The sequence below is a fragment of the Psittacula echo genome (genome assembly GCF_963264785.1).
Source record: "Psittacula echo genome assembly, chromosome: 4".
NCBI lineage: Eukaryota > Metazoa > Chordata > Aves > Psittaciformes > Psittacidae > Psittacula > Psittacula echo.
Genome location: NC_137738.1, coordinates 28,212,667 through 28,501,024, shown reverse-complemented (window position 1 = coordinate 28,501,024; position 288,358 = coordinate 28,212,667). Strand labels below are relative to the sequence as shown.

The window sequence follows — 288,358 nt, the reverse complement described above, 5'->3', positions numbered from 1 at the left end:
TATAAAATATGCTTATATTTTTTGTATAATTTCTGGTGGTGGTTAAACACCTGTGACTGATATTACCTAGCTGTATTGCAGAAAACATCCAGGTTTTGTCTTTTCTCTTACAGCAAGGTAATTACTGAGCCTGAGCTCTCTCTCTGTAAAAATACATATTGTTCAGTGAAAAGACAGAAAGCAGAAACCAGATAATAACTCAGACTAAAATAATGGGTTTGGTTCTTTATGGCATCTTTTTTGGCTATGTAACATGGGTGCAAACATACATAGAATCATAGAACAGTTGGGGTTGGAAAGGACCTTAATATCATCAAGTTCCAACCCCCCTTGCCATGGGAAGGGACACCTCACACTAAACCATGCCACCCAAGGCTCTGTCCAGCGCAGCCTTGAACACGGCCAAGGACGGAGCATTCTCAACTTCCTTGGGCAACCCATTCCAGTGCCTCACCATCCTCACAGTAAAGAACTTCCTCCTTATATCCAATCTAAACTTCCCCTGTTTAAGTTTTAACCCATTACCCCTTGTCCTATCACTACAGTCCCTAGTGAAGAGTCCCTCCTGAGCATCCTTATAGCCCCCCTTCAGATACTGGAAGGCTGCTATGAGGTCTCCACGCAGCCTTCTCTTCTTCAGGCTGAACAGCCCCAACTTTCTCAGCCTATCTTCATATGGGAGGTGCTCCAGTTCCCTGATCATCCTCGTGGCCCTCCTCTGGACTTGTTCCAACAGTTCCATGTCCTTTTTATGTTGAGGACACCAGAACTGCACACAATACTCCAAGTGAGGTCTCACGAGAGCAGAGTAGAGGGGCAGGATCACCTCCTTCGACCTGCTGGTCACGCTCCTTTTGATGCAGCCCAGGATACGGTTGGCTTTCTGGGCTGCGAGCGCACACTGAAGCCGGCTCATGTTCATTTTCTCATCGACCAACACCCCCAAGTCCTTCTCTGCAGGGCTGCTCTGAATCTCTTCTCTGCCCAACCTGTAGCTGTGCCTGGGATTGCTCCGACCCAGGTGTAGGACCTTGCACTTGGCATGGTTAAACTTCATAAGGCTGGCATCAGCCCATCTCACAAGTGTGTCAAGGTCCCTCTGGATGGCATCCCTTCCCTCCGGCGTATCAACCGAACCACACAGCTTGGTGTCATCGGCAAACTTGCTGAGGGCGCACTCAATCCCACTGTCCATGTCACTGACAAAGATGTTGAACAAGACCAGTCTCAACACCGATCCCTGAGGGACACCACTTGTTACTGGTCTCCAGCTGGACATCGAGCCATTGACCGCAACTCTTTGTGTGCAGCCATCCAGCCAGTTCTTTATCCACCCAGTGGTCCATCTATCAAATTGATGTCTCTCCAATTTAGAGACAAGGATGTCTTGTGGGACAGTGTTGAACACTTATATATCCAACTGCATGTCAGGATACTGTGATGGGCTCTTCATGGGAACGGGGCATCTGACGCAATATGCTGGTGTAAGCTCATCTACATGAGACACATATACTGTTAGGTCATATAAGAGCTTAATAATTACTTGCCTCTATGATTATACTGGCATTGGTTGTCTAATGAACCCTGGTATCTAGGATCTTAGTCCCAAGTCAGAGTAAGTAAAAATAATGGAGTAGACAATTTGTGTACAAGCACATCATGATCGCCTGCTGAGTGATTTTAATACTTTGCTTAGAGCTTGCCTGCCATGGATAAGCAATAAATGCAAATCTCATGTAATGAAACCTATCATTGCCTTTCTTGTGACCTGTGAGACAGGATTCCTGCAGATCACAGCGTCTTTCCTTACTTATATATATCCTGTGTTTGATGCAATATTTTTCTGGTTTGCAGGTGATTTTCAAAGCTAAGTCAAAATATTCCCCAGAGCTACTGAAATACAGGTAAGAACCATGCAAACATTTAATGTGCTAGAGAAGAGTAGGCATGCTTTTTGAGAAACACTATCTTTTATAATTTGTGGCACTCATATCTCAGCTATTCATATTTATGTACCAGTGTTTTATGATGATGGTTCTGAGGCCAGCTTCTTCCTATGGCATTTAGAAGTTTGTGTCATTTCTCAACACAAGCACAATTTTTAGATATTCACTTATTTCAAAGGTAAATGTTTCAAATGCAAGCAGAAGACACAGACCCTGGTGATTAGTTTACAGGTTCTTAACATAAGTATTGCTAGGTGAATTCTGATCCAGTGCTTTGGTAAAGGTAGCAGAGTGATGTATTTATTTTGATAAGAATGAGTGGGACTGGGTATGTGTTAATCTGTGAGGTCAGTGGTAATAAAAGACTCAAAAGCTTTGAGAAATTGTCAGGAACTACTTGACAGATCCCCATAGGGCAGTAATGTCCAGAAAGCTCAGGAGGAGCTCAGTGCATTGATGTTTATTGTGGCAATGCCTAAAAGCCTCAGTTGGGCAATGTTGTTTAGATGGGGGGAAGAGAGAGAGGTTGTCTCCATTCTAAAGAGAGAATTTACAATCTGAATTCAGGATAGGAAAACAGAGTAATTTGAAACTGAAATCTGACTTGTTACTTGCTTACTGTTAGGAGAACATAGTACTATATCAACGAGTCAAATATTAACATTGTCCTTGCCCTGGAAAGTTTGTTATCCAGGTGGGTTTTGATACAGCTGGAGAGGTGATCCTCTGGAGCAGATGCTTCAGAAACCATGTTCAGTAGAAAAGCAGAACGGTGAGAGTAGGCTTGGGGTGGGCTGTGCTTGGTGAGAGTGTGGGACACACAGGGGGTGATGGCTGACTGAAGGATGTGGGTTCCATGCTGAACCGCAGCTGACGCAGAAATTATCAGGATGGGAACAGAGAGGCTGCATCTATTTTGGTGGCCTCAGGAATGCTTTCAAGTTAGTGGGTCTATGTGTGTACCTTGGCCACATCCCAAACCACAAGGGGCAAGAGATGGATGCTCTCTGGTAAACACCATGGTGTACGAATACATTCACCCCACTCTTTGCACTCTGCTTTCTGTGGGAAGGAAATCCATGAGTATGGCTGCCAGACAAACACAGCATATACCAGCCAGGTCCCCAGCCAGCCCCCAGTGCAAGAGTGCCTGCCCCTGGTGGTACACATAGGCAACAGGAACAAAGAGGATGGCTTTGCACAAGGCCTGGACTGCAGGTCAGGGTGGTATAGGGCAGGTCTGTGAACATGTTCCTGGCTGGCTTTAGAGATGAGAAATAGAAGCTTCAAATCCCATCTGTTACTGATGTTTGTGGCAAGGCTTTATTCCTGAAAAATGCTTGAAAATGTCTTCATTCCAGCAAAGGGAGTTGTGATATTTAGTCAATGCCTATAAAGTGACTACATTAGCACCCTGCATGAAGTTCTTGGAGCATTTCCGTTCCCAGATACTTAAGTACTGTGACTGGAATTACTCATGCATAGATTACTCTCCCCACAACACCTCCATGTCCACCCTTACTCTTGCCTACTGCATTTCTAGCACAGATCACTCTTGTATCTGGTCTAGCCTTTTCTTTCTTAGTCTGGTGGTAAAGGACTTCAGTAATAGTTTGTTTTAATGTCTAGATCTCTTAGCATGAAGGAGTTTAGCCTGTGTGAAAGAGCCATATAAATAAAGCTGACCTCGTTTCCTATCTTACACAGGGCCAGTGAAGTGGTGTAATACATGCACATCCACAGCTGAGGTCCTGAATCTTAATTATAACAGGCTAGTGAATGATCACAGGCTCACAGAGTTGTTTGGGTTGGAAAGGACCTTTAGAGATCACCCAGACCAACCCCCCATCCCAGGGGCAGGGACATCTTTCATGTTGCTCAAATCCTGATGGAGAATAGAAAGATGGACGGCATACAGACAGGGGCTGGAGTCTGCAGTTACTGAATCTGATCTTTCTTCATAGCTGAATATTCACTTTTGGGTTTTTTCCCCATTTCGTTTAAAAAGTGTCAGACCTTATTGCCTGGTATTGGCATTTCTGCAATAGATAATGGCAACATAACAGGGCAACAGAGGGGTAGGACTGCTGTATGTATTGGCAGAAATCAGAGTAATTTCAGATAGAGCAAAACCGGATAAAATCCTATCCAGAATGTTATCTGATCCAGAATGTTAAGTAAACTCTGCTCAGCACAGCCTCCATGATGCTAGTCACTGTGGCAAAAGACCTCAAGGTGAAGCCTGTGCCAGTCCAACTTTATGTTTAAACAGCCCTTCTGCACATTTCCCTGAGCTTGGGGACTTCTCACAGTCGCTGGGTCTGGATGAGGTTTGCTGTTCTGTGTGTGTGTGCCTCATTACACACAAGTCTCAGACCCTGTATGGGTTTGAGGAAACCACATATAAAAGGCAGTAGCTTCGAACAGATTTTCCTCTTAAACAAGGCAATGCTCACTGCATTGATCTGAAGTTTGATTCTGAGCTCAAGTTAAAATGTAAGGGTGCATCCAGCCCAACACAGAAAGAATAAAACACCCTGGCATGTGCCTTCCCTGGCCAAACTGGATTACACACAGCTCCTTTTAAGAGACTAGCCCTGAAGTGGGGTTTAGGCACAATGACCTTTTGAACAGTCACTGGTGCAATCTGAAAGCAGCTTTCCTGCCCTGCTTTTCTATTTTCTAAAAAAATCCCATATGCTTATTCATGCCTTGTAGGTGCTCTTGTAGCTGAGATTCTGCTTTTAAGTTAGGAATACTTTCTGCAGCTGCAGAGACGCTAAAACTGCCCTGAGACACAGCCTGCATCTCTATCAGTGCTTATTCAGAAGTTCAGCAACAACACTCCTATTGTCAAAACAGGCAGCCATTTCCCCAGCCACATCATGTTAATAATGCGGATGGAAGATCATTATGTGAAGAGCTGCACCACTGACTGGCCATGACAGCTCACTCTGGCACGTACAGAGTGTGTGAGCATGAAAGCGTGACAATGCTTTTTTTTTCTGCTAAACTCCATGAGGGAGCCTGGCCTGCTGGTTAGGGAAGCCTCTAAGCCTTGCTGGTGGCAAGCCAGCATCAAGGACAGGCAGGCTGCACTGATGCAGAAGGTTCTTCTGACTAAGATGAGCAAAAAAAGAGCATGTACTTCTTGTCCAGCGAGTAGGCACAGTGTGTGAGAGCATACGTTTCCTTGTAAGCCTGAACACCACAAGAATGTTTTACCTGCAGTATAATAGTGGAGCAGAGATGACACTATAAACAGACTTTGGGAGGGGAAGAAATGGAAGACACATGACCACCACTTTTGGGATATTAATAAAAGCTGTAAAGGTACAACCACTGCAACTGGGAGCTGCATTCTCCAGAGGAAGCTGTGTGAGAGGAGCTTCAGGACTGCAGTGCTTCCAGCATTACACTGTGAGGTTTAAAGGAACTATCTGTAGCTGCTAATCCTAAAAACAGAGCCCTGCACTGGAAGGTTGAAAGTGAGCACAATTGTCTGCCTGAGAGGGAATTTGCATGACTCTCAAGGAAAAGACAGCATCCTCATTCACTGCCAGATATAGCTGGAAAGGGCACTGATTCACAAGCAGGGACTTTTGGGCTTACAGTTCTCCCTGTTCGTTACATATTTAAAAGGTCTCAAAGATACACCACTTCCTTTTTTGCTCTCTGGAAAGAAACCAGCTGTGCTTCAGCTTTATGGCTTCGTTGATGCTATCCCAAAAGGATACGAATGTGTGAAAGAAAAAAGCCACAATTAGGTAAAGTATTCTTACACAATCAGAACTGGATTTCTCAGAGACAGTCTGGGTGTTTGTTGTCAGCCAAATTCAAAGTTTCCAGCAGGCACAAAAGCTGTGACCAAAACCTCTTGTTCAGTGTCTGCAAATTATGACTCTTATTAGTAATTGCGATGACAATGAAGTAAGCAAACACCTGAACTGGAGACATGCCCCTTTTTTTTAGTGGAAAGCTTCACAGCTGTGTGTAGGAGTAGAGAGGAATTAGAAGCAGCTTTCCTTGAGTATGTGGTATGCTTATATTGCAGGTATCAGGGCTGAGTAGGTGAGAAAAAACAGATGGAGAAAACCAGTCCAGCTCCTGGGTGTCTGTCGCATTTCTGTTCCAGCTCTGCTCCTGTGGTTGTGCAAATACACCTTCTGCCTGGCATAGATGACAACATGCCAGCCCAGAATCAATATGCATGTTTAACTTTCTTGATGTTTCTGTCAAAAAGTTGCCTATCACCAGGTTATTTAGGAAAAGGAATGAAGATGCTGGGGAACCATTAACTCAGACATTTTCCCTACTGCTAGACACTTCCTTAATTTAATATGAAATCTCATGGCAAACATCAGCAGTCAGTGATGATTCTCACAGCAGTGTTGGTGTAGCAAACCCAGGGTCAAGCCCAGACCATTCCAGGCAACTAACCTTTTGCAAGGTTTCTCCTGCCAGTGAGCAGTAGTTAGAGAGTCTTTGCTCTAAGAAAGTACATGTGTATTTTAAGTAGTTTTTAAGAATGGTGCTGTTGTATTTCTGCTGTAAACAGTCTTAGATGTTTTGCTGCTTGATACTAGTTTTTTTACTTAATGCTTGTTGTGTAACTGTAAAAACAGGTTTGACATGAGCTAAGTTAACCTCTGCAGCAGTTCGGAGCACTCTGATTTGGATATATGCTGATGGTCACTCTGCCAGCTGTGGCAGCCCAACAGGCGCAACTTCTATCTCATTACATACACTTGCTGAACAATGTTGCTAAAACTGTTTTCTCCTCGCTCTCCCAGGTTGCCCCTCTACCTGGCTTCTCTTTTCATAAGTCTCCTCTTCCTCTTGGTGAATTTAACATGTGCAGTATTGGTGAGGACACAGAATTCAGAGAGAAAAATCATTGTCTCTGTCCGGGTGGCAATTAATGACACGTTGTTTGTGCTGTGTGCTGTTTCACTCTCCATCTGCCTGTATAAGATTTCCAAGATGTCTTTAGCCAACATTTACTTGGAGTCCAAGGTAAGGTACATTTTCAGTTCTTTTCAAGTACCTTCTCAGAGACAAGGGCAGTGCAATACAAAGCCATGCAGTTCTTTAGATACCCTGAGAGCTGGAGGCCTTAAACTTCACAGCTTGCACTTGGCTCACAATGTAGGTCAATATATGAATTAAATACTAAGTGGCAGTAAGGGTGCTTTTGGCCAACACCAGTGGCCCCCAGATACGTATTTTTTAGGCAGCCTTTACAGATCTTACTGGCTGGAGTTTTTCACAACTGCTTTCAAGTGGATACTGCTTTCTTCAGGTCCCTATCTGAAGACCACTCCATTTCAGTACTGCCACATAGAAATGGTCTATACTTTGGGATCCTTCAGCTTGTCAAATTATTGACTGATTAAGTTAATTGTTTAAGGTAACAGCATGCTGAAGATAAACCAGACAGAAGAATCTCCCTGTATACATTTGCATAATGTCCTATAGATAAGGAGAATGTGTTTTAAAAGACTGAATATAGTATAATTTAGTGAAGTGGGGAGAAGGGGAAAAAAAAAAATCTCCTATTACGCTACAAAATGTTCTTTAAAGAAATATTGTTAGGTTTACAGCTTTGCACACATTCAGTGGTCAAGGTGCTGGGTGGCATCACATAAGCATGCAGTGTTTATTATGAAATCAGTGAAGATGGTTTATGTTTATAAATAATGAAACAGGGTTTTCAAAGAGCCTTGCATTTGCAGTAGATATTTGAATCTTACATTATTAGTTTAATCAATAGCACATTACTATTACCACAACAAACCCTTAAAAAACCTAAGTTTCAGCTGCTATTTAGAAAATCATATAATAACATTCCTCTCTCCATTTATTTAATCAGATGAACAGAGTACTTTTCCTGTTTAATAAATCTGGCCATACTGCACAACAACTGAAAGTTCAGGGCTGAATAGAAGATTTAAAAACAGCTTAGTTTGTTGATTTTTTTTCTTTCAAGCCTCTCATTTGCTGACCAAAGGGCATGCATGGGCAATGGATTATTTTTACTAGTAAGAAAAGTTTTTCTGCTTCTGCAAATCACAGAAGTGTAAATCTCTGTAAGAAAGCAGTGTTAACCTGAGGGAGGCTTTGGGAGATTGCTTTGCTCAGCTTCCTCCTCCTGCAGGAAACCTGATCTTCTTTACTTCAAGTTATTTCACAAAACCCAAACAAAGTCTGACATTGTTGCAGACAGAAACGGTCAGAATGCTCAGCTGATGAAAGTTTGAATGTGGAAATGAGAATTAAAGAGTGCTTTGCTCCTTCCTGCTGACCTGAAATGGTCATTCTAAAACATCCCCTACTGGGGATTTCCAGTAGGATTTGACTGCTCATACCTTAGCGACACAGATGGCTGGAGCTGGCAGTGAAAAAAACACATCCTGGTTTACTCTGCTGCTGTTGGCGCTAAAAAAACTAGCTAAAGAAGAAGAATCCATCCTCTGCAGTGATATAATAGAAGCAGCATTGGAGATAATGTGTGCTCTGCAGTATATATAGATAGGCATTGATACTGGCAGCCTTTTATTTGCGTCTCCAATCTGCTGGCACGTATCTTCTGACCACATGTGGAAACCTCCATGTGGTCACCTCCATGACCTGGCATGGAGATCTGGCCTGGATCTCTGCACCACAGCTACGACAGCACCAAGGGGGTGCCCTTTGGTCCCCACTTGGGCCAGTTCTGGGCTGGCTGGAAGCATCATGCAGTGGGACATGCTACCAGCTTGGGGTGACTCCTCTTTTCTGTAGGGGCTTGTGAATGACAAAGGATTCCTCTGGCTTTATTTTTACTGCTGCACTCTCCGTTCTCCAAGCCGCTAAGTTGATTTGACTGGCAGCAAAACCAGGACGCTTCTGCCCCTGTTTTTGTATTTGTTGGGGTTGAAGTTTTTTAAATCTCTATCATATTTAACTATTAACTATTAAAGAATGACAGCTATGTTGGGAAACTTCAATAGGGAAATACCAATCCCATTCTGCTCTTCACTTCTGTGATCACCAGTCTGTGAATGCCACTGAGCTGTGATATGGTATGTGCCAGTCAGCACCTTCTCTCTGCTCCCTCACCTCCAGTTTCCATGACAGCGTCACTGGCTTGCTAATACCAAAGGAGAACAGAGAAGTGCCTAGCAAACATTTCCTCTCTGTGGCACTTCCTACTTGCTGGTCTTGCCACAGCTTTCTCCACTGCTTACTATGGATCTGGCTCCAATCCCTGTATAGCAGCAGGCTCTTGGCTCACTCTCGACATGGCTGCAGGATATAGTCTGGTGAAGAGTGGTAGTTCCAGTGGGTTGTAAGCAGGAATTCAGTCAAGGAAGTTGACTGTACTGGGCATTTTGTGATGCTCCTAAGCCTGGCTGTTCCCTGAACCGATATTATTTTGCTGGGAAAACAGACAAGCTGGTTTTCTGCAGGCTTTTCTAACTACTGAGCTCCTTCTTACTGACACCAGGAAATGCAGGCTGAGGAACTGGGCTGGCAGAGCTGCAGGGTCCTCTGTCCACTTTCTCTCAGGGATTAGGAACTGTTGTGGTTTCACACTTTGTAGCCTCATTCTTCTACTTGTGTGCAAGCTCCCACTCACAGGCTGCCCTGCCATGGTCACTCTACACATAAGCCGTGCTTCCACTTTGTCTCCTCTGTGTTGACATTAGGCAAGGCAGGACGTTCTGTTCCTCCCTGTGTTGTGTTTAACTGCTGACTTTTGCCATCTGCTTGATACTTAGGAAGTAGGTGCATAGCAAGCACTTGTAAGAAGATGCAAGGTTGCATCATGCTAACAAGCCAACATGTGATACAGGATGCTGTATAGCTAATGGAGAGCTGAGGGCTGAATTCTCTTGCTCCATCTGATACCAAGTGTATTTCTTATGTGTTTTCATTGCTGTGAAAACAGCATGTGGACAGAAAGTTGTAGGAATTAATCACACCCCATCTTGGTAAGGGCTGGAACTGCTGCCGTTGCCTGGAAACTACTGTACTGATAAAATATGGGAAAACACGTAGTGTAGGATGTGCTGATCAAAGAAGGAAAAGCCAGTTGAATTAGACAGACAGTTGCCTGACAACCCCTGAAGTCCATGCAAAGCAATGTTCTTCTCAACTTACGAAGAATAACCTGTGCTTAAATCTCTTCCAGGGCTCATCTGTCTGTCAGGTGACAAGTATAGGAGTGACTGTTATACTACTTTATACCTCACGAGCCTGTTACAACTTGTTCATCTTATCGTTCTCTCAAACCAAGAAAGTCAATTCTTTTGATTATGATTGGTACAACGTGTCAGATCAGGCAAGTATGAAAATATTTGATACTGAAAAAACTCATTCTGTAAGTGATGAATTTCCTAAATGCTATCAAAAGAGGAATTAATATATTAAACCCTTTTTTTTTCTTTTATTCAATGCACTAAGATTGTTTTGCTCCAGAAATACAAATTTCAGGTAATTTCAGCTTAAGGAGGGAAAAAATCCCCACCTTCAGTGCTAAAAGAAATAGGTACCCATTAGACAAATAATAAAAACTGAAAAAAACCCCAATCTTTTATCTAGCTTGACTTTATGGTTAAAAAATGGTGCCTTTCATTAAACCAGACAGTTATTTTGTCCATTAGAAAGACTGTTCTGTACTTGGAGAAGCAGAAAACCAGCAGCTGATTCCTCTGAAATGCTCAGTTCTGAAGTCAGCATCAAATCTCCCATTGGCATCCAGGGCTGTGGAGTTACTTTAATTCTGTCATTAGTGTGACAACTTCTGTAGTCTGAGGATAAGACTCAGATTCTTCCCAACCTTTAGTTGCAAATGGCAATTCAGCTTGCAAGCTAACAGTGATAAAAGCACCGAAGGATATAGCAGGGGATTCTTCATTGAATTTTATGAAACTTGAGCATCCAGCTCTGCTCTCTGCTTGGAAGCACGTGGTTAGATCCCAGTAGTTTTCCAGCTCTGTCAAAGCTAGGCAGAATGGCAGGCCTGGATCTGGACCATGAGTATATTTTTTTTGGCCTCAATTTCTGAGGCACTTGATGTCTCCCCACCCTCTCAGCAAGCCCCTGCATTCCAAAAGCAGTGTTCCCAGCCTCACAGGGGCATTGTGTTACCAGGATGGCCAAGCAAACCTGGAGCCATTAACAGTTCTCTGTTGAGCAGTAGATAAAACTGTAGATGAGAAGCAATGTAAGTGGTAGGGTAGGATTGCTCAGAGGACTTTCATTATGAGTTAGTTGAGGAGGGGGGCCAGGAATCAATCCTGCTGTGGTGCAGAGAAGGGGAGTGCAGCAAGGTGTTCTCAGGCCATGTCACTAGAACGCACAGGTTTAGGCAGAAGGGCACTAGATTGGGAATTATCTCTTTAATCGAACATTTGCCTTCTTGTTGCTGGGGCTTGGAGTGTTGCTGCTGCTCCTACTGAGCCCCTGCAGGAGCCACTTCTTGTGCTGACTCCTATAGTTTGGAATAACAGCGGCTGGAACTTTATGGTCAGAATATTTGGTCACATTTCCCCATGGAAGCAGAGGTTGTTCGTAGGGAGCTCACTGGAATGCTTTAGGCCTTAGGTCACTGCTACTGATTTTTGAACATCTGGTCTGACTTGTTGCCTGGATTTTGGGGTAAATTATTTGAGCCATATGTAAAGGGCCTGAAACTAAGGAGCAGGTATTCAATCTGGTACCAATCAATCAAAAGTCACTTTTAAAAGTATAGCCTAATGTTTGTACTGTGGTACTGCCTCAGGTCATTGTCAGAAACATTACCCTTTTCCCTTCTGTACACAACACAGGAAAGGACAGGATTTTCCCTCTGCAACTATGGTGAATGATGGAGGGGAAACCTAGAGAGAAGTTCAAAGCTAATGCCAGAGTAACAACGTGGTTATTCAAGCTAACAGTGTGCACCAATTTGAAGGGATACAAACCTTCATTTTTAAAAGCAAGATTGCCAGCAACGCCCTTGAAGACCTGGGCATGGATTATTTCTTTTTGTATTATTCCCAGCTGGAAAAGCCTGGAAAACTAAGTTCTCATTACCTGGATTTGATAGCTTGATCAAATGGTTGCTTGCTAGGCTCTTAGACTGGTAAGACCCTTGCAGTAAACTTTGAATTTCTTCAAGCAAAGATAGCAGGAGGAGGAGGAGGGACGAGGGAAGGTAGAAGGAAAGGGATGTACCCAATGAGACAGTGTATTGATTTTTTTAGTATGCCTTTAATCATTAGCCAGGTTAATCTGGCTTTACTGAATGGTATTTCTGGCCATGTTGTCCAGCAGTTCAGCCACTTAAATACAAATCTTTATAAGAAGACATGTTGCTCCTGCACCTTTAAATAAGCTGCCGTCTTTGTTTTTTTAAACACTTTTCTCTCCGACTTTTCAACAGGCAGATCTGAAATGTCAGTTGGGAGATGCAGGTTACATAGTGTTCGGAGTGATCCTTTTCATCTGGGAGCTCTTGCCTACTTCCTTGGTTGTGTATTTCTTCCGTGTCCGAAACCCTACAAAAGATCTGGTAAGTGGAATTTGTTAGTGTATTTGTTAGTATGGTGTCCAGGCAGGTCTGGAGGCTCAGCTGCTGAAGGAGCTTCTGCTTCTGTACATTTTTGACTTCTCTTTTTCAATGCGTCCTTGGCAGAATAAAAGCAACTCAAATGTCCCGCTTCCTTATACTAACTCCCCGTGAAAGAAACTCATTGTATCTACCCAGAAGGAAGACAAGGTGGTTGGTTCTCAGGCAGTTTACCTTAAAAATCAGAAGCCGTCTTAAACGTAGGGACATCTTCCCCTTGAGTTAATACAGTACTTTACTGGAGTCAGTAGAAAAGGAGTTTGTTACCCAAACTTGGGATCTTTCACCACATAGCAGTGAAAATGGATGTGTGCTGACTGCTCAAAAGCATGTATGAAATAAAAGATTGAATTCTTTCAGCCCTGCATCTGTTTCCATGTTAAAGACCAATGCAGTAATAAACGCTTGCTGACATATTTGTCTGCTATTTCAGCTGAGCAGAGATTAAGGTGTGAGTTGGAAGGATAATTCCCTGTAAGTATCCTTAATATTTAGGTAGTTAATAGATGGACAAGCATGTTTTTATAGCTGTAGGCAATGTCTCCAGGTTAGCATAGGATATGTTGGTTGAGAGACATATGGGGAATATCAGCCCTGCACCAGGATTACCAAGGTAGTATCTCTGTTTCCGTAGGCCAAACCAAAGATAGTATTCCCCAAGAAGTATGTGAATGGTAAATTCACAAGTAAGAGAAGCAATTAAGACAATAACCTTTTAGAGAAGGTGATGTTTTTATTTTCACATGCAGATTTCAGAGACAGTAATAAAGTCAGGCTGATGTAATACCTGACAGCACAGTTAAAGGAACCCCATGGGCCCCAGTGTCCATCACAGAAAAACATCTCAGCCCCACTCCTGCTGAGGAGTTAGCCAGGACAACTGCAAAAGAAGAAATGTTTTGAAGGACAGTCCAGTGTTGCTGCTCTTCTAAAAAGCGACCCCAGAGAGATGTCATTTTATTTAACGTCAGTTTAGTAAGGCTGGATCTGGTGGCCAAGTTTGAATAGTGTGGGAGAGATTCCCAAGAGGACGAAAATAAGGGATGTGGCCTAATCTCTCCTTTCCAAAAGCTGCTCACATAAAGACTTGGAATCTTCTCAGATGAGAGCTGACAGAGTCAAACAGGCCATATTCTCTCACAAATCAGAGAGCACTGCAGTAACAGCTGTAACATTATATGTTTGCATTGTGATTTGCAGAAAGCCTTAAATCTCCAACTTCATAATGGTACAGTTCAGAAGAGCCAATCAGTGATATCACTTCTTTTATGGGTACCTTTTTTAGGGTATGATGTTATCTGTCATAGTGGGTAGGTCAGAGATGGAGTTTTTTCTACACAGTAAAAATATCTATGTTAAACAGCAGCATGGTAAGAGGAACAACAACTGGGAACAACAGTGTTAGAAAGAAGCAAAAAATGGACTCCAGGAAGGCAAAAGTGAACTTCAGTGCAAGTGTGCCACAAGAGGAAGCCAAGGCTCACAGGACCCTTGGTTCAGTAGGCTGCTCCAGCAGGCTGTTACTGCAGTTAAATATCAGATTGGCCCAGTGGCTGAAAACACTTGACCAGAAAACATGGGGTTAGAATTTAAACAAACTTTTTTTAGTTAAAAATCCTAACAGCTCCCATTTAATGAAAACCTAAATGTTCTTTAGTAAGGAACAATCCCAAGAAATAGTTGTTCTTTGGTGCTAAGTTTCCCTCTTCAGAAACAGAAAGTTTGCATAGAGGCATCCTGTGTTCAGCCTGGAAGGAGCTCTCTGCCTGCTCTGGTGCTGACACAGGGTCACTGCAGCGTGCAGTCCTTTGCCTTGCCACACTTTCAGCCAGCCAAAGTTTGGAGTTGGGGAGACAGCAGAGGTGCACCTATTTTTATTTCATCTTTGTCAGTTCTTTAACATCAGTAACATAGGGGGAGATTAAACTGCTCTCCTGCTTAAGGCCAAGGAGAAGATGTTGTCCTGGCTTATCCGCAGGTGCTGGGAACCCTGTTCCCTGGGGGTGGAAGCAGTGGATCAGTGGAAGAGGCTCAGCGGGGTCCTGTGTGTCCCTGTGCACAGTTTCCAGAATCAGACTGACCTTTTGAATCTTTTTTTTTTTTGTTTGTTTGTTTGTTTGTTTGTTTTCGGTTTTGATTCACAGGGAAATAAAAGCAAAATGCTTTGTAAATGAAGGAGTTAAATGTATATCCCATTCCCTGTTTTATCAAAGGGCTTTTCCTTGGGATTTGACTCTCACAGCACCGTAGGGTAGATACTGAAATTGCTCAGAGAGGTCCTAAGGGACTTTCCATCTGTGGCTTCATGAGGCAGGTGCCAAGGTTCAGCATGAGCAGTTCCTGAGGCAAGGGAGGTAATGCACCAGGAAGGAGGGTTACAAATGTGGGGGGTAAACCCCAGTCTCTTTAGGCATTTCATATCCCACAGCTCCTCAGCTGCTTCCCTACTGCTCACTCCAGACTTAAAGTGCAAAGTGTCCAGGATGGATAGGAATTCAGCAGCCAAGTGAAATGGAGAGTAGAGGGTGGTTTCAGGAATAGGTTGTATCTGTTGGCCAGAAGGAGAAGGAAAAGCCATTAGTATCTGTAGACTATGACTGTGCTGGTAGAGAAAAACAGAGAATGCAACAAGCCTACAGGAAATATGAACCTGCCAGTTTTACTTTGGAATCCAGGAGGTAAGTCTGCAGTGACATCATTTAGAAGTCAGGCCCCAAGCAGTTGATCTATCTGTTGCAAATACTGACTGAGGTTTCCCTTCCCCAGGCCAACGCGGGAATTGTCCCAAGCCATGGCTTCAGTCCCAGATCTTACTTCTTTGACAACCCCCGCAGATACGACAGTGATGACGACCTAGCATGGAATATTGCACCACAGGGGGCACAGGGCAGGTGAGGTACATGAGGGAACTGCTTGCTTCCCATAACAGAAACTGGAGGAGGAAGAATGCTTACACAATGCAGAAGACTAATGTAAACAGTATAGTTCCAATTGTGGCATAAATTCCAGGGGGTGAGGGGAAGCAAAGGGAGAAGCTGAAGCGGAAAGCACTGAGTGACTGCAGGGAGCCAAGGGCTCCACAAAGAATGCAAGGAACAAGAATGAAAACATACTTTAAGAACTGTAACGGTATTGCTACCTTTTGAAAAACTCAGGTCAGACCTTTGGGCCGCAGGCTTCACCCTCTATTTCTTCCAAAAGTGGCCTAAGAAGTGCCATTCACCATTTTAAGTGTGTGAGCAAGGCAACCTAGAAAAAATGCTGTTTCCTTGCTCAGGGTGAGAGTGGGCAAAAGCTTGACAGCACAGGCAGCAGCTTGTGACGGTGGTGAGAAGCCTCTCAACTTCGGTTGCCCTGTAACATGGCTAAATGTCTTGGGGTTCATCTGAAATGAAGGGGGCATTTGCTTTCCAGCTTGCTGAAAGCTTATTTGAAGCCACCTAACTGCCAAAATCCCACACAACCCAGAACTGGGGTAAAAAGTCAATTTTCTCTGTGTAGCTATGAGCTTTAGGTAAGGATTCCCTTCCAGGAAGGAGCAGTTCCCAGCAAGCATGGTAGCACCCAGTTCGGAGAAGGAAATCACTGCCAGGACACTCTCCTGCCCAAAATGGAGATTCAGTCACATTACTCATTCACTGTTCCTGTATCTACACTATGGTAGTAGTAGATTAATCTGTCATCTTAAAATGAAAGCTAACCATAGCTAAGATAGCCGGATGTAGTTCTTGTCACTCATTTAGCTAAGATTGTGTAGTCACTGCCTCTGAGCCTAAACTATGGTTCAGTACAGTTGGATATTCACTATTTGCAGTTACTGATCATCCTACCCCCTATTTCTGCACTTCAGTGTGAGAACTACCTCCACGTGGTTGCATGTTCCCCACATTGCCTAACAGGGTATCTACAGAACCAACCTACCAGTCACTAACTCTCCTGTTTCCTTTTTCAGTTTCTCTCCAGACTACTATGACTGGGGCCATCAGAACAACAGCTTCATGGCTTACATCGGATCCCTCCAACACGATCCAGCCCTGGACACAGACCGGCCAAGCCCTATATAACTTCAACCAACTACAGCGTCCCAGGACATTCCAATATTAAAACAAGTGTTCTGCAAAACAAAGCTTAGCAATTTTTCTTCACCTTTTGTTTTTTAGAAGTGTTCCTAAGCACAGATAAATGAAGAACTTGTCTTTGCCACAAGCTTTCCATAGCTAAAGGAAAAGTATAAGCTAATGATTTAAACTTTGAAGACTGTTCTAATTAATACCTTGTTCTAAGCCACGGTATTTTTGGCTGTGAATAGAGTTGTTAGAGCACATAATTTAATCATTTTATGCTCATTTTAAAAGAGCAGATTTCATGAAGTGAAATGGCATAATTATTTTCTAAGTATTTTTATTTTTACACTGTATATTAGGTTAGAAATATATGATTATGGTAAATATAATGTAAGCAGCTGAATTGGTTGTTCATGACAACATGTTCATGTTGTCGCATGACAGCAGCAATTCTTACATACACATGAAAGCCTGTACAGGAAAAGTATCAACCTGATTAAAGACTGTCTTTTCAACTTATTGCTACATTCTCAGAGCACAATTTACTCTTTGGATCATCGCTGCTTACTCCATGTGGCCAGCTGGTTGGAGGCTAAAGGTTATCTACACTCTAGCTACCATCCCAAAACACACGACATTTGTTTAAGACAATTGTTATCTTCTCAGCAGCTGTAGGGCCAGTCTCAGAGCAGAGGGATGGGCATCTGCTCTGCTGGGACATTGCGAACAGCAAAGCAGGCTGAAAATTCGTATGTTTGAAAAGTTAGTTATGTGATCATCTCCGTCAATCAGCTCTGGGGATATTATGTTGAAGAGTAAGCCAAATACCTAGTCAGAATACATGTAACAGTACTTAGTTATGTATTAAAGACCTAGGAAGCACAGTCTGGGAATAGGGCAAGTGCCAGGAATACATAAAGCAGAAAAACCTCAGGTGGACCTAGAGGATAAATTCTGCATAACTAGCAAAAGGTCAGCCAAGCCCTGCTTCAGCCTTGTATGTTCAGGGATAAGTGTGGTGGTTTGAGGTGAAAATGGTAGATAAATATCATGCTAGTGTGTGACATTTGCACACAGATTTAGTGCATAACATTATTTTTAGGCTTGCTAAGGTGAGTAGGAACCCCTACTCCAGGTCTTTTTACTGTGCCCAGTGCTGACCGGTACCCTCTACTGTGAAGTACTCCACACCAGCAGCATCAACTCCTCCTTTCCCATGTGAAACAAAGGAGAAAATCTAATTTCCCTAGGAGAAAATCTAATTTCTTTTAGTAATCTTTACTTCTATAAACATGTAGTTAATTTTGAGGTGAACTACAGCATCCCCAAATGGTGGAACAGGCTTGATGTTTTCCTTATATTCAACTTCAGAAAGTTAGTAGAAGTAGAGAATTCTGGTACACATTTCACAGAGGATACAGAGGAAAAAAAAAGAGATGGGGACTACATCTGATCAGATCTGTTTGGAAGCTGAAAGCACAGTAGGGTCATGTTAACATGACAAGTCTTCCATAGAGTCTTTAATTTGTGTGGTAAAACCAAAGTACAAGCCTCTGGCAGAAACAGAGCACATCCTGCAAGCCCTCCAAAGCTCCAGTTAGTTTCTTCACTTCCTACCAAATGTTCACTAAAGGAAACAAGCCAATTAAACTATCAGCCAGAGACTGAAAATGGTGCCACAGCACTGGGAGAAGAACAATGATTTTATTAAAGGCTTTGGAGTTCTACCATCATGTTCGTACAAAACTGCCTGACAACTTCTTGCAAGAAACGTCCGCAGGAATCGCATTTCCTCCATGGCAGACAGAGCTGCACAGCTAAAAAACCCATCTGTGCTTAAAACAAGCCTGATCTCTGTGTCCCAGTACGAAAAAATGTGGAATGGCAAGAGACCATAACCAAGCACATCAATGAATTAAATACTCTCAACCACAGGAGATTTAAACAATGGGAAAGGTAGGATCTTATATTAAATCACTATAATTATCACCACCTGTGTACTTACCCACCTAAACTGGGGATGAACTGTGTCTATCACATTTATTAGGGAGATAATTTGTTACCAATGCATATGTGGAATGAAACAGAGCATTGCAGAAACCTGGTAAGGGAAATAATTTCACATGAAGAGTCCCACTGGGTGAACCAACCAGAACAAATATTAACAAAATTGATGTTATAAGCTATGCTGAGAAAAGGACAGAACAGACCCAGCTTCATTTCAACATAAGCCCTTCTGCCTCTTAGAACAACTGAACTTAAATAGAGCTGAACTGGGTCACGTTCATGCAGAAACATACTTCTGGGACATGAATTTCTGATGTGCTGACACACAATGCACTGTAAACAGCAACAGACACACAGGTTACATTCACTTTCTGAACGGCATTAAAGTGAGACCAAAGCCTGCTCATCATCTTAAGTTTAAATGGCTGACATGTAAATGATTTCTACCACATGTAGTTGAAAGGTAAATGAAAACGTAAAAAATAAAACCCATTTCAAATGAAAATCCAAAAATTACATTCACAAAAAGAGGTTGTAGCAGAAAATACTTTAATTTGCATTTGATCGATTCAAACATAGCAAAGATTGGGAAGTGTTTAGATCTCAGTAAGCAGTTCCAACATTGATTCTGGTTTTAATAAATATTACATTTTCCTAGGCTAGCCATATGGAGGAATTATCAGGTGATGAATTGCCAATTGCTACTTTGTAAATGTAAGCATCTAGGTTATTCACAACATATTACAGGTCATTTCCCAGAAAAGCACAAAGCAAGGTCACATAAAGGCAACCCAACCATCCAAACGCAACTCCAGAAAGTGTGGCACAGTGTATTTCATATATATACAATGACATGCAGCACAAGTCTCCAGCTGAAGCAGGGAATCACTTCTAGCCCAGCTTACACAAGTCTATTTCACTGGTTTGCATCTATACTCTCACCTTCCTCCTCTGGCACTGAAGAGGAAGTTGCTCGGCAACAGTGCCCTACATCCTACCTATGCGGTTTCCACCAAGTCTTTTTTACCATTTCACATAAGCCTTCATGACTTGGGAAGAAGGAAATGTGCTGTGTCTCTGTCTTCTCGCTACCTCTGGGATTACAATCATTGGGTCATTTGTTCAAGGAAATGTACTTTAAAATGAACAACACATGATGTTGACAAGCTGATCTCCAATAGGGAGCTGGAATCTGAAGTAGTTTACAAGTGATGGGCAGTGTAACTAACCTTGTTCCTTAGTATAAAAACAGATCTGTAAGTTTCTAAAATTTAACATATAAAGAACTAAGCCATCCAACTCACATGGCAAAACTTCATAGGCAGCAAAGTCACAGAATGTACATCAAATACAGTAAAAAAGATGGTGACAGGAAAATTGTTTCAACTAGATTTGTAACAGGAAAAATCTTATGTCCTATTCCTACAATGACAGTGAAATGAAACGCCTTCCTTATTTGACCACCAAGCCAGATGTACCTTCAAATGCAACGGAACTTAACACACACACACGGAGAATTTGCTGGTCAGTTGCACCCTGTGTTCTCATGAGACAAAGGAAAAGAAGAAAAGCTTCCCATCTCTATGTCCTTACCCAACAGCATTAACTGTTAAGATTAGCTGCCTGCAGTGTGCCAATGAGGGCTGCAAGGAGCAGGTGTCCAGGACCATTCCCATCCCATAAGCAAGTGCATGATGGCAGTACATGGTGCTGCTTCAGTGCCTAGATTTTAGCCAGGCACAGGTGGAAAAAAAAGTAGCAAGTTGCGTCCCCAGAATAAGGTTGGAAGCAATCCACTTTCCCCACAAAGCAAGGGGGAAAAGCAAAGAAACAATTCTGAAACTCAGGTCCTTCCTGGGGCAACACAGACAACACTTGCTTTTCAACTAGAAAATCCTGCCTCAAGCTTTAGGCACTATAATACATAACAATACAGATAAATCCCAACTATACAGCATTCTTCTCACAAGTGAGCCTACAGGTTCTAGCCTTTGCAGGTCAATCCAAAAGGCAAAGAATTAATGGCCATCTGAAAACTACGCTATGTCAGTATATACAATTACTCAGAAGAGTTAGATACTGGGGGTGTAACTCCTTTACCAAACACAGCTATTCACATCTGAGCTAGCTACCTAGATTCCTACTTCAATTTAACGGTGAAAAATGAACTCCAGGGTGCAGATGCAGAGTTCAGAATAAGCCAGATGAAACCACCTAGAAATCACCTGCTCTTCTCCACTAACTAGAAAGAGGAAGCCTGCAGTGATGTGCTCAGACACAGATGGGTGCCCACAGGTAAGAGAAGCTGCTAGGTATGAGTGGCATCAGCTCTCTCTAACACCATGTTAACTACTGGCTTAAACAGAAACTTCCCACTGGTTCATTGCCAAATTGTGAAACTATCACCAAAACGTGGGGGGTATCTGGTGGTTTGTTTTGGGTTTATTTTTTCCTTTATTTTTTTTTCTTATCCCAGTTTGACTCAGGAGGGTTGACTTCCTTGAAAAACAATATTCTTTCTAATAGCAAGTGCCAGCAGGATAATCTGTCTTGTTTCCAGTCACATAGAAATTTGAGGCTAATCTGGAAACAAAGGACATAGAGCGTATTCGAGCTTTCAGACAATCTCAGCTGTAAAAGACTACATTATTGAAGCCAACACAGTTACAATCAATTATATAAACAGGGCACTAAGTATCTGGTGGGGTGAAAAATGTTTAAGAGCACTTTATTTTGTGAAGACTGGTTTTAAAAACAAGAAATGTATCTACGCTGTACCAGCACCTCCCACATTCATAACTTCGAAACATGCTGGTTTAAAACAATTTATTACTTCATTTCAAATTAAACCAACATTTGGTTGCTACTAATCAGTTTCTGGATTCTGCTTGGACAATGGTAAGTTACCATTGACATCTGCGGACAATGATACATGAGTAATTTCTTACTTTATGAATGCTATGTTATTAACATACCCGTTTTTTTTACACTGAATATCCTTTTAAAGAAGACAGTTAGGGATTGCATAGATAGAGTATGCAGTGGTTAAGTGTCAGTGTGACTGAATTTTAAAAAGGATCTTTTTTTAAAAGCGACTACAAAAACACACGTTGTTACTTTTTGCACTGACCTTATAAGCACAGCACTAAAACATAACCCATAAAGAGCAAATTTATTTCCACAGCTCGAAGATTGAAATGTGCTATTTTAACATTTCAGACATCAAAAAGACCATTTCTGGAAACTGAACCTGTGATTACAAACTAGAAAATAAAATGTGGTGGATGTGAATTTGATTGACTGAGGCTTTCCAGCCAGCAGTGCTCCACTAGCCACCTCCCCCTCCTGACCACCGTGCCCCAAGCAAATGCAGGTAGCCAGGGGGCTGCAGAAAAGTCACTTTGAGCTGTGCTGAACCAGAGACAACACAGGTGTTTTAAAGGAAAAAGGAAACTGTGAAAAGCAGCATGAAAGGAAAAAAAAACACTGCTCTCACCACAATGCAATAGAGCTTGGTATGAAATGCAATCTCTGCTCAGTCAATTTCCATTAAATAAGTTTCCTATTACAGTGGGAAAGCAGAACTCAACAGAAGCCCCACTTCCTTTTTTACTTTTTTCTCCCCTCCTTTCTTCTTTCAGCCAGCCAGAATCAGCATAACCCCATCCTCAGAATATACTGAAGCTCAGTACTGGGAAGAGGCGAACACCCTCTCTCAGAATGGGCCAAGTCACGGGGGAGGTACATATGTTTTTATATAAAACAACTGTTTCAGAAAGGCAAGGAAATAAGAACATTTATGAAGTTTCAGTATAACAGACTGTGAGCAGAGAACTTAAAAATAAACAGATCAGCATAATTTACACATTTAAAAACTATAATATTTCATTCATAAATATCTTCTCTAATTAATAACCATTCGTAGCTTAAACATAAATATTCAAGTTGGTATTCGATTTTACTTTTTTCAGTTCATGTGAGTCCTGTAAGGATCAGTTCCTTCTGCTCAATGCAGTCATGTAAATGGTCTTCACTAATGAGTTGTGCAAAGGCCTTCATTACCTCGTTTGTTGTAATAAAACTTTAAAATTCTGCAGCTCTTTTATACTTGTGGAAAGCCTGTAAAACAAAAACCCTTCAGTGTTAGCAAGTCAAATGTGACAAAGAAGTGCAAATGATCACCTTCCATCCTTCCATGGGGGCTTTTTGTTTGGTTTTTAACAAACAGTTTTGTTCCAAAAGATGAACACGCTTAAGGTACTACTTTCCCTTGAAAGATCTGACTCACCATTATATTTATGTAATATATTATAGGGATTAAACTATATATATACACACACACACTTAATGGTCTTGACTTCACTAAACATCTAAAAAGCTCTAAGCAGAGGTAATAATGTTTATTACATTCCTTTAAACAGGAACTGATTGTTAAATTCAAGATGTGAGGAACTAGCATGATGAACAAAGCAAGTTCTAGACATCTTTTAAAGCTGTTAATTTATTTCATCACTTGAATAGGATAAAGTTTTAACAATAATTACATCATACACAAATATCCAAAAGGCTAAGGGCTAAAATGACAGTGTTAAAAAAAGTTCCCCAAGTACTTTTCTTCCTTTTCACTACATTTTACATACACACATTTAAAACAAATACAAAATGTAGAATAGCTGTAGTCCATGGTCAAAAAGGAGAACATATACTCGAAGTCTAATGCTTACGGATGTTTACGAGACTTAAATCCAGCTCTCACAAGATGGACTTTATGAGATTAGAGATAGAAAGATAAATTAGATCCAAACACAGAACGATGACCATATACCAACACTCCACATACTCAGTTTGATGGCATTAAGTTTATCAGTATCACTAATTCAGCCTTTAAAAAGCTACAGCTACCTGTACAGTGCCATCTTTCCATAGACAACGAGTGCTGACACTGAAGTTGTATGGTTTTTCTACAATATACATGGTAAGAGCTTACCTTCCAAAGGCATTTACAAGAGCAACTATTTCTTGACGTGTGAGCTGAAAACCTTTTGACGGGCTATTCTCAGGAAGGCTCTGTATTTCCTTCTCAGAAAACAAGATTTTCAGAGCAGTTCCTAAGCCTTGAGTCTATAAAGAAAAAGGTGCGGTGTTTTCTGGGTTTTTTCCAAACACTCAGGAAACCATAATAAAGGTAAAAAATTACTAATCCAGGCAATTCTTCTATACTGACACTCCCTTTACCCAAAGAACTATGCGCCAACAAGGACACCAATGCAAATGCTTGCCATTGACTGTGTACCAGGTTCAGTCACTTATCTAAGACCATTTGTTTCCTCAGGTATACTTGCTCTTCATCCTCATGTATTTGATCTCTTCTTTTCCCACCTCTTTTATTTTCAGGCACAGCAGATGCATATGAAACATGCCTGTTACATGACTTCCAGTCCCTCCTGCCCTTTGCTTTACAAATGCTCTGCTGCGGCAGGAGCTATTGGATCAGATCACCCCTTATCCTCTTCCCTCCCCCTTCAAAGTCAAACTAGATTTTATACGAGGTATCACAACACTTCTGCTTTTTCCACCTCCAGTTCTAGGGGCAGACACTGCAGTTTCAGTTTCAATTCCTATGTTCTATACAGAAATAGAACAGCAGAAGCTATTCTTACTTTCTCTTTTAATTGGGCAACAGAAAAAAACACTGGGTTTTGACAAAAAGTGGTTAAGGCTGGCTGCAAGAGAATTTTATAGGTCAGGGAACCTGGTCTTATTCCATTTTGTGTGAGAAGGGAAAAACAACAGATCAGAAGTGTTCACTAGGACCGAGTAGGCAAAACTCCAGAAATTCAGCTGAGACCACCAAATTTTTGATGTTACAAATTTCTTTGAAAACTGAACTCTGATAAGCTTAATGCTACAGAGGAATACATAGTACAGTAGAAACCCCACAGGAACAACTATTCTCCATGTGGACTTAACATTATTCTTGAGGTTTAGAATCATTATTAATAAAATGAAAACAGTAAGTGTCCAGAAACTGATACTGGTTTGCAACTTCCAGCTTTACTATGCACCTCTGCATTCATTTGCTGCCTTCTGCATAAATTGTGAACATCTGAATTGCTTCTTTTTCTTATGCCTCAATTTGTAGAGTTAAGTCCCACACTGGATTTTCTAACAAGCAAGCAAGTGCTGTATTTCCAGGAAGGCTTCCCACAGGTGATTCTACAGGCTCACCTGATCACACAATATAGATACGATACTGACTGCCAGTAAGACTTTGCCATGAAGCATCTGCTTTAAACACATTTTGGAGGTTTTTTGAGAACACAAACTATAGCTTTTAGTAAACTGAACAGCTGTTGGCTAAACATAATGACCCTTTTTTGAACTCTTTTTTTAACAGTGAACTAAAGATAAGTCCTTTTTTAATACATAGGTAAGGATATCAAACATCAACCATGTACAGAAAGTCTGAATCCTAAGGTAATGGGTATCTTGGCAGACTGAAACAAATGCTTACCTTTTAACCTCCCCCTCCACACAATAAACTGTACCTGTAGTTTGCCCCACAGCCTGCATTTGTCACATCCAACACAATCCATTATGCGGGATATGTTCTTGAAATGCAATCTGAATTCTTCCTATCAGTTAAAAAACAAAACAAATAAAAAGGTTAACTAAAAGTATCTCTTAGCTTCACAAAAACACAAGGCTAACTAATCTAGTACCACTAGAGTATCAGTTCTAAAGTACTAACACTGAAAAAACCCTCTACTTTGTGGTCAGGCCATAACCAAGGCCCACATAAACCCAGAACCTTGTTTACAAGACACTGCTAATGGTTAATTCCATAAAAAACAAACAAACCAACCCAAAAAACCCTACAAACAAACCCTAAAATACAGAACATTCAGGGTAATACACTAAGTTTCTATCAAATATCTGAAAATGTTCTGAGCTGTAAGCGCTGTATCTGTGTCCCTACCCAATTTTTCTTCTATTACTCAAATCCCTTTTGAATCAACTCACCTTTCTGACAACCAGGAAAACAAGTTACAATTCACAAAAGACATTTCCTGTCCAAAGCTATGGCTAGCTTGCTGCTTTGCAGCTTCAGTCGGAGCAAAAGCAAGCACAGAACAGAACTAATTAAGATAATTTCAATTAAATATTTAAGGTCAGAAAAAACACTAGCTGAGCTGATGATGGCACCCTTCTAATAGCATTCTCTGTAATGCTGATGAAATTCCATACTACTACTGAGATAGGTATTAAAAGTGTTAACAAGTATTAAACCAGACTTTTTTTACTGAGCCACACTCCAGCTGTGGAATTGTACCGCATACCAATCTGAACTCCTGCATGGTAACACTGGAAGTTGCTGGTAGTAACAGCATTCACATTAGGTACCCATGTCTGGGAACTATGCTTTTCTGATATGAAGTGTAATATTATGTTGCATTATATTATACTATATAGGGCATCTGTTTTTTAAACAGACATCACTGTGGCTGTGTGGAGACCTCATAACAGCCTTCCAATATTGGAAAGGGACCTACAGGAATGCTGAAGAGGGACTCTTCATCAGAGACTGCAGCAATAGGACAAGGGGCAATGGGTTTAAACAGGGGAAGCTCAGGCTGGGTGTAAGGAAGAAGTTCTTTACTGTGAGGGTGGTGAGGCACCGGAATGCGTTGCCCAAGGAAGTTGTGAATGCTCCATCCCTAGCAGTGTTCAAGGCCAGGCTGGACATGGTTTAGTGTGTGGTGTCCCTGCCCATGGCAGGCGGTTAGAACTTGATGATCTTAAGGTCCCTTCCAACCCTAACTGTTCTATGATTCAATATTGATGTGAAACAGATAATATTTTAAAAACACCATTGCGTCTACTGGTAATCCAGTTCAACTCATTTGCCTCACCACAGTCTTAATGGCAGACCCAAGGCACTAAACCAGAGATTTCAGTCTGCTTGGCTCAGGACAACACTTCATGTTCATTTATTATAATGTAAATTAATTAAGAGGCCTCAGATATGATTCTAAGTTTTTACCCCAGCCTTTTCCCCTCTCAGCAGTACATTTCTGGTTGGTAGAGAGATTTTCTAAAACAACACAACTTAATTCCAAAATGGGTATTTTGGATGTGATTCAGAAAACAAGCTTTACCTTTAGTGACTTGGCTCCTTTTTTATCTCCAGCAAACATGGACTTTTCATCAAAGTGCATATGGAAGGACCTAATAAAAGACAAAATGCAAAAAAAAAAACCAAACCCAATGCTGACATACTGTGTTCCATCAAGCTTGGTGAGCAGCTGATGCCATCAGTGTGCAATACTTTTCAGAGTTCCTAGTTTTTACAAAGTAGCTCTTAAGAATTTGCTGAATGGTATCAGTTCTACTGCTCAATCACTGTAACTTGAAATATGTTATTTACAGTTTTGTTGAGAATTTTCTTCATTCCATTTCCACTGATCAAGATTTCTTTCTAATATACACTGCAACTATCTTAAATGTTCATCTTTCAGTCGACTGTTGTCTGACCACACCTCAAACACCTACCAAGATTGTTAGCAGGGACAGCAACAAAACCACACAGAATGTTACAAATCACAAAAATTAGCAAGAAGGAGCCGGACTAAAAAACTTCACAGACTAAACAGAAGAAAGAAGGGATGGCTAAACCCCCAGAAGTTAAGTCTGTGATAAAAGCTGGATTACTTACTGCATTCTTCTTATACTGAAGAATCAGAGAAAGCAACAAATAGAGTAGTAGGGTGTTGTGTGGGGTTTGGGGGAGGAGGAGAATTTTTGTTTATTTTTTTGTTTTTTAAAGACTGGTATATTCAAACTGAAAAATATCTCTTCCTGTCAAATGTACAAATTCCTCTTGTTCTTCCATTACTTAATGTAATTTCTTCATTCCACTCTCCTCCTTGTTCTATCCTGTCAAGGACTCATCTGTTCTCACTTAAATGAGAATTTCAAACAATTAATAAAAAAAAAAAATCCTATGCCTTACTTGGTGTCCCTGAAGATATCCAATAAGAGAGCTTTAGATTCAGCATCCTCATGGCCATTTCCAGTGTATAGGTCAACAACTGAACGCTCAAAGTATGGTGCAACCTTTGACAAAGCACGCAGCTCTATCAAATACAGGAAATACAAATTTTTGAGCCTCCTTGGTCCTTCTCCTTTTGTTTCAACAGGGTCAAAGCGGCGAGTAAACTCCTTCACATTCGGTCCCCAGCAAGGCTTCCCCCACATTTCTATACACAGGGGGGGAAAAAAAAAACCAACAGGGGAGGGGAAGTAAAAGATACATACTTAGAATGAAAAAAACAATTAACTACACATAAAAAAAAATAAATCAGAAAACAACAAATACATATTACAGATATTGTAGAATTCCATCCAGCAATTTTAAATAGACTTAAATTACCTTCAAGAAGATAATTTGCACACAGATGCAAGTTAATGCTAGCATGAAGTCCAGAAATGAGCTTGTAAAACACTCTTTTCTCAAGGCAAAGACCTATCCAGGAAAAAAGGCAAACAGATCCTAAATTAAATACTGGAAATAATGTATTAAAATGAATATACCTTGATATTTCAGTAATGCAAGTCCACATTGTTTAAATTTCAAGAGTTACAAATACAGCACTTAAGCATTGTTAATAATTCCTTATATCCACCATGGGAAAACTTTGCCTCTTATTTTTTTATACAAAGCAGTACTAAGAATTAAGTTTGACATTTCTTACTTGGTATTTTGGTGTTCTAATAAATACAGTCAAATAAGCATGTGGTCAACTAGTACAGATAAACTGCCACACAAAAATATGATGCTTACAAGGTCTGAGCAATAAATTTCAAATAGCCTTGAATTTTAACATTCTGGAGGCCAGAACTATACAGTGGCATATCCCAATTAGAATTAAGCCTACTACTGAATTAGCAACCTTACAGAAAAACATCAAACGTCCCAGGAAACCTTCTGGCATTGGAAAACAGTAAAACTATTTCTTCCCAGCTCTACTGTAAATTCACTGAAAATTTAAATACACAGAGCAAAATCTTGCAAAATATGACTTTGATAGGTACTGACTTCTGCAGTGGAAACAGAAATGCAATGGCATTGGGTGACCAAAATAGAATTTAAATGCAGAAATTACAATACCACTTAGAACCAGGGACAGAGATTACACTTGGAATTAAGGAGTTTGTTCCTTTCTCAAAGGTATGTTTGGGTGATTTCCCTGCCACTCCAATCTCCACAAACAGAAGGAGGAACAGGTGATGGTGAAGCCTATCTGTGAGGCTCAGATATGACCTCATTTACAAACACTACTTATTAAATAGCAAATAAATTTGTATGCCTTCCTACAACAGCACCAGTCAGAGATTTCCAACTAGACAAGTAAAAGGCTTATGAGAGGCAGAATGAAGTTTAAAATTAAATACATTTAATTCATTTACTTTTCCACACACCTCCAAAATGTGATTTTGACTGCTACCACTGTAACAATGTTTTCCATTTAAATATGAATAAAAAGCAAATTTCCTTGCCTTCTGAACACACATCATACTCATGTTAGTTTATATACTGGGAACAGAACCATCAAAAACTTTGCTTTTTTTTTTTTTTAAATTGTTTTTAAATAAAAGGTCTTAGCAATGTTATTAATAATAATGTCCCCATTTAAATGCCTAAAACGAGCAGAAAATTTGAAGTAGCTGGTATTGGAGTGACCTCCCTCTTTATAAAAGGTGAAACACTGAAGGGTTTAAAGGAGCAGACAATCTGAATGACTGAGATTTCTAAAGATGATCAAGAAAAAAAAGTATTCTTTGAACAGCACTCAGAAGTTCTGCACAATTTATTAAGGATCCCACACTATAGAAAATATCTGGGGAGATAAAAAACCCTACTACAATGGTTCTTCTAGTGAATTTAACATTATATTAACCCATCCAAGAGCTTTTACCTTCTAGCCATGTGTAGAAAGATTCTCCTGCAAATACAAGGTATATGGTTAAATGAAGAGTATTCATTTTCAACATCACAGTAGCTTTGAATTACTACACATACTAACATTAGCTGCCATCTGGACATAAAGCTAAATAACTCAGCTATTAAAGTGAGAAGAGGCACTGAAGTGGCTTAACATTGAGGTTACTTTAAATCTGTGGGGGTCAGAATAGGAGAAATACAAGAATGGGCACAACTAAGCTGCTGGTCAGGCATTCAGAAGGGTATAGAAGCACAAGCCTGATTAGATGTGCTAGTGGTGAAAGACATGACAGAAAAGTGTAACTATATCTGATAGCTTTTATTTTGATTGCTTTCTGAAGATTTCATGTAGGCTTAGGTCTTTTGTCTGAGAGCTTCCAGCTGACTGAAAAATCTTAGTCTGTCTCACTGTAGACAGACCAAATTTTCTCCCCACTCTCTCTCCACCTTCCCAAAATCAAGGACATTCATGAAAGTACACAAAAAACTGTCCCTCTTCTTTTAAGTAATCTGACATCAGTATCAACCAGGCTCAGCAGGAGACCCAAGAATCCTTTAATCTATGCATCTCCAGTTACCTTGCTAGTAACACTATCACAACACATATTCTGTTACAAGGATAAGAACCAACAACAGAACTGTATTCTGCTCTTCTCCACTTGTTCCCCCACTCCAAATGAAAGAATTATCTAAATAAAAACATTTTCTGATCAATCATCTGCCTAAAATCATAGTTTTCTTGCCCCCTAATGCAACAGCAATAAAGCGAATAAATCAGATATCCAAAACTCTTTCATGTTTACTTCATTTCTGCAAGTCAAGCAAAACAAGGTGACTTACCATCATCTCCTCCTTAGGGGAAAAAAAGAGACAAAACAAAACAAAGTTTAAAAATACATAAGCATTAAAAAGATCATTTCCACAGCAAAGCAGTAATGAAACACAGGCTTTACTACAAACACTGAGAAAACAATAAATGCAAGAAACCTCATTTAATCTATAAAAAGTAGGCTACTTTCCATCCTCCTCCTCCTCAACATAACCTAAGATTAAACAAATAATAGTAATGAAAGTCACTAAGAATTTGAAATCTTAGTAGCGGCTTATTTGCACATTCTTGAAAGCTATGTTTTAGCTTCAGAAAGATGATTAGGAGTCATCTTCTTTGTATTATTCAACAATATTACCAATGTTCCTTTCTGAAATTCTGACTCCTGAGTTAAACTGCTCTTGAACTTCTTTTTATTTGTGTACACCAGCGATATATTATATTAATAGTTATCATTACTAAAAGCTATCTTGATATTCTAATGTGTGGTGATGTTTTCTAACTCAATCTATTGGCTAATAGTTAAGTTTTAAGGGAAATGAGACACACTGATGGAAAAGTGGCTTCATTTGCAACACCAGGTTATAGTTTTTCATTTAAATTTAAACACTTAAACCCCTGGTCACTGTCACACTTTACCCATTCTTCCAGATAACTGAGACTTCCTAAGTATCCACTCTTTCTTCAAATAATGTAATTATTTATACATTTGTAACACACTAAACTGTAAAGGTACGTTATATCACAATGACTATGAGCTAAAGTGATAATGCTCTAGAAAAAAACCCCAACCAAGCAACAACCCCCAGCCAACCAAGGGAAGAATACAGAGTGCTGATTTTTTTATTGAACTTTAACTCCTTCCCACCCACATTGGAAAATTACTGTGACACTTACTAAACAGTTTGAGATGTATTTTAGTTTTCCCATTAGCTCCCGTGACATTAATAAGCCTATTCCTATGCAGTAATATTAAGCATGTATCACAGTATCACAGTATGTCATGAAGTCTCACAAATCTTTGTCTAAGTATTTGAAAATGAACAGCCACTGCTACAAAGGAAAAAAAAAAAAAGCAGAAAGCACATCTCCAGACTGAAGATCACTATTTGTATCACTTTTATTGTGAAAGTCACTATACTAAAAGAAATGCATTAGAAAATAAAATGGGCAAGACCTACCCCTACTAGGCGCCAGTGGATTTAAAGGACGGTAAACAGATCGAGGCCTAAAAAATAAGATAGAAAACATAAAAATCAGTTTTAAGCTATACTGAAGTGCAAATATAAAAGATAGGCTTCCCCTTCCTCCCAATTACTTGAAGCAGTTTTCTTCATAGATGCTGTTCCACACTCTCCAAGCAGAGGGCCCCTTGTATCCAGTGTAACGTTCTGGATTCAGAAGCAAATCTACATACTGCGCATCTGGAGATCTCTCATCTAAAAAGGAAACCTTTTGTTACATATTCTAACTCATCAGTTAAAAAAAAACTTTATCTTAAAAAACAGTCACGGATTTTAATATAAGTAAGAGGTCTTATATAATACTATTCTATCTTCTGGCTGGATTACAGATGCATTGTACATAAAAATACAGCAATATCCACAACAAACAGAAAGCTCAAAAGTATAGGATTTATTCCAAAGTCTCCTATGTGGCCATAATTTCTACAATTTCTGAACACCCACATGGTTTCTTCAACTCCACCATACACACTTGTCATGCAATATGTTCTCTCACCCTATGCTGATATAAACAGCGTTTTGTTTTAAATGGGCTTCAAATTCAGAGTTTATTTGCCTGGCAGTATTGCATTGGAAGGGTTGCTTTCTTGAAGTGGGTATACTGCTAAAAGGGCTTCTTAATAAAGACAAGGGTGAAGAAGTGCATCTTGTAGTTGGTATGTATTGTATATTTATTAGCTAAATCCCTTTCCCCCCCCACGAGCCCTTGTATACTGGCAGAGAATCTGGATCACATTGCTTAAATGAAGAAACTTTCAGCATATTGCAGAATGCTCTATTGGTTATGGCAAGAAACATGTTATTTCAGTGCATTTCATCTCTGAAGTTCTGTACAAATTCAAGCAAGATATCCAAAGAAAATTGTGAAATAGTACTCTCTCTGCTTAAAACCTCTATATGCATAGAAACTTAAGTTTTGAGCTACACCTAGTAAAAAGCAGGGAGAATTCCCTCCTCTTTGAAATTCTAGGTCAAGAGCAACTCATGCTTAAAAAAACCTCACATACAATACAAGCCAGTAGTCCAGAGACTTATTCATAGGAATAGGCCAAGCACTGCCACTGAATATTTCTTCAGATGTCAAAAAACACCAGAGTGGAAACTGCTCTAAAAAGAAGAGATGATTCTGCATGAGCAGTTAAGCCTTGCTTCAGCAATAACAGCAAGAACAAAGAAAAGAGACAGACACAAGAGATACACAGGACAGTGAGTGCCAGATGAGACAATGTCAAATTACAGCTTTATTTATTTCTCTGACAGCATGCCTGACCTAAGTAGTTCCTACACTTCCTGGGCACCTCAGGTCTCCACTTTTTCTTCTCATTACCCATATAAAAGAGAGTATGTGGGGCAGTGCAAGAGAAAGATGGAAAGCTGACCTGAGCTATGAAGTTTTTTCAGCTAGATCAATTCCCTTATCTAATTTATCATTAAGCCCAACAAAAAGCTTAAAGTAAAAAGTAAAACTGATTCTACGGTCTTGTGCTACAGTTGAGTGAATTAAGAGCTCTCTCACCATCAGAAAGAGACAGAGGAAAAGAAAAGGGTTTCTACCTCCTCCTGTCACTCCCAGTAGTTATCCTCCCTCATGTCTCCCTGCTTCAGTTCACAAACTGACCTGATAAGCCAATTCATCACAACAATTCAGGAGATGCAAAGGAGAGGGCAACTTACTTTCCTGTTATTCAAATAAGCTGAATCAGCTTAACATGCGAAAAAACGCACTGGAAAAACACAGCTGAGGGCAGTACATCCCCCTTCAGCAGGGCACGATGTAAGGAGAGATGGAGTTACAATCAGGAACCACTTAAGTTAGTATTACTTCTAAAAGAAATGCTCCTAAACTATACCTTTCTCAACTGAGTTCTCTTGAAAATGTAAGCAGGCAGCTTGAAGACAGTGGAGAGAACTGCAGCTTATTGCACATAATATAGTTCAGATCCACAGTAACACTCACCGACTGTTTATTACAGACACAGCTTATACAGAAAACTTTCACAGATCAGACACAGAAGTGCTAAAAGAGAACTGCAGTTGGAAAGTCCACCACAGCTATTACTTTCTCAGGTGACTTCAAACATTAGCCTAAAGGTAGATTAAAACACTTTCTATTATGCTCTAAGTCTTCCTAGCATAGTAAGCTTTTTAAGGTATTTATTAGAAAGGCCTTCAGCAGTCATTCCTGAACCTGGCAATTCTCATGTTTTTCTGAAAAACATTCCTTTGAGCTTCAACCATTACAAGCAAATAAAAAGATTTACGTATGCGGAGCAGAGGGAAGACACAATCTAGTATCCTAATGTTTTAACAATAAGGAAGTCCTTTTAGATAACAGGTGAATTTAGTGCAGAGATCATTTGGAAACACAGCAAGGCTGGAGGAGGAACGAACTCAGTCTAAGCATAGACAGAAGAGCAACAAAAATAATACAGTAGCAAGAAACAACCAGCTGCAAGTAATTTGTGTTGTATTTGTGCCAGATGCAACCTCTTTTGTGAGATTTTTAAAAATTAGATGCTAACCCCTCCCATTTATCTTCTTTTTTATTTCCATCAGTCTCCTGTTCACTATACCAAGAGGAGGTAACAGTGAATGTGGACTGTGTAGACTACCAAACGCTCCTTATAAAAAATTGCATATTTTGCATGTAAGATGATATGAACTGCCACATCTCCATTTAGCACAAAATTAAAACTTTTTTAAAACAGTTATTTGCAGAGAAACTGTGATGTTTTGTGTTTTTTTAAGAGACAGCAAATAAAACAAGCACTGTGAGAAAGCTTAAACATTTTTACCATCAAGTTCACAAAAATGATCCTGTGAATCATCGTATCTTGCCCAGTCAATGAAAGCCTCCTTACTTTGGTTACTGAGGGGGAAAAAATATATTTGATTTTAAACTTTTAAATAAACAACATCAATAAGAGCTAGTGAAAGAAACAATCCACATACAGCAGTTAACTTGAAATTGCCTTCTGTATTACTGTATCTGAGACTCAAGAATACATGGAGTTACTGCTTGTCAGCTGCAGAGAGATTCAAGCAGGCATCAACCGCAATACTTTAAAAAGTCATCTTCATGTTAATACAGCAAGAAAGATTTTACCATCGTTATCTGAACAAACTGTGCTGCAGCGCTGACTTCCTTCAGTAGGAGCTTGGTAAAATGCTTTCGTAGCATACATTTTTAACAATTCAAAATACTCCTTTAGCAGCTGTCACTTAGGGCAGGGGAGAGAGGAGGAATAATCATATTTTCATAACCTGTACTTTCAATGAGATCTACAATAGTTAGCCTTGCTTTTTAGTGGGAGACTGGATGTCTAAAAAACCCTTCTAAGCTAAATTATGCTATGAATATGATTTATCTTTAGCCTTTTAAATAATAATGGTATTCCATTTTCGAAGGTGTACTGTACCAGAGACAAGTACTTTGAAGTTCCCATGTTATGAAATACAAACAGTGCAAAACCTGAATACTTTCTTCTATGTGGTGCAGAACTACTGATGCCACACTACTGACAGCAAAATGTGAGTGAAGTTAAGACTGGGAATTTCACACAGTGAAGCACTTTGAAATAATGAAAACAACCTATTCTGTTTGATCAAATTAGCACTAGCTCAATTCTATAAACAGAGGCAATTCTGTAACACAATACATTTCCAACCTTCTGCCAAATCACAACAGGACACCCATACTTGGCATTAAGTGAGGAACTTCTCCAGTCATTACTAGCAGGCAAGATTTGATAATCACAGGTAATACAGCTGATAAAAGAAAATAATCCAAACCCATGAGGATGATGCACTGCTAGGCAGAGAACATGGAGGTTTGCCTAGAAAGCACGAATCCTTCCTGCACTTGCAGGATCCTCTCCCAACTTTAGTTGTCTTACTCTCGCAAAAGACATTCTCTTTATTTCTTCATACGTATACTCAATCTCATATTCTTTTGCCCTACAGGAGTGGAGGAAATTTAATAGCTTCTTACTTCTCCTAAAAAAACCTTGGGTAACGGCTCTGCCCAGTTTGGTTTATAACACTGCAAACCAGGCAGAAGCAGTCACTCTTTCATACCAGTCCCATTTTGTCAGATAACAGAGGAAAGAGTGTCAACATTTCTATCAGGTGGAACTGCTGAAATCTGTGGCCAAAGGCACTACGCCTCTTCATCAATAGTGAAGAACTGATTTTTCTATTTCTGCTTTTGAAAGATGGGGAATTTAGTAGAATGCAAGTTTTCCGAAGTGCTGTTCCACACACTTTCCTACTCAGGGGCAACACCATCCTGCAGAATTCCTGCCACCCAACCTTGACAGTGCCATGCAACAAGTAAGATCAGGGAATTGATCCAAGCTAAAAATAACTTTGCCAACAACAGAAGTAACTCAACAAGCTCCCTGATCTGGTTCACTGAATGATCACAAACAGGCACACCAGTGTAACAGAGGGATAGAGCAGGACAGAATCTCTTAATCCAGCACAGTCATCAAGACTGAAGACTGATACTGGTAAAAAGTAGAAAAAAAGGTAGGGTTATTTGCAAGTTTCCTCTGAGTCTTGATGCTGTTTAAGATACCTTTTCCACCTTTTGCAAATAGCATCAAAGTGTACTTAAAAGAAGTCTACTTATCACATACCACCTTCAGATGTTCTTGCATCGTTTCACATTTACTTTCTAATGAGTTATGGAAAGAATGAAGAACAAAAACTAGCACATTGCAAAAACAAGACAGACAAAATTAAATGCTCCTTTGTTACAATTTTTGTACTGTTGTTGTTAATCACAGCATACCTTAAGGTACTGTTAACTGCTCCCAGTTTGTTAGCTTGCTCACAGTCTTCCAATTCTTTGGAATTATTTGCTGCTTTTGAATACTGGAAGAAAGTTCATATTTAATATGTAAATGAATTACATACAATTCTCTGAGAACAGGTGACGTGAAAGGTATTTCTAGGTTTAGCAGTGAACTGGCAAATATTAGGGAAGATTCTAAGATTCTTGATGTAGCAAATAATTCTGTAACATTTCTTATATCTTTTTCTTCACTTAATTTTATCAAGCCCATTGCACTTTGTGGGTTTAACTACCACAGAAAATTCAGCTAAACATGTAACAATTTTGTTTCTTTTGCCTTTTCTTTCTGTTTGTTTAAAATAAATGGAGTTCTGAAGTGTTTCAGATACTTATTTACAGTTTTATAAAAGACCTTGAAGACAAGCAGTGTCATACCTATAAACATACCTTGTAAGCTGCAAGCGTAATCATACCCCAAGTTGCATTGGTCATTTCAGTATGTTTGGCCATTTTCCCCTCATGTTTCACTTAATCCTATTCATTGGCATGCTTTAGACGTGCACAGGTCTGAAGACAGACTTTTCAAGCTGAACTCAAATTTTGGTTATTTGAAAGCCAAAACTGAAGTATTTAACCTGAACCCTGATTCTACAGTATTTTCTAAAAAGTAATCCACTAAAATAGAGTTACTACTAGAATAACTCTAAGGAAAGCATTTGAATAATTAAAGATTCGATTCCACTATTCTACAATAGCACAGTTATGTTAGCGGGGGATTTGTCCAGCATGTCAGCTTAAAACTCAAAAAAACCCTTTTAACAGTTTTGGAACATAACAGGTAGCACCAGTGCTCTCTGAAAAGATAAACCAAACTTCCTCTTTTGGGGGGATTTTGGAGTTGGGCTTTTTCAGGGTTGGTTGGCTGGTTGTGGGGTTTTTGTATGCGTGTTTTCTTTTTCAGACTGATCCTTTGGTTTACACAGATTTCTACGCTATTGCAGTCTTTAAGAAATAAAGAAAATTATTTAATGTTAAGTAACTGATAGCTTCCATAAAGCTAAATTGCTAGCTTCCCTTCACTTCAGGGCACATACATGCTGACATGAAGGATTATTATCCAAAACTAGCTGAAAATAAAAACAGAACCTAAAGGCCTTGGTCAACCCTTTGGAAAACAACAATAATAATTTGATAAATTTAGAAGGAAAAGGAACAGTTCATATCTGAAGACAGACTTGTGGTCAAGATGCCAGAGGCAAAGCACCAGTACAATATGTATCACAATACTTGTCAATAAAAATAAAGGATTTAATTAAAGCCATTTAGATGAGTAGGCAAGACGACTTCCTTTAAAAACGCATTTGCCAGAACTGGTACAAGCAAAAACAGCAGAACCGACTGAAGACCAAGAAATGAAGGTGATTAAAACCCTCAAGTATTTTAAAGCTAAAAAACCCAAATAATTTAAATCTTATTAGTGGCCTTGCCCATAAGAAATATTTACTCTAGAAGGAACTTCTCAATTTTCTTGGATTTGCCAGGTGTGAGGGCTCATTCTTTAGCATCATATGGATGTCAAATGGAAAAATATGAACAAAGAACAGATCTGACCTAGAATGAAACAGATATTGCTGATGAAATAACATACTGAGATCCTGAAGTAAACATTCTGCATGTCTAGAGTTGCAAACCAAACCCTACCCTGAAGTGAAAAAAATTGCTGCCAAGAATATAATCCTAAATTGAAGGTTTCAAGCAGAATGAACATTCAAGTCTCAAAACATGCATCCAGTCCTCACTGTTCTCCAGTGTTCAACAGCAATAGCTATCAGATCAGTGCTCTCTCACCACTGACTAGACCTAGACAAATTATCTGCTCCTGCCAAGGCAGGATCTTGTAAGAGCAGTATCTGGAAGAAAATAGAAAAGACGTGGGCAGGAAGTAAAGTATTAAGTTAAATATTGTAACTTGAGTTACTGCATCCCAATCCCTGCTTCCAAGATTAATATAGCAGCTGTCATGACAGCTACTGTAATGTCTATTCTCCCAAAACATGTTCACCAGTCAAACGGAACAGGACTACTGAAAGGGAAACTACTTTGTGCCTCTCCAGCACCATTTCAAAAAGCTTATATTGGTTACAAGAATTAAATATATCCTGTATCGCTAGCTGCACTTTTACAGAGAAGCTCTGCAAGTGTAACCCTGGTCCTTATGGCTTGATGAGCTTTCAAAAGAACTATTCTCTCCATTGTTCAGCAAAAAAATAAAAATACCTCTCAATAGCCTAAATAAAGCTAGAAGTTTACAAACTCATCAAGGCAACTGGAAACTGAACAGAAGGCAAGCACTTAAGACCACAGACAACTTCTCCACAGGATTCTACCCTGAGTATATCTACTCAAGAGATTGTATCTCTCATTATTAAAAGATGCTTTTGACGTTTTCACCTTTCCAAGGCAGACACTGTTAGGACCAAAGAGACCAACTGGACATGTATGTACCCAGGAGAAAACATACCTTTTATTTCTTTTTTTTTTTTTCCCCTCCTAAACTAATACTTAAAGGATAATCCACAAGATGCAGGACACTCCCAAATGGACCAAGCACAGGCTAATAGCACAGTACTTGCATAGTCATTGAAACAAAAAATTCATACTAAGATGAGTTTGATGTTTCCTTAAAAGGGATACTAAATGTCTCCAAGAAAGACCTTGAACTGATTCATAAGAAGTAAGAAAATGGTGCAGCTAAGATTTAAATCAGCCCTGATGACAACTTTCCTGCAGAAATATTTAATTTTCTTACAGAGAAGCAACAGATATTAGTGTCTTTGTTCTGCCACAGATTAAAGGTTTGGAATTGCCAAATTTTCAGTACTGTAGCTGGTTGCAACACCTAGAAGGCAATTCAAAAGAAACGACTGTAGCAAATATACCAGCAAATGATAGATTCCCAAATAAGCTATCCCAGTTCCTTTACTACCGTGAAAGCAAATGGTGGCTGACTTTTAACTTCCAAAGTTGAATTCAATATGCCCATGTGAAGTATCTGAAGAACAGCATACCCTACAGCTATTAATTAACATCTTCGTTATGGCTCTCAAGATTATCAATGAGGAAGTTCAAACGCCTGTGAAAAGAATCCTTTCTAAAACAGTCTTTAAAGTCTTGAAATGCCTCTTTAGGGATCCAGGAGTCAGTTTCTTTACAATTAAGCTTGAAAGAGAATGTCTCAATATAAAAAAAAAAAAAAAAAAAAAAAAAAAAAAAAAAAAAAAGAACTGGCAACAGATTATTCAGCTAAAACTCAAAATCTTCTGCCCAGAGATAGTGCCAAAGATGTTCCAGAACAAGTACTGCTACTTGTGCTGAAACAATGAATGACTGACATTTAAACCATGTCAATAAGAAAGATGTTTCTTCTCCAATCAGCATAAACCTTTAAAGAAAGAGGCACACTTTACTTCTGAGTGAGCTTAACAATGTATATATAAATAGCAGATGAGACTTCCTTTTGAGCTAAAGCTTGGCCAGACTTGCCTGCATTCTTCATGACAGCAGAACACAGAAATCATAAAATCACAATAAAGTATTCCTCTCATCTATCTCTGGTAATCTTTCTTGGCATAAAGTCTAAACCTAATGCTAATGGTCATTTATCATACAGTGAACCACACTCAGGTAAGCAAGCGCCAACTATGCCTGTCCAGGAGAAAGTACTGGGCAGGATGGAGATATGATAGTTAAGCAAGAGTAAGTATGAATCTGCAACACAGCCAAGGCACTCAATAGGAAGATCTCTCATATGGGCACTATTATCCCATTAACTGCTAAAATCCTTACTCTTGGGCACTGTGTATAGGATTTGAGGGTGGAGAAGTGTTGTTGGTCTTTCTGCTCTGACCTCTTTTCTAGACGTATATAGATATCCTCTTTACTTCCTTGGGTTTGCTAATAGCCCTTGGTGATCTAGGAAGGATCACTTGGAGAGAAGCAATGCCAGCAGCACAAACTGACTACTTAAGCTTGCACTGATCACTTGAACATATATTGTCTTTAGACTAATTAGACTAATGACCTGCTCAAGATTAAATATGGCAAAACTAGATGTAATCCTTCAGGTTCTTTCAATATTAGAGGTTGTGGTTGTACATGATGCCTACAAAAGACTGCACTGCTATTCCCTCTGTGCATCTTAACTTGTGACTTTATAGAAGGTGGCTTGTACTGAAAATGAAAAAAGAATTTTGTATCAGGCATTCTGTGGCCATGTACTGATGTCCCTGGTCATTCATTCATTGACTGAGAGCCTGTCATAGCTCGATTCAGAATGATATGACAGTACCAGCTATGTCAGAAACACTATTATACATAAAAGTAAAACCGTAAAGCCACATACAGGAACTGATAAGTTATGTTAACATTTTCATCATTATGCCAAGACTGAAGGTTTGTAATAAAAAGTTACACAGCTACTGTAATGTTACATTTAAAAAAAAAAAAAAAAATCAGTAAGAACTTAGCAAACAAATGATTACTTACCTTATTAGAGCTCCCAGCCTTAATTCCAACTGGTATTTTGCTCTGAAAACAAACAACAAAAAAAAAATCAGTTTTTAGACTGTTCATAGAAATCATCATGCCTGATTAAAATCCACAAATTAAATATCATTCCTACAGAGATCTAAGTAAACTTGTTTTTAAATAATTAACTTGCTCCTTTACGTTTTCAACTTGTTATACCCAAAACAGTGCTAGAGCTTAGAATAGACTTATTCTTCAAGTTATTTGTTTTATTGGTAAAATGACTAAGATTTTAAAACACTTTGGTTGTATTTCTGCTTTGAAATGGAAAACCATTTTATTGTCACTTATTTAAATTTAATTTCTCATTAGTAAATATAGTTAGAATAGACACTGAAAATTTGCAGAATTTTTAAACAAATAACCTTTTTCTATTTTATATTATTTGATCCATACCTCAGGACAAGGCTCTACATGACAATCTTTGATAGAACAATGGCCATCATCAGCCCAAAATGGGCATGGTCTCTTCAGGTTGACCTAAACGTACAAAAGCAAAAGTTTAAAATCAACACTTACATAAGACAACTGGGGTGGGGTGGGGGAAGGAGCTCTCAGTATCAAGAAATTCTTTAAAATTAAAGGAGAGGATACAATGAAAAAGCGCTAAATTCAAGTTTGAGGGTTTTGTGGGAGCCTGGTCGGTTGGTTGAACTACTCTCCCTCTGAATATATAAGATGAAGCTTGCTGCAGTAGAATGGTTAGTGATAATGGCCTCCAATGGAGACAAATACATAGTATATTAAAGCACAAATTAAATCTCTTACCACTAACTTCAAAGCAGTAAATAAACCACTAAAAAGAAGGCAAATCAGTCATATGTTGTTCTAAAATGGTTACAGTTACCATCAGTTGTACTCATACTATACAGATCAAGAAAATACATTTGATGTAGGACAGACTAGTGCACAAGTTTCCTAATTCAAGTAAGTGCTTGGGTGATTTCAGATTTCAAGAAATAAAAACAGGCAATCATTACTATACATCATAGCTAGTCAAGGAAGAATGAGTATCATCATGTCCTCAAATTAGGGATCTGATATAGTACAAATACAAATAATGAAGAGAAACCACTTCAGAAACATTACCAGCAAACCCTGTGAGGATTAGTGCTCCTATTTTTCGTGACATGGCACAATCAAGGCAGGAAGTACCACATATATTAGCACATACTATACTGCAAGAGATTAAAACACTTTACTACATTTGGACTGTCAATGTGAAAATCAGTGAAAGAAAAAAAAAAAATCCCACCTTTCCTTTACATTAGCCTTACACAAAGAAACATCAGTGATAAAACCCACTCTAAGTGGCCTGGTTTTGGGAGGAATATAGTAATAGAAGCCCAATGGCTCCAGTCACTGAATCGTCAAACCTGAGACCCAGCAATAAAAAGGCCTGAATTGAATGAATTTTTTTTTATTATTTTTTTCTGCCCTGCATTATACATCGTATACTAAACATAAGGGAAACTAGATCAATATGCCTCTGATACAGAACCGGCACAGTATGAAGAATCTGAGATGAATTATAGCCAGATTTTACTCTCCCTAGTCTATTCTATTTATTATTTTATTAATAAATAAAAATAATATAAATATAAATAAAAAGCAAAACTATGGACCTGAAATAAAGACACAACTTCTGCTCCTTGAAGGGTGAATTGTTCTGGGATACTACGTACCCAAATTAAGGTAAAACAAAAAGAATTCCCTCTTCAAGTGTTCTGTCAATATCACAAGAGATCCCCCAAAGACTAAAACATAATGCTTGACTTGCTCATCTGTCCTTCATTATACTAAATTCCTCTACCAAACTTTTCGGCAAGTAAGTTCTCTCTGTATTTTCAACACACGCAAAGTTAATTGCTATAGAACATGTGAAGAAAAGATTGTTTTCCAGGTTTCCATTTTGATGTACTTATTCAGCACGACTGGGATTTGTAAATTCAGCTTTAAAATGTTAAAGAGATTCCTCAGTCAAAAAAACTCTAACAAGACATTCAACAGATGGTATGATTTCTTAGAAGTGGTGACAACTATCTGCTAGTTACAGTTCAAGCCATGCTAGCACAGATACATTAAAAGCAGAGAGTTTAGGCTGCTTCACCCCCCTTTCCTCTTGTCACTCTACAAACACCATCCCAAGAAAAAAAAAGTGTAAGATTTTAGAACTTTTCGTACCTGTTCACTCATCATCTTTTTTAAATACAGCACAAAGTGTTACATTTTACATCACTTTCACAATAGGACCTAATACATAAAACATGCCCCTCCCACCAAATTCTGACAGAAAAAGACCAGCTGACATAGTTAGACTACAACCTCGTCCAAAGTAAACTCTAACAATAAAAAAATGCTAACAACTTTGGAAGATACAAGCAACTCATGCAGTAACTTCTTACACAGAGAAAACTGTAAATAAAAGAATACTGCTGTCTAAAGCGCAGGTTAATTCAGAAAGAACACCTGCAAATATACTAGTCCTAGATCTGAGACAAACTGAAGTTGTACAGCGCTTGTACTTTAATCAATACCTATCATTCGCTGACTATATCAAACTTCTGCTTTTTTCAGGGTGGGAAGTATTCATTTCATTATTATCATTTAGAGTATTATTCAATACTTGTCACAGATTAAAAGGTAGACTTGTTAGCATGAGGCTTCCATAGTCTGCATGCTTTGATGTATAAAACTATACAGAGACAAAATGTTTTATTCCCTTCTTTCATTGAGAAGTCTTCCACTATCTAGAAACCACTCAGCACAATTTCAGCAAGAGCTTAAAAAAAAGTTTTCTTCATCCTTTAAATAAAAATTAGCTAGTCCATTCGGTATTATATATTATATGACTGTTGAACTATAACACAGTGGAAACACTTTTGCTGATAATTAGAAATGTTCATGATCCAAATTCTGTTACAAACTAAATTACTTCAGAGTAGGAGTGTTTTCACACCCAGAATAAGTATACTTCCCCTATGCTTACTCAGTATTTACTTACACTGTAGTTGACCTAGATGATCATTGCCTACCCTCACAATTTCCACATGCATCTATGTGCTTAACGGCAATTTCATGATTCTTTGCAGGGACATAAAAAAAACCCTCTGTTGCTTATTCAGAAGGGAAAGGGTGAAAAAAGATGACTTACTCAGTTCGCTTGTTCAACACAAATTCTTCCCTGTCACATCTGGAAGTACTAAGTAATGTATGGTGATGGGTGGACTGCACACTGGCCCTTGTAATTGCCCATTCATTAGGAAGATGGGGTAGGACTGTAACAAGCCATTAAAGTATGTTCTGTAGAACCGCTGCTGAAATTAAGATTAGCTCTAAATTTATAGGATGAAGTTACTGTTGTATGAAACCCATATACCTGTTGCTCATCTTCAAATACTTTGTTTTGTATCTTTCTGGTGCTTCTGGAGAATTTAATTACCACTACTATGTGATGTATTATCACTGAAGTTGCACATATGTTGTTTTCCTGAAAAGTGAAGTTAGAACTGTACCATGGAGCAGGAGTTGATTCAGGGTGAAGTTACACATTACTGCTTGTTCAGACTAGAAAAGGAAGATTTTAGCAGTTTTTTCTCCTTCCTCACATTCATAACCCTATCTCGCATGAGTTTAATGCTTGCCTGATACTAGATCAGCTTGATAGCTTGCTATGTCCTGAGAGGGAAGAAGAAAAAATAAAACCCAGCAACTTTCAAGCTAACTGAAAAGAGAAGTATGAGGCTTCAAAGTCTTATTTTTCTCCTTAGTCTAATACAGAGACAAACAGTATTTAAAGTCATTACAAAGTGTTATTACATACTACTTGAAAATTGAGTACTTTTACCAGTTTATCAAAGGAATAACAGTTCTCTAGATAGCAAATACTAAAATTAGAACTAAGACAGCAACTTATAAAAAAAGTAAATCACTGCAATATTTCAGCTCCAAATTACCCAGATTTCTTAGAAAACAAGTACTGCATGCTGTCAGAAAGTTGCTAATATACAATCTTTTCTAAATGCAGCAGTACAAAGATACTGCCTTTAGTAGTAGTCATGATTTACTGTCACTGACTCCAGGATTAACGCAGCAAACACAACTTACTACCAACATAACTGTCAGGGACTGAAAACTTGCTACAATCAAATTAAAGAGCTGTTGGCTTCTGAAAGACAACTTAATACAGACAAGCTGATTTAATGTGTAATCCTCCCTACATTTTATGGATTTTATTAAATTATTCAGGAAAATGCCATTCTAATTGTACCTTGTAATATCTGAAGTAATCACGTTCTTGCAGTTTCTGTATTTTGGGGAAGATCTTGAAAGTGTTGAAGTCATCGATGCTTTCTATGTCACACAAACAATCATCTAGGACCCCTGTGAGCTATTAAAAAAATACATAAAAAATTATTTTAAATCAAGAAATGCAGTATTAACTACAGAAAAATCAAGGCCCCTAAAGAGAAATGGATGGCAATCAGAAGAAATACTAGTGAAATGCAAATACTTTATTTCTCAGCATTAAAATACAACATATCTTACACACTCAGACATAGAAAATAACAGACCTTAGCACTTTATTTGAGCTTAACTCCACCTCTACATACAATGTTAGCCAGACTAGCACTCTTTATTTCCTGACAGATTCAGCATATAGAACTTTCTGCAGAATGAGCAGCAAGATTTTCCAAACTACAAACACAAGGTATATTAGCCCATCGGAGTTCCATACCAAGTATTCTTCCTAGCAAATGCTCATTAACTGAGTTGCCTAAAAAAACCCACAATCACACACTGTCATCTTATTTTTATAATTCTTGTCAGAGCATAAGAACGCTTCGGAAAGTTTCTTTAGAGACACTGGATAAAGGGGAATAGGTACTTATCTGCCCAAAAAGTTAGTAGCTGCACAGTTAAATTCTGCAAATAAATACTAGGAAAACCAGGTGCAGGCACCTGTACTGTAAGGCTGTAAATCTATTGTGAAATTAAGTCTGAACTTTGCAGGTCCCATCCCACTTCTTCTGCCAGGACAACAAACTGGTTCAAGGTACTGTGCTAGCTTAACACTATGAAGAGGAGTGTACACAAGCACAGAAGCGCTACTGCCAGCACAGCAGAGGAAGGCAGGACTGTGGCAAGCAGCAGAGGCGAAAGGGCGAACTAACTCTGTAGACTGAGCTATAGCAACACTTTCGCCAAGATTGTGACAGTGTCTTAGCAAAAGGTGGAAACAGTGAAAGTGGTTTTCTATGAACATTTGTAGGATAAATTTAATTAAATCCAAACTAACTACTCCTAATCATAGCATCTTAAAAAAACTACAAACATGTTTGAAAGGTCTAAGATCATGTGTTAGGGAATGGAACCAAATACTCCTGTTAACTACTACTGTTCTTCAGCCAGACAACAAATTAGTTGACATACATGATGGCCTAGAAAGCATATAAAATAGGAAAGCCTGTGTTGCATGGCCTTGGAAGAGCTTGTAACTATTCAAAGGTTATGTGCAAAAGGAGACGAAGAATATTTTGTGGCACTTTTTTTCTCCACAAATTTCACACAGATGAGATTATGAAATCATCTAATCTGTTTTATGCATGATAGACTACTACAGAAGAGATAACCTTATATAACCTAGCTTGATGCAAAAAAGTCACTAGAAACCAAATTGTAGGCTTCTGTTCTTTTATGAAGCATAAAAGAGGCCTGGAAAATTAATTTCCCCCAGCCCTCTGTGAGAATAAAGGGGTGAAGGTTTGGCAATAAAGCATTTAAGTAAAAAATTCAACTTATGTAGATCTTACATTTCCAGAAGCACTAAATAGGGTGTCACAATTCTGCAGAGTAGATATGAACGGCAATGAAGTAAAACTCATTTAAGGGAAGTTACTTTACCCAAAGTCTTCTATGCTGTTATGCTCTCTTTGTTAATGCTATCTAGCATCAAACCTGAGCAAACAGCAATTACAGGCTTTTCACAAAGCCAAGTAAGCTCTCAGCCCACATGACTGCCAACTTCAAAGTCAGAAGACAAAACATGATGTTGTTAGTGCTTACAGAAATACTCCCCCCCCCCCATGCATTTTAATCTATAATGATTTCATTCAAATTTTAGAATTTTCTTATCGGTCACATATAGGCAGAAATGAATTTCGCAGTCCTTACAGGTAACACCATACCACAAAACAAACAACAGTACATTTCACTCGAATATAAAAAGGCAAAATGATAACTTCCAATATTTTGCTCAAACATTTAACTGTATAAACAGTGAAGCACAATTATTAAGCTGAAAGCAGTACAAAAGATCCAAGATATTTTCTTTGGACTCAGGAGATAAAGAGTAGGAAACTATTTTGATGACCACCTCATGGAGCTATCCACTGCTTACAAAAATATTTTTGCCATCTATGCAAAACCAAAGATGCTTTTCCAGGGAATAAATGTTTCAAATAAATATGCAGTAATTACACTCAGCATCAAATCCCCATGGAAAAATAAAAAGCTGCAGTTGTCTTATTCAACTAAGATGGCAAACTACTAGAGGTCACCTCTTTGCCAGCTGTCTCCGATAAAAATCTCAATTCTAAGAACAGCTTTCAAAATGCAGTACAGTTTACTTAGAACACTATGAGGTTTCGGAAATAAACCCTCCTCAAAAACTAGAATTTCCTAATAAATTATCAAGAGAAAAAATAATTTGAATAACAAGAGCAAGGAAACAAAACTCTCCATTTCTTTCTCACAACTTTTTCAACATTGGAACAGTTAGCTCTCTGCAGACACAGAACAGCAAAATCAACGCTTCCTTGGAAGGCATGCTCTAAAATTAAACTATGCTATAGCTGCACCAAACCACAATTTATAAAATGTTTTGACAGCACACATGAAACGCCAATACTGCACATCAGTGGAGTCAGTTAACAGCACTAATAAAACTGCAACACTGGCTTCTAGTATTCCAGCTGAAGTTCTTTTATTAGTCCCGGTGTAGTCTTCAGTTCTCTCACTTACATAACGATGTAACACTCTATGAACATGCATAAAATTGTTCCATTTCTGTCAACATCTGGATCTTCCAGTGAATTCTTTTTTAAACTGGAGACACAAACCTAAGAACAGTGTATTATACAGGTAAAATGACATATCGTAAGACTTTGCTATTCATACCATTGTTTTTTGCCTTTTTTGTAACTGAGCTATACTAGTGAACTTAGTCCACATATATAGCCAACTGTAGTGTAAGTTATCACAAATTTTATTACAGTGGCCAAATATCATGCTTTCTTTTCATCTGATAATTATTTCCAGCTGTATGAGAAACTCTAAAAGCATGAGCCTAATACATAAGCTGTGTTCAAAAACTTGTCTGACAATTGAATAGCTGCTAATTCTTTCCTATTTCCAGTATGCTTATCAAAGGATTTCCAGGTATTGTCCAACCTAGCTTAGTTCTTGTACAGGTATGAGAGCTGTACTGGAGATGCTGAACTTCTAACTTATATTCTCCAAGACAAATCAAACTTTCAGATTAAAAGGTCAATGTCCAACCTGCATCGACTTCTCCTTATGAAATCTGTAAAGAGAAATGTACTCAGTACTTTAACACTAAGAAAAACTGAATAAATGCACGCACTAATGATCAGTTTATTCATACAAACAACCTTATTAGCGTTATCAGGTTGTTGTACTTAAATTGCTTTAACAATTAGAAGACCACGGGGACACCTTGTTTTGTTCCTTAATGTTTTACTTTGCCATAGTTGCAGAAGAAGAGAAAAGCTACAGGTAACATGACTCCAAGAACTACTAGCTAGCTTATCTTTTCCCTGTATAAATCAAATTCAAAGTATTTAAAATATAAATGCAATATGCTAACAATTTGCTGGAATAGCAATAACCAATCTCTCTGCCAAGTGTCATAATAAAACCATTCCAGTTAATGGCTTCCTTGAGAATTCAAATTCAATTAGCATTTAGATACACTAAAACAGCTTCTAAAATAATGGATTTTTAAACCTGGTAAAACCTTGACTTACAACAAAAAAAAAAAAAAAATCCTGCAATTAAAGCTATATATGCTAGACTAGTCATTGCTTTGCATGGTCACTTACAATATAGCATGTTATACAAAGCAGAAATTTTAAAAATATACGAAAAATGTTATGATACAGAAGCCAAATTTTGATCCACATGGATATTGTGAGTTTCCATATAAACTCACTCTAGTGTCTTTGACCCAGCTGAAACCCTTCCCTACTTGACATGAACTATTATTTCAGGAACGGTCACACTGCTGATAAATAGTAAACTCTCAATTTGAGACACCTGCCCTTCTGAAACTGTAAAGGCAATTTACAGAAAGCAGCATTTTTATGCTTCTCTGCAATGTGGAAAATAAACACACACCTAAATACAAGCCAAGCCAGGCCACTGCTATTTCCATTCGACCATATGGCTTCTCACCAACTTCAAGAGTACACCAAAGTTTCTGCCTATAGTCAAGGGTATGATCCAATCCAGAACTCTTCAACACAACACCCCACAGACAAGAAGCAGACTTACCTGCGTGAAACAACTCCTCTCTATGTCTGGACCGTTATATACGTGTACTAATAGTGCTTCCCAGATCGACCAACTTCTCCCCTGACCGCAGCAGCGGGGCCCCACAGACCGGAGGCACCGAACAGATGGGTTCCGCGCTGGACCCCAGCAAAGAGGAACCGCAGGGTATAGAATAGGAAGGACGTGGGCAGCATACTTCAGCGGGAGATCCCCCGACTTCTCCGCAGGGGAGGCTGCACAAGACATGGCCTCGAAGCTGCCCTCTTCCCCACGACCCTCCGAAGCGCCCTCACCACCTCCTCCAGCCGGCGACAAGGAGGACCTCCTCTCTCCCTTCCCTCAGGCACAGGTCCCCAGCCCTGCCCAGGGCCGCTGGGGCATCCCTGTTCGGCCACGCTTCTCTTCCCCCTTTCCTCGCCAGCCATGAGAGGGCTCCGCCGCATCGCTCCACTGCTGGTTCCTACCTGGGCCTTAGCTGTCACGACGCAGCCGAACACCGCCAGCAGCCGCGCTGCCACGCGTGCCCTCACCGCTGTGATCCGGCCAGCACCGCTGCCGTTCATGCTGCCGCTCATGCTGCCGCCGCTCCGCCCGCCGCAGCTGACGGGGGAGGGCGGCCCTCGCCCAGCCGCGAAGCAGCTGCTGCCGCCACAGGAAACAGACGGACGAGCCGAGAGGCAGCGGCGGTGGCAGCGTCTCCTCCCGGCGCGGCCGTTCCTGTTTGCGGCGGGACTCGTCGGGCGGGGGCGCCGCGCTCACCTCAACCTGCCCGCGCGCTACCGCTGCCGCTGCCACTACCACTACCGCCGCCGCCGCCGCCACAGCACCGACGCGCGCGCGCACACACACACGCTCCTCGCGCGCAGCCGCCGCCCGCACGAGCCACCGCTCCCCCTGCTCCGCGCGGCACCCCGGGAGCCGTAGTCCGCGCGCGCAGCCCCTGGCGGCGGCAGGGCCGGGGCGGGGCCCGACGCGGCGCCCAATCGGGGAGGACCACGCGCACCTCCAAAACAAGCGGCGAGGGGAGGGGCCGCTGGGCGAGTGCGCGTGCTGCAGGAAGGCCCGAACTTTGTGCGGCGTGAGTGTGAGGGGAGGCACGGACCGTCCCGTGTTCAGAGGCGCCCGCGTCCTGCCTCAGCCGGGTGTCTGACCGAGACGAAAGTACTGCGAGAGACTGCACGTCAGTTCGCACCTGCGGCGTGCGGGGAGGAGCCCTAGAGCTAAATTGTGTTTAGTGTTCAGAAGGGGCTTTTTTTTTCTTTCAGGTCATACTGCTTTTTCTCTTGGCACGGCTTCTGAGAAGCTATATATGCGAAGATGGGTGCACCTCATTATTTTTGCCTTGTTTGATTCTTGTTCCCTTTGAGAGCAAGGCTGAAAGTTAATGGAAAAACTATAGGCTCTCCATTCGTTGGCTATTTTTTTTTTTTTTTTTTAGTTGCACCACCCATCTCCTCCCCCCAGGTTTGGTTTTTTTTTCAGGGGAGGCACAGGCTACTGTGAAGGGTACAAGACGCTAAGAAGATGCTTTCAGATGTGGTTTTACATTACAGCTAAGATAATGAAATACTGAGTTGTGTGGAAAGAGGCAGAACTGTTTTTCCATTCTTCCCCTCCTCCTCCCAGTTCCTTATCCCCTGTATCTGAGCTAGCACTCTTGAAGCTGCATGTTAACTCAGCTGCTTGAGTGATTTGTATGTTCTTTATCCTAGGGATAATTTTCTGCTGGAGCAGCCAGCTGACCTGACTCACTCTATGTCTGCTTCATCACTCTATCTGATCCAGGGAAGAGGCAAGGGTGCATGTGTATCCCGGTAGGAAGAAGAGAGGGCCCCTTGAGGTGGCTGCTTGTTGTTAGATAAGTTTAGCTACACCTAATTTTTTTTTCTATGACCCCTTAGGGAGACTATTTGGCACAGTTGGTTACAGGATGACATCAGTTGAATTTGTGTAGCTGTGCTTTGCCAGTAGCTATTGGAACTGATCTAAGGCTTTTACTGCTGCTGCTTTTCAAAAATTAAGAAAACCCAAAAAACAAATGCAAACACCCCAAAATCTCCCACAACCAACCACCACCAACCCTAAGCAGCTCAGACACAATCTTTTGCTTCCAACAGTTAAATGAGTATCTCTAATTCACTTCCAGATTTGCAAAGTGAATTTCCTTCAAGAAGATGAGTGTTGCGCTAATTTCATGTGCAGGGTTGCTAGAATTAGGATTTTATTTTCAGTCCATCTGCTACCCTTGTTCAGTTAGAGGGGAATGTGCCTTTACCAGAGTATGGAAGGAAACTTTAAAGTTGGGGTAACTCTCAGCTTAAAAGTTTCAGATTTGCCATTATGATTTACTTACACATTAATTCAAATTAGTTTCCCATTATATTTTTCCTTCAGTGTCAGTATGTCACAGATTTTGCACTGCTGAAAATGTCTTGAAAAGCTGAAGGATAGCTATACAGAGAGCATGAAATGGAGTAGGCAGTAGTTTTACAGTTTGGTCTGAGAGAGATGATGTAATGGCTCCTTCCTTTCCTCTCTGAAGTACAGACAGTACACCTATCATTTGGGAACGATTAAATGAGAATTTATTCCTACTTTCAGCTGAATCAGTGCTTTTTAGTCAGCTCTTACTTGCCAGAATTGAGCTTATACACTCTGGGTGTACACAGAAATAATGATCTGTGTTCATCACCAGTGTAAAAATGTGTCTCAGAAATTATTGCAGACTAATTCGAGTGAACTATCAGGCAAACAGGCTGGCTTCACATTTCATATTAGGAGAAGTTTGGTAAATCCCAGCAACTTTTCCAAGTTCATGAACTAGATTTCAGTAATGTGACGTGGATTTTGGAAACTTTTTGCCCTTGAAGCTTTTGCCTTTATTTATTTTTCCAAAGTAACATTTGAGTGAGACCTTTCTAAACTTAGGGGAGTAAACCAGAGGGATCAATATATCACAAACTTCTGATTAAGTCTGGCAAACAGCAGCAGTGGGAGCTTGGTGCCTGTTGAGCAATGGAACATCTTGTGGTAGTCTACTTAAGAAGATTTGATGGCAAGGCAAAGCTGTGTGTGAGAACTGCTAGTAAACCACCTGATGTGAGTACAGACAAATAAAAAGCAGACAAGTAGTGGGGCATGTGAGTGCTGTGGTCTGTCAGGCCTGCTACAACTGAAAAACTCGTACACCCAAACCCCTGTTTTATCCAGCTGTAGTTAGGCCCAATATAATGTTTCTGTCAAATGTCAAAATTGTGACATCCCTGTACAGCTGTAAAACAACAGACCAATATCATTATTGGGAAAGAAAGTAGGTTTAACTTTTTAGGTCCTGGTTAATTATTCCTACTCCAAAACAAGTCTCAGAATTTTAAAGAACCGGCCTAGTAACACACTGAAGCTACTGACAATTGAAAGCTAGCTATAGGATATCCAGGAAAGAAAATGCAGGGAGGTATTTCCTAACTGTACTGCAATACATTAGAGGTGAAGAGCTTATGTTGAAACAGAAGTATTTTACTCAATACAAATGCCCTTAGATAAAGATGTTTGAAATGTATAAAGCAAAGAAATGAGGAATTAAAACCAAGATTGCCACAGGCGCACAGTTACTATCCCTAGTAACAACCTTTTTCGGGGGGAAGGCTATACTGTTGCTCTGTGTTAGTGGTATTGTAATCAGGAACAGAAATTCTTTATTTCCATGGGGAAAAACCATAGATGATGAGTTAGAAAAAAAAGTGGTTTATCTTTTTTTTTTCTTTTTTTAGGTGTAGGGAGAGCGGTGTGTTGGGGAAATAGCAATCATATTCTGCTGGAGAGGAATATATTGTCCATGGGATGAAAAAGGCTTCATCTGCAGCCTTGTACTCAGAAGGCAGGAAACCCCTTGAGACTGTGGTTAATTGCTATTTCGAGCAATAAATTAACTGGCTATGTATTACTGAATAGTTTGCAGATTTTAGGGAGAAGTCTCTGTGCTCATCAAATATAGCAGCTTTTTGATGGGACCAGGAAAGGGGTGAGAAGAGGCATCTGTAGACTTGATCTGTAAAAACTGTTTGAAAATATTAATTCTGTATTTAAGTGGAGATTTACAAAATGCTGAACTCTTCACATCATTAGATACACTGAATTTAGCACTTTGCAGGGTTAGAGCAAGACAACCTCTAGATTTTACTTAAGTATAGAAATTTGATGAGAAAGATAATCTGTTTTAGAGAATGCTGTTACTTAAAGTTATCTTTTTCTGGATTTAGTTTTTATGATACAGTTATATTTAGTTTTGCTAAAATAATTGCTGACTTTCTGGTCAGTTAAGTAACAAACAAAGATTTCTATATCATTCATTAAAGAATGATACAAGAACAGGCATGCAACAGCCAAATTAAGCTGTACTGTTGACAGTGCTCTAGAGATATTTCTGTGTAATTGCAGACTCTTCCTTCAGTACTAGGAAAAAAATTGCTAAATTATGATGACTAACCTAAGTTTTGAGGCAGTAATGTTATCTAGACTATTCACTTCTATTATTATATTTCATTATTTCAAAGAATTCTTAATGAATAATTTGTTTAAAAAAATCTGTTTCAAATTGAAAAGCTGGTGTGACTTACAGACACACTTTTTAAAATACACAATTTTTAACAACATTAACCAGTTTTGATTGCTGACATGTATTGTTCAGCTAAACTTATTTTGTGATTGTTTACTGAAGTAATTTTTAAATTCTGATGTAGGAAGATTTAATGTTGTAAGTTATCAGAAGAGTAAATGCCATGTTGATGGTAAAACCTGGTGCAGCCCACAATACCAATGCTGTGTATGTTTCTGTAGTTTACAGCCACCTGTGTAACAATAGTATATTAGGGATATTCTGAATGACATTAATGGATACATTTTTATATAGATTATACATATATTTCTCCAAAGCTTTTTTAGTCATTGACTATATCTAGTTCTGGGGTTAAAGCCAGTAGCCTTCAAACAGCACACAGAGGCAATACATATATGCAAGTCTTGAGGGCAGATACAGCATTCATTTTACTGAGGTAAAATTTGGCAGGTTTAAAATCCAGAAAATTCTTAGCTCTACTGTGGCTTTGTCATTCATTACAGTTATAGGAGAGGCTCCAGTTACTTACTCTGGCATTTATTCAGACCTGTGTTGGTAAGAATACACTTTGTTGGTCCTCTTAATTCTCAGGCTGATTATCCATCACTAAAACCATTGTGCCTCTGAGGAAATCTAAGCAAGCATACAGAATCAGCAATTTTATTTCTAATTAGACTTGAATGTTACCCTTTGAAACTAAGAAATGCCTCTGCTCTTTCAGAATGATTTTCAGTATTAATGTGGAAACTATCAGAGTCAGCCCGTATCTTGGACAGCCAGACTCCAGTAATATGCCTAAAAAAGAATACTTCTTCGGTTTTTATACATCATAAATTACAGAAATGTCGGTGATCTGTTAGCTCTACCTTGGAGATTAAGATACATAGAGGTATACATATGTGTGCGTGTATAACCCAATGGCAAAACTTCCATTTGTCTCGGGCAAAATAAGGGTGATGCTCTGAATCTTCCAAATAACCATGTCAGTGTTCCCACTGACTTGCTCTTCTACAAGAATTCACAAATTCAGTACCAGAATCATTGAAGAACCTTAATATTATTGATGCTGATGAAAAGCCAAATAGCAGGATAAGCCACTGTAGTCAATCTAAATTCTGAAATTAATTTAATCTTTGTAAGTTTGGTTTTTGGGTTTTGGTGGAGTTTTTGAGTATTTGGGGGGGTTTTTTTGTTTGTTTCTTTGATTTTTTTTTGGGGGGTGGGGTTTTTTGTTTGTTTTTTTGAGGGTTTTTTGGTTGGTGGGGTTTTTGGTTTTTTTGTTTTGGTTATTAGATTTGTAACATGCATGAGAAATTAAAATAATCTGTGGGAAAGCACTCAGTTTTTAATGATTTATATGGACGAAAGGCTACTTTTAATATTCCAGTGCAAGCCAGTTAACTAATTGGAGCTCTCCCAGTGTTAACAGAGTAGAATGTGACCATAAAGTTATCTTGTTAATAGATGAGGAAGGTGGCTAACACACAAATGTGGCTGGTTTCTTCTGTTTGTATTGTACAATGAATAGCAATACATGATATTTCTTATTTAGAAACTGGTTTCATGCATAGACCGCATTTAAGAAATCTGTGTTACTTTAAGTATATTAAGTAAGAGAATTTGCCAGAGATGACAATGGGGACCCAAAGGAATTATATACAAAGATTTGACATCATCATAGTATTTGGAGTGCCTGTAGCATAAAAAGATGGGGTGTTTTTTTTGATATTTCTGAAAAAACAGTGCAGTTTGATTGTTGCTCTGTGAAACTTGAGTTAACTGTGCCCATGCGCTGCAAGCGATCTGCAGGTCAAGACCACCTTATTATGTCTGCAGGTGGTTATTGAAGCGTGTAAATATCTGTAAGAGCAGGACAGTGAGCACTTGATTTTATATTGTTGAAATAAATTCCCTTAGGTTCAAACTAGTATTACCCGACAAGCCACAGTACGCACCCCTTGTCTGTGGCTGTAACTGAACAGAGTTTTCACACTGTCGAGCACCTTGCGCTCGAAGGAGTTTGATCATAGAACCATAGAATGGTTTGGGTTAGAAGGGACCTTAAAGATAATCTAGTTCCAACCCCCTGCCATGGATAGGGATACCCTCTACTACACCAAGTTGCTCAAAGCCTCATGCAGAATTAACCCGACGTCCCCGTGGGAGAGTGGTGTTTCCTTTTGCGAAGTGCGGGCCCCCGGGCGGCCGCCACACTCAGCCCCAGTGGGAGTAGCGCTCGGGCTGGGACCTCCCTCCCGCGGCGGGCCCTACCTGCAGCGGGGCGGCGGCAGGAAGGGGGCGGTGCAGTGGGTCGGCGGTTCCGGGCACGTCGGCGACCGCCGCTCGTTCCTCGCACTGGGACCCGCCGTCCCTGCCCGCCTCATGGCCGCTCCGCAGGACCCACTGCCCCCAGGTGAGGAGGACGCCACCGGCAGCAGGGGGAGACGGGCAGGCAGGCCGCTCCCAGGGGCGGTGGGAGTGGTGGCGGCTGCGTCTGATGCGAGCGCCCTCCCCCATCGCCCCCGGGAGTCCGGGCCTGCGCGGTGCGGCTCACTACGCCCCGCTTCCGTCCCAGTCGGGGGTAACCTGCAGCCGTGGCTCATGGGAGCCGGGTCAGGAGCCTGGCCCCGCGGGAGGTTAAAAGGGTTTGTTAGTTGCGCCCTTCCCCCTCCGCGCGCGCTAATTAGGCATGGTAATAATTTATCATGTGCTCTGCTGGTGTGATTTAGTGCAACTTGTCTTGTCAAGCCTGTGCCGATGTTTAGTGTGTAGGTTAGCTTGTGCTTGCTAACAGCACATTGAAAAGGCATTTTCGTGAAATCCTACACTCCGGGTGGTTGAAAGTCCGAACTCTTTAACGTATGTGGCTAATGGTGTAAATGGATTGAGTACCTCATCTTAGATGTGCCAGCATCGCAGCTTCTCCCTATGGATCTGCTCAGTCGGTGACTAGGTTTTGAGTAGTTAACAGGAAACAAAAATGCTCAAGTGCTGATGGACTTGGATTTTTCAGGTAACTGGATATTGTAATATAATTTGCTGTATTTCCTTCTTCAAATCTGAAATTCATGTGCCTCTGGTCAAAGCACCAGTTGATTTGGGTTTAATCAAAGGGTTCATTTCTGTGAACGATATTAGTACTATGGTGATCACTTTGTTTGAGTTGTAGTGAGTTGTACTTTAATGTATATGGCCAGCCTTGGTATGAAAGAGGTCTTACTATGTGTATGTTTGAATACATAACTGCAGTAGACCTTATGTGCTTCACTTGCTACTGGTGGTGTCAATGCTATGTTGCAAGAAAAGACCTGTAATGGGGGGAATACCATCTCTGCTACATGTTGGTTTATGAACCCTCTCCTGCTTAATGGTCAAAATGCTGTGATCTCCAAAACTGACCTTAAGACTTCTTTCCAATAAAAGGAGCAAGAGCAGATGTAGGATTAGAAGTTTGAATGTGTATATGCATAGGCATATATATACATCTGTGTATATACAAAATTGACAGATTGTTCACACTGTAAGTGCATAGCATTGCACCCCTGTTAAAGAGTGTCAGTATTGAACAAAAAGAAACAGTAGTGATGAGTACAAGTCCGCTGTTCTGTTGCAGACTGGTTATGCTGGATGGTCGCAGGGAGAAGAGCTGTGGCAGCCACTGACAGCATGCAGGTGCTATGCAGCAGAAAGGAACCTTGGCAGCAGCCATTGGACCTGACTTACGTTTGTCTGAGTGAATTTGCATGTGCTGATTTATGTCCATCTGAGTCAACTCACATGTGGTTCCTGGCAGAAGTGTGGGGAAGTAAATACAGACCTGCAGGAAATGTGGCTGCATGCTGTCAGTGGGCAGTACAGTGATAGTGACTTTTATAAGGGATCCTAGATAATGTTGTTATGAGGCTGCCAAAGTGACTTTGAAATCAGACAGTCTGCACTGAATAGTCAGTCAAATGATACCTGGATTTCCTGTTGGCCTTTCAACACGCAAAACTGTGGATGTTTTACATTTGAGATAAACAGTGAACTTTCCACCCTGCTGTTTTGTGCACCTGCATCCAGCTGTATGACATGAGCTGCAGAATGCTGTAGAAAAGAGAAAGGGGACATGGCATTTTAATTGCTTTTTTCAGAACTAAATATTAAGTCTGTGGTTTTCAAATTACCTGCCTATCATCAGTGTTCAACAAGACCATGGTGAATCACCTGCAGCCCAGTATGTGGAGCCTTTATTCTTAGGTACAAATATTCATAGACATACGTGCCACTTACAGAGAATGTTGGGACTTGGTAGTACTCTACAGCCTAAAAATCATGGAAATTACTGCTCTTCATAGAGAACTAGAAAAACAAAAGGGAACAAATTGAGGTACAGGAAAAGAAATCTGTTTTAAAATATTTTTCAGGATGCATGCTCAGTAAGAAAGATACAAAGTGTCACAAAGATACAGATTCACAGTGACTGTTTCTGTGCAAGACGCAGAAAGCAGGAGGCAATTAAAGGTGCCACCCTGCAGGGTGGTACACCCCAGCACCTCTTCTAGAGTCACCCTGGGGTCTGTCAAGTCCTTATTTCAAATTCCTGTATTCTTGGAGCTTCTCGCATTTTTCCAGTGCTTCCCTCTGGATTGTGAAAAGTAAATTACCAGTGTTGTAATGTATGTTGGCCGTATCTTGGAGATACAACAGAAGACAAGGGATAAAGTGCTTACCGTAGCTGCAATAGCTACCAGGGTTCACCAGGCATGGACCTTTTGTGGTCTCTGCTTTCAGCTACCTCAAGACTCCTTTTATATTACAAGAATGAAGGAAGGTTTTTAATTTTTTGTAATACATCTAAGAATCCATAAGGAGGAGCTGCGAAGCCTTCAGGATACATTGATGATAAGCTGCATGCTTTGACATTGGGTTTGTTGGGTCTTAGCTGACAGCGAAGGAACAGTGAGACTAGGGATGCCTGGGCTGGTGGTCTTCCACCCTGAAGCCTTTCATTGGCTTTTTCAGTTTTCCTTCACAGGGTGGGCTTCTGTCTTTGCCCCAGCTCCCTTTCCAGATCCTTTGCAGCTCTCCACTACAGTTCCCAGTTGCATCCTCCATTTTTGACCCTACTGGTCATGCAGGGTCTTACAACAGTTTGTTGTATTTTCTCATATCCCAATCTGACTCTCAGTCTCTCTGCATTTAAGTTGGTAAGCTTATGGCAGCTGGTGCTGCCCCTTGCTATCAGGGCAGGCTTTATCCAGAACATTCAGTTAATACAATGTTTCTAGAGCAAGGTTATCATATTTAATGAAAAGGGTATGTATGACAGGAATATGGGGGTTTGGTTTGGGATTTTTACCTGTTCTACATATGTCTTCCTAAACTTTGTACCGTAGTGTGAACATTCTCATCTGAAATTTCATAGACCTCTGAATTTTTAAAACATTCCGTGTGTCTATGTGCAAAGGATATGCTCAAGCCTCGTAGATGTGCCCCCTCTGATGGTGCGCCTCCTGCCTCGACAGTGTGGGTGTATTTTCTGTGGGCACAAGCACTGAGAAACACTCTTCCTGGTATTGCAGATAGGGGCTGGGCACAGCACCGGACACCCAGGAACTGCTGCAGCTGTGTCACAGAAGCAGGAGGGAGAATGGCGCTGTCCAAGAGCCCTGGGGCTGCTTCTATCTCACTGCTGGCACCTTTTTTAATTTTCAGGCCTGTTTATTGTACTATCTTGTCAAATGCTTTAGCTTGTTGTTCTGTTGTATTGAGCATATTTTTAGGATGTTGTCCCAAAATAAACAGTTCTGTGCTATGTTGGGACACAGTGTTTATAAATTTATTTCTGTAATTGATTTCTGGGCATGTGTTCTAAATGCACTCCTTTTTTATAATTGGGAGAAGGTAATCGCCAAATACTGATTCAAATCACCTCTTTCTTGAGGAAATGGCAGGATGTTGTTGAAATACAAGAGTGGTTTGTGAATCCTGACTTCTGTATAAGATTTGTTTTGAATTCTTTGTGCTCTTTTGGTCACTACACCACTAGTACTTGTCAATTTAGCCACTGATGTAAAGGGGCTGATGTTTCAACCTTGAATCATCTGTAAGTACTATGAAGATTTATTTGTGTATTCTTTTGATGTTAATATAATTAAAGTTTAGGATTCTATTGTATACAAATAATGTTTACCTCAAATATGTTTTTCACTAGGTTTTGTACTACAATCTTCTGTTTATTATAGTATTAATTTTTGTTGTAGTGGGTATGTTCACTACTTGAATTACTGCTCTGAGGAAAAGGCGGAGTGCTGTCATTAGGAGAACAAAACTTAGCTTTTAGCTGTTTTACTGGATTTTATTCTTTATTGCTGAATTATTTTGTGATTTTAAATTTGTTTCTTTTACTAAAAAGAATTTAGAATTTTCATTTAACTCTGTTTTTCATTAGCTTAGAGTTGAGTTTCCTTGTTGCATGTAGTTTCTCATCTATGAGCTAGTAGCTCTGTCATTTTCCAGTTTGTCACATTTTCTTGTGGAAATGTAATTTGACATAATGCTTGCAATGGCTGCATTGTTGTGCTTATCTTGGTTAAACAAAAAAGCAAAATATGAATTCCCAGATAGAAATATTTTGAGGATTATGAAGTGATAAAGCTTTCTTATTTCCAGCAGATCATGCAGCAAAAGAGCCTGTGGAGGATACAGATCCAAGCACTCTTTCGTTAACAATGGTACGTGTTTGAAGTCTAATAGAGTTCAAATCATTATAGCTCTCTATAGTTAGCTATGTAATGCAGAACTGAGGTAAAACATTCAAGAATGTTAAACTGTGGGTATATATGCAGTTTTGCTTATCTGTATGATTGCATTAAATGAATTTTAATTTACTAACCTTGTTCAATTAAAGTGTAAGTAAAAATACCAATAGGTACATAAGTTGAATTGGATGATACCAGCTGAGCAGGCTTTCACAGTACCGTTTTTTCTTTTTACTTGAATATTGGTGACTGACATTCTTCTGTAGTATATGGGTTGGAGGGATAAGAAAACCCACTTAGGGCTTAAAATTTCACTTGTATTAAGGCGTTACTCCTTCCTGTATCTATTTTATCTGATGAGTTGAAGTCATGGAAACAGCGTAAGACAGCAGGCATGAGTGAACCTAGGGAGGGACCAAACTGCGCTCTCTAGTGCATGCTGGCAGAGCAGCACTGTTTATGACATGGTTTTTTGTCTTAGGATATTAAGTGTGCCAGTCTTATGCTGATACAGGAGTATATCAGATAACAGTAATACGAGTGTTACTATATGTGATTGTAGACAGATCAACAAGTAGCAATTTAAGGGATGTAACTATAATGATGCATTGTCACATACTCTTTCTCCAGCACAATTATACTCAAAAGTAACAAAGACCTGTCTCTTGCCTTTTTATAATAGACTGAAAAATATCCTGTCCAAGATACAGGAGTTCCGAAAGGTAAGTATTGTGAGTTCTGTCTGTTCAGGTGTCATAGTCTGTGTTGTTATGTGCAATAAAACAGTTGGTGTTACCCAATACATTGAAATATCTTACTTTTTTTCTTCGATTCGTATGTTTTAAATGCAGTGTCATCTTCTGTATTTTTGATTCAGTTATGTATAACTTTCGAAATTTCCTTCCAAAGCTTAATTTTGATGAAAAAGTCAGTTTAAAACTATCCTCAGAAGGTCTTGATTCTCAATCTCGAAGGAAAATACAGTGGTGCCATTGAAAAACAGTGTTCAGAGGACAGATGGCAGAAACACAATAGTGTTAGAAGGTGGATTTGAGGAAATTACCAGTGCCTTCAGATTATCAGAAAGACAATCGAGAAATACCTTCCAGCTCTCTTGCTTCTAATTGCATTCTCAGCCCCATAACAAATCAACTCTTCATGCCGTCTTTTACCTTTAACAGGTATTAATACCATCTGAATTAATTTTCACTGAAAATGAGGTGCAGGAGTGCAGGTTCTATATTGCACCAAAGTCAAATACTTGGGTTACACGGTGTGAATATCCCCTTTATGGTTTCCTTGACAGGTGGGGTGGGGTTTTTTTGTCATCCTAGGCTTCACCATTGGCTTTTGCCCATGGAATACACTGCAGAGGCTCAGTTGAGGAGCACTCTGCAGGTGGTATGTTCTCCATCCTGTGTTGCACAGCAGGACTGCAGTAGGGACAGACACAGGAAACCATGCAGAAGCTAGTCACAATGGAAGCTTTTGCTGCGTAAGCAATGTACCACTGGCGTTAAAGGAAGGTTAGAGACTATTCTGGGGGCTTGATGGAGCCAGCCATAGGAAACAAGCATCTTCTCAGAATTGCTGCTCAGTAGGAAAGGAGAATGTGGGATGAAAACTATTTGAAATCCTAAATTACTTTATTTGCAGGCAGGTGGTTTGTTCCTTCAAAATTGTTTATTAATGCTAAATCAATTTCTCTGTAATATTCTTTGTCATGTCCCTTTTTTAATTTCACCTGTGACATTAGGTCCTCCTCAAAATAAATTAGATAAATTACTAGATTTTGAATATGCAAAAATTGCTTGAAATCAGAGATTGCATGTTTAAATGCATTTAATATAAAAAAGATTGCTGAGGGAGGTAGAAATTTCAGCACTTTCTGTAGAAAGGAAGTGAACTCAGTTTCATTTTCATGTGAATACTAATGTCGTTGACATTTTACCTCTTAATATCCTGTTCATTTCTGTGGTTTAAATTTTTTTATGAGAATGATTTTTCAAAATGATTTCCATAAAAATGCAGACTTAGAAATACGAATTTGTGAGCTAAAAAGTGTTATCATTGTGCATGTGTGTTTCTCTGTAACACAAAGTTATGTTTGCTTCTGATTTAATGTTTGAGTAGAGTAGGCTTAATGTTTACATCATGGTTTGATTATAATTCTACCTCCACTCAAATATGAAACGAATTGACACAACATTTTTCCACGCAAAGGAAGTGGAATGTTGGTGCCCATGCTCTGCATTTTCAGACAGACCTTTTTGGTTTTTATTATTATTTTTGTTGTTGTCCCTGGATCTACAGTCGTAAAGAATAAAGATGATCCTCATTAAACATTTCTCCTGCTGGGGGTGGAATACAATTTGGCTTTAAGTTTCAACAGTGTTACAAGACCAGAAAAAGAGGAAAATTATTTTTTGTTTGTTTGTTTTTCTTGCAAGTGTAAGGATAAATTCTTTGATTCAGCTCAGTTTCTTGAGTGAGATAAGGAACCATGCCATGTTTCTGTTATCTGATAATTCATAAAGATAATAGCTGTTCTTCAATGAGATCTTACCATTAAACAAACAGCAAATGGAAATGTACGAGCACTACAAACATAGCCATCACTATGGCGAGTACTTGTTTGTAAAAATGTGTAGAATATAATCTCTTCTAATATTGTGTTAATGGTTGGTCAGCACCTGACACAGAATTATGCAAATGGTTTGGTATTAATCACACAGTGAAATTTGTCTGTTTGCACAAGGTTCACAAAGGGCGTATATATCCCTTGTACCTTATTTTGAGGGCTGAAGTAAGGCTTGAAAGGTAAATAAAGTTTGTGCTGTTCTGGGGAATATTGTGCTTTTCAGTGGGCTTCCAGGTCAGTCGATAAACACACTGAAATGGATTACTTCAGCACTTCAGAAAACTCTGTGTAGTAGCGATAAGTAGTATGAGCTTAATTCAGAAAGGGGTAGAATAAAAGGTAAATATTTGTGTAGTCCATATTTCAACAATTGTTATTGTAAGTGTGACAAGAAAAGCAAAGCAAAAATTACAGTGACTTGGAACAGTCACCTTCAGCCTACTTTCATGTATTGGTTCAGTTTGGCTTTTTGAAAGAAGAGCATGACTCTTGTTTCAAAAATAGTGTGGTGTTTGTTTAAAAAACAACTGCCACGCTAATACCTAGTCTCTGCAAGGTTTATTTTAATTCACACGTTGTGCTCTGCATGATTATTGCAGTCTCTGCCAAGTTAATATTAGGGCTTTTAAACTAACATTTCTTAGTGACTATGATATGCAGCTAAAGGTTGTATGTTAGATACCTATAATTTACATTTGATAGTCTTAATATTTAAATTTGTATTTGGGTGGAAGACCAGTGTTTCACTATCTTTGTCTTAGATGAGGGATACCTAACAGATCAAGTTACACTGGAAATTGCATCTGTGAACATCAAGACCCTTACGTCAGATTCTGGCCTAATCCAGCAGGTAAGAAAAATGATGCCTGAATGTAAGCTAAGTTATTGATGTTTTTTAAATAAGTATGTTAACAAATATATCTGTCTTCAATCTATATCAGGAAAGCATGGAATTACTCAGTAAAACAGAACAGAAATATGCTCTCTTTTTTGAGTTCAATGAAGTGAGCTTTTGTGGAGAACAGCAAAAGAAAGTTTATATAATTATGTGTACTTCATAGTTTAAACAGGTTTTGATTAGTGTGTAGATGCTCCAAAGAAGAGCTAACAAAGAATTAAGGCTTTGTCATGCATGCGTTTCCTCTTTCCTGCTGAGAATAGAGCCAGAGCAAAGAATAAGTGAAGAAGTAAGGAATCCTAGGTTTTGGAGTTTTGCCCCTCCGGAGGCATTTTGCTCTTCTACTTTGAATACGGGACACTGCTCCTGGTATAGTGGAAACACTCTCCAGTGTTTGTGAAATCTTATGCTGTGGTAGGGTGGGCAATGCTGAGTGACCTCCATGCTCCATGGTTACCATCTTTCAACTGAATGTTTTTTGCTGAATTTTAAATAGATTCTCTTTGGGTTGAGCAGAAAACTTGGAGAAGAGAAATGAATGAGCATTTTCCAGCAAGACAATTAAAAGGAGTTCCTTATGCCAGAATCCCAGCTGAATTTCATCAGAAAAAAACATGGGTTTGATATGCATTTCACAGGTGGTGGAGCTAACAGTCTTATTCCCATCATCAAGAAGAGATCATGTAGGGTTTTGATTAGACCTGTAGAGGTCACAACTAAAGTGGGCAGAAAATATTCTTGCTTAATGACTTCATTTCGTGGGCACAAACACTACATTGTCCTATTGCAATTACATTACAAGAAAGTTATCTTGAATAAATCTGAGTGCATCTGACTTGATAAAAGTGGATTATAACTGATCAGTAAAAATAGGAATTTTGAAAACAGATGTGTGGCACAGGTAAGTATCTCTGGTTTTCTTTGTACTTTTTGCAGTGCTAGCCATTCTTGTTATTTTTTACCACAAGACGTGAGTATAATGACATCTCTTAAAGGCATTTAGATACTAACTTTCACAGTGTGGTTTGAACTTTCGTGAATTCATAAAGTCTGGGAAATGTTACTGGAGCTCTGGAGCTCAGGACAGCAACTTAGCTATTGCAGACTAAGTGAACAGTAGCCACTTTTCGCCCCCCCCCCCCTTTTTTTTTTCTTCCTTTAGTTGTTATTTGCTTGTTTATTACTTTTCAAACAGATCTCTGGGGAGGCTGGATTCGTGATGGGCAGCTCCTCTTTCTCCCAGTGATTTATCCTTCTGGGGATTAGTTCCTCAGGGCTCAGTAATAATGTTCTACTTTTCTAAGGGATGTGTGGGAGACAATTACTATAATCAGGATCTCCAGACTTAATTTTTCTTAAACTTTTGGTGCTCATGTGGTGCCATGAAGGTCAAGGTCATGTTTAAAAAGCTGTCCAGAGAAAGCTTAAATGGTGCCTGTGGAAAAGTAAACTACTAGAAGATAATAGCAAGGATTATTCTGTTGGAAGTGGCATGTGTAGTGTTAGATCTGTCAAGCAGAGAGCAGATATTTTGTGGAGTGAATTGATGTTGCATGTGTGTTCTTGCAGTTTTCAGGGAATAAAGAAATGCTGAAAACAGCATGCAAATTTTTCCTTTCCTAGCAAAGTCTTTTAATATTTTTCAAGATAGTTTACCTTCTTTATAATTGGACTGTGAATGGCATATTCACCACATCAACTGAAACTGCCTATATTCTATTTTTAGTGGATTTCTTAGTAAACAAGGTGTAGCAGGTAGGAATAGAGTATCTTATTACACTATGTTGTTACCCAGTTGACTTGTGTTTGCATGCCCTGCCTGCAAAATGTAAAGGAGCCCGCTGTGATAGTTTTGGAAGAGTGAAGTGATAGAGAAAATCAACAACGTTTGATTGCAGCTATCAAAGGGGAAAATCCCCATCTGCTTTCATCTTGAAATCATCAGCAGAAGAAAGCTATTTCACCTGGCTCCACACCACAAAGTTAAAGTAAGGGCAGCTGCAGTTTCCTGCAGTCCTAGGAGCAAGGTACTGCCTTTCTAGGTTTTAAATGTTACTCTCTAAATAGCAGAACTGAAATGTTACAATGTGTGTTGCAGACTTAAGCTGCTAAGTAATTTCATGATATTTAATTAGCAGGCAAAAAACCACAGGCAGAATGTTTACTTTGAACAGGAGGAGGGTTAGACATGAGTCAGCAATGTTCAAGTCCACCTGTTGCCTAGAAAAGCTTCCTATGTATGTAAAGAAGTTTGTGAAAAAGCTCCTCCACTTTTCCTAAATAAATGAAACAGTCCCGTACTGCTGCATGTTACAGGCAAATTCTTGATTTTTTTCATTACAAAGCATTTAAAAATGTTTTTAATAAAACCATATGAATTGTTGAACAGCTGTTGAGGGTTTTATACCATATATTCAAAAGATGTAACCCTATAGCATCTCATTAATAACAATGACACTGTTGAGTGGATATAACCAACAGGGCAGTTCTGGGAGCCAAAGCATGAGAATGCTGCCTGAAAAGACTGCAGGCTGTCAGTAATTCCCTGAAATCGGATATATTCTATGTCTGACTTTACAGATAGCTTGGGATTCTTCTGAGTAATCTCCTGCCACGTGTAAATTAGCCAAATAGTTATTCTGGTGTTCAAATACATTGTTTTGCTTTGATTTGTATTTGTTTTCTGCTTTGTAGCCAGAAGACAAAGACATGCAAAGCCATACTGACGACTCACTGGCAGGTAATATGTCAGCTTTACTGTTCTATATATTTTATTCCTAGGTTATCTTTGAAAGTACTTTATTAAAAATTGCTATTTGTCATAACCAAGAACTGCCTGGGTAACTAAGGCATTACCAGAGTCATTTACAGCTCCCTCTTTGTTCTAAGGGGGTGGTGATCAATAATACAGACCATACAAAATGTGTGAGTTGGGCTTTCCAAATAAATCTAGTATATCCACCTTTGTAAGAAATCTGTAAACAGCTAATGAATAAGCAGAAGCTGGCAGAAAGCTGTGGGGCCTTATCCCATAATTGTATGAGCTGTGCTGGGGATGGAGTGTGTGTGGATGATTCACAGCCCTGTTAATCTAGGAGTGAACAACTGAGGATTTCCTCTTAGTAAAGAAGCTTGTGCTATTATGTAGCATTAGGATCATGCAATTAGGTGAGTAGGTCATCATTTGCTTATTGGTATCTAACACCAGGGCATCTTAGAAAAAGCAGGATTCTTTATAATGCTTTTGGTAGTCTGTACACATTGTAGCACAAGAAGCAGGTTGGTTTAGTTTTGTTTACCTATAACTGTGCCCTGTGTTTTCCTTACACCTTCTTCCCTGCTGCTATTGGAGGATAAAACTTACTTTGGCATCCTTGCAAAGCAAAGTAAGATGAAATTGAGATAGGTTGCTCTCAGCAAGGGCTTTGATTGGATTATATTCATTTTGCCTGGTTTGTGTAACTAGATATTGGTACAAGCAAAGCAAGCAAGTTTTGTCTCACTTCAACAAGAGCTTATGGTGCACAAGAAGAACAGAGTACTTAATATAGATATTTTTATGCAGAACAGCTGCAAGACCTTTCTATACAGAACAGCTGCAAGGCCTGTGGAATACCTGTGAGCGAAGTTGTCACTAGAACATGTTTCCCCTTAGTAGGGAATCTGAGCATTTGTATGAAGTCATGTATCTGCAGCAGTGTTGTTGCTGCATGTCCTAACTTGTTGAAAACTTCAGAAATTGTCTCTGGCCTGCTAAAAAAGCAAGCTGATGAGCAGTGTTACAAAAATAACAATAGCCTGTGCTTCCTTTAAAAGCAAACCCTAAAGCCTATGCAGAAGCTACATTCTGCTCACAACTTGATGGTCTTTCTGGATTTTTCACACAATCTGACAATAATTACTGCAAATAAAAAAAAAACCCAAAGAAAACGAAACAAGAAAACCCACCACCAAAATAGGACACCTTCCCCCCAAAAGAAAACAAAAAGTCACAACCTTAACAGATGCTATTGTCTGTATGAATAGGTGGCATTAAGTACGAGATCTGCCCTTTGCCAGAGAATACAGTTCAGGTCTCTTAGACTGGCACTGATCCAGCACTTGTACATTGTGTGTCACAGTTTTATATTGGTTTTAATCAATTTTTTGATTAATATAGGTTTTCTTATTGTAGTGTCCCTTTTTCAAAGAGTTTCATCCCAAGTAGGACCAGTTATTTCCCTAGTTCAAGCTATACAATAAGGCTGAAGGGAAGAAGCTTTAGAAAGTGCTTGTAGGCTGCATTCATTATCTACCACTCTTTGGAGATACCAAGTTCTCCTTGCTTTCAAAAAGGAGCCAGGAGGGTTAAGGTCATATTTGCAGCTAAAATGCTCACACAGTGACCTACACCACTGCGATGTTAAAGGTTTTGGTATTAGTTTTTAATTAGCAGTATGACTAGAACTGGTTTCTACAAACTTTTACAGGTTATTAATATGTAATATTGCCTGACAGCACCACATTGTTCACACTGCTGGGGAAATACTGACTGGTATGTGTGTAAGACCTTGAAATGGCAATTTTTGGTATTTGATGCACATTTTGGAACATACCACCACCTACATCCAGCAGCTTGGTATTTTGGAGGAGTATGCACTTTCTTCCTTTCCGTAATGTACATTTAAAACAGGCTTGCTTGGTAGAACAGGGCATCTATTATTGTAAAAGCCCTACAAGCAAAGGAACATTTCCACTTACTCATTGTGTTAAAGAACTAAATCTTGTGTTTGCAGCTGTCAGCAGAGATTCTCCTGGTGAAAATGTCTCATGTAGTTATGAAGGCAGCAGCTCAGAAGTGCAAAACCTTTTCCTTCTTCCTCCATCACATGTATATGAGATGCGTATCATGTGCACATAATCCTGTTGGTGATGTAAGCAGGGGTTATGGCAGATTTGAGGAAGTCACATAGTCCAACAGCAAAAAAGGGAATCAGCTGGATTCAATTGCATGTCTTTTCTATAAAGTATAAATATACTTCCAAAATTACTGCCTTTTGATTATAGCCACTGAGTGTAGTGGCTATTTCATGAGTACTTCATAAGGAAAGGCATTATATCAGTCACTGTTGTGACTTTTTCCGAAATTATTCACAGGAACATAATACTTTACAGCCTTTTGTGTTTTTAACGTTGTGTTCCTGGTGAAACCACAGCAATAGATCCTAACTTCTTCCCATGTAATGGTTTTCACTGCAGATCTCAAGAAAACCTGCAAAGAAAATGGCACCTGCTCCTTGTGCTTATTCCGTGCACCGACCATCAGTGACATGCTCAATGATGAGGACTTGTTGTACACAGTGAGGATAAAGCTGGATCCCTGCCACCCAACAGTGAAAAACTGGAGGAATTTAGCAAGCAAGTGGGGGATGACTTATGATGAATTGTGTTTCCTTGAACAGAAGCCCCAAAGTCCCACCTTGGAGTTCTTGCTACGGAATAGTGACCGGACTGTGGAGCAGCTGATTGATCTCTGTAAATTTTATAAGAGAATTGATGTTGTGAAAGTGCTCCTGAAATGGGTGGAGGAGGAATGGCCCAAAAGAGGGAACAGAACTTACCAGAATGACTTCTAGGTCAAAGAAAGTTGTTAGTCCATGCGTGTTAAATGCTGGGACTAGCTGCTACTAGTACATGGGAAGTTTCCCTTGCAAGAGAGAGAGAAAGCCTGTACTGACGGTTTGTATACTGTGTAAGCTGTATGTACTGTATACACATATATATGTTCTGTGCCCTCAGGGTTGCAAAGATAACCTTGCAAAAGTGGATGGAATAATGCAGGTTGGTTCTTGAGTCTACAGATGCCTTCAGTTCCTGTGCTGCTGTTTGTAGACTTCCTAAGCAGAGGAGGTATGAAAAAGCCAGACCCTGGTTTCACAGCAGCAGTTGTGAACCATGTCAGTTGTGTGTTGTTGCTACTGGGAAAGGCACCACTAGAAGGCAAGTCTTTTGGCCTTTCTGGCAGCCCTTCCACAATTTTGCATGTTCTACCTGGTAGAAGATGAGGGGTTATTTTTTTTTCTTTTTTTTAATTTTCTTTTTAAGCTTTATGATACTGTTTTTGCCACAGGAACACCTCAGTGTTCCAAGCAACAGTTTGGATTTGCATACTACAATTAATCCAGTGTTCCAACATCACATTCAGGCAAGTTAAGCTTTACATTTTTTTTAGTTGAGAATAGGTGTTAAAATAATTATTTGCGTCATAGGACACATATTTGCGATAGAAGAAATAATGCAATTCAGAGAGACTTTCCAGCTCATAACCAATAGGGACCAAAAAAGTACTTTCCAAAGTTTTGAAGACAATATACACTCTGAGTGCACTTATTTATCTCAAATGCCTCTTGCTTTGCAGTGTGGGGTGACAGCTAATGCCTCACTCACAGTATATCCTTAGTATTGAGTATAACTTCCCCTTTCACAGGCTGTGGCTTGACCTACTTTCTGTCTCATGCTGAAGTAGTTGCACACTTGGCATGAAACTAGCAGAAGTTTATATATTGATGAAAGCCACTTTAATGGGAAATTAATAGGTAGATTCATCTACAGTCCAGGTGGATGGTTATTAAAGCACTTACAATGGTTTGGACTGCTGTTTCTCAAAGAATTTTGATACTCTGAATTACAATTTACACTTCAAATATTTTAGAAATTGGTATTTTTTCCTACCATTATTCTGTATTCTGATGTTTAACTCCTGAAAAATGAGTTACACAATACAATGTGTAAAGTACTTAAGCTATAATGCCACACAAAAATGTTGTAACTTTAAAATACTTCTAGTTGTTACCCATACCAAAAGCATCTCAGACAATACTAATATGTACATAGGTGTATATACCAAAGCACTGGTGAACAGTATGTCAAGATGTGGGACAAAACTAGAATGGGGTACAGGTTGATGCACTGTTTACTTTTCTCTAGTAGAAATTACTAAGAGTTAGTAGCAAAGCTGAGGGAAGTCTAATGCTGTATACTGAGTTTCTTAAGAGAATGAAAAGGGATCTCTACTAATACTATACTATAGATGCTGAGTGATACAGTTACAGAGCAGGTACAAGTGAAGACTAACATTTTCAACGTCAGGCACTAGTTCTGAGTGACTAATTTTATTTCAGTGACTTCAGGAAGCTGAAGGTACAGTTTCAAGGGGAAAAGACTGACCTAAATTTGAGGTTTGATTTTTTTTTTTTGGTCTTAAAACTTGTGGAAGACTGGAATTTTTAATACCTTTTTTTGTAAAACCATTCCTCAAAAAAGCTGCTGCTCTTTAGAACAGTAAGCCTTCTAGCTATATGTTAAAGAGGAAATTGTACTGCTGTATCTTGGGGCTACAGTTCAAATGTTTTATGTTCCTCTTCTAGAAACAGGGGTTTTGTGTTTCTCTTCTAGAAACAGGGGTTTCCTGATAGATGTCTGTCAATCTAATTTTTTTAAATAATCTTCTGTCTTTAGGTAGGAGCTCTAGAATCATCTTTGAGGACTACTGCTGTGGCTGGGCTTCCTGCTATGTTCAATACCTACAGAGGCAGCCACTGCATACATGCAAATAGCTCATAATGCAGCTTGTCCAGCGTAATTCCTGTACCTTGGGCCTACTATATCCATGATTTAGGATCATGTGTCAGTGTGTAAGTCGTTCTTCTGAGTGATGAGTGCTGGCATATATGCCAACAACTTTTCTCTCCCATAGCATACCACAGCTATATGTGTGTGGTATTATAGTATGCTCTGCTTTGGTAGATGGAGTCCAAGAAGGAGCTGGAGCCCTCACCTAAGAATCATGATGGGAATATGAGATGATGCAGCAGCATTCCTGAATCAGGATGTTCAACTGGAATCTACCGCTTTTCCTGTTCTATAGCTAAAACTTGTAAAATTTTGGAAGAAACACTGTTGTCTTGTGGAAGTGAGTTCTGATCCCTTGAAGATCTTGAAAAGTCAATGTCAGCTGCTAGGATTTATGTCTGATGGAAATAAAGCTGCTTTTGAGAGTTCATAGGTGGATTCTGCATAAATCCAGCACTGAAGGTTGAAAATGTTAGCCTTATACTTCATCACACACTGGATTACTAGTTAGTATACTTGAAATATTTTTTTCCTCTTTGTATGGATTGAGATGTACACACTTTAGTTTTATATCTGTTTACAAGACATGGGGTCTGAGTGTTCAGTTTATACTTGTATCTTCTGTTATAATGTATACTATTTTTAGAAGAAATATAGATTGTCAATGGTTGACTTTATTGTATTTGGTTTTATTACAGCTAGGAAAACAGCTGTTTTTCTCTCACTAGTCACCTTGGAACCACTGAACTATCAACTAGGTGTGCTCTGTAAAAATGCATTTTATCTACAAGACTTATGGCATCTTAGAGCACCTATCTTTTCAACAGATACAGCTGTTCAAGAAAGGAGGAACACTTTTTAATCTTTACAATATGAAAAAGGAGTTAATTTTGATAAGATGATGAACAAAGATGTTTATCTAAAAACTTGCAGTGGAGTTACTAAATATAGAGAGGTATGAAACCTACACTGGTTGAACTGTTCCTGAATTAATAACCTATCTGATAATGAAGGTTAGAGAATCACATAGACACTGAAATGGCTATCAGTTTTGTTCCATTACAGCTTTTATTCTTGTACGAGACCCTCTCTCCCTTAAGGGATTTCTGGTTTTTTTTGGCTGCAATCTCTGTGCCTGCAGAATAATCAGTGGCGCTTCCCATCCACTTTAGCTTCTATGAAGATATCCAAACCACTATATTCTTTCATTCCTACAGCTTTATCTAACACATGGTGAGTCTAATAACTTCTTCAACAGCAAAGTTGTGAGCTCCAGGAGCCCCTAGTTTTGCTGTGAGGTCAAGTATGGGGCATCCCCAGCAAAATGGAGATTCTTGTCTTCATGCCTTTCTTGCTGCCTGCACTTTGATCTGTGGAGAGGAAGGCAAGATGAGTCTGGGGCTGTCCTGTGGAAGCTCACCGTAAAGGGTAGGGTAGTCAGTATAGCCCCAGGTCCTTGCTTGGAAGTAAGTTGTACAGAAACTGTAAACCATGCTTCTTGATTCACTACTGAATAATGGAGGGCTTGCACCACTTTGTGCAAGAGACTGCGTATTTTCCACTATCTCAAGCTGCCTCACTCCCACAGTTCCAAGTCAAGCTGTTAGCAAGTGGGAAAAAATGTGAATTCTGCCTTATGGTGTTTTAACTTAGGGTCACACTGTTGACTTGTGGCCAGATATATTTGGAAGTTTCTTGTCAGCAGGATCGCTTAAATAATATTGAAGAAAGTACATGGCATTTATAATGTAAAGAGCAGCCTACTTCCGTAACTTTTACAGCATATCGTGTTGTTCTGTCTATGAAGGAAATGCAATTAGTGATTCTCAACTAATTTCAATATATCCTGTAAGTCTTAAGTTTTGGGTCAGTTTTGGACAGTAGGGCAGAGTGCTGCTAAATGAGGACTTGGGCTTGTTGCCTGTTTTGACTGAGAAGTGCTTTTCCTAGTCCCTGAGCTCAGGTAGTCCTGATTGCATTACTATGGTCAGTTGTTGGCCTTAGGTGAGTACAGAAGGTATAGAACTACTGGTCATACAGGCTGAATATAGCAGCCCTAAGAAGAATTTATTTGGAAAGGTGGAATCTGTAATGTTTGCCTGTACTTTGGCCAAGGACTGGGACTGACTCCATCTTACAAGAAACTGATGGCAAAGCAGAGTTTACAGGCTTGGGGCTTACCTGTATCCTCTCTTGGGGGAAGAGAGAGAGCAGTTAAACAGCTAGATAGACTTACTAGTTGGTTTGGTCTGTGTATTTTACCTTTCCAAAATGGTGATTCTTGATTTCAAAGGCAGGTTGTTGGGGAAAATGTGAGGAAAATAGAGCAGTGCGAGTCCTGTTAGGATGGCATCAGCAAGGTTGCTGTCGCCTTTTTAAATTCCAGCATGAAAGAGTATTGGTGTGTTTGGTTTATTCAGGCTTTGTTTACTGGCCTTCACAGTACTATGAAGATGAGAATTGAAATTTGAGAAGAGATGACAAAGAAGTAGCTTCTGTCAGAAATAACTGGTGAGAAGTAATGTGTGTCTATGGTGTTAATGTTCTCTTTCCTCTGATGTATGTACAGAAATAGTTTCCTTGACTAAAAGTTTTAGTTATTTACGACTGCAGTATTTATTATTTTTTCTTTTTAGAAAATTCCAGAAACGATGCTAAATGTGTTAGCATACTTGGATAATAAATGTTCTGTGTACATCATGAGATAGATATGCAACTTTATGTATCCACATGAAGGTCCTTTTTTTTTTTTTTTTTTTTTTATTTTATTACGAGTCTGCTTCAAAATTACCCCCTATTCAGAATCGTAGAATCCAAGAGTGGTTTGGGTTTGAAGGGACCTTAAAAATCATTTAGTTCCACTGCTTTTTGTCTCCGAAAATAACCAAAGTTTCTTGTTGATGACATAAAACACATTCACACAACTAAAAAGTTTCTTAACAGGAACAGCCAAGATAAGAATCAGACAGGCACCCAAATCCTTACACTAGCAAGAATACCTTCAGTCTAAATTGAGGATATTTTTTTATGTTTGTCCCCAAGATATGTGAGCTTCCCCTGCCATTCTCAGGCTTCAGTTCATTCACAATCCCATAAATAGTTTACTAGGGTTTTGTCTTGTCCTAATTTACTCGTGTCTACTTTCTCTGAAGCTGCAGAGTGTACCAGCTCAAAGGGCTATTAAAAGACTTTCACTCTAACCATCAGGAAACACCTACCATCTCGTGGTAAGAGGTGATATTGCAGCCCTCTCATATCCCTCGAAAATGCAGGAAAGGCTGAGGCCAAGTGAGCAGATGGCTAAGTGCAAAGACCCACCAAGGAAATCCAAAGACAAGTGCAAAGACCCACCAAGGAAATCCAAAGACAACTGCAAAGAGGATGATGGCGTAGCTAAGGTGTGAAGGTGTAGTCCTAGGGATCGTGAGTTTGGCCACCATCTCTAGTTTGGAGAACATAACAAGGTTTTGCATTTTGCACAGATGTGTGATGTTTCTTATCTCCCTAGATAGATAGGGACTGAGGCACTATGTGTAGACTTTGGCACAAGCATCTTTTCTGGGGCAGGCAGGGCAGGCATAGGCACAAGTCTGCACTAGTATCTAGTGGTGCATTGCCATATAAGTATGTACAGTGGGAAGAAGCTTCTAGTTCTGATTATGATTTTCCTTGTGGGTTAATCAGACAGTGATTCATTAAAATATACTACATGCTGCCGTGGAGCATGTTGTTGAGGCCTGAAAGTGGTGTCATTGACCTAAAAATTAATTGAGAAATTCATGGTCTGTTTATTCTGTAAGATGGTGTAATTGTAGCACCTGGCTCCGAAAGTCCTACACAGCTAATGGTCAGAAGCTGAGGGTGTTGTACTGTGTGCTTGTCTTGGTTCTCCCTCTGCTCTTCCAGGCAGCTTGTTACAGCCACTATCTGTAATGGCTGTATGAGACTCATCGACTTGATGTGGTACAACCAGTTTTGACTTTACGAGACCATAGATGTTTTGTACCAACCTTGAAAGAACAGCAGTACTTAAGAAGCTGTTATGGTACTGTATGAATCAGAAAAAGGACAAATGTAGCCAGTGGGGCAGCCAACCCTACCCCCAGACTAAAGTCAGCATAATTGGGGGCTTTGGTACGTAAGCTAGGAGAAAAAGCAAATAAACATATCTGAACATGGGGAAATCACAAGTAACCTATTACAGAAAGTGCTGGATAGGCCTAAAAAGGAAAAGCAGCCTCTTACATAAAGGGAATAATGGTGTTTTGAATTGTAGAGAGAAGTGTTGAACCAAAAGGGGCCTGTGAAAGGTTTTGCAACGTGTTTGTGTCAAGTCTAAGGACTTTTCTTTAAGTAGCTCACCGTTACTTGGTAGAAATTTTATAATTGGAACTGTATATAAAATATTGGGCCAAGTAAGTGTGACTGTGTATGTTGTTCTCCTGATTTTGGGTAATAACTTGCTGCCCTGAGAGGTACAGGTATCGAGGCTGGGAAGCAAGGATGGGAGTCTGCTTAAGAAGTCTCCTTTGAGAAAGCAGGATAGCATGTAATCATGTACTTTGTAGTGCTGCTGAAAATTGTGAGGACTTGGAGGGCAGAAGCAGATAGCTAAATGGCAGCAGATTGCTAACGCAGCTGGCAGAGCCAAATCACTGCTGGAGTGACTCCCCAGAAGGACAGAGCAGCTTGTAATGCTTCTGGGTCTGGTGCAGTTTGGATGCAGCCCTGCTGCTCAGCAGAGAAGGCACCAGTCTCTGCTTTGGAGAAGTGCAGATGTAAGATGAGGTGTTTACTGCAGGATGAAAGAAGCAAACGTAGCAGCTCCTTTACCAAGAAATTACAAGAGGGCTCAAAGTCATCTATGGTTGTACTCTTTCTATCCAGTGAAGTGGTGTTTGTTAAGCTACTTGTGTGAATATGTGAGAAGAGGTTAAAAATAGTGCCTGCTCATCAGTTCAGTTCAATTTTGTCAGATCTCTGAGTGAGCTTTAACTGTTACTAGCATGGCCTGTGTTGCTGTCAGAAGCTTACAGTGAAGCATGCTGCAATTATACAGGTGATTGTAACACACTGTATCAAATCCATTTTTGCTGACAACAGACTCAGCAAGCACAATCTTTATCTAAACTAAAAATTCATTGTCACTATTAGACTCTGTAATCTAATAATAGAGCTGCTTATGTCTTGGGATTATATTCCTCTCCCAGTTCTTGTAGTTGGGGCAGGAAATGCAGGTACATTTTTTTGCTCTAAAAGCAAAAGCTTGAATTAGGATTTGGACTGTGGAAATAAGGGAAGACTTTCTTATTTGCTGTCATGACTGCCATTAGTAAATGGTGCTAAAAATAGCAATCATAAGAAATCAGCTGGGAAATGACAGTCTGAACAAACCAACTGCAGTGTAGCGCAAGGCTGCTCAAGCAGTAACCCGACTGACTCATTGTCATGGGTTCAATAGGGCTGGGGGCCAAAATAGGGGTTTTCCTACAAATTTCATAAACTGCCTTCAAAGAGGTGATCAGCATGTTAATCAAACAGCTGTTCTGCTTCAGTAGAGAACTGGCGCATACTTTAAATCACCATATTTCTTTGGATCATTTCTTCCCAAAACTAGAGGAATTCTGAGCCAGAAGTAGTAAGTAGTAAAGTAGCAAAACTTTATTCTCTGTGGTTCTTCGGGAAACACTTCCACTTAGTGCTTCTCTTTTCAGTATCACTACTTCTTTATTCTAGCTTATCAGCATCTTTTCTGTCCTTGTTGTTTGACCTGCACTTTCAAACCTTCTTTAAGGTTGCTTTCTGAGAAGTGAAGGCATTTCATATCCTTCTGTCAGTTTAGTTTTATCAAAACTTTTTACTCTTTAAACTAGAATGCCTGGAACAATGCTTCAAAGGAAAATGTAAGTGGTAGTTCAAGCTCTAGAACCTTTTCTTTATTCTGTTTTAGAAGAGTGCTGTGGAGTTTTGTAGAACAATTGAAAAGCATGCTTTTTCGCTACCACCTGACTACAGACAATAGTTCTCGGTTCTCTCTCAAAACCATGCATGACTCTAAGGTATCTTTCCCCAAGCAATCTGCTTTGCTGCTCTTTAATCCAAATAGCTGCAGTTCCTAAATGTTACCATGCCTTTCTGTGAAGGAATCTTTCAGGTCTCATAGAGCTAAGCTACTGCATCCCTTAAAGCAGAACTCGTACAGTTAGTAGCAGTACTCTAGCAAGTAGATATGATTTGGTATGTTGTTGCATTTTTTTTTGTGCTGGTTAATTGTAGAATAGAAGATATTATCTAGCTAAGCTATTGAAATGGTCTTTGTGACAAAAGTGGCTGAATACCATTCTAACTTTGCTGTAGCCATGAGCTCTGCTTCCTGCAAGGCAAAGAAATACTGAACCCCTGTAATTGAATAGGGTATGGTGATTTAATTTTGTGGGCATTTTCTGTTGCAACCTTTATTTTTGTACTCATTTTTCCTCCATCCAGCTTATAAACAGGGGGAGCTTTAAGTAATGCTTCTTTGAGCAGCTCATTGCTACACATCATGAGCTGCAAAACTGCTAGGGACTTCATCGCCTTATGTGCTTACTAGACAGAAAAAGCCAGAAGCACGCTTTGTGAGGCCCGTGAGGGAACAGGAAGATGAAAGCACAGCTTTGGTGCAAGGGGTGTAAGATTTCAAGGTTTCAGAAACTTCACTATACTGGAGAAACAAAAGGCGGCTTTGAAAATCGCATTTGGATCTGGTCACAGGCGATGGGGTCTTCCTGGGTGATCTATCTAGGAAGAGATGGGTTATGCTGTTAACAAGGGACCTACAAAAGACACGCGAAGCAGACAGGAAGTGAAAGGTTCGCAAGGGAAGCTTGTGGAAGCGTTAAGGATTTGAATTAACTTTGTGACCAAGCTGTTACTTTAGCGCTTGTAAACCCGAGCCCACGGGCCAGGGCCCTGTGGCACTGCGCGGCCTGGGCCCAACCGCCCTACACGGGCAGGGCCTGAGCCGCCCCCAGCAGCGGGTCGGTGCAGTCCCTGTGGCACGTGAAACTCACTTGGGTACTGGGCACTTCCCCGCTACCCCGGCCCTGCGCCGGGGCCAGCCGCAGCAGCGGCAGGCGAGGAGCCGCTGCACTGCAGCCGCCACCGCCATGTTAGCGTCAGGACAAACACATAACCATCGGAATGGTTATATGAGGTGCTTTATTAAGGCGCCGAGAACCAGGGGTACACACCCAAATCTGGTTCTAACCTCGTCACATCGCGTTCGCAATTTATATGCTAAGAGTTTCGCAATATGCATCAGGGATTGGTTTATCAGTCCATTACATCAGCCTCTTCTGCGATTGCGCAGCCCCCTCTGGTGGTCGTCCTGATGAAGTAAGGTGACTCCTTTCTGTTCTTTGGACAAATCCCAACCATTATGTGGACACAGCATTCTCTTGTCTTCACTTAGTTGTCCTTGGTATGTGGTTCTGGCTTACTTAATCTTTGGTTCTGCTAAGTTGGAGTTTCTCAGTACATTCTTTTCTACACTCCCTTTACTATGCAAGGTTATATTTGTTTCTATTCCTGAAGTTACCATTGTAGCGTTTAGTTATAAAGTAGCTAAGATACAAACCAACACAATTGCAGCATTCAATGTGTGAAACTTTTCTATTGATTTATGATTTCTAAACACAATCACCTACTGGAACAGTAACTAAAATACAGAACAGCAAAGTTACAAAATTTTAACATATGTATAAAGGCTTTCTATTGATTTACAAACTTTTCAAATATAATCACTGCTAGAATGGTTACAGAACATGTCACCCTCCTCTAACAGCCACGGTCAGTCCCGCGGAGAAACACTGTCCGCTGCTGAGTCCAGAGTGGCGCCAGGAGCACGCCATGCCTTGCGCGGTGACGTCGGAGGCGGCCGGAAGCGTTTGGGAGGGGCCAGTACGGGCACGGAGCCGGTGCGTGAGTGCAATGGTGCGGGCGGGCAGCTTCAGCTTGCGGGTCTGCAGGCGCTGCTAGGCACGGAGGTACGTTGTAAGCGTAGAGAGGGAGCGTCCCGTTAGGGGAAACCGGAGAGTAAAAGTAGTAACAACATCTCCCACCCTGCTGCCCTCCCCCGGGAGCGCCTGCCCGGCGGGGAGAGCGGCTGCTCCCCGGTGGGGCTGAGGCGGGCCCGGCTGAAGGGGGAGGATCTGTGCGGCCGGAGCTCTCGGGGCGCGGTAAGGCAGGGTCCGAGGTGTCCCAGTGGAATTAGCCCTGTGTCCTTACAGCGTGTTGGCGGATCGGGTTTATAGCTGGGAGGGGGGAGGGCACGGGACTGGACTTCAGTCGCTTGCAGATACCCAGAAAGTGTCTCTCTTATTCTCTCTGCAGAAGTCTTGCGTGCCTTGGTGTAAAACCTTGGTTTGATTATACAGCCTAATTTGTGTTACCCTCATAAAAGACATTTTCTGCATGTCACACTGGGACAGTGTAATACCTGGTTTTTGGTCTTTCTGTTTTCCTTTTTTTTTATTGAAGAGGTTTTCAGCTGCTTTGCAATGTGTGAAATAATAGGAAATCATATATGTCTTTTTCAGTTCCAAAAGTAGAGTCAGGAAACCTTAACTTAGAGTGTTGCATACTTAAGATTTGGTGTGCCATGTTAGGGAACCTCAACCTATTGCTTTGCCATAATGCCACCTGGTCTGCCAAGACCAACAGTCCAGGATCCTCCTTCAGCAGGATCCAGATTTCTGTTGCACACCCAGGGGAGTTCAGTGAGCAGGCTGTTAGATGTGGGGTTGTAGGTTTCGGTTTCATTTTCTTGGGATCTGCTATTGGACTTTCTGATGCTAAAGGCAGAATTATAGTTTGCTTTGGTCTTGATTTCTTCCTTTTCAAAATTAAAACAATTAAATTTGTCTGTCTTTGCATATTCCTGTTGTGAATTGATGGTGTTATCTCATGAGAAGACCAAAGGTGCAGAACAGGGTACCTTATATTCTCTGAATTGTATTCTAGACATTGGTTTTAAGTGTGAGAAATAATACCCTTCTGACCCAAATCTCCTGCAAGATAAGCTAAATGTTGCAATGGGCCACTCCATTGTTGAATCATTGAGGAAGATTGACCCTGGGGCCCTGTGGAACAGGTCACAGACCTGTGGAGGTTTGATTTAGTGGTGGGGTTTTTTTCATTCCTCTTCTTTTTTTTTTTTAACTCTGATGTTGCTAACAGTTGTCACCCAGTCATGATGCGAGAACTCTCACCTTTGACTTCTCTCCTGTCTGCCTGTCACCACCACACAGTTTGCATGCTGCCTTAAGTTGGTGGCGTTTTCCATAATGTGCAAGAAATAATTACTGAGTAGTTTCAACTGGGCCCGGACTTTTGGTCACCTCATTAAAAGATTTGCTAAAGAAATTGCAGTGTAGCTGGATACACTCACAGACCGTTGTTTCATTTCTTATTAATGCTGTGCATTTAATGAAAGTAGTTATTTGTGGAGTTCAGGGATTGTGTGTGTTGGAGGAAGGAACATAAAGCACCCTTTGCTTCCCTCGTATGTCTTTGCCTAGGATCTCTTAACTTTATGTAAGATAAAACTGGGAAAATCAAGTTCAGCCCCTAGGGCTTGTCTGCCTTGGGAAATTTGGGAATAGCACAGAAAGTGTTAAAGGAAGCAAAAGTGGTTGGTTTTTTGTCGTGAGAAAACTGCTTTTGTACTGCTTCTTTTCCCTGTCTGCAGGTAGGAGTCAGCTGCAAATGGAGAGCTGAGGGGCACTGAGGTATCAGTGTTCCCCTGTACAATGATGGTCTTTATATGGGATTCTGTCTCAGTAGACATAATCTCTGTAAGATGCTGATGACATTGTGTACCTGTGTGCACTGTCCCTTGTTCAAGTGGTGCCTTATTTCTTTAAGCAAGCCTTTAATTTTTGTTTTTCGAAACTCCAGCAAACTTACTGGAAAGATGTTTGCATAATTTTTTGTGCTGTTTAAAGTTATACCTTGGAGGGTTTTACTCCATTTAGTGTCACTTTGTTTCTTTCTAATAAAAAGGTTTGTTTTCTCAAAGGGATCCGTCCTTTGGTGCTGTCCAGCCAGTCAGTCCTTTAAACACACTCCAGCAGTGATCACATAGAACTTAAACTGGAGGAGGGAAGATGATGGCCTTGAATGGACAGAAGACAATCAGTAACCCGGTAACTCCCCTGGCATGTCAACAGCTTTTCCCTTGGGAAATGGGACTTTGCTGTTTTATGTCAATAGTTATTACTTGTACTGTTTTGAACAGTGAGGGGTGTTACTGAGAACTACTTGCATCTCTTGCTATTTGAGGGAGAATGTCACAGGTGATACTAGGAGCTGAGGTTTAGAAGTTGTGCTGTAAGTAAATGGACACTTAATGCACAGGACTTTTAAAACAGCAAGGAAGTTCTGTCTGCCTTGGAGGGTAATCCTTTTTGATACACAGCTTATGTGGATGTCTGGCACGTTTGCAGGACATGCTGTGTCGAAAGTGAAAGTATGCTAAGCAATGTTTTCAGTCCTGATACTCTGTAAGCATGGATATTTCCTGGCAGCCCTTGGAAATGTTTGGGTTTGTTGTGCTTGTAACTTGAGTCTGAACAATTAAACTTGGAACCTTTCTCACTAGTTGATACCTTACCTTAGAATAACTCCTGGTTTTTTAGGGAAGACTTGAGCTAACACAGTTCAACAATTGCAGAGAGCAGATTGGACAGAATGTTGTTTGCCTAGCTTAGAGAGTCTGGAGACTTTCTCTGAAAAGCTCTAGTATTCTTATGATCTCTAACAGTGGTCTGACACTGGCATATGGCTAAAAGGGTGGGCCAGAGCTGTGTTTTTTGTTATATCTTTAAAAAGGTAGTTCCTTTGAGCCTGCAGGAAGTAGTCTTTTTAACATTCCGTGCTAGAACTCTTGTAAAGTCTGTAGGGTATCTATGTGGAGTATAGAGTAGTGCAGATCAGCACAGTACTTTCTTACCTATTACGGCTTTGCACTGACACACACCTGTGCCCTCAGTGAATCCGACTGTTCAGTCCCACTATATATTCACTGCTTGCAAAGTGTATAGAGCTAGGGATGATGAGGGAATAGCTTCAGCCTTCTTCATAAGAACCCAGCTGGGAGAGGAATGAAAGCTCTGTGGAGATTAGGCAGGAGGAGTGAATTGCAAAAGGAAAGTTGGTAGATGGAGATTTTGGTGGGAGAGGAGGTGTGAAGAGGAGGATCTGTGTAAAGGAGAGAGTAAGAGTTCAGCAAAATTGGGTGGCTGGAAGGGGACTGATGAGTATGATAGGTAACAAGACCAGGCTGGAGCATAAAAAGGGATAAATCTGAGCTTAGGGATTAAGAGCCTAAAGCATCAATAAATGAGTATTTGGGATTGGAATGTGGAGACAGAGTTGGGAAAGAGTGTGCTGATGACCTCAGGACAGCCTCCAGGCAAGGCCAGGAGCAACCTGCTCTGTCTGACCTTGCTTTGATCAAGGCGTTGGGCTAGAGACATCAGAGGTGTCTTCCAACCTCAGCCCTTCTGTGACTGTGTCCCGTGTGATACCACAAGATGAACTTAACAGAGATGGAGGAGGGCAGGCTATGAAGATTTCACTGTTCCAGTGATTATTCCATGAAAAGCAAAAGTTACGAGCTTTATTGTAGGTTTGAGTCTGAAACGTATTTCTTCATTACTGTATTGTTCTGAATCATTCAGAAAATCCTGCTTTCCTCTTCATGCCCTTTACTCCACCCATCTGGCAAGAAATGTTGTCATGTTCCATCTGATGAGGCAGCTGTATGCTACCCAGCAAGCTGGATGGAAGTTGTGTTATCACAGTTCTTTTCTCTGTAAGACCATAATCTGTCCTTGCTTTATGAGAACTGGCAGATATTAGGTAGAACTTGATCTTTGAGACCTCTCAAACTCAGCTGATGTTGATCAGTTGGCTTCAGAGGCAATTTTTGGAAGTCTGGAAGAGACCTGGGATGCTGGTGGATCATGTGATGTCACAAACATTAATCTTAATAAATAAGGAAAAATTAGTAGAGGAATGTCTTGAGATATGAGGAAATTGCGGGCACATTCTGTCATGACCTCATTAAGGCCGTAGTACGACACCCAGGAAATGCTCTATTATGCCTTGCAGATTCCATAACTTAGCTTCTGAAGCGTTGGTGCGCCTGTTTAAGCCAGTAAAATACATGAGACTTAAAACAACTTGACCATCTCTGAATTCATGCTTGAGGAGCAACTTCTTTAAGTCCATTTTGCCTGATACAGGAGACGACTGCAAACTAAGTTTTGTGCAAAGCATGGGTAGCTGAGAAGGGAAGTGGAGAGGGGGCAGAAAAGGGTATGTATGTACTGGCAGAAGTAATCAACATTCTGGATTTAGACAGTTTTTGCTGTCATTCCCCCTCCCCTCCTCAGCAATTCACAAGAATAGGTGTCAGCAAACCCATCCCCTTTTCATACCTTCCTCTTTCCCATGAATGTACATATATTTAAAAAATAAAAATCTCACCTTGTCCTTTTATAGTTCAATATTCCATTAAACAGTCATATTTCCAGTCTGTTCATTTTTTGTTGTTAAATTACTGGAACACTTCTTGATGATGCTTCATTTCAAAGATGTCCTAAAATCTTACACACTGTTCCATAGATAAGAGATTTTTTCTGGGGAGAAAAACAAACCAAAACCCCCAAAACCTAACCCAGCCTTGGCTGTTAAGCAAAGCTAAGGCAGCATTTGCTACCATTTGCTTCCTCCCTCAACCTGAAGCACAAGCGGTGACATGCATACTTACAGCTTTACTTTCAGATCAGTCACTTGTGAACTTCCTCAGTTTTCTGTTAAATTGCTCCCCTTCTCTTCCTGAAATGCTAGATGCACCAGCTGATGGTCAGGGTAAGGGCTTCTGTCAGCATGTCTTAGCCTTTGCCAGAGAGCCATGCTGGGTGTTCAGGGCTTTTGTTGTAACTGACATGTCCTCTTATATGGCTTAACAACTGCTACTGTGTTGCCATTTAGTTTAGTGTTACCTTCTCCAGCTATGGATATGGAGGAAAAAATGGAATGGCTTTGAACTAGACTGCATGCTGTAGGTACCACAAAGACCTAGACCCCTGAACAGGGCTAATTCGGTGCACTTTGCAATTTTTAGCTCATTAGGATGAGGTATTTTGTTGTATTTGTCATGTAGGTTTTACTAAGAAGACACTCTGTGACATAGCTTCTTTTCCCATTACTGTTTTCCACAATGGAACAAGAACAAGCAAAAAGGCAGCTGCTGTAGCCTGGGGTCATAAGGGTTGTGGAAGGTGCTTCCTTCTACCAGCAAAGGGCTGATAATAGGCAGCCCTTGGCAATGACCTATTTTAAAGTGAATCCTTTTTATACTCTATTAATGAGGCAATAAAATATTACCACTTTTCATTTGAGAGCTAGCAATGGGGGCTGGAAATGTTAGTTTTAATTTTATCTGAGAAGCCTCGTTTACATAGGTGAAAATCTGCTGAGTTTTTCCATCCTGTTGTGGTGGGTATTTAGTGCTTTTCTACTGTTTAAAAACAACTAGCATTTTGTTTAAAATGATGTGCTATAGCACCACATAACTAAGTATTATATTATGGTTTTTAAAACTATTGTGGTTTCTTCTGCTTCCATTACAAAATGTTATTTAAATTTATTTTTTTTCTTTCTTCCCCCCTTCTTTGAGATCATTCCATATGTTGGAACAATATTTGGTGGCCTTGCTCCTGGACAGCTGATTAAGATCCATGGGACTGTTCCTGATGATGCAGACAGGTAGTGGCTACGGTATCACTTTTTGCAGTGTCACCATGTGAACAGGAATGTAATGGATAAAATGTTTCCAGGGATTCTACTTATTATGGCACAAAAAGGATTGATCTAAATACTTGTGATAGCATCAGAGTGAATACAGGTTTAAGTGGTTAGTTAATGGATGAACTGATTTTTTTGCTTTATGTTGATTCTTTCCTTTTGATTTTTGCTTTGCCTGCTTTGGCAGTTATTTTCCCTGTCATATGTCTTCCTGTCTAATGGGATTATCTGAGACTAATAAAATTGATAACTGAATGTGTTGCGTGAAGGAGTTAACTTAAGCTGGGATAAGTAGGTATGAACTGTTGCCTCTAAAAAGCAGAGTTATCTGGTGTGCAAAAGCCAATCAACATACTCAGTTGAGGTATTCGCCTTTATTGCAATTCTGCACAGAAGAGGGTACTAGGCAGCTAACACAGCCGGCATATCTTCTGGGGAAACAGGTAAAGCCTTTTATACAAAATGCTAACAAGGGAAGAACCGTGTCAAAATAAATGACTGATTACCTGCACTTTACATGATGAAATCTCTTGATTTTTACCCAGCTCATTATAACAAGGTGGTCCTATACTTACATATAAAGTCTCCTCTTAGAGATGTGTCTTGTAGTATTATAATTACCTAAGGTAACTGGAGATTATATCTTAGTCAGCTACCACTAAGTTCTTGCCTGGCCTTATATCCTGTTATGGTTCTCATTTGAACAATAGTTGGCCACAATGTAGGTATTCACAGCATTCCATTTTGAGGGTCTTTCCACTCGTGCTCCTGTTGTCATGGTCTCGAGACAGGTTGTTCATTTTGTACACTTTTAACTCCTTTTGACATCAAACTAGAGCGTGTGCCTGGTATGGGGGGGTCTGTTCCCTGACTTTGCCCAAGGTTCATTTGGTTATTCTACTGAAGATAGTGGGAGAGAAGGTTGTGAGCACAGTAAGTGAGGAGCTTATGTAATACGAATGATGACCATTACATAAGTACTTTAATTCATTGTAAAAAATCATGGGAGAGCTTTTCACAAATGTGTAGAGGTTAGACAGACGTGGGTTTGTTGGTTTTTATTTCCTTATCCAACAACACTCATTCTGTCTGCCTGTTTTGAGGCTCCACAATAAAACACATGTGTATCAAACTTTTAGGTGATTTCTTGACAGGCTGAGCTAAATATGGTTTGTCTTATTTTTATGGTTAGGTTCCAGGTGGATTTACAGTGTGGCAGCAGCATAACGCCTCGAGCAGATGTGGCGTTTCATTTCAACCCCCGCTTCAAAAGGTCTGGCTGCATTGTTTGCAACACACTGGAGAGGGAAAGATGGGGCTGGGAGGAGATCACTTACGAGATGCCCTTTCAAAAAGGGAAATCATTTGAGATTATCATCATGGTTTTAAAGAATAAATTCCAGGTGAGTCTGGGTCAATTCTTTATCACTAGACAGTTGTTCAAGCCAATAAGAAAGAGGTATTTTGTATAATTACAATAAATAGTAGGAAGCCTTGGTTTCTCTGTTACCTAGGTATAGTCTAACTACAGAAAAGTTTGTAAGTTTTTCTTTAAAGAGCTGATAAGTAAATCAGACCTTTAATTTGTGTTGCTTCCCCCTAAGTTGGATGAGTAGCCAAGTAACTGGCTAATGGCTACCCCTCCCTTCCCTTATGTGCTGACCTTAGGATAAATGTTTTTTGTGACTAGTGTAGGAGAGCCCTCTTGGAGTGAAATATGTGAAGTGTATTTGTTGTGCTGTGTTAGACTGCAGTAATAGATTCTGTTACATTGGTAATACCACATTGATAAATGATCAGGTGATAGAAACAAAAGGTGTGAAATGCAAATTTTAGTGTAGGCAAATAAATCTGATAGTGATGGAAAAAGACAATCATAGATAAGCTGAACGTAGTTGCTCTGAAATTTTTAGGACGCTCCCTGCTTCTATACAAAACCAGTGTAAAACAGATACGTGTATATAATCTGATACATGGCTGGTGTAATGTATGTGTAATATAATTTTCCTATTTTGTTTGCTGTTTCTCTAGGTGACTGTAAACAAGAAGCACTTGCTCCTCTATAACCACAGAATTAGCCTTGAAAGAATCGATACTCTTGGAATATATGGCAAAGTGCAGATCAAAACTATAGATTTTGTTCCTGATGTAAGTTATATTGACAGCTGACTCATTCAGTTCCATTTCTCTGTCTTGCTAAACTACAGAGTAGGATTTTATGGTGAAAAGGAGGTAAAGAAAAGCAGCTACGCAATCTAATGCTAGTAACTTTTTTCTCCCACCTACATTTCAGCATGTGAGTCTCATGTGAGGATCTCCGTGCCTCTGTTTTAGCCTTGAAGCTAAGGGCAAAAGAGTGACAAAGTTCACAGCTTACAAAGTTAATATGACAGATGGTGTAAGAACTGATGGGATACTGGATCTAGGAGTGCATTAGACTTTTCAAATATTGCAGGAGCTCCAGAACGAATTCTCACAATTCAGTGCTTCTAAGTGACAAGTTTGGCCGCAGCTGTAAATTGTTGCTTGGCTTCCAAATGCCAAATTCAGCCACAGCTGGCACTGCTTTTGCATATAACCCTGTTTTTCCTGATAAAATGACTGAGTTGTTGAACAAAGTGGTAAGTAGGAGTGTATGTTTGTTTCTAGGAGGTGAGAAGAGGTGTCTTTTTTCAAAGACTTTGTGGCTTGATTTGCACTTGAACCAAACTTCAGTGCATCTGAAGTGAAGGCAGTGCTGAGCTTCCTCAGCTGCCAGCTCTACTAGAGAGAATAAACCAACAAGGAGGAGTTGAACAGTATTTTCAGAAGGGGAGATCCTTCTTTGCTGGAGGGGTGAGACTTTTAGAGCGGAAAAGAAAGGTGATAAATTGCAGGGAGATACAGAAGGTGAATGCCTTTTCTTTTTCTTCCTGCCACTTCATTAAGGCAGCCTGTGTAGTGCTGTGTAATATTCTGAGTCTCTGCTGCCCCATCTTCACTACCTTGTGGGCAAAGCTTGAGTCTCTTACTGCCAAACATCAGGTCTAACTCAGGTCAACAGTCTAGTAACTGGGTTGCTAGACAGTGGAGATGTGGGCCTGAATGAAATGGGGTCTAAGCTTTAGAAACATGTCTATGCGCTGAGCATTTGCAAAGCCTGTGTACAGATTTTAGTGGGCCCTATCACTTGGCCTTGGGCATGTTGCCAGAATGATGTTACTCCAAAGCTGTTTGAGGTCTTAAACAAAAGGTCTTAAAGGACATAACTCCCAGAAGTGCTCTGGGGGCAAGCAGGTTCTGCAGGTTGATTTCTGTCCCAAACACAAAATAAAATAGAGTTGCTTTAGTCTATGGTTGCCAATGCTGTATCCTTTGGGGAAGAAAGGAAAATGGAGAAGGGTGATTGTTTCCTTTTTGTCTTTGCTTCTGATAATACTCTTCTGAGGAGGAAGATGGAGGCTTGTATTGAAATAAACAAGCTGAAGACATAATTTGGCTACAACAATTGATCTTCAGGACTTTTTCTTGGTTTGTAGGGCTTTGGTTAACTTTTTTTTTTTATCCTAGCCCTAGTTTTCTGTGTTAACATTTCACGCTTTGAAACAGCATGGGTCCTCATATGGTTCTAAACCAACTTCATGTTAAAGTTCTATGTTGTTAGCAGTGACATCTAAATATCTCTCTTTCTGCAGTCTTTACAAAGCTCTCAGCCATCAGCTCTAGGAGTAACAAAGATAAACACAGAAAATGTATATTTGTTTGTAAAAGGTTGAATGAATCTCCCCATTATGTGATAAACTAGTTAATGTTGTTTGTTTTCTCATGCAGGGGGAAATGCCAGATGGTTCACAATTCGTAAGTAGACAGTTCTTGTGTAGAATTGTGGCAAATGTGAAGAGTAAAAAAAAATTGAAATAAAACCATCTTAGTTATTCATGACAAAAGTATGCACAAAACAAGGGGATTGAGAATCTTCTGGGAGATGATCATCAGTGAGGTTTTGTAGAGAGTAATCCTCTTTTCTGCCTCTAGTAAAAGTGAGGCTATTTGTTAAATCATTTAGAAAACCCAAAAGATAAACACAGCATCCGCAGCCTTAAAAATAAAAAGAGGTGCCTAAAGTTTTAAAGGACCAAATCACATTAAAAACTTTTTCAAATAAGCATACTTAGCTTTCTCCTTGGGGACTACCTGCAAAACAAAAGTATTCTGCACTCGTCTTACACCAAATGGCATTATAATAACATGTGTGTCTCAGAACCTGTCTGGCTACATCTTCCTCTATGCACTTCAGGTGGCTGGATGCCAGCATTGCACCTTAGGGTTGGAATTCACACCCATATAGCAGGGAGCATCGATGGAGTGGGGGCTCATTTTTTGCATAAAGCTGTAGAGGTGTGGACAGTATCCAGGCTGGAGTAGGGACCACGCTCAGACTGAAAAGGGGTTGGAAGCCAGAAATATATACAAATAGAACTTGTGGAGAAGGTGAAGTTGCAGTGAGCACCATGATTTTAGTTGTCTCACTACTTGACAGTCAGCCTTCTTCAGTCTTCTTATCAAAACCAAATAACATGCAATATTGTCATTTGCCAGTGATGGACTTCAACCAAAAAGAAAAAATAAGGCCAGGTATTTCTCCATTCACTCCTTTTCCCTGATTAAAATAACTTGTAACACAACAACAAAAGAAAGGCAAATAAAATGCTTGCATTATCTATATGCTGGTGACAGGAGGACAGAATACTGTCGTGGTTTAAGCCCAGCCGTAAATCAAAACCACGCAGTCTCTGTCTCACTTCCCCACCTTCCTCCCCAGCTCCTGGAGGGATGGGGAGGAGAATCAAAAGAATGTAACTCCTACGGGCTGAGATAAGAACAGTCCAGTAACTAAGGTATAACACAAACCACTGCTGCTACCACCAGTAATAATAATGACAAAGGAAATAACAAGGGAAGAGAATACAACCACTCACCACCCGCCAACTGATACCCAGCTCAAACAAGCAGTGATCTAACCCTTCCGGGTAACTGCCCCCAGTTCTACGTCCTGGGCATGATGTACTGTGGTATGGAATACCAATTTGGTTAGTTTGGGTCAGGTGTCCTGTCTCTGCTTCCTCCTGGCTTCCCTTCCTCCCTGGCAGAGCATGAGACTCAGAAAGTCCTTGGTCAGACTAAACATTACTGAGCAGCAACTAAAAACATCGGTGTTATCAGAGCTGTTCCCAGGCCGAAAGTCAAAAACACAGAAGTGCACCAGCTACTAAGAAGGCGAAAAATGACTGCTACTGCTGAACCCAGGACAATACTCAGTGACCCTACTTCTAGTACTTAGGTGACTGTGGGACTGAATCTTACTCTTTAGAGCATTACTGAAGATTTTAGAGAAGAGAGGTCAGGATGTCTGTGTCTGAATAATTATATGGCACAAACTTAAATTAGTGCAGGGAGTTTTGTGCTTACTTTTTTTCCCCTTTTTTTTCCTTTTTCCCCTCCTTCCATCATTAATGATGGCAGAGATGTTTATTTTGAACCCAAATTGCTACTCTAAAGAAGAAAAAAAACCAATATATTGATATGTTTATCTCAGCATAACTTGGTGCTGTAGTGAAGTTCAGTTTGTGTATTTTAAAAAAGTAAATCAGTAAAAATTTTTACTGGTGATGTACTTCCAGACTGTTCCTTATGTTAAGAAACTTGATACAGGACTTCGTCCAGGATGCACAATTACCATTAAAGGAGAAGTGAATAAAAACCCAAAGAGGTAAGTGTTGCTGATTTTTTTTTTTTTCTTCTATTTAGCTGAGCTACTCTTGAGAATGAGTAGGCTTTTTCATGCCTCAGTATATCCTTACTCACTTACAACTTTGCATCTGGAATCATCTGAAACTACAATGCAGTTTCTCAGGAACCTGCAGGATACTGCTTTAGAGAGGACTTTATGAAGAGCAGCTCCCTTGTGAAAAGTGAAGGTAAAACCTGAGTGTCTTACCTGCTCAATCTGCATCATTCACAAGATTGTGTGTCTGTTCAGGGTTTCCACTGTGTGAGGCATGTGAGCACACATCATACAAGACAGCTTTATTCTTAAGAGATCAGAGAATAAGAGAACTGGTAGAAGTAAATGGAAAACGAGTGAGGTGAGATGCTGGGGTGCTCAAATGCTGCATGTTGCAGCATTTCTCTGAGTATTTCTTGATGGCTTCCTCTGGAACAGCATAAGCATGAAGGTGCCTCACAACAAGTGAGTGGTGCAAGCTGGTAGGGGAGTATGAGCTATAATTTTGATAGCAAAATAGGAACAAGAGGTTGCCAAGAAGAGATGATTTAAAGGAGGGTGGGGGTAGGGGAAGTGCAACTCTGTCAAAATGGAGCTGAGGAAGTGTGGGTGCTTCAGCATGCCCTTTGCTTGAAGGGTAGTTTTGGCTCTGTGAAGCATGCCTAAAATTGAAGCAACTAGTGCAATGAGAAGCATGCTTTTTACGCTGTGTGTATGCACTGCACTCCTGCTTCCTCAGAGCACATAACTTCCCTGCAGCTGAACGGCACTCAGAATTCATATTTATACAGGAACCCAAGGACTAGAAATGTCAGCAATGTTTGAATGGCTTTAAATTGGACAGGATAATTAATACTTACATAGTAGCATTTGTTTTCAGACTTTTGGCTTGAAAAGCTTATTAGCTCATCTCAAATGCTGAATGTACTCTTACAAGCATGAAGAGGCTTTTGGGTGTTTAGTTAAACATTGTAGGTTGCTCTTTGTATTTTTGCTTTTAAATATATAGAGTTTGTAAGTTATTGAATGTCTTTCAGTTCACAGTTATAGATATTCCTTTTCCTTGGTAAAAAGAGTGCTTCACAGCTTGCTATTTTGTACTTAGACTAAGCAATTCTAGCCTTCTCTAAGGGCAATAACCTGGCAGCTGGAGCTAATTTGGGGGGAGGAATATTTCTTTTTCAAATGCAGTAAGGTCTTTGCCACATGTTGAAATATTCATTTGAATTTGGATGACTCTTCCCTCTGATCAGCCTCCTCCAGACTTCCCCTTTCGGCACTCTGTGTTGCGGACATAGCTGAGATTAGAGAGTATTCATTCAGCCTGGGCACAATTTACTACAAAGTAACACTCTGTATGCATTGTGTTCCATGACTCTTAAATGTACAGAAAGAACCCTCAAACTTTTCCTTAGAGTCTAACTAGTTTGGTGGCAGAAAGGCTGTCTTTAGGAAAAACAAGGCTTCCCACTCCACTGCCCGAGTTAAGTAAGAGATAGTGGAGCAAGTAGCACCACATGGTTCTGTGAGAATGCTGCTTCCTCATGCTATAGGGGAGCAGCACTTGACCCTCTTGGCTCAACATCTCCTTACTGAGAAATGAACAGAAAGCTGTGAGTGATGAAGCAGATGTAGCAGGATCATGTCCTGCATTTAGTGCCTGTAGCCAAGTTTTCTGTGTGAAGGAGGCAGATTAACTGCCTGCTTGGTTCTTCAGGTGAATCACAGCCCTGGCTTCCAAACTGTTCTGAATATTGGCTAAGGATTCGGTAAATAGCATGGACTACTGCATTGTGTCTTTAAACCCTTGGTATAGTAAACTTAAAAAATACCTTCCAGCTTTACGATAAATCTGAAATCAAGTGACTCCAAGGACATTGCATTACATCTGAATCCCCGAGTGAAAAATAAAGTTTTTATAAGGAATTCATACCTTCATGACAGCTGGGGAGAAGAAGAAAAGGAAATTGCCGATTTCCCTTTCAGTCCTGGGATATACTTTGAGGTAAGGTTAACTGAAACGTAGCATCATACTGGTAATTTTATCAAAAGGGTGCTTAAATATCGTGTCACTAATACAGGTTTAAATAAAACTGCCATTCCTGCATTTCAATGTCTTGAGAATACTTAGGATCAAAACGGAACTATAGGGAGCAGAGATTTCACGTGGGTTTAATGACAGCTTCCTTTTTAAATAGATGCAAGAACGCAGTCTGTGCTCAGAACAAATTGTAATTGAAATGAGTCAGGCTCACGGATCCCTTCCAACTTGAGTTATTCTGAGTCTATGGATTTTATTGAAGTTTTACTTATTTTAAAATGTCTCTTTTGCATGAAACATTGCTTGTAACAGAAGCAGGGCTTGCCCACATCTAGGTTAGATCACCAGGTTGGTTTTCCATGTCTTACCTGAGCTTAAAATTTAACTGTTTCTTTTCTGGCTTTTCAGCTGATCATTTTCTGTGATGCTCACGAGTTCAAAGTTGCTGTCAATGGTGTTCACACTCTGGAATACAAGCATCGTTTTAAACAACTTGAAAAGATCAACATAGTGGAAATCATAGGAGACATTCAATTGTTAGATGTGAGGAGCTGGTAGTATTTTTCAATCAGTACTAAAAGAATTAAACCTCTTCTAATAACAGTGCCTCCTTGTCAAGTACAGACAGGTGCTGATTCGTGCTGAGCCTGCCTGTATCTACCTAGGCTTCTGTGTCTGCCTCTCCGAGTTAGGCGAGTACCAGAACTGCTAACTGCGAGATTAAATCCTCCTCTACTTTACAGTATCCTGGCAAGCTAAGTAAGTGTTTGCTCAGATAAATCTGTATTACTGAATCTAAGAATATGAAAATGCTGCATCATACTTTATCTAACAATTGCACTCAGTATGTTCAAGTTAAACTACTACTCAGCATTCCTTAATAGCATACATTCAATATAGTGAAGCAGAAACTATACTATCTGAAGATGTGGTTATCCACACAAGGGACATTGATAATTCATTTAAAATAGAATTCTTAAATATACTTTACTACTTATATTAGCACTACTAGTTTATATTAGCAACTATAACCTTTTGACTGAGGTGGATTAAGGAAACAATTGACCCATCAGTTCTAGCAAAAGGCAAGGAATTTGATCTTCTGAGCCTGCTGTGCAGTAGGACCTTATCTGACACCTTCTGCTTATAAGTGTTTTAAATCAAACATAGAGCAGCATTTCTAGATTTTAGTTTTCCAGAGTGTTACCAATGAAAATTATTTCACTGGTAGCAACTGTGTGAGCTTTTGAAAGCTTGTTTGATCTGAAATGGCTCTGAACTGAGTTGAGATTGCTCAGGGACTGAAATGGATGTTTGCTGTTTTCATTTAGAAAAAATAAATGTATGAACCCAGGTATTCCAGGCAGGGTTTCAGCTGAGATATAAGACTCAGACACTCATCAGTGGAACAAAGAATGAATCTTTTTTCAGTCTTGTATGAAAATACTATCTGAAACAAGCTGTTCCTATTCAGTTTTCTGTACAAATATCAGTCCCAATTTTTATACTTTTAAAAAGTTGTTCCTGGCTGTCAATACATGTATGAGGAATGGTCATATTTATCTTAAAAAGAGTGAAGCAATTTCAAGAATAAGATGTACCTTAAAAGACTGTTTAAAATAAATCACCACATTTAATGTATAAAAAGCATAAATAAAAACATTTGTGAACTCTGCTCTTCTCTAAATGTAGCTACATAGCTATTACCCCTTTTTGGTTTATATTTTGTCTTGTGTTGCTTATTATCTTACTCATATCTCCAAGGTGGCACAGTGATTATGTCTGGAAGACCCATTTCCCCATCGAGGAGTTAGTGATCCACAGACCAGTTACCCTGAGTAGGTCTCAGCTGTGCTGGTGTGTCCTTCAGGACAGTGTTGTGCTGCACGATCAACTTAGCTGACTGATGGTAACAGAGGAGCCGGTAGGCAGCTCCCACTTGGGTGTCCTTGCCTTTATCCAAGAGTTGAGCAGGAAGTTCTCATGTGAACATTCTTTTTGTTTGACAGCAGACATGATTAATAGTTGTTTTCTAAGCAAATGCTTTAAGAGCATGAACGACCACAAAGGGGCAACCTTTCTGCAGAGGACATTTGCATGGCATGCTATACCCTGAACAGAGGCCTGTTCCCAGCACTAGAGGGAACATACGAGTACCTTCTTTATAGTGTTCTTACCAGTTGCATTTTAAACCATACTTTAGAATTTCAGTGCCTTTCGTATTAGTGATGTAAGGAACCAGCACCTCCTGGTGCAAAACAGGTGGTGAATTTTTTGGTACATTTATTAACAGCACAAGCAATTTATTCTTCAGATAAGTAAGTGCTATTGCTTTAGCTTGTCTTTCAAGACTAAAAAGCCATATGAATTCTAATTTATTAGGATTTATATGAATCCTAATATGAATCCTAATTTATTGTAACTTCCTTTTCAGTATCTTCTGTGGCTTTACTTTTTGCTTCCCTGAAGAGACAGAAAAGCAGATTCTCAGTACTGCAGCACATGGGTGCCATGAGTACCATGCTTACAGCCCCTCCACAGGGACAGGGACTCCATACCCCAAACACAGCAGAACTCAAGAGTGTCTTGTGTGTCACTCTGTGACCTATCAGAATTTGCTTACAGCTTGCTCCAGTCTCCCACTGTTAAGAAAGCAGCAGTTAAGGAAAAGTCATGCAGAAAGTCCCAAGACCATCCAGAAATTACAAAGCCAGATTCTTACAATGTTTTATTAAAAAGTTACGATCTTAGCTCTGATAAAAATTAGTATGACTGACTAATTTTGCCTGTAACAGTAGCCTGTGTGAAGCTAACATGATTCAGACAAAATCTGAAAACAAAGGAAATCAACTTAGAAGTAGCTTTGAAGTGGTTCTCCTAAAATGACTTCTAGTTGTTGAATTGTCTTCTGACACAGCTGTTCAACTTCTTCACATTCATCTAGAAAAAGAGAGAAAGCAGGAATTAAGTACAGCAGCCATTGAAAGCTACCCTAGGAAGGCCTCATCACTTGTCAAGGCCAGAACTGGCTTCAAACACCAGGTATGAGATTATTATTAAAAAGTACTTTGGCGCTGGCTCAGGACTTGGGCAAATTATTTCTATTGTAACACTGATCTAAACCATGAAACTAGGGAGATGCGCACACTGAAGAAACTACCATAATTGAACTTTAGACTTGTTGGATACAACCCACTTCAGTTTGCATCCTGCGCAGTTTAACCTATATTATTATACCAATATACAAGTTTTACAGCAACTATAGCAATCATACTGTCTGAACCTTTGAAAAGTGACCCTTATTCTCTTTTTTTGTCTTACGCCAGTTGTCTGCACCAGTGCCACTTTAGAACATACCTTCCATGAGCTCAGCTAAGAATGGAATGGATTCAGGTAGCAGGACCAGGTAGTTCTCTTTCAGTTTTTGTGCAACTTCTACCAAAGCAAGCAGAGCAGCAAATCGGACCTAAATCAAAACAGTTATCTTTGTAAGGAAACAAACATTTCAGTATAATTCTGTCTTCTCCCCTGCCTGCCTCCACTTTCTTTCCATCTAAGTTTGTAAACTAGCTCCTGCTACTGAAGGGAACTAGTTCTACACCAGTTTAAATCTCAACATTTGGGTTAGGATAATGTGAAAGGAAAAAATAGGTCACAAGAGGCAGGTAAGTTGATAAAATGGTCTTGACCTTCCTGTTGCAATGAAACTGTTTCACTGTATCAGAAGGACTTAGCTCATTACAATGACAACCCAAGTAGTCACCCTGAAAAGCTACAGCCTGTCAAATAGGAGAGCCTTGACAACTGTACGTAATAAAGTCTGAAGGTTGATAGATAACTGTCTTCCAGTTCCCCCTCTTTCTTCTTACACAGCTTTTACTCCAACAGCTACCCAATCTTTAAAGAACCCAAACCATGCAGTGCGGAAGCTATCCACATGTGGAATATTGACTGCTTACAGTAAGAGCAGAAGGCCATCTTGTTCACATCTCTCTATGGCCTGGGAGTAGCACAGTACTCCCAATACAGTATGAGTATTTTAAGTTAGGCGAGTATTTTAGTAGTGACATGGCTAATCCAATTCTGGTTTTGGATGCACTGTTCCCATTTTCTAATGTAACAAAGAAAACCAGTTTGAATGCTGACAGCTCCCAACCTTAGAAGAGGTGTGCCTCATTTTCAGCAGGATCTGGTAGTTCAGTGGTTTCCAAAGAGAATCGTCTGCCATTGCTACTGCAAACTGAGCTATGCAGGGTATCAGGTGTGCTGTCACTCTGTCCTGGAACTTCTCATCTCCTCCAAGTGTATTTTCTAGCTGTGGAATAAAACGCTTGTCAAACAGATCCAAACAAATAAATCAAGCCAAAAGCACTTCTAGCTTTGGCTTTTAGGTACTCAAGAGTTGCATCAAAGACCATCAGTGGGAGTGCAGCTGGTCTGCAAGAACTCAACAACATGCATGAACCTTACAGAATGACGATGTTTAGAAAGAGGATAAAACTAATTCAGAGCCTTAGGCAAAGCAACTAATATTGCTTTGTCTTTAGGCCACAGACAACCTATTGTTAATAATAATTTAATTCCTTTAACAATAAATTAATTCCTCTCTTTTTGTTAAGGGAGAGGATTGAGGTGAGGTTAAATAGGTAAAAATAATAAACCTTTCAGATGGGAAAAAAAAGTCAGTTTTGAATTGTTTTTCCTGTGTCTGTCAATACCTGATCAACCAGAGGCATCATCAAGGTTTCTGCTCTTTCCTTACTCAGGAACTTCTGGGTGTCAAACAGGAAGAGCTTGTGCAGACAATTCATGGTGAACTGCAACAGCAGACAGCTCTTCTCTGTGCTATTCTCACAGTCAAAGAAAGCTTCATCTGTATGTCAATCAAGGAGAAGGGGAAAAAAACCATAAAAGAAAACAAACCGTGAAACTTTCCCACAAGATGGAAATATTATTCATTTGTGAACACAGCTAAAGGATGAGTACATAGCAATTATGTACTCATCACTCAGAACAATAAAGATGCAATATATTATCTGGCTTTTAGCTTATGCCCTAGCAGGTCTGCCACTGCTGTTCATAGTCAACTGGGGATAAAAGGGACTAGACATGGGCTACAGGAAGACACAGGCCATACCAGTGGATGTGGAGAATTTCTTCACTACAAATAGGATGAGCAAATAGTTTCCCATACAAAAAAGTAGTATCTACTTTTGCCAAGAAAGCAGAGAAGTCTGAATACACCAGGTAACATGTAAGAGAAGTCAAAGTAAGGAAAAAAAGAAAAAAGGCTAAACAGAAACAAGTTGTCCTTTTCCCACACAATTTCATTCTCATGGAATTCACTGGGACTGACACTGAAAATTTTCATGTGGTCTCAAGTTTGTACTGGCAGCCCAGAGCCGATGGATGAAATACGTCCTTTTGTTCCACTAGAATAAGAAATATGCCTTATTTATGAGAGAAAGAAGAAAGAGAAATGTGGTATGTGCCATGAAGTAAATCCTCTAAGACTAAACTTTCATCAATTACAATTAACCTATTTCAGCCATTAAGTTAGCCTGCCAACACCTCTCTGTAGTTAGTAACTGATAACTTACCAGTTTTAGAAACGTTGACCTGGTTCAGTGTCTCAGCAAATGGCTTCAATAAATGACCAGCAAACAGGGTGAAGAGGCCCTTGAGCTTCTCTGCGATGCGATCTGCTATTCGGTGGAATGTCAGTAGTCTGTCTTTTAGGGCAGACTCTGTTTTGGACCAGTCAAAGAGCTGAAAGTGGAAGTCAGATTAGCTTTTTCCTGTGTCTGTCCACTGGAAAACACAAATGTGCTGATGCAGATGTATTGTATTTAAACTTCTTACCTTAAAGAAGAGGGGTCTGAAAGAAGCCTCAGAAAGTTTCATAACCATACTTATTAGACAATCAATAATGTAAGTCTCTGTCTTACCGACTTCCTCTAAATCATCCTGGGAAAAATTAGAAAAGAGAATTCCAAGTTTGGAATGTAAGAATTCAAAGCATATTTTAGTTTGTTTCAGACTAAATACCTAACTGCGATGTTTTCTACCCCAAGAACAATTCCAGAACACTGAGTATTTGATACCCAGGATTTCCAAGCACAAATGCCACGGAAACTACTAATATTTTTTAAGAACAACTGATAGAATTAGCATGCAGAGGTTGAGCTGCTGCTGTTCATCCCCCTAAACAAGCCACCTTGGCATGATCTGTTCGGAAGTCCAGGGCTTTCATGAAAAACGCTGTCAGCTCAGACTGATGGGAGATCAGGTGCTCCTTCTCCATAGTAACAATGTGCTCCTTCAAAATGTTCATAAGGGGAACCAGGCAGTTCTGCAAAACAAAAGCAAAGCAATGCAAAGGCAACTGTGGTACTGACAGTAACTGAGAAACATAACAACAAAATAGGATTTCGGCACTTCATATATTTACTCATTACAATACTGTCAATAAAATAAATAAGCTTTTTCCTATAATTTTGGGGGGTTTAAGGTAGTAGGATTCCTGAAAAGAGTTTGGTCTCTCTTGGTTAAAAATTATGACTCAACTTGTGTTCCCAGCAGATAAATCAAAGCCTTTATGAATGGACAATCTCTCAAGCATTCATCATCTAACATGCTAAGGATATTAAACTGGTGCATTTCTCCCAGGTCTAACTTTCCGGAATCACCATTGCAGTACAAAAGAAAACAGAGATAATGTAAAGACTGTGCTAGGTTTGGCTGGGATGGAGTGAATTTTCTTCATAGCAGTTCACATGGTGCTGTGTTTTAGATTTGTGACCAAAACAACACTGGGAACACGTTGAGCAGTACTCACAAAGCATTAAGACTTTCTTTGTTTCTCACTCTACTGCCCCAGCAAGTAGGCTGATGGTAGGTAAGAGGCTGGGACAGGACACAGCCAGGGCACTTGGACCAAATTTTGCACTGCTTGGTTGTATTTTTTATTCCCTTTCATTCTTTTTAATCACAATGGAAAAGAATGAAAAAAAAAAAAAAAAAAAGTCTTTACCGTCCGGGTATTTGCCACTTCACTGTAACACTTCATAACCGCAGGCAAGAATATTCGGGGAGCAAGCCTTGTAGCTAGGATAGTTTTCAATGATGATACACGTAAGCTTATCTGGGAAGAAGGACCATACTCGACCACAAACTTTTCCAAGCGGACAACCTATCAGGAAATCCAACAAAAGTCAGACATACTTAGAACAACAGGAACTTGTTTTACAATAATCTGTTGCAAATGGCGGACAGGAATTTTGCTGTTTGCAGCACCTGGAGCACCTTGTGTTAAGATGTCTGTGTACAAAGCTTTGCTGTCTTTTTCAGACTGAAAAAACACACGTCAGCAGTAAGGGGTCAGAATTACCCCAACACATTTGATTATATCATGGATATTATAGAATGATCCTCCAGGATTCACCTTCCTTTCCAAACAGGCAAACTACAATCTGTCAGAGGGAGGAACAGCAGATGCTCTTATATTTTTTGTTTTAGTTATCTGCATAAGAAGGTGAGTGGAAAAGTAATATGTTATGACCTTCCACATAGCTGGCGTGTCTATTTCAGTTTCAGACAGAAAAAGTAATCTCTGTTATCTTCTTCTAGGAACTGGGCAGATCTTGTCCCCCTTTACATATCTGTAGGAATTAAGAGAGCTCACCTGCAGCAAGCAATCCAAAAGATAAGGGCTAAGGAAGTGTGGTAATGTTTCTGCAACCTTCAGCAGAGCAGTGACAGCACTCAGCAAGTAAATCTCATTGGAGACCAGGTCCTTCTTATTTTTCAAAGTCTTCAACAATGCTGGCATCAGCCTGTGAATAACCAAGCATAGACAGAGGAAGGTGAAACCACTGACCAGTTGGCGGCACATTTCCAATCCCATAAATCCATCTGTTAAGCCTGCAGAGACAAATTCTACATAATTTTTTACATGTGTATTTGAGAAAACTCAGTATTCTTGGCTATTCTGCTGTATTTCATTTTTTCAAAGCTAATGAAGGGTATTAGATTTCAAACTGCAGAATGGTTCTGGTCAGAAGCTATCGTTAAAATCACCTAGTCCAATCCCCCTGCCATAGGCAGAGACATCTTTCACTAGTTCAGGTTGCTCAAAGCCCCCTGTCTTTTGTTTAAAGATTTAATGACAATAAGAAACTTGAACCCTACTGATTCTAAAACTCTTACAATTTCACCACTAGCTTCTTAGTTCTATGACCAGGAAGCACCTTTAAGCACTATGAATATCTTCATTCTTATCTACACAAAACACGTGCAGGCAGACTGCCACTTGGCCTTCACCAGCATTCCTTCAGTAATGCATTTTAGTATGATTCCTGCTGCAATTGGTTCTGTTAAAAAGAACCCAACAGTACCTTGGAAGCTGAGGTATTGCTTGGGCTTTCAGTGTACAGGTGACCTCAGCTATACATAGCAAAGCACTTCCCATCACATTCTTTTCCTCTTTCTCTGAAGAAATTAGATCAATGGCAGTTTTCAGAACAGGAACAAATGGCACTGGATTTTCTGTGCCAAAACCTTTGCAGAGTAGCTTGAGGCTGAACAAAGCAGTTTGCCTGTTGATGGCTTGCTCCTCCTCTTCCTCTTTTCTTTTACACTGTGCAATAGCAATGAGCTCAGGAACTAGCTCTAAGAGCTGCAGGATCTAAAAGGACAAGAGAACACACTTTAGGCATGCAATTAGAAACTCAGAACATGGAAGGTAACAATGGTCAGGGAGCCTACATCTCACTACTTCTATGCTGCCTGCCAGACTTGGCTACTTGTCGTCTTTACATAGAGCAAACCACTTCTACATCTCTCTCTCTCTGGTTACTTCTGCTAAAGGAACTGAGCCTCACCTGGCTCTTCTGCCACTTTGTGCGTTGCTGCACCTTATTGTTCAAAAGGTCCATTGCCTTACGTCTCACAGATGGGAGCTGATTTGTTATTAGTCCCCTAATAACAGGGATGAATGTTTCTGTTGGCAATAAGGCATTAACCTACAAGAAAACACAAACAGAACAATACCATAAACGCTATTCCATGTGCTGTGACCTGGTAGCCTCCAAATAAGACAGGAAAACTCTCTTTGACTTCACACATGGGTTTCAGGATCAAAGAAGAGAGGACAGGCCAGCAATGCTGGATCTGAGGCAAGCAAAAGAACAAAGCAGGTTCCAGTTACAGTACTTAATGTATGTTCACTGGCTGCTAAGCAGCCATTATCCACTACCCCTGAGATTTCCTCAGCAATTCCTCTTTACGCTGGTGAGCTCTCCCTCCTTACCCTAAAATACTTCTGGTAGTACCCTGTGTCGCGGAATGGACTCAGTCGAGATCAATGTGATCAGACAAAAGCCATTTAATACAAAGTATCAGCTCCTTATATACTGTAGCTCAAAACTGTTTACAGTAATGTGGTACATTGTGGTTGGATACATATCTTTAAGGCCCTTAACAACTAGCATATAATTGGTTAAGCACCGGTGTGAGAACCTGACCTTCAAAGCTTGCCCACAGTCCACAATTTAGCAACTCAGTAAATTCCAGCTGCCCTGTGCACATACATCACGAAAACTGGAATACGCTTCCCAGGCAAAAAAACCCTCCAAAATCCACATGCTAAACCACTAAGTAAAGACACATGCTCCACAGCATGCAATGAGATAGCCAGTCCAATTCTACAAATATACTTCCGATCAGAAAAAGATTAGAAAGAAAAACATAAGGAATTTTTTTCTCAACTTCAATTCCATGTAGAAATATACAACAGTTCCATTAGCATTAGTTAAACCCTTTTATGAGTTAACAGTGAGAAATGCTGCCAAAAGCCCTTATTTTCCACCATGTAGTGAAATGACTGCCTGCAGCCAGTAGAATACTAACTACAGGAAACAGGCATTCCTGTCTAAGCTGTTAGCTGTAGTTATTGAAGTTGTTAGAGGAGTTTAAACAATGATGCACCAGCTTGCAGACCATCCAGTAAAGATTAGTATTAATCCAACAGGAAATCCTAAAAAAGTTGTATTAATAAGCAAAAGCAGAAATGTCCCACTGCTAACATGAGAGCTAATGAGACATACTTTATCCAGCATATCATAGGACTTGTTAAGCAGAACCCTCCAAAATTTGGCTGTTGGCTTGTCCACATTTCCTTCCACTGAAGATGCCACAGTGTTAATATAGTGAAGAACTTCTTCTAATAGCCTAAGTAGAAAGGAGGCATCTTTTAGTAATAACAAGGACACTACAGAAGTTGACTTTCTTTCTGGTAAACATGAAATTTCATAAAACAGCAACAATAAAAGAAAATTAAACACCTAATGGAGAGACTAGCAGATCACATCATTAACAAAAAGCTATGGCAATAAGGACAATCATGTGAACATTAAAGGATTCTACCTATTACTCCTAGATTAGCATCTACATACAGCAGTAGTTCTACTTAACAACTTTACTCTAAAATAAAAATGATCTTGGAAAATGTAGATGTTTAAAAATGAGCTTTTAAGGAACACAGCATTTAAAATAAATCCTATGCCCCTTTTTCACTTAGAACAAACATAGAAGTTAAGCTTCCGCAAAAGAAACCCTCAATTTTGCATCATTGGCTGTTATAGCCCAATGACTACAACTGTGATCAGTGGTAATTTTATTACACCAGCATAGGGGCACCTGTGAACAATGATTTTTTTTTTTTTTTTCCTATTAATGAAGCAACATATTTTGCTAAAAAATCTGTAATTCTTTCAGAGACTCCATCAGCAACAGCATAACAGTTATGGCCAAGTGTGCAAATAAACACTATCAGAAATGCAGAAAGAGTGGATATTGGGTAGAGCAATCTTTCAGAAATAAAAAACTCCACATCGTATAAAAACCAAAAAAATCAAACCCCAAACAAAAAACCAAATTAAATAACTTGTACATAGTAAGTACAGGTTGTTGCTGAGCACAACTGAAAGTGTCCTTGCAGTGGAAAAAAAAAGTCTAATGGAACTATATTTAAAAACAATCCCAAGTTGTAGTAAAAGCTAAAAATAATAGTGCAGCAGATTTAAGCATACCTTTGTTCCAACTTCTGCAGCTCTTCTGTTTCTTCACATTCGACTATCTGGTTTAAAAAGGAAGAATGAACATGCCAAGTGTGAAACTTCCATCTCCCCACTGAGTTACCATCCCAGTATATGCAAATTCATTTGCTCTAAATGAAATGTCCACTAACACGGTAAGCATGAATCCCCCACATCTGCACTTAATCCATCATTCTAGAAGGAATTCTGAGAATCTTAGGCAAAGCAGTCACAGTAGCAAATACATTTGATGGTGGTGGACAACATTCAGTTGAAAAACAGAGAAGTACTTCCAGCTAGAGCCGCAGCCTAGAATTTGTAACATTTATTTTCTCTTTTCAGCTTAATAGTATGAATGCCACTCCGAACTTTGAGTTAAAGGCTGTGAGTGAAATCCCAGACTCCATAAAGCCAGTGGGAATTCACTGGGACCAGAATTTCACTTTATTACCTATTCATCAATCACACAAACAGTCTATCTGGAAAAGCTGTATTAAAAACCAATTAGGACTACTGAGAGGTTTCAAAACTCTGTCAATAAAGGTGTCAGTAAGATACACTGGACTTCATCCCCTTTGCATACAAAGCCATACTAAAGAGCAAATTAAATCTCATCTACTACAGTATGGCACAATTACTTAATGTGATTAAGTTTAAATAAAAGCAATCTGCCATTATTACCTTCTTCACAAAACTCTGAGAGGATAGAAGCTGTGACATGAAGGAGACTGACAAGAATTTGAAATGCCGAAGTTGTTTGTCTGAGTGACACTCCACATCAAAGAGCTGCCCATCCTGATTTTTTAGCTTTGTTTTGCATGTTTTTGACTTTTTTGGCCCAGGATCATCTGTTGAAAATGTTCACAAAACAGATTTGTAGCCAACAGTAAAACATAAATTTTTATTTCTGGTTATGGAAACAAAGTAAAATTACAGTCAGATGTCTTTCAAGGATAGTCATTCTGCAGTACCCAAAATTATGTCCAATTTCCAAGGAAGATGCTCTGGAATACCACAGGGGATTAATTTTTCATTTCAACAGCCTCAAAAGAAGCAGTGCCATTTCACTGCCGTGCCATCTGATCATTTTTCATGAAGAATCTTTTTTCTTGGTGCTAAAGCTATGGTAAACTGGCTACAAACATGAGTCTTTAGAGGCAGGACCATATACACTGCATCACACACCAGAAATGACTGGTAGTCCCTGTGATTTGTCTTCTAGAACAGCTTTTCATTTCAGCTAAATGATTTACTTGATCTTTTAAATGAGGAATACTGTTTGATTCTAAGTGCTCAAATTAATCTATAATTAAAAGCATTTAAAAAAAGGTAAGTAATCACGTATCAGCTGTATTATTAAGAAGTCATTATAGTAATTCATATCCCTCAGTCTTCTGTCTAGAGGAGTAACAGAATCAGAATCATACAATGGTTTGAGTTGGAAGGGACATTTAAGGTTATCTAGTCCAACCCCCCTGCCATGGGCAGAGACACCTTCCACCAGACCAGGTTGCTCAAAGCCCTGTCCAACTTGGCCTTGAATGTTTCCAGAGATGGGGCAGCCACAGCTTCTCTGGGCAACTTGTACCAGTGCCTCATCACCCTCATCATAAAATATATCTTCCTTATATCTAGTCTAAATATATCCTCTTTCAGTTTAAAACCATTACCCCATGTCCCCTGCAACAGGAGGGTTTACATGCATTTTGTGGTTACCTTCTTTGTTCTCAGGCAGTTCTGTCAAATACTGGATTATTTTCATCATGCTCTGGAACTGAGTCTGTACATTAAATTCACAACAGATGGAAATCCAAAATGCAGTGTCTGCTTCCAGAACAGCATCCTGTTTATGGTTTCAAAATTTAAAAAAAAAAGAAAAAAAAAAGAAAAAAAGATCAAGAATTACTATTACTAATAATGATGAAAAGACTCAAAAACAACCTTACTGAGTTTGTGAAAATGTCATGGTGAGCTGGATTAACACCAAGCGTAACAGCAGTAAACTCTTGGAGAGAACGTAGTTCCACAGTGTAGAGATTAAATTGCTACAGCAAAGGCTGCATCTTTTCACCCATGTTGCTTTAATCTGATTTTCCCCATAAACTATGCTTTCACCTAATTCACCTAAAACATTATAGTTTTTATCTTGGTCTGTACAGGAAGACCTGTATCATGTGCCACAAACACATTAGAAAAAAAGTTCTTTTAGAATACTGGAGCCCTTCGTAATCAGATTATCAGGTCTTCAGGTCAAGCACTGCTGTACAATATGATCCGATTTATTCAGGCTCCAGGACAACAATACTGCATCTGCAATACAAATTGTATCAACATCACCATGAGGTTCTGCTATAGCACAAGCTCAGAGCTCACTATATATTTTACTATAATCTAAGGGCTTGTCTTGCACTTCCTTAAAGGACAGATCATGAAGAGAAAGGGGAAGCTCAGTCTCTTGAGGAGAAAGGTGACCCCACTTGTCTTCTAACCTTGTCTGTGCTTGATGTTGCAGTCACAGTTTTGGTGACATACTGCTCGAACAGCAGCACTAGGAGAACCCAGAGGAACTTGTCTCCTCCCACTGTAGTGATCAGCTGGGCCAGGATTGGCAGGCGGCGGTGCTCCGGCACGTGGGGCAAGGCATCCACAAACACACGGATGATCCTGATCACCACCTCTTCCACACTTCCAGAGGACTCTGACAGATCGCTGTCTTCAGCCTGCATACAAACAGGTACAGCAGTTCAAACAGATTAATGCAGGTGGGTACAAGTTCGCTCTTGTAAATTTAGAAAATAAGAGAAAGCCCTGCGTGCCTGACGAAAAAGAAACCTCAAAGAAAAGGTCAGTGCTCCAAAATAAACAGTTTTCAATCACACAATTCCTTCTCAGTGTTTCAGGAAGATGCTTCAAATAAAATCAGACAAATAGGAGGGGGAAAAAATAAAGGAAGGGGGGTGGGGAAGGAAGGGAGATGAAAAAAAGGCGGGAGGTTACTTGGCATCAGTTGATGATGAAAAACCTCAAACTTAAAAGTACGTTTCAGGTCCTCTTTAGGTACAGGTGTGATACTGTTTTAGCTAAACCATTTATGAAGTGCAGGAGCTCATAATATTAAAAAGCAGTAGTCTGATGAACTGAGTTGGTCAGACAAGGAGCAACCTGTTAATACAGTGATACATAATTGAATTTCTATATAAAAATAGTCCTAGATTAGTCTACAATTTATTCTACCACTGATATTCTAAACCAGTTACTCTACTTAATAATCTTAATTGTTCACCTTTTTTGACTCTTCTGCATCACATAGACAGATTTACCTGTATAAGAGCTGGAATAACCATCTGCACTGTCTTATTAATTACTTGGAATGTGTAAGTATCATCCAGACGCAAGACATTTGCTCCCATGAATGTAAAAATGGGCATAATATTGTGGAGAACTTTATCCTGGAAAAGATGACAGATGAGATTAATTTATTTTTTGAATTCTGCTGCTCTGCATATTATACCTTAAGGCATTTCTCCTTCCCACAAATGCCACAAGGCTCCTATGAAAGAAAATGAGACTCATTAGTATCTTCAAAAATCTCCACTGAACTAATTTTAAATGTAGAGTGTCCCTTAAAGCCAATTACTGTGTGATTGTTAGAGTTCCAAATATTATTTAGAAACCCAAGATACACTTCTAAGCAAGTAGTTCTTGAGTGGAAATTGAGAGTTTAATCTGATGAAATACCTAGCGCCATGTAAAATCAGCTACAGGGAGATTCGCAGAAGCACAGATGTGAGTGTGGTGCAGTCATTTTCATACCTTTCCCACCCACCCTTTTTTATATCTGTAAAACATCTGCAGTATCTACAATCATACAATGGAAACCAACCATGTTCATTCTAAGTTTTGTCTTTTTGGGGGGGTTAGACTATAAACACAGTAATTAGTTTGAGGGCTGGATTAGAGATGTCACCTAATGCAAGAATTAATTTCCCAGATTTTACCAAAAGTTAGAGCAAGAAATTATGGGCACATTTTTCATTCAGTTTTAGTGAACTGGTGTTTTAGATTTAAAAAGAGAGATGAGACTCAGACAAAAATACTTCCTTGTACTCTGACCTTGAAAATCTTGTAAGTGCTAATATTCATATAGAATAAAAGCTTGGTTCTATAGCAGGTGATGGCAGTACAGAGGAGAATAACCCCAACAATCAAAATCCAAATCCTCCACAGATTTGTCAAAAACATTCCAATTTTTACTTTTCAGAAAACGCTATCCTTCCAAATGCATGGAGAAACTACTGGGGTAAAGATGAATATGCAAATTGAGTCTGATACATCTGGACACATTTTTCTGCTTTTATAATTCCAAAAGAATCTTACTTAGAAGAGTGAGCGTACAGTCAAATTTCAATCCATAGAGGAAAAGGCCTGCTTCTTGGTCAATTAAAATCACACCAACCTGGTTTTACCATCATTCAACTACATTTCCCAGTGTTGTACAAGTTAGGAACTTGTAAGAATATATGTGCTACATATTCTTACATAGAATAAGTAAATGGGCTGAATGTTTTCTCTCTGGCATATAAAAAAGCAGGGGAAAAAAGAAACAAGGCACAAGAACTTTGACCACAGTGGGAGAGTGAGGCAAGACTGTTGTCAGAAAGCTAGTTCCATTTTTAATGCACTTAACTGCAACTCATAAATGACTCGTGATCAAAATAACAAGACAGATTTGATCTCAAGTTAAATGGAACAGAAAGCCCTAAAAGAGCAGGGAACCTGTATATTCTGCTTCTTGCTCCTTTCAGAAAGTTTCTCCCCATACAACAGTTCTATCTGTTCTTCACTCTTCCCAGTATTTGGAACCTGAAGACTCAACACATAAATTTCAAGTACTACTTACAGGAAACATGCCAGCAACAGCACCAAGGAGAAGTAGTGCATGGTGGTGTGTCTGGGGCATTTTAGAAATCCTGATGCACTGAACTATCAGTTCCACATTGAATTTTTCTTTGTCGAGGGTATCTGCCAGTAAAAAATATTCACTATTAAAAAATACTGATACTTCAATCGTCAACCATATAAGGAAGAAACAGCACACTCAAGCACTGGTTTCGATTTGCAAGCCATACCTAAAGGATCTATAAAAAATGATTTAGAAAGCAACTTTGTGTACACTGTAGACGAATCTCTCTCTCCTTAACAACACTATGTAGACTGAAAGAAAGAAAAAGAGGCCATTGTTTCAATGTTGTACTGGTGAGAGAAGAAAGGAATCTAGCAATTTTTACCTGCTGGTATCTTGCTACGATCTGAAGTCAGTTTCTGACATATGCTTAGCAGGCAGCTGAGGATTAGCTGCTTTGTATATTCCATATTTTCTTCTTCTGATGCCATAGGTTCCAGACACCTACACATTCAGGAATTACATTAAGAGATTGAAAAAGGAGACAAAAGTAAGTGACCAACTGCATATTAAGACACAAACAACCAATGGCAATCTTCATTCTACAGAAGTTCTAAATTGAGGCTTCTAAAAAGCATGGAAAAAAGTGTCTCTTTTTTTGTTTTCAAGCACATCAACTGGTCGTATAAAAGACATTTAATCAAAGCACTGTCAAGAGCATAAGATGATTACCTGAAATATGACTGCCAGCCTATGTAAAGGCAAGTCTTAAGTAAAAAAGATAAATACCCAACCTATATGTAAACTTTCCTAAGTGTCTGGAGATAGGCCTGGCAGGAAAGTGACAATTTTCTTGGGCTGCACCGCGTGAAGGCTGCTCCAGAGTGTTTTGAGAGGAATTTCAACACTTAAGAGTATTATTATAATAGCTTTGCAAAATACACAAGTCCTGTCGATTCAGCCAGTTTCAGCACTGGTATCATCCTTCTTAGCAATCCCAAGCACTCCACCTGAGAAACAAAAGCTTCACTAAGAAGCTATGCATCTTAAGATACCTTAAAAAGCCCATCATATTGTTTAAAGGGAAAAAAGTCGTAACACCTTCCCATTCCCCTCATCTGATTTACCTAAAAGAAGTTTAAGTAAAAAAGGAAAGCTAAGCTACCAAACGTGGCAAAAAAGTAAAGAGAAAGTAGCCCATATTTAACACTTTCCAATGTCTGCCGCAAAAGAGAATGCTCAAGGACTTATGTGTTATGGAGGCATGATTACCGGCTCAGCAGGTTAAAAAGTGGAGATACCAATGCCTGCGGATGTCTGAGTTTCTTCTTATGCTGTAGCAATTCCAGAATAAGCATAATCCTCTGCCAGCTGAAGTGGCTTGTCTCTGGTGCCAATTCTGCATCTTGAGGCTTTCTAGAAAGGTAAGACAATCAATCAGGATACACAAAGAAAACAGTAAAGTGTTTCAGGGGATAAATACATGCATAAGTGAAAAAAAGACAAGTTTTCTTTCACATAGTAATATCCTTTACTGCTTCTCCTGGGAGAGGTAGCAATATGTGGGCTTTTGATTGAAACAGTGACATATTCTGAACAATCAACAGGAAATCCAGACCAAACTTGGAAAAACAAACAAGTATAGCATGCCTTCTGCATGTAACAATTCTACACAATGAAGCAGTCTTCTGCGGAAAAACCCCAAAATCTATTACCAAATAACAGTCCAAATGGTGATCTGCTTGCCATCCAGGAAACTTCCATTTTAGAATTGTTGTCTAACCACTGACTATGCAGGAAATGGGAATGTGTGTAAATGTGTGTGTGTTTATAAACTCTGACAGACATTTACAGATGGACCAATCTAATGGGTGATGATTGCTAAAAACGGTAAAGAGAAGGAAAATAAGAACAGTTATTCTAGGTCAAACCAAGAAAAGCAACTCAATATCCTGTTTCAACAACAGCTGACAGCCAATGCTTAAAGAAGAGAATAAGCACAGTGGACAAAACAGCTCCTTCCTTATAAGAATGGAGAGAAAAAACAAGACTAAGATTTCTAAAAACTACAGAATCACAGAATGGTTTGGTCTGGAAGGGACCTTAAAGATCATCTAGTTCCAACCCCCCCGGCCACGAGCAGGGACACCTTCCCTGATGCTACATTTTGACTGTACCTATTTTTAATGTCTGCACTTTTAATGATTATATTAACAATTTAACTGAAAAAAAATAATGGTTTTCAGTCAACTATCAGGAATACTTTGATAAGTATCTGTAGGCTTCCACCTACAGATATGTAATATAACTACATATGTAATTTGTCCCATATGTCTTTATTACTAACAAAGTTTAATGCCAAAAAACCAAATAATCTTGTCCAATTGTGTCAAGCCAGATTTATAAGAGCAAATGTCAACATTAAAACTACTGGATCTTTAAGTTTGTGGATTTTTTTATTTTTTTACTATAGTTCCATCAGTTCTCAAACAGCAACAGGAGTTAGTTTTCTCCTACCCAAAATAGCTCAGTTATTTTACCGTGCAGAGCAAAAGAAGAAATGGATGCTTATGCTTTCAAGACAAACCATGTAACACAGTAAAACACATCGCCTTTCCAAACTGTACAGTAATATTTTGGAGTTTCTAGTTATTTTACCTCTGTTGCTGCATTTTCTGCCGTCTAGTTTGCTGAACAGTGGCCAGACTTGTGGTTTTCTCAGGAGGCTCCAGCTCTCTGACAATCTGCTCAGCACACACTGAAATCTGAAACAACAGTAGCAACAGTACCAATGAACAATGTGTTGTATCACACATCCATACCCCCTCTTTTTTTATTTTAAAATCACATGCCTTTCAGGCACATATGCATATATAATCCACACATTCAAGTCATATCCCAGAAAATGAAAATCAGTGCAGCAGAAAGAAGTGATTTTAGGTGAATTCATTTGCATAGTAGAGTGACTAATGCATGACTTTTAAAAAAATACCTTCTAAAGCAGTCACTTAATAAACTTTTCACGCATTAACCCAATTATATTCTGTGACAAATCATTTCTGATTCCCTTCATGTTACGAATGATACAAACAAGTGTTACTGAAGCGACACAGAACTACTGCAACAGGTTTGAAAATATTTCTGTGTTCTAGAGTTTGTCACTTACCCCTTTAAACACACTGCTAATTGTCTGTGCACAAAGTGGATTCTTGCAATTTAACAGTAAGTCGAACAACACTTTCAATAGCTTCTGTTGCACCATCCCATCTGACAGAGCTGCAAAGAATGGTTTAGTAATCTACAAAAGGGAAAAAAAGAATGCAGACAAGTTTACTGTAAGAGGGCAACAAAAATCACAAGCTCTGGAATTCAGGTATGTTGGATTATGTATCCAGACACACATGCATGTTAGTGTGAACATATATCATAAAAATATGCATATTAATTATGTATTTGTATATATACAGGAATCCTCACATGCAAAGCACGTACTTGTGCAATAGCCATCAGACCTACTGATGTACAAAATTTTTCACATAGCTTGCCTGGTGGGGGAACAAACTTGCTATTGCCAGCCTTTGGTAAGTATACAGTAATACCTTGCTAATAGAAGGCCTGAATTCGTAGCCCCCTTCAAATGAGCCTCTCTCTCACCTACTACATTTTCTTGACAATTTTTCCTCAGAAGACAAACATGAAGTAAAGCTTCTGCCTGACTGACAAAAACTCAGGAGAATGGAACAGTAGTATCTGCAGACAACAATAAAGGTATTCATTTGCATGAAAATACAGTGTTATTTCTATTTCGTACTTTTCAAAATCACAGAATCACAGAATATTAGGAATTGGAAGGGACCTCAAAAGATCATCTAGTCCAATCCCCCTGCCAGAGCAGGAACACCTAGATGAGGTTACACAGGAAGGCATCCAGGCGGGTTTTGAATGTCTCCAGAGAAGGAGACTCCACAACCTCCCTGGGCAGCCTGTTCCAGTGTTCTGTCACCCTCACTGAGAAGAAGTTTCTTCTCAAGTTTAAGTGGAACCTCTTGTGTTCCAGTTTGAGCCCACTACCCCTTGCCTTACCATTGGTTGTCACCAAGAAGAGCCTGGCTCCATCCTCGTGACACTCCCCCTTTATATATTTATAAACGTTAATGAGGTCACCCCTCAGTCTCCTCTTTTCCAAACTAAGGAGATCCAGCTCCCTCAGCCTTTCCTCATAAGGGAGATGCTCCACTCCCTTAATCATCTTAGTTGCCCTGCGCTGGACTCTCTCCAGCAGTTCCCTGTCCTTCTTGAACTGAGGGGCCCAGAACTGGACACAATATTCCAGATGTGGTCTCACCAGGGCAGAGTAGAGGGGAAGGAGGACCTCTCTCGACCTACTGACCACCCCCCTTCTAATACACCCCAGGATGCCATTGGCCTTCTTGGCCACAAGGGCACAGTGCTGGCTCATGGTCATCCTGCCGTCCACCAGGACCCCCAGGTCCCTCTCCCCTACACTGCTCTCTAACAGGCTATTCCCCAACCTGTACTGGAACCTGGGGTTGTTCCTACCCAGATGTAACAGTCTACACTTACCCTTGTTATATTTCATCCCATTTTTCACAGCCCAACTCTCCAGCCTGTCCAGGTCTCGCTGGATGGCAGCACAGCCTTCTGGCGTGTCAGCCACTCCTCCCAGCTTAGTGTCATCAGCAAACTTGCTGACAGTACACTCAATTCCCTCATCCAGGTCATTGATGAAGATATTGAATAATACTGGCCCCAGCACTGATCCCTGAAGCACTCCACTAGATACCGGCCTCCAACTGGACTCCGCCCCATAGACTACAACTCTCTGGCTTCTCTCCTTCAGCCAGTTCGCAGTCCACCTCACTACCTGATCATCCAGACCACACTTCCTCAATTTAGCTATGAGGATGCTACGGGAGACTGTGTCAAACGCTTTACGGAAGTTAAGGCAGACCACATCCACCGCTCTGCCATCATCCATCCACCATGTTATTTCCTCATAAAAGGCTATGAGGTTGGTCAAGCACGACTTCCCCTTAGTGAAGCCATGTTGACTGCCCCTAATGACCCTCTTATCCTTGATATGCCTTGAGATGGCACCAAGGATAAGGTGTTCCATCACTTTCCCAGGGATGGAGGTGAGGCTGACCGGTCTATAGTTACCCGGGTCCTCCTTCTTGCCCTTTTTGAAGACTGGAGTGACATTTGCTTTCCTCCAGTCCTCAGGCACCTCTCCCCTTTCCCAAGACTTGGCAAAGATGATGGAGAGTGGTCCAGCAATGACTTCAGCCCCGGGGCGGCATCCCATCGGGACCCATGGATTTATGGATGTCCAGATTGCTTAATTGCTCCCTAACCCAGTCCTCATCAACTAAGGCAAACTCCTCCAATTTCCCAACTTCTTCTGGGGCCTCAGGGGTATGGGGCTCCTTAGGACAGCCTCCAGCAGAGTAGACAGAGACAAAAAAGGCATTCAGCAACTCTGCCATCTCTGTATCTTCTGTCACCAGGGCACCCATCCCATTCATCAGTGGGCCAACCTTGCCTCTGGTATTGGTTTTATCTGCCATATATTTGAAAAAGCTCTTTCTGCTGTCCTTGACCCCTCTGGCCAGATTTAATTCTAAGGAGGCCTTGGCCATCGCAGCTGCCTTCCTACATCCTCTAGCAGCAGCCTTATATTCCTCCCGAGTGGCCAGCCCCTCCTTCCATGACCTATAAACTCTCCTCTTCCATTTGAGCTTACCCAGCAATTCCTTGTCTAACCACGCAGGTCTCCTGGCTCCCTTCCTTGACTTCCTACATGTCGGGATGCTTTGATCTTGAGCTTGGCAGAAGCAGTCCTTGAATGCCAACCAACTATCTTGGGCCCCTTTACCTTCAAGCAGCCTTGCCCATGGGATTTCCCCCACCAATTGTTTGAAAAGGCCAAAGTTTGCCCTGCTGAAGTCCAGGGTTGCAATTCTACTTGCTATTCTGTTCCTGCCACACAAGATCCTGAACTCCACCACTTCATGGTCGCTACAACCGAGGCAGCCCTCAACCTTTACTGCTTCGACCAGACCCTCCTTGTTAGTGAGGATGAGATCCAGCAGCGCTCCTCTCCTGGTTGGCTCATCCACCATTTGCATGAGGAAGTTATCATCCATACACTGGAGGAACCTCCTGGACTGTGGCTGGGTTGCTGAGTCGTCCTTCCAGCAAACATCAGGGAAGTTAAAATCCCCCACGACGACCAGGGCCTGTGACTGTGAGGCCGCTCTCAGCTGCCTGTAGAAGGCCTCGTCAACTTCCTCACCCTGATCTGGTGGCCTGTAACAGACACCCACAACAGTATCGCCCCTGCCAGCCTGCCCCTTAATTCTCACCCACAGACTCTCAACTCACTTGTCCTCTGCCCCTGGACAGAGCTCAGTACATTGCAGCTGCTCTCGCACATAAAGAGCAACCCCACCACCCCGCCTGGCTGGCCTGTCTTTCCTGAAAAGGACATAGCCATCTATGAGCACGTTCCAGTCATGTGAGCTGTCCCACCATGTCTCTGTAATTGCCACCAGATCATAATCTACTGACCGAACACAGGTTTCTAACTCCTCCTGCTTATTCCCCATGCTGCGGGCATTGGTGTACAGGCATTTCAGGGCGCAAGCTGAGCACACCGATTTCACCCTATGGGGATGGGAGGCCTCCCGGTCTTCATCAATTCTAGAGTGCTGCCCCACTGGTGCCAGCCCAGCTACAACCCCATCCCCCTTCAAATCTAGTTTAAAGCTCTCCAAACGAGCCCTGCCAATTCCTGTCCCAGCATCCTTCTACCCCTGCGAGATAAACCTTTCCCACCTATCACTGTCTGGACTGGTGTCTTATAAAACCAGCTGTTATCAAAGAATCCAAAACCCTGCCTGTAGCACCAGTCTTGAAGCCAATCATTTATGGACTGAATTTTTCTAATTGATCCCACGTCATCATCTGAAAATGGAAGGAGTGCAGAGAAAATCACTTGAGCCCCAGACTCTTTCACCATCCGTCCCAAGGCCTTGAAATCTTTCTTCATCCCCCTCAGACTACAGGATGCAGCTTCCCCCCCACCTGTCTGGAAGACCAGCAGTGGGTAATAGTCTGTTGGGTGCACCAGGTTGGGGAGTGCCCTGGTGATATCCCTGACCCGGGCTCCAGGTAGACTACAAACTTCCCTATGATGAGGGTCAGCTCTGCATATTGGGCCCTCTGTCCTTCTCAGAAGGGAATCATCTACTACAATTACCCTTCTTTCTTTCTTATCAGAGGCAGTCTTGAGGTGTGGAGGCAGCTGCCTCTTCCTATGTGACCTTGTAGGCAGGCTTTGTACCACATCCTTACCTACCTTTTCTTCAAGATCCAGGGCCTCAAACCTATTATGGAGGGGCACCTGGGGAAGCAGAGCAGGTAGGGAAGGGAGTTACTTCCAACCCTCGTCATGTCTTTGGTCCCCTACCTGTGCCCAACAGCAACAGGGCAGGGGCTGTCCCGAGTCTTCCATCACTTTTTGGGGGGTATCCCCCTTTGGCCTTTCTGAGTGGCACATCAGGGAGCTACTCCACCAGTCAATCTCCTTTTCACATTCCCTGATGGACCTCAGTGTCTCGAGCTCCTCCTTAAGTTTCACCACCATGCTGAGCAGATCTTGTACCTGCTCACACCTCACGCAGGTGGAATGCTGGCCTCCCTCCCCCGGCTGCAGCAGGCTCTGGCACTCCCTGCAGCCAGAGACCTGAACAGCCACGGATTGCGTTGTCAAAATGCAGAAATAAAGCAAGCAGCAATTTCTCGTTCTGCTAAATTTAAGAGAGAAAGTTTTGCAACCTGTTTAGATGTTTCCAAGACACTATGGAGACCATTAAAACTTGTACTAAAAGAAAAACAGGTCAAAAGCTATGGACTCTATAAAAAGTCTTTAAAAACACTCTTTCAGGACTCTGAGAGTCCTGAAACTGCTATTGGTTTTAAGCATAAAAAGCCATACCTGCCCAAGAGCTGTGATCTGAAATGGTGGAATTTCTTCATAGATTTTCTTGGCAACATGCAGACTTTTGATAAATAAATCCAGACTCTGCTGATTCTTGCACAAGAGGGTTGCTGAATATTCATTAAACTTTCCAAGGATGAGATGCAGGAGAACAACTTCATCTTTCAACATTGCCTCAGGATTCTTAAAGACCTTCTCTAGCAACCGGTCTAGTGCAGGCAAGAGGTGAGAAAGAATCATCTGCAAACGGAGGAAATTCATAACAGAAGTTTTTATCCCTTCTCACTTCAACAAACATCCAATAGCACACCTTCATTTTACTGCGACATCCCCTTTGGCAACAAACCAGTCACAGTATTTCATGCAACAGCTATTCAAGGGGAAAAATACAAGACTTATTGCAAGATCACTACAAGTAGATGCTCATCTACTACTTTCCTATTCTGCTTTGCAGGGCAGTATTTCATATTTTCAAAGAACAGAAAAAAAGCAATTATTTTTCACTGATTTATGATTACTGTCTCTTACAAAAGCCAAATTTGAGCAAGAACGCTCATCCTCTATGCAGTTTACAGTCCTTCTGAGACACATACAACTGAACAGAGCATAAAAATTCATAAGTTCATTCATTTTTTGAATATCAAACTCATGTATTTTCCAACACTTAGAGAAGTCTGAATATACTGGATAAGAGGAAGTTAATACACACAAATAAAATTGGTATTATTTAATACATTATGAGTCTGTACAGAAAGCTCTATGTTCACTGATATCTAACCAAGGTAATAAATTTCTTCTGGAAGAACCTTCCTACAAAACAGTCTTTTTCAGTAACATCAAGGGAGTTTCCTTAAAAACTCTACTACAAAATCCTGCACCCCTTGCATTCCTGCAGAATGCAAATATTTTGTTTCACTAAAACATACTTTGCAGCACTGCTGCATATTATTAGAGGTATCAACTTAATCCCTAATAGTCTAATACATTAAAAAGTTACTTAACAGCATTATTACTAAATGAAATTTTATTTCAGCATTTCAATCAAATGCAAAACCAAGAAAACAACTGGAAAGGTGGTACTTACCTCACCATGGACTTCATGAATAATTTTCATTAAGTTTCTTTTAATATATGATGGAAAAATGGGGTTCTGTACACAATCAAGTATATTTTCCAAAGCTTCCAACAATTTTTTCTGCTGAGATTTCTGTTTTGGTTGAGTCTCAAGCTCCTCAAATAGAGTTTCCATAATCTAGTTCATTAAGAAAGTGATAATTAAGTTCTTTCCTTGAATAAACATGCTTTAAACATCTATTGAATGTGTCTGTAATAATGCAATCTAGATACAGAGTTCTTCATCCGTAAATAAACCACAAGTTAATAACTCTTATTTGACTGATATTCTCAGTTCTCTGTAATAAATCACTTAAATGATTTTACAGCCTTAAAATAATTAGGCTACTATATTCTACAATGAACTATGCCAGTTAACTTGATTTCTTTCAGAAAATATAACAGCTCACAGCAGCAGACAGAACTTGTATTAATGTACACTTCAGTAACGAAGATACCTGTGCTATGTATTTAGGGTCAGATACGATTTCTTCTGTCTTTTGCTCCAAGTGCTGAAGAACAGGATGAAACAGAGACTCCTTTATCCCTCTCAAGGAATGGAGGCAGTTGAGAGCAGCCCTTCGTACTTCACCCACAGGACTACCCAAATTAATTAGCAAAGATATGACCACTGCAAAAAGAGTGAGAGAAAGAAGGAGGAGAAGAAGACAGAATAAAGTGAGTGGTCAGAATTCAACATATCTGTCCTTCTAGAGGCATCAACATTACTCTGAAATTAAAGAGTTATCTCTTTCCATTATAAACCACTACATTACACAAAACCAACATGACTCACAGATCATGGCTCTGAACTTCATCACAATCCTTATATTTGTGTTTAAGCTCAGAGAGTTCATATATTGCTACTGCCTGCCACATCCTATACTGCACAGAAAGTAAGGTGCTGTAGCTGACTTTTTCAGCATAAGCATGTGTTTCTTTAAAGCTTTTAAGAATTAAAAGTGGCTTCACCTACTTTCAAGCTTGGGCTGGTAACTGCAGCAGCGAATTAGCAAGAGCTGTCTCTGCCTAGTACAGCTGAACATAAATAACCACAGATACCCTTTGTGGTATAAAATATATTAAAGTAGCATAAAATTAAGAGATACTGTGATTAGGTCTTAAGGTGAGAGATATAAACTGTTTTACTCTACCTGGAGATGACGGCAATAGCAGTTGTTTCTTTTTTTGGTATGTCTGTGATTCAAGCAGTGCGTAGCCAATATATAGAGCTTGAGTCTGTAGCATTGCATTGACTTCATAGTTCAGCTGATTTGAAAGGTTATAACTGTAAGTCCATAAAATTGAAAGGAATTTGAAGAGAACCTCTGAATCTTTTAGATGTACCTTAAAATTAACAAAAAGAAAAAAGATAAAACCACTTGTTTACTAATTAATTTATTTGGCAAAATGCTACTGGCAACATTTGATAAGCCATCCAAATTCAAGGAGTACACAGAAAGAGAATTAGAGAGTCAGAAACAGTGTCTTTTGGGAAGAAAAAGTTACTAAGTTGATGCATTTGGGTACACAGTACTTGCATGTTCACAGGTCCAAATGCTTCTTAACAACTGGCTTATTTAACAGATAATTTGTAGTCTATAGGTATGTAAATACAGTGGTTGTTTTTTAATTTTGTTATAACAGACTGAAAACACATCCACATGAATATTTTTATAGTGTGTCAACTGCATAATTGTTATATGCAAAATAATTAACTTCTACTTGCTGTTTTGTGCAGCAGTAAGCTTAATATTGAAAGTTCTCCAAGTAATCCCCAAATTCTTCAGTCAGTCATACAACGTGATTTTTCAGAAGTCCGTAACTCAGTGTTTCAGAAGGGCTGGGCAGCACAGCGTTCTGTGCTGAACATTCACACCAAACTTCATTCTTAGAATTTATCCTGGCCAGGCTCTGGACAAAAAACTAACAAACCCTGAATCACAAATGTATCACTGACCATCACAGACACAGGTCAGAGCGCCTTCTCGCCTCCCCCCAGTAGTAATAGATGCGCCAAGAAGACTAATTTCAGTTTTTCACTCATCTCAGCCTGTAACTAGCCAGGCACTGAATCAATCTCCTTAACAGCTCAGTGTCAGTACAACTTCACTAGATCTTGGACTGCCTGATAATTAGACAAAGTTATATACAAAAATTAACACCAGAAACACGTTTTCTCACTAAATCATTGCTATTATGTCCTTCCACTGTTTGTGCTTGTTTGTTCTTGCTGAAACAGATCACAGATCTAGTAACAGCAGCTTTGTGTCAATTACTTGCTTTTCTTTACCTCAGAATGAACAGTTTTTACTCCCTGTCATCTCAAACCCAAACTGCCAAAATCCTTTAGTCTCTTCGCAAAAGTGCATCACTTGATGTGGGCGAGAAAATGTGGGATGATGTTACAAGGAAATATGTAAAGTCTTGTAGAAGTGTTCTTTTAATATTTTAATTTCAAAACTAACAAATTTTACAGAGCAACGGTTTGCTCTGCTCCCAGGTAGGATCAAAACTTTCAGCTCAGACTTCAAGCTCTTGACCTTGTCCTGCAAATCAGTGTGATGTTTCCACTTTTGCCTCAATTGGGCCATTTATTGGCTTGTTTGGGTTTGCCTTGATTTTTTAAACTTTAGTTTTCTATTATTACATGTAATTAGGCTTAACTAACCAGCTGAAGCTTAGACTTTCATCTGCCCACATCTAGCATGCCACAAGCAGCGTTGCATGATCAGTTCTCCATTTTCCTCAGTTTTCCTTAAAATTTTGTAACTGCAGTAATAGTTGATAAATAATAATTCAGGCAACAAATGCAAAAGTAATACCCTGAGTAAGAGGTTCATCAGTGCTCTGTACTGGACAGCATTGATTCCCTCACTTGCTCCACAGACAAGCAGGTCAAAAAGCCCCAAAAGGAGGTGCAGGTAACCTTGGCCATCTTGATTCAAAGATTCAGGATTCCACCAAGTTTCCTCTAAAAAATACAGGTTATAAGTAAGACACAGTGGATGCATATGAACACTTTCAGAAACTAAAACAAAACACACATCTCTAGTTAAAAGAAGACAACACACTTGGCTGATTTCATGTTCGTAAGTAATCTTTACAGATCCCAGAAACAGTAAAGGAATAAGGCTGGGGAAACAAGTCTTGCTTGTTTCCAACAGCTTCTGAAGACAAAATAATTCACCTTCCTTCTTCAGTTCATTGATATAAAAGACAGTTAAATCTTTAACACTTACCTTTTGAAAAGGAGAGAGGAGATTTTAGACCATTAATGAAGGTTTTCAATAAGAACAGGAACATGGCTGACTCTTCTGCATGAGCAGTCTGATCACTATTGAGCTTTTCTATAAAGGCAGTTAACAAGTCCTTAGGCACTAAAGTTTCCTCTGTTGTTTCAACAGACCAGTTTAGGGGAATTTCCTGTGAATGAAAATTCATTTTAATTCATACCGTCACAATTTCATGCCATGGAAGACAGAAACTGAGCATTAAAATTCAGCAATATTTAACTTCCAATCCTACTGAACAAGACAGCAAAACATTTACTCAGTAAGTAAACCTCTGATATTCCTAAGCCTAACAATGACACCACATGATGCTACGGGGTAGCTGATGGAAAAGCCCCATGCTTTGTGCCAAGCTCATAGCACTGAAGCATTCAATTAGTTGGTGGGATGCTGGCCTAAAGCTCTGGAATTTAATTTTTCAATGCAGACTCACCAGAGTGGTAAAATAAAGTGATTTTTAATGGCAGCTTCTAGTACTGCTGCCAAGTGTGTGATTTTGCTCTGATAAGAAATGAAGGTGAGATTTCCAGTCCTTCTTGAAGCTTCTGAGCTTCTTTTTCTCCAGTAAAACCAGATTTCTCCATCACAAGAACATGCCCTCTCCACACTGTTTACATCTTACCTCTTCAGCGTCACAAGCTCTGAGACTTTTTATTTTTTTATCCAAGAAACACAAGACTCTGACAGCCACTGAAAAATAACTCTCCTTCATCTGCGTATTGCTGCAGCAGCACTGAACAAGCACTGAACCAATTATATGAGTAGTTACTTTCTGTCTCACACTGTCAGATTCCGATTCAGCAACGCGTACCAGATTATCAACCTTAGAAAGAGAGGGGAGGAAAAACAACAACAAAAAGTATGTAAGACACTTAACTATGACTTTATACCTTATAGAATCACAGAATAGTTAGGGTTGGAAAGGACCTTAAGATCATCAAGTTCCAACCCCCCTGCCATGGGCAGGGACACCTCCCACTAAACCATGTCACCCAAGGCTCTGTCCAACCTGGCCGTGAACACCGCCAAGGATGGAGCATTCACAACCTCCCTGGGCAACCCATTCCAGTGCCTCACCACCCTCTCAGTAAAGAATTTCTTCCTTATATCCAATCTAAACTTCCCCTGTTTAAGTTTTAACCCATTACCCCTTGTCCTTTTTCCATTTCCTTGTCCAATAAAATCCCTGTTACCTTCTATAATCAGTAACAAGTTACTGGCTGCTGTAATGGTACTCTCTGGAATCTGGGAATGCACAAATGTCTCTTTCTATGAACTAACCGCAGGTATACTTGTTTGATCTCTGGAATTTTTATTCAGTAAACTAGACTCCTGGAATTTAGTTACACAAACCATTTGTCCAAAAAGGTAATAGCTTCGCTTCTTCTTTTCCTTATATGAAGGTAGAAATCTGTTTTATCTAGATTGTATTAGGGTTTGTTATGCAATGTATACATATCTACCTACCCGCTTGATGACAACACACTAATAGAGCACATACAAAGTTCTTCGATATCATGTTTGTTCTACTCCAGTGTCCACCTGGAAAGTGGGATCTCTGAAGGCTAGGGTACCATGGTACACCTACCATTTGCAATAGTAACGAAGGGTCCCCTGAAGTCATGTTTTTAGCAAACAGCAGAATCATTTGCTTGTTGGTCGCTGCAATTAACTCTGCAGTCTTACTGGTTTTAATTGCCTCTTCAAGAGCTATTCCAAGAAAAAATAATAATCAGACAATCTAGGTATTTAAGTCACATTAAAACACTGGTGCCTCAATATTTAGAAGCACTCAGAAAGACACTAGACAATTTCTTCATCTTCTCAAAGAGTTTTTAAAAGAACTCCATGCACACTCACAGCACGATAACTTGTTAATGACAGCCAGTCTCCTTCACTGTGTGTTTAGGTTCAGTAAGGATGATGTTCTAAACTGTCACAAGTTTTCATTTACCAGATTAGTCACTATTAATGCTTTACCTTCTCGCCAGCCTTTCAGTAAAGGGTGCAAGGAGCAGAGATCAGACTCTGACAGGCAAACAGCCATTTTCCAATCTGAAGATTTTGAATTTGCATTAGTGATTACCATAAAAGGTAACAACCGCATTACTGCTTCATCCAGGAGTTCCTTTTTCTCTCTCAAAACCTCTGCTGTGACTAATATTTTTATGGCTTGCTCCAGAACCTTGCACCTAAAAAAGAACAAGTCACACTGAAAACCCATTGCTCAATCATACCAGCAGCATTCCCTTGGCTTGTTCTCCATTTTCCATGGGAATTTTCTGAATCCAAATAGCAGTGAGAACAAATAAGGAATTCACGGGAAAGAGTAGGCAAATAATTGAACATTTTTCTTGTAATAAAAAGTATCTGACGTGCAAATCATTTTTTAAAGTATTGTTTGGAGTTACTTTTTAAAATGTAGTTTATATAGGAAGAATGTAGATTGAAAATGGCACAAACATACCACTTTCCATCCTTCGAAACATCAGCTTTCTGGAAGATGTTCAGAATACTTAAAACTACTACTTCTGGATTGACTTGTTCCCTGAAAATCTGAAAAAGAAATGAAAATGTAACAAAATACATATCATAATGGAAAATGCATCTGCTATATCAAGTGGAAACAGGGATCTACACCACTAATTGCATTCCTAGTGATAATCATGTAATAAAAATATTATCAGGGTAAACCAAAGCATATTGAGAGATATGCTAAAGTCCACAGAATTTATTGCATGCAGAAAGGTCCTTTCCAATCCTAACTAATCTATGATTCTATGTCTGGTAAAATTGACAAACAATAAGCAAACCACTTTATAATTAAGAATTGCTTTTACTTTATGTAGCATCAGTATGACAAAAATATAAAGCGCATTAACAAAAGATGTGAAAGTTTAAAGAAGCACTCATGTGCTTCTATTCCTATTTTTTAGTGATTGAGAATGAATGAACACAAAAGACCGATAATACTACTGCTAATAATATTCTGCACTACTACTAGCAGAAGCAATAGACAGACAGTTACTCTAGCTGGAAACAATCAGCACAATGCATACCAGAGTCCCATCCAGTAAACCTGAGCTGGTGTTTAGGACTTCGTCACTATCAACTGACCAAATGACTCTCACATGGAAAAACTCAACTGAGCACTTCTCACTACTGTAATGACTTGTCACTGCACCATTTTCCATCCAAAAGGCAGATAACATGGCTGTTTTTTATAGAAAAATGTATAGGATGAGCAGGAAGGACACTTCAAATAATAATAAAAGAATAAGAAACCACATCAACACATCCAGGTTAACTGCAAACACTTTGGGAAGTATCAGCAAGCAGAAATTTGAGGTGGAATTGTGAGGTAGTAAACACAAGCCTCCTAAATTTGTGCTGCTTCATCCTGTTAAAAGACGAAAGCCGTACACCAAGGACATGAGTAGAATAAGGGCAATTACAATGAATATATTTCAGATACACATATTCAAGAAGAGCTAAAATCTCATCTGACATATCAAAAGCTACACACCTCCAAAGAATTGAGAGCAGACATTACAACATCTTTGTTGTCATCCTTGAGGCGATCAAGAATTGCTTCTTCTATGAAAGACTGATCAAAGCCTTCCTGAAAAAATGAAGGAAAACGAAGAGCCAAAAGAAAAAAAATTATCATTTTTGGTAGCACAATTTACAGGCTTTTAATGAAATACCTGAATCTTTGTACAAGAAAGGTGGTAACATCATCTAAATTAAACCTCACAGGCAGACTAACTTCAACAACAAAAGAAAGCCACATGTAAACATTAACTTAGATCTTAGAATACAAGCATCTTTTAACAAACAAAAGCAACATCCAGGCTCCAGAATATGGGAAAATGGTGACAGAATCCTACTGAAAACACCATGAAAAACAGTAAGGATAACATACGCATAGTTTAATGTACCACCCATCTTCAACTGATGTGTCTGGCAAACAGGTTTTTGAAGACACCGTGTGTTAAGTCAGTTCTGTAAGTGACAGACTCAGGACACAAACCTTTGATGTCTCAATAATATCTTTCAAATGCTGAAGAGCCAGGACCCGCACAGCTGGCTGAGGATGATTCAAACTAAGTAGAAGGGAGGTATCAGAGTCTTCCAGAAACTGAAATACAGATTTCAGAGTGACACACTGCATGTTAAAAATACTTCAAGTACATAAAAGGATAACAGCAGTAATTCTTTTAGCATTTTTTGTACCAGAAGAAAACCTGTATAATTCGGACCCAGAAAGTGTCAATTACGGAACAACGATATTGTGTAACTGTTTCAAATTTGTTCTTCTTCACTTTGGCAGACAGTTTTTGGAATATGGCTTCAAAAGTACAGTAAGCCACAGGCACCTTTTTGTCCCAGGAAAGCACTACACTTATCTAAGGATTCTGAGAAAGCTCTGGTGACAATGTCAGTGTGACAGAGCACAGATAGAAACCATTGAAAAGTTATCCCTGCCAGTCCAATTGCGTGCACTTATCTCAGGAACCTTAAAGGCTAGAAGAGAGTCATATGAGCCTCTGCTCTGCATGCCTTGTTCTTCTGTTAATCCACTTGCTATGCAGTCACAGAATCTGTGCCTTTGTTAGATCAGTATAAAAAATATATGAAGCACTTTTTAATGTAGTTTATCATCTTTTCCCAAGTGCTTTCAGTCTTTCAATAATTGCAAACAACAGCCACAATATTAACCATCTCTCAATAATAAATTCCTTGGACATATCCATATCTGTTGTATTTGTGGTTATTCTGCATTAGGCTGAGTTTCAATTGCTCTTCAGAAATGCCACAGAAGAACTCTGTAGTTACTCTATTCATCCATGTTACGACTGTGAACATCCATAAAATCAATGCAACAAATAGGACCATATCACCTCCTCTCAATAGCGATAAAGTTGTCAACTTTCTCAAAGCAGACACCTCTGATATTGACAAAATCTTTAAATGAGATGAGGGCTTGCTGGGCACCACCATGTTGTCACTATCAACCACAACAGTATATGTAGTGGCCATGTTCCTAAGGAAAAAAACTATAGCAATTGGGGCAGGTGGAAATGTATATACATTTTAACCATGAAAAGAAGCTCACACTGCTGTTCATGATAAACAAACTTAAAAGATCTGATTGCTTTTGATTGTACCACAGTTTTGATAAAAGCCCTCTCACAACATCAGATTTAAGTAAGTTGCTGGGGTTTTTTGGTGGGGTGTTCTGTTGTTGTTTTTCTGCGGTGGGGTTTTTGATGGAATGGTAGAGACTGTTTAGAAAGAGGAAAAAAGACCAGAACTTTGCCAGTATCAGCCTTCTGACAGTATGACCAGACAAGAGCTAGGATCATGGACTGAGCTTATACCTACCTTGTATTTGCCACAGCTTAATGAAAGAGAAATAAATTGGTGAAAAAGATTTTGGTCAGCTTCATCTGTGCAATTTTCCAGATGTTTCTCCAACACAGACTCTAATGCTTTAGGATACCTGCCAGCAAACGAAACCCCAATGTTTTCCACAGAGTATTACAGAAGAATGTGTATTTATTAGAGAAAGGGAAATACAAGGAAGCTGAATGCACACACACTCATCTGAATGCGCACACACACTCACCTGAACCAGCTGCTTTAAGTAGCTTTGCAAAGGCAATCAATTATTATGTCTTAACACAGATGAACACTATGTAGACCGCTAGGATAAATAATGAGCACAAAAGGTAGTGCTGCACAGCAAACAGCTGTACAAAGCCAGTAAGTCCGTGTTCATGTATTACAGTGATAATAAAATATGTAAGGACAGATCAGTAAAATAAAGTCTGGACAAAGATTAGGAGTCAGTTATTTTTACTGTATTTATTTGGGCAAGAATATTGTGCTTACTATAGCCAATAAGCCGAGATCATAGCTGACATCACCACTCTACAGACTGAGGGTCTGTCATGGCAATATGGAACTTACTTTCTCTCGAGAAGTCTGATAAGAGGAAGCACCTTTTGATTGAGTGCAGCCATTTTGGTGGGATTAGATTCAGTCTCTGTCCCACAGGAGATAAACTCTTCAAGAAACTTGCTAAAATTACAAATGAAAGAAACAGCCATGTTTTTGATAGAATAGTTTTCATTAATGTTATAAAGCACATTGCTAAGCAGGTTAGGATTAATACACATTACTTATTGTTAAGTACAGATTTGCTGCTGGTCTGAAGTTTCACTTTATCCCACAAGTACTCCCAACCAGCACTAAAATCATGGCTTTTCTGGATTACAGAATGTTTTTTGTTTCGAAAATCCAGGTTTGCAGTTAACGCAGAAAACCATACCCATATAATGCTAATGCCATCATCAGGAATTAGTTATTAAACCAGAAACTGCTGTAGTACTGCAGAAGAAAAACAAAGTTAACTCACGAAGCCAATAGATTATCTAAATCATTTTCCAGTGGAATAGTCTGAAGAATAGCTTCAAGATGTCTGACATAAATCTCTCTCTCTGTCTCCTCAGATTCTTCTTGTTCCTCTAAGGACAACACATAATCATAAAACATGAACAATAGTTTGAGAATAATCCCCTCATACTCATTAAACCTAATAGCTTGTACAGGCATCATGATCTGGTGAACCAAGCACACAATTTGAAGACCACAACGTTTACCGATTACCACTATTAACATTCTGTGAGCTGCTAGCAATGCTTTATCCCAATTTCATTAAAATGACAAAGGCTGTATTGCTACCAATAAATTCAAGAATGCTTTAGAACGTTCCAGACCTGCTACCACAACCAATGATAGCAACTCCTGACAACATTCCCTGGTGTGAATCTGGACCTCTTCAACAAAAGTTTTCCCCATCACGATTTGGCAGTTACAACCTCACAGTAAAAACAGACTTACTAGTGCAGACACAGGCTACTACTGCATGCCAGTCAGCCTTGCTGTTACAGACTGTTCCCAGGCACATTTAATTCATCAGGTAAACAAAGATCTCCACTATTTAAACTATGTATGTAGTACAAGTAATCTACCTAAAAATGGTTTTGCAGTACTGCGATACATCTCTAAGAGTCAGAAATTTCATATATCAAAATTGAGCTACTGCTGAAATACTGCAAATCAACACCTAAATCAAAGGAATGTAGATGTAACAATGCCTAAATAGCCTTCACTGTAGAGCTTGAAAAACCAAAAAGCAACACACAAAAGCTCAATCAGGCCTTCACAGGCATTGGTGCAATTTTAGCAGCAGAAACAACTAAAATTGGACAGCTACAACATTTACCATAGCCATCTGTCAACAAAATCGTAATACTGTATGCTAACTTACCTGTATCACCTTTCATGACAGTGCTAACAAGGTGAGGCAACAGGTAATGCAGAAGAGGAGAAATATCATAGTCTGTTGAAAGGCCTTGCAAAAGCGTTACCAGTTCTGGGGTTTTGCACAGATAATGAAATGGCCTGCATAATGGAACAAAAGACGTAAGTATGTACGCTCCTGGTTACCAACACTTCCAAACCATGCAGAGTTCCTAAGGATTCAATTTTCAGCAATAAAGGTAACAGCCTCATTGTAAACAATGCTGAAAAGACTCAAAAGGTTCCACTTCCTTATTGCCAGAGGTTCATTGGCACATTTAATATCCAAGAAGAAAACAGAGTGCTGCAGTCATGTTGAGCACAGCTGCTGCAATGGCACAGTGAACATACCTATGTTTTTGCAAAGCTGGTAGTACTAGAGAAAGTACTTGTATGGATTGCATGAAGAGATATCCCCATATTTCAAGGAGTATATCTATTACTCAGTGGCAGCAAAAGGAAGGGTGGAGAAATAATAGCTCAATGACAGGAGATCCACAGAAAGAGTAGAAGTAATTTCCCTTCCTGCTAATAAATTGCTCTCATCTTGTCACCTTTTATGCCGACTGACTGGGTACTGCATAATGCATCAAATATGCCTCTCCTTAGTTCCCCACACCTTAGCTTTTAACCTATTTTATTTTACTATGACTGTGTTCAAGTATCTGGAAGGTAATCACTGTACTTACCCAGCAAAGATTTATTCTATTGGAATACCCATGCTAACATCTCTGCCAGCAAGCAAACTCCCTGTATCCTGCAGGAGTTCCATCACCATGTTCAACATGTTCATGTTTACAGCACTAGCTAACTGTATCTGGGCAGTGAAGACAGATCGACGGGAATGAAATAATACATGTACTTCCAGAAGAACACCTGACTTGTGGAACCAAAGAAGTGCTGGTATAGAAGCACGTACACTTCACGTGTCAAACTATATGAACTCAAAGCCCTTCCACTGAATGAATGGACTATTTTTTTCCAAGCTATTCAAATAACCTCTAATTTGCACCACCATTATTATGCTGTCTTCTCTTCCAGGATTCTCACTTTCAAGTAAACCTACTGGCACAGTTCAGTTTTACACATTGACAGCAATCCTTTACTGAGGGAAGTGGCTGAAGATTGACCAAAAGATGACAGACTTGACCCACTGAGACTCCTTAAGCCGTACCAAACATACATGTTTTCAACACAAGCTCAGGAAACTTCCAAGCCCTTTGAAATGTCAACTACCAAACTTTCTGACAGAAAAGTATCCCATAAATGAGGATAAAAACCCCCAAATTATCAGAGTGGAGTCTGAGCTTTTAAAAAGTGGGAAAACTCAATTCACGTAGACTTACTTTTTCCCAAGTTTGTCTCTCTTCTGAGTTTGCAGAAGCAGGTTCAAGCATGCCAGCCCATCCCTGATCAATGAGGGCACTTTAGGTAATGTTTTGCTTATTTGTAACATCAAGGAATGCACCAAGGAAGTCTCCACTGTCACCTTTACTGTCATCTGGCAGATTATCATGTACGTTGCAGCTCTGTAATCCTGTATAGATGATTTCAAGCCCTGGGAAAAGAGACAAAGGTGAATTTTTAACACACATAGAACTACTGAAAAGTAACCATAATACATTAACATAAAAATAATTTTCATTATGACATCCAGAGAATCACACTACCTTCTCTATGGGTTAACTTCTAAAGGCTCTATAATGTAACTTTCAAGAAGAGAAAGCTGTCATGCAGGGTGCACAGATACAGAAGATACATCCATTAACTGCTGCTCTATTCATTAACAGAGTAACAATCCTAGAGGAAAGAGGATATTAACATGGGCTGTACACCGTGACTCCATTTCCTCATCATTTAGCACAAGTCTCGGAAACAACAAGGCTAATTCAAACTGTGTATCCATTTCTCACAGCTCCAGTCCTCATGCACAGAGTTCTTAAGTCCTCATCTGAGGTGTGAAAAAACATTATCCATGGACCTTTACCTGCCTGATGTTTCAAAGCAGGCTGAGTGGTACGATACATTTCACTTGGAAAGTCCCTCTTAAATGTTAGCTGCAGATGCATGTCTGCATAACACAGTACATTTCACACAGGAAGGAAAACAAAGCTTCAGGTACCTTTTGAATGTAAGGAAGCAGTATAGAGACTATAGTGTTTGTTATCTTCTCTGCGGCACCAAGAGCTGATACAACGGTGGAGGCATAAAACACAAGCAGAACTCTCAATTGAGCTGAGTTGCCAGGACACTCCGAAAAGACCTGGACCACAGAGAAATCAGTTGTTCAGACAGCAGGAAAAAAGAAAACACACATACAGCTTCCTCCCAAACCAGCAAAATCTCAGAACTCCAGCATGTAAGATCTACCAGCTCCTGCTGGCACCACTGAAGTCACCATCTCCTCCTAGCAGTAAACCTCACCAGAGGTTACTGCTCCCTTCTGTAGACAAGGTAGAAGTAACACATTCTAGTTCTCTAAATAATCTGAGCTGTCATACATCTTACCCTTCTGACACTATAAAACTAGTTCTCTATTTGGCATTAACTGAAAAAAAACCCCAAATAAATTTACTCACCTCCTAACATTCTCAAGTTCTTGCTAATATTTGAATAGGTACATTTGAAAGACCCATGACAACCCTCAAAAAAGACACCCGAATTCTGATCAGTTACAAACTAATAGCAGAAATTACTTTATAATACAAATTAAGACAATGAAGTACCTTGAAGTGATACAGTATCATTAAATAATACAGTATTGCCAAATTGTTTTGTCATTTCTCATTGGTTCTCAGCCACTTCCTTACAAGAATTTCTGATAGACTGTCTATATAAATAATAAAAGATATTTTCATATTATTTACCAATCAATTACTCCTTATACTGTTTGATCTGTAATTCAAAATATCACTAAATAGTGTAACATTATACAAACGTGGCTAAAACCAAGTGATAACAAATAATATTCCAGAATAAATGAACAACCTTCACAGATTTTGCCACCAGCCTGCAGATGAAATCCATGAAATCCAGGTCTTTGTAGCAGTGTGTAACGACAGTACCCCTTGCCAGTGGGACTCCGGGTTTCTTCACATGGTGAAGAAAGTAACATCAGAACACTCCAAGGTAAAGTGAAGCACCCAAAGTAAAAATTAATATAATCTCTAAATTAATCCTACTGATAAGTCAACACCACTTAAACAGAAATTGACTTAAACAGAAACAAGCAATGGAAACCCACACACTCCTCTGGAATTTTTTGTATCTACATTCAGACAGACAACTGAGAGCATTACATGTAATCTATATTCAAATAAACGTGAATTTTAGTAACTAACATATATTCCTAGTAGTAGCGAATACTTGCACCCTAAAAGCACACTTTAACTTTGCCAAAGCAAAGAGTAATTGCAATGAAAGCGTTTTATAATTAACTTTCTTCAAATATAAAGATAGGAGAAACAACAGGTGGGCATCCAGGCTCCAACCCTGCAATTAGATCTTTCAGTACAGTTCTACAACTAACCACATGAACAGGTGGACCTGTTCATAAACCCAGTAACGGAGTTGAGATATTATTAATAAAGTCACTCATGTTTATCCCAGCTTGCATCTGTTCAATACTTTACCCTTATTGGATCCATCCAATGCCATTTATGAGTTGGGCTTGTTATATTTAAAAGCTGAATAACTCTCACAAATAGATTAGTCTCGTGATATGGCAGAACACAACCAATCAAACTGTCTTGATTGTAGAGATGAATGTGAAATCTAAGGGGGAAAAAAAAAAACCCATGAAAACATTATATCTGTTTTGTGTGCGTATGTATATATATATACACACACTTGTTTTTTAGCAAGATGAGAGATCACTTCCACACTGACTCAGACATATGGTCCACCTACAGACCAGAATCCCAAGGTGGCCCCTAGCCTGTATGTGCTACAGAAGAGAAATGCTGCTAGCAATTTTTTCCTCTCTAATTTTAGGTCCCTATAGAACTTCAGATTGCCGTAGTTTCTTCTGCATAGATTTCAATATCAAACCAGACATTACAATAATCTAGCATGAATTTCAGTGTAATACATATATTGAAAAAAAATTGTGATTAACAGGCTCTATCAACAAAATCACCCACTCTCCCATGACATATTACATTTTCTGCATCTGGATAGGAAAACGCATATAAATAAATACAACATCACTTCACAAAATAATTGGTTTGTTTTTTCTTCACACCTTCCTCCATAACCCTGAAATAAGAATACTTAGCTCATGATATAATACAGGGGCATGCTAGTCATGGTTCACAGTTAATACTGAAAATTAGCCACCTTACACAGCCCATTGCTAAAAGCGTATTAGGTAAATGCCTCTGTAGGTCCTCTGTAAGATGGCAAGAGCTGGGCAAATTTGGTGAAAACCAGGCAAGGAAACAATTGCTTTTATATAGAATACCATGACAGATCAAAATTTTCACAGGAATTTACCAAAATAAAACATCTAATTGGAAAACAAGACCATCTGGCCCTGTACAGACTAAGCCTAAATGCATATTTTTAACATTTTAACCTGGGTTTTGGTTTGTTGGGTTTGTTTTTTTTTTTCTTTCCCCAGAAAACTAAAGTAATATTATTTGAAATTATTCTCATTAGGGAAAACAATCTGACATTTCTAGTAGCCTTATCTGTTGACATGTAGGATATTTAGCGGATTACCTGTGAATCAGCCATTCAAGGCACTTCTGGGCTGGCTTAAGCATAAAATAAGGGGACAGGTGAATCAGGAACAATGAAATATTCTTATTGAGCTGCTGATTTACTGCCTTAGACTGAACACTGCGTTCCAGGCCTTTGGACGTGGAACTAAACAAACTGGACTGGAACACTTCAAATGAAGGATCAATCCCAATCAGTTCTTCTAAGCCAGTGCACCCTGCGGGAAAAAACAGAAGAATGCTTTAAATGCAACAGTTCTGTTTACTAGTCCTACCCGCTTACCTCCCCACTGGTATGTCCAACTTCTTTGCTATACTGGTATACATCACAGTCACTAAGAAAACTAAACCAAATAGTAAACAGGTCTAACACCAAAATGTTTGCTACACTTACAGTATTTAGCTGACAAAGAAATTTAACGAGTAGCCAGCAGGTTGAGGAAGGTGAACTGTGCTCTCCATCTGGACTAAGCAATACATACAATTCTGAGCTAGTCAGTAGAAGAAAAACATTGCCATACAGGTGTGAGTCCAGCAGAGGCACATGAATATGGCAAGGGAAATGGAAAATAACATAGAAGGAAAAGAAAGAACTGGGTTTGTTCAGCCTGGAGAAGACAGAACCAAAAATGAAATCTTCCTGCTGTCTAACTACTTAATGGGATATAGTGTAGGTTTTCTAGAAGAGGGAGCCAGGCTCTCCTCCAAGATGCACAATGGAAGGATGGGAAGCAACAGATGCAAGCTGGAGCATAGGAAACTTCCAGCCAACATATGGATTTTATTCCTTTTTTTTAAACACTGGGGTGGTCAAACTGAATTAGAGGCCAAATATTGGATCAGAGACCATAAAACCTCCATCCTCGAACTGAACCAGACACAGCCCTGTAAATATTAATGGCTAATCCCAAAGGAGGCAACTTCAGCTGGAAGAAAGAAACCAGGCAGCTGGATGAAACGCGGAGTTTAAAAATTATTATATGCAGCAGTTCTATAGTAACTATTTAAGAAACCAAAAAATGCTCCGTGCTGCATCAAAGACATACACATCTACAATCTGGTTACTTAAAGCTGATTTATGGTATTAACCGTCACGGTTTTAGAGAACAGCTTTCTTATTCAAGAAGCTTTACCATTCCTAGGTAAAGTTCTATATAAAAATAAAAAGAGATAAGCCAAAGTGTTTGACTTTTTTAAATCTCTTTGCTACTTTACATTATTTGTGGCCATAATGTTATCAAAAAGCAGGGCATCTCAGCATGTTATCATGAAATCAGAGAATTATGGTTGGAAGGGACCATGGAAGATCTCCAGTCCAAGGCCCTGCTTAAAGCAGGGTTAGCCCTGAAATCACTCAAGGCATTACTCAGTCGGAGTTTTCAAAAGGATGGAGATTACAGCCTCCCTGGACAACCTCTTCAACTGCTTTACTGTCCTCAGAGATAAGATGTTTCTTTTATATCCAGTTTGAACCTCTATTGTTTCAACTTACATCCTATCTTTCAGCCATGCTCTTCTTTGGACCACCTGATCCACTTTCTTGAACTCTCTGCACAGGTATCACCAGGCTGCTCTTAGAGCCCTCAAAGCCTTCTCTTCTCCACTTGTCCAGACTGAGACCAGAGATGTTCTTCCCACCAACCTCCCATTATAGGGCAAATTCTCCAGCTCTCACCCACTTTGAGGTCCCCGACTCTTCACATGCCCAGAAATGTGCTCCAAGAGGACCCGCTCTATTATTTCCCCAAGGACCGGAGTGATGCTGACTAGCCTGTAGTTTCCGAATTACTTTTCCAGCTTCTTTTGAATAGGGGTTTGACTCTCCCATTTATCTTTTTGGGGTAGATGATTTTCAAAGTCATGGCATCTGACAGCCCAACTCACCCATTGCAAAGAACGTGTCCCTGTCAATGGCAGCGGCTTCCTTGCTACTGAACAGCAGTGATGCTACTTCGCTGCGGTTTAGGAGGCTGGGATCATTCTGGGGAAGCGCCAGCCGCTTCAGCTGCTCCGCGAGGGACGTCATGCTCCGTGTGCTCGGGAAAGCAGCCTCCAAACAAACCTGGCGAAAGGGAAGCAGACCAGGCCCGCTGGTAACGCAGCTGCATGGACACACGCCGCCTCCCCCCAGCTCCCGGTGCGGGCCCCGCTGCCAGCTGCCCCCCCGGGGAGCTCACAGGAGGGGATCGGCAGGGCCCAGCCAAGCCGGGAAGAAGCTGAACAGCGGCCGACGGTTACAGGGCACCCGATCCCGGTCGTCAACACCGACCTGGCTCCGCGCAGCGCCACTCCACGCCGGACCCCACGTGTCCTGCGCGCACCGCTAACCCGGAAGCGGAACGGGACGCTCACGCTCAGGCTCGGCGCAGAGCAGTTCCCCTGGTCCCGCCGTCGGGAGCTCCGCTGAGCATGCGCTGGGGTGCCGGAGCGGCAGCGGGGTGTGTGAGGGCGGTGGCTGTTGTGGCTGCTGAGGTCGGCTTCGCGCATCCGGCTGGCTGCCTCAAGGTGCAGCGCCCGGGCTGAGCGGGGCCCAGTTCTGCCCGTGCTGGGGAGCAGCCCAGGGCCAGGCGAGGGTGTGGAGCCCCGTAACGCCGGCCAGAGGGTGCTTTGGATGCCACAATGTCTGTGAGGAGGTTTTGTGCTGACCCCGGCAAGGCAACAGCTCAGAATGCGGGTGGGTCCCTCTAAACGCGGACTGCATGTCTTAGTAGTAAGGGTGTGCGCAACTGCTGATGTTCACCTTAGGATTTTTCCATATCTGGAGTGAGGTGGTGCTATCTGGGAAGTGCGGGACTCCTATGAGTAAAAGGTCTTGAAAGCTACAGTGGTGTGTGTATGCTAGATCCCAGTTGCAGAACCATAGCTTTGTAGGATAGAAGAGCCCTCTAAAAATCAACCAATCTAGCCCCAGAGCAGGGCCATCTTAGAGCAAGTGGCTCAGAGTTTTTTTCAGTTGCATTGGAGTATCTCTTTGGAGAATTCCACAGCTTCCTGAAGCGTCTCATCCCAGGTTTGATTACCTTCAGATTTAAAAGAAATCCCTAATATTAAAACCCATGGTTGGACAGGTTGAATGGGGCTTTGAGCAACTTGGTCTAGTGGAAGGTGTCCCTGCTCATGGGGGTTGGAACTAGATCATCACTGTCCCTAGAAGTGTTTGCAAACGGTGTAGACGAGGCCCTCAGTGGCATGGTTTAGTGGTAGACTTGGCAGTGCTGGGGAGCTGTTGGACTTGATGATCTTAAAGCTCTTTTTCAACCTAGCTGATCCTGTGATTCTGTGACTCTGGCTTGTGACAAACCAGGAGAAGCCTGAAAAAAAAAAAAGGCAGAAATAAAGCTGACTTCAGTTGATGTCAGCCGATGGACAAAATGGTGCCAAATGTAACCATTCCAACAACTGATCTGTAAAATTATCTCCATATATTGCTGAGAAGGTGTATAGCTATGGCAGAAATAACAAATTTATTTGCATAGTAAAGCTGCCTTTATTGGCAATTGTTCAGCATACAGTAGAAATACAAAAAGCTGATAAACATTTAGGGTTGCAGAGGATTGCTTAAATGCTTAACTGTATCCATTAGGAGTATCCACTGATTTCAACAGGACTCTGCTTACATTAAGTTAAACCTGTGTAGGAGTGGGATCAAAGGGAGGAAATGAATCTGGATGTCTGACTTTGTGCCTAATTGTATTTACTGGTGCCTTGTCAGAGGGCATGTACTAGCTATATATCATGTTACTTCTGACATAGTATTACCTGGATGTAATGACAGCAGCTGCTGGCCTGTTAAGGGTTGTTACCACTGGAGTTATAGCAATGTTAAGGTGTTTGAAGGATATTACTGATTGGTATAGTTTTTCTGATTGTTCTAACACTGAGATTCTGATCATCTGGCAAATGAGCTGGGTAGGGGTAGTGCAAACTAAGAGACCAGTTTATTGCACTTTTCCACATTCACTGTGGCTTCTGTGCATCTTATTCCTTTATGAAGCCTTCATGTGACCTTATTTTTAGCATAGTTTAGATCTGCATAAATATGCATATTTCTGTGTCTAAAAATACCAAACATTAAAATATGCAGATTTCACAAAGGACAGAAAGCTGTTTCTAAACCAGAAAATTAGTAATTTTTTAGCAACATGGTTCATTATTTGAATACTCTAGCCAGAAAGATAAACTAGAAGTTTTAAATGCTAGACTGTGTTCAGGTTTTCCAGTACTCCAGGTTTTCCGTGGAGAGCTGCAAGACAAGAGTTTTATACCTTTGTGCTTTTTGTTCCATCCTTATTTGGTTTCAAAGTAAAGCTGGGATTCCCTTTGGAAGCTAATTGGAGGAACAGAGACACCTTCTGCAGAAGGAAAAATATTTGTTCTTCGTTTCATTCTAAAAACCTGTTTCCTGGGAAAAATTCAAACCCAGAAAATCTAGTAAGAAACATGCTTGTTTCTTACTGTTGAAACATGCACTGTAATTCTCCAGTGGTGAAGCTGAATATCACCGAGATTTCCTCCGTGCTGGATTACATGGTGGAGCTGCTTTTCTGAACTTAAATCCAAGCCATTTTCAGCTAGCCGCTCATCTTCACATAGCTCATCTGTACCAGTGTACAAAGCCGTACTAGAGCAGAGATCACCACTGCTGATGGCTGCTATTAAACTACATTTGGCCAATTATATTGGCTGTTAAAAAAAATGCGAATTTTTATGTGGAAAAAAAGATCTGTTTCAAGTGTTTTCTGCCAGCCTGTTCAATCATAAGCACTGGTGTTTGAAAAGATTTGACTGAGAAATGCAAACATTATTACGTATTTAATGTTCTTTACATCTGGGTAAACTTGTGCTACTGCTGGGACAAATATAATTGATGTCTTTACAGACAGAACAATCTAGTCTTTATATTCCTTTCCTTCCAAGTCACCTCACCAGCTGTGCATATATAGGGCTATATCTACCTTGGGAAGTAATGCAATCCGGAAGGAGGAAATTTATAGAATGAAGTGGTGCTGAAGAACCCTCATGGCATGGTGTGTCAGAGGTTTTATGCAGACTACGTCTTGTTATGCCCTATACACCAAATTCCCATTAGGTACACTCCCAGAGTGCATCTTCTGGTTTGGTTTCATGTGTAGGCAACAGATGGTGAGGGATTTCATTTTGAGAGGAAAAGAGAATAATTTCTCATACAGAAAAGGAGTATACAGTAGCATTCACTAGCAATAGATCAAAATGAAGATAAGGAATTGAGTACTGCCTATAGAATTTATTGTTTACATACAAAGTGTGTTCTTAAGTACTCTCAAAAGCTTATTAATTCATTTGCTAAGATGATGCTGCTTTTTCCTTCTTGCACCACCTGTAGTCCTGCAAGTCACCATGATTTTTGATTGCTACAACAGTTTGGAAGGAGATGGAAGAGAACCACCTTCTGTGTGCTTCACTGTCACTTGCTAATCTTGGTATGTTCTCTGACGTTTCCCCATGCCATTTCTAATAGGGAGTGTGACAGTGCCTGACATCTAAAATGTAATCTGATTGCAGCATAATGAAGTGATACTAAAAGCTTTCTAGTATGTGCAAAGGAGACTGTAACTTCCTTAGAGTGTATCAAGTTTTCTAAATTTTTAAGCAACAATAGATGCTAACAGGTGTCTGTGTTTAATGTGGCTACAGGTATGCTAACTGACCTGTAAACCAATCTGTATTCTGGAGCAATGGCTTCATATTTTGTAAGTCAAGGTAACCTTATTGTCAAAGGACATATTTTGTTTTGCTGTTGATTGTAGGAGGCATGCCAAAGTTTTGTAGTTTTGCAGTCTGTGCAGTTCAGTCTGCTACTCAGAGCTAATCTGTGTCCTTTGGTCTTAATTTGCATAAACATCTGTTCCCTGTTGGAACTTTATAGTTAAGATTGCATCAAGGGTCTCTGAATTTATAGAGTAACTGTAATTATCAGGAAGAACAGTGCTTCATAACTTAAGGCTGCAGTAATGTATTTTCCTCTGTTTTCAGTTCTTTATGGTCTCTGTGCCAATGCAGCAGTCACCCTTCACCTCTGGGCATTATGAAATGATGAGACAATACCCTTCTACAGTGTATACTTTGATAAGGCCTTGAGGCTTTAAAGCCTAAGCTTTTGTTAGAAGCTATGAGATTGGAGCCATTTTATCATGTAGCAATGCAAATACATAAAACAAGAGAGTTAAGAATGTTTTCCCTACCTACACTTCCTTCCATAAGGGCTTGATCTTTTGTGCTCACATTAGTGAAACTCAGGAGTAATTCTGATGAGGTCAGTGAAGTTGTATGAACGTGCAGCTGATGTAACTGGAGGCAGAAACAAGCATGATTTGATGATGGTTACAGGGAATTGCAGTTCTCATTGCTGGAACATGACTGAAGGGAGAATAAATCTTCAGCTGAACTGAAGGGCTGGAAGAAGCTTCCATGCTAGGCAGTGTATCAAGCACATCATCGACTTACTGACCACTGTGGCAGGCAGTATCACATTTCCCTGGCTTTTCTTGGAAAATCTCCTGCAGCTTCCCCCAGCCATAAATTCTCATGTGTAGCTGCATTCCAGATCTAATAATAAATAGAAGCCCTCTGGATGGGGTGATGGGAAGCTATTTTGAGGATTTTACTGTATCAAAGGCTTTCTGATGTGGTAATATAAACTGGGTGCTTTTGCATGAAAATTATTGTAAAGGAAGATTTTAAATATGTATTCAGAATAATTAGAAATAAACCCCAAATAAACAAGCTAGCTTCAGCTAGGCACGTGCAGAAAAAGCAATAGCTTGAAAAGGGTAGGTAATAGTCATCTTTGTAACTTTGTAGGTCTTGTTTGTCCCAAAAGCATCACAGAGTGTAAGGAAGATAAATGGAGCTGGTGAAAAATGGAAGACAAAAGCAGTCCTTTCAGTGCTGAGTGACTTGATGAATTGTGATTTTTTTGTTTATTGTTTGAAAACTCAAACTAGAAAGTTGAATTTTAATGACTGCACTCTTGTTGCAATGAAAAATAGGAAGATGTCTCGTAAGTGCTGTGACTGTGATAGTCCCTTGTCACGATGTGATATTTATTAGGCTGGGAAATATGATACTGTGTGCGTATGTTAGCTGTTTATTATTGTGAAAAGATACCTGTGCCAGACAATCTACTGAGAGGGTAGGTGTCATAGATCCACTGTGTGGTAGTTGTGGGTCACACTGTTTAATATATTGGGAGAACTTTGTAATCAGAGCATAGTAATGTGGCCATTAGGGACTTGAATGTAATAAGCAGTAAGGAGAGTTTTGTGTACTAGATATGTCTCATCTTTCACAGCAGGGCTGTAAACAGTAAAAGAGACAACAAAATGAAGGATGTGGAGAAGGAAAAAGGGATCAATAAGGAACATACTTAACATAGATACATTTCTTACTGCAGTATACTGTCTTGCTATCATCTTCAATTGCCAGTTATTCAAACAACTGCCAGGCACTGGAACAGGAGTAGATCTCATATGGTGCAACTATCCATTCCTGATCTGCAGCTGTTGGAACCTCTATTTGCTTGTCAGACAGCCATTTGTTGGGGTTTTTTGAAATGCTGGTATGGACCACAGCTCTTACCCTGAAGGAGAAAGTGTCATTCCTGTCTGGATGCACATTTCAGCCTTTTTCCAGGCTGGCCATTGGAGCCAGTGCTGCTTTCATTTCTCCATTTGCCCCAGTCACTGCCAGTCTATGGGCCTTGTCCATACCTGGTGAATATGTGGTTTGAACTAGAATGAGCTCCCAACTTTTCATGGTAATGCCTGCAAACAGTATGATCCACATTTAGTAGCAAAGAGAAGAATATATATCTGCCAGTTTTGCTGTACCATTATATTCAGTTACATGTTTTTATTTATCCACTTTCAAAATTTTATTTATTTTATATATTTTTTTGTGTAGGAATGAGTCGTGTTCATGTAATGTCCACTGGGAACACTAGGGACAACTGAACATTTTTTAATGTATATATATGTATCTGCATTTCAGTGCCATTTTAAAACATTTTTTTGCTTTTGTGTTTGCTTTTATTGTGCATTGGAAGCTGTTTATGCTGTTACCCATCTTTGGAATGCTTGAGAAAACCCCCTGTTATTAGAAGAAATAATATGTTTGATTTAGATGATAAAGGCATGCAACTGAGTTTTACTGGTGGTAAGCCTGGATCTCCAGATTTGCTGATTTACTAGATGTGCCATGTTTTCAGAGTTAAGATAGTGGCCCTGCTGCCTCGAGGTGATGTAGAGACTGTGCTGCCTTTCATAAGATAATCTTGACAACTGGAAATGTTCCTTATAACAGCTAATAACTCTTACTGACAAAAGTATATGTCAGTGTTTTCTTTGATGCATTTCTTACCCTGTCATTCTGCATACTTTGTGTATGCCGGTGACTTAAGAGAGTTCTCTGCAGAGAAACTACTTGAGAGAGACTTAGAGGCCCAGTGACATCAGAGGCAGCTCCTTGGGCACACTGAGAGAAGGGTGCTATTTCTGCAGAAGGCTAGACAGGCACTTAGTATAGTAGATAGGAAGGCAGCCTGGTCTTGAACATGTGGTGAAGGGGAGTGTGTGGTGCTAAGGATCACGTGATTCTGCCACTGATGCTGATACATCTCTTAAATAAGCCTGGCAGTCAGGGATAAAACAGTTCCTGCTGCAATGCTCTCAAATACAAAACCACTTCAAAATCTTACTGGCTTTACTTGTAGTGGCATCCCTTTAGTTTGCAATGCTGATTCTTAACAGTATGGTGATATACGTGCCTTGTTTTAGTCTGCAGAGGGGGAACAAAAACGTTGTAAGCAATTTATGACTCATTTAATCTTTAAAATGTGCGTTGTCTGACTATGTCATTATAACACATTTAAAGACTTGTGTGTGAACTACAACAAGCAGATCTGAGATGCAAAACATGGTGATCTTTCCTGAGCAGAAGCTGTAGTGGTTATGTAACTGTAAGACTGCACTGAAAACCTTGAATGCTTTCCTTAGCTTTTTTTAGTGAATGTTGTTCAATTCAGAGCTCATTTCTAATTACTTAATTTATAATGTGTTTATAATTAGTTGTAGAGTGTATATCTTTAAAGATCATCAAGATTACAAGTCAATGATTGATAGACTATGCCAGTTAAATTTTCTAAGTGATCTTAATTCAGCTGTGTCACAATGCAGACCTTGGTTGCATAGCCACAAAATACTTCCTTTCCAGAAATCCTTCTGTTTCAGAGTATTGCATAAGCAATAAGCAGTGCTCTGCAGCATTATGATTTCTCTTTTCTACTCAATGAAGGTCTGTTCATAGTTCCATTTCCCCATTCAGTGGGTAGTTTTAGGATAATGAATGCTGGTACTATGAAATCTGCCTTTTCCCTTAATGCCTTTTTACATACTGTCCTCTTGCCCACTTGGTGTTCTGCACCTTCAGGTCCAGCAGAATCCTGTATTTGTCTGGTATTTCCATCATGCATTGTTTCAGACATTCTCTCCTGCAATTGAAAGCACAGTCTGTGACTCTCCTGACTTCCACACTTGTTACCAGTAAAAAATCAGGCCCTGCAAAATAACAGACTGATTGGCCTAGTTTTCCATAGATCATTTGTGTGCCAGGATTACCCATAGAGGAGATGTAATGGGGATTGCTGAGCTGTGCGGAACAACTGAAAAGGTGTCTTCTTGCTCTAGAAGTGCATTTGTAACTGAATAGACTCCCCTAAAGAAGTCCAAGATATATTTGAATCTGCCTGTTTGAACTGCAAAATAAGCTTTCTGCTGAATGCTTTTATCCTGGGAAAAGAGGCCAAGAGAAAATGTGCTCAGACAACTGAAAAATAAATTCCTAAGTTTGTATCAATACATGCCTTCCAGCCTATAAGGGCAGGTTCACCTTTGTCTTAGTTGCTGACTTCACCTCCAGTAGCTATTGTCCATATGAACTAAAAAAATACCTACAGCAGCATCTGGCTTGAGAATAAACCCATACACAACCGAGTCTTGAATTTGACTCAGATACGGAATTCTGGAAAACTACAGGTATTCTGGATTTAATTGTGGGACACAACAGAGATCTAGACTGCGCATTAGCATAACTCCACTATATTTATCCTGTAGACAAACTGGTTTCAAAGTGAAGAAACACACAAATACTCTCCTCTCCTCTTTTGCTTATGCTAAACAGGACTTACACAGAGAGAGGTGAGCCAGTTAAGAAAAAAAGGACTTGTCCACATTCAGAGGGATTGAGATTCTGCAAGAGCCTTCATGAGTAGGTTTTGCTGGTAAATCTCAAGAGCAACTGGTCTCATACTGGAAAGTATGTTGTGCAAAACTGATATCCCTGCTTCTGAGATGAGAATATGGCCAAAGTCAGTGAGAGAGATCATAGTTGGACAGGGAACAATTGTCTTCAGAACAGGAATTGGAAAATTCAAGTAATGTCAGGCATAGCAGGAACGTTGCTTGATTTCTCAGTGCTGATTCTTAATACAGCTGAGTGTCAAAGTAAAGCTGTGTGGGACAGGATGTAAGTGCAACAGTTCTGGAAAAAGAAAACTTGTGCTATACATGTTGCAAAAAGAACATGTTATCCTTGTTTGTCAGTAATTCAGGTTATGCCTAACGCTGCTTTACAGATGGATTGTCCCTTTTACTAATCTTTGTATTGCTGCTGTGAAATGAATAGTAAGTTGTAGCTAGTATTCATTGTGACAGACTGGCAATTTGTTCAACCAGCTTTCCTTCTTGAATGTGTAACCTTAATTTCATTAATGTTAGTGAAATTACATCAGTATATCTGGAAAGAGAAATGAGGGCATTAAGGCTGCAATTTGTCTAAGGTCATTCAGTCAATCCATACAAATGCTGAGTGTAGAGCACAGCAATGTCTGATATCCGGTGCCCATATCCTGTGCCCATAATCTCTACCTCATACCTCAGTGACTTAAAACCTGCCAGGTCTCCTCTGTGCCCCTTAGATCATTATTGTCTGGAAACTCTGACTTAGTTGATGATGTTTGTTTCTAGATAAATAAAGGCATGTTGTCTGTACATTCCTCACACACATCTCTGTTCTCTCTTCTCAGTGTGGCCAAAACTATTGCTGAATAATGTGCTTTTTTAGACAAATAGTCTCAGGTAAATCAGTTACGAGTTGGAGGCTGGCTCACTAAGAGTTTTTTTAACTAGTTCTATTCATGAAGTACAAATTGTATAGTCAGTTGCAGGCTTTCACATTGCTCTGGTCGTACACTTCCTTCCTTGCTTAGTATCTTTGTGGGATAAGGCTAAGCCAACATAAAACAGAAACGCAGCCGGGATTCTGGAAACACATAATGGTGTGAAGGTTTCTTCAGGAGGTTTGTAACAGGCCATGCTATACCCCTAGTCCTGCCCATTGCATTCTGGTCACTGAACCATTTTTAAAATCCTGGATCTGCCTCACCATTTTTTCCAATCTTATGCCAGCACTATTTGTAGTTTCCCCACCTGTTCCTGTGTATATTACTTGTAACTGTGCATACTGCTCTACAACTTCAGAGTGCTAACAGTCTAGCTGCAGCATAGTGAGTGAATTGCCATATACATTTCTCAGTTTTTCCTTTGATGTTACATTTCTAATCTGTGCAAAGCATTTGTTGAAGCTTCTGATATTATTTAGTTTATTTAGTGATCTAATCTGTCTTTGTGAGTTGCATCTACCCAGACGAGAACCATTAAACACAAAAGGCACCCACAAGAGGCTAGCTGAAGGGATAATGGTTTATTCTGAAATATTTAATAGAAATATCTTAGAATGTGAGGTCTGAGGGCTTTTCGCATTCAGGAAAGGTGATCTTGTGCAGCGCTGCCTGGCAGTCGCCATCACTAGGGGGTTTGCCCTCTGCTGTATTGCATCTTTCAGCACTCGAACTGCAGTTTTTGATTGTTACTATGTAGCACACTACTGCCTAGTGATACTGTGGCAGAGACCAGATGTTGAATGTTTCCTACTACTGTCTGCCTTGAAACCTCTGTAAGAAGCGGGACCATCTGCTGTGCAGGCTGCAAGGCAGCAAGTGTGGCCCTACAAATAGTAGGGACATCCCCTCCAGAGTATAAGGGACTGTGAATGCTTGAGCAAGCCTGACATACTAGCATAATGCTAGGCATTTTTTGGTGCGGGCTACACATAGACACAAGAGACAAACAGGGAGATGAAGAGTGTACGACAGGTAAAGCATGCTGTAAACATAATTGTTCTGTAGGCTTCTCAGGGCTTTTAGACAGCAAAAGCCTCTAGTCCTGAGAACTTGTGTTGTAGGTGGACATTAAGGACCGAAGGAAGTATTGCTAACGCTATTTTAGAGATGGGAGAGTGCAGCACAAGAAGCTTGTTTCTGTTTCTGTCAGTGAGAATAGTCTGATAGGCCAACACTTAGCTTTTGGGGAAAATTTTATCTGAATTGACATGCTGAAGGTCACACAGGATATGTCAAACCAGTATGGATCATCCCATGTCTCAGCCCCGTGATTTTCATTTCACACAAAGGGTTGGCAAAAGCCAGTGATCTCAGCGCAGTCAGCATTTTCTCCATACTCCTGAAGCCGAAGATATGCTTTGGTAGTATTTGTCTGTCCTATAAATGCTTCTTGCTACACTTCATCCATGGCTGAATTTCAGGGACAGAGTAAGTTGTCTCTATATATAGCTGATGAAACACTTTGGGATCTTCTGACAATGTCAGTTGCTACTATGAAGCCAGCAATGCAGGTTTTTTCAGATTTCTATGCTTTTATTTCCAAACTGTCACTTGAAACAATATACTTTAAAAAAATATAATGTACACTTGGTTCTGTATAGTTAATATCATCAAGTAGGAATAGAATGGGTATTTTTCAGTCAGAGTTTGTGCCTCTTGCTGCAAGATACGGGAGGGCTAATATGTGCAATGCCCTCAACATTTCTTAGTTCAGACTAAATCAGAAGTTTGGTTCCCAGATAATGTGCTTTTCTTCTTCCTTTCTGCCTCTCTTCTGTATGTGTTTGTTTTGGGAATATGAAGCGAGTGTAACATTTATTCATGTTGTCTTTGCATTGGATTTAATTCCTCATTTTGTAAGTTTTTTCTAAACTTACAAAATAGTACGTTTCCTACACTGAAGAAGATGGGTTGTGGTTATTGTGTTAGAAAAAAAAAAAAAAAAAAAAGAAAGGCTATTTCTCCCAAACTAATAAAAATTAAATACATTTTATAGCACACCCCACCATTCTGTTTAGCTTTGTCTGGGAGATTTAGCATCGTTTTTGATACAACCAACGTTTTGGCCCAATCTAAATTATCAATATCTTTAAACAGATATTTGTTGGCTAAGCTTTAAATGAGTGGATATTTACCACAAGCAAAAGTACATTTTTAGGGACAGTTATGACATGCTTTGAAAATAAGAGGGCTTTTTGACCCCACTGTTATGATTCTTCTAACAGTTTACACAAGAGGACAATCACTTTGAATTTATTTTCTTTTATCTTTCATTGACTCCTTTCTTGAGAAACCATCCTACTGTTCTTTTTCACAAAGAAACAGGCTGTGCCTATGGAAAGAGGATTGCTTAAAGACTCTTTATGTCAGAAGATGTCATAAGATTCTTTATTTTCCTACGGCCTTTCTGAGACAGTTTTGGCAGAGGTGAACTATTGTGTTCATGCACGGAAGTGTAACACGTGAAAACTAATGGTAATTGTTTTCACATCAGTTGCCTGTTTCACATGTGATTATTTAAGTAGAGAAATCTGGCTCATTTCTTATTCTAAATCTCACAAAGTTCAAACAGAAGAATGACCTGGTGAAACATTGTTGCAATGTTCAGCATTTTGGAAGTTTTATTAAAAATCTAAGGTTTTGTGAGAAGGAAGAGCAAGAAGCTTATTAGAGGGATTGAAAGTCTGATGAACATCAAAAATACAGAGGAGTGAGTTCTGGAGTGAATGATGTGATGGCTTTTGGGGAGCAAATGGGTGTTAGATATAAACTGCGTGAAACAATTTCAATTTCATTAAAAAAAATAATTATAAAGGTTGACACAGGAGGTGAAAACTCTGTTTTCCTTTAGTTAGAAAAGCCCTTTGATTCTCAAGGAGCTCAATGCAAAGCATGCCAGGAGGCTTTCACTTAGGTGGTGTTAGATTCAAAGATCCCTCCTAAGTTGGAACAGTGATAAGAAATACTGAGTGTGTTCACTCATAGGGCTGCTGCTGCTGTTAGGAAAATTCTGGCCTTCTCAGTGTTTCTCATGCATGGGCAATGATATCTTGTTGCACAGTGTTCTCCTGGGGTAACAGCATTCTTCTGGGTAGGCCCTTACTACCGTTTATGTTAGCATGAGCTCACACCTTTTCCCAAATAAAAGATAAAAATAGTTGACAATTCAGCTCTTCCATCTTCATTTCTGACTTCCCTGTGCTACCTTATTTCTTCTGATCTTTTTGGCAACCATGATGGTGCTTGGATATCTTGCCATGTCAGCTTAAAATTCTGTATATATGGTTTACTGTGTTTCTTCCTCTTTCTCTGCTTTAAGTTTTTGTCCTTTCTTTCCTGCTCAGCTTTCTTATTTCCGTTTTGATTTGATTTTCTTTCTCCTTAGGCATATATAGTTTGTAGCTGTGAGGCTCTGCCAGCTTCAGCGGGGATAGTCCTAACCTACCTCTGATGTGGGAATAAGCTGATTGAAGCACATTGCCTTATTCATAACTACTTTGCTGGGAGCACCTTTCTTTTCTCTAGGTGAGCTGGAAGAGGCAGATCCCTTTCCACTTCAAGCTTGGCATCAGAGTTCCATTTTGGCTCTCTTTCCACTATGGACCTCCATTCATATGCTTCCCATTTACCATCCACACAGTTCATTTATAAAATTAAATTAAAGTAGTAAACAAAACACCAGATACTCCTCCTAAAGCTCCATCTATAAATATCTCCCCTGCCTACTCGTGCTGTCTGATTAAGGGGAAGTAAGCAGTTATTTAAAGAGCCTAAAATGGATCAGATTCCATCAAGATAGGCAGGTTTTTAAAATGGGGATATTCTCTTTAGCTTGCTGTTTCATCCCAACTGTCTCAAAATGCACATTGAGGAAGCTGAAGCCACTTATGTGGAATTAAAAAAAACCAAATCAGATTTTTCATTCTGAAATATTTTCTTTTTCATCCAAAATGAATTAACATAACCTACACAAAGTGGTTTTTGAAATATTTGTACCTTATAGAAAAATGTGGGTTTATTTCTGTTTGGAAGTAACTTGAAATCTTTTTATTTTTCAGACTAGATGAACAATACTGTGGTTCTACCTATTGGTTCCTTAGGACAGTGGTCACTCCAGCACTAATCCGTAGTGTGACTGGATACTCTTTGTCATCATAGTGCCTCAGGTTTTATTTCATGACGTGAGCACTCTGGCCTGTGTTACAGGATAAGGGTCAGCAAATAAAATGTGGCTTTTAACTAATACCTCCCTGTATGAAGCCACCGGTACCTGTAAAGCTCCCGTGTACTGCACAGTGGGAGTGGTGTGGTACTGTCTGACTTCATCAGCCTTTAAAGGTTGGACCAGATGATCCTTGAGATCTCTTCCAACCTGGCATTCTATGATGGCATTCTACGATTCATCCAAATAGGTCCTCAGAGCAGGCAGTGCTAAGAAAAGGCACAAACTGGTTGCAGTGGCTCACCTCTAGTGCGTGAAAAGTCACAGGCCTTGGCAGTGCAGGAGAACTCTTTGCACGGGAGACAGCTTTGCATGTGTACTTCTGGGACTCCTCTGGCTTCTCCCGCTTTTCCTCTAGAAACTTCTGTGCTGTGTATAGTGAATAAGAAGAAATGGTTTTACTGACTTCAGAGGTTTACATAGCCATTTAGGTGATTGAAATCGGACATGCATCGCAATCTACACGTGTCTGCCCAGCTGTAAAAATAAACCACACAAATTACACCAGGATACACATAATGTGTGCATACATTAAATATTTTGGTTTGTAATTGCTATTTGATATTGTCTGAGAGTATCCTAAGAGAATGCGCATCACAGGTGGAAATGTAGCAACCTTGAGAATATTTGCATTGAGCAGGTGAAAAGCATGTGGTTCTGACTTTGCTGCTTAGATTTGAAATTTGATTTTTAGACTGTTTATCTTGCAGTATATATACGTCAGTCTTTGGAAGTTCAGCTTGCTTTGCATGAAACGTGTTGCAATCCTCTTCTGAATTCCAGTTTGCAACCTTAGTGCTGCATTTATGACATTTTTTGATCTGATGGGTAGGTATTAGTGGTGCATGTATGCATGTTCTTCTAAATTGCATAGACTCGTGGAATAGAAGGTGGCTTGGCAGAAAGCACAGCTTTAGTTAGCAATAGGAAGTGGAGGACACATGATGTTAATTGCACTGGTTATTCGTTCACATTGGCTTAGAGACCTCTGGTTGCCTCTACTGAGCATAGTTCTCCCTTGTATCTGACTGTCTTTTACAGCTTCCAAAAGCTCATCTTTTGTGAGCATTTTCTTTTTTCTAGGTAAGGTTGGAACTGTATCCAGTGTGGACACTGCTGGAGGGAATGACCTTGGCTAATGGTAGGTGCAGGCATTAATGCATGAAGAACCTAGTAAACTTGCCAGTTCCCAGAAGAAACATTGTCGCCAGGGCAACTGAAATGATATGTATGACATGGGAGATAAGGGACATTCTTGCCAGGATGAGTGATCTCAGGGCTGGCTTTTCAGATTTTACCCTGTGGAAAGCACAGCTAAATGCTTCCTGCCACATATTTATAAAGTTACTAATTCCAGAGACCTTTGTATGTGCTTCTCGGGATGTACTGAGCGTATTTCCTCACAAAAATGACATATGTTGCTTTTCTACATTTTGCTCACATACTTTGTGGCTTAACGCCAAACCTGAGCTCCACTGGAAAATTGTTTTATCTTTCGAGTATCCTTGGCTGCACTGGCTCTTGGGAGCCTTCCTCTGGAAAGGAAAACGTAAAGAGGCGCAAGGGTCCACTTGGACTTCAGACTATTGAGAAACAGCGTCCAACTACATTAGCAAATTATAGATGAAGTAGAAATCATGTCAGCAGGGAAAAAAAGGGGATGGAGGCAGGTATTTTGTCAAACTGGAAGGAAAGACAGGCAGAAGAGCTGACTGATTTCTGGCAGAGCGCTTGCAGACGGTGCGTTCCTTACCCCCTCGCAAGGCGGTCCCGCTGTCCGGCACAGAAGCGGCGCCGCCCCGTCCGTGGTGCGGGGAGTGTTGGCCGCGCCACAGGCGGGCTGGATCCCGCCGCCGCCGCGCCATGTGACAGCCCGGCGGGGATAATAAGCGGCAGCGATGAGCCGCGCTGGGCTTCTCCAGAGGGTCAGCCGCAGGGACATACAGCAGCAGTAGCAGAGAGAGAAGGGGCAGGAGAGAGAGGGAAGGAAGGTCACCACAGGTCAGCACCTACCTGAGAGTTTCAGCTTCTCTCAACAACTCATCAGTATTCACTGCCTGTCACCTTGGAAAAAGAAACAAAGAAAGAAAAAGACACTGCTACTTACAACCCATCAGCAAGTAAACTAAACTTAAAACATAGTAGAAGCCACAGCAGCTGAAGCTGATCCCCAGGTAGCATGAATAGCATGAACCAGATAGATACAAACATGCAGTACACCTACAACTATGAAGAAGATGAGTACATGACCCAAGAAGAAGAATGGGACAGGGACCTGCTCCTGGACCCAGCATGGGAGAAACAGCAAAGGAAGGTCTGGAAGTAATGTGTGTTTGTGTGTGTGCCTCTGTGCGGAACGGTGTCCTTTCTTACTGCCATGCTGCATCTGGAATTGCCAGGGCTGTACAGTAAGGGCTTCTAGTTTTGTAAGGAATATGTTTTACATTGTATAAAGTATGTGTATGATGTACATTAGCTATGCCATATTTTGAGGAGAAAGTATTTACTTTTTGAATTCTTAAACAAAACTTATGTAAGGTGAAACTGATTGATGAGAGTCAGGAGTTTCTTTTTATATTACACTGGAAGTATTCTGTCAGTACCTCTATATTTATGTATTGGTATTTCAGTAATTTTTAACTTTAATTCCTGGGTCTTCCTTTCAGAAAGCAAACTCTGATGTCTGTGCCTGGTTGCTTTTCAAAAGCAGTAAATGGCAATTATAAACAGGGACATGCAGGGAATGGTTCACAACTGGTGTGCTAAAATTTTTGCAGTATTCCTAAGAACACACTGAGAAATCACTTTTGAAATTGTAATCTTGCAAGTCAGCTTTATTAGAATTTGCTCTTAATTCTGACTATGGTCTGACAAGAAAAATATTGCCTAGAAATATATCCTGGCTAGAACTGAAAAACTGTATCTCATGATTAGGTTCCCACATGCCAATTCACTGTCTGGGAAGAAACAGGTCTGTAAACTCCTTGCAATATACCATTGCAGAAGAAATGCTTCTTGCCTTTTAAGTGTAAGAAAACTATTGCACAAGCAAGTGCTGCCCATGCTCTTTTTCTGAACACAGACAGAGATTATATCCCATCAGTAGTTTTGTCAGTGGTTTGGTACTTTAGTAATATTTGCAGTATTTAATTTCAGAACACCGAGTTTTAAGCAGCATATAGAAAAAAACAAATGTTGTAAGGGATTTGTTGCTTCCTAATGTAAAAGGTGATGCTGAAGGCACAGCTGACAGATCTGGGATTAAAAGGTTATCTGCTGGTTACAAGAATGAAAAAAATAAAGAGGGGGACTCAGAGAAATGGTGCTCTAGACAAGAAGGTTGAATATACTTTTTGTGAGCAGCTCACTTAGTAGAAGTTGCCAACTTCTACTGATGACAGTCTGGCCCACTGTTACCATCACAGCTTCTATAAAAGCAATACTATAAAAGTATAGCTATAAAAGAGCTGTTAGAATTGTTGGGGCCACTGGGTTTGCTTTCCATTAAGATTGGTAGAGCCAGTATTTTCCTCTCAGTTTTTACTTATAGCCTTCCTTCTTCTTGAGTTTTACGTGGTTTTATTCATTTTCTTGCATTTACACTTGTTAGGATCCTCCTGTACAAGTATAGTGGGAGAAATTCTGGGGGAGGCTGAAGTTCACGTTTGTTGATCTACCACCTGCTGCAGCTCCTAAGCAATTACTAAGCTGTACTCATCAACACATTTGTTTTAATTTAGATGGTGGACTATTATTTTTTCTAGTGAAAATGGGAATTATCTTGGTGCTTCAGTGCTTTAGTGATTTGAAACTGCTCAGCCAAAACAAGTCTTGATTACATCTGATTAGGATTCAATTGTCCAGCATTTCAGATAATTCTGTTTTCAAAATAAAGAAATAATGCACTGGTTACTAGATAGCACTAAGGTGCAGTTTTCCTGCAGTGCAGATAAATAATAAAAAATAAAGCTAATTTGGATTCTCTTTACAGTAAGTATTTTGACTTTTACAGAAGAGCAGGGAGCAGTTTGTATAAGACCCCATAGCAAATGTTTTGTTTCCGTTCCTCCAAACAGACAGTGATTTTTCAGAAAGTCAGGTTTCCACGTTGATAAATTAAACCAAACTTTGCTTTTCTTCCACAGAGTAGGAAGATTGTGGCTTTGCTGCTTTATGTTGGCTTAGTTTTAATATTAAGGTGGTACCACTTCCAAATAAAATTCATGAGAGGGGATCCTCATTCCTTGTCCTGGAAAGAAACCTAAATTTATTATTACATGAAAAATAGGTACTTTTGTGGTAAAGGGCATGCTAAACTTTATAAAATTTCAAGGCTTCTGTATTTTTTTAAAGTGGTGCTAAAAGGGTTGCAGCAAGTGCTTTCTTTATTTCCTTATTTATGAGGAGAAGATTGTAGATACATGGGCACAGATCTTTGCTCTAACTGGTAATACAATATTGAAAAGTGATCTCAGTGGAGCCCTGGCAGTTGGCAGCATATATTTTCTATTAGATAGTCTTGGAACAAACCAAAAATAAACGCCATTGTTTCTATTGTGGGCTGCCCTCTCCAGTCTTGCCATTTCAGTGATATGCCTGGTATGAGATCTGTCAACAGATGCTGGTAACACATGATGACGTCCATAGGATTACAATGGACGTGACACCTAATTATAACCGTGGTTCATAGAGTATTATGGTCTGCTGTAATCCAGGCTCCTTGGTGGTTGCAGATGTCAGATTAAATATGAAGTACACTATAGGAAAGGAGGCTGAGTTGTAGCTTACCTCTGTCTCCCTGCATGTGAACAACAATTTAAATGCTTTAGTTGGAGTTACATTTAGCCTGTGTCAAATCAAGAAATCAAGAAAATACAAGAATTCAACTATTTGCTGCATTAGACAGTATTGGTGAAAACTTAAACAGGTTCATATGGTTGGAAGTTTCAGGCAGCAACTTTAAAGACAGACTGAATGACAAAAAAAAAAGTCATATTTTGGATGGGCATGCTGTCTTCAGTAGGAAATAATTAGAGAACTAATTACAGCCTTGGTGACTTCTAAACATGTAGATGGGAAGCATAAGATCGGAAACTTCTGAAATCTACTTGACACAGCACACTTCCACTGGCCACGTGTGCTTAAACAGCAGTTGAAAGATCTATGGAAGTGGTCCCTTGTTCCTTCAGCACTACATGGAAATACAAAAGTATATAGGAAACCAAAAAGTCTGCCCAGAGGAGGTGGGATTCTCTTGTTCATTCTGCTCTGTAACCTTAGGCAAGGTCAGCTCACCTCAGACCTTGGTTTTTCCACTGTTAAAAAGATGACAGCAGTGATAACTGTAACAACTGATAGAAGTGGTTGGTTCTATGGGATGTCAGACTAGTGATTAGTGGTCTTTCAGTCCCTACCCTGATGGACTGGAGTGGGAGTAAAAATCACGCTAGCTCGTAGTAGAAGACTTAAAACCTCATTTCTCTTCTCTTGATGATAAATTTATTTCTTAAACTTCCAAAAAATTTCAACAGATTCCACAAACCTTTTAATTTTCACTAAGCCTGTGTCTTAATGTAACTAGAAGGAACATAGGAAAATGCAATATCCCTTAGCTTAGGAAACCAAGTACAACAATGCTACTCAAAATGCGAACGTGCTATACTGTTTGCAACATGTTTGAACTGCCAACTCTGCTTAGTGAGCTGTGTGTTAAATGGTGCTCTTTCTTATTTGTAACTTTTGCTATAAATACTTTATTTGAGGAGTGTGGGGGTTTTGAGCTTTGACATGAAATGTGGTTTGTTAGTTTTTCAAGGAAGTGTTCAGCCTTCAGTATAAAGATCTGAAGCTTGTGATTTCTTCTTCAGGACAGTTGTATTGTAAAGCACTCAACTGGTTCCATGTATTTCATGTGGGTCTTCTCTAGTCATTCAGACATGTCTGTGACACTTCTGCATTAACACATGTAAGGAAATAAACAGAAACATACTTCTTGCCTTACTGATACTATTATAGATGAAAGATCTTATTCTAGTTTGCTTTATGGCCCTGATACCACCGCTTTGTTAATGCAGAATGGGTTTTAATGTAGGTCAATGCAATTTCTGACCATTTTGATGGGGTTTCATGCTGCTATAGAACAAACAAGCAGACTCAGAATATTTATTTACCTTCATATTGCACTCTGTGAATGCAAATATTCTTGATGACACTGAATGCTGTGCATGAGTATGGACTTTGGAAAAGATTTTTGGGAAAGAAGCTGTGTCTTTCCAGTCTTCAGCAGTACATAGCAGATTACATTTTCAGTGTGACCTATAAGGATTTATCTGCATTACCTCCTTTGGCTGGTAACACAACTCCTGTTGTCCTTACAAATAAGTAAAAAAAAAAAAAAAAAAAAAAAACAAAAACCTGCATTTGGAAGCTACATGCATGGCAAATTCTTTGGAAGAACCTACCAGGACTATGAATTGTGGATAACATCCTTCTTTTTCTAGTGTTGCTACAACTTCTAAGTTCAGCAGATTTGAGAGGTTCATTGCAGTCTGAAAGAAAAGTTGACCTTGTGTTCAGTCTGACTTCAGTGTCTATAAATAGAGGTACAGTCAGTGTCCTAGATTCACTCTGAAGCTTGTGTGGTCTTCTATGGATGGAATCTAAACTGATTTCTTATCAGGAACCTTTTCCTGGAAGAAGTGTACTGGTGAATGAGAAGACAAATGAAGTAGTGGAAAGCTTTATGCTTCAACCAGGAGGAGAAGGAGAGAAATAACCAAGCCTGAATGAATGAAAAAGAAATGTAAAGCAGAAAAATGTTGGCAGGAGAGGCTGGGTGCTACTAGCAAAATTCAGTACTGTAGAACCACTCCTCATGGATTTAGAGGCACTGAATTGAGATCATTGTCATGGAGAAAGTGCAGGTCTAACAGTAAAATAGAAACAGAGGTAGTAAATGGAGAGTATGAGGTGGTTCCAGCTAAAGACCCCATCTTCCTGTCCCAGTACCCATACAGCATGGAAGCATGGAGGGGTCACAAGAAAGCTCAGGGGTGCAATGAAAGCTGAATAAATTGGAACTTAACATCCCTATTTTCACAATTTATGTGGAAGTCCAGTGTTGTGGAGTATGTGAATGGTGAAAACCCCCCTTGTAAACTTGAGGATTGGACTAAACAATCTTAAAAGTCCCTCCAACCCAAACCATTCTGTGATTCTTTGAGAATACAGCAATATCTACAGTGTGTCCAGGGCATTCCAGCCTAGGTCTTGCCCTTTTACAGAGATTATCTGGAGATAATCAAAGTTGGGAGTTTGGGTGTGGTTTTGAGGGGAGGCAGTGTTTGGGTTAAGCTCCCATAGCGCACAGAGAAAGCATCCATCTCGAGGGCTTTAATGAGGTGAGACTTTTTACCCATGTGGAACATCAATGGGATTGTTGAGGAGGCACAGAGATTCATCTCAGCAGTGAACGTAGGAGGTGTGAGGGGGGCAAAAGGTACACTCCTTTCTAAGGGAATATCAGCCTTCTCATTACTTATTCCCAGTACTGACCTGTTAACAGTTGGATATTTCTTATAAAGGTGGTGGTCCTGGGTTGAGTATATTTAGGACTAATTTCAGGAGGGGATTTAATTTGTTAGAAGGAAAGTCCTCCAGAGTCAAAAGGAGAATGATAGTCAGTGGGAAAATCATGTGCTGTACTGAGACCTACATTGTAGTTCTTTGCCTCCCTTCCCGTTTATGCACAGAATTAGGATGACATAGGTACCTTGGGAATTATATAGCCTGAAATGCAGGATCTGTAGAAGAACAATGTCTTGCCAAATGATACATACCACTATAGATGCTGGTGTGCCTTTTGGTAACATGAAGTTTCAGGAGCCCAAGGCCAAATGCTTGTCCTTCAGGTGCATCAAAAGTTTTCAAACAGTGGATGCCAAAACCTCTAGCATAAAGAACACACATGTGAAACGTTATTTCCATTCGAATCCTGGGTGCTCTTTGAGTGACCTTCTCAGTGGTAGATGGCCCCATATAGGGTCTGACTCAGAACTTGGTAGTCAATGGTCAGACTTCAGGGGTTTTTTTCTGCCACATCATGTCTTGATTTTTCAGCAAATACTACAACTGTCCTAAACATTAGGCACTGATGCAATAGAAGGGCATGAAGTTGCAGTTTCTCTCAACCTAGGAAGAGTTGCCATGAGGGTAGAGGGACTCTGTATAGAAATACGGGATGTGTTTATGGCTTGTTCGGTACAATTGGCCTCTTAGAGATTAGTGCTTTTTAAAATAGTAACATGTTAAATTCCTCTTGCTGATGTTATTTGCATGGAATGGTGCTTGAGAGGAGCTTGCTGAAAAGATAGTGGAACAATCATATTTTGTCAGTGTGCTTCATATTCTGTCTTGGAAGCTGTCAATAAGGTGTGCAGCTAAAGAGGGCCCTAAATACTGTGGTGCTGGTGTATGAAGGAAAATTCAAAGAAAGCTATTATGAAATTCAGTTAACTAGAAATGTTTATGGACGTAGTTTTTCTTTTGAACGGGAAGGTTTTCTTTATACTAAGTGTGAGAAATCAATATGTTACTGAATATTATATTTTTTGCTTAAACTCAGATGGCCCTCTGAACCCATTCCAGGCTCTGTGTGCTTTTGTTAGTGTCATCAAATGGGTAATTCCTACAGTCCTAATTCAGCTGCTAATTGCTAATCACCCCCAAATATCTGCCAGCAACAGAACTGGATGGTTATGAAAAGAAAAAAGAACCATTTTATAATGGGAAGCAAAGACTACCTTCTGCCTGCACTCACAGTACACACCGTAGCTTCCCTTGAAGTTCGTATAGAAAAATGTCTGCAGATACACTGATCCAATTAGTAAGATAATAAGGTCTGGAAGAAAGTATGGGTCTAAGTGGGTTTCCATAAGCTGCAACCAAGGTGCTTAAGAGCTAGAGAAAAGCTGTGTGTTAAGCAGTGGACTTTGCTATAATCTGTTTGGGGTAGGAAGCCTGCATCTTGCTGTGGATCTGTGTTTGGGTCACTGGGGAGCTGTAGAGGCATGGGAGGTGTTTGCTTGGAGGAGCACTGAGAGTCTTCAGCTCTGAGACTGCAGTAAACAGGGAATCTGTGCTCATACAGTTTATAGCCCTGTGCAAGCAAAGCAGAGCTGTGGTATATTTTGTAAACTAATGAATCGTAGTAAGAAAATACTATGATTACATCATCAATTTCCAAATTAAACTTAGACAGCTCTGCAAGCTGAATTTTGCTCTTTAACACTGGGGTAACACAGTTCAAAATCTTCAACCAAACCCCTTCCATCCTCTTACAAGCAAGACAGAAGCGGTTTCATCATTATAATGGAAAAATTGTATACCAAATGCCTAATATAAATTTAATAGCTGTTGTAAATTCTGATCTCATTTAATGACGTTTAGTTTGGATAGTAATTTCTGTATAGCACTGTACAGTTCTACTGAATTAATTTCAGTGTGACTGAGCATTTGGATTTTCTTCAGTTGTGAATGGTGGAGGGTGAAGCTAGATGATCTTCAAGTCCCTTCTAACCCAAACTATTCTATGATTCTATGATAATGGTAGTATTTTAGAAGTTGTACTGCAGAGCCTGCTTACAGAAGAATGCACTGGATTTGTATCTGGACTGCAGAGGGACATGATGCAGGAAGGAACGTGTTGGTGAAGTAGAATTAGGTGGAAATTTGTGTTGCTTAGGTTTGTCCCAAGTCAAAAGACATCCCTCCCACGTTATTTTATATCTTTGCAAGCAAACAAATATAAAAGTGCTTACACAGTTGGCAAAGTTGAGTTGTTTTGGATAGCTTTACTGCCAAGCATATTTTCTTCTGAGCTCTAGTTGTCAGGATAAACAATGTGTAAATGTGATTGTATTCCTTTACTGTGAGCAGTGAAAAGTTGCTGACACTGAATGTGTCTTTTATGGCTATGCATCTTTTACCTCAGCTGATACCAGAAGGAGAATGCATTCACATCAAGCACTTCATTTCCTCCTAAATTAAATTTCATTCCTAGTAGTTTAGGGTGATTTTAAGTTCTTCAGTGTCTGAAGAACATTGTTTCGTGAAATGCTGTGAAGAGAGTGCGTGACTTTTGTTCTTATAATTTCACCAGTTTTGTTGGTTTTAAATATGTGTCATGTTGAGAGACTTGATGTATGAAGCTGATCATAACTATAAAGGTGCTATACAGTGCTCCTTTTCTACCTGATAAAATCGGGCAGGTATTTAAAGATAGAAGTTACCTCTTTCCACATCATTTAACTAGCAAATACAGTGTTGTGATCACCCTCTGTGACTGTTTCTGTACGTATTCTGTAGTTGTTCTTTCTGCTGGCAGTACACGTAACTCTTCAATACAGATCAAGATGGCATGGTCCTAGTAATCCTCAAACTACTGGTATGAAATGATTACAGGCCAGGTGTTACTGCTCTGCAGAACAGAGCATCTGCAGATATGCGCAGAAGACTTTGAAATGCAATGTTCATCTTTTAGGAGGTGTTCCACTTGAAACGGTAGCTGTGGAAATACACTTGATTCTTTAGAAAGCCTGTCCAGAGGGAAGCAGAAGCTGACAGTTGTCTGGCTAATGTTTAGTTAGTTTGTATACTTGTACCTCAACTTTATATGTGTGCTAACAGGTGAGAATTTATGAATTTATGTCCTATGTGCAAGAATGGGCACTGCTGCTCCTGTGCCTGGTCCTGGACTTCCCTTTTTGAGTTGTAAGGAAATACCCCTTTATGTCTTCATCTCAAAAATAATGGTTGTAATACAGAAGTACTGGCTTTACAGATGAAAGTGCTAAGTGTTTACTGTACTTGGTATGGGTAAGATTTTCCCTTTACTTCAAATGCTTCCTCTCAACTGTTCTTAACTGTCACAATCCTTCAACTTGAAGTCTGATGCTTGTTCTTATTTCTCTTCAAAACCAGTGAGAAAATCAGTCCAGCCATCCATTATTTTGATAAATGGCAGAATCTAATTTAGAGCAGATGGTTTCTGCTCTGAAGATCCCCCTAGAAAAGCTTTGTTCACCCCCACTACCATAGCAGGAATCTGTGGACAGTGACTACCCTAGTCTAAAATTAGTATCTGTGATTATTCCTTAAGTGTCTAAGGAAACGCTCGTATTTTTTATAGGTGTTGAACACCCAGGCATTTCCACTGACGTCAGGAGGAACTTCTGTCTATTTTGCACCTCTGAGAATCAGCCTGCTATTTTGGCAGTCAGAGAAAGGCCTCACATCTAGCATTAAGCGGTAGTTTTATGTAACTTCGTTTTATGTTCAGTCCTGGCACCAGCGTAGCTTTTCACTGCTGCACGACTTAAGACATTGCAGTCTTTAATATGAAGAAAATTGGTACCCAGCTGCACTAAATACAAATAAAGAAAGATACCTAAATGATTGTGTAGCTCTGATGTGTTATTTCACCTAGAGGAGTTTCTTCAGGCTATGGAAAACCTCTATAGCCCAAGTTTATCTCCAGCTGTACTCTGGAGTGTTAGTTCCACCATGAGTTTTCTTTGGCAGAGCAACTGACCACCTTTGACTCTACTCCTGTCCATAGACTTCTTGTCCCCTTCATTCACTTCAGTACAATGATCTATATACACTATGATCTATATGTACTAATGATCTATATACACTAATGATGTATATGTACTATATACAAGATCATTGAAGAAATTTGAAGCAACCCTCACTGTTCTTACCAGTTTGTAATGCAGTTTACATTGCAGCCCCACAAGCTGTGCATGTATATATTATGTATAATGAACTTACCATCCATCTGACTTTGATACCAAAAGACAAACAAAACACCATACATGAGGCTGAAGTTGCTTTCCTTCTTTCCTTTTGTCTATAGCCTTTATTTCCATGACCAGGCACAGTCCCAGCATGGCTCCTGTTAAGAATAGATATGCTATGAACAAAGAACTGGGTGTTTAATTGACAGAGCAGTTTGCTTATCACTCTGTGCTGTCTAAAACACAGGTGTTTATGCTTTCAGCAGTTACAGCCATTCTTGTTTGTTTACCCATCTATTCTTAGCTAAGTACTTGAGAACAGGTTACTTAGTTAAATTTCATATTCCTATATAATCAAGCCATCCAAAGATCTGGAGTAATTATTTGCTTTTTGTTTGGTTTCTGGTTAATTTTGTTTCCTTTTTTTTTTTTTTTTTTTTTAGATAAGCTCAGTAATTTAGGAACCTGAAGCTCACTAAAAATTATTTAGGAACTCCAGATTTATTCTGAAAGTCTGCTGGTTTACAGGAGATTTAAAACATCTTAGGAAATGTTACTGTGTGGCTAATGTCTCATTAAAAAAAAAAAATCAGAGTTAAAAAAATAATCAACCCAGTATGTTTTAGTAGTATCTTGAACAGCAGAAGCTACCACGTTCTTATAAAAACAGGTTTTTAAAACAAACATGAAACAAAAATTGATTTTTTATCATTAGTTACAATAATAAAGAAATTAACACAGATTATATGCTTTGCGTACTGAGAAATATTGCATTGGGTAACCTGGCATATGTATCACAGAGGAATTTTCTGTTGCATAATTGGAAATTAACACAGGAGGTTTTCCTTTCCCCATAAGACTCTCAGCTGAAACTTTAGATTACATGTAAAACTAGATTGGGTGATCTTCAAATGTACTAAATAGAAGAGAGCAAAGATGACAATTTCTGTGCAAATATTGTGGGTTCTGACTGTTGACATTCCTTTCCCATCATCTATTAATGTCTGGGACTTAAAGATGTGAGTTGGTTTGTGTGGAATTGAAAAAACTTTCTGTTTTAGGTTTTTCAGTTAGAAGACATGCTTTTCTGATTATGGAAGTGTTTTAAAGAATGTTGATTGATACGACCATACTTTAATCTCACTCTGACTTTATTGACCCATTTACAATGGATTTACTTACTCACCTGGCAATGTAGTATATAATTACTGGGTAAAGATAGCATGGTGAAGAAAATCAACAGAGAAAGCAAGGGAAAGACATTTGGAAATCCAGTCAACTAAATCCTGGATTAGCCTACTTTAATAAATCCTTCTATTTCCAGAGAGCATACCTTTAGTTCCTTCCATACTATAGTGTGTGAATATTTCTTTCATCTCATCCTAAATAGTACTTAGTTGTTTAAATATGTATCTGCTGAAACAAAAATGTTAGCCAGCATTGTCTGGATATAGGAGCACTGTAGAGCATAGCTGGTGGAAGAAGGACCTGAGACTGGAAAGGAGAATAGAAGATATGATCTCTTTATAAGAAAGCTCATTTGACACTGATAGGGTGGTAATGCATCTTCTTTGTTTAACATACTTGAGAGAAAGCCCCAGACAGTATAAAGGGCATAGACTCCACCTTTAAAGCACACATGCAGATTTGTCCCTTTCAGATCCAACACAGTATGGGACATTTTGGCTTACCTATAGTTCGTTTTGAACTCTCCATGGGAAGAGGCAAATATAACAGAGATTGGATTTGTTCCATAATAGCAAAGATGTGGCCAATTGGAAAAGAATATAGATGAGAGATAAAAACCCAGAAAAATAACTGGTCTCAAATCTTTTATCATTGTTGAAACAGTTTCCTCCAAACCTGTTGGCATTTTCACTGTGAATCCTTTTCAGAAGATGCCTTCTAGTTTGTTGGTGCTCTTTTGAAGTAGAAATGCTGATCATGGAAGGTAGTGCTCCAGAATTAGCTCTTTTTGAGCCATGTAGCAATGAATGGATTTCTTTTGACCTTGTAATGGTTTGACTTTTTGTATATATTTTGATTCCATGACATACTAAGTACCTTTTTCTACCCTGTGTTTCTTAGTTTTTCAGTAGTTAGATCCAAAAAAAGTGCCTTAAATGTGGTTCTTTGTCTAACTAGTGCTTACAGTGAAACCTCCCAAATATCACTTTGCTCAGAAGCGAGCTGGAAAGCACCAGAATGCAAATAGCTCCCTGTTCCATTGTTTGAGTATGCCTTCAGAAGTATCAGGAGTTGTTTTGATTTTGTTCACAAACTTGTAGGGAGCATGAGAGAGAGTTTACATGAAAGATGTGTATGCAACCATGCATCAGTACATTGGAGTTTCTAGCAGAACCTACACTTGCTCTGCAAGCTCACTGCTTAGGTCCCTAGTTTCCTACCTGATTGGCTGGGGAGAGGTAACTTTTGGGCAGCACTTTGAGATATGAATATTTCTGTATAAATGCAAAGATGCAGTCTTTGTTGCATGGGTGATAGAGTCCATTAAGGGTTTTACAAAAATGTGTGCAATGTTTCTTTGCTGCACTCAACTTTGTGCACTGGCAAATCCATATGACTGGGTATGAACTGGTTTGTCTGTAGATATGCACTGTAAAGTTTTGTGGTGTAAAGTCATTAGGAATGGTATGTAAGGTGTTAGTTACTGTAGCCATACTACTTCACGTTGCAGTGTTAGAATTATTTGGTTTTCTAGTGTAAATTCAAGGTCTGCAAAGTGCAGTGTATTGGAACAGAGACTATGTGTGTATGTTAGTATGCTCTAAAGTTAGGTTACCCCATTAGAGGAAAATACTGTTGTGCCATGCAAATAGTTGGCAGTCCTCAGAGGTTCTGGGTGCTGTACACTCCCAGCCATGCTGTGCGGGAGTACTGGTGGTACAGTCTTTGTGGGCAATGCTGCTCTATTTCTGCAGATTTCAGTAGGAGACAGTTTGAAGGGCAAAATTTGGCAGTTGCATGTAAAAAAAAACCCCAAATCTACCATGATCTTTTAATTGTTAAATTATTAAATGCTAGAAACAATATGGCCTATTGAAAGAGGTCAGAATGTTCATAAACTTTTCCTTCAAGGGAAATACAAAATAAACATCTGAAAACAAAAGAAAACAAAATCCTTGACCAAAAATAGATTATTCAAAACTTTACACTTGAATTGTTCTGTTAGTCCCTTTTTTGTCTGGTTTTGGTTTTAAAGCTTTAATCCCATTTAAGAACTGTATTCTGAATATGCTTGATTCACAGATACTTTTTTCAACAATATTTGTTTTTTGAGGCTTGTGAAATAAGTTTTTTCACTTGCTAAAGCATTTTAAAGTTGTGAAATGTGCATCAGGCTGTAAAATATTGCACAACCAAATTGAGAGATGAACAGTGTCCTCCTAATTCTGCTTTTAGACCTCTTAGTCCATGGGGCATATTTACATTTCAGCTCTACTGTGAGGTGAAGTTTTTGGACAGATGTGTGAAGAGGTTTTACTACTTGAAAGATGTGCAAAAAAGCAAGAACTCAAGTGCTGAGTCTTTACTTGTTGTCTTTTTTACTCTCATTAGAGAAAGCAATCTAACTTGAGGGCTATTATAACTCAGAAATTTGTTTGTGGTTTGAGAGCTTTATGTTTCCTTCATAGATTATGCCACTTATTTACCGTTTGGTAGTGCTAATCTTGTACGTTGAGAGTTTTAATGCATTGAATAATGGTATGTAATTTGACAGAGGTATTAGTTCTAGCATGACAATATATTAACATACCTGGTTTTTTACATAAAGGCAAAGAAAGTAAAGTCATCAGAAAGGTGGTGTTGATATGCGGAGAGACTCCACAAGTCGTTAAAGTTGTAAAGTAGGTATGCTTTCATTCAGCGCTGAGGTGCATCGGGATCGCTCCTCCAAAGTATGCACCCCTCAGTGTCGTTTCCTGCTACATTTATCCTCTAAAGTTACACGCCTATACATATGCATGATCTATCCCCGCTTCGTATTATAATGAGCTAAAAGGTCCTTTGCACATGCGCAGTGCCTCCCCGTGGTCATGGGCGAGGGTCTCAGGATGAAGTAAATGAGTCTTCCTCTTGTGAGTAGGGGTCTTCAAGATGAAGTAAATGAGTCTTCCTCGTCTTAAACTTTTCACCTTTGGCACAGTTGGACGCCCCAGTAGTCACACAATTAGCTGAAACCAACCATATCTGTAAATCTTCTGTTAACTAGCAAAGATTTAGAACAGGATGACCTTCCTGCAAAATTTATTGCAGGATGGGCAGGCAAGGAGTATCTCAAGCTAGCAGGCTCTGTCTTTGAACTAACTGATAAGTAGAAGGATGGTGTGAAATGTTATACTTTAGAAGGCTAGTGTGAAACAATTAACTCATGTTTAGTGGGGCCCCTAAATTCCACAGACTTATACCATAGTTTTCTTTCTACAACTTAAGTTAAGCAGAAAGTACTTTATATTTTCCAGGCACTGGCATTTCTTATATCAAGCCCCCTGTATCAGTGTATAACTGTAAATGATGTCATGCATATTGTTACTGAAAATGAAGAGGTAAGATCATTGCAAGCAGCACTGGATTAGTCCCTGTTACTCCAGGGCTGCTGTAATACAGCCAGACATTCTCATTTGAACAAAGTGTTCACAAAGAGTATTACCTGTAAGCTGTTTGCGACCATATTTCCTCAAGGATTCAAGCATATATTGTGAATGGACAAACACTACGGCAAAAATAGTCATTCACATCCAAGAAAGAGCTGACTTGTAAACCCCTGACTTTTGTCACTGCTTTGCAAGGTGGTGACAATATTAATTAAAAGTATCAGTATTGCAAAGCCTTTCGAGTGGAATATTCTAATAACTCCTATCCCCCAACTCATGATGAAAGATAACCTTGTACTGAAGGTGGACTTTTAATTTACTGGTTGGGAATGCATGGCTGGGGGAACCTTTCACTTTTAGGTCAGTGTTTTGAACTCAGGCCAGGTGAATAAGTGACAAGGTTGCTAACACATGCAGACTGTTTGGTAATGTCTATGAGGTGAGTTGTACTCTCAGATTAGCTCTCCGGGGGACAGGTGTCCCCATCATTTAAACCACCAGAAATGGCAGCTTCACTGGAGGTGCCCAAAACTGACCTTATTAGTGAGAGGTAGCAACAGTGACTTTTCAGCCTAGAGGTGAAAGCTAAAACAATTTCTGTATGTGAAATGCTTTCTCAGATTGCATCTCTGGGGTTATTCACAGACATTGCTCTTCTATAACAGTTCACTGAGCGATTTCTTTCTCCATACTTAAGTGGCTGGCATATTTCATAATTCACTAAGAGTTTAAGGAGGAAAAGATAAGTAGCAGGAACTAGATTTACAGTAGTAAGTAACTGGTTCATGCTAAACACCTAGCTTTGATTTTTAAATGTAGAATTAACTTTGGATGACTGAGAACAAATGTTGAAGATGTTGGTAATCTTGTTGTTTTCCATCTGTTCACAGTAGGTTCTGTTTCTGATTGGTTTTAAAGTTCTTTAATGACAAGGCATTTATAGTTTTGTCAACTTTCTTGCTACTAGTTCTTTTTTGGGCTTTTTTAAGGGTAGTATTTGAGCACCTCAAAAGCAATGGTGAATTTTCCCCCACAGTAGTTCTGTGGAATATGGAGGGCTTTTTATTCTCATTATCCTTGAATACCGAAGTGGGACACTTAAAAATACTCAGCTATGGCTTATAGTCCCGTATGAAGAATCATGGGTCATAAAATACTCAGCATTTAGGACAAAAACATTTTTAAAATTCAAGTCTTAAATTACTTAAAGGCTGTCACAAAGCTGGGGAGAAAACACAAGTGTCAGGATCTCTTCTCCAGGATCATAATACACCCCTTGGGAAATGTGTCTACCTATAGAGCAGATCATTGAATCCACTTTCATTTTGATCCTTCATTTTAATTTGGTTTGTTTAACTTTCCATGAACACTCTGCTGCCTGTTGATTTTGAATCTTCTTTTTTTTTTTTTTTTTTTATTATTATTATTATTCTCATTATTCTCTGCATTCGCCCTTCCATGACAAATTTCCTCCAAGAGTATATTTTTTTTTTTCTGTGAAGGGACATTAGAGGGTCGTATGAAAGTAGGAGATAGAAATGGGGATCACCACACAAAGAACACGCTGACAGAAACAAAATTTACAGCTATCTGTTGCATACCAAGTGCTTGGGTTCCTAAAAGGGAGACGCTTTCTGCTGCTGAATGACTTCTTATTTTGTAGTCTTTGGATAGCATATATAACTAAGTTTTAAGGCTTCTCAGCCACAGAATCTGTAAGGAGTCTTCTTGCTTATTCTCCCTGCTCAGAACTGCAGTGTAGATGCCAATTAGTATGGGAATCTTCCATAAACATCATAGAAAGTATGACTGGAAAAGTATTTAGTCCTACTCTTGGGCAGAAGCAAGTATGATCATGCTGTTCCTGACATGTTTATCCAACTTGTTCTTCATGATGTCCAAGAAAAAGGATTCACATTTACCCAGCCAGTCTCTTCCAGTACTTTGATGCTTCTAGAGTTAAAAGTTAATCTGAATCTTCCTCGTTGTTTTTTTAAGATTGTCACTATCTATCTCAAGCTCTATCTTCAGTGAACACAGAAAACCAATGTATTCTTTTTTTTGCCGTGACTTCTTAAATGTTTGAGACAAATATTACTCTCTTTTCAAACTCCTCCTGATTAAATCCATGCAATGTTATTCTGTTATTCATAGATGAGGTTTTCTAGAAATTTATTCTTTTCATGGCTGTTTCGTGGCTTCTCTCCAACTGGTCCATGTTCTTCCTGAATTTCATGCCCCAAAGAGGAAACAATATTACAGCTGATCTCCTTCCAGGATTGAGATTGGAAAAAATACTTCAGATATTGATATATCATTCTACTTAGGCATTCCAATATTGTATTTGCCTTTTACAACAGCACAACATTTTTCTTAATCAGGTTAGGTTGTGATCCACTGTTACTCCTAGATCCTCTTCTTCAGTGCTACTGCCCTGCCAGCAGTTCTCCATCCTGTGTTTTTGCGCTTACTTGTTAGTGGAGGAGGGTAGTACTTCAGACTTGTTGCTAATCTGTATCCAGCTTTCTTCAAGTAATTTCACTGATTTGTCAAGATCAGTTTGAATTGTAGCTCTGTCATGAAACATCCTCACAGACCCATCATTTTGCTGTCATATTCAAATGTTATAAACGCGTACTCTATTCTGTCATCTAAATGAGTAAGTAAAGTGTACTATAGGAAATGCTTCAAGGCAGCTTCCTACAGAAGTTTACTTGATAAGCCCTTCTACTTAATAGTGAGCCATTACCTACCATTAGTAGGAATAAACACTGACTTGCTAAACATTCCTTTCTCTCCCTTGCTCCTCATATGGTTTTGTGTTTAGTTTTGCTTTTAGATAAATAGCTCTCTGCTTTTGCAACCAGTTTAGCTATGTGATGTAAAAGAGGTCTGCTTCTGTAGAGTCCTGCTGGGGGGGAACCTTTAAAATGCTCTAGCTTAACTAGTGGAACTAGGAAGAATGGCTAGATAGGCAAAATCTGAGGAGAGGGCATGCATGTACCAAAATGCAGGCTTAGAGAGGTAGTACAACATATGTTTTTTCTTGCTTGTCCTTGGAAGTTTAATTTTTCAAATATAAGATTGGATTCTGCAAAAGCTGAAGCTATATTGTAAAAATAAGAACAGGTAAAGATGTCTTGCAATTTTTTGTAGTGCAAGATAAAAACATGCCTATGATTTTACTAAAGATTTTAATAGGGTTCTTTCCTCTTTCATTTCTGTGGTGTTTTCCTGAGCAGGGTCCTCTTATTTGAGGGGTTCTTGAAATTCCAAAAATGAAAAGTAGACTTAGACCAGAATTGTACCTCAGGTCCTGAACGCCTTTTAGTTTCAAATAGGATTTTAAACATTGCATGTGCTTTTACTTCTAAACCATCAATGTTTCTGATTGAAACACATTTAAAATAGACAGAATTATTTTAAACTGATCAAAACACTAAAGTAGACAGCCGTGTGGTGCTGCATGTATTTTGATAAGTTGCACATGCAAAACTTTTAGATATGGGTGTCATCAATAGCAATGAAAAAGGAAGGGGAATAGACCTGTTGTAGCATTATACTGATGGTCCATCTAAGTCCTGAGTTGTCTGAAGACTTACCTAAATTTTCATGCTTAGTCTGACACTTCTCTTTCACACATAAAGATGAGCTTCTGTGCTGAAAACTCCTCTATATTTCCAGCTATCTTAGGTGATACAACAAAGATATTATGTGTCTACTCCTAATAAACCTTGCAATAATTTAACTGGTTTAGTCCCTCCAAACACCTTGTGAAATCTCTTAATCTTCCTTCTTTTCCTTCCTGTTCTTCCTTTAAGAAAAACACGTTGAGGTGAGGACAGTGCAGGCAGTGACCATGCTGAATTTCCAATACATCTTGCTGCCCCCTGAGTTTTCTTCCATTTTAGATCAATGGGACAATGTAACCCTTCTTGTTGTCTATTCTGAAAATAAGAGCAACATTCACTTTGTAACAAAAGGCTCAGTAATCTTGACATTTACCACGGTTCAGCCTTGCCAAATTACTCTTGAAGGGATATTTACACGCTCTGGTTTTTTAGTTAATAGTGAGCAGTGTTAAATATACGTGCAATCATTCAGTGCTGGGAGGGGGTTGCATGTATCACAGGAAACCCTAGACTCTCATAGGATTAGGCCACCTGCTTTGTAAGGGCTGAGGTCTCCCCATGCTTTTCCATGCAAGCAAATTGCAGAGTGCTACTGAGACATGTGCAGTGTACTGTGTGATGAATGCATCCCTTTGACAATGTCTGCTGTGAATGATAAAATTAAGGAAGTATGACCAGCAGATCAAGTGAGGTGATTCTTCCCCTCTACTCTACTCTTGTGAGACCCCACCTGGAGACCTGCATTCAGTTCTGGCAACCCCAGTATAAGAAGAATGTGGACCTGTTGGAGCAGGTCAGCAGGAGGTCCGCAGAGATGATCAGAGGGCTGGAGCACCCCTCCTGTGGAGACAGGCTAAGAGAGTTGGTTTTGTTCAGCCTGAAGAAGAGGAAGTTCCTGGGAGACCTTAGAGCAACTTGCAGTGCCTAAAGGGGCCTACGAGAAATCTGAAGAGGGGCTTTTTACAGGGCCTGTAGTGAAAGGACAGGGGGGATTGGTTTTGAACTGAAAGAGGGGAGGTTTAGATTAGATATTAGGAAAAAATTCTTTACTCAGGGGGTGATGAGGCACTGGCACAGGTTGCCCAGAGAAGTTGTAGATGCCTCATCTTTGAAATCGTTCAAGGCCAGGTTGGATGGGGCTTTGAGCAACCTGGTCTAGTGCAAGTTGTCCCTTCCCATGGAATGGGGATTTGAACTAGATGATCTTTAAGGTCACTTTTAACCCAAACCACTCTATGGTTCTATGAACTGAAAGTTCCCTTAGTTACTAGAGCAGATCTGCTGACAGTGCAGAGTATGCTAGCATGTCATCTCCGACACCATCTGTTCAGCTATATATATGGATGTGGTTAAGCAGGCAGGGCTTTCCCCAACTTTGAATTTTGGGGGCTTGTGATAAAGCTTCTACTAACTTCTTTTTTAGCCAGTTCCATGATATCCTCTCCCTTCTTCCCAGGAATTTGGTTTTGACATACTGCCTATGATCTGAAGGTTTCCTTTTAAAGACCTTTTGGAACACAGTAAACATTTCCTCGACTTTAGCCTTCATATCAGCCTCCATTATCCTTTCACTGTGCTTTACTTGAGTTGTTACTGTGCTCTGGTGTGTTCTGTTTTAAAATCCCATTTTGTCTACCAAGTGTTTTGGTGTGATCAAGTTGTACTAGTGAACCACCTCTCCTTTTATAGTCCTTCCAGCTTTTTAAATAACATGTACCAATGCATTTAAGCAAGGGGAAATAAGAGCAAGGGAGCAGTTAATAATAATTCAAACCAACAAGTAAAGTGTAAAGGTCTATTTATTTTCAATTCATAAAAATACGTTATTGCACCTAATATGCTAAAACTGCAGCCAATCTAGATATTCTAGGAACATCTAAAAGATACATGCATAGTCACTGGTTCACATCAAGCTGGTTAATAAAGGCTATGCAATTTTCTGCTGTGTGTCACCTTCATGCACCTTCTTTTGGGAGCAGAATTAAATAGTTGAAAGAATGAGGGCCAACACAGACCCTATCCCAAGCCCAGAGAAAAGCCCTGATTCTGCAGTCATTAGAGAACTGTGTGGTTACATGAGCTAGGAGATCATGTTGCAGGTTCACAACTTATATTTTAAAACATGGATAACAGACAGATGGGAAATTCTTCAAGGAGGAACCTCAGTCTGGCCTAGTGGGAATGTTCTGGCAGAGCTCTTTCTGTAACACCCTTGCCATGTGCTCAGAGCCCAGTAATGTTCTGTATAGCTACAGAGTGAATCACTGTATCCCATTTAGTCTAAAAGTAATGAAGACCCTCAGCTAGCTAGAGAGGAAAAATACTTTAGAAGGAGAGTTATAAGGAAGAGTTTTAAGAAACAACTCTGTCAGACTGAGCTAATTAGGGATAACACATGTATATAAATGTGTTCAATGTTTACATTTGAAGTTAGTTTTCTTCAAGTGTCTTCTGTCCTGGGTCACTTAAAATGACTTGTGCTTCTGCTGTACTTAACAGACACAGGAAGTATTAAGTTTCCTATAAATGCAATATTTTTCATAGCTCAGGTAAAAATTGGATTTTGTCTGTATTTTCCTATGTAGATGTTACAGAAAGTCTAGAAACTCAAACCCGAATGACTCATGTGGGCTAGTAGCCTTTTCGGAAGGGGCACAGACAAGCAGACACATGCCTTCTAAAATCAATATTTTAAAACTTGTAAATATTATAGCAGACAGGAATTGATTTGCACTGGAGAGAGTTATGACACGTAGGTACTAAATAGGATACAGGTCTGCAATCCTTTATTGGGCTGGATCCACTTCTCAATTTCAATTCTGAGGGCAAGTAAATAGATCTTCCTGGCATGTACCGGTACATGTCCCTATGCAGGGTATGCAGCTGTTTTGGTGATGTACATTTTGGACTCGCTGTAGGTGCCAAACTTGCCCTGAATCTTCAGCAGGGGAAACAAGTTGTCTCGTGGCCCACTGATGGGTTACGGTTTTGGAGAGGGTGGTTACCAGTGCCTTCTCAATTCTCTTTATCCCTACTATCACATGCACATATGAAAATTAGTATTATAGCATCTTGTTTTCTGGCTTTGAAGCATTATAAAAAATAAGTTATCATTACACTCACATAAAAATGATGTGTGGGTTTACTCAGGAGTGTAGGAGAATTCATCTCTTAGAGATACCACTTTTTCCATCAAAGCATATCCTTTACTGTGCATGTGTAAAAATATTTGCACAGAATGGGTGTACTCTATTATTTTTTTGGAATTAGCTGCAGTTGATTGATAATTGATTAGGAATAGCTTCTATTTCTGCCCATTGGTTGAACTCCTACTTGTCAAGGGCTTGTAAAATTAAGTGGCTCGAGTAAATTACCAGGTATAGTTTGGGTTTTTTTCCTCAGGTACACACTTTGCTGTCACAGCTTTACGAATCCAAATTATGGAGAATATGCCATTGCCAGTCTTCACAATGAGGCCAAGCGGGCATAGAACATTAACTGCACTCCCTTTTCTAGAGCTAGCTTTTCTAAAATAGACCTGTGACAGCAGTGGACAATTAATAGTGCATTAAGAGAACATTTACCTATGGGACTGCAAATTCTTTGCCTTCCTGCCTGGCAGCCTCTCTTCTGTGGTCTCTCATCTAAGAATGCCAGCAAAGTTTCTTCTGTAGTAACAATTTTGGAAAGGAGAAAATATAATATATATATTTTTAAAATTAGTAGAGCCACCTATGGTAAATACATTATAAAAAGAAACGTCTGGCTTTCTAGGCACTTGTAGCCCTCCTGGTATTCAGCTTGGGTGCCTTCTGTCCTGCCTTGTTTCTCTGGTCAATCTGATATTCTGAAATGTGCTGTACAGTTCATCAGAAAAAGGAATTTGCATTGTCTAAGTCATTTAATAGCTTTTAAATCTCAGTGGATTACAAATTTGCGGGGTACTATATGCTGGCTGTATCTTGATCTCCCTGACTTAAACATGCTTTGAATTGTTTCTTAATAGCTATGAATAGAATTGTTAGTTAAAGCCAAAGCAGTGAAAACAAGTGGTGTCACAACAAGAACAGAAGGATGAGGATGAAATAAAATGTGGGTTATGGAAACTGTTAAAATTTGCAAGTTAAGTTTTGCAGTCTCTTCAATAGAGTCACTTATGGGTTGCATCACTGAAACATAGTAAACACTTCCTTAAGTAGCATTCCCGTAGCCATGTTTGGTCCCAGGAAAGTAAGTCAGTTTGTAAGGCATCAAGCTATTAAGCCACATGCCGAGAGTCTGCTGTAATGTACTGCAGCAACACTTCCCATAAGGCTCAAGACAACTGTCATGAGGGGACAGCACCATTTCATGACCTGGTGCACTGGTAAAACAGAAAGCTCTGAGAAATTGTGGTTTATATAAAAGATCTAAATCTCATATTCAAGATACAGAAGATAATCTCAGCTATCTAGATACAGACAGTCTAAGTAAAGAATCCACACACAATAGAGTGCTTCAGCAGAACTTCATATGAATGGAACCTTTCTAAGTAATTCCAAGTTTATCCTTTAAAATGCTACGATATTGATGACAAACTCCAATGCTACTGGAAATAATCTTAAATAACCTGCAGATATAAAAATGCAGCCCATAAAACCAGTGACTGTCACCAAACTGTTTATTGAAAACATCTTGACTCGGCAGTAGTAGCATCTTTTCCTTGTTTATATCATAGCAACACTGGCTGCTTAGCGTCTTTGTAAAATGAACAAGATTGAGAAGAAAGCTTGTTTCTCAGCAAATTCAGTGCCATAAAAATGTCTGTTTTCGAGAGAAACTATTTAAAATATATGAAAACTTTGTGATCTTTGGATAAAACTTATGTTGTGTGCCTATCAGTGTGGCACCAGTAAGTTGAAACAGCTGTTGTAGGGGCAAAGTAGAGGACCAAAGTGAGATTAGAAGTGGGCCAAATTCTAATTTGCTCTTATATATATATTTATATATACAGATATAAGGTAAGGAGTGCCTGGTTCCATTTTTTCATTAAGAAACTGAGAAGTAGCTTTCTTCACAATAAGAATCAGATTTGTATTTTGAGAATGCTCAACTGGTGGGGTCATTGCCATTAAACTTTTAATGAAAACTGGGGAAATCTCATTTACTTGAGTAGTACAGGGTCAGAACTTTCACCATAAATGTCTAAAAGAGGAGATAAAAATGGCTGAGGTTTTTCTTCAAATTCCTTGTTGAGTTTACCATGATGTGCTGGAAAAATTCTACAAACTGCAATAGTATCTGCAGAGCAGCACATCACTTAAGCTTAATTCATGAAAAGCTCATGCGTTTACTGGTTCAGTTTTCTAATACTTTTGCCAAATTGCTATGCAAGGTTCATGTGCATTTACCCTTGAGTTCTTTCAGCTGTTTTTTATGTATTACCATAATATTGTTCCTTCCAAGGATACTTGTTATAATTTTTTGGTATTAACAAATGACTTAATGTGGTGCTAAACCTTTCTAGATACGTATCACTAGAACAAGATACTGCTTGAGGCAGGCAAATTAATCTTATAAACTAGATCCTACCCCTATAATGATCCAAACCAAATACTATCCTAAGACCCCATCATGCTGAGCCCTGAGGGTAGAGGTGCCTAGTATCTCTGCTGTGTTGCTTGATACATGGATTTCAGGTCTCACATAGGCTCAGTACAGCTAGTTGCCTTAAAATGAGGAAAGTTCTACCCTCCTGGGTGACTGCTTTTCAAGCTAATATCCCTTTATTAAAATAAATACATTTGCAGAGATGCTTCAGTGCAGCTATACTTATCTTCATCTGTACATGCAAAGATTTTCTTAGGCTTCTACTTGCAACTCATCCTCTGCAGGTCAACAGAAACCCTGCCCAGATTCACTTCCAGTACTGTTTTTCCTCTTTCTCTGAGTATCAAGAATTAGGGATTTCACTGCAAAGCTCCCCCATATCCATAGCACTTCTTGCTTCTTCCTTTCAGTTGGATAGAAGTGGATAAAACTAAAGTTTATCCACTGTAGGAGCTCTGAGAAAAGAGCCCAGCAAGCTGCACATAAATTCTTTGCATAAACTGAGTGTAACCCAGTGACAATCAGAATGTTATTCTTTAACAGAAAGTTGCATTTTCAAGAATAAGCCATTTTTGAATATTCAATCTATATCTTCTTAAGGTATGAAATCTGTCTAAAATTTATGAGATTCAGTTTCAGGGAAAGTTTTTGCCTTCATCTAGTTGCCTTTCTTATTCTGTTTCTGAAAGGTCAGAAATTAAATAGTTTAAACAAAGAGGCAAGAAAAAAAGCCAACAAAAATTTCATATTGACAATGGGGATTTAGAATATATTTTATTTTTTTAAAACTAAATACATTACGTATTTTTAATTACAGTAACAATACTTAAATTGTATATTATAATAATATTGTTACCATGGCAAGCATGGTAATAGTATTTAAAATCATGGTAATTTGAAATAGCAAAGGAAGGAGAATTCCAAATATGTGGCAGTTTTAAGTAGCTGAAGTCTAACTTACCAAAATGCATGACCTTGTTATATACCTTGAGTTAAATACCTGGTGGAATACCTAGTAAATTTGTTTTCCGTATCTTAACTGAAAAGCAAGGAGAATTTGTCAGAATGCTGAGAAGTAGTGGGCATTTGAGAAAGGCTGATTTTAACAACTACATTTCCTACTAACCCATATTTTTATTTCATTCATACAAAGGTAACATATATATGACCTGTGTAGATCAATGGAGTTAGTCCTGCTTTTCTCTTCAAGTAAAAGCAGACTTGGTTATTCTCCATGGACAGGGAAATGTGTATGATTGCTTTTGTGACCTGTTTCCCCTGCAGATTTAAGTACCTGCATTTGTGTGTTTCCTGAAGTTGTAGCAGTTTTCTGAAAATTATACAGTTAAGAAATAAAACCATTGGTAAGGCAGCCTATAGCTGCAAGATCTGAATGCAAAACTTCTGCACTTGGATTATTGTAAGCTTTCAAAATCCGTTCTAATTGTCTGTGTTTTCAAAAGGCATTCTATTTCTCACTGTAGTTGCAAGTAAGAGAAGTCTTTCTTCAGTTACTTCATCTTAAAGAGTGTTCTCACTACTTCCTGCCTGGCAGAAATGCATGTTATTTACCCCTGACATAGATAACCTGTATAAGAACTGCTTATCATGACATGAGTTCCAGTAGTGGAAGTTTTAGCTTTTGTGCTTGCTATTGCCTCCATTTTTCTGTTACACAGCTTCCTTTTTACCATATAAATCTTTCTTTCCAGAAAGAATGTGTAGCAGATAAGTCCCGACATAAAATTACGTGCTCAGAGAATGTTGAGTAGTAATAACTATTAGATAACTTTTGCATTTATGTGCAAATCTTTTTTTTAGGATGCATTTATGGGCAGAATCTATAAAATTGCTTCTAATCAAGCAATTTGCATCTTCATGAACATCTGGGATAAGAATTCTGAACTCAGCAACATGTAAAAAATTAATGGGAGTTGGACATCCAAATTTTAAGACTGCAGTAGTGAAAATCTCAGATGCAGCTTTTACTCACATGGCTTAGCAATTGTTTTAGAAAATGCCTTGTTGATAAGATTCTTTTTTAAATTACTATTACAGACGTTTACAGCCTGGTGCAATTCCCACCTCAGGAAAGCAGGCACACAGATTGAGAACATTGAGGAGGACTTCAGAAATGGCCTCAAACTGATGCTCCTCTTGGAAGTTATCTCAGGTTGGCTGAAATGAAGTTTGCTATGTATTTACAGCATGCTAACTGAAACACTGTTAAAGAACAAAAATTGTTAACAATTCAAAACAGTGAACACATCCTGCCTTCTTAATATTCAGCTACTCTACCACAGACAGGAGCAGTGACCTAGAAGTTGAGTAGCAGGAAGCACTCACCTGTCAAGTCCAGGTTGGAAGAGTCTTGGGTGACACGGTTTAGTGTGAGGTGTCCCTGCCCATGGCAGGGGGGTTGGAACTTGATGATCTTAAGGTCCTTTCCAACCCTAACTATTCTATGATTCTATGTTTAGGGCAAAGATAAAAAATTTACTCTGATTTTACTGCTATATCAAGAAGAGTCTAAGGCAGACGTTTCAGCATTTGGATTTTCTCGTTGGGGTGTTGTTCGAAGCCCTATGACAGACATGCTTTCAGAAAAATACCTGTTAGAATGACTGCTAACTTTTAGACAGCGTTCAGGGCACATTCACTCTTGAGTTCTAATTGCTTGTGTGTCTGTAGCCAGGTGAATGTAACAATAAACACATTACATTTGTTACTCTGCAGGGGAAAGACTACCAAAACCAGACAGAGGAAAAATGCGCTTCCATAAAATTGCTAATGTCAACAAAGCTCTGGATTATATCGCCAGCAAAGGAGTGAAACTTGTGTCAATTGGTGCAGAAGGTATGTGACAGAGTGTGACAATGCATCGTGTTTAGATCCTTGGTATTCACATGGGAAAGACGTCTGACAGAGACACTTGGCCAAATCACACGGGCTATTCTCCATATATAGATGCCTCAAAAATCCATTAATATCGATTGCTGACTTATATCTGTGAAAGGACAAGAGGTGGAAATTTGTGGACACCTGGAGAGAGATGGGGTATAAATGGTCTCAAAGATCAGTTTATCTTCAGTGTTAAATTGAATTGTCTGTGTTTCAGTGGGTGTTCAGATAATGACTTCTTCTTTCAGAGCATTATGTTTTTCTTACATATTATTAAAAGTAAGGAGCTCCTTTAGAAATCAGGTTGGATTCTAGGGTGTGCTTTATCCAGTCTGGAACATTTTTTAATCTTCAGGAGGTATTATTCAGACAAGACGAAGGCTGACATCACTACCAGGTGGCTGAGACCTACTCCCATTTTATTATGAGACTGACTGTGGATGGCAGCTGTGTTTCTAAAATTCACATGTAGAGTTAAGGAAGGGATCAAAAGAAATGGTAGCTCGGGAGAGATTGAACATATGAAGAAAGTGGGGTGGGATGTTATTTACTAAAGTTATAAATTTTTAATTGTTCTGTTGTTCAGGTAGTTAAATACCAACATGCAGTTGGCTAGCTAAATGCTCATAGATGTAAATTCTAAGCAAAAGAAGGTAGGCTGTCACTGCAAGTGAACCTACACCTCCCATGAGAGTCAACTCATTGTTTAATTAGGGTTAAAAAGGTCTGTCTAGAACTAGCTGCTCCATGAAGATAATCATGTTGCTTCACATCCCTAGGCCTTTTAAGATTGATTTATGCGCCTTCTCTTCTGGTTTTCTGATTTCTCCAGGCTTATATCTGTCTTTATTCTGGCTTTCAAACCTGATCTCAGGGAGCTTAGTGTAATTGTGGCTGAAGCAGAAAAATTCTTAGGTGGGATAGGAGCATTTGTAGAAGTAGTGGAGAGATCTATCAGCATTCATTGATTCCTCGGTGGTTTGACCTAGCTCATTTTGTTCTTCAGGTATTTTTTTTCCAACTGTGTTCAGTTTCTAGATCTAGAACTCCAAAATCCCAAGAAATACATGTTCTCTGGGCAGAGGAGTTGTTTGAACTCACCCGTTACTCATTAGAGTCTGAACTGGGTGGCCCAACTGAGGCCAAATCCACACCATCTGTCTTTAGGCACGTAACAGACCTTTTTTGGGGAATATGCCATCAGTGTAGAGAAACAGGCAGTTCCCTAAGCTATTTCAGATCTCAGAAGAGCCCTACTGCATTTCAGAGGTGGCTGCCTCCCTCCATAAGTTGTACAGGCAGTCAGGGGCAGCTGGGCCTTTTGCTTAATTAAATGAAGTGGGGTGGAAAAATGTGCCACTACTTCTAAACCTCTGCTGTTCAGGTTATTCTGAGAATGACATGGCATTGAACAGACAGCAGAGGGTACTGAAGAAACAATTTATGTGTGGAACTGAAAATTAAGATAGCTGGTGCAGAAATACTGAGAGTACAGAATGTGGAGCAAATGAATGGTAGTTTCTCTCATATCATGCTGGGACTCTCAGGCTTCATGACTGAAAACAAGACTAGCAAGAAGAGTTGTCGTGGGACAGAGAGGTGATTGTCTCTGATCACAGGTTTTACTATGTTTTGTACTAATGTTTTCACACCTAGGTCCTTCAAGCAAGGCTGGAATATTTAAACCAAGAAACATCAGTCATGTCTGCTTCTGACAGGAGCAGGCCAGCAATCTGCACTTCCATTTACCTCATTTTGCCCTGTTTATTGCAGCTCACTACTGCCATGGTACTCAGCACTTCAGCACTTTCTGTTTCACCTGAAGGCAAAGCATCTGGGATAGCTCATAGCAGCCACCAAACTCATTTAAACTAACCCTGCTGTTCTCCTTGGCAGCAAGTGGCATGAGTTTAGATGCTCTGTCATAATAGGTAATTCCCTCTAGGAGTGAGGCAGGAACAAGAGGCAGTAACTTCTTCCAGCTTCTCAACTAGTTGCTGTAAGGTGATGTCTGTCCATGCACTCGATATTTCTTCCTGCAGGTAACAGCAGGCTGTACTTAGTAAGCCAGGAGATTAAGGTGATGTTCTTGACTGTGCTGCAGGCTTTTATTGCCTGTTTCTGGAATTTTTGATCTGTAAAATGGAGGGATTAGAAGCAAAAATTCATTCATTAGCATTAAAAGCCACGTGTTAAATTCTTGGATGGAAGCACAGGAGAAAAATCCACTGCTGCTGTCATATCTTAGCTGCAGAGAGGAACCTGTCATTGTAAGACATTGCACTATGTCAAGTATGGCTGCTAACACACATTAGATTACATCCATGTGGGCAGGAGTAGATAGATTTGTGTGCCTTCCACTCCTACTGTAAGCAGGCTGAACACAAAGCCAGCTCTGGCACAGACGTGCTTAGTGCTCTGTTAAGTTTACCACATCCCCTCTACTAAATTTGTTATCTAAGGCACAGTGCTGTGCTGATGCAGCAATGCAGTATCACATCTGACTGGGTATAGTTTCACAGTGTGGGACCTCTGGCACCAGTACGTGTTTAAAGAGTCCCGGAGCCCCCTTGTCCTGCATTCTTGCTCCCACACTGCACAGCCCTACCCTGTCACTTAGGCTGACAACTGTTTCTTGAGCTATGCTGGAGGCTGGATCAGCAATCTGATCTGGTTTTAAACCACACTTCACCTCTTTTTTGTCTTTTGTTACATTTTTCAGCATTCTTGACTGGGCAGTCATTTTAGGATGAAGATGGAATGAATGCCAGCAAGAAGGCAGAGGACAGGTTCCTTAAGCTTCTATTGTTATCAAAGTCCTTAACCCCTTAACTCTCTGCCCCTGTGTGTAAGCATGGGGTATATGGGCTTGTCTGCATCCGTCTGTTTTGGCATTCTCTGAGTTACATGGATGCTTGGAATACTTTTTAATTTCCAAAGCATGAAAGTTTTGCATCTAAATCTGCTGAGGATCATGTTTTATTATCTGACATGCTGAGGGATGTATAGGATGTATAGATCCTCCCCAAGGGGACCAACTGGCATTTAAAATGGGGCCTCAAAATAAAGATGAAACTGTGATTCCTGTAGGACACTAGTACAAAACTCAATTTAGTATTTTTAAGGAGCCAGAGATAGTCTTTAAAGGCATTATTACTGTTCTGAGGCTGACTTCTTTGGGATGTCTGTGTAGTGAAGACAGGTGATCACCTTTAACTGTGATGCTGAGCAGAAGTCTAATTTAGCTACTCTGATCTGCCTTGTGGAAGAGTCTTTCTCTCCACTGGTGATGAAATTAGACTAAAGAGTCAAGAAGGTGAAGCAAAAGCTGTGAAAGTAGTCCTTACGAGCCATGCACATTCCAGGAGTTAGAAGTTTTCCCTTAAGCTTTAAAAAGTGCAATAACTCCATTTGTAAGGTAATTGCAGTCAAACAAAATGAACTGAGATATGGAGAAACACAACAGATAAGTATCTTGTTAATAGGAAACACTTCTTTTACATTTGTTATTCTGCAGGGGAAATGTATTACTTTTCCAGGGAGCAGGAGAAATAGTAAAGATCAAATGATCTGTGAATCTGCTAGAAGGTTAAAATAAAAATACATAAGTAGACCCAAAGCAGAATGAAAAAATGACACTAAAACCTTTGAGAACTTGCCACAATGTCTTGCTTAGCCTTCTCTTGAGGTAGTTTTTATTGTTTTCCCTTCCCTTTGCCTTCTCTCCTTTCCTGTCTTCATAGATCAGCAAGACCTTTTTTTCCCAGAAAGCTGTAGCTTTGTGTACGTGAGGTGTAGGAACTGTATTCCTCCCAAAGCAAGCAGACAGTGTGAAGAAAATATTGAAGTCTTTTTATTGACCTGTAGAGGAAAATGATAGGATTGAATTGGTATTTTTTCGTCACTGATACTTTTCAACATTTTGCAACTTTGTTTTCCTTCTGTTTAGATATTTTCCTATCTTTTATACATGTATTTTTTGTGTGCTATGCTAGCAGTAGATAATAAGAAACCAAACCTGGCAAATTGCTTGAAAAGTTTCCTTGAGGCACAACATAGAAAAGTCCCTCTCTTGCTCTTTCATTCTGTCTGTGTGTACATATGGATATGTAAATCAAAACGACGATTAGGTGAATCCATGAATTGACTGCTTGACAATCAGCAATGCCTCCTGAATATTTAAACTCATTTATTTTACATTTGAAGAAATTATCTTTACTGTATATACATATCAGACATCTCATCAAAATACAATTAAATACTTGACCAAGGAGGCAGGAGGAGAGAGAATTACCTACATGCTCTAATTGCCATTTGGACATTTTTGGCTGGGAGAGTTTAGTTCTGAGATTTGAAAAGACTTGAGGACTTTCAGGAGCAATAGGATAATAATAATGCATGGAAGGCAGGCTAAGTGAGGTAAGGATTCTGGTAAATTAGTGTAGAACCCAAATGGGAAATCTGAAAAATAGCCATTCATATATGAAGTTGGATTATCACACAAGAAAAGTAAGTATAGAGTAGTAATGGGTGGTATATCTCCTACCACATTTGTTAATTCCATAGGTTCAAATGACAGCTTGGGTCACAGACTACTGCAATTTAACATATATCTTAAGTCTTGGAGGTAACAGCTGCTTTGTTCTTTAAAATTTGCCCCCGAATTCAGAGATCTTTTAAGTAGCACAGCGACTGCATTTTCTGCTGGCTCCTCTATTGGCATTTGATGTTAAATTGAGGAAATTCCTCCTGCTTCAAGTTCTTCCTGCTCCTTCCCTGGAACACCAGTGGACCCCCAGGCAGTCACAGCTGCTCCACTGTTCGAGGAAGGCTGGAGGTGACTTTCAAATAAGAGAGCAGCTGGTGCCTTCCTGCTCCACTGCTCTTTTGGTGTGAGGTGACTGGGAAGGCAGCCTGTAGTTCCCCTGTCTCTCTGTTCCACCATCTCCCCTGCTGGTACTAGACCCTTCTTACAGTCTCACTATGTTTTTCTGAGTCTCTCACCATACTTTTCAGGTTGATTTAATTTTCACCATGCTTAAGTGGTCTGGCTGTACATTTTTTGGTGTTGTGAAGTTTAAGTGGTATCACTGTTCATATTACAACGTAGGAGCACTGAATTCTGACTTAGCTTGTGGAAGGGACTCCCATGTATATGTGAGAAAGGTTAGAGAAAGCACTTTCCTAGAACCCTCTGTTATAGGTTGACTCAACCAGTCCTGAAACAAATTGAAACCTCAGAGGTAGAAAATCCCTTTTAATATCAAAGATACATAAATGTGCATGGCATCAGAGCTATAAGACGTTACAATGTTGTGGCCATGTTTTTGAGCTGCTTGGCAGGAAGCTATGTAGCTTAGTCTCAGGTAGTGCTGTGTCTCTTGAGCTGTTCTTCATATCTAGTCTGTGCTGGTACTATAGGTAAAATTTTTGAAGAGGTCTAAATAATATAGGGGAATTTTTGATAACCATTTTATTCAAAAATAATTCTGTTAATGGTCTGTAATTTCTTAAAATTTGTTGCAAGACCGTATTTTTTCAGTTCCTTTGTATCTGAAAGCAGTAAAGCTGATGTTGTTCAGACTTTAAGAATGAATTTCTTCTCAGGGTCTCTTAAAAAAGTCAGCCGAAAAGGTAAAGATCTGAAACAGTTACAGCTACCTGGAGAAAAGCCTTTCAGTGTGGAAGGGCTGAAGTGACCATGACTTCAGTGATCTTCACTCCTACTGCCAGGGTAGCACAAGCCTGAGTTTGTTGAAAATAGAACTCAGATGAACTCTGTGTAGATAAAGAAATATGGTTGATAGATAACAAATGTCTTAGATGCAATATATTATTTATTGAAATATATGATTAAAATAAGAGAAAATGGAAAAAAAGTCTAAAACCTACTACTATCTCTTTTCTCACCTTAGAAATTGTTGATGGCAATGTGAAAATGACGCTGGGTATGATCTGGACTATCATCCTTCGCTTTGCTATTCAGGATATTTCAGTGGAAGGTAATAGTAATGCAACTATGTTAAATAATTAGGAAATTTCTTCAAGACATCATTATGTCAATTGTGCACAAGGGAGATGACTGTTTTAAAAATTAATTATTTTTTCACAGAAAATGATGCTGAAAGTTCCCTACCTGGTGACAAAACTGATTTCTGGAGGGAAAAAGTAATTACCCTCCTTATCCTGACAGAGACCTTGAGCCAGCTTTCTAAATGCAGAGGTTCTGGGCATGTCTCTCTGTTATAAAGATAGATACATGCCTGGGTTCTGGGCTTCCATGGCCTCAAACTATGCTTACCTTGTATGGTTGTCCTATTCCCAACATATTTTCTTAGTACTGTCCATTTCTTACATTCTTTGCAAATATTATCTGATTATATCCCTCTTCTTTCTAAAACTTCACCCCCTCCCCCACTTTAGAATTTATTTTCTTAACTTTAATTGGTAACTGGCTCCAAACGTGTGTTGTAGTTACAATATTATAAATAATTAAGTAATTATATTATATTTATATAATTAAGTAATTATTAATTATTTATAATATTAACTTATTATAAGTAATATAAATATATTATATTAAATATAATATAATCAAGTCTATGCTGTGAAAACTCTAGAATTCTAGAAAACTCATCTCAATTTTTGACACAAGTAGTCTATTCAAGCTCAGCACTGTCCTGCCTGTAATTTGTGGGACACTAAATGTGGGCCTAATGGTCTATTTGATCGTTTCTGTCCTTTACTTATGCATTCAGATGTCCTTAGGGTTCAGATAATAAAGGTATTTGTTCAGCACTTATACCTTCCCCTAAGCAAGCAGACTGAGGCTACAAGTATTTTCTGTCTGGCTCTATTATATTTGTATTAGGTATTTTTCTCCAAATATACATTCTGTTAACCCATATAATTTCTTAAACTTCTAATATCCCAGAGTTATTGTGCAGGCTGAGGCTGTAGTCTGAGTTGTTCCAGTTGAGCTGACCTCTGGGTCCTAATGGAACCTCATTAGTCTATTTGTATCAGTTATCTTTTAGGATTAAATGTTGGCTTATGCCAGGCAGTTTCAGGTGTCTGACCGCATTTTAGATGACAAGAAATTGATTACTTGAGCACCTGTTACATGATTCCTTTTTCTTTTTAAACTCCCTGGTGTCTTTTACAGAGACCTCTGCCAAAGAAGGGCTGCTGCTGTGGTGCCAAAGGAAAACTGCTCCTTACAGAAATGTGAACATTCAGAACTTCCATCTTAGGTAAACTTCCATTATTTCAATGGATAGAAGCAGTCTAAAATATTATAGGTAATTTTTTTCCAACAGTTGTGTAGGTATATATTTAATAGGAGAATTTCACTGTTCACTGTTAACAAGATTAGTTTTAAATTTTCATGCTTTATCTTCAAAGTCTTCTTTTTGTTTAGCCTTTGGCATTATTTACCATGGCTTACATAGCATTTAAAAGAAAAATATCTCTACTACATACAGAATGACCATATTACATTATTAGAGGTCCTTGGTATATGGGAATATCTGCAGCATAGTGACTTGGCAAATGACTGCTTTCGAGTGAAAGCCACTGTAGCTATAGACTGGTTTTGGCAAAAATACCAATGTGTGAAGTATGGAAATACCTCATTATGATGAATCAGTCTTTAGAATTTTGTAATGTAACTATAAATAAAGAGCCAGAAATGCACTCAGTACACAACATTAGCACTTTAATTACATTTTTTTTCCAAATCAGGACCATGACCTAAGCTGAAAAATTCAGGGAAGCTCCAGCCTTGTGGTTCTGTGTTTTCATTAAGGGCTAGAAAGGGAGTTCCAGGCCATATGCAGGCTGCCTGGTTTGGGGATTTCACTTGGCTAGTTCCTGTAGTTCTGCCAGTGACCCACCTCGTTAAACTATGACTTGTAATTTGCACTGTTTAACTATGTAATCTTGCCTTCCTTGGAGCCCTTATAGTACTTACAACAAGAGCTCTATATTCTAGTCTTTTAGTGTTTTGAATTAACTTATAATGACAGCACCTAAAGCCCATGTAGGGATAGAGAAGGTACAGTTCACACATGCCTCCACAGATAAAAAAAATTTGTTATATTTAGAGCCCCTGCATTGCCTTTAAGAGATTTGACATTGATTATGTGTTATTTTCCTTGAATGTACAGAGTTGTATTTCAGTAGAGATTTATATGGGTGCAAGGTATGCTGTAAGTTACAGCATGAGAATCTTAGTATATATGCATATGTATGCTGGTCTAATACATGCTATGGGGAAGACATCTTGAGTTGAAGTACTTTGCTTATTGTTTGGGTTGATCAGCTCTTACAGAACTACTTTACAATGGGTTTTCGAGAAAGCTTGTCTATACCTTTTGGAAAGAAAGCTTTTTGTTAGTTTGGTGCTCATTTTCATTCAGTTTTACCTTCTGGATGATTTTATACTATACACTGTATGCATTTTCTACTTAATTGTATTACATTTTTATTGGAGGTGGATCTATTATTTGACAGACCTAACCAGACATCTTCATGACAAGGATTCTAACAGTCTTAACATGTTTAGTAAACACAATTACTGCACAGGGTAAGACCTCAAACTCACAATCCCAGTGATTGCATAAAGTGTTTCCATAAAGTATCTCTAAGAATAATTGCTTCTGACTGAAAGGAACCTCTCATAATCTTTCCAAATAGATGTTATTTGTAGCTCTATTCATTGTCCATTCTTGCCTCAAAAAGTAGTGGTCCTGAAGTCACACTGAAATGTAAGAGCTCAGATTGAAGCTGTCATATGTGTGAAGTATTTTAAACAAACTGATTCATGACTTCTTACTTCTATGAGCACGATATTGTTGTGCTATTAAAATTGTCTGAAATAACTGACACAGAAAAAGCCAATCACTTCAGCAAATTCAAGTAGTTGTAGGTTTGCTCTCCTTTTATTTTTCCACAAACATGCTGTAAGTGTAATAGGAGATCATGCAATCAATGAATCAATGAATGTGTAATCCTGGAACACTGCACAAATTAAGCAATTGAAATTGGGACCTGTTGTACATCATGTACACTGCCTAGAAAGTATTGTGGAGTCCTTCTATGTGTATGGAGTGTAGAGTAAGATATGTACTACAGGAAAAGGAGCAGAGTAACAGAAAAGCTCAAACGGATGAGAATTGACAGAACGTGTCAGAATTTGACAGGAGAGTTCCTGCTTGACTTATGCCTTGAAAAAGGATCACAGTGTAAAATGCCATGACTTTATTAACTAATCTTTTTCCATTCTATTTTTTATTGTAAAGCTGGAAAGATGGCCTTGGATTATGTGCACTTATCCACAGGCACCGACCTGATCTGATTGACTACTCCAAGCTAAATAAGGTCATCAGTCTGGGTGGTACAGCATGCTGTCCTGCAGTGATTTGGCTCACTTCTGGTTTGCTTAGCATGTTTGCTACAAGAGAAGCTGAGGATTGCATACTAATTCTGACTGGCTTCCTAAACTCCCTCCAAAAAAATGGTGACATGAAGGAAAGGACCCCGTGACTGTCCTGTGTCCTTTCCTTTCCATTACAATGACTTTAGCATTTAATTGCAAATAATCTAATCCTCAACTGCCAGGCAGTTGATGAAGTCTTTTGCGCTGCCCAATATGGATATTAAATCTGACGCACTGGAATTCTCTCTTCACCACCAGTAGTATTTTACAGTCTGTCCTGTTCTGAATCTGGTGTAAATGACTGTAGATTGCAGAGCAATAAACAATGACTTGATGATTGATCCTAAAATTCCTTAGAACAAACACCTTGGTAGTCAGGAGTACTCAGTAAATTACTAGTCTACCATGGAAAACACCAATTTCACCAATTAGATTATACTTATACTTTCAGAGAAGTGGAAACGAAACCAATGCCCTTACTCGCTTAGGGTAGGACCTCATGGTGATTGCAAAACTATTTTATTACAGTGTGCTACTCTTGGCAAAATGCATGCTTTCTAAAAGATACCAGCCACTTTGGCTTGAGGGGGAGGAATGAGGAGCAAGTAATAATGTGAGAATTTCTGAGTACCATCACTGCAAAATAGAACCTAAAAAGAAAGTGGAATGTTGTCTTTTCATGTTAGCTCTCGATTCATACATACAATTTTCTGCTCCCTGGAATGAATGCATATTAAGGTGTCACATAAACATCGGTAAATCAGAAAACTTAATCATGGGTTTAATTTGTTGAGTGTAACTTCTTATTGATGAGAGAGAATGGAAATCATAGACTATATTTTTGATTCCATGCACTTCTATTACATATTGATTTTACTAGGGATCAGCTGTTATTAGAAAGCCTTTGATGAGGGAAAAGATAAACGAGTGAAATGAAATTATTTGAAAACTTAGTTTGCTTTATATATATGTCAGATCTATGCTGGGGTCTTCAAGGTGTGCAGTGATGAAAATTAAATGAACTAACTCCCAGACACACAAGATTTTAATTTAGGCAGTTGTGAAGACAGCTGCAGATCTGAACCAAAGGGCGAAATATTAACTATCAACACTAGCTTGTTCTCCAATGGTATCTATACCATATAAATGGTATCTATACCATATAAACATACTCATGGAATGAATGCAGAGACAGCTACCTGTCTCTGCATACATGTGCTAAAGCATGGCACAAACAGTACTTAGTTTGATTTTGTGCTTTGAAAAGTGGTACACAGTAGTAAAGAACTTCACAGTACAACCATCCTATATGAGAGTACTGAGAAAAGGGAATAGAACATAAGCAGATCTGCTTCAGCATTACTATTTCCCTCTTAGAGGTTTCCAAAATAAGAACAGGTCAGGTTTCAAACTGAGGCTGAGCTGTGGCACATAAAGCACATGCAGAAAAATCCTAAAATAGATCTTGCTTTTCTGACCTGGCTGTGTTTGATTGACTGCTCATTTTGGTTACATTAACAGCTGTCTCTGTGTCTTATTTTGTGGTTACTTATCTCCTGCATGCTGTCCTTTCCTTTTCTCACCAATGTGTTTTGTGTGAACCTGTAGCTGGAAAGATGGCCTTGCTTTCAACGCCCTTATCCATAGACACAGGCCTGATCTTCTTGACTATGACAAATTAGATGAGGTATTTCTTTAGCTGTAGCAGAGATTTTTAGTTCCTGTGGCTTGTAGTTTTGTTTAAAAGGATGGATGATGGGGATCTCCAATTATTCAGAAGTTTCTGTGATTTTAAACAAATCCTTTAGCAGTAGAACACTATTTACTCATGGACTTAGTAAGAAACACACAAATAGGAGGTGCTCATCACTCATCCATAAGCAAAGTGTTTTAAACTAGTCAATAGGTCTCACTTAGATTTAGTGTATTTTTGTCCCATTTAATTTCAGTAAGAGTTTTTGTATACGCAGTTATATGCATACAAATGTTTTATTACGTATGGTGTCTTATGTAATAGAAAAAATAAGTTCATGGGTTTTAAATATTCTTCACATTTGAAGCTTCTCTTACAGTGATGCATGAAACTGCTAAATGATGATAAAGTGATAACTTATAATTAGAGACTTTGTATTCTATTATACCCAAATTGTTAGGTTTCAAAATGTAAACTGTTCTTCATGACGTATTTTATTGAACATGCAACTTTCAAAGGAAAGGCTAACTAGTATTGTATGTTTATATGATACCTGACATATGTACGTGCATGAGGAACAGACTTCTGTGAAATTTAAGCAATTTCTGTCATTCCATATTAAATAACCTTATTAAGTTTATTTCAAAGGAATGCAAGAAGCATGCTTGAGACTAGATCCCTTTATAGAAAGTGTTTGTATTCAAATGGAAGCCCTGGAAATTCCCTATAGAGAACAAATTAACATTTTTTCAGTGCCATGCAATATCTCTAGCTTTGCTCTTCTGTGTCTGATTTTCCCAACCTCTCTCTGTAGACATTGGCGTTGTTCAGAATGTGTGAAAATAATGAAAGCATTAATGGCATGGACTGCCATTTCACATAGGGTGTTTACTTTACAGGCTGATACAGGAAAGCTGCCTTAAGACAAGCCGTAATCTGTCACTGTCTTCCATTGTCTGTAGTGTAAGATATGAAATAAGTGCGGTTTATCTGAACTGTGCTCACTGTTTCCTTTCTCTTTGCTTCAAAAAACCAAAATCAAAATCTCAAACCCAGAGGAAGTTCCATTTGTAGAGGCATTACAGATTTGCCTGTCCAAGCCAAAACTGAGAAATTTTGCTCCTTCTGGAGAGTTGTTCTGTCTGTGCTTGCTTTCTCTCATGCATGCAACTGACCAACCAAAAACTCAGGAGAATTTGTATCACTGTAACATAACATAGAGTAGCTATAAAACATGCCTGATTAACTTTATGATGAATTGTCTAGTATAGCCTACTGGACCAGTGTCCTTGACTGTACGCGTTACTGCTGTACTTCATGCAGAATTAGCTCAGAATTATGAGTGTACACTGCATACGTTATGTTCCCCTCCAGAATATACTTGTATCAGAGTACGTGATAGGTTGTTACTGTTTACTTTTGAAACTATAGCAGTAGATAAACCAAAAGTTCACCTAGACTCAGCTTTTTGAAGAATAATAGTTGTGACTCCAATTCCCAGTTTGGAAAACGGAGTCAGTTTTAGTGTACATACGGTAGTCTTGCTTCAAGGAAAGACTATCTTTAACTCATTGTCTTGTCTTCTTTGATACAGGATGACCCCATAGGAAATATCAACCTTGCCATGGAAATTGCTGAAAAGCATTTGGATATCCCTAAGATGTTGGATGCAGAAGGTGAGAGTTGTATCTTACTGAAGTTTGTGTTACTCACTAGTAGAAGACAGTAAAACATCTTTTGTAACTAGCAAATTTTTGACATTCCTTCCACAGGAATCATAATGGAGCAACCTGCTTTGTTTTCAAACAATTTTTTCCTTCTTGTTCCCCATGTATTGGATAATTTCACCCTGGTGGTTTGCTATTGTTTATATTTGTTATAGTACTTTGGACCCTTATCTCAGGACATCTCAGCCCCCACAGTGATAATTGGGGTAAAATGCAGGATCAAAAGATAATCCTTGCCTTCAGGAAATAAATATCTAATAAAGGGAAATAGAACTGTTAGCAGTTTAAAGCATAGTCTCTTTTTAAAATGTTTAAGTGAGAGGGACAGAAATAGAAGTACAGAACTTTGAAAATACACCAGCAACATGCGTCCTATGGAAGAGAGATAGGTTGAGAGAAGCAAATTTTTTGTTTATTTTAGCTGTAAACCTTTTGCAATGATGGTTTCAACAATAGCTTGATATTTGGTTTCTCCAATAATCTTTAGAATTTGTTGACAAATAACAAAAAAATATTTATTAAAGTTTCTGGAATTTCTTCAAGACAGCCAAACTTTTATGCTCCAGGCAAAAAATGCTGCCAAAATACTGGAATTTGCCTGCACTAGTGCAAAGCCTTCTTCTCCAAGTATGCAGACTCTGCTCTGGTGGCTTGTCAGTAGAGCAGTGGTAATACAGGAATTATCCAGAACACACATACTGAGAGTGTCTGCTCTTCTTGACTTTGGCAGGAAAGGTAGGCCAGTGCAGAATGATTTGGAAAATCCAGGTTGTAATCCCTTCATTGAAGAGGTTTCTTGATTTCACCTTTATGCTTCAAAACAAATTGTTTTAATCTTTGGAACTGCAATTGCCATTTGAAGCAATACTTAATTATTTTATTCTGAAATACTGTGCAAGGGAATATACAGAAGTGCTACCTCCTTACCATCGAATCTAATTTTTTTCTCTTCACATACAGTGTAAGACACCTTTTTTTCTCCTCACCGGATTTCCTATACATTCTAGTCCTTATCTTTCTTGACAGAGGAGGAGCAAGTAAAATCATGCTGCTTCTAATGCCCTTTAAGTATTCACCGTCACTTTTTGCTCTCTTTATTTCTACTGTGTTCTCAGTGGAAACTTTGCAAAGTTTAGGTCACAACTATGTGAAGTAGGTGCAAAATCAATAAATATTCGGTCCTGAACTTGGAAATCTCACTGTTAATACAAGAAATTGTCACCTCATTCCTGAGTCTTTTCACACCAGTATCTTCCCACTCCTTAAATTGGCAGGAATCCTTACAGCTTGCACTGGCATCCTTCATCACTCAGCTCTGGTGTAAAACCACTTTTTTCTGCCTTTCTCTGTTAAGAACTGTAAAGGTCCATTTTTACCAATGTATCCATATGTTGATTGCACTCTCTATACTCCTATTCTTTCTTGCTGTAATAGGGACAAAGCTGTCAGCCAGCCAAGCCAAACTCTCCTGTGATTTATGCTATTAACTAAAAAGACAGAGTGGTTCAGGGATTGCAAAACTGTTACTGTCCAGGCTTTTCTTAGCACAAAATATATTTCTACACTGCAGGAGTTATACAGGTTTCAAATATATGTCAATACCCTGTCAGTCATGGAGACCCTGTGCTAATGTGCACTATACACACTCCTATTTTGTGACTGTCAGTGGTTGCGTTTATCTCTGGAATAATTCTAGTGATTTAGATGAATTTGCTTTGGAGTGACAGTGAAGCTAAATGCAGTAGATCTGCCAGCCATGCCATTGGTTTGGAAGTTTTCACAAACCAGAAGGTAGCGATACAGTCTCAGCCTTCAAATGTTTTTCCATTTCAGGGAGCATTCGATCTTTTCCATTTACTGATTCCTAAAGCTTGGGTAGTTTTGCAGTGGTATCAGTAAGCAGATGCAACCTGAATAATGGTGTATTTATTTTGAATCCTTACAGCACTGAGGTGGCATCATCACCGTAATCTGATGGAAGTACCTTGTGAGAATTTCTGAGCAGTTAACCCTCTTCTCTCTACACAGATGTAGTAAACACTGCCAGACCTGATGAAAGAACCATTATGACTTATGTTTCCTGTTACTACCATGCATTTGCTGGTGCTCAGAAGGTGAGATTGTAGAAGATGGATCAGATCTCATCCTTCACCTTCTGTCTTGTTTCTTTCAGCAATTTTTCCTTTTCTGATCCTTTCCTTACTAGTTTCTAGAACAGTGTCTTATAGCTGAGCTCATTTCATGTTGCCTGATTTTCTCTGTGAGCCACTGTCTCAGTAGAGCCAGTAGTAGTCTGCTCCATAGAAACAAGCCTTCCTATCTCATCTTTCTGTATATTTACTAATAATATCCAGTAGGTTTTTGACAGCTGGTTACTGAATGGAATAGAGGGCATTATTCTCTTTAACGTGTGTTAACTGAACTTGTGTGCATCCATTTGAAGCACCTATAAAAATGCAAGATGAAAATAAACTCATAGTGGAAAAAACAATTACAATAGCAGAATGCCGTCTTTTTCCTGCCTGCTGGATATTATTCCTGTTACAGATGTCAAAATCATCATAACAGATGCTCAGAAAATAAACCCTTCTCTTATGCTTTCAGGATTGTTTTAAAAATGTTAAATGCTTAATGGTAAGTACAAATGCAACATAAAATGTTTCTACAATGTAAAATGGACACTGAATCATACACAGGCATCTCAGAAGAGCTCTGGAATCATGTCATAATGAAAAGAGGGAAAACTTTAAAAAGCAAGGCTGTTCAGAGTTGAACATACTTCAGGTATTAATAATATAAACAATACAGCTATGCAATGCTAAGATTATAAACTAATCCACATGCAACTTCCAGAGAACATCTCCCCAGATCAAAATGTAGTCTGGCTTTCCTGTGTCTCAATACCCTCCCCCACATTCTAAGTCACCAGACATGTAAATGCCAATTCTAGTGCAAATAGTCCTGGCAAAACCAAGGCCACTTCCCTTGCAGGATCAAGCTTATTAGAAAAAGTCCATCTCTTTGTAAGAGCTTGTGTTGAATTTCTAGTGTATGTTTTATTCTGTCAGCACCCATCAATCTAACACTAAATTTATTACAGCTTCGTAGAGTTTCTAGAACACAGCGCTATGGACAAGAAAACAATCACAATGACACAAGTTGTGCTTTAATTTATGCATTCTGTTTTCTACTCCTCAGTTCTTTTTTTTTTTTTTTTTATGGTTTTGTTTTAATTTCTCACCCCCTTTTGTAGATATTGTGAACACTCCCAAACCTGATGAGAGAGCTATCATGACATATGTGTCCTGCTTCTACCATGCTTTTGCTGGAGCGGAGCAGGTATCAACTGTCCCTTCAGGTTGCTTTGGTTTTGACTGGTTGTTTCACATTTCCACTAGTGTATTAAAAACTCTCTAATTTAGTTCTTTGTGGTTTTAATTAACAATTGCAAGTATTATTTGAGCACTAATACTTGTTTTTAACCAACACTTGAACTTGTTTTAGTTACATGTTATGTAGCAAGTTGAACTTCCTTAAATCCAATGGACCTTTCTGTTTCTAACTTTAGGTCTTTACTTGGTGGTTATAAAGACTATTTCAGAAAAACTATATTGGAAGATACTGTAAAATGGAGTTGTTGCTTGTTGCTACATCAACATCTTATGCAGTTGCTGTATAAAAGAATGTTTGACTTTTGGAGAAGGAGAGTATTCTAGATGTACTCATGCTGAGTAGTAATGTAGGACTAGATTTTCAAAGATGCCTAAAGACACAGAAGGGCACAGAAGAAGTCCAACACAGTATTTGTGCCTGCTTCCCACTGAATCCAGCAAAATTATTTGTGGATCAAAGTACTAATATAAAAGACAAGGACAGCAACAGCAGATCTGTTATACAGAATGGGATTCTCACTTACAAATGTGTCATTTCCCACTGTTCTGCTTCATACAGTTGTAGCCTGTAAATGGACATAAACCAAGTTATGTAGGAAAAAAACAACCAACCAAAAAAGAACTTTTAAAGTAGTCAAGTTTTCCTTCATCCTCAGGATTTAATTTCCCTTCCTGTGTAGTAGGCCACCTACTCTCTACAGCTGTGCCACTGTGTCCTCTTGCTTCTGGGTATGAAGGTTTTGCTGTTCATGCAAAAGGGGGATTCCAAATACTCTGTAAGACAGGAGTCTCCACAAATATTTATTTGATTAGATGTACTCCAGACTCACATTTGTATGAAAGTGTGACCTGTGATGTCAAACTACTAATGGAAATGTTAAATATGGCAGAGCTAAACAGGGCCTTCACAAATAAATCTGGCAGGAGGCATGAAAAGATTTGCTGTCAGTGGTTGAACTGCATATATTCTCAAGGGTATATTTACATATGATGTGCAGATATAAAGTGGTCTGGGACTCCTGAATCACATGTGGTGTCTTTCCAGTGTAGCTAACAAACCTAATACTTCTTGGTGTGATTTAAAAAAAATAACCTAATAGGATAACTTTAGGAATGGCCTAAGTCATCTTTGAAAGTAAAAGATTTATTAGATGACTGTAGTGGCAGTGTGCAATTCCCCTTGTATAATAAGGCCACTGGAATCTGACTATGGAAGGAGATTAAATATACATCCAAGTAACCTAGGAGCACAAATCAACTACTATAAACCAATGTGATTTTTATTTTCAGTAGCCACATTCTTCAAGCCTGTGCCTTGCTCAGAATGTGTTTATGAATATGTCCTGTTTATTTGCTGTGTTTTACAGGCTGAGACTGCAGCTAACCGGATCTGTAAGGTGCTTGCTGTGAATCAGGAAAATGAGAGGTTGATGGAGGAGTATGAGAGATTAGCAAGTGAGGTAAAGACAGCTGTTATCTGTAATGTGGTTATAATTATGTTGATAAAGTACTGAGAGATTCATGCATTCTCTGCAAGACAGCAAAGTGAAGACACTATAAGGGTAAATGTCGCAGTGATAGGGTACGAAGCTCAGATGCCCAAGGTGTCAAGGTTCAGTGACTCGTTTGCCATAGACTTTATGTGTGACCTCCAGCAAATCACTCAGTCTCATTAATGGGCCAAAAAGGGTGTTCTGAGAAGTGTCATTGATCTGCCCTAAAAACAAACTTGCTGTCCCTGTAACATCCAAAGGTAGCCATCTTTGACCACATGTGGACCATCCAGGTTCCTGTCACTCCAAGTAAGCCTGTTGGCTTTGTGCACTGTAAAGCACCCCCAGACAGGGTCAGTCAGGGTGTTCACAATGCATCTGTGAACACAGGCAGCAATGAATGAAAAAGGGGGCATGTTGTACCCCTTCTGTCCTTTCTTGGTAAATGGCAAATTGTCAAGTCAGGACTACAGATGTGTAGTGCACAAGTCAGAGCTCCCTTGTATTTAACGCATGACATGCAAAACCACACTGAGATCATAGACACAAAGACAGTAGCGTTACGTTGGCCCTAACTGACTTCTGAGTGAAGGTTTTTATATGACCTGAGTTACTTGGCTGGTATCTGTCCTGATCTTGTAACTTTGACTACTTGGGACATCACGACCAATAATTTTGAAAGTGGCAAGTGATTTTGGGTAACCCAGGTTTGAGTAAATAGCTAGAGACACCTTACATGTGTGTTCATCTTCTGAAAATTGGGGTATTTCTAGAAATACCTAGAATATCTGGGAAAACTAGTTACAAGAGTATTGCTCAGCCTTAGAAACATTATGCTTACTTGCCTTTAAGGCACTGATACTAGCTGAAGTCATTAATATTAAAATGGAGCAAACTCAATTAGGATTTGTGCATTCAATAAGATATTTTTTGGTTGTTTTTCCATTGCCTTTATTTCAACTGTTTGTGTTGATTTGAAAGCTTTTAGAGTGGATTCGCCGGACAATTCCTTGGCTGGAAAACAGGACCCCAGAAAAAACAATGCAGGCTATGCAGAAGAAATTAGAGGATTTCAGGGACTACCGCCGCAAACACAAACCTCCCAAAGTCCAAGAGAAATGTCAACTGGAGATCAATTTCAACACCCTGCAGACAAAACTGAGAATCAGCAATCGGCCAGCTTTTATGCCATCAGAGGGGAAAATGGTTTCAGTAAGTAAAGGAGGCATCAATATTCTGTTCTCCTTCTTATAAACATTCTCACAAAACTTTCAATGTGAAGGACTGAAATGCCATTTTAAGTCATCCTCAGAAACTTCAGTTTGTTGCACTTTATTAATATCAAACCACTCTTTTTACTCATCACCTTTCGTTCTAGAATCCTTTTTTCTCTTAAGGGTGCTCATGCCTTTTTGACGGCTTTCCCCAAGAGCGAATTGTCTTGAAATATGAGACAATACAGAGCTTCCTTTGGGAGTGTTATCAATACCTCTCTATCAGTGAGGCCAAATATGGTTTATTTAAGCAAAACTCACAGTGGTTTCACTGACATGTTGGTCATCAGACTTACAGAAATAGACATTGCTTGATGTATGTTTCTGCTCATTTATACTTATTAAATTTGGTTTTTTCTTATGTTTGTGAAGATGAGAATAGTCAGTACTAAGAATTCTCATCTTCTGATAAGTATTGTGAGTTGGCTGTGAGTCAAAACATTTCCTGTGGAAGACAGCAAACCTGTTTCTGTACTCTGTTCTGTCATTGTGTTTTGGCTGCTCAGATTTGATAAACAGAGGATTGCGTTAACTGAAAAGGGCCATCGTCCACTCCCATGCACAGAAAATAAGGGCCCTGTTACTTCAGTTTCCTACTTGTACCTTTGAGTTTCTGAGGAAGCTCATAAAACTTTGTGCACCACAGAAAGTGAAATGAATTTGTATTCCAGACAAAATACGCATCAAATCCTCTTGATGCTAATTATTTTGCTACTGTCAACTTCTGAGAGCAAAGCACTTTTATTTTGGGAATAGATAGGAATGTTGTAAAAGAACATGCACATTGTAAGATGGGAGGTAAAAGCAGTGTATCATGAAGACACTGAATGTGTAGCTACACTTGGAAGCCATTTGTAAAGGGATTCCTTTATGAACCTAGCTGAATAGGATGCACTATCAGGAGTAAATGTCTGGACTGCAAGACTTCCTGAGCTGCCCGACAACATTTTCTATGATTCTGTGATTTTACAAAATCCGGACATAAAAACCTCTCTTTTTGGAGCAAAATTGTGAATGAATCTGAAATCTGCAAATTTGGATTAAAAAAGATTATTGTTTCATCCCTTCCCTCCCATGTATTCTCTTCACAGGATATTGCCGGCGCTTGGCAGAGGCTTGAACAAGCTGAGAAAGGTTATGAAGAGTGGCTGCTGAATGAAATACGAAGGCTAGAAAGACTTGAACACTTGGCTGAGAAATTTAGGCAGAAGGCTTCCACTCATGAACAGTGGGCATATGGTGAGCAGAGATGGCTTCTAGCATTTTTCATGTATAAATGTTCAAAGTTGAACTGTCAGTGCTGAACATTTGCCAGCCAGAAACTCACAAGTAGTTTAGACAGTTTTAGAAATCTAAAATAACAACAGATAAAATTGCAGGTTTTGTTGACTGTAGTCATGATCCTAACTTGTAGGCATTGATGCTAATGAAATGTAACCGTCAAAATGCTACTCTTGAGGTAGTGAGTCAAACTTCATGGGAATATTCAGCATTTGAATAGAGGCCATTACTGGTAATGGATTCCTATGTATTTGTGCATCAGCACTGGTTAAGTGTGAAATTATTAACAAAGTTATTCTGAGTTGATTATCAGTAGGTCATCATGATGTTTTGAATAGTTCACATAAACTACATGATAATGGACTCATTTCTGCTTTTCTCCATACCACGGATTAGATCCCATTTCTAGTTCTATTTTTTAATGGTAACCTAACCTTACATGAAGTTGTAACAGCCATAGGACCATACACTGGCATACAGTTTTGTTTGGGACAATTAAACATAGATCTGCTCTATCATCCTATTGTTTGCTCTGACAACAGTCTTCCTGCTTCTGCCATGCTTCTGGCTTTTTCCAGCGAGAATCTTTTCACACTGTGAAGGGAAACTGGAGTCCACACAGTTGCTTGAAGCATACAAGGCTGTAAACAGCTGCCAAGCAGATACTAGAAGGGAAACTACAATGTTTATCAGCACCGAGAGCTTATTTTCTGAGCATGAACTACTCCTGGTGACATGTTACATGTTATGCAGGGAAAACTTCACATAAGCTGGTACATAGCAAGGAAACAATAGTCTCTTATGGCTCTAGAATTCAGAGAGCTGTGTAATGCCATGTGGCGAGCTGCAGTTGTAGGGGCTATCTTCATAGATTCAGTTGTCCAACACAGGAGCTACTGAAGAGTGGTATTTCAGTTTCTGATTTCCGCTTTGCTTCTCTACTTTTATAAATAGGTTGGCATTTTCCATTCAAAATTCAGTGTTTGATACAAAAGGCAGCCACACATTTGTTTTTTAACCCTCCTTTGGAAATGCTAAAATGAATTGAAGGCAGAACATGAAAAAGAATAAAAGGACACTAGTAAGAGTGAAGCTGAGCATAGCAGTGTGATTTCTAGTTTCATAAGTCTACTCTGCAGACTTATCACAACAGTTTAGAGCCCCAGTTTTTGACGACACACCATTTTTATGCTGGTTTCTCAAGCAATGTGTTACTCACTATTTTAGACTAGTATAAACAGACTATGCAAAAATGAAGAAATTACTGACATCTGTAAAAAAATGTATTTCTAAACAACACTGTTGTGCTGAAAATTTGCTACTGATTTCAGTGGGAGTGGGACTTCATCTCAAACATGCGATTGCCACCATGCCTCAGCTTAAAAAGGTTGACTAAATTTGTAATTTTTCTAACCAATAAATTAATAAAATATTACTTAAATTTCCTCATTCAGGCAAAGAGCAGATCTTGCTTCAGAAGGATTATGAATCTGCTTCTCTGACAGAAGTCCGCGCCATGTTAAGGAAACATGAAGCTTTTGAAAGCGATTTGGCTGCTCACCAGGACAGGGTGGAACAGATCGCTGCCATTGCCCAGGAGCTGAAGTATGTTCCATTTAAAGGCTTGCAGCTGCTGACATTTAACTTTGCGATAAACTCTTTCCAATGAATTTGATAGTCATAGGTACCAACGTAAGAATTCCAGAGATAGCTTTGTAAGTATATTATCTGAGCTGGTCACCGAGACCTTTCCCTCATCTCCCCCTTACCCCCAACCAAATATAGACATTCAACAGACCAAAATTATTTGAAAACAAACATTTTAAAAGTGACTTAACAATAATCTTTTAGCCTTAGCCCTACTGATGAGTCTATTACATGTTAATGGGAATCCTGGAGGTATTTATTTCTCAGTTCATATGGTCTGCTGAGAGGTACTGGCTATGAGTTGCTTAACTTAGAAAATATTTTCACTTGCACAAATTACAGGTCTAGCATCTTCACATTAAAATTAAGGATTTTCCCCCAGGTATACTGTTCCTTTCAAAAGGCTTGACATCCCTTAATTATCTTTATAGCAGTGGATAGTGCACTGGCTTTTCTGAAGATTAGTTGTCTCTAGCATACTTTCTTATTATATTGGGAAGTGCCATTATCTCCTTTTTACAGAAAGGACAGTGGGGCATATGGGAACTGAATAACTGGCTCAGCATCACACAAGCAATCCAGCACACAAGCTCTCCTATAGCAGAGCAGGAGTTTTCACCTATAGTTCTGTCAGTTTAGCCACAGGACCAACACTTGCTTACTCAGCATACTATGCCCAATTAAGGCTGTTAATTCACCTACGAGAAGCACAGTTTTGTCAGCAAAGCTCTGCTCAGGACTGTACTGTCACATACTGTTGTTGCTATGTAGTAAAATCATCTTGGTATATACACCAAGGTAAGCACATTTGATTTTATAATCTTTTGCAGTTAATTGTGGTGGGTTTGTACTGTAAGTCAGTGGCACTACCCCTGATCTTAGCAATTTGGCACATAGTTAAATTCAGTGCTCACTCACAGTATAAATCTGGAAAGCCAACAGGAACAAATGTGCAGTAGTGGTCGAAACAGGAGCCAAGATCAAAATTCTCATATTCCTGCCCTTGGCTTCAGCTCTCGAAGTTTCAATTTCTCACCTTGAATAGGCAAAAGAGTTACTACTCAAAAATCAAGTGTTAAGAACCATGCCCTCTTTTCACTTGGTGAAGGACCATGACTCATAAACAGCTCCACATTCATTAACAATTTAAAAATCAGAGAGTTGTCTAAAAATGTAGTTTATTCTTGATAGCAGGAGCACTTACAGTAATCATCTAATTCAAATGGATTCAGAAGAAAGATTCTATTTTTTCAAGACTATTTAAAGGAGGAAAAGTAAAGCAGAGAAAGTACTGGGGTTTAGTTAGTGTGAAAGAAGTCTGAAAAACACCGAGAATGGAGATTTCATCAAGTATGTGAACTTACGAAACACCTTCTGGCATGCCTTGATCTCTGCTGTGAAGTTATTTCATAGACTTATAGAATGCTTTGGCTTGGAAGGAGCTTTAAGGATCATCTTGTTCCAACCCCACTGCTTGTGGCCGGGACACCTTCCACCAGACCAGGTTGCACGAAGCCTCATCCAACCTGGCCTTGAGGGATGGGGCATCCACAACTTCTCTGGACAGCATGTTCCTGCGTCTCATCACCCTCATAGTAAAGATTTTTTTCCCTACTATTTAATCTAAATCTGCCCTTTTTCACTTTAAAGCCATTATGCCTTGTCCTGTCACTACATGCCCTTGTAAAATGTCCCTCTCCAGCGCTCCTGTAGGCCCTCTTTAGGTACTGGAAGGCTGCTGTAAGGTCTCCCCAGAGCCTTGTCTTCTCCAGGCTGAACAACCCCAGCTCTCTCAGCCTGTCTCCATAGGAGAGCTGCTCCAGCCCTCTCATCATCTTCGTGGCCCTCCTCTGGACTTGCGCAAGCAACTCCACGTTCTCCTTCTGTGGGGCCCCTAGAGCTGAATGCAGTACTCCAGGTGGGGTCTCATGAGAGTGAGTAGAGGGGGAGAGTCACCTCCTTCGATCTGCTGGTCATGCTCCTTTTAATGCAGCGCAGACACAGTTGGCTTTCTGGGCTGCAAGTGCACACTGCCGGCTCATGATGAGCTTCTTGTCATCCAGCGCCCCCAAGCCTCAGGGCTGCTCTCAGTCCATTTTCTGCCCAGCCTGTAGCTGTGCTTGGGATTGCCCAAAGGTTTGTTCCTCTTTATACTAAAGAAAAATTGTGGAACACCTGATCATTTTTAATGCAGGTTCAGCTTTACAAGTGTTGAGTTACTTTGGGAATGTAGTATACATAGCGCAGCATCTGCTTACCAGTGTTTTGAACCCTGTGTCCTTTACCTCTGGTGAGGCCAGTGAACACTGTATCCAGTCTATTTTAGGACTGTCTCTTCTCAGTTGTTTCAGTAATTTGCTGTGTGAAGTTAAACAAGTTATTTGTGTCCTCGTCTGCAGAGGTGCTGAAAACCCATGGCTTCTCTGCTTCCTCATACAATGGGCTGTCAGTGCCTGATTTTTCACTGAGACTCATAGTTCAGTCAGGCTTAATGCCCTTGGAGAACACTGAATGAAAGGTTACAAAGGTCAAGTTCTATTATTAGCTGCAAGAAATGGGCAGCTTTTATTTAAATACTGATTTCAGAGATAATTCCTCACACAATGCAATTACAGAGGAAAATGTTGATTTATTTCTCCATTCATATTTTTAAAGAAGGATTGACTAATGTCTGAGTGCCAAGAAATGAGCATTGGCACTTGATAAGAGAGTATTTTAGTCAAGGTGAGTATTTTTTTCCTTTGCTCTTTTGTTTTTTTTTTTTTCATCACTGGATCAGGCTCTTAGAGAAATCATCAAGATCTGTGTCTACATGCCAAGGCAGTACAGCTCTGTGTTTTGTTTCAGCAAATTTCTTGGCTGCCTGATGTTGCTATTTCAAAGTAGAAAAATTGCTGTGTGACCTTGCACTCTACCAGTTATGGTTTCCTCTCTGTTTTGGCATTTTCTGCTACAGCGGCTCAGTTCACTGCACACTTAAAGTTGCTACAAGCTTGTTCATTGGTGCTGTTCAGATAAAGAATTTGTGTTGATGTGCAAGCAGGTGATTCCAGCCAGGATACTGCTAGAAGATTGTTGTGTTCCAGTCTGTATAGACTTAGACATTCCTTGGCAATGAGGCATGACAAAGCTGCAAAAAGTCAGGCATTTCTAAAATGATATTTGCCATTTATGACATAGCAAATGCTAAATAGAACTTGTGTGAACTGTACTATGAAATGCTGTATTCATTTATGCCAATACACATTTATGAGCTCATGTGTTCATTTCAGTGAGAAAATTTTTAGAATGTAGTTTCTTGCATATCCATCACTTCTAATACAACAACTGATTTTCAGCCAAGAAGACCACTATCTGTAACACTGATTTGGAGAGTATTTTTGTTTCTAGGAACCTGGGCTCAAATTGTGCTTACGTGTATGATTAACCTGAGCCTGGTTCTGAAGCTGTGCTAAAGCATGTTGCTCAGCAGGTTATTTTTGTGACCCTATCACTGTTGCTAGAGTGACCTCATATTTAAGTGCGTCTCTAGATCAGGGCAAAATTTGAGTAAATTTTTAACTCTTTACAGATAAGACTGAATTACTTGTAGGATCAATAGGAATTGCTTAATGATTTTTAAATTCCAAAGGCTGTAGACTTCAAACATCCAAATTAATAGAAATAACCGTTTTCTTAGAAGTTCTGTAACACATGTGCAGCAGTACTTTGTGACAAGCAAAACTTCCTTTTACAAAATGTTTCTTCACAGCTTAAATGTTGAGATACAAAACCTAATAGGACAAGGAATGTAAAGCTGTGCTTTATTTCCAAGTAAATAATCTCCTGAGAGTTGTTATTTCTACCTCTGCTCCTGCTATGAGCAGAAAAATGTTGTTTGATACCTATAATGTACTTGAATATTATATATGTAGATATTTGAAGTAAACTGCAACAGGCCCAGACAGGTAGTGGAGTGATGCTATTTAATGCCACTTGGTAATCTAACTTACAATTTTTGATCCACCTGTGCCCTTTGTAAAAGTTGATTTGATACTATTCCTTTCCTACCTATTTGTCCACAGCACATATGCCTGGAAGAAATAGGATAGCAGAGATCTTATGTGGAATGACTGAACCTCTCTGGCAGAGCTAGTGGAGGAATGTTAGCATATTAACTTCCAGAACTTTGACCAGAGCTGGTACAATCAGTCCCTCGCTTTCATAGAAGGTCACCTGCCCTTATCCTAATCGACAGAAGGAGATAAGTGATCCACTGAAGCAAAAATACAATTTGCAGTACTGTCAGGGATGTGACCTGGAGTATCTGGAAAACCACCCTGTCTGTATTCTGGTATATTAGATATGGTATATGAAAAGAGATCAGAATACAAATCTCCACATCCCATCTGCTTAGTGAGCTCATAGCTCACGCAGAAACATCATCTAGTAATCTCAATATTCTCTAATGAAAAAAACCCCCAACAGACCAACTTCCAGCCAAAAACTTATAGCAACAAACTGTCTCACCCCAAAACTCCTGCTTTTGACATGAAATTTCTTAACAGATAAATGGCTTTTGTTGCATCACATAAAGGCTTACAAAAAGGCTTGCTCCAAAGGAGGAGTAAGTTTTCAAGTTCAGGAGGCCTTTTATGGTATGACTTGGTAGTGGCTTTCTCTTTATGTGTAACAGTTCTTCCAGTTTTGGGTTGGTGTTGCTATTTTTTAAAATTGTTATGGCATTTGATTTTTACTTGTTTTAGCATTCTTCACTTTCAACTATCAATAAATTGCAGCACATTGGAAGTCTCTTTAAACAGAAAGGTTTACATACATCTCAACTTCATCCCAACTAGATTGCTCTGCCTGAGCTTAGAAAAGGAAGCATGAACACTGCCCCTGCCCTACAGTGTAGCTTCACAGAGGAAAGCTACCTATTTTCTCATTTTGACCTCTGTGATTCTCTAAGTTACTGGCAAAGTGATCTGTACATTCCTCTTGCCACTTGTCTAGAGAAGAATGCTCAAAAGAAGAGAACAAATTCTATCTGCATTTAATATCTTGTTCAAGTCTTAAACTAAATCTTAGCTTCATATTGCCCCGCTGCCACGTTATCATAGACTCTGCAATGTTTAGTACTGGGCAAAGTATCCTCAAGGAGCAGCCAAGAGCTAAATTCAGTGGATGGTGATTCACCAATAAAAGTGAGCTTCTAAAGAGCCAAATACATGTATTTTATTGTGGTCATGATGGCTGCAGCAGGACCAAAGGGATTAGCTGCCACTGAGGTAAAAAATTCAATTTGAGATAAACTTAGTGCAGAATCTCAGGACAGAGCCTTAAAAAGTTACCCAGTATTAGGCAGGGTAGTAAGTTGCTTTCTGTCAGGGTAATATAAGCTTATTAAGCAGGTGAAACAGCATTGCTAACTGCTACATCCTTTGCTGGTGCGCTGATTCATGCTGGTGGCATACAGGGGTCTGCTGATCCCTGTCCTCTGAACCATCCAGTTCTGGGGTGTAGCGCTGTGGGGAGTTCCTGGAGAGGAAGATGAAAGTTGTTCTCTGTCCCAGATCTGTGCAGCCCATATTAGTATTGATGGGCTTGTGAGAGAGAGATTATGCTTTGAATGCAACCTGCGGTCTGTTTCTCCATTAAATCATTTCAGAACATATGAAGCTGGAAAGGATCATTGAATTATTTAAAATGAAATGTATGTTTCAGGCCAATTAATTGAGAACTCTTTCAATCTTCAAAAACTTGATAAAGTCCCAGACTGAAGCATTCTGTTCTTCAGGAGATCAAATTGCATATGCCACAGGAATAGCTGAGACAAAGACACCTTAATTTTCTTTAATACCTGGATGTCACTTCATTTTTCTCACAATAGAGGAGGCTTTTCCTGTTCCTGTGCTACACTTCTTGAAATGCTGAATGTCTAGATCACATATGTCTGTACTGCCACACTTGCTTACCTGGAGGATAAATATTGCAAAAAAGAGGGGAGGTGGAAGAATGTGGACAATGCAACTGCTCCTGTCTTTCAGAAAGACACACAGACTTTTGTCTTCAATCTTTCTAGTGAACTGGACTACCATGATGCTGCAAGTGTCAATGATAGATGCCAAAAGATATGTGACCAATGGGACAGCCTGGGAACACTTACTCAGAAAAGGAGAGAGGCACTGGAGGTAAAACACGTAACACTGATCAGTTGAGGTGGGGAGGGCAACGAACCATTTGTTTCTGATCTGGAAACAGTGCCATTGAGCACCCTCTTTGGAATCCAAACAACAGTAAATCCTTTCCTTGAATCGCCATTTCATTTTGGTGTGGTTTCATTTGCAGATTGAATTGCTCAGAGCAGACTTGACAGTACTCAGCTGTCAATGAGAGTTCTAAAGAAACAACAAATGGCATGCGGTTTGTACCACCACTCTTTAGGAATTTGAAGTCCAGCAAGGATAACAAAATCCATTAGGCGCTTACCTTTCCATTCTTGTCTGAGGTTAATCAGGTGAAGTACAGGATAATAGCCATCACTGAGTTAATTTTTTTGGTAGTGAGTATTCCAAAGCACTATTCCAAAACCTTGTTCCTTAAGAAAAGAGGAAGTCACACACATGTATGCTGAGATGGAAAACATACGTCTAACTCTTCCTTTCTATACTTACAAAGCAAGATTAGCAGATTTTATTTGACTTGCAAATAGTAATTTCACCTGTTATCCTTTTTTTTTGGCATATACGCTTTTTAACATGTTGCATATGAGAGTATCAAGCAATTAATCCTATTGCTTTGAGTGAGAATCCTTAAAGCAGGTGGTGAAATCAGTCAACAGTACAATCAGCTGCTTTTGAAAAGAAGAGGCATGACTTTGTGCATGGATGAGTGTGTGTGGAGTCTTGGCCTGGTAACAAAGGAATGTACCTTTCCTGATCTGTACAGAGGACGGAGAAATTGCTCGAAACAATCGATCAGCTTCACCTGGAATTTGCCAAAAGAGCTGCTCCTTTCAACAACTGGATGGAAGGTGCTATGGAAGACCTACAGGATATGTTTATTGTTCATAGCATAGAGGAAATTCAGGTACATGGTTGTTTATTTTTTGGCATACAGTCACAGGGAAAACAAGAAAGGAAGCTTTTGCTTCTTGGAGGGTAGAACACTTATAAGAAAAAACCAAAACCTATCTGTTTTGACATTTTCTTTATGATAGACAATGTCTCTCTATTATAAACAGGGGGGTTCACTGGTATGAAAGAATATTCCAGAGATCATGGAAGAAGTGATAGTCCTGATAAACTCAATGAGGAGTGTTTCATGGATGTATCTACCTGTATTATTTCCTGTATCTACAGATACATGTAGACAGGGTGTTTGAAAGGCTGAATAGGATCTGTGCTTAGTTACAGCAGATCTTCCAGATGTTGGAAGAAACATTGAAGTTATCATGCTTTCCTTCTCTCTTTCTGATTTTAGAGTTTAATCTCTGCACATGATCAATTTAAAGCTACTTTGCCAGAAGCAGATGGTGAAAGACAGGCCATACTGTCAATCCAGAATGAAGTTGAAAAAGTTATTCAGAGTTACAGCATGAGAATAAGTGCAACTAATCCTTACAGCACTGTTACTGTGGACGAGATTCGTAGCAAGTGGGAAAAGGTAATGTATGCTGAATATATAAAAGACATTTTAACATGGTATTCTAGTTTAGGAATAGTGAGAATATTCACCGAATTTTACACTAAGTCTGTAAATTATTCTAGATTGTCAGATGCCAGAATGAACTTTCTACAGTATCTTATGCTCTCTCTTATGTTTGCTAGGCTTGCTTCACAATATCCCTTCCTCCCATTACTCAATCTTACCTATGTCCTTTCTGGGTTTTTGGCAGGCAAGAGAAGCATGAGTTAGAGCTAGTGCAAAGCTGGTAGCTAGCCAGCAGATGAGCCAGGGGGTGCTGTCAAAAGAACAGGGAATGATTGTGTTCTTTCTCCCAGTATAAACAGTAGTTTGTGTGTCTCGTCTACCCCGCTGCTGCTTTTCACAAATATAAAAAAATAGCGTCTTTGGGACCATTAATGTCGTGTCCAATTAGAATGAAATCAGCAATTACCTTAAACAATTACTGGGGAGGGATTAAAGAGAGGCTCCTAAAGCAATCACACAAACTTTATTTCATTTGGAACTAAGACAGATAATATGCTGAAGGTAAATGATTGTGTAGAATGTGTGAGTTTACCAAATGCATAAACTTACATGGACAATAACACACCTTCAATGGGTTATAAAAAACAAGCAATCAGGACTAAATTCAGAATGTCCCAGGCAATGCAGAAAGATAAGCCAAACAGAAAAAAAAGAAAAGCATTTACAGTGCCTTAGATACCTTCAGCTATACATGATGGACAGAATGTGTCTCATGTTATCCTATTGTAATGACTGTGCTCAGATAAAATGTTTTGCACTGACTTTTCTTAGAACTATTACTTGGAGACAGAAAAATCACCTGTGGTTCAAAAGAAAAACAAAGTAACTGCTCTAATCGCAGTCTGAGTTGAGTAATTGTCTTGAACTTGAATCCAGCCAGAGGTGAGAATTTCTTCTCTTTCCATGTCAGTCTCTCTGTCTGGTCAGGCTGTCTAGAACCACATTAGTAATTTCTTAGGTGAGTACAAAATTGGTAAATAAAATAGTGATCATGTTTCTGGCTTGTCCTGATAACAACCTTCAGACTAATAAGAAATTAGTAACTGTAGACTTACTTGCTCCATTTGTTTTGCTCCACAACTCTTCAATTGTGCCTACTCACACTCGGTGCTTTCCCACTGTAACAGGTGAAGCAGCTGGTGCCTCAGAGGGATCAATCCTTGCAGGAGGAACTAGCCCGCCAGCATGCCAATGAGCGCCTGCGTCGCCAGTTTGCTGCTCAGGCCAATGTCATTGGGCCATGGATCCAGACCAAGATGGAGGTGAGTCTCAGACCCTCACACAGAAGTTGGTGAACAAAGTGGTTTATAATTTTCAATCTCTGCTTTATATGCAGGTCAGCAGCAATCTCCATGATAGTTCACCAGCTGTTTGATTCTGAAGCATTTAATACCTGTTAAAATGGTTTTTAGAACTGTGGAAGCTTGTACAAGTGGTAACTTGATGGTGAGCAGGAGATGTAGCTTTGAAAAAATCAATCACTAAACAATTCCTATTTAGCTTCTGCTAAGGAAAGATACCAGGATCACTGGGGTCCCAATACTAATTCCTTAAATAAATCTGCCTCATTTATTTTGAAATATGTTTTCTACTGTAAAATTTATCATCTTCACTGTATGAAGGTTTTATTACTATTGTTTTTTACTATGAAGGTATTATATATTTTTATGAACATTGGTCAAATTAGCAAATCTGAAGCTTAAGCACTGTGGGTGGGGGGTGTCTTTGTCTCTTTTGACAGGAAATTGCCCGCAGCTCTATTGAAATGACAGGGCCTTTGGAGGACCAGATGAATCAGCTGAAGCAATATGAGCACAATATCATTAATTATAAACACAACATTGACAAACTGGAAGGAGATCATCAGCTTATACAAGAAGCTCTGGTGTTTGACAACAAGCACACCAACTATACTATGGAGGTAGCCATTTACTCCCTTTTGTACTTGTTAGTTTATTCTGCCCTCTTCTGCTATGTAACTACCTTCTCTGATCTGAAGAGCCTGCAACAGATGATGGACTTTGGCAAACTTTCTAATAATCTCAGAAGACCTGTTTTATTTTCACTTATTTTTACTTTTAGTGAAGAAGTACTCATTTAGAAAACATATTTTTATGAAGGCCATTTATATTTATAATGATTTTTGATGATAATATAGAGATAGTGGTATGGAAAAGGTATCATAAACACTTAAAGCTGACTTTTGCTTATTGTACTTTTTATACTCAGAAGAATATATTTGATTCTTTAATAAATTAGTATTTTCTCTCTTGTAGCACATCCGTGTTGGATGGGAGCTCCTACTTACCACCATTGCTCGAACTATCAATGAGGTCGAGACTCAGATCCTGACAAGAGATGCCAAGGGAATCACCCAGGAACAAATGAATGATTTCCGAGCATCATTCAATCATTTTGACAGGGTACAGTACTCCTGCTTTTTCTCAACTCGCAACATGCATTGCTCCCAAAAGCAAGTTTCTTTTCATTCCAAATGAAAGCCTTTTAAAAAATTGCAAATATAGTTGCATGGTCTTTATTTTAAAAGAGCAAAAAAAGATCAGTTAACAAAGAATTGACAGCCTTATGAAATCACAGCATTGTACAGATTAATTTAAATTAATTCCTACTCTTTAAATGTAATGAGAAAATATAGTTCTGCTAATATGGTTGGTTGTTCAAATAACAGTCAGAACTGGATAAATCTGTGTGGTTTGGAAAATAACATGCCCCTTTATTTTAAGGCAGTGCAGCATGTTCTGCTTGCCAGAGGCCTCCATCTCATTAAATTTAGCTGTAATCTGGATTACAGGTTTTTATCTTTGAATCACAATTTTCCCCTTGAAAAGGTCTGTAGGGAGTGTAATTGGGGCACTGATAGCTGTCAAGGAAAATCCTTTTTTTTTCTGGCTGCATGTGGGAAATACGAGTTTGGGGTTTTTTTGGTTAATCTAATCATGGATGAATAAAAGTAGGAATGAAAACACTATTGCAAAGAAACTCAACTCACTCCTTCTGTAAGTTACGCAATATTCATGGATAGAAGATTAAAAAGAGAGCTACTAATAGACACAATAGCAAAATACATGCAGACAGCGACCTAACATTCCCAGCTGGAGAACAGTACGTGTTAGCTCTGCTGGCTCCATACTCACATGAACCCACCTTCAAAACCAAGTTCACATTTATAATACTGACAGAAGATTACCATAATACAGCACTAGGCTGTATCTTTTTCCCGGTATAGATTCCTGAAGTTAAACTGTCAAACTGTGCTTAAACCCTAACTGTAATTATGATTATTCTGTAATCTGATGAGTCGGATCCTTCAAATCATTTCAGGCTATAACAAAATGCTGCTTTCTTTTCACTGATGTCCTGTTTGTACAGCTCTACTCAAAATGGTTACCCATACCTGGACTTCTACTTGATGTGCATTGGATGCTGACAGTCATAGTTTGCTAAATGTTGTTTAGAATATCCTTAATTGTTTAGAGAGAAAATCAAAATTGCCAAACCTCTGTTTTCTGAAGAAACACATAAGCATAGGGAAGGTTAGTTACACAGGAACCAGGAACAGATGTTATGGAAAATCTTCATGTGATTCTGGTGCAGCATAATTCCGTTTTGTATTTTCTAAGGAAGCAGAAGATAACATCACGGAAACAGAGATAAATTTCCTGGGATGGAAAGAAGTAGGATACTTAATGACTTTCCCAGTGCACTGGAGCAGATAACTGAGCAATTTGAGCTATTAAAAGCAGACAGAGTACCAGGCCTGGACAAATTACAGGCCAGTATTTGAGAGACCGTATTAAGGCAAATCAGGGACTTTGCATAAAGATTTGATAACTCTCTAAAGATGAGGACGGAATTCTAGTATATCTTACTCTAGATGGCCATTTCTAGCATCCACGTGTCTTTGTAGTTCATGGATGAGTTCTCTGCCACGCTTGTGGCAAGGCTGGTTAAGTGGCTAAGGAGATATTACAGGCATCTTTGGTGCCTCAGAAGGTCTTGAAGGGAGAATCTAAATCTTACACCAACCAGCTCTATTGTTATGGATCTTTAGGCTTTGCAGATACAGTAAAAATTTGAAATAGCAAAGGATACAATAGAGCAAGGCAGGTTGTGTGGCCTGGAAAAGGGTGCTGGTGTCACACAGCTGCAGGCAGGTTGGAGATGGGCTATGATAATAATGCATAACATGAATGCGCTTCTCAACTCCTAGATCCTTGCCTAACCCTGGCTGCCTCCTTTCTTCTGCCTGTAATGAGTCATGGCTTCAGGCAGTGTCCATTCTGCCCTTGCCTCTGTTGCAGGAAGCCTTAATGGCTGGGTCAGAAGTGGGAGATACTTCATCAATTTCTATGGCCTCAACAGCCTGGGCTTGGACTGCAAGTTTAGATGCAGACCTCTACCTTCCCCCATGGCAGATATAATCCAGAGACCTTGAAAAAAGAGGCCTGGAAGGATCACGATAAGGAAAGAACCATTTACATATGCCCCCTTTAGTATACTCCTTCCTTTAGCATCAGACATGGGAAATGGGTCTAGAAGGATTTTTGCACTGGCACAGTGCAGCAATTACATTCTCAGTAGACTAATGCAATTAAAAAAGGGAGAAGGTAAGGTCTAAAACCACTTAGTCATCAAGCCAGGCATTCTGCAGGGGACATATAGTAGAAACACTGATAAAAGAGAAACTTAAACTGATTAAATTACACTGTAATTTGATGGGCAGATGCAACTCAATCTGCGCAGGCTAGGAGGAGACATTGAACAAACTGTGTTTGAGAGAGGCACGCTTGTTTTTCATTTTTATATCCTTCCTATGTCAGATGGAATTAGCAGTGTATGTATTAAGTTTTGTTGTGCTTAGCAGCATTTCTGAATGCCTGACAGGGTTTAAAAAAACACGCTGAAAGAATTGGACCTCTATTCACAGTGATGAATAGCCGGAAAAGATCCCCAAAATGAATAGTGTCCCTGAGGAGTAGGCTTTAAATACCTAAGCACAACAGAATCATTTACGCATTCTATAGCTCCGACTTCTGTGGCATTTCTCCAATGTAAGACATTAATGTCTGACTCTTAGTATGTGTTGAGGATGTGAGCAAAGTACTAATATGCAGAGTAGTTCCCTTCCCCATTTTAAAGAATGTGTTTTGGTAGACATAAACCTAACAACTTCTTTTGCTTATAGATCTGAGGAAGGAATCCCTATCTTCCTCCCCAGGAAGTACATATAAAAAAATAAGAATCTTACAGTTCATAATCCATAATGGGGCTTAATTCTGCAGTTCTTAATCCTTTGAAAGAGAGCTAAATAACAGGGTGAATTGTTTTAGCTGGCTTCTATATCTTAAATATTTGGAAGAAAACTGTTCAGGATACAAGTGGTTTTGACTCTCAAACTGCAGTAAGTGGGCACCATGCATATAAGAATTATATGGCAGGAAGAGTTGTGCCTCTTTCAGTGCATCCACCAGCAGAGGTGAGCTAGCACAGAAACGATAACAAGTTATCCTTGTTAAAGACAAGTGGTAAATATGCTATCTCCCTTGGGTCATGGGGGCAGCCCTGTATGTTTCTGTGTTTCCAGCAGGCATATACGCACACTGATACCCCAGAGGTTGTTATTCCTGAGGAGGATGCTGCTTACCCACTACTCCTTGCTGGAGGCTGTGCCTGCAGCCACAGTCTAGTTGTAGGTATAAATCTAAATCTTTAGCAATGCAGGTTTTATTTCCTTCCTTAATGTGACTGCACAGAGAAATAAAGTGGGACACAGTGTCTGAATCACAGAAGGAGTTTAAAAGTGTTCAAAATGGTGCATAGCTGAATAATGGGATGCAGACAAATTGGGACACCAACACAGATGCATTGTCAGTCACTGATCTTGAAGTCTTTCTATGCAAGGATTCCTTTTTCAGATTCAGTATCACAGTATCACAGTATGTTAGAGATTGGAAGGGACCTCAAAAGATCATCTAGTCCAATCCCCCTGCCGGAGCAGGAATACCTAGATAAGGTTACACAGGAATGTGTCCAGGCGGGTTTTGAATGTCTCCAGAGAAGGAGACTCCACAACCCCCCTGGGCAGCCTGTTCCAGTGTTCTGTCACCCTCACTGAGAAGAAGTTTCTTCTCAAGTTTAAGTGGAACCTCTTGTGTTCCAGTTTGTACCCATTACCCCTTGTCCTATCATTGTTTGCCACTGAGAAGAGCCTGGCTCCATCCTCGTGACACTCCCCCTTTATATATTTATATACACTAATAAGGTCACCCCTCAGTCTCCTCTTCTCCAAACTATAGAGACCCAGCTCCCTCAGCCTTTCCTCATAAGGGAGATGCTCCACTCCCTTAATCATCTTAGTTGCCCTGCGCTGGACTCTCTCCAGCAGGTCCCTGTCCTTCTTGAACTGAGGGCCCAGAACTGGACACAATATTCCAGATGCGGTCTCACCAGGGCAGAGTAGAGGGGAAGGAGGACCTCTCTCGACCTACTGACCACCCCCCTTCCAATACACCCCAGGATGCCATTGGCCTTCTTGGCCACAAGGACACAGTGTTGGCTCATGGTCATCCTGCCGTCCACTAGGACCCCCAGGTCCCTCTCCCCTACACTGCTCTCTAACAGGTCGTTCCCCAACCTATACTGGAACCTGGGGTTGTTCCTGCCCAGATGCAGGACTCTACACTTTCCCTTGTTATATTTCATCAAGTTTCTCCCTGCCCAATTCTCCAGCCTGTCCAGGTCTCGCTGGATGGCAGCACAGCCTTCTGGCGTGTCAGCCACTCCTCTCATCTTAGTGTCATCAGCAAACTTGCTGATAGTACACTCAATTCCCCAGTATATTTAGTTCATTCTAATAAGATTGCAAAATATGTGACAAAATATCTGCAACTGCTCCATATGTAATATCCTAATGGCTGTTAATGTATTCTACTATTGACTTTTGTGCAAACTACAGATTTTAAGTAGGAGCTCTGCATGCCAAATGATAGCATCATGCCACCCTATATTTTACTAACAGAAAAACAAGAGCTTCCTATGAAAGGAACCACGTGATCAGGCTTATGCAGGTCAATTAGCATTCAGGAACCTGGAGGATGTATTTATGAATGGATTACTTGGACTCAGAAGCTCACTTTTTTAATAAGGCCACATATAAATCACAAAGGGAAAGGAAAAGATTTCTGGGGACTAATAATGAAACAAGAAGGGGGATTTCAGTGTTTTACTTTTTATTGGCAGGAAAAGATGAACAAAGCAAAGTTATTTATATGCTTTAAAAAACTAATTTCAGTGCTTAATGTTGGTCTGAAACAATAAAAAAAAATACAAAGAAACATTTCCCAGTGATACAGCACTTGCATGGACTTGATCTATGCATTAACTGCAAAATGCCATTGTATCCCATGAAACTCTGATGTGCTGCAAAGGCAAAGATGCCTTTTCAGGACATATATGACGCAGATTAGAAAAAATCACTATGAGAATGTGAAAACCTGCTATAGCATGTGGCACAGCTACTTGGACCCTCACTGGGGAGTCTCACTTAACCAGATGATGGTTGTGAGCTCCAGCACAACCAATGCTCTCATTTCCTACAGAAAATCGTTTCTTGGTAGAACTGCTGGCATTTCTTACTCCCATCTGCCTTTTGATATGTGTTGCACAACTACCGCTGCAACGTGTGCCTGGTTAGGGAGCTCATGCACATACTGACCTGGGGTAGTCAAGTAGCTAACAGTTCTCTACCAACACCTGATAGATAAGGTCACCCAGTATATCTTCAGCTTTAGAAACAAGGTAAAGTGAGCTGACTTCATCCGTGGTGCAACCTGTCTCAGCCTGTCTCCAGGATGGTTTTTGAGAGTTTCAAGTCAGCCTGGATCATCATATTTAGAATGATTTATAGTAGGAATTATCCTATAAAATGGAAACATTAAAGGAAAAAAGTTTCACTGTGATTATGGCTTTTAACTAAATGCTGCTTCAGTTTTGCAGCTTTGCTTTATCTCTCATCAGTAGCTTCCTATTGTTATTTTTTATCTTTCCTTTATGGAGCTGGTGGAGGTTGATGCAGAGGGAGTCAATATAATAACAGCAAGATATGTCAAAAATGCATGGTGTTACTAACTTTATAAAGTGCCACTTTATCCTGTTACTATGTTAAATAAACCCAGTGCATTTGTTAAAACTCATATAATTTTAGTTGTGCATAACTATACAGAAATTAAAAAAAAATAAATTATTCATTTAGCAGGCAAATATGGAGCACACAGAAAACCTTGGATCTTCTCCAATCTGCCAGTCTGTAAAATCAATAAGGGTAATATTTCATCTTAGAACATCTCTTTAATTGTATTCAGATTAACTCAATTTGAAGTACACCACTGATAGGACACATTTGGTATGGACAGAAAGAAAACGATGAGCCAGTCTGGTTTTAAGACATTAATGTGGGTTTCTTGACCTGCCAGATGGAAAATAATATTGGTTCAAAACAATGATCCAGTTTGATGTGGTGTTACTAGAAGCCATTTAACCTGGAATTCAATGGGACTTTTCTAAAGTCAGTTTTTAAAGCAAAACTTTATGTATAGGTTATTAAAGAAGACAGATAACTGAAAATAAGTTATGCCAGTTGTAAATTCATTTTGTACTTCTACTGTCTTTTGAGATATGCATATTCTGTTGTTAAGTAATATTATCCATGGGAAAAAAAAGGTTTTGCTCAGATTCAGTGATCTTTTTACTGCATCTTGCATACGCTATATGACAACAGAAACTGAAGGAAGCAAATGGCAGCTTGGTGGAATAAAAAGTGCTTTGTCAGCAAAAATGTTAAAAAAGGACCTGTAGTTGAAGTAAGGATCTGTAGTTGAAGTAAAGACCTTCTTCTACTAATTAAAAACCAACATCATGAAACTGCAAAAGTTGTATCCTTTCTAGGTAATTCATTGCAATATGTAGAATGTTCTTTACTAACCAGCTAACCTGATATGTGATTTTTCTTTCTTTCACCTTTCCAAATGCATGACCTGTGATGGAATGCTAGGATGAATCTGACAATCTGCATTCTGATGAATTTAAAGCCTGCCTCATCAGTCTAGGACAGGTTGGAAATGACCTGCAGGTAGAGAAAACCGATATTGTTCTGTTTGCAGATAGATCAGTATAATAGCCAAAGAGATTGTGGGTTTAAATTCCAATGTACTGGTGATAATGCTTTGAAAAGATCCTGTCTCTGGGAAGACAACTGGATTAGATGGACTGTCAGCATCACTTGGAGCTGTATTTTTCTATGCATTTTTCAAAGATCTTTCAGGTTGTTTCTTTTACTTGGTTTGAGATGGTTTATTTGGAATCTACTAGGTAACTCGAGGAGCTCCTACACTTCTTACACTCAGGCTTTTGCTATTTTTTCCTTTCCTCAGGGTCTATACAAGCTCTCTATTGCTGTGTCCTGATTTAGAGTGACACAATTCTCCCCTAACAGCTACATTATATCACAACATAGAGGAAACATTTATTTACTTTCTAACACATTTAATGTTTACTCAGCTTTGAGTCAGGAATGCCACGATATTGCCTGGAAAGTGAGCAACCTCCTTTTGTACAAGGTCATCTACTGTTCTCCTTCCAAGTCTTGTAAGTCTCATCCTTTAAGCCGGCGTGCACATCTCTCTGCTGTAGTCCAGGTCTTGCAGTTGGAAGAAAAATCCCTTTACTTACTTCCTGTATGTCAGCAGACAGCTCTCATAATGTACCTACCTTAGCCTTGGAGTGGAGTATTTGAAACAGTCAGTGACACACTATTTTCAGACTGGTTTTAACTATACTTTAAGCCACTACAGCATCCCATGCAGAACCTTTCAAAGACATTTCATATTAGGGAGGCAGCTTGAGCATCTCCTGAATTTGACTAGTTTAGTAACAAACTTTTCTCATTGCCCTTCTCTTTGTCTTCTCTGGTTGTGTTCTCTGTATTTTTGTCTCCTTCACCTCCTTTTATCCCTTATCTCTCCCTTGATCTTTCCTGATGTTACTTTTTGTGGTGAAAATGTCTGTTTCTTGTGTGTAACATGTTAGTTACTTCTTCCTCCTTTAAAACTGATGATGATTCCGGTGACCTGCTTGGGCAATATCAATGAATATGTTCATACACTGGATCAAATATGCCAATGGTCTAAACTCGTCATCTCTCTGGAAATTGGATTCTTCAAACCTTCCCTTCTATATTCCTTACGTTGTTTTGGTCAATAGAGGAAGAATGGATTGATGGACCACGATGATTTCAGAGCTTGCTTAATTTCAATGGGTTATGATTTGGTATGAATTTTAAAAACAATGGCAAATTATTCTGCTTACAGTTTATAACGTTAACAGAGCGGCGCTAAAGCTTGTTTAAATTGGCATATTACTAACAAACAATGTAATTTACACTTTAGAGATTCTTGTTTGCCTTTTCTCTATTTCCAAATGGTGAAAAAAGAAAATGAAAAGTAAAACTAGACACTTGAAAACCATACTCTGTGGTTCACTGCACTGCTCTTTGAATTAAGGAAACTTTAAAAGTTGAAATTAACAGTTAGTTGTTGATTTTTTTTTTCTCTTTCTCCTTTTTTACCTGCATGAGGAAGAATGAGTTTGATGCTGTTTAATTCTCCTAAGCTAGCTTTGGGCTTGCATTTTCTTTCCTTCACTTATTTATTCTAAAATTTCACCTTCAAATGCACCCTTTTTAGTGGGGAAAAAATGCTTAGCCTTAGTTCATCTGTCCTGTATTTGGCATGAAATTCTCAGAATTGTTTCCCTTGTAGACACACTGAACCAAGAAGTAAGTACACTGCTTCTTAGGCTATTGTTTCACCACCCTTTGTGGTACCTAAATTACAATGGATTTAGGATGGGTGGAAAATTAAGTGTTAAGTTAAAACAAGCTAAAAGGGCATTGAAGGAGGCTGGGAGGGGGGAGAAGTTACAGAAAGTTAATTGAAAGGTACATACTTCGTATTTAGGAGAAGGAGTACATTTTTCAAAAGCACTGAGCTGTTTTTACAAAAGAGGGGTGGGCATTTAAGATCCCAGATTTCACTGACATTTATGTTCCTAAGTCAGGAAGATGCTTTAAAGACTTCGTAACAGCTGGTCCCTTCTGGTTCATAAGAGACATGGGCTATTGGTGACTGATGTTATGGTGACCACTTTTTTCTTGTTTTGGATTCTGTGAAAGGGTGAAGCAGAGTTTGCCCGAATCATGTCTCTGGTTGACCCCAATGGGCAAGGAACTGTCACTTTCCAGTCCTTCATTGACTTCATGACCAGAGAAACAGCAGACACAGACACGGCTGAGCAAGTGATAGCTTCCTTCAGAATCCTGGCTTCAGATAAGGTCAGTCATCATGCTGTTGTCTGGGAAGATTCAATAGCTCTCCTATTTATCTCTTCCTTGTTGAAAGTCTTACACAAGCCTTTCAGTAAGAGTGAAGCTTTATTTTCGGTTTGTAAGACTTCAGAGAAGGCATTTTTGCCTTTTCTTCTTGTTTGGAACCAAGACTCCTAGCTGAAATAGGTGCAGAATTCAAGACTTTGTGTACCCTCATATCACAAAGAGGCAACATAAAATTGGACATCTTAGACAAGACTTAGGCAGTTTGTTTGTATAACGGATATATTGTACATCAGGTTGTTTCCACACAACAGCCTTGATTAGAGGAGAAATCATTCTGCCTTTTGTGCTGTTGTCTGGATGTTTCAGTGCAGAGTTTGGCCCTCTGGAACATAGCCAGGGTCAGTTGCACAAGACTATACCTAGTTGTGAACCATGTTGCAACTTGACAGCTCATTCAACAGGGCAATGCCGTGTGGTGTACCCCTGACATAGGAGGAGCAGGAGGAGAAGGAGGCCTCCTCTAGTGACTGGGTTCATGGAGGAAGCTTTGAATTTGGCATACTTTCCTCCCCACAGCGAGATCCACTGGTGAATGAGTGGTGTATGAAAATGAAAGGGAGGATAATGGCAACACAGGAGCTTCTGAAAGAGTCAGGGCCATAAACAGTGCTGCCAGGAAACCAATTCTGTGCTATGGAGAAAGAAGAGATCACAGCATCCCTAATTGCCCAAGCTCGCTCTATTGATTTTCTCTTTCTGGCTGTTTGTATTGATTTTGTGATCCAAGTTACTGTGGATCACATTTTGAATTCTAGACATGTTTTTAGTAGGAATTCATGTGGAAGGTGAAAGCCAGAGTCTCAGGAAAATACGGTTTTCATGACGTTGCTATTTTAAATAATGTCAAGTCTCTTAACAGGAGGATATCCTTCATATCATAAATACAAACCATTAAGAGCAATAATGCATCTTTATTGCAAATATATTAGGACCTTAAAACTAACAGGATCTAACTGAAAATGTGCCTGTCCTGTTGCTGTGGAAGGGGCAGCAGTGCACTTTGGAGATACTGACTAGCTATCCATGGACGGATGAGCTGTTATCAGTAGCAGTCTACCCATGGCTGCACACTGCTTGGTAGCTAACACACAGACACATAGCCTGAGACTGGATTTTGATCTAATCAGTTTATTGATAGGATATTCCCCTTCAACTCAACATCAGGGATGGAATTTACTGAAGAAAATATTGGTCTCAGAGAGACAGGCAGGATGTCCAAGCTTAATAGTCACAGATACAGAAAATATTTTGTGTCTGAAGAATACATACTGAATTTGTCAATCTTTTCCCCTCTCCCAGCCTTATATCCTGGCAGATGAGTTACGCCGAGAGCTGCCTCCTGAGCAAGCTCAGTACTGCATCAAGAGAATGCCTCCATACACCGGCCCAGGTTCTGTTCCTGGGGCTCTGGATTACACCTCATTTTCGTCAGCACTGTATGGAGAGAGTGACCTCTGAATCTGTAATTGGCCATCTTCACAGTAGACACTAAAAATACCCACCTTATTGCCCAGATTGCTTCTCAAAAGCTTCGACAAGCTGATTTAAAAATGAGTTTTACAAATACAGTAGGTACCGTCAGTGTAAAGTGCTAGTAACTAAAGTAACTAGTGTATATTCAAGTGTGCAGCATGCTAGATTTCTGCATTGTTGATTTTAGGTTGTCTGTCCCATACAGTGATAGAAAAAATATATAAAAAAATTACAAGCTATTAACTTTGGAAATATCCATTCAGAAAACAGAATGTAAACCCTAGAAGTATTGAAACTCACAAAATATTTCTTCATTTTCAAAAGGTTTCAATGCCATATGCGCTTCTTTTACAATGTTCATGAAAGTATGTTAGAAGTCACGCTTTTTTCTTTTGTAGAGCAATATTATTTTCCTCTATTGATTTCTGATTTTGTAGGCTTCTACTGGTGGAATTTAATAAAATAGTAAAATGCAGTTTTTCAGGGAAGATATATATCAACCAAGTAAACTACTTAATTGCAAAAATAATCCAGAATGCTATGCTTCTGTCTCTTAAAGATGGTTTTATCTTATCACAAAGAGTTGTAATATAGGGGACAAAGCTGATTAAATTGCAGGTTTAGAGTTCTGTAAGCAGTACTTTTCTTTAAGGCCTTTAACTTTTACATCTGAGTGAGTACAACTTTTATAATCTGAAATAATAAGGAAGCTAATTTCATGTGAGCTTTTTGTTTTGAAACCCTCATTCTTGTCTGTGTTGGACAGTCTTTGTTTCTCAGTATGATAAAGCCAGCCCCTTGTTTTATTAGTGGGCAACATTCATCTCTATCCTGCATAACTGCAAAATCCCATCTGAGCAAATGTAGTGTTGTTGTCTTGCAGCTTTAACTGTTCATTGCTCAAGTTTCAGTTTGTCTTGACTTCTTCGGGATCGCAGGCAGTTCTGTCTGTATTATGCTCCTGTGTGCTAGTTGTTTTTTCGTTTTTGCATCTTGAGAAACGACAGAGAAATAAAAGCAGTAACTTTTTTACTTGAATCCTACTGACACTGAGGAAATGCAATGTAATCAAACAAAACCATTTACAAATGGTGATGTGAGCTGTGCAGCCCAGTGCTATTAAAGCAATGATGTGCCTATTAAATAAAGTATGCTTTTCAAAACCTTATGAGACTCTGTCATTGGCAGTTATATAGTGGTTCCCTCCAGAAGTGGAAACACTTCTGAACATTAAAGGAGGTTTCAGTCTGCTAAAAGTTCAAAAAAGCATGTTATGCATTTCTGTACACTGTGTTTGCTTGAACAACAGTTGCTGCATGCTGGAGGGAGATGTATGACTTCACGAAGTGAGGTGGAACTCAGAATGCATGGGACAGTTTCCATTTAAGTCACCTGAGCACAGATGTCCATAGCTTGTTAGACTCCTAGCTTAGATTGATTTCAGTAAGACTTAGGCACTACCGCTTTTGAAGATGTTGGCCTTTTCTGTATCTCTCCTTTTCCTTGTGCAAAAGAGATGTTAAATACGCAATGATGTTTTAATGGCCTTTGCTTTGCAATCAGTGAATGGGAAGCATGAAAAATGTGTGTGTGATTTCAGTTCCGAAGCAGGCATCCTGCAGGTAAGGTGCATGTGGTGGCAGCAATTTCAAAACAACCATGGAGGAGATGGGCAATGACCAAATGCCACTTCCTCCTCCACCTGTGTTCAATGACCAGCAGAGGACTTCCTTAGAGAAATACTATGTCTAGAACCACATCTCCTACAGTGCATGTGCAGCCTTGCACACCACCAGAAGCTGCTGCTGCCACTGCTGATACTGACATGTGCAGTCCTATCATCTCTTTTTGTGATGACAGTGCCGTTCAAACTAAGTTGGGAAGCTCTGCCATAAACCGGTGGCATTTACAGCTAAATGACTGCTGGGCAGGCTGAATCCTATTAATAAATAAATCTGTATATCTGTCATTGAAACAGTTTAATCCAACTAGAAGAATAAAACCTTCAGCTTCCAAACATGGCACAAAAGCAAAATCTCAGTGCTATAGGCAGGATTATGCTAAAATTTGGCATAGAGACAATTTATATCTGACACCTCTATCGAGTGTCATTCATGTTGTCTACCTGCTAATTTTTGTATTGTGATATTCTTCCTAATTTTCATAGTATAGAAGAGACTTCTAAACTGCTCCTTTAGCTAAATGCTCTGTTGATCAAAGAATGTGAGAGATAACGTTATCAGCAGCAAGAGAAAAAGACTTTTGCAAAGTAATTCTTTCATTCCCATATCAGGTTTCGAATTGCTAAAGTAGAGGGAATAGAACCAGTGGCAGAGAGCTGCAGGGTTTTATTCCCCATCTGTACTTGCCTAAAATGCTATATCATATTTATTACTTCATATTTATGAAAGTAATAAATACAGTATATGCTGAAAGATTTATTCATATTTATTGAATACAGCTTTCACGTGAAAGAAAGATGTATAATACAGTTGTTTCTCCCAGCATCCATTATTTTTAAGGTAACTAGATTAAATAAGTCAGCTGTGCTATTATATCCTGAACTTTTCAGGTTCTTTTGTCAAGTTCCAGGGCTATGGCGTAGCAGAGAGTTTTCCTTTTCTTCTGAGGCTCCATTTTTAGTAGATGGCATTTGCGTTTTCCTGTGGAATCACTCTGATCACATCTGGAATCAATGCAGTGGCACTTTCTGTCTAGGCAGTTCCAGCAGCAAACTAGCTTTTTACTGTAAAAAAGGAGCACAGTAACAGCACAGTAACTAAGCCCAAAGATAAAGGATACAGTAAAACTGACAGTTCTAAGCTGGATTTTATTTTTGTCTCTTTATAAAATGTGTGATTCCTTCCTAATTTTAAGCCAAGGTGTGGGCTGCCACCACAAAGGACAAGTCTATCTATCTCCACTTTTTCAGTGATCCTATTTATTTATAAATAGACCAGTTCCCTGGTCCAGTTACCATGCTGGCTGGCAACACATATCCAGGACAGTGAGAATGGCAAATTATTCCCTCCAGCAGCAGCCTCTATTTGCATTACCTTAAAGTGACGGTGTATCTGTGGAACTGGGGACACAGCTGCACACTTTCACTGGAAGTCCCTTATTATTCACAATAGAAGAATGTTTATGTGTAGACAATAAATCTTGAGCCAGTGGTAGGAATACTACTCGTTTCCTTATAAAGTAGAAGAGCTACATTAAATGACAAGCCCAGTCTTTCATGTATGTGAGCTTGACAAGGATTTTATATTCTAAGCTTCAAAAGAAATTCCTCTGCCAATTTGCTAGGTTTTGGAAAATTTCGTTAGCATTTGTAATGCTGCTTTGCACAAATTTATTATCAGCATATTACTTTAATTACTTGGAAATTAAGTACATGACATGAATGTCCTGAGGGGATAAATTTCCTGAGCCTATTGTAACACCCATCCAGCCCTCATCTACTGGCTGTTCTGTTTCAAAACCCGGCTGTTTTATTTGGCCCCAATTAATGGAAATTTTATTCAGCCCCAATTCATGGAAATTTTATTCCCTTCAAGAGACCTGTTAATGCCCTCGAGCGCTGTCCTCAGAAGGACTGATTATGACACGTGCTCTCCTGAGCTGGAGCCTTCCAACTGCCCAATGGCTACCTGTGTCAGCAGCTCAGGTATAGAAGAGCTCCGCAGGCAGATCATAGACACAGAGGCTCCTGCTTCAGGCTTTAGCTAGTCTGCTGACTAAAGGAAATGTTTGCATAAGTTGACAGCAAGTCTTGTCTTGATTTGGACTGAACTGGCAATATAGGCACACCAAATGAATGTAATTTGAAGAAAAAAACCACCACAGCAAAGCCTAGAATGCCTATATCAAACATTTGGTTCAGACTTGCATCCTGGCTCTGACAGTTACCAGTAGTAGGCACAATGGGGAAGTATAAAAGCGAGGCAGTGTGTGGCCATCTGTGCCCAGAAAAGTCTCTGAGTCTTCAGTAATTTGTGGGTCAGGAAGTTGTGGAACTGTGCGGCGATGCCAAAAATTTAGCCTGTTTTTTCTGCTAAAGCAGTATCTTCTCTGAGAGCTCTTTTTGTATTCCGCTCAGTAGGACCTACTCCTATAAATTCTCCAGCAAGCTATTGGATATGATTAAAAAAGGTCTACTATTTATCCCTTTATCTTTTGCAAACTGTTCCTCATACTCTTCTTTTGTTTCCCTTATTATCTCTTAGACTTAACCTGCCAGAATTTATAATCCTATTTTCCTCATATGGACATGATGCCAGCTTTCTGAAGGACGCTTGCAAAAGGCAGGCAGTCCAAGAGAGAGGAAATCCTACCTCCTGTGAGATAAAAAAAAAAGAACAACAAGCAAACAACAACAACAACAAAAAAAAAAACCAGTCACAGTTTTAATGAACTTTTTAGCAAACCTGATTATTTAAATGAAAATCAGACCCCAGTAATGTTTAGTGGATGCCTGGGTGAGCATGATGAATGTATTTGGCAGACACAATGCTGTTGGACGTTACATCTCTGAGGTCCTACCTACTGACATTGTGATTAAACCAAAGACACAGAATTTAATATTGTACAACCTGCTGATTAACAGTCTTGCTGTTATTTGTGCATCATCTTGGGACAACACTCCAGGACAATTCCAACTTTTAGCTTTGTTACTTGCTAACAGAAGGTGACAAAGCCTCATTTGCCATGGCAAGCTGGCAAGCAACCCGACTGTCCAGCAAACAATTTTGCCTCTTGGAAGTAACAACTCTGTCATTACCTGAAGCGATTTGTGGGAGAGGGGGCTGTACCGTTAAGATTTTGATATAAATGTACAAGTATTATATTCTTTAGCCATTGTTCTATTGTTTCCCATTTTTCATGTGAATATAGTTGCATATTCACTTGTAAGAAGCTGAAATTACTCATTCTTCTCCTTAACAATACATTTCTATCAGTCACCTAAACTTAAAATGACTGTCTCAAGATCACTCCAAATTAAATATTTTAATTATGCTTGTGCAAAGCCCTTCCTTCCATCAAAACTGAGTAACTGGCTTTTTCAGTTTATTTCAGCAAGAAAATCTGAAACCATTCCACTACAACTGACCCCAGCTACCACCCTGCCACTCTCCCTCTTCTTGGGCAGGCTTTTTGTAAGACTCGTTGTTCCTTCCAGCCAGACCAAGAACCCAGATGGTCCAGCTGGCTGTATTTGCAGAGGACAACTGGAATAGCCACAGCAGAGTAAATATTCCGTCAAAGTCCTCTGGAATAGCTCCTTATGGTAACACCTATCTCAGAGCCATTATCCTTTTCTATAACAGTGGCATTTAGCTGAAGTGCTGCTCTGCAGACAGGACTGCCTTTAGCAGTGGCATCTCCCTGTAAGCGTTACTGTCTCTTCTCATTGCTTTCCTTTCTAAACCAGTCACCAGCCTCTTTCTGTGACTGCCCTTTTCCCACTTCCAACAGCTGTTCTTTAGAGCTTAAATGTTCCTGACTGGAGATGTTAACTTAAAGATCTAAAGGCTCCCTTGTATCTGATTTGTAAAGGAGACACTTTATTTCTACTTGATCAGAATGCAGTTATTCTTGATTTGTACCAAGGCGATTAAAATGAAGTATTATTCCCTTTTTTATTTAAAAAAATATTTAATATATTTTTTCATATCTTAAGATACACAAGACCTTCAGCATTACGGTTCTTTTCTGTATGGTAAGTTTATATTATTATACTGCTTGCATATTTCTTTCATTTAATGTTTTGATTTGGGAACAATTTTCTTTCTTCACGGTTAATATTTCCAGCAAAAGCAGTTCTCTAGAAGGGTTCATATTTCTGGAACTGGTTCCTTAAACTTGTTTTGTAGCTCACGCCTGGGTCTCAAATCCATGCCCTCTGTCACCTTGCTCCTGACCTCATCAGATGCCTGCTCATCTCTCTGTTTCTGCTCTTCTACCTAGAATGAATTGAACGTGAGAGGTGAGAGCATTGCTCAAACAACTCTGAAAGAAGAGAGTAGTGTGATTTAACCCTCTATGAAGGGTAGAGAAAAAGTCACTGCTATGTCTGTTTATAAGCAGTTTTCACAAAGGGTTGAAGCCTATCGGGTTAGACTTTAAAACAAACTGAATGAAGTGTGAAGTCTCAAAGTCCTTTAAAGGAAAGAAGACTGCCTGTAAAACATGCTTTTCTAGCAGATAGTTGATAACATACAGGATTGTTTCTACATGTAGGTCAGAGAAAGCCAAGTAGGGCACTGCTCTTTCAACGAATTTTATGCAGAAGGGTTTCCTCTGCCCTTGTAAAATATGTGAACAAAATTCACTGTTCTATGAAAGCTATCTACATTAATAAAGGCTGTTCAGCCCCTGGAATGGAGTCATGACTGAGCCAGCAGCACTGCCAGAATCTCTCCAATGCCAGTCATATCCTATGACCTGTGTATGTCCCTATTCTCTGCCTTGTTGTGCTACGTCTGCACTACCAGGATGCAGATGGCTGCATTATTTGGCTATGTCTGCACTTCTCATGTTGACCACCCCTTCAAGTTTGCCACACATTTCTACAGTCTTCCTTATTAGACACATTTTCATAGGTCTCAAGCTGTGTTGAACACAAACTGATGTGCTTACCAGGTGAGGTGTGATCCCATTTATAACGCACAAGCACTTCTTCTGTCTGTATCTCTGAGCTAGTCCACCTGTTGGTAAGACTGTAAGAGCACCAGCAGACTCCAAATGCCCTCAACAGCTACCTATCAGACCTCTACTCCTGCACCTTGCACCCATTAGCCACAGAGATGCATCTAACTCGGGCCCTAATCCTTTCTCCTTGCCATGCTACATCCTGCCTAGTCTACAAGATTTTCTTGCTTGACCTTGGCCCTGTCTCATGGCTGTGGTATCTAAAACATATCCAAAAGCTGAAAGAGTGTGCTAACCCCCATGTTTCGTCTTTCACACACATGAAGTGAATATGCCATTTGAATACACCGGTGTGCGAGTAATGAACTACTAAACCAGGTCCTTGGCCCTGGAAAAAAGAATCAAGATATGAAGATGTCTTTGTTTGCTTCAAACACTTCCTGGTTTTAAAAGATTTTTAAAGATTTTTTTATTTTTCTTGTGAAGGCTATTTGGATTTAGGGTTTAATCCTGTTGCAATTGGGAAGACGTTAGGTTCACTGATGCACCACTTATAACCACCTTCAGAAGTCAAGATTCTTACCTTGATGATAGATGTTTCCATGATATTTAAATAGGACTAATTTCCAGCAGGTTTAAGATCAGGTTTCTCAGACTTGGGAGTGATGGCACCTTTGTGTTCTCCGTTCCTTTAGGCCATTGCTCCAGCAACTCTAAGCTCCTCCTGGTGTTACTCTAAATGTATAAAAGGGAACAGTATTTTTACAGCCTAATTTAGTAAAATAAAAACAACAGTCCATAAGACAGAGAAAAAAGCATTTTTCAAGCTTAAGGGCCCGCACACTGCAAATTCTTGAAGGTTTCCTGCAAACACACCATGTGGTAGTGCTTCTCACAGGAACAGTTCAAAAATCTTAGAACTGCAGATGTGTAGCAGCCTCAGCATAGAAATATGCACCAGGATTCTTAGCCCTGTGCAGTGCTGTTATCACTGAAACTAAACCAAGAATAGGGACCTCAGATCCTCTTAACACTGCAAAACATAGTGTGGCTGAAGTTCTGTGTTGATACTCGCTTTGTTGGAAGAGCTGGTTCAATAATCACTACCTTTAACTGCTCATTCCTCTTCCTTTCACCCTCTGGAGTGTGTCTTGCCTTGGTTGTGCTCACTCAATTGTCTGTACAATTCCAGTTTCTCAAGCAGATAAACACAGTCTGAGGCCAGGCAGCTGCTGCCCTCTCTTCCTGCTGCTGTTCCTACATCAGCCCTGGAGACAGCTCAGCTGCAGAAAAACTGGACCAGAGACCTGTTTCCACAGTTTCTGTTCTTCCTCCTTTAAGGAAGAATTGTGTTCAGGGGATAGCACCCGCACAAAGAAAGGCATGGAGATAATAGGGTGTTGTAGGATGGAATTCGGGACTGACTTTTCACAGCACCACACAGTCAAACTGCCTCAAACTGGTTGTGAAACTGCGGAGTAAACGGGATATGTGAAATGATCCTTTTCAAAAGCACCTTCAAATTTTCAGCTTGCCTTTTTTTTTTGTTTTCCGCACTGACCTACTTTGCAGCAGTTACACAAACAACTGCATCAGCACACAGAAGAACGTGCTGAGCTGTGGTACAAAGATCTGTCACCACAAAGCAACTGTGGAGGCAGTGAGCTTTTTAACCTGCATTGCTGGCAGAGAAAATTTTCATAGCGTTATGTGGCATGACAAAAAGGTTGGAAGTTGTCTAGAAGTCGAGCAAAAAAACCCCCCCACACCCTGAAATCTCTGAATGAACGGTTCTCAAAGCACCACACATCTCTCTAATGTTTGCAAATTATGTACAAGAAGGATAAAATTAAGCACTCTCTAGGAGTACCTGACTTTTACTTACGCGTAGAGCATTCCACTTCTGTTGTTAGGCTTTTAAAGTTCATAAGTTTCCAGACCTTTGCATCTTGTACTGGAATTCTGGGGCACATTTTTGCAGTGGGAGCTAAGGCTGACCACTGTACTGGCTAGCCAAGAGGTAAGATCTGCTCTCCAGCAATGTCTCCTGGCATTCAAAACCAGCGCACGGCCTCTAGAACTGACATTGGGCTGCTATTTAATTCAGACATATACATTATTTGAACATAAAGCTACATTTTTCATATGTACTTGTGCACCACCACTGACCAAAGCAACAGTTGGTCATGAAAGTTCCTAGGTCACGTCGTACTCAAAGGGTTCGTAACCAACTGGTTTGCATCTCAAAAGAAATATCACGAGTAAACATTTAGTTTTCAGGAATCGCCTATACTAAAGGCTTTTCACTAACTTCGTGTCCTCTAAAAATTTTCCAGGGAAAATGCATCTTCACCTGCAGTATTCCCGCTGCTTAAAATATTGAACCAGCCAAGGACAACAGGACAGGCTGGTCAATAATCCATTTCACAGACTTCCTTCTTGATTTTGTATTTTGAACGCTATACTAGTTTTAATGACACTGCTGTTCATGTGTACTGCAGGCTTTTGATTTATTAACACTGTAAATGAGAGCATCAGTTATCGCCTTGAGCTATTCTGACCCTTGACAAGCAAGCATTCGCCATGCACTATGCAATGCCGGAAAGGCTGCTCCACAGTTGTAGCAGGTAAGTGTTTCTTTCTTTGAAAATGCGAGTCCTCCGATAATAAATTGGAAGGATATATCATCAGAAGCTAAACTCCTGCATTAAAATAAGGCACATTTTACTTTTGTTCAGCTGTCAAACTGTGCATTTATTTGCTTCATTATAAACTTGTTCCAGCTTTACATGCCATCAACACACATCCATAAATCGCTGGCAAGCCTGATTTCCAGTTTATGCAAGGTGTACTTACATCCACTTCTTCACAACACTAAGTTTGTCTTTGACAGCATTAGAAGTGCTGTCGGCATTTTAAAGACTTCTAGATGAGGTAGCAACACGTTTTGTTTAGCCTTCCCTGGTACCAAATCACCCCCCAGTAACTACAGGGGCATCTAAAGCTACCGGTATTTAACGTCGGGGGAGTTAGTTAGAAGGTCAGGCTTTGCTTTCCTCATCCAGCCCGAAGCTCCAGATGTGCAGTCCTCAGGCTGTAAAAGGAAAACCAACCAGCTCCCAGGGGGAGTTTTACAGCCCGCTGCTGCGCCTGTCAGCCCAGCGTCAGCGGGTACAGCTGCTCTCCGGCCACGCCCATCCCAAGTCGGAAGGGTCCGACCGGGGCCTACACGATCGCAGCCAGGAGCTGAGGGGCACCTTCGCAGGCGGGAGCACACCGGCCGCCCCTCCCTCCCTCCCTCACTCCCTCCCTCCCTCACTCCCTCCCTCTCGGTGTCCGCTCCCCCTCAGGCCAACAGCAGCTAACGGCCGCCGCGCTCGGGGCGGAGCTCCTCTATCGAAGGGGTGACGCGGCAGCGCTGCACGCTCGTGCTTGCCTCGCGCGGCGGCGCTGACGTTTCGGCAGCATGGCGCCCACGGGGCTGGCCGGACCCGACCCGCCGGGTAACGGGCGCGAGCGTTGGGGGGTGGGTGGAGGTGGTGCGTCTGCGCGCGCGCGCGCGCGCGTGTGTGTGTGTGTGTGTGTGTGTGTGTGTGTGTGTGTGTGTGTGTGTGTGTGTGTGATGTCGCCGTCCCAACCCTTCCCTGCTTCAGGCGGCGGCGGGCCGGGTCCCGCCACGTGCCGCTTGTTGTGGGACCGGTGGGCGCTGCCGAGCGGCGTGTGAGGGGCTGGCGGGCGCCGCGGTCCCTCCTCTCAGCTCCTGCTGCTCGGCCGCCGCTGGGCACACGCCGCAGCCGCGCTCCGGGGCGATGCTGGCGCGGCACTGTCAGGGGTTGGCAGCAGTTAGCGTTTGTAAAACCCGCGTGTGGCGGCTCGGCGGGCGTGTGCGCGCGTCGCCCTGTGGTGGTGCTGGCGGCGGTGGCGAATAAGGTTGCTTGTTGCAGGAGCCGCGGCCGCTCAGTTGCAGAGTCCCTTGGAGTAGACTTCGCTCTGCCTAGGAGGGGTGCGAGGACATTAGTTAAACCGGAAAAATAAAAACCAGCTGCGTGAGAGGCTGCAGCTTGGTGTGGGGAGTGCGCCAGTTGCTCCGGGGCTCTAAGCCAAAAGTGACTTTTTGCAAGTTAAACGCAAGTTGCTGTAAGGGAAGAGAAATAAAATCAGCTGCAAGTTGGCATTATCGGTGTTTTAAAATTGACAGTTCTGTCAGTGGCTGCTTTCAGTGGTGCTGCTACCTGCAGAGATTGCAAACACCTTGCTTTTTAGTATTTCTGAGGGAATGCCTGTTGCTGAACCTGTACTTCAGGCTGGCCTTGCATCCCTTGGCTTATTAAACAGACCTGCAGTCCTCCTCACTGCAGAGCTCTGTAGGGTGCCGACTTCATAAATCAACTTCTGTGGTCTGAGGTTTTTCCAGGTTCCTCTGGCAAAGAGGACGTTGACCTGCCCTTTCTCCTGTGATATTTGGGGTCAGGCCGTGGCTAGTGACTGTCTTGGTGCTGCAGAACCAGGTTTGGGTTGGCTGAGATAGGAAACATGGGAGGGTGTTTCAGCAGCAGCTTGAGAAGTAGTGGCAATGAGAGAAAAGTTCTGCTTGGATGGAAGCAAAAATTGTGTGGTAGAGGTGTTTGTGGAGCCCTTTGAACAGGCAGAAAGCAGTAGATGGTGGTGTGTACCTCTGGCAGTGATGCAAAGGACCCGTGTTCAGGAGCAGGCTGTCAGGAAGCTGATCGAGGCACTTCTCCCTAGCCTTTCAGCCAGTGGCAGGGCATGCCACAGAGTGAGACCACGTTGATCCGGTGGCCGGTTTGTTTCCCTGTGCCTCCTGCCTGTAATGCATATCAATCTGTTGTGAACAGTTTAATTCTGGGAGATGGCCAGTTTTAATTTCAGTGTGCTGCACAGTAGCTCTTTGAATGACAGAGAAACTTGGGTTTGGAACTGGTGTAGGAAATGCTGGTTTGCTGAATTGGAATGTACAAATGTGGGGTGGCTGTGTTGACCATTAGGACAGGTCAGTCTGGAAAATAGAGGGTTCCGTAAGTGCCTAAAGCTCCTTGTAGTTCTTCAATTTCTATTCTTTCACATTAACATGACAAAAATACTGTAATACTGTCACAGCTGGGTTGATCCTTTATTAAAAGCTTTGGAAGCAACTTGCAATCCTTTATTTCCTTCCAAGTACTTGTATACCAGACTGTTTTATACTAAGAATAAATTCTTAATAGAAGCATATGAACAATCATAGGATAGTTAGGGTTTAAAAGGACCTTAAGATCATCTGGTTCCAAACCCCCTGCCACGGGCTGGGGCACCTCACGCTCAATCATGTGTACCCCTGGTAGGCCACACACCTCCCTCGAGACCGGGTCAGCCCGACAAATGCGTGCCTTTGTGCCCTTCAAAGTCGAGTCACCTACTACTGTGACCCGCCGCTTTTTCCTGGAGGCACCGGTAGTGATCCTCTTTGCCGCTGCATCAGCAGGTTGTTCACTTGGTGCGGTGGGCGTTTCCTCGTTAGCCCCCTGCAGAGCTGCAAAGCGGTTTTCGGTGGGAACGTCGGATTTTGGAGGAAGCCCCTTGCTTTTAATTGGCCTCCTCCTTTTTTGTTGTGTTTTGTTGTTGTTACTAGCTCCCCTCTTCCTGGATTAGCACTCTCCTCCTTTTCCGCATGCGCTGTGTCGGGCGCTTGTGGCACCTGCAGAGCTTGGACCTGGAGCAAGCAGTCCTGCTTCCTCTCAGCTTCCCTGACATCTTTCAACCTATTGACAGCATCCCCCAGCTCAGCCCCTGCTGCAGCAGGACCTCCACCAGGGCGCACCAAGTGCAGCCCTGCCCATTGCGCACCGCTCCCTCACGAGACCAGTGCCGGCACTCTCTGCACTCCGAGCTCTGCACCGCAGCCTCCCCTCTCATCGGCTCTGTCTGGGTGCCTACGCTGCCACCGCCGGGGCAGCCACAGCAGGGTTGCCAGAGCGGGGCCTGGCCCTGAGGTCTGCCCACCTCGCGCTACCGGCGCCAACTGCTGCGCCACACCCTGTTCCCGCGCTCCCCTGGGCGGGTTTTAGCCGCTCAGGGCGGGACCGTTTCTCCTGGCGCCGCCCCCCGGGAGTCGCTGCTCGCCTCAGCGGCGCTGCCGGTTCCTGGGCAAGGCTTGGCGGGGGCTCGAGGCTCCGTCGGTTTCTCTCACCGCTCAGAACTGAGGCTCCTGGACGCGAGCTTTCCCCTCGCTCCGGGGTTGAAGGCGCCCTCTCCGGAGCCTCTCTCTTCGGCAAATGACCGAGGTTTTTCACCTTTTGAGAATCTTTTCAGGCATCAAAAAATGTCTTCTTAAGCAAATCGCCAGCCTCGATGTCTTGTTTTTTTTTTTTTGTTTTTTTTTTTTTTTTTTTTTTGTTTTTTTTTTTTTTTTTTTTTGTTTTTTTTTTTTTTTTTTTTGGTGAAGAAGATATGTTTATCCCTTCAGTTATGCACATATGGCTTTTATGTGGGTTGGGATGGAGAAATATCATCTTGCATTATCCCCTAAGCTGTTTAGTTGCCACATTGTGGAAATGTAAGATTACAGTTGGGCAAAGTTTAGAACTGTTTAGAACTGTTAGTGTCAGAATGCTTGTAGGGGTGAACAACTGTACCAGAGAGACACCGAATGCTGTGCAGACTTACTTGAAAACATCTGCAAGATGCAAAAGTAGTTGTAGCTGATACAGTTTTGCTTTCCAGACTAGTAATTCCCTTGTTCACATGATCTCAAGCTGGAGTATTTACCTTGGGGAAGTGAAGTAGGGTATTATGATTTTTTATTCTGTGTTCCGTATCCCACTGACTTCCAAGCCACTGCTGCTGGGTCACTTTTGTTCTCTCTTGATATGGTCTGCTAAACTAGTTGCAGCCCTAGAACACTCTGTGGTAATGTGCTTTAAGTTTTAAGTTTCTGTAGAGTGTAAACCCAAGGTAGTTGGTCCTGTTATCACTGCCCTTTTCTTACGATTTCTGTTATAGCTGTAGAGGCAGTTTTTCTCCTGGACACTTCTGAATAGGAGAGGGAATCCACTTCCCAAAGTTCACCAGTGATCTTCCTAAAACAAATCTTAATCAACTTCTGGCTGAGCAGAGGTAGGAGTAGGGTTTGTAAACAAAAGACAAAACAAACAAACAAAAGACTGGACTGATTTTTTGCTACTTAGGAATTTCTCCAAACATCTTTTCATTTATTTGGTAACAAACTCTTGTGCCCTCTCTGTGCTGGAGAGGGGAATTATGTGAGTTGAATTCTGAATTAAGGTTATGGCAGTTGTTTAGCAGAGCTGACTCCCAGCCTCCTGCCTCCTTTTCTCCCAAGGGCAGAGTTCAGCACTTTTTAGTATGGCTTTATAACGCATAAAGGTCCTTTTCAACTTAATTGATTCCAAGATCATCAAGTGCAACAGATTCCACAGGACTGCCAAGTCCACCACTAAACCATGTCACTTAAGGGCCTTGTCTGCATGGGTTTTGAACATTTCCAGGGATGGTGATTCCACCACTTTCTTGGACAGCCTGTTACAATACTTGACTACCCTTCTGGTGAATAAATTTTTCCTAATATCCAGTCTAAACCTCCTCTGGTGCAGCTTGAGGCCATTTCCTTTTGTCCATTCACTTATTACTTAGGGGAAAAGACCAGCTGCCGCTTTGCGCCATCCTCCTTTCAGTTAGATGTGTTACCGTGACCGAATTGATCCTTTCTGATTTCTGGGATCTTTTTGGACCTGTCTGCAGGCTTTGTTTCCAACTTAAAAATTTCATTGCCAGTGTGCCAGAGCACAAATTCAAGTAGTGCAGGCTCCTAATGGAAGAAGAATCAAGTATTACCCATAACAGGGACAGGTAAACTGGGCCTTGGCGGGCTTGGCGCTATGTCATCCATTTGTAAAATTTAGAGTCTGTGTACCTCTGGCACTGATGGTCACCTTCATGATTCCCACCTTATTCCTTGCAGCCTTTTAAGATGGTGCTGAAGCTGCACAAATCTTGAAAGCTTCTTCAGAATAAGGGAGAAGACTTGAGGCAGATATCTGTGCTCCTATGAGCAGGAACCCTTACACAGAAATGGCATCTGGTCAGTGAGGAAAGCTGTAGAGAAAGCAAAACAGACTACATGCAGTGCAGGATTTAAACCCATAGTATGTATATTTGTTTGCTTTCCAGTGTGCATGAGAAGATAGTCTGGAAGCTCATAGGTAAAAGGGACAGAAGCCTGCAGAAGGAAAGACTGGTTCTGTGAGAGCTCCGATGGCCTGGCTCAGCTGTCTGGGCTGCAGCTGTCGCAGTCCAGGAGTTGAGTCAGGAAGTTGCATTAAACCAAAAGCAAACTCTAATATGTGCGTCTCATTGGGTTGTAGCTCTTGCAAAGCATGTAAGTTATGCTCCATGGGAGTCTGCATTGCAGCTGTACTTTCAGATACAGTTTTTTAGTCTTGCTTCTGAAAGCCTTTAGCTCAAGGACGGATTTTATTTTCATGAATATTTTGATGGCTTAATGTTAGTAGGTTTAAGCTGTTGTATAAGAAGCTGTGGAGCCTGCCTGTGTGGTGTTAAAACTTTCATTTTGAAATGAGAGTGGCTTGCTTTTCTGTATTTTAATCTCCCTTCAAATTTTACGTACTTGTTAGAGAGCAAATTTTATTTGGCTTCTCTTATTGCTGAGACTACATCTGATTTAGAGCTCTTTTTCCAAAGCGTCGGTATAAATGTAACGTTGCAATACTTTAATCCTGGCCTCATCTTCTTTCCAGCATAATCATTTTTAACAATACTGATGTCAAAAAAGAAGTTGCATTGCAAGAAGACAGAAGGAAAAAAGTCAAATCAGTTAGCAGTTGCCAGTGATTTTAAGTGCTACTGTTGTAAGTTATATTGAGATGTAAGGATATTTTTGTGCTTCAGAAATTACTCATTTTTACAAGTGTTTTGATGATAGCGCCTAATCAAAATGCAAAACAGGTTTACTGAAACTGACTAAGCCCAGGCTGAACGAAGGAGAGAGGTGAAGAGTAGCACATTGTTCATCTACATAGTTATAAAAGATAAGCGAGGTCCCATTCTTGTTAATTGGGATTTTTGTGGTGATTTTTCTTTTTTAATGCCTCAGCTTATAGTTTTGACTTTTTGTTTGATGTTTGGGATGGGTTTTATTTGGGATCTTAAAGCAGTACAACTCTGCAGCTTCATTCATGATAGCTCTGAAATGTCCATAGGTTTCTGTTTCTGTCATTCCTAGACTTATCCTGTATAGTACCGTATAATTAGCATGTGACTTGCCTGATTTGTTTTCTTCTGGCAGAGAAGAAGAACATCTTGCTGTGTTTGTGCAAAATAAAGCAAAGCCCAGCAATTTTCTGTTGGTGTCTGAGTGGCGTTTGCTCACTCAACAGAAGTACTTGGGGTGTTGGTTGATGAAAAACTGAACACGAGCTGGCAATGTGCACTTGCAGCCCAGAAAGCCAACCATATCCTGGGCTGCATCAGAAGAAGCATGACCAGCAGGTCGAAGGAGGTGATCCTGCCCCTCTACCCTGCTCTCATGAGACCTCACTTGGAGTATTGTGTGCAGTTCTGGTGTCCTCAACATAAAAAGGACATGGAACTGTTGGAACAAGTCCAGAGGAGGGCCATGAGGATGATCAGGGGACTGGAGCACCTCCCGTATGAAGATAGGCTGAGAAAGTTGTGGCTGTTCAGCCTGGAGAAGAGAAGGCTGCACGGAGACCTCATAGCAGCCTTCCAGTACATGAAGGGGGCCTATAGGGATGCTGGGGAGGGACTCTTCATTAGGGACTGTAGTGATAGGACAAGGGGTAACGGGTTAAAACTTAACCAGGGGAAGTTTAGATTGGATATAAGGAGGAAGTTTTTTACTGAGAGGGTGGTGAGGCACTGGAATGGGTTGCCCAAGAAAGTTGTGGATGCTACATCCCTGGCGGTGTTCAAGGCTGGGTCGGACAGAGCCTTGGGTGGCATGGTTTAGTGTGAGGTGTTCCTGCTCATGGCAGGGGGCTGGAACTAGATGATCTTTAAGGTCCTTTCCAACCCTAACTATTCTGTGATTTTATGATTCTGTAAGTACAAAATCGTTATTTAATCTGTTGAAGAATTGGTTTTGCTCACTCATTTGATCTCTATCATTATGATACAGACAATTAAATTTGTTGTTTTTTTTTGTTTGTTTCAGTAAAGTTCACTGGTTTCTGGTTTGCATTTGTGTATCACTTACAGTATGGTGTCTGGTACTAAGAGGCAGCTCTGCGTTGCTGTTCAAATGTTGCTATGGTGGAAATTGTAACATTTTTCGGTGTTGGAGGCTGGTTTATATAGAGCGATTGTTGTTTGTCCTTGTGAACTTTTGACGCTCTTTTTTTTTTGTGCAAGTGACTGTACTTTGGTGAAGGACCAATTGAGTCTAATTCTATTTAGATAGATGCAGCAGTTACCTGACATCAGGTGATTGGAGCTGTGGGTGAAATAAACCAATTACTGTTTGATTTCAGTAGAGGATTGGTTATTTTATTCATTTTCTTAAATAGGAAAGAGCTCAGGTTGCACAAGTGTATAGATAGGGAATTTCAAAGCTGCTGAAATACTGGATTTATTTTCTTACAGCGGATCTCCAGAAAAGTGTGGAAGATGAAATTGAATCAATTCTGCAAGAGCGGATAATGGTTCTGGATGGAGGCATGGGTACCATGATCCAGCAACATGCCCTGTCGGAAGAGGATTTCCGAGGGCATGAATTTAAAGATCATTCCAGGCCTTTGAAAGGCAATAATGACCTTCTCAGCATAACTCAACCTGATATAATTTGTGACATACACAAGGTGGGTGTTCTGATTTCTATCTCTTCACAAGAGAAGGAAGGAAAATTGGGCCTGTACACTCCCTTTTTCCATGCCACAGGCTGCTGGCTCTCCTGAGTCTTTCGGGAATAGGGAAGAGAATGCTAGGTAACCATGCGAAAAAGAATGAGCAGATTTGACTGTTCTGGCTGTGTGAGCACAGCATTCGTGTCTTGGTTCCTGATGTCTCCCAGGCAGTGTTGTTTTTAAATCCCTTTTTGACTTATGTCCCTGATGCATTTCTGTTAATTGCAGATTCTGATTTATTTAGTTTTTCTTTCTTTTTCTCCTCCTCAAACAGCACTTGAAATGTGTCTAAGTAGGACATATTCTGGAATTCTGGATGCGTGTTTCCGTAATTGTGTATTAAAGAGCTGTTAAATGTGGCAGCCTGAAGCAAGCCTCTCCACAGTTAATGACTATGTGGGCTTCTTAATGAGTATATATGGTTCTATATTCTCAGATTTTCCCTAGAATATTAATGTGTGGCCCAGAGAATAAAACAGTCTAGGGTTGATCATTAGGAATTTGCAAACAGATTTTATTATCTTTCTATCTTCAATTAGACTTCAAAAAGCAACTTCCTAAATTGTGTATTTTTTGAGTTGCGGCTATTTATTGGTCTTACTGTAATAACTGGCACTTTTGAATAGCATGGCAACTAGTAGATAACCAGTTGGAACAGAGCCTTGCATCTGTTCTGGGTTTTTCCAATTATTTATTAAAGGATCTGTATTTCATTGACTAGAATCATAATTGGCTTATGTCTGTGAAACTTGTTATGTAGTCTGTATTTTTATATTCTTGCTGTCATTCTTTGGATTTTAAGAACGATGAATTAAAAATTTCATGAGGAAATATTTGTAGATTGAGTTCGGTCCCTAGACTGTCAACTGAGCTGTAGTGGTCATGAACCTTGGAATTTCTAATAGCCTGTGGTTTTGATTCAGTAAGCTGGTTTAACAGTTGAATTTTGTAGGTTTAGCAGAGCAATAGTGATGTGACTTGAGAATTAATGTATTGAGTCCCCACGCCTGCAGCAACCTTTTGAGTCAGGTGCATTCTGAGCCGTGGGTGATGATTTCATGTTTTATAGCTACCAGTTGTTATTTCTTCTGAGAATCAGACAGAACTTGAAATAATAGATTAAAATATTTCTACAAAGTAACTGTAATCCCACTATATGCATGGTTGACGGTGGGATTTTTTTGTTGTTGTGGTTTGTTTTTTTGGGGCTTGTTGGTTGGTTTTGGGTTTTGGGTTTTTTTTTTTCATTAATTGCCCTTTGACTCATTTCCTTAATGAGTCAGATCTCACAGGTATCTGTAACTTGAAAAGTAAACATTGGGCCTTAGCTCCTCTGATAAAGTTGGTAAGAGAGGTGATGTATTTTCAAAGGCAAAAATGATCTTCCTGCTTTTAGCATATTATTTCCTTTATGGTGGTAGGCAGTAAAATTTAAGGGCCTTTGCTAAAATGATAGATCTGAACTAAACAAAAGCTGGTATAAAGCTGTACACATTTAACATCTTTCTTTAGTCTAGGTGGTTTTCAGAAACTTCATGACTTGGTTATTAGTGTACACTTAAGACCTTGTGTATTTCCGTATACCTATTTGTAGGTGTTTCCATATGTATCCAGGAGGAGTTGAGAGAAAGCATAGTTTGCAGCAAAACATGTTTAAAGCAATTTAATTATTTTTTGCTGTTCTTTGGATCAAGGCTTTATTGGTCTTGTTGAAGCTGCTGAGCTCATCTGCTTCTTGCAGGAAAATCCAAGTGGTTTATTTTTAATGTTTTTTTGACTTTCTAGTATTTCAGATCTCATAATTTTCTTGAATATGCAGGGGTCATCTAAGGGTTAACATGATTAAAAAGAAGAATTAGGGAGGGAGGAGGGCAACTGATAGAGGTTATAAAACCACAGGCTACGATCTGAAAAAGTATTTCAACTTGCATTGATTTCAGCTTACTTCAGTGGGAATTATACAACCAAAATGGAGCAGAAAGCTTAATTGCGTTGTGAATCTGGGCCATTAGTTAAACTTTAAATGTGATCTGCACAAAGCATAATTCCATTAAGTTTATAATCTGTCCCAGTTTGCTCATGTGCTGTACAGCTCCTTTCAGAGTGTTTAAATTCTCTAATTCTCTGTTGTTGTTTAACTGGTGCCTCTTCTGAGTTTGCCCACAGCAGCCCTCGCTTGCTGATGGCATTTGGACTATGTCCGACCATGTCTCTGTGGAAGTCTGGAATGTGCTGCAGGTACTGGACTTAGTGGTAGGGGTGACTCTATAAATGTCCCTTGTTAATAGAAAGTGTGGCTGACACAACCACCCCAAAAATTGGTTACATGGAAGACTTCTGTTGCTTTGGTCATGTGCTGTTGAGTAAGGTGTTCAGAGTTTGATCTCGTTTGAATTAGGAGATGATTTGTAACTTTTTGTCAACAACTTGGAGACAAAGTAATTGTGTTCCTTTCATTCCATATCTCAGATCTGGAGGTCTTGGAGGTTTTTTCTTTCATGTCTTGCAGGAATACTTGCTGTCAGGTGCTGACATCATTGAAACTAACACTTTCAGCAGCACTCGAGTTGCACAAGCTGACTATGGGCTTGAACATTTGGTAAGAATGCTGAACTGTCGATACAATAAAATAGTAATAAAGATTTCTGTTTTAGCAGCCAAGATTAGCTTAGTCCCAGAGTACATTGCTGTTCCATTTATTGACTGTGTGCTGCCTCTTGAGCCATGTGATGGTGTTGTAGCTCATTTCCACTGCTCTGGACAATTGTACTTGCTGTGTGTTATAGTCATAGTGTGCCCCTTGTTGATGAAGGCACAGGCAATAATAATTTGTCCTAGATTTTGTTTGAATATTCACAGAATGCTGCAGTTCTGTTTAAGAGGATGCTTTGCTTCAGTCTTTCCAATTTACTAAATGCTACACTTGGTAACATTTGGTTATTTGTGTCGGTTTTGTGCTGAATATGTAGAAGTCCTTTCCTTTCCTTGCATTTGTCAGACCGATTCTGTGTTCTGTTGGTTTGAGAATTTGAGAAATAAGTGAAAGACAATACTTGGAAATACGCTACTTCAATAAAAAGTGAATTGAAAAGTATGTTAATTTTGTCCTCAAAGTCCTGTTCTTCAGCATCTATTGACTTCAGCAGGATTTAACTGGTGCCTTACAGAATGAAATGTTATAATAAGCAGCTGTAGGCTGAGGCATACGTGAGATGAGACCATATAACGGTTGCTGAGATGCATAGAGCTGTTCCTTTTAAAGCTTTGTAAAAGTGCTTATCTGTGTTTGTATGACTTAGGGAGCCTTCAGTGTACTGTGAGCTGCTGAATGAAAGTGCAGTGTTTCTTTGAGGATGGGTTATGTTCTACTGAATTAAAGGTTACTTGGTAATTTTTGTAATTGTTCTAGGCATATCGGTTAAACAGAGTCTCTGCACAGGTGGCCAGAAAAGCAGCAGATGATGTAACTGCTCAAACAGGTAAGCGATATTAGTTTTAATTTCTTGTTCTTTTGTGGTTTTGACTGTCTTGTTACAATCTTTGAGAAGTTGCTAAATAGAGGGTAGCTTGGTGGTTTATTTCACAAGGACACACAGACACTCACATTCTTCAGTTTAGGCATAGGAGCAGTTTTGCATAGTGCAATAATTTGAGCATGTTTGCAGGTTCTGGTCCTTTACTGTGTTCTGCAGGATAGCTGTCCTGTGCCTTCCTGTTTAAGACTGCAGGTGATACATGTATTCCAGATGTGTTGTAAGTTGCTTAGGTTTGTATGGCACAGGTCTGTACTTCAGAGACGGGATAGCTGATTGTAGGTGAATGTGAATTACCAGTTACTCCTAATTGTTTTACTTTACTCAGCAACTACTAAACTGCTGTCATTAAAAAGTGCATTAAAGTGGCTGTCATTTGTAAATGTGCAATCGTTTTATCTTCAAGGCTTTATATGAGAGGGTTACAGCTCATTCACACTGCTGTAGACAGTGCTGTCTTTTCAAAGACAAGTAGTTTAATCTTGTATTCTAGCATCAAACTGTATTTCAAGCTAACAGTGGACAGTGAGAAGAGTGTGCAGCAAGCTCGCTGCCCTGAACTTCAAGAGAGCAGACTTTGACCTCTTCAGGAACCTGCTTAGTAAGGTTCCATGGGATATAGCCCTAGAGGGCAGGGCAGCCCAAGACTGTTGGTTGATATTCAAGGATCACCTGTTACAAGCTCAGGAGTGTTGCATCCTGACCAAAAGAAAGTGCAGCAGGAGGGCCAGGAGACCTCCTTGGGTGGATAAGGAGCTAGTGAGGAAAATCCGAAGGAAAAAAGAGGCTTATAAAAGGTGGAAGCAAGGACAGGCGGCCTGGGAAGAATACAGGGATGTTGTCTGGGAAGCTAGGGACCAGGTTAGGAAAGATAAGGCCCAGTTAGAATTAAACTTGGCTAGGGATGTTAAGGGTAACAGGAAGGGATTCTATAGGTATGTAGTGAATAAAAGACAGACTAGGGAGAACATAGGCCCCCTCTGGAAGCTATCGGGAGAACTGGCTACCCTGGATTTGGAGAAGGCTGAGATTCTTAATGACTTTGCCTCGGTCTTCACTGGCAAAGGCTCTGACCACACCACCCAAGTCTTGGAATGCCGGCGCAGGGACTGTGAGAATGAAGACCCTAGGCCCACTGTAGGAGAGGATCTGGTTCGAGACCATCTTAAGGACCTGAACGTGCACAAGTCCATGGGACCTGATGAAATCCATCCGTGGGTCCTGAAGGAGCTGGCAAATGAAGTTGCTAAGCCACTGTCCATCATATTTGAAAAATCATGGCAGTCAGGTGAAGTTCCCGACGACTGGAAAAAGTGAAATATAACCCCCATTTTCAAGAAGGGGAAAATGGATGACCCAGGGAATTACAGACCAGTCAGTCTCACCTCTGTGCCTGGCAGAAACTTGGAGCAGATCCTCCTGGAAGACATGCTAAGGCACATGAAAAACAATGAGGTGGTTGGTGACAGCCAGCATGGCTTGACTAAGGGGAAATCCTGCCTGACCAATTTGGTGGCCTTCTATGATGGGGCTACAGAGCTGATGGACAGGGGTTGAGCAGTTGATGTCATTTACTTGGACTTGTGCAAAGCATTCAACACTGTCCTGCATGACATCCTTGTCTCTAAATTGGAGAGACACCAATTTGGCAGATGGACTACGCGGTGGATAAAGAACTGGCTGGATGGCTGCTTGCAAAGAGTTGTGATCAATGGCTCGATGTCCAGCTGGAGACCAGTAACGAGTGGTGTCCGTCAGGGATCGGTGTTGGGACCAGTCTTGTTCACCATCTTGATTGGTGACATGGACAGTGGGATTGAGTGTGCCCTCAGCCAGTTTGCTGATGACACCAAGCTGTGTGGTTGAGTTGATATGCTGGAGGGAAGGAATGCCATCCAGAGGGACCTTGACACGCTTGTGAGGTGGGCAGATGCCAACTTTATGAAGTTTAACCATGCCAAGTGCAAGGTCCTACACCTGGGTCGAAGCAATCCCAGGCACAGCTACAGGTTGGGCAGAGAAGAGATTCAGAGCAGCCCTGCAGAGAAGGACTTGGGGGTGTTGGTTTATGAAAAACTGAACACGAGCTAGCAATGTGCACTTGCAGCCCAGAAAGCCAACCATATCCTGGGCTGCATCAGAAGAAGCATGACCAGCAGGTCGAAGGTGGTGATCCTGCCCCTCTACTCTGCTCTTGTGAGACCTCACTTGGAGTATTGTGTGCAGTTCTGGTGTCCTCAACATAAAAAGGCCATGGAACTGTTGGAACAAGTCCAGAGGAGGGCCACGAGGATGATCAGGGAACTGGAGCACCTCCCATATGAAGATAGGCTGAGAAAGTTGTGGCTGTTCAGCCTGGAGAAGAGAAGGCTGCATGGAGACCTCATAGCAGCCTTCCAGTATCTGAAGGGGGCCTATAGGGATGCTGGGGAGGGACTCTTCATTAGGGACTGTAGTGACAGGACAAGGGGTAACGGGTTAAAACTTAACCAGGGGAAGTTTAGATTGGATATAAGGAGGAAGTTTTTTACTGAGAGGGTGGTGAGGCACTGGAATGGGTTGCCCACGAAAGTTGTGAATGCTCCATCCCTGGCAGTGTTCAAGGCTAGGTTGAACAGAGCCTTGAATGACATGGTTTTGTGTGTGTTGTCCCTGCTCATGGCAGGGAGATGGGAACTAGATGATCTTAAGGTCCTTTCCAACCCTAACTATTCTATAATTCTATGATTCTAACAGTGCTGCTGCTTCTGTCCAGTTAACACCTTACTGATGTGATTCATAGTATCATAGCCAATAAGGTTTGATTTGCCAAATCAAAAGTTTTGAAATACGCTTTTATAAAAGTGGGTTTTATGAGCACATGCCAGAATATTCAAATCTGGTTATCAAGTGAAAAATGCCACGAGAGTTCTATGCTGTGCATTTAGATTAATTGAATGAAGCTTCCTGTGTCAGAGACAAGTGATACTTAAAAGAAAAATTAATTGAGCCGGTTGTCTTTTGTAGATGTTCTGTCTGGTGTGTATACACTGAACATCTTGTTGAATAGGATTAAAACGCAAGTCAGCTGTGCTGGGTAATCTTGTGTGGATCAAACTCTTGATTTGAGACAGGAGTTTTGTGTTTTGTAGTTCTTCATCTCTGAATGATACCCATGCCTCGGTGTCTTTGGGGGTTTTTATGTTGACATGTCTGTCATTGTAAAACCAGAGGTAAATTGTTTTGGTAATTTTTTCTTTCTTTTTTTTTTTTTATTTAATCTTCTCCCTCTTTGCCTGTCTTGGTTTAGGAATTAGGAGATACGTTGCTGGAGCCATGGGTCCAACAAACAGGACACTGTCTGTGTCACCATCTGTGGAGAGACCAGATTACAGGAACATAAGTAAGTATTTATTATCATAAAATTATTTAACTTAGTGATGGTCTTGAAAGAGATACCTCCAGATGAAATTAACATAATTCCCATTTTACAGCATTTGATGAGCTGGTTGAAGCTTATAAGGAACAAGCCAAAGGACTTTTGGATGGAGGAGTTGATATCTTGTTAGTGGAAACCATATTTGATACAGCCAATGCCAAGGTGAGGCTCCGGGGAAAAAAAACAACACAGTAATATAAGTATTTTGGGTGCTACCTAGGGAAATTCAGTGTAGTGGTTGTAAGCGGTATCAGGTACTGCTTACTAAATACATGAAAAGACTCTTCAGTTGATGGCAAACAGGTAGAATATAAGGAGACATTTTTTTAATCAACTTATTCCAGAGTTTTCCTTTGTCTTGTAATATGTGCTGTTAGTATCTTTCTGGCTGTCTGTGCTAGTTCTCCTCTTATTTCCAGAAGCTCCAAATGCATCTGATGTTTGTATTTTTCAGCGTAAGCCTGTCTGTCTATTGTGATGCACACTGGAGAGGAAATGTCCACTGCATTTCCTCTTGGGAGACAGCCCTATTAAAATGTGGGGGTTTTGGGAACTCTGACACTCTGCCATCAGCTTTAAAAAAGAACAAGTGGAAGAAAAGAGTTAAAAGGATAAAATAGGAAGATGTGGAAATATGCCACAGTTCATGTGATTTTTGAAACCTCCTTTATTAGATACCTGCTTTGGGCAAGTGGTGGAGGTGTTGGGGTTTTAAAACTGTCTTGCAATTTTACGTGGAAAAGTCTAGCTGGATATGCCCTCAGCATTTCTTGAAACTTTTGCCACAAGCTGATTAACGTGTGCAGTGGCATGACTTGTCCTTTGCAGATTTGACCAGATCTCTTGGAAGTTTGGGTAGGATCCTATGGCTTAACATAGTGCTGAGCTTGTGTTCACGTGCAACTTTCTTACACTAAGGAGGCAGGAAGTTCACAGGGCTTTCCTAGGGGTCACTGCAGTCCTTACTGTTAAAATTTGTGGTGGTTAGAATCTTATGCAAACAGCATGTCTAAACAGAGTCAAGGGCAGTGAATGTGTCCTCAGAATAGCACATACAACTGTGTTTGAGGTGGCGGTTGTGCTGCAGTTGTGAGAGAGAAATACATGCTGATGTTATTTAGGTTTCAGACCAGTGTTGGTCTTACTTGGTTACTTCCTTTCTACTTGTTATCAGAATGTGTTTTGGAATATCCATTAGGGGTAAGGGTAAGGTACAGTCTTGAGTGTAGTAAGTAAGCAAACCCACACAAACAGAAAGCCCAACAAACTGAAGAATTCCCAAAATGTCCATTAATATTTTGCAACTTATTCTTCTGTAGGCAGCTCTTTTTGCACTCCAGATGTTGTTTGAGAAAGAGTATGCCCCCCAACCCATATTTGTAAGTATATATTATTTATTTAATATTTTACATATACTTAGGCTTTGTTTGCAAACTAGATAAGGTGGCAGTTGGTTAAAGTGTTTTGAAATGAAGTAAATAAATGGTTTGGAAACTTTTTTCACATTATTCTTAAAAGAAAAACACTTGATGTTCCATTGTGGCAAAAGGAACAACTTGTTTTTAAGGCCAGCCACATTCCCTTTCTCTCTCCACCCTTCCCCACTCCCCCCAGTTTTTCTGTTTAGGTTGTGTCTCAGCACTTTGAGTGGCGCACTGATCGCTCTGCTTTGACTTTTAGGAGTTCAGCTGTTGAAATAGTTTTTGTTAATTGAATTATTTTCCTTTCTCTGTGTTCAACTGATATTTAGGTTTCTGGAACCATTGTGGATAAGAGCGGACGTACCCTCTCAGGCCAGACAGGAGAGGCATTTGTCATCAGTGTTTCCCACAATAAGCCCCTTTGGTAAGGAAATGTATCTTTCTCATAGTAAGTTAACTGTAGATTGTGATTCTTGTCTATTTTACCCCCTTGCTTGCAGCTAAATGGAAGCTATGCTAACTGTGATCATACTTAATCGTGTATTGCTAATGTGTTCTGCTATCATTCCCTTAGCAGAAATTATGTTTCCAAAGAACACTGAATTTTTAAAACATTGCTCTAAATAATCTGGGCTTTTGTGTTTGCATCAGCTGCTGAAATAACAATTAAGTCAAAGCGTTAAAAAAATAATTCTGAAACTGTAGTTCACTGCCTCCTACTGTCTCAGACTGTGTGAGGAACTAATTCCTGGTATGCACAAGTTTTACCTCTCTTTCTTAGAGGGAAGCACTGCCAGCTCAGAATGTTCTAGCTTTGCTTCAAAGAACAAATCATAGGATTTCATTCCAGTGTCTTATTTACTGAACTCTCACAAGCATATATGTATTCCATGGGTGTTTTTCTCAAGGATGTGCATTGTTTTGATAGCTCCTAATGCCTCCATTTACTTGCACTCTTTTCTGTTCAGGCAGAAAAATTGAAATAAGTATGAGATTAAGATCTGTGAAAACACATAATATAGCAGATTTTGGTCATTGTGCAAGGTTTTGCACTTTAATTTTACTACTATTCCCTGTTTCTCTGTTCTTCCCAGCTTCTATGTCCTATTCTAATTCCTTCTTGCCTTCTCTTCCCTCTTTACCATTTCTTCTCTCAGGTTGGTTCTTCACGTGCAAACTTACACTGGAAATTGATGTTTTTTCTTCTAGAATATTCTAGTTTAAAACATTTAATTCACTGTTAGCAATGCACACCATGCACATTGTGATGAGCCATTGTTTGTTTTTACAACAAAATTCCAGCTAAAATGTGCAATCTGTCATCTCAGTAATACAAAAGCAGAAGACTACATTCACGGCTTTCCTGACTGCCCTTGAGGCTCCGCTTTCCCAGACCAGACGGTGCTCCAGAAGTAACATATGGAGCCTCTTGGAACAGGGTGATAGTTGACTCCTTCTCTCAGCATCACAGCCTAGTCATACATTCTTGGCATGAGTCTGTCTCAGATAATCTTGTTTATAAGTCTCTTGCCTTTGAAGAGAAGGGCACTGGAGCAGCAATCAGGAATTTATTAAACCATATTTTATAAAAGCTAACTTATGGGTTTGAGTGCTTGGGGCCTCTTTCTCGTTTCTGCAAGAGCTACTATACAGCACTGTGGCAGAAGGGTTTTAGTTCTGGGAGCAGATTGCATTTAATGTTTTTTCTCTTGCCAAATTGGTACAGAGTGGCTTTAGGGTTGTGAAAAAGCTGATTAATAGTAGTATCCTAGGAATCATGTTATACATGCTCACATGTTTCAATTTGGGTTTTGTATGTCCTGTTTAGCGTGATGTGTTGTCTGTAAGACAGTTTGGTTTGGAGCCCCCCCTCCCTCCCTCCCAAAGTGTATGCTTTGCGTCTGGTTGACATAGGTAGCTGAGAAACTTGTGAACTGTGCTTAGTAAGTGCTGAAAGATGTGTGGCAAGCTGCTCGCCATAAAAGGTCCTCAGATGTGTCATGAGTTCCCTTCATGTTATTTGGGATACTGTGATTGTTTCTTTTGTGGTAGCATTAAGAAGACATACACAACGTTTAGGGCCCTAATGTGGTGTTTGTTCTGGTCCCAAGGGTGCTCTGCAGCCTTAGCTTTCACAGGACCCGATGTGTGGCTGCTGTGAAGAGATGAGCAAGGGAGGGAGGTGATGTTTTAAGATGAGGGTCTGATGGTTATTACACTAGGGCAGCAGTGACAGCATACCAGCAATCTGATTGAAGGCTGCTAGCTTTTAACAGTTAACGGTTTGCTTTTCTCAAATGTTTTCTTTCATGATATTATTCAATGCTGTGGGGAGATGATACCATCCACAGGAAATGCTTTTTTGGGATGAAATGTGCATGACTGTGTGTAGTTTGTCTTGGCAGTTTTGAAACAGGTAATGCTTTTGGAGTGTTCTGTTCATAGATATGTTTGTCAGCAATCTCTGTGTTGGGTAATCATTCAGGCAGTCTGGAGGGCCAGTATGCTGTAAGTCAAGCAAGAACATCAAGAAGTGCTTGTTTGCTGAGTATGTTGACTGCTTTTACAGTATCTCTCTAGTAAGGGAAGGTAAAGAGAGTGATACATGGGTTTGAATTCAGAGCCAGAGACTGATTTGTTTAAATATGGAATGGAGAGATGAAGCTGCTTAATACAGGAAGGAGCTTAAGAAGAGGGTGGTAGGGAGTGTGGGCTGAAAGTTTGTAAACTGAATGACTCAGCAGTAGGAAAGACATTTGCATCTGATAAGGATGGTCTTGTTAACCATTTTTACCTTGCTTTACTTTGAAAATCCTCAGAGATGAGCCCCACTTGGAAGTAAATTCCAGAACCTCATTGCTGGAATTAATTGTGTATTCCCTGTGCATGCTGTTTGCATCCAGGAGAACTGTATGAAGGATTTAAATGTATGTAAATACCAAATCGGGAAATAAGAATTAAAGGGTTCTTTTAAAACCATTCTGTTTAAATGGAATGGCCTGTATGAATGCATTAGAGAAAGCACTTCAAAGATAGAGCTGGCTGCTTCAAAAAGCAAATGTATATGCCCACCCGCCCCTAGAAAAACCCAGACCAACCCACCACTAAGCTACTGGAAGAAGGTTTTGTATATTGTTTGGTCTTGGTATGTGACTGTGTGCTGTTCAAGGCCCTGCTTTTGGATGTTGTTGTGAGCCCTCAGATCTCAAGGATTTGTCGTTCTGTCCAAAAGTGATACTGGCTGCAAGCATTTACTACTACAACTTGTGAAGTTACCAAGCCCCTGCCTACTCCTTGGAAGAGGGAAGAAGGTCAAAAACCATTTTGTGCTTCCAGTCCTGTGCAGGGCTTTGTTGGTTTTGTCTTCTGGGAAACTTAAGTGGGCATACATGTAATTCATTAATTTAGCTACCTGTGAGGCAGCCTCTGCATCTCAATTAGTTGGGAGATACGGCTGTTATCCGTTCCTGTTTCAGTGGGTTAGCTTGCCATCCCCTCCGAGACTGCTATTCCAAGAAAGGAGGGAGCTTTTTACATCTGCCTCTTCCAGCAGCACTGTGAGCACCTTTTGAGTTTTGCAGCTCTCCTAAGATGGTTTCTAGAATGGTGCAGAGAGATCAGGAAACTTCTGAAAGAGAGAAATTTCCTGTTTTAGTTTCAGTGTAGACATTCCAAGCATCAGTCACGTTTATGTCTGTCTGTCATTCAATGAAAAAAAATGCAGTTGTACCTTATATACTGTAAAATTGGTTAAGAAGCTTATTCATGCAAAAATGCTTCTGCTGCAGTGCTGTCTTGGTTACTAAGATGTAGCAGGTTTAGTTGGCCAAGCTTAGTGCTGCCATGAGGCATTTTGGGGGATATACTTGGTTTCTTCTAAGATTGGCATAATTAAGAATATTATGACTTAGCAGCTTGAAGCAGGTCTTGCTTTTTCAACCTTTCCATACTACTTTCTGTAGCACAAGTCTCCAGTCTGTCATTCTCATTCCACTTGTTCTCTTTCTCACCTGGAAAATACAGAGCTATCATGTTGCTGCAGTTGCTGTCAAAATGCTGCCACTTTCCTCCTGGATTTTGAAATGAAATCTTGATTTGCTGTTCCCAATTCAGTTCAGTCAAGCTGCCTTCTCCCTTGTGCTTTTCTTCCACCTGAGAGTTCTCCTTTTACACAGTCTTGCTATATTGATGATGATGATTAAAGAAATTGGAGATCAGGTTGGTTTTGTTGTAGATGACTGTGGGAGTTAGCAGTTGCCAGCACTAACATTCATCTGTTTTGTATAGAAAAGGTGTTTTTACCTCAAAATAATTTTTGACAATTTATTTTCCAGTATCGGCTTAAATTGTGCTTTAGGGGCAGTTGAAATGCGACCATTCATTGAAACAATTGGAAAATGTACAACAGCCTACGTCATCTGTTACCCCAATGCAGGTGTGTTGGTGCACAGGTGCCTGTGCCTACAGGCAGAATGGTTTAGTTACGTTTTCTCTATCTCATTAACAATAGGCGAGGTGAATTAGCTTGAAAAGATGGTTGGTTTTACTATTAAAAAGAGATAAAAAATGTTATAAATTGCTGGAAGTAACTGTTGTTAGGTCTGTGACAGTGAACCCAGAATGCTCTTGCATAATTAATAATCTTATTGAGTAATGATTGCAAAGGTGATGAGGTATTTTAGTTCTCATACAAATGTAGCTACTTTAAATAGGTCTTTTATGGAATTTAATTCTGTTCTTGTGGGCTTTAAACAGTAATACTAGAAAAATTACATTTCAAGGTCTTCCCAATACTTTTGGTGGTTATGATGAAACTCCAGAAGTGACTGCCAAGCATCTAAAGGTATGAAGTACTTCTTGTGAGTGTGTCATATCTGACATAGTAGTAGATAAGATTTCTTTGCTTGTATTTTTTGCATATTTGTTATAGTATTGGAGGAGAGGGGGCTGGTGGTGGGTTTTCTGTTTGGTTTGGTGTCCGGTCCCCTCCCCTCCACTGCGTGGTATGTTTCTCCCCAACCCACCCCACCCCACCCTATGTTCTTACTTTTACATTTGGAAATTGTTCAAAAAGCTGATTCTTTTTTATGACTTGGCAGAATTTGACAGAATTGTGTATCTAGGAACCACTGATGGTGGTGGTGTTCCAGTGCAGGGTGTCCTTCCACATGCAACTTGATCTGTGCAAGACAGAACTGTGTGGCTGGAGCTGCAGAGTGTCAGTGAGAATCCAATATCTGCTGCATGTTGGTTGCCCTTTCTAATACAGTATGACTAGTCTTTGATAATCATCCAAGTTGTCATCTGGGGCTTCAGTATAAAATAGGCCAGTTTATTTCCTAAAATTAGGTGTTGAAATTGCTGGTTAGCCTTGGGAATTCACATCTCAAATCATATAGAGAAGAAATAGTACTGATTGGGTTTTTTTAAATTTATTTTTTTCTTGTGATCCCCCTGAGTTGCTTAACATATGGAGAAAAGAAAAATAAATATGTATCTTAAAAAGAAACACATATATAAAAGATACAAAATCCTCTTTCCCTCGCTTTTACAGAATTTTGCTTTGGATGGTTTGGTCAACATAGTTGGAGGTTGCTGTGGTACTACACCAGCACACATCAGGTACATCATGAGCTACAACTTCAGGTGCACTGGGGAGTAAATTAAATGCTCCTTCTGAGGAGTATTGTTCCATGGCTTGCCTTAAAGTTTCTTGAAAAGATGGATCACTTGAATGCCAATAGCAGTGACATAGGGAGTAGAAATAACCTGGCTTTTCATAGCCATGTGTATAGTGAAGAATGAGAAGAGGTATGGTGTTCAAATGAGGATTATACCTCTGCTGTTTTGTCATCTAAAATTTCCTTGGAATGTAAGTGTATCTGGAAAGTGTCAGAACAGAAGATACAGGAATGCTGTACAGCTGGTGCTAGTCCTGGCCAGTCAAAAGAAGAATTTTATATCTTTCTCACTGGATGTAGGTCAGTGGGAAAACCTGCTCTTCTTTGCTTGAAAGAGAAGGGGCCCTTGTGATTAATTTTTACCCTGATGCAAAATGGAAAGAAGTGGTTTATGAACATTTAGAGGACACTGTGTGTCGCTCCTGACTGTACCAAAGAGAAAGTGAATGTGAACACCATGAGTCATTCTGGCATCTGAGAAATGTGTCTCAGTACTGAGAAAGGTTTGTCTCTTTTTTTTTCTGCAATCATCAGCAATTGCTTAGCAAATCATGGCTATGGTAAGAGTAAGTGTGGTTGAGGACTGGTTCTGATATCCATTCAGTATCCCATTGGCATAATATCTCATCCTCTGTATTTGATAAATCTTCAGCTTTTTTAATTCCTGACAAATAGATATGATAGGGTCTTCTAGGAGTATTTTTTTGCCTTTGACCACAAAAAGTGAAACTAGCTAATTAGTCTTGTCTGCTGCAGGGCTAAATTGGAGGTGTAGGTATATGTCTAATACAATCTGTTTGAGTCTTTTCTCGACTGGTTTAATTTTAATTGAAACTACTCATTCCTCTTTCTGTAACTCAGGGAAATTGCTCAAGCTGTGAAATTCTGTAAGCCTCGAGTTCCACCTTCTCTCTCGCAAGGATACATGCTGCTGTCAGGTAAAATGGAGTGTAACGGGTTGAGCTTTATAACTCATGCAGCTTCCTTTTATAAATTTATTTTCTGTTTTATGCTAATCAGAATGGCACTCTGAGTTTCTGGTTCTGCCTGAATACCAAGCTTACGGATGTGTAATCAGATCTTAGTGATTTGGTCAAAAGATTAATGGAACATTTTATTGCAATCTAGTAGAGTATAGCTAAGATAGCATAATTTATTCTGCAAGTCTCAGACACTTTGTAATGGTGAGTGAGAAGGTTTATGCTCACTTTGCAACAGGGGAGGGCCAACCACACAGAGATCAGTTAATTTGACTATAGTTGATGGCAGAGCTAGGATGAGATCCTTGTTTACCTCCTGTGAGGGGGCTGTCCAGTGTTGCCTCAGATGGCAATCCAGTTGTACTGGGACAGGGTTCCAGCAATATATCCAGGTGTAGAATGTAATTTGTTTTAGCAGAGTCTAGATCTGTACATTCTTCAGCCAAGCCTGTTTTTAAGCCTTTGGGCCATGTATCCAAGTAAAACAGTACCTTCCCTTTGGTCTGGTGTTTTAATCCTAAAGTTTAGTATAAATTAAATAAACCATAGTTGCCCTGTGGTGGTTTCATGCATCAGCTTACTTTGTTCTGCTCTAAGTTATGTTTGCCTCTGAGTTGCCTGTTACCTAAGGGTCCCAATTGCCTTGTTTTTCTGAACTTGGGTATGTGGTTGAGAGCTGTCCTTGGTTGTCAGTCAATTCAGCGCGCTGCTTGTCTGGCAGTGGTAAGGTCAAAAGATAGCATAGTTGGAAGTTGAGAGAAGGTGTGCATGTGCATACACATAGATGCCCAAAGAATCGTGGCTTCATGTCATGTTGTATTGGACAAATTGGCTGTTATTTTTTTTGTTGGTCAGGTAAATTACTGGCTGTCACTGAGGAAGAATAACCTTTGGCATATATGTTGGGAGTTGTTTCATTGCATTTCTTTGCTAGTTACTCATTAGGTGTGCTGAGATGTGTTACATCCTGATGTGCTGAGAAATCACTGTTCCTAGAGATCTCTATTTCACAGTTTAGAAAAGGGATTTTGTCTGTCTTAAAGAGTTTTTCTTTTCTGTTTTTACAAATATGTTCCAAAATATCTTTTTAAGGTCTGGAGCCATTCAGGATTGGGCCGTACACCAACTTTGTTAATATTGGTGAACGCTGCAATGTTGCAGGATCACGGAAGTTTGCTAAACTCATAATGGCAGGCAACTACGAAGTATGCATTTTAACAATAATCCTTATAGCTGATACTCCGATTGTTTCATTGCTCCATTGCACTGTTACTAGTTTGTTTTTCTGGCACAAGGCATTTTTCTACACCAGTACAAGAACAAGAAAGCAAGGAGAATTCACTTTGTCACTGTCGTTTGCTTCTGTACTTACCATCTCCTAATATTTTTGTAAGAAGGGTGTTACAGGTATTGTGAATTTCCATTTAGAATTGAGTTAGACACCTGATAATGGTTTAGAAAATGTCCTTGTCTGTGCTGTATCTAGGGGTGGGTTTACAGAGGAGGGAGGAGGGAATGTGGCTGTAATTACACTTCCAACGTGTGGGGTACATATGACTTGAAATAGATTGTGGCAGCATGCAGCTCTCACTCTTACCCTCGCTTTTCCAATCCTGGTCAGCATTATGGTTGCATCTAATCTTTATATATTTTGATCACTGGCTCCAGCATGCTGCATAAGAGTTGTTACAGAAGAGTTGCTTAGAAAGTAATTGCTTTAGTGAAACAGCTGCAGGGCAAGTCTACTGGTGAAAATTGTTACTGTAACATTCAAACAAATAGTAAAGTGACATTTCTTGAGAGTGGAGTCTGCCTCAGAATATGCTGTGCTGTTCTAGTTGATGCAATCAAAATTAAAGCCTTAATTTATTTTTTAGAAAGTCTAGCTCTGAAGCTCTTAGAAGTAACGAAGCAGGTTAGACCTATTAAATAAAGAGATCTTTAAACACAGGTTGTTAGGGACTGGGAGCAACTAAAAACCTTTTCCTTTTTTTGTCTCCTCAGTCTGCAGAGTGACAAAAAAAGGAAATGAATGGGTATAGGTGTTCAGATAATTATTTGGGCCAAAGAAAAAGCTTTAATATTTCCTTTGTAGCACTTGGTGATTATTCTGCAGCTTTTGAAAATTCTGCAAATTTTGAGCCTCCTTCAAAAATTAAGTACTCTATGTTGTAAAACAGCAGAGGTTGGAATGCAAGCCCCTTATTTCATACCATCACAGAGACTGTTTCTGTAATCTTGTGCAGTCAGAAGTCCTTGTTACCATGCAGATCTTAAATCATTCAATTAGGTGTATGACCAGCTGTCTAAAATCAATGACGTTACCAGCACATTAGGTCTCTGGTGTCACATTTTTGTGAACAAATTAGTTACCAGTTGTGCCATACTAACAACTTCTGTATGTTGTAGTGTATCACAGACTGCTTGCTTATTCTTTTATGTTATGTCTGAAATTTTTTTAAGTTTTTGGCTGCGTGTGTATTTTGGAGCAGTGAAATGTTATCCTGAGAATGCCTAGGCTTTTTTCTACTGACTGTTGATTTTGTTTTTGACTTTGTTCTTTAGGAAGCCCTGAGCGTAGCCAAATTGCAAGTTGAGATGGGGGCCCAGGTTCTTGATATCAACATGGATGATGGGATGCTGGATGGCCCTGCTGCAATGACCAGATTTTGTAATTTAATTTCTTCAGAACCTGATATTGCAAAGGTTGTAATTGAGTCACTCCGAAGGACAGTAAAGATCGTTTTATTGAGTTGGAAATTACCTTTCAGAAAATTTTGATACTGATTCATTTAGTAACCAGTTTAGATGCTTAATAAGCAGCTATAAGTGTCCCCAAAGTGGAAGAGGTACTGTTACAGAGAAGGCCTTTGAGGTAACAGAGGTTTTAACATTCTCTGTGTGATTTGAGCTAAATATACACCCGGCCTTTTTATTGGTTAGAAAAGCTGGGTGCTAGTTCCTTTTGCAGCAGTTTGAGGATAATCTATATATTGGCCGTGCATACCAGTATTGCTTTCCACAAAACTTAAAATTGCTCTTGATATAGATGGTTTTAAAAGACACTTCTGTCATGTGAATTTTCTAAAAATGAATATCTAATTCGGAAACACAAAACAATACATGGAGAAGTAAGGGTCTCTCTGTGATATGTGATGGAGTTGCCATAGAAGCTCTTGAGTTAAATTTGTTCTGAGTTTAGCGTCTAAAGCAAAGTGAATCTACAAATACCATCTGGAAACTCTCTGTTCATAAATGATGATTAATGTTGTATGCATTTTTATGCCCAAATGGGCAAACAGCATATGGAACACGAATTTGTAACTTGTATGCCTGGCTTACTTCTTTGTTATTTACAGGTGCCATTATGCATTGACTCCTCAAATTTTTCAGTGATTGAAGCAGGTTTGAAATGTTGCCAAGGGAAATGCATTGTAAACAGCATCAGTCTGAAGGAAGGTGAGGAAGACTTTTTGAAGAAAGCAAGACAAATTAAGTTGTATGGAGCAGCTGTAGTTGTCATGGCTTTTGATGAAATAGGGCAGGTGAGTGTTGCTTTAAAAGAGTTATTTTTCTTCTGGAGTGCAAGTCTTATTCTTGTGCAAGATGAAGTTGTTTTGTTTTGTTGACTCAGGTGATTCAAAGAAGTTATGTAGTCTTAGCAGTAGTTTTGACCCTGATATGTAATAATTTATTATGCTGCTTACGTTTGAAGAATCCAAGTACTGTTCTAAGCATAGCTCTGCTAGCACAAGAGCGTATCTCTTGTTATTCAGCCATTCTGAACTCTTCCTTCCTTCATAGAAGATTTTTTTTTTGAGTTCAGAAGCTGAGTTTAGCATGAGAGTAGAATCCTTGTGAATTAATTTAGTTATTAAAAACCAGATATTAAACTTTGCGTTGGGAACAAAATAATTTTTAATGAGTTGAGTTAAAACTCCAGCTACAGGTGTGGGGATATATTTAATACAAAATTCTTATATAGATAATCCTTTTCTAACACTTGTGATGTGCATGTTCTCAGTCTTGAGTCACTAGAACTATAAATGATTTCTGGGGAGTTTATTTTTGTGTTGTGTGTAAGTTTCATGTCAAAATTCTTTTTCTCCACTAGGCAACAGAAACTGAAAACAAGATTGCAATCTGTTCCAGAGCTTATCACCTCCTTGTGGAAAAAGTGCACTTCAATCCAAACGATATAATATTCGACCCTAATATTTTGACCATAGGAACTGGAATGGAAGAACATAACCTTTATGCCATCAATTTTATAAATGCTACTAAAACCATAAAAGTAAGTTGTAAGCTTATTTTAACTTGAAGTGTTTTGCTGAGATTACTTGAAAACCCAAACCACCCCAGAGCACAACACCCCACACCCCATCCCCAAACAACCACAACAAAACACTGCTGCAAAATGATATGCATTTTAAATTAGTGAGGGGGACTATTTCTCTGAATAGACATTTCCCAGTATTGCTGTATTTCCTGTAGGAGAACTTCAAATAGTTCTATAAATACATTTCAATCCGTTATCTATAAATATACTACATGAATTGAATGAGATAAAAATCACATTCATGTTCTAGCTAAAATGACTTCTTTGAAGGTATGTGAAAGCTGCCTTTTTAAATTAATGAAATTTCCATTATAGTGGAAGGGATTTGTGCAGTAACCTAACCTTCTATTTAGCCAAAATATGTGTAAGGACGTACCGCAGTGAAGTGCATCACCTGAAAACAGCCAAGGAAGCTGCACTGTTGTGTTTCACAAGGCAAATTGATGGTCTGGTGGTGCTCTGTCTAGCAGTCTGGGGCTTGAACACCCCACAGGCCATTTTGTCACCATGGGGCTTCTGGAAGGGAGGCTACACCCTTGATGTTAGCTGTTAAGCTGCAGACTGCTCCTGAGACATGTAAGCAGGTCGGCTGCTTCTTTTCCAGAGGAGTTGGGAGATGGAAGAGGCATAAGTAGGTCTGCATGGGGAAAATATGGAAGGCTGCTGTGGGAGGACTAGTACATTTAGAATAGCACCTATGACTGTGAAAAGCATGGTAGTTGCTTACACATAACTAGGCTGGATGTTTCCTTCTACTTGTATCTTTCCTACAGAGATTCAAATTGTTTTTTATGAGTTTGAGTAACTAGAAGGATCTGGAACAGGTAAGAGAGAAATGTTGCATAGCCAATGTGCTGCAGCTCAGGGGCCAGCTGGTTTGTGGACTGAATGCTTTGCTTAGGTTTCATTTTTGGAAAGTGTTTTTCTAAAAATATATGGGCAATTCCCATAGGAAACACTGCCGGGAGCCAGGATAAGTGGAGGTCTTTCCAATCTATCTTTCTCCTTTCGAGGCATGGATGCCATTCGAGAAGCAATGCATGGGGTGTTCCTTTACCATGCAATTAAGGTACAGTGTTCTTTTTGCTTCTGTATGTTTGCACTTTGCAGATGTGCAGTGCTGTGTCTGACAGCCCTGATTGGGGGATTCTTCATGTTTGGTTGGTTTTTTTTTTTTTCTAGTATGGCATGGACATGGGAATTGTGAATGCTGGGAATCTGCCAGTGTATGATGACATTCACAAGGAATTGCTACAGCTGTGTGAGAACCTAATCTGGAACAAAGATCCTGATGCAACAGAGAAACTCTTACAATATGCTCAGGTAACCTCCAATGTTAAACTTTGAATAGTAGATAGCTTAGCACCTGGGCTTTAACACCTCCCTGCTAATGATACATACAACAGCCTATAAACTGCATATATCAATCTAGTAGTGGGCGGTTAGAAGTTACAAGTGGTTCAGTTATTAACATAAAATCTGAACTGTGTGATAGATTGAGCCTGTCCAATTTCATAGGTGCCTTTAAAGATCTTGCATCAGTGTTCTTCATATGTTTCAGGAGACCAAGCTGCACAGGTGTTCATTCTAAAAAAAACCCAAACTAAACCCAAGAACAATAAGAAGCAAAAAATTCCAATCAAACTTCCTAAAAGCGAACAAACAAACAAAACCAAACACACACACACACAAAGCAAAACCCAAACAAAAGCCCAAAACAAATAAACCCAAATAAACTAACAAGAACCCAGGAAAGGCTAACACACAACCGAAGCAAGTCTTGGTGCTGAAGATTGAGTGACAAGAGCATTGTGGGAGACAGAGTAAACCTGTCTTTTTAGTTGTAAGGGTTTGCTTGGAGTATACGTAAAAGGTAAAAGTAGTCACTTGCATTTCCTGGCTATGCCATAGACTTCCAGTTCATGTAACTTGTGTCAAGAGTGAAAATCAGCTATTTAGTGTTTTTGAAATGCTGTAATGATGGTGGTGATTAGAAGACAAAGATTGCACAGCTGATGGTTTCCTGATTATGCAGCTGTAAGACAACTGGTGTTCTGAACAGAGCGTATAGCAAAAATCTTTCTGGGTTAGGTGGCACTTAAATTTAAGTGCACAAGAAGGTTTGCATGCCTGTTTTGTAGCTCCTGGGGTTATTATTTCTGTGCATGGCTTCATTTGGCTTGTAGTTTGCCGTATAGTGGTGCATGTTTTGTAGGAACAATGGCAACAGTTGAAAACCAGTACAAGAAGACTCTCTCTGTCTCTTGTGGTTAGGCTATTTGAAATGGGGCTCTTAGTGTCTAAGCAATTCACTTGAGAGTGATCTTCTCTGTATAAGCAGAGTTTTACCATTAGGGTATTCAGGGTTGCATAAAGAGGAGAGGAAAAAAAGAAGGGGAGCTAGAAGGGGATGGCTTAAGTGGTGTTTCTGCAGAAGGCAGAATGTGAATTTAAATGGAGCATGAGAAATAGAAGTGGTTGACTGCTCCGTCTAGGTCTAGAAGTTATGAAAACCATTGTTAGAATCTCTGCTTTTATTCATCGTGGTAGTTTTACTCTGGGAGTAAACCAGTGCTCAGCTGCACAAAAGGCAGACATTCTTGATTTGAAACATCTTTAAAAGGTCTATTAAAGCATAACAAAATATTACAACTTTCAGGTTTTCACTGGAGGTAACCATCATGATTTGGGGTTCATCTTGGTTCTGTGTAAGTGTGAGTGTCCAAATAGATAGTCACAGCCAGTGAGAAACATTATTACATAAGGTTTTGGAGTTTGAGGCATATGTCAAAGTATTTAGTCAGACTTGCCTCTGATAATAATGGAATTGAATGGCTCTAAGTTCTTCTGTCTAAAGGTTTTTTTGTTTGTTGGGGTTTTTTTTTCCCCTAACACTAAGGTGTATTCATTGGTTGGTAAGCGCATGTGTTCTTTTGATTTCCAATCACTGCAGTTCATTCTGCACAAAGAACATAGAATGTGCAATCCATTTCAAGTATTGCACCTCTAATAGAGTGTCAGTGAAGATTCTTCCTAGTTCCATCAGGTAATAGTAATGTACCTTGCCGGTTGGTTGAATGCTTGGCCTTTGGGGAAAAATGAGGAGCTTAATCCTTGCAGATTTAGAAGATCAATCTTAATGTGAAATTTGAGATTAAAAAGCATCTTCCATAAAGTTTATAGCTCTAGACATTCTCAAACTGAAACTTTGTCCTATTTATGGCAGTGGGAGTTGTGCTTCCAAAAGCAGGTTTTTTTCATCCTCAGCATGCAGTATAATCACCCTGTTTTAAATATCTGTATGTAGTGCTTGCCACTGTGGTCACTGCACGCCCACCCTACAGCTTCCTGGGTTATTTTTGGGTTGGAATGGTTTCCTTGCTGAGTCTGGCCAGAGGCTGAGGACCAGTTGGTACTTTTTCATTAAATCACAGAAGGGCTGGAGTTAGAAAGGGACCTCTGGAGATCATCTAGTAAAAGACCCCTGCTCAGAGCAGGGGCAGCAAGAGCTGGTTGCTCAGGGACATATCCAGGTGAGATTTTTATTATAACCAAGGATGTAGACTCTGCAACCTCTCTGGGCAACATTTTCCTCTGTCTTACATTTTCTTTTTACAAACTAGACCTATAAGGAGAATAAGGTTTGGCAATGAGAAGCTGTGAAGTTAGCTAGCATTCGTCTAAACGTGAATGAAAACTTGTTCTGGTTTCTGTTCCCATGAGTGAAAGTCTTTAAAAATTTGCTGATGAACACTCAAGTATAGGAGGTTCATAAGGACTGAAAAATGCCAGATTGTGTTGAATAATGGAGCGAGGAAAAGAAATTACTTGCCTGAAGTGTGGTGGTTGAAGTAATGGATAGGGTGCTCTTCCACAAGCCTTCCTGGGTGGGTGCTCACAAGCTTTCTTGTATTGCAAAGCCCTTTTGGCCTCTGCATTCATAGCAAAGGTGAATGTGAGGGTTTGTGAGGGTTTGGCCAGTCTGTGTGCAGGAGAAACAGTAATTCTGTTGGCTGCCTGATTGAAAACACATCTGTGATATGAAATAACATAACCTATTCCAGCAGAAACTGAATTAGTGCCAAATTAATTAGAATGAAGTGTACTGTGTGGGCCAGGAATCGATTTAAATTATGTTTCCCAAAGTAAAACCCGTAGGATTAGTCATTTCATCATTTTTAAGAGTGTGAAAATTAAACTGCTCCTTTTTTAACTTTCATTATTTTTTTCTTTGTATGAGGTATATACTCTCTGGCATATAGACCCCTTAAGTGTCTGTGGTATATCACAGATGTTTACAATATGATTTCACAGTATCACAGTATGTTAGAGATTGGAAGGGACCTCAAAAGATCATCTAGTCCAATCCCCCTGCTGGAGCAGGAATACCTGGATAAGGTTACGCAGGAATGTGTCCAGGCGGGTTTTGAATGTCTCCAGAGAAGGAGACTCCACAACCCCCCTGGGCAGCCTGTTCCAGTGTTCCGTCACCCTCACTGAGAAGAAGTTTCTTCTCAAGTTTAAGTGGAACCTCTTGTGTTCTAGTTTGTACCCATTACCCCTTGTCCTATCATTGTTTGCCACTGAGAAGAGCCTGGCTCCATCCTCGTGACACTCACCCTTTATATATTTATATACACTAATAAGGTCACCCCTCAGTCTCCTCTTCTCCAAACTATAGAGACCCAGCTCCCTCAGCCTTTCCTCATAAGGGAGATGCTCCACTCCCTTAATCATCTTAGTTGCCCTGCGCTGGACTCTCTCCAGCAGGTCCCTGTCCTTCTTGAACTGAGGGGCCCAGAACTGGACACAATATTCCAGATGTGGTCTCACCAGGGCAGAGTAGAGGGGAAGGAGGACCTCTCTTGACCTACTGACCACCCCCCTTCTGATACACCCCAGGATGCCATTGGCCTTCTTGGCCACAAGGACACAGTGTTGGCTCATGGTCATCCTGCCGTCCACTAGGACCCCCAGGTCCCTCTCCCCTACACTGCTCTCTAACAGGTCGTTCCCTAACCTATATTGGAACCTGGGGTTGTTCCTGCCCAGATGCAGGACTCTACACTTTCCCTTGTTATATTTTATCAAGTTACTCCCTGCCCAACTCTCCAGCCTGTCCAGGTCTCGCTGGATGGCAGCACAGCCTTCTGGCGTGTCAGCCACTCCTCCCAGCTTAGTGTCATCAGCAAACTTGCTGATAGTACACTCAATTCCCTCATCTAAATCATTGATGAATATATTAAATAATACTGGTCCCAATACTGACCCTTGAGGCACTCCACTAGATACAGGCCTCCAACTAGCCTCCGCCCCATAGACTACAACTCTCTGGCTTCTCTCCTTCAGCCAGTTCGCAGTCCACCTCACTACCTGATCATCCAGACCACACTTCCTCAGTTTAGCTATGAGGGTGCTGTGGGAGACTGTGTCAAATGCTTTGCTGAAGTCAAGGTAGACCACATCCACCGCTCTGCCATCATCCATCCACAATGTTATTTCCTCATAAAAGGCTATGAGGTTGGTCAAGCATGACTTCCCCTTGGTAAAGCCATGTTGACTACCCCTCATAAGCCTCTTATCCTTGACATGCCTTAAGATGGCATCAAGGATAAAGTGTTCCATCACTTTCCCAGGGGTGGAGGTGAGGCTGACTGGTCTATAGTTACCTGGGTCCTCCTTCTTGCCCTTTTTGAAGACTGGAGTGACATTTGCTTTCCTCCAGTCCTCAGGCACCTCTCCCGTTTCCCAAGACTTGGTAAAGATGATGGAGAGTGGTCTAGCAATGACTTCCGCCAGTTCCCTCAGCACCCGCGGGTGCATCCCATCTGGACCCATGGGATTTGCATGTATATAAAACACCACTTGAATAATCTAACATTATTTTATGTTAGTACTTGAAATTATTCTCACTCTTCTAAAAGTAAAGTCTGTAGTCATACTTTATATGCTCTCAAGCTCTCATGGATGTCTTTCCTTTTCAGAATCATGCCCAAGGAGGAAAAAAAGTTGTACAGACTGATGAGTGGCGGAAAAGCTCTGTGGAGGAAAGGCTGGAATATGCTCTTATAAAGGTGAATCAGTGCAGAAAATTCTCCTACCAGTCAACTTTGAGACATGATCTCAGCTCAGACTTTAAGGGACAATTTTGGCTTTAGAAATTATTCAGTTGCCATTCTTTTAAAAGCTATTAATTAATAATGTGTAATATATTAAATTAACTGCAATAACAGAGAAAATTGTAGTGATTTGTCTTTGAACTTCACAAGTTGAAGTCTTCGACACTTAATAGTGTGGTAGAAAGCATACTGCTTTTACTTTCTAGGGTTTCTCTTTAACAGCACTTCACTGAGGGGCACTTGCACTGAGGAAACAATCTTTGAATGTTTGGGGTTTATTATGGCATGGTTAAGAAAAATAAACCAACCTGTAAATACTGGCTACTTTTGCCTTGAGTATTTATATATGTGTAAGAACTACAGTGTTTTGTTTCATATGAAAACCTATTTAAAATACACATTTGAGGTTTTCTTAAAGACTAGCAGTATCTAATGTATCTTTTTGTACTTTCGTTGTGCTTTTGGGGGGTGGGGGAGAAGGCAACTAAATAAAAGCTGTATTTCTAGCAAGGTAAAATATTCTCTTTTTTTTTTTTTTTTTTTTTTTTCCCAGGGCATTGAGAAGTATGTCACTGCAGATACAGAAGAAGCAAGATTAAATCAGGAGAAATATCCTAGACCTCTAAATGTAATTGAAGGGCCTTTGATGAATGGCATGAAAATTGTTGGTGATCTTTTTGGTGCTGGAAAGATGTTTCTGCCTCAGGTAATGAGAGAATGATTTCATATATTTTCTTATTTTGCAAAAACTAGCATTGTAAAATGTAGCCAAAACATTCCCTTTGGCTGTTATCCAGATATACCCCATGAATTGTGAAAATTCAGGTGCTGCTAAGAAGCAGCCCTATTTTTGCTTTACTTTGGAACTCGACTTTCTTTATGTAGTTCGTGTGTATCTCCTTTCTTTCTTAGTGTTTTAGCTTTATTTAAAAATCAGTTTTAAGTCTGGGTCTGTGAAAAAGAGGAAGAGAGAAAAAAGATCCAAATAAATTTGCTGTGTTTAGCACCTTCCAAGTCTGGGCCTGTTTGTAGCTTCCAGTTGTGTTGAGTGGTCCAGGAGGTTGTACTGTGAACACAAATGATCCAGTAGGGCCATCAGCCTGCCACCACAGAATGCTCTGCAAAGCTGTAGTCTGGGTTGGCAGATGAAGATTTGCTTATTGTTTGAATGGGTGCAAAAAAAAGTTAAGAGAAATCTGAGGTTATTCCTATACCTGCTCATTATTGTTTGCTCCCACCCCACACCTTGTTTACCTATGCAGGTGATAAAGTCTGCTCGAGTTATGAAGAAAGCGGTTGGTCATCTTATTCCCTATATGGAAAAAGAAAGAGAGGAAAGGAGAGCTCAAAGAGGCAGCGCAGAGGAAGAGGCAAGACATGGTTCTTTGTTCTCTAACTTTCGTAGTGTGCCATAACAAGTACTGAAATTATTTTTTGCTAATGACATCTATGTCATCTATGGCTTTCATGCTGGACAGTTGATGCTGTTGTATGGAAACTGACAATCTTGGCATAGTTTAAAGTAGGTCTGAAATTCATAAAGTGCAGATTTTGTGGAACTCTGCTTGGTGTGTGCTTAAGCTGTTGGCACAAGTTTCCTGAAGGATGCCTTTGTAGGCCCTTTATGCTAGTGTTACTAAATTCTTTTATTTTTTTTAAGGTTAGTTATTTATGGTACTTCTAACTTCATGGCAAATTTTGCCATTTGCTTCTATGACTTCTGCCCTTGGTGGACTCTGGAAATCCCTTTTGCGTGTTAAAAGCCTGTTACCATGTTGAGCTCTTCCCTTCCCCTGACCATTCTGCCAGCTAAGCAAACCAAATTCTTCCATCCTTTTTCTTCACAGGCTGTGACTTTAGGACCTCTTGTTACGATGGAATAGTGTGTTCATTGCACGTGTAGCCATGATCAAGTTGCAGGAGACAAGTGCTTATACAAACAGGATCTGAATATAGTTGTGTTTTCATATGTGTGTTTTTCCACCAGTTTCTGAAGACTACATGTTATGCAATATATAAAATATATATAGTTGAAAATATGGGCCTTTACTTCATAGCATTTCCTGTTTCACAGCCAACAGTTGGTGATTCCTGAGAATAGTTTTATCAACTACCAGTGCATATACTTGAACTAATTTTTTTCAAATTTGGTTAATGGAATATATGATAGGAGCATTGGAAAATGAAGGTATAGGGTGTTGTCGTGGTTTAAGCCCAAGCTGTAAATCAGAACCACGGAGTCTACTGCCCCCCCCCACCTTTCTTCCCTCCGCTTCTGGAGGGACGGGGAGGAGAATCAAAAGAATGCAGCTCCCACGGGTTGAGATAAGAACAGTTTAATAACTAAGGTATAACACAAATCACCACTGCCGCCACCAACAATAACAACGACAAGAGAAATAACAAGGGAAGAGAATACGATACCGCCCGCCGGAAAAGACAGCCCGCCCGACCAGGGGACGTGCCCTTCCGGGTAGCTCCCAGTTCCATCCCCTGGCATGACGTGCTGTGGTATGGAACACCTCCTTGGCCAGTCTGGGTCAGGTGTCCTGTCCCCGCTTCCTCCCGGCCCCTCCTCCTCCCTGGCAGAGCATGAGACTCACAAAATCCTTGGTCAGTCTAAACATCGGTGTTATCAGTTTTTTGTTCCCAAGCCAAAAGTCAAAAACACAGTGCTGCAACAGCTACTAAGAAGGAAAAAAAAAAACAAACTGACTGCCACTGCTGAACCCAGGACAGGTGTCTTTTGTTTCTCTGTACTGACAAGATTCTACTCCATAGAAAAGAGAGTTCAGATGAACTGGATAAAATCTTCCCTTTTAAATCCTCATGTCTGCTGCTTTCTACTATATTTAGAATAGAATATCATATTCTAACTATAAATAAATACAAATACAAATTCTAAATATAAAATATAAATAAGCCAGAAAAGGTTTTGGTTGTTTAAATATATTTCTTCTCTTGTCATTGTCTGATTATCAAATTTAAGTTTCATGTATATTCACTTTTCCTTAGTCCTGTAGAACCTTACCTTCATGGGCTCTCAGAGGCAACTGTTATCAGAATCTGTGTGTGTATTTTAAGAGATATGCAAAAAAAAGAGGAAGAATAATAGATTTTCTCTGAACTGTGATATTTATGCATTTTCTTTGGTTTCTGTTCTGTAGATTTTTGAATGGCTCCTAAGTCTTCCCTTGAAATCTTCTTACACTGCATCTTTCTATTTACTGTGGATCTGCTATGTGATTGTCCAGCATAAGTGGAATAAATACAGCAAATAATTTAGAAAGAAAAATGGCCTGATAATCAGACTTGACTAGTCTTAATAGAAGAAGGAGAATGCCTAGTCTCTTTTCCCATGCTCTTTCTGGATGTAAAGATGATGTCTTCTTTCCAGTATCTCAAGCGGGTCTGTTCTCTGGCTGTCATGAGTCACCTTTCAATGTGTCATCTCTCTCCTGCTCATCCTGTTCTTTTTTATTTTAATTCAGATGACAGTGCAGGTATCTGGCACCTTCTGTTTTGTTCTGATGCTGTTTGAAGTCAGTGAAAATCATTACCCCATTGCTTCCATGAGCTCTGGATTAGGATCTACTGTGAACTTTTTGGCACTTAATTCTCTGGCTAAAAGGAAGTGAAGTGGAATTTGAGAGGTTCTTAAAAATACAGGTAGCGCTCTGAAGAGATTAGAAGATACTCTGTATGGCTGAGGAGAGCAGGACAGAAAAAGTAGGGCTTCTGTCCTCCTGCTTTCTCTGCCTTCTGTTGGGCAAGGGATGTAGTGCCTTCCTCTTAAAAAAAAATAGAGTCACTGTGTGGAGAATTGGTGACAGAGTTAAAACCAGCTGCATCTGTCTCCAAAGTTAGATGCTGACTTGAAGGAAAATGATTTGTAGTTTCTGGTAGCTGATCTGTCTGGTGCTACCCAGGCTACTGTAACCTTCAGGAGAGTTTTACTCACGGGCTGCCAGGAAATGCAAAGCATTGAGCATTACATTTGAAGATAAATAGCTGTGTCTGTGGATCTCTATCAAGATTAAAAAAAAAGAAGCCCTTTGGATGTATGCCCAGAACCTGAGGACCTCCTTGCTTGAGACAGTTGAAATCACAGTGTACTCTAAATAGGGTTTATTTAAAATGGCATGTGCTCTGGCCCAAGTTGTTTGCTGCCCAGCATAGATTTGCCTTCTTCCATGTGCAAATCATGTTTTTTTCTTTGATATCAATCACTAGTGTCAATAATCAGCAGTTATTGGATATGATACATGTGGGCAGCACTTCTTGTTCTTACCCCAGTCCTCGATTAAGCTCTTTCCTCAGTTTTCTCTAACATTCCAGCAGTATATTTTCAGCTGCAAATTTGTTATTACTGATGTACTGAGATGACTGACTTGCAGACCTCCATTTTGCCTTCTCTGTTCCACAGTGTTCTGTACAACAGCAGCACTGGGGAGATAATAAATTTTCGTAAACAGCAGAATTGGTTGGGATCCAGGGATTTTATTCAACAAATGTATTAGGAAATGTTATTATCATTCTTGATAATATATAAAGTTGCTTTCTCCCATAAAATTTCAACCACAGAAGGCAATGCAGGCTCAGGAAGTAGAGAGCTACTTGTACTGTCCAGAAATAAAACATGCTTCATAGAAGGATCTAATCTTCCAGTTCTGCCATCTGCAAAGGAGATGAGATGCTGGCTGGAAAACTGTTTTGTTGTTTTACATAGAATATGCTCAGATTTCTACTTTATTTAAATTCTGTGCAATTCAAGTAGTCTGTTACTGGCATCTTGATCCAGCTCCTGCACTGTGATAGCCTGGAGCTGCTCCAAATGACAACACTGATTATACAACTAAAAAGTGTATCACTAAGGGCTGTGCCCTGGTGGAGAATTGCTGTAGGAAACTGTACTGTTGCCCTGCCGGTAGGCCCCCTTGATCAGGGCTGGATCTCATCTAGCATAGGGACCAGTTTGTGACAGTACAGCTTCCCTTTTTCAATGAGATCCTTTTTCAGGATATCCTGTTTGTTCAGCTTGGGTAATGTGAAGTAGCCTGATCACTACACCAATCACTACAGCCTGATCACTACACGCTTGCTGTTAGTGTTGCATAAAAAATTAGTCTGTTCTGCTTTTGCTAATTCCTCTCATTCTTCTCGGCATTGCATTGAAAGATTGTTCTTGATGCACAAACAGGAGTGTAATTATGAGTGTTCATACCCTTTTGTTCTGAATATCTAATCTATTTAAACTCTTTATTGGTGAGGTTTCTGTTTGAAGCGGAGGTACGTTAGGAGTTCAGTTACTGGACTGAACAAAATGCTATTCAGATCTGGTTTTTCTTTTTTGCTGCTGTTTGTTTTGGTTTTTGGTTTGTTTTTTTCTTAACACAGCTTTTTCAATAATATGCATGCAATTTTCAAGAATAATTTTTGTGTGAGTTTTTAGTACCTGAATCTTTTAAACAGTTTTTCTTGAAATTGAAATTTTGAATGTATTACCTCTGTTGTGCTTTGCAGTTTCTTGTACTACGATAGTAGTCTCAGTCATGGATTAAGATTGCACTGTTGAAGGATCCGTGCAAACATATGTTGAGGGATCTGTGCAAACATACTGAGTCTTCTGAGTAATTTAACTCCTGTGTTATTTGTTTGATCTTCAGGATCCTTACCATGGTACAATAGTGCTAGCAACCGTGAAAGGAGATGTACATGATATTGGCAAGAACATTGTAGGAGTCGTTCTGGGCTGTAACAACTTCAGGTAAGCAGACTAACATTAGGTAGCTGTGAAGCCAACTCGTTAATTAATGTAATTAATTAATTAATGCTAATTAATGGCTAGCTGCAGCTATGGTGCTAACAGAAGTGGGCATTTCTTGGGAACTGTCCTCTGTTCCTCAAGTTGTGGTTGAGAACATAGATTGTATCAGGTAATACTAATGGGGAGGCGAGAGGGAGTTCAACTTCCTCTTTTAATACTTTTTATTTCCTAATAAATTGCCATCTGAGGTGAATATAGTTTAACATCACCTGAAACTTAGATGAGAGCATCAGGTTTTGGTTTTGTTTTATATTAGTTGAGTATAATGTCTTGAACACATAACATCTGAAGAAATCGGGTACGACAATTGCAGTAGGCAAGACTATGTGTGGGCTGTGTGTTGTGTTGGGGAAAAATGAAGTCTTGTGAGATTCAAATCAACCTTTTAGTGTCTCTTTCAAGCTGTTTGCTAGCTGTGAGGTTTTAAAAGCATTTTGGGATATGTTTTGTTAAATAAGAGATGAGATTCTCCTCTTGTTTGAGCTTCAAAATATGGAACTTCAGTATATGTCAGCTCTTTCAAGCCCTGTGTATGTGCAGGGGGGTTGGCAGCAGTGTTGGAACAAATGGTCACGTTTCCACCAGAGCCCTTTGCCAAGTGTCTGTCAAATGCTGTGCAAAGCTGAATCTGCTTTGGAACTCTGTCTTACTCTTCATTCCTTCCATTTGTTTTTTTCTTGATTTTACTTGGGGCTGTAATTTGTTCTAAAAAGAGCCAAAATTATCTCTTATTTTAAAACATAAGGGGTTGAAGCCAGTAGCAGTGCTGTGTATATGCAGCATATTTTGTTTCATTATCTCTTGAAAAATCTGTTGACTGGTTTCAGGCTTTCTTGAGCTTTATTGAGACTTACTGAACTGAAGTCATAGTGTTTTCTGTCAGACTGAGTATGAGCAAGGCTGAGTGAAGCTAGGAGGCTGTGGGGGCTTACTTGAAAGAAATAAAAATCTTGGGAATTGGTAGGGTTAATAGGAATAAAAAGTCTCATTTCATAAAATGTATGCTTTAATAAGACAAAAAAGCCCTTGATGTGAATTATTTTATGTTTCTGACATAAGATGCGATGTCCACAAAACCTGATCATGTTGTCCAAATAACCTCAGAAATGCTGCTGATGTTGGTTAACCTTGACAGGCAGTTTAGCATCACACAGCCATTCACTCTCTTCCACACAGCCAACCTCAGTGGGATGGGGAAAGAGGACATGAAGAATAAAACCAAGAAAAAATGATGGTGGAGATAAAACATGTTTAATAAGCGAAGGAGAAGTGGAAGAAGAGAGAAGGAAAAAACAAAACAAGTGATGCAGAGACAGTCAGCTGTTAGCTCCCATGGGTAGACTGATGCTTAGCCAGCTCCTGAGCAAAAGATGGCTAACCCCTGCTAAACTCCTTCTCCCCTTTTATTGCTGAGCATGACATCCTATGCCATGGAATAATTATTTGGTTAGTTTGAGTCATCTGTGTGGTTGTGTCTGCTCCCAGCCTTTCTCAAGGTTGTGCACCCTCCAGTATATTCTCTGAAGGGTTAGAATGAGAAACATAGGCCTTGATGTGGGACAAATTGATAGGTAAAACGTGAGTGTGTTATCAGCATTGTTTTGGCCACAGATCTAAAACACAGCAGGATACCAGCTGCATGAGGAAAATTAACTCCATCTCAGCCACTCTCAGTACAACCACAAAGAAAATGGTTTTGGTTTGGTTTTTTTGGTTGCTTTTTTCTCTAAAAAACCCCAAAAAACCCAAAACGAAACCTTCTTACACTTGTATTTTCTTATCTACTGCATCATATGGAACTCTGATGTGTTGAAAACTGTGCCAGACTCAGAGGTATTTCTTATATTAAAATTCCCTATGGAAGTCTTAGGAGAAACAAAACCCCAAAAATCTCAATTTTAACTTCCATTTTAGGCCAGTTATTTACAGTAAGAGCAATGTATTTGCCCGTTAGGAGAAATATGACCTGTTTTTTTAAAGAATCTTGTCATCTCACTTCTTTTCACAGAGTTATTGATTTAGGAGTCATGACTCCATGTGATAAGATACTGAGAGCTGCTGTTGAGAACAAAGCAGGTATAGAGAGATTTCAGTAGTACTCCTGAACTGTTTGATTTTTAAACCCACTTGCAGTTTTAATATCGTTACTCATTGCATTCCTATGCTGTCTATGATTTAATCAGACTATCTTCAGATGATCAGAACTGTTGCATTAAAAATAGTAATAATTATTTAGTATTTGGCACTTCTGTGTAACTTAGCTTCAGGAACTAAAACCCTGTATCAAAAGGAAAACTGCAAGAGAGATGTTTTAGTATTTGTTTGGTTAAACGGAGACTTGGAAAGATTAAATAACCTTGTGTTAGGCCTTAAACTGGCAAAAGAACTTGGCATTCAGCCTGCCAGATCAGCAAGTGTGCAATCAGGACTAAATTGTGGTATTAAATAATGAACTTCCTGAAACAAGTTACAGGTGGTTTGAAACAGTCTAATGCATCTTGGGAAAGATTAATTGCGTTGAATATTCTAGTGAAGTTTAAAAGCGTTTGCTGTTTCCAAGAGCAGAGCTTATAATTATTTCATCTTTTTTCACTCTTCAGTGCCTAACTTCTGAGGTTTGATACTTGCTGATCAGAAGTACTGTGTATTTATTGCTAAAACTAGAGGTGTTCAGCAGCTGTGAAGACTAAGAAATATCTTAAACGAGGGATTTGGAATCACTTTCATTCTTGGAAAGCTTTCACTTTCTAATTAGGTCAAACCATGCTTGTAGGCTATCAACCACCCTGCCTTTTATCTCACAATTTTCTATCTGACAAATGAAACTATTTGATGTATGAAAGAAACCTTTCTGTAATAAATCCCGGTTCTTTCTAGAGTGTATTTACTAATCCTTTTGTGTATGTTTGTTTGTAAATTTACAATAGATATAATTGGCCTGTCTGGTCTCATCACCCCTTCTTTGGATGAAATGATTTTTGTCGCCAAGGAAATGGAGAGATTGGCAATAAAGATTCCCTTGCTGATTGGAGGAGCAACTACTTCTAAGTAAGATATCTGAGTTGGGAAGATGAGGAATGTGTATGAAAATAGTGTTAACCTTGCAAAAAGCAAGTTTGTAGCTATTTCTTGCTCCCCTTCCCTCATTTCCCCCCAACATACATACCAGTATGTATTTGTTTAAGAGTGAATGTATTTACTTAAGAGTGAATATTATTTCTTCTACCAGAAGTCCTAGAATATAGAGGTAAAATGCAATTGAGACACAACAATTAATAGATACATGAAACATTTAATTTTTGCAAGTATTGTGTATTTTGCATGTGAATATTGCATATGGAAGTACTGTATTTCCTCAGTTCACACGTGTATGCATTTGAGTACAGTTCTGTTCTTCTGAGGGGTTAGATGATCTGTTTTGATTCACCAAAGCATTGTGAGAATGCAGTGTTTGAGACTAGAAATGGTCATGCTGACATCGGGAGCTATTACCTTTAAGTTAATGTTTTTTTCCTGGAATACTGTTCTGTGTTGTGCTGACTGGGCTGGGCCCCTGTCTCATTCAGGCATGCTGATAGGGGTAAATTCTATCTGCTTGCCTTGAAGTAGTTACCATGTTGCTTTTGATAGTCTGAGCTTTTCTATTGAGATCTTGTTCTCTCAGATCTGTGCAAATGAAGTAATACAGCTGCTATGATGTCCTGAAGACCAGTGTTGACAGCTCACTGACACCTAGTTATTAGCATTAGCACAAATGCGTTTTGGGCACATGTAATGCCCTTGGGTCACGCTTTGCTAACTGGTTTATGTACAGTATGGTTGAATGGGTGACAGCTCAGAAGGCTGCAGAGGTCCTTTCTTGCATAACTAGAAGCTGTTAGCATTGTTGCTTTCTTTACCAGAGCTGCACATGCTGTAGCAGAATGATTGTATTCTACATTTTTGGCCTTAGCAAATCATCCCATAATTTGATAGACAGTGAAGAGTACGATCGTTACCTGTCTTTAGTGGTCCTGTAGTTATAATGCAAGGTTAACTGGATCCTTTTTTTTTTTTCTATATGAGTTGCTTTTCCTATGGCTTTAATACTTTAAAAAAGAAAAAGAGAGAAGTGGTGGCGGTGGTAGAGGGGGCTTTATTTTCAGTGGAGGTCTTAGGAGAGCCCTTTCTTCAGACCTTTTTAGTGTTTATTCACGGGGTATTAGTGACCTAGTAATTCATGTTAAATAACCAGCAACAAGAAATCTGTAGAATTCATTCACATGGATGAATGAGATTAATGTAGCCCTCAGCAAGGCAGCCCCAGTTTTATTCTTGAGTATGGAAACTACTGAAGAATAGAGGTATAATTTTGTATACATAAATAATAATTTTAATCATGTGAACTGTATATAAATGTATATGCCTAGACACATACAATTTCTATAAAATATATGTTAAGTAAGGGTATTCTTATTGAAGACTGGATTGGTAATATATATCTAGTTTTACTTCCAGAGTCTCAAGTTTAATGTTCTGTGTGTATTCTCAAAGGTTATGTACATGTCAGAGGTTGATAGTGAACCATCTGCACTTTTTCTCTGTAATAAGTAGACATTGTTACTTGGACTAAGGAGACCATAAGTACTTGGAAGGGGGGAAAGTGAGATTAGTTTGCAAGAAAGGAGGCTGATTTTGAAAGAGAGGGAGGCTGGAGTTGTGCAAAGTGTTCGATGCTGTCCCGCACGACATCCTTGTCTCTAAATTGGAGAGACACCAATTTGACAGATGGACCACTCGGTGGATAAAGAGCTGGTGGGATGGCCACATGCAAAGAGTTGTGGTCAATGGCTCGATGTCCAGCTGGAGACCAGTAATGAGTAGTGCCCCTCAGGGGTCGGTCTTGGGACCAGTCTTGTTCAACATCTTGGTCGGTGACATGGACAGTGGGATTGAGTGCACCCTTAGCAAGGTTGCCAATGACACCAAGCTGTGTGGTTCATTTGATATGTTGGAGAGAAGGAATGCCATCCAGAGGGACCTTGACACGCTTGTGAGGTGGGCTGATGCCAACCTTATGAAGTTTAACCATGCCAAGTGCAAGGTCCTACGCCTGGGTTGGAGCAATCCCAGGCACAGCTACAGGTTGAGCAGCCCTGCAGAGAAGGACTTGGGGGTGTTGGTCGATGAGAAAATGAACATGAGCTGGCTTCAGTGTGCGCTCGCAGCCCAGAAAGCCAACCGTATCCTGGGCTGCATCAAGAGGAGCGTGACCAGCAGGTCGAAGGAGGTGATCCTGCCCTCTACTCTGCTCTCGTGAGACCTCACTTGGAGTATTGTGTGCAGTTCTGGTGTCCTCAACATAAAAAGGACATGGAACTGTTGGAACAAGTCCAGAGGAGGGCCACGAGGATGATCAGGGGACTGGAGCACCTCCCGTATGAAGATAGGCTGAGAAAGTTGGGGCTGTTCATCCTGGAGAAGAGAAGGCTGCATGGAGACCTCATAGCAGCCTTCCAGTATCTGAAAGGGGCCTATAAGGATGCTGGGGAGGGACTCTTCATTAGGGACTGTAGTGACAGGACAAGGGGTAACGGGTTAAAACTTAACCAGGGGAAGTTTAGATTGGATATAAGGAGGAAGTTTTTTACTGTGAGGATGGTGAGGCACTGGAATGGGTTGCCCAGGGAGGTTGTGAATGCTCCGTCCCTGGCGGTGTTCAAGGCCAGGTTGGACAGAGCTTTAGGTGGCATGGTTTAGTGTGAGGTGTCCCTGCTCATGGCAGGGGGATTGGAACTAGATGATCTTAAGGTCCTTTCCAACCCTAAGTATTCTGATTGTGTGATTTTGTCGACAGAATCTACAATAGAGGTTCTTCATAAGTTACAATAATGATGATGATTGCATTCTTACTGTACTGCTTTGCTAAATTCAGATGGTGAGAAATAATTGTGACAGTTTTGTTGTAATGTTTATTTTTTAAAATAGCAAGATATCAGTATGTACAGGTTGATACAGTGCCATTGTAGAACCTGTGTGTTTCCTTCATATGTTCCTATCAAAATAGAACATACAATATCTTCTTCTAAAAAATAGAGCTGCTGATATTTAAAGTGCATTGCCTAGAAGCAAAGTAAGAAGATCCTGGGAAGTTTGTTACAGAGTTGTGTTGCACAGTCATCAGTAACCTCCATGTCCAGGTGCTTGAAATATTTGACAGAACCTGAAGAAAAAGGAGATCTTTGCTGTGGAAGATTGCTTCTTGGGCTCTGATTTAAATTTGTTTAAAAACCAGTGTTTAACCTTAACATGCAAGAAAGCAAACTGAACTTTGGCCTGCGTGGTCTTTGTGCCTGCACTTGCTTGCACAGTTTGCTAGGACTTTGAGGAATGTGAGTAGTCAGTCAGCTGCAGTTCACATGATAGCTTAGGCCTCGGTTTAGGACTCCAAACTTTAATCTGATAAGCAAAGTACTATAATACAGAAGTGATTCTTTATTATATGCTGGAGTATTTGGATGAGGACTGGAATATGAGTAAATGCTAAATAATTGGCTGAATTGGGAGTTTGTGAATTACTTGACTGACTGAGCAGGTACAAGTTTGCAATATTTATTTGACCACTGGCCAAATTCCTTCTTGAGGTGAGTAAAGGGCTTGTGCCTCAAATTTTGAAGTAGAGCATTGTAAAAATGGAATAATCATCACTGAAATATGTTAATGCTAATCCAGAGACCCAGAAACTAGCATGTGGGAGGGAGAAACGTAAGATGACAAAAAAAGATTTAAAAAAAATATTATTTCTTGGTAAGCTCAGTTTGGAACAATCATCACTGAAATTCTGAGACTCAAACTAGTTGAGTTGCTGATTTTCAGTCAGCTGATAAGACAGAGAGGGGATGTGAGTTAGCACATTACTTATAAAGCATTCTCATACTCTTTGAAGAGAAGTATTTATGTACCTGTTATTAAAATCTGTGTTTAATCATTCATGTGTAACTGTCCTGGTTTCAGCATGCATCACCTCCTTCTCTGGTGACATTTCAAAATCTTTGCCCTCTGGCCAGTCCATGATGACTTCTGGGATTCCTGGGTGACTGAGATTTCCTGTTGGAGCTCATTGTGCAATCAGAGTAAGAACTACTTAGCAGCAATTAAAACACTGGTGTGTTTTCAGCATTGTTCTGAGACTAAAGCCAAAATGCAGCACTGCACCAGCTACTAGGAAGGAGTAAAATAACTGTTACAGCTGAACCCAGGACATTAGCAGATGGATGAATTGCTTTCTTTTATTCAAGTTCTGGTCTATGCATTAGGTCAGGATTTATTTTGCTGGGGATTGTCTGCTTTTTGTTTTATTTGGGTTTGGGTTTTTTTTGTTTGTTTGTTGTGAAATGCTCACTCTTTCTCCTTTTCTTTGAAGAACACACACAGCTGTTAAAATTGCCCCACGATATAGCGCACCTGTAATTCATGTCCTGGATGCATCCAAGAGTGTTGTGGTTGTAAGTTCTAAATTGTAGTTTTTCTTACATGCAAAATCATATGCCCTGTTTTTCTGTTGTACCTCTCATCCTTAACTCTAAGGTTTAATGTTATGGCAGAAAATTGAAGGGGCATGATAAGAGACCAGTTTCTAAACTACTTGGTTCAGTTACTTTTTGTTGCCGCATGGTTATCTCCTGTAACTTTTGTCAATTATTGCCACTTGATACTTTTCTTTCAATTTGCTACCTTGCTGCCATTTTTCTAGCAAGGGTGGCATGGTTCGCTTTGAGTCCTTGATTGTAGTTTTGAGACGTACTACAATGAAGAGCAGTGGGGTTAGATGTGAACTGCTGTTCTTTCTATTTTGAATATTTTTCTGAAGTTAGTAGTACAGCAACATTAGTACTATGAAACGTGTGGCTGGAGTTTTCTGGGATGGATGCTGTCTTTATCAGACAAAGAGGTAGTCTTAAGTGGCAAGTACCTGCTGGAAAGACGTAACCCAAACTGTGTGTTGCTTCTACAATTATCCAGTCTCTAAATTTTTGGAGTATTCTCCTCTCGGGTGTTTCCAGAGCCAGACTTGGCTCTGCTAATATCACCTGAGTGTAGGGCAGTGTTCTCAGTAATAAGTTCTTAAATATGTTTCCAATCTGGTTTGCAGATTAGTGGTAAGGCTCAGTTTAGTGTTGTGAAGTGTAATTGGAAGTGAGTCTGAAAGACAGATGGCTTAGCCTGAAGTTCCTACTTTGTTCTTACTATAATACATTGCAGTATGTACTTAGTGCTTTCTCTTTCCCTTATTTCAGTGCTCCCAGCTCTTAGATGAAAGTGTAAAGGATGATTTCTTTGAAGAAATACTAGAAGAATATGAAGAAATTAGACAAGAACACTATGAGTCTCTCAAGGTACAAATGTAATTGATTTAGCTTTTCTTCTGTCAATTGCTTGGTACTTGTCTCATTACCAACTCTCAGTTTCAGCTCCTTATGAAACCTTTCAGGTATATTCTGTTGCAACGTGAAACATGCAGTAGAACTGATGGAAAATTTCCACAACTGCTTATGAAATCAACTTTTCTAACCTATAAGGGAAAATTCTGCCTGAGCCTAACACATGCTTGATGATCCTCAATGGGCAGTCAGTGGTATCTAGGACGTGTCCTTGGAACTGGCAGTCATTTCAACTTAACTAACATACAGGAGACGAATGTATTCTTGGAGCAGTAGCTGGAAACAGGGAGCTACACTGGGATAATTAAAATGGCACTAGTTGCTTTTGCTGATACTGAACCACATTCGATTGGGTATTTTACGCCACCATGCTTTCCTGATGTGTTCGTATTGTTTTAGATGAAGGATCTGAGAAGTCTCAAAAGTAGAGAGCTGAGGCTGCCATTTTAGGAAAGTGAGGAGAAGAAAGTAATGAAATACGGAGATGGACTGTGCAAATTAACAATAGCAAACAAAAAACGTATGACTTCTCTGAGGCCAACTTTGTGAATAAACACAGAAGCAAGATGAAAGTCACCTGGCTCTTACTGGTCTCTTCTAAAAGAAATATAAAGCGTGAGGCCTCTTACTGAGAATGATTGGCTTTACCAAGTTTAAGACTGTCTTTGCACAGGGAGCCAGTCCATTAAGCTGAGATCAGTGAGTGCAGCACTCTCCTTTACGCAGAAGTCAGCTGCGAATTCACGGGCCTTACTGAAGTTGCTATCAATCTCCTGTGCCTTTCCAAAGAGCCAGTGTTTTGCCCAGAGGCATGCTACAGTCAGTGGTGGTGGTGTCACTGCAAGCCTAAGCTTTTTGCAGGCAGTAGGAGAATATCTTGCTGTACCTGTATTTTCATGTATTTGAAGTAATAAAGGAACTTTTTGTGTAATTCAGGGGAACTATAAATCTTGTAGGCCAGTTCCATTAGAAGTCTGCAGGAAAAACTAATGCTGTGGTTGTGATGTAATCTTACTTATGCTTGTGAACTGGGCATTGTTGGAACTGGAATTGTCAGTTGTCAGCTTTGTCCCGATGACTGTTTTGAGTAAAAATCTACCACCAAATCAATAGTTACAGTTTATCTGTCTGAAAGATGGCTGGCTTTGTGAAACTAACCTTTATGTCCGTATAGGAAAGAAGATATTTGTCTTTACAACAAGCTAGAAGAAAAGGTTTCCATGTTGACTGGTTATCAGGCCATAAACCAGGTCAGTTTAAATGTTGTTTGTTATTGCTGTGCCTTTCCTTTATTTTATGCTTTTATTTTGTATTTATTTTTAATTAGATTATGCTTCATTAAAGTTCAGGGTATAGTAGAGTAAAAACTTGAGTAAATTTGTGACTGTCTGAGCAGAAGGGTTTTTTGTTTGTTTGTTTTTTGTTTGGTTTTTTTTTTTTTGCATTAATTTGAGCATCCTGTTTCTGCTTTTTATTTTTCATAATATATTTAAAAAATAAATTAATAGTTAATAAAAAAATCGGAAAAAAATTCCTTAAACAGTGAATTACCCATAACACCGTAGAATCAAAAGTAAATCTGATGCCTACTTTGCAAAATAATGTCGGACTGGCTATTTCTATTGTGAAGCTTACTATACCATATTCAGGGAACTCACATAGGCATTTCTATCAAATTACACTTTTTCCTACCCTTCCCTCATCAGTTTCTATACCAGTTTGGTTTGATTTTTTTAAAATTAGAGACTAGAAGTATAAAGAAAGAGCATTCCACAAGAAGTTGCACCCTGCAGTGACATTAACGCTTCATTGCATTCTGTCATTTCATTTACAAGATTCAACGAGATGCTAATTTTCATCTTAAAGGCTGTGTTATAAAGTATCAAACAGCTCAGACAAAACAAGTGCAGAGCTTGTGGCTACATCGTAACAGTGGTCCATCTCACTTTTTCCTTTGTGTGCATGCATCTGAACAAGTGCGTGGTGGTTGCAAAAGTTCTTATAAATTACATATTAATTTACAGAACTGTTCTACAGTACCATGGCATGTAATATAGCTGTGTACAGAAAGCAGGATTTGTAAATATGAAAGGTATATGCCTGTGGAATATGTTTGATATTGATAAATTGTGTGGGGTTTTTTTCTCTTATGTTTTGGCCAATGAAATAAGCTCAGGAGTCCAACACCTAGTAAGTGTTAATTTATATGAAAGAACAAAAGGCCTTAAATTTTCTATTTCAACTTTATATGCTTTTTATGCTTTAAATCCCATTGTAACTGTAGAGTAAGGTAGGACTTGGGAACTATACGACAGTGAGAATTCTAAGCCAATTATTTTGAAAGAGATCATTTGCAATGGTAGAGGCTGGTGAGCATCAGTTATGCTGCACATACAAGAGCAATGTTAAATTATTTCCATCATGTCAGATTGTACTTTCGATTCCTACAGTTAAACCAAAATTCATCGGCACAAAAGTCTTTGAAGATTATGACCTGAAGAGGCTGGTGGAATACATTGACTGGAAGCCTTTCTTTGATGTCTGGCAACTTAGGGGAAAGTATCCCAACCGAGGTTTCCCTAAAGTCTTTAATGATAAAACTGTAGGTGAGTATTGAAATTGTGTTTGCTTCATGTAAATAATCCCAACAGACCTACTGTATTGCATTAGGATTCTGAATGTTTTGAAATACATAGACATAGGGAAAATACATGGAAATCTAGTGTCACTGGAATAATTTGTTGAAAGCAACACTTAGTGAACCCCAAGTATTGGCATGTGAGGCAGAAGAAGTTAAGTGAAGAAAAATGCTCAATCATCTTATTTAGAATTCACCCACAAAACCACGGGGAGGTATTTTAATGAAATGGCAACAAAGTATTTGATATGTCTGTGCCCTTGTTGTGGGTGAGGATGGCAAGACGGCTCTGTCTCCTTTTGCAACTATTCAGCAGGCCTTGAAATAAATCATGTAAATGCAAGGGTGATGCTGAAATCAGTGTTGTGGATCTGCTGGACTGTGGTAATATAGGTGCATGCACATGTCATCTGTCGGACATTTTATTCTGCATCCTCTGCCTCTACTAGAATGGTGCTAGCTGAAGCGATTTTTTCCCAAGATATAGGTTGTTACAGCTGTATAGACATAATCAGACTGTGCTGTCTCTGTCTGCTAGAGCTGACAGATTGTTGCAGTCATCAGAGAATTATGTGGAAAATGAACCAATCCTATTTTGCTAGTTGTGAAAACATACCTTTTCTAAAGGTATCTCTCTTGTTTGATAGGTGAAGAAGCAAAGAGAGTTTATAATGATGCTCAAAATCTACTGGAAAAGTTGATTAATCAAAAGAGATTACAAGCCAGAGGTGTGGTCGGGTTCTGGCCAGCTCGAAGTGTCCAAGATGATATCCATTTGTATGCTGCAGAAGAGGCAGTGGGATCTTTGGAACCAATAGCAAAATTTTATGGCTTGAGACAACAGGTACCATGACAGAATATTAAATAAATAAAGTGACTTCCTCCCCCAGTCCTCGTGAATTGCAAGACTGTAACTGAAATGCTCTATTAAAAATCTGTGCAGAAAATGGTTGTTGTAATCTGTCTGCAGATGCTGTCTTGCCTTTTCTTTCAGTAATAACAAGATCTTGTTAGTGATGACCCATGTATTTGTATTGTAGTAACTAATATTTGGAATTGTAGTAGTTGTACAAAATGCTTTATAGATTTGACATCTTCAGATATGACGTGCGTTTTCTGGCTTCATTTTAATATTTAAGGTGTCCTAAAGCACTGTGCTGTATAAATTCATCACATGGACTCTGTGCTAAATTAGAATCTAATGAACATCAATTTTCTAATATCACTGGATTCTGCCTTAGATGAGAAATTCTCCTTGAGTGTGTAGAGGTTAAAAACACTTACAATTCAAATACCTGGAAAATAAAGCTCAAGGGAGAGAAGTGTTTTTGATAGTCTTAATTTTTACATGAAATCCCCCATACGAAGAGGCAATTCAGAATTGGTTAGCTGGCTGCAAATTCTGATTGAGAGAGTTATTACTGTAAATATTCATGCTTGAGTCATACTTACCTAGATTTGCATTTATTTTGATAGACTGAACCTTTTCAAGGTACTCTGCCTCTTCTTCTTCCCTACCCTTCTGACTTGGCTTCTTGATAATTCACATACTCAGAGCCATCAAGCATGGCAGAAACAAATTTAACAATTACCTAAATTTCTGGAGTACAGTATTCTGTGGGAACAGTGCTGTGAGAATACTGGAGAACTGTACTAAGAAACGCATGACTTCAAGTTTATCTGTTCCAGGGAACTAGAACAGATTATCTGTTGCATGGAGATGGACCTCATGTATCTTGACAATCCATGGCAGATGTTTATATAAACTCTTCTCACAAGCATTCAGGCAGGGCTGTTCCAGAGCCTTACCACCTAGTTAAACATTTTGATATCCCCCATAAATCAAGTTTATTACAGATTCTTTTCCTGGACTTTTCGCAGGGTTCTCTCAATGACAGATCTGATTTAATGTTGTTCTTGTAACAATTTTTACTACTGTAATACCATTACTTTCATTAGACTTTCAGATTCAGGCTTTTCTCAAAGGTTAAGTTCGTGAAACTCTGTGCTATTATGGGTACTATTCTTCTGGACTCTACGTGGTTTAGAATCATAGAATCATAGAATAGTTAGAGTTGGAAAGGACCTTAAGATCATCTAGTTCCAACCCCCTGCCATGGGCAGGGACACCTCCCACTAAACCATGCCACCCAAAGCTCTGTCCAACCTGGCCTTGAACACCGCCAGGGATGGAGCATTCACAACCTCCCTGGGCAACCCATTCCAGTGCCTCACCACCCTTACAGTAAAGAATTTCTTCCTTATATCCAATCTAAACTTCCCCTGGTTAAGTTTTAACCCGTTATCCCTTGTCCTGTCACTACAGTCTGTAATGCATAGTCCCTCCCCAGCATCCTTATAGGCCCCCTTCAGATACTGGAAGGCTGCTATGAGGTCTCCATGCAGCCTTCTCTTCTCCAGGATGAAGAGATCCAACTTTCTCAGCCTGTCTTCATATGGGAGGTGCTCCAGTCCCCTGATGATCCTCGTGGCCCTCCTCTGGACTTGTTCCAACAGTTCCATGTCCTTTTTATGTTGAGGACACCAGAACTGCACACAATACTCCAAGTGAGGTCTCACGAGAGCAGAGTAGAGGGGCAGGATCACCTCCTTCGACCTGCTGGTCACGCTCCTCTTGATGCAGCCCAGGATACGGTTGGCTTTCTGGGCTGAGAGCTCACACTGAAGCCGGCTCATGTTCATTTTCTCATCGACCAACACCCCCAAGTCCTTCTCCACAGGGCTGCTCTGAATCTCTTCTCTGCCCAACCTGTAGCTGTGCCTGGGATTGCTCCGACCCAGGTGTAGGACCTTGCACTTGGCATGGTTATACTTCATAAGGTTGGCATCAGCCCACCTCACAAGCGTGTCAAGGTCCCTCTGGATGGCATCCCTTCCCTCCGGCGTATCAACCGAACCACACAGCTTGGTGTCATCGGCAAACTTGCTGAGGGCACACTCAATCCCACTGTCCATGTCACCGACAAAGATGTTGAACAAGATCGGTCCCAATACCGATCCCTGAGGGACACCGCTCGTTACTGGTCTCCAGCCGGACATTGAGCAATTGACCACAACTCTTTGCATGTGGCCATCCAGCCAGCTCTTTTAGCCTCATCTCTTTCATTTTGGTGTATGTAGTAATTCAGCAGAGGCTTCAGCAGAGCAAAGCTGAAGAGAGTAATTGCCTCCTGTTTCACATATAAAATGTTCCTTTCATACACAGTTCTCTCCTTGACACTGACAATATTAAGGATGTGATGTGAATGTAAAAGTTGGAGATATTTCCTTAACTGTACTCCTTACAAAAGAACCTTAAAATTATCATAGATTTCACCTGTGGAAAAAGGCTATTTCTTCAGTTTTATGGTACATTCTCTAACCTAGTAGGTTGTAGAAACTAGGGAGTCAGTTGACCATTTTTCTTCAGTTTTTTCCAGGGGTGGAGGTGTTTTGCTCAGTTTTCATATAGTTGGGAGAGAGTGGAAAGTATTGTTAAAATACTGTCATAAATAAGACAAGTTGGAGTGGAATCCTCAGCTAAGTGATAGCCATGAAATAACTTTATCTATCTGTAAGTTGGGTAGGTTTACAAGAGCTATGCCACTTCCTAAATACCAGTCATGTTCCCACAATGAGTACATTGATATGATCCTCAACTGTAAAACTTCCTGTTAGGTGCTATGGCCAGCATTCAGTCCCTCTTTTTACTCCCTTTCTCTCGTTTTGGAAAAGGATCCAGTGAGCAGGATGTTTCCTATTTGCGTAAAACCACTTGAACTTTGCTTGGCGTTCAATTTTGTTTGCATTTGCATGTGGCTAGTGTAAAGCTACATCCTGAGGCGCCCTTTCGTCTGGGTTGCTGAGCACATGGCTTGAGCATAAGAAACTAGGAGTGTTTATAAACTCTCACAGACATTCTAAAATGGGAATTGTGGAAGAATTCTGCAGTTTGCAGTTTGGGATGTGAATTATCAATCATAATTTTTGCTAACACATGGGGAATCTGTGAGTGCTAGAGATGGAAAATTCCTCCTCTTACCCAGCAGTTAGCATGAGTCTCCCATATTTTGTAATAATTTGTCTGCAGAATAAGCTGTTAAATCTTATCAGCTGTGAATATAAGCAAAATATCTCTGTAAATGTGTTCAGCACAGCATCCCTCCTCTGACATTTTATTCTTCAGTGAACCAAATGCCCTTAGACTAAGTGAGGTGTTTTTCTTCTAATTCATGTGCAAGAAAGCCATCATGGCTCAAAGCCTTGTTAGGTGTTTGTCAGAAATATCGTAAGCCCTTAGTCTTCAAAATACTGGTCTTTAATAATGCACTAGTACTTTTAAACCATTTTTTCAATATTCTGATGTATTGCATTGTTTTTGTTACTTTAGGCTGAAAAGGACTCTGCCTGCACAGATCCGTATTACTGCCTCTCTGACTTCATAGCACCGCTGGATTCTGGCATTTGTGACTACTTAGGCCTGTTTGCTGTGGCCTGCTTTGGTGTAGATGAGTTATGCAGTGAATTCAGGAAACAGGATGATGAATACAACATCATAATGGTAAAGGCTCTTGGTGATCGGTTGGCAGAGGTATGAGGTTTTATCATGTGTTTCCCAGCAAATTTTCTAACTGTGCGCTAGATTTGCTTGACAGTTTGCTTTTCCAATTTTTAGCATAAACTTAGACTGTTGCCTGTGATGTATGCTCTGCATTAAATGTGAAAGTGAACTGGTTCTGCTGAAACTGTCTCAGGAGGACAGTCCTCTTCTGAGCCAGAGGAACTCTGCTGTCTATATCTTCCAGCTGTAGAAGCATCTTTGAGCTCTTTAGGAGGGTTTTGACGATGTATAGAATTTAGTAGATTTTAAAACAAGACTGTTTAAAGCCTACCTTTATATCTTTATATCTTATCTACATGAGAATGTTTGGACCCACGTGTGACCCACTGATTATGTTCTTGAATTACAGACATGCCTTCTGCTTTTAATGGTGACCATGCAGATGTATCCAGGGTGCAAGTCTTTTCACATGTCTTAAGCTTAGACAGCCATGCTCTTAAAGCACTAACTGGAGTGATTTTAGAGAGCGATGTCCCCTTCCTCTTACCCCTTTATCCTCTTCTGCCTGCCCCCATGCTTCCCCCAAGTAACTGTGTTAAAACTTAGAGCAGCTTTAGTGCAATGCAAATGGGGTTAGCTCTAGTTGTGTGGCTCAACCTGTAAGGGTTACAGAAATTATTATTGGATGCCATCTAAAGTTATTTACTGAAGTGGAAATTTCTCCTGAGGGCAGCCATCGCTGGCAAAATAGTGTGAGCTGTAAGAGCAGTTAAGAGACGCTGTTACCCGCTTTCAGCTAGAGGAAAAGTCCTCTGCTAAAAAGAGCAGGGGCACGCACTTACATCTGATGCCAGCATGGATGCAAGAACGATGTGGTGTTTCATAGCTACGTCTGGACAAGATACCCAGGCGGTCAGGATGTAATGACTTCAGTGCTATAAAGATGCATTGCTACCATAGGATAATGAATTCCATCTTTTCTGGTTACTTGTCCATGTATTTACCTTTAAGAGTATGTAGGATTTGAAAGCAGGACAATAAAAAATCCACTGTCTCCTGACAACAAACAAAAAATTTAAATGCTTGAATAAGCAAAATATGTATTGTATGTGAATTTTAATGCTATCAAATTTCTCACCTATGATAAGAATTCCCTTAAAAATTAAGATGGGAATGGTGAGAAAGTCTCTGTCATTGTTTGTCTTTGTCAAACAGCTATTGCATCCATCTGCAGGAATTAAAATAAAAAAATCTTTGCATTCTATTCCAAGGCATTTGCTGAGGAGCTCCATGCAAGGGTACGAAGGGAATTCTGGGCTTACTGTAGTACTGAGCAGCTGGATCTCTCTGACCTACGCAGAATTAAATACGAGGGAATTCGCCCTGCCCCTGGATATCCAAGCCAGCCTGACCATACAGAAAAACTCACCATGTGGAAACTTGCAAACATTGAGGAAACAACAGGTACCTCTGCCTGCTTTACTAAGATTCTTCAACTGTTTTCATGCAAATGAAGGATTGAATGCCAACAGTGAATTGGGTGGTGCAAGGTACATAAGCAACCTGAACTGAAGCGGTTCTGGGAGTTGCTGTCTTCCCCTTTTCATTGCTGTTTTTATTTTGCCTCATTCAAGGAGAATTTGCAAAATAGTGCCAGTGCTTTTGGTGAAGGAGTTATGTCCCTAATTACCAGATTGCATGCAAACAAGGTTCTGCTGCACAGAGAAAAAATCTGACATCCTTATGGTTGCAAGAAGGCTTTCCAGATATAAGCAGGAAAAAAAGCCATGTATTTCCTGGTCCACAGAAACTTTGACATGGTAACTCTTAAAAAAGGCATGTATTCCATTTGTTTTCCTTTGATATTTTATATGTCAAACTTTTGACTACTACTTCCACAATTCCAAAAATACCTACCTGTGTTTCAAAACCTGTAGTTACCCATTTCATTTACCAAAATATCTAAGATACTGTACAGTTACTCTGTAGCAATACTGTAATGAAAATCTGCAATATATTTAAAGCTGTGTGTTGAAAATGGTTTTGGTTTTAGGACTTTGAAAGCTGCTTGGGTTCTGAGCAGCTTGAAGCTGCCTAACAAGAAAGACTCTGAATTTATGCTTCTTATCAATTCAGAGAATAAGAAAATTGTCATTCTCTTCTCCAGGAATTGGTTTGACTGAATCGCTAGCAATGATTCCTGCTTCTGCAGTTTCTGGACTCTACTTTTCCAATCCCAAATCCAAGTACTTTGCTGTTGGCAAGATATGTAAAGATCAGGTAACTGGCACTGTCCATTGTGTAGAATTATAGCATTCAAAACCACCCTTGTGAGCAGATGTCCCAAAAAAATTTTGTGAATGGTAAAAGTTGAAGTTTCCAGATCTTCATTGTGTTTTGTGGTTCCTTTGCAGGTTGAAGATTATGCACTGAGAAAAAATTTGTCTGTGGCAGAGGTGGAGAAATGGCTGGGACCCATTTTGGGATATGATACTGAATAACTGTGACACTTGTTGGCGAACGTTTTCCTTTGATGGTCTGTTTGCCAGAAGAAACAAGGAATACATTCTCACTGAAAACAGCTTTCTCCCATCCATCCCGATAGCTTGTCTGATTTTAATTTTTGATCAAGGAACTTAATATTTCAGATGTGCCCTGTGCTCTTGCCTTGGGACCATGAATGCATTTCAGAGCTCTTAGTCATAGCAATGTGCTTTTATTTATTCGTATTTTTTACACAAATACTCCACCTGAGCAGCTATATGTAGGGCAAAATGTGGAAGCTGCAAAACTCTCTTATCCTCAGGCAGGCTTTGAAAGCAGGAGCAGGAATTTCTGTCTCATATAGATACATGGATATATGTAGAACAAAATTTGACTTCTGATATTTTAATGTCTTTTGGCAAGTCCAGGTGCA

At 39.9% G+C, this 288,358-nt stretch overlaps 7 protein-coding genes across 13 annotated transcripts in view; 5 read left to right on the top strand and 2 right to left on the bottom strand.

Moving 5' to 3' along the window:
• Window positions 1–16,628, top strand: part of GPR137B (G protein-coupled receptor 137B) — a 25,058-nt gene extending 8,430 nt beyond the window's left edge. Inside the window, exons 2-7 of the mRNA XM_080615353.1 lie at window positions 1,855–1,904; window positions 6,740–6,962; window positions 10,123–10,276; window positions 12,362–12,486; window positions 15,310–15,434; window positions 16,496–16,628. Of these exons, the coding sequence (XP_080471479.1) occupies window positions 1,855–1,904; window positions 6,740–6,962; window positions 10,123–10,276; window positions 12,362–12,486; window positions 15,310–15,434; window positions 16,496–16,607 (789 nt within the window). The 3' untranslated portion in view covers window positions 16,608–16,628. The remainder of the gene's footprint in view (window positions 1–1,854; window positions 1,905–6,739; window positions 6,963–10,122; window positions 10,277–12,361; window positions 12,487–15,309; window positions 15,435–16,495) is intronic.
• Window positions 16,629–19,158: 2,530 nt separating this feature from the next.
• Window positions 19,159–50,494, bottom strand: ERO1B (endoplasmic reticulum oxidoreductase 1 beta). The gene is made up of 15 exons (XM_080614537.1): window positions 50,116–50,494; window positions 45,348–45,467; window positions 41,474–41,557; window positions 41,036–41,077; window positions 36,488–36,570; window positions 34,488–34,561; window positions 31,767–31,887; window positions 31,630–31,676; window positions 29,594–29,620; window positions 28,048–28,140; window positions 27,628–27,874; window positions 26,774–26,843; window positions 25,163–25,249; window positions 23,602–23,735; window positions 19,159–22,733 (listed from the first exon to the last, which is right to left on the bottom strand). The coding sequence occupies exons 1-15, from the start codon at window positions 50,224–50,226 to the stop codon at window positions 22,673–22,675; spliced, it is 1,401 nt and encodes a 466-aa protein (XP_080470663.1). The 5' UTR covers window positions 50,227–50,494; the 3' UTR covers window positions 19,159–22,672.
• Window positions 50,495–56,648: 6,154 nt separating this feature from the next.
• On the top strand, window positions 56,649–71,255 carry EDARADD (EDAR associated via death domain; the record flags this gene model as incomplete). Of its 2 annotated transcripts, none has more annotated exons than XM_080616935.1 (6): window positions 56,649–56,679; window positions 60,924–60,982; window positions 61,692–61,731; window positions 64,412–64,500; window positions 67,243–67,288; window positions 69,787–71,255. In XM_080616935.1, the coding sequence occupies 6 exons, from the start codon at window positions 56,649–56,651 to the stop codon at window positions 70,161–70,163; spliced, it is 642 nt and encodes a 213-aa protein (XP_080473061.1). In that variant the 3' UTR covers window positions 70,164–71,255. The 2 variants fall into 2 exon arrangements, with proteins under 2 accessions (XP_080473061.1, XP_080473060.1); XM_080616934.1 differs by having other exon boundaries at window positions 60,921–60,982.
• An 8,210-nt stretch (window positions 71,256–79,465) lies between these two features.
• Window positions 79,466–95,937, top strand: LGALS8 (galectin 8). Of its 4 annotated transcripts, none has more exons than XM_080614765.1 (9): window positions 80,097–80,186; window positions 82,220–82,346; window positions 85,889–85,977; window positions 87,209–87,419; window positions 88,048–88,164; window positions 89,827–89,853; window positions 91,677–91,765; window positions 93,620–93,785; window positions 94,230–95,937. In XM_080614765.1, exons 2-9 carry the CDS (start codon window positions 82,308–82,310, stop codon window positions 94,377–94,379), a joined length of 888 nt encoding a protein of 295 aa, XP_080470891.1. In that variant the 5' UTR covers window positions 80,097–80,186; window positions 82,220–82,307; the 3' UTR covers window positions 94,380–95,937. The 4 variants fall into 4 exon arrangements, with proteins under 4 accessions (XP_080470890.1, XP_080470893.1, XP_080470891.1 ...); XM_080614766.1 differs by having other exon boundaries at window positions 80,126–80,186; window positions 82,204–82,346; XM_080614764.1 differs by lacking the exon at window positions 82,220–82,346 and having other exon boundaries at window positions 79,466–80,186.
• Window positions 95,938–96,502: 565 nt separating this feature from the next.
• On the bottom strand, window positions 96,503–136,367 carry HEATR1 (HEAT repeat containing 1; the record flags this gene model as incomplete). The annotated part of the gene is made up of 44 exons (XM_080615807.1): window positions 96,503–96,761; window positions 97,179–97,287; window positions 97,978–98,136; window positions 98,540–98,694; window positions 99,422–99,590; window positions 99,684–99,788; window positions 100,039–100,173; window positions 100,855–101,013; window positions 101,506–101,656; window positions 102,218–102,507; window positions 102,704–102,844; window positions 103,928–104,051; window positions 104,912–104,958; window positions 105,599–105,765; window positions 106,634–106,760; window positions 107,407–107,637; window positions 108,238–108,366; window positions 109,818–109,939; window positions 110,206–110,324; window positions 111,093–111,236; window positions 112,479–112,585; window positions 112,987–113,118; window positions 117,841–118,083; window positions 118,928–119,095; window positions 119,415–119,587; window positions 120,111–120,303; window positions 121,782–121,930; window positions 122,199–122,382; window positions 122,872–123,072; window positions 123,838–123,959; window positions 124,230–124,441; window positions 124,717–124,805; window positions 125,776–125,871; window positions 126,283–126,390; window positions 127,638–127,755; window positions 128,226–128,336; window positions 128,674–128,782; window positions 129,589–129,722; window positions 130,967–131,178; window positions 131,743–131,883; window positions 132,609–132,710; window positions 133,253–133,394; window positions 134,343–134,559; window positions 136,226–136,367. The coding sequence occupies 44 exons, from the start codon at window positions 136,365–136,367 to the stop codon at window positions 96,673–96,675; spliced, it is 6,477 nt and encodes a 2,158-aa protein (XP_080471933.1). The 3' UTR covers window positions 96,503–96,672.
• A 15,650-nt stretch (window positions 136,368–152,017) lies between these two features.
• Window positions 152,018–220,940, top strand: ACTN2 (actinin alpha 2; the record flags this gene model as incomplete). 3 transcript variants are annotated; one of them, XM_080616647.1, is made up of 21 exons in its annotated part: window positions 152,018–152,152; window positions 177,532–177,646; window positions 178,210–178,329; window positions 184,290–184,376; window positions 185,540–185,627; window positions 187,677–187,755; window positions 191,101–191,182; window positions 194,487–194,572; window positions 195,993–196,085; window positions 197,100–197,330; window positions 198,484–198,631; window positions 200,128–200,278; window positions 206,385–206,493; window positions 207,251–207,391; window positions 207,785–207,967; window positions 209,143–209,277; window positions 209,757–209,936; window positions 210,292–210,438; window positions 218,294–218,359; window positions 219,264–219,422; window positions 220,782–220,940. In XM_080616647.1, 21 exons carry the CDS (start codon window positions 152,018–152,020, stop codon window positions 220,938–220,940), a joined length of 2,694 nt encoding a protein of 897 aa, XP_080472773.1. The 3 variants fall into 3 exon arrangements, with proteins under 3 accessions (XP_080472773.1, XP_080472772.1, XP_080472774.1); XM_080616646.1 differs by lacking the exons at window positions 194,487–194,572; window positions 218,294–218,359 and adding exons at window positions 193,262–193,347; window positions 217,086–217,163; XM_080616648.1 differs by lacking the exon at window positions 194,487–194,572 and adding an exon at window positions 193,262–193,347 and having other exon boundaries at window positions 152,027–152,152.
• Window positions 220,941–231,072: 10,132 nt separating this feature from the next.
• On the top strand, window positions 231,073–288,141 carry MTR (5-methyltetrahydrofolate-homocysteine methyltransferase; the record flags this gene model as incomplete). The annotated part of the gene is made up of 33 exons (XM_080616563.1): window positions 231,073–231,109; window positions 238,245–238,459; window positions 241,014–241,103; window positions 241,914–241,983; window positions 245,327–245,419; window positions 245,511–245,617; window positions 246,775–246,834; window positions 247,206–247,300; window positions 251,211–251,311; window positions 251,658–251,719; window positions 252,431–252,498; window positions 253,419–253,495; window positions 254,630–254,742; window positions 256,103–256,243; window positions 256,897–257,082; window positions 257,652–257,831; window positions 258,829–258,945; window positions 259,059–259,199; window positions 263,861–263,950; window positions 264,549–264,701; window positions 265,258–265,365; window positions 269,662–269,762; window positions 271,831–271,898; window positions 272,750–272,870; window positions 277,225–277,306; window positions 278,099–278,197; window positions 279,417–279,492; window positions 280,693–280,848; window positions 281,528–281,724; window positions 285,271–285,471; window positions 286,713–286,905; window positions 287,609–287,721; window positions 287,856–288,141. 33 exons carry the CDS (start codon window positions 231,073–231,075, stop codon window positions 287,940–287,942), a joined length of 3,798 nt encoding a protein of 1,265 aa, XP_080472689.1. The 3' UTR covers window positions 287,943–288,141.
• Between the last annotated feature and the right edge of the window lie 217 nt (window positions 288,142–288,358).

Coding starts and splice junctions, on each gene's coding strand:
- ERO1B (XM_080614537.1), bottom strand. CDS start 50,226: ATGAGCGGCAGCATGAACGGCAGCGGTGCTGGCCGGATCACAGCGGTG. Junction 41,558..45,347: donor ATTACTTCAGATATTACAAG/GTACAATTAGAA, acceptor TTGTACGTTTAG/GTCAACCTGAAGAGACCATG. Junction 25,250..26,773: donor AAGGAGCCAAGTCACTAAAG/GTAAAGCTTGTT, acceptor TTTAACTGATAG/GAAGAATTCAGATTGCATTT.
- LGALS8 (XM_080614764.1), top strand. CDS start 79,965: ATGTCACCCTCCTCTAACAGCCACGGTCAGTCCCGCGGAGAAACACTG. Junction 85,978..87,208: donor GTTCCTGATGATGCAGACAG/GTAGTGGCTACG, acceptor TTTTATGGTTAG/GTTCCAGGTGGATTTACAGT. Junction 91,766..93,619: donor GTGAATAAAAACCCAAAGAG/GTAAGTGTTGCT, acceptor AATACCTTCCAG/CTTTACGATAAATCTGAAAT.